General features: G+C 39.7%; 1 protein-coding gene and 1 long non-coding RNA gene across 5 annotated transcripts; both read left to right on the top strand.

The window, feature by feature from the left end:
- The first annotated feature begins 78,626 nt into the window (after nucleotides 1–78,626).
- Nucleotides 78,627–86,639, top strand: LOC141918055 (uncharacterized). The gene is made up of 3 exons (XR_012621558.1): nucleotides 78,627–78,788; nucleotides 84,157–84,239; nucleotides 86,312–86,639. It is a non-coding gene; the product is annotated as an uncharacterized LOC141918055 (long non-coding RNA).
- An 18,760-nt stretch (nucleotides 86,640–105,399) lies between these two features.
- SLC24A2 (solute carrier family 24 member 2) lies at nucleotides 105,400–226,079 on the top strand. Of its 4 annotated transcripts, XM_074812797.1 has the most exons (11): nucleotides 105,400–105,564; nucleotides 107,475–108,550; nucleotides 166,530–166,568; nucleotides 167,632–167,740; nucleotides 183,782–183,832; nucleotides 188,949–189,044; nucleotides 192,201–192,289; nucleotides 209,100–209,228; nucleotides 215,856–215,945; nucleotides 216,390–216,556; nucleotides 218,566–226,079. In XM_074812797.1, exons 2-11 carry the CDS (start codon nucleotides 107,618–107,620, stop codon nucleotides 218,813–218,815), a joined length of 1,953 nt encoding a protein of 650 aa, XP_074668898.1. In that variant the 5' UTR covers nucleotides 105,400–105,564; nucleotides 107,475–107,617; the 3' UTR covers nucleotides 218,816–226,079. The 4 variants fall into 4 exon arrangements, with proteins under 4 accessions (XP_074668898.1, XP_074668899.1, XP_074668900.1 ...); XM_074812798.1 differs by lacking the exon at nucleotides 166,530–166,568; XM_074812799.1 differs by lacking the exon at nucleotides 183,782–183,832.
- Nucleotides 226,080–227,623: the final 1,544 nt, after the last annotated feature.

Here is a 227,623-nt window from a genome sequence, read left to right as displayed (position 1 = left end):
GTACATGGAAATCCATTAATTTAGTGGGAACTACATACGGGGGGGGGGGACATTGACATCGATAATTCACAAACTGTCGGCTTATTAGGCAAATTTTACTGACAACTAGCTGTGACCATCTCAGTTTTAAGTATTTGTGTGATCCCTACACATAGCCACAGTGGTAAGAAGTCTCTCAATTAGCAAGGTAAGCTTGACATCTCTACTGAATGCATATATCCTCTAAATAAGGCTGAGGTGTCTTTGTAATGCATCTAGTTATTTTCATGCCACTGCTATCTTGTGCGCCTCGGAAGTGTGACCCTTGCCTTCCTTTAGAGGCAAATTTTCAAATGCAACAATGTACTACTGTTTTCAGCGTCTCCTACTCTCCAGACAGGAAGATGCACATGCTTGGAATGTGCTGGGACCATAGTACCTCTGATGCTGGGAGCATGGTAGGCTTCAGGGTGCCTTCTCTCTACCATATACCATATATTCAAATGTGTCATATTAGCTTTTGTAACTCCCCAGGGAATCTCTTCAATGTATAAAGACATAATTGTGTTTCCACTTAGTTCCATGTGACTGTCAAACTATGAAAGTTGACAGCTGCCATCACTTTGATTGCTGTTCATTGAGTAGTACCTGAAAGTGTCTGTACAGGCTTAAGTCTTCATGCTAAGTACTTTGCAAATCATGGGAAGAGTGGTGCCTACACAGAAAACTTAGAATGCAAGGCCCTAATTCAGCAAAACGCATTTTGTGTATGTCTGTGGTGGGGAGGAGGCCACTTGAATGAGCGTTAAAACCACAGTTTAAAGTCAACAGCAAGCTTCAGTGCTTTGCTGAATCAGAGCTTACTGGGAGACAAGGAAAAGGAAAAAGAGAGGGAAGGTAAGAAGCCATGACATGAATTTAAAAGCTGCTTGTGTTTTGTTTCTTGCTAACATGCAGCTAGAAGGCACAATTCATGACAGCTACCTGCTAGGTGCTTAGATTTTATAGTATATGAAAATGGATTTAGTGGCAGGATTTGAGGAATAGAGAGTTATGGAGATGTGGACATTTCTGGAAAAAGCACTCCATGTGGGAGTAGCTGACAAACTCACAGCTGAGACTGCTGCAGAGTGGAGGAGTGGAAATTGACTCCTGAAAATACAGAAGTGGATAAAAAAGGCACACAGAGAGCTGTGGAAGAAGCTTAGGAATGAAAAAACTCCTGGTTTTGTCTCTCCATCTGTTTTGGGAAATGTGCTCCTATCTTCCAGAAAAGTTCAGCTTTTGGAAGACTCTTTGCAAATGAGCTTTTAAATGTTATCACATTAGTTAGTGTATTTAGCTGTGAATGCCACCCTATTTCCCTGCGCTTGTCTTTTCAAAGGTCTAGATTTCATGCGTTTCAGATAAGTGAAGAATTAGCACTCAAAATAAGTGAGACAAACAATAGTGCAAAGTGAAGGGAGGACACCTGATAACTTTGTGGCTACTTAATCTCAAAAATCTGTCAATTTAAGTGGAGAAAGGGGTCTTCAGTTTGTGGGGATGGGATTGGTTTAAAATGGTGAAAACAGAATGGCTGAAAATGGTCATATCAAATTTTGCTCATGGAAGGAGTTCTTCTCTATCCTTTGTCCGCTATTGTGGACCATCTGTTATACCGCTGAAAAAAGCAGAAACAGGAATAGATACAACCCAAACCCCAAAATCTCTAATAGCTATCCCTATTTACAAAGAATGAAACTGAAATGTGAGCACGGATCATCTCGGAGCTTCTGAGTTGCATTTTTGCTGACAGCCCTGAATTTGGACATCAACAGATTTCAGTGGGTATAGTTCAAGGGCTTTCTATTGTCTATGAGCCTATTTCACTGCTCTCCACAAATAGATCCAATGCATTGAGGTTGGGGAGTGAAGGGAATTCATGAATGCTACTGAAGGCAGAATTTGGCCCAAAGACCAAAAATTTAAGTCTGGAATCAATTTCGCTTAATCTTGCCCATTTTCAGATATTACAACTACAAGAAGAAAAGTAGGTGCCTTATATAAAGGAAAATTCAATGCTGAGAGCACCATTATCTGTTTGTGAACTATTTATAAATTATGTATCTGGTCTTAAATTTTGTAAGATGTTAGTCTAGATGACAAATAGCTATGGCATAATGTTCCAGTTGAATTTAACAGAACAGAAATGACCCTAGAAGTGTCTAAATTATAGGAATTTTTGTAGAAAATGTTCCTATTTTGTCTTAGTTTTCTAGGATTTTCTAGATGTGCTGGAAGCAAGGGTAAGGTCACAGTTGCTACTCACACTATAAGTCACATGTTAAGTATGCCTTCTGTGCTGTAGCTAAAACACTCCACTGATCTTTTTTCTTCAGCAATGTAAGTAGTACTTAGCTTTGAAGTTGTTCACTACATGTATATGTTCTTGTTATTCTGTATAAATCCTGCCTGGCTAAATTAAATCTAAATTAGGTGCCTGTATATGTTTGCAGGGTCAGAAATTCATTCATAAACACACGTAATCAGTGAGTATGATCTGCTATCTTATATATAAATACAAGTTCCATGCTTTTACTGTTATGTATATGGTACACCTTGGGAAAGTGTGCAGTGATATTGTGAAATTTAGACTAATGACACTTACCATTTGGTCTCACAGCTTTGCCAAAAAACTCTCATAGTTTTGTCAAAGAGGAAATTTTAATTTTTCCATTAAATCTAGGTCCAAGAGTTCAGCTTAAGTCTTCTTCAGGTGAAAAATAGTAACTTCCACTAGAATTGTGTGTTTATCATAGAAATCTGTGTTTAAAACAGACAAAGATATGCTAATATGTTTATCAAGATTGATGAGAATTGCTTTTGTCCAAATCTTCATGCTTGCCTACAGTGCCTTAGTTGAAATGTCATTCTCCCTTTCTACTCATAACATTGCCACAAAGAACCTGCTTTCTGGTGTGTCTGTAGATTTCCAGTTAGAATTTCAGGTTCAGTATTGGAAACATATACCATAGGAGCTGTGTTTTCTAGGAGAAGCAGATGAGATTCTATAATCTGCTTATTATAGATTAGATGGGATCTGCATCTGCAGACCATCACAAACTGAGATAGCTGTGAGCAAGTTATGATTTGAGGTGACAAGGGAAATATAAAAACCAGCTTTTTTTTTTTTTTTTTTCTTAGATGGGAAAGGATGTAGAGTTTGTTTTATTTTCCAAGAATGAACAGACATTTCAGACATGAAAACCAGCATTTCTTCCTTAGTGAATTTTTTACTGGAAACTCTGGAAAATTTGGCTATACATTATGCCAGCCTGGCAGAGAAAATACAGTGTTAATTAACTATATTGGAAGTGCTCCTTAATGCCACCCTTGCCAAGAACAAAACATTCTGTAAAGAGGAGCTAGAAATATACATATGTAACTGCATATTACCTGGTAGTGATAGAGCATAATCTAGCTTCATGCACCAGGCTTTTGAATTTCAAGAATGCTTTAGGCAGAAAGGGAACTATTCATTGAAATGTAAAAATAATTTTAATGATGTTGATTTGGTCAAAAGACCAAATGTGCTGTTTTAGTGTGTGTGGTGGGGTTTTTGGTAGCAGGGGAGGGGGCTACAGCAGTGACCCCTGTGAGAAGCTTCTCAAAAGCTCCCCTGGCTCCAAGTCAGACCTGCCTCTGGCCAAGGCCGGGCCAATTAACAACAGTGTCTGCACCTCTGCGATAATGTACATAAGAAGGGGAACCTGGGAGGAGGAATTGGAGGTGTGAGGAGGACACCTCTGTGAACACCAAGGTCAGGGGAAGAAAGGAGGAAGAAGGGAGAGAGGTGCATCAGTGCAGAGACTCCTCTGCAGCCCATGGTGAGAGGGCATGCTGTTCCTCTGTCACCCATCAAGGTCACTGGAGGACCAGATGCTGACCTGCAGCTTGTGGTGGACTACACGCCAAACCAGGTGGAACCAAGGAAGGCCGGGACTCTGTGGGAGGAAACTTCCACTGCTGTAGTTTGGTGCTGGAAGGACTGCAACATGCAGGAGGGATCCATGCTGGAGCAGCATAGGAACAACTACATCCTGTGGGAGCACTCACGTTGGAGAAAGCTTGTGGAGGACTGTCTCCTGTGAGAAGGACACCACGCTGGAGCAGGGGAAGAGTATGAGGAGTCCTCCCCCTGAGGAGGAAGAAGTGGCAGGACTGACTGCACCCCCTATTCCCTGCCCCCTGTCCCACTGAGGGGAGGAGGTAGAGATATCGGGAACAAAGTTGAGCCCGGGGAAGAAGGGAGGGGTTGGGTGAAGGTGTTTTTAAGATTTGGTAATGCTTCTCACTGTCCTACTCTGTCTGTTAAGTGTTGTTGTTACTGTCTGAGTTTAATTGATGTTCTTTTTCTTCCCCTAACGAGTCTATCTTTTGCCCATGACCATAATGAATGAGTCATCCCTTTCTGTCCTTATCTTTATTTCTGAGCCTTTTGTTTTATTTTTCTCCTTCCCATTCCTGAGGCAGAAGTAGTGAGCTAGCAGTTGTGTGGTACTCAGTCACCCTCTAGGCTCAAACCACAACACCAAAGTACTACTCTTTCCACAAGGTGTGTCATGCTTCAGTGCTGTCTTGATATAGACAGTACCTTGACCCAAAAGTTCTATAAATATGATGTGAATTTACAAGCCAAGTCCACAGTTTTAGGGCTGACTTGTACACTAGCTTGTGCTATAGTCTTCCTTGAATGTATTTTTGGTTTACAGCAAAACAAACAGGGTCTAGTAAGCAATGTAATGGATTGTAATCCCATACAAATTCCCTAAATCACAAGAGAGCAAATCGCTTTTTCTTTCTGAAAACACATCTGAATTCCTGCCTGGATATTATTTATTGCCATATTTATTGGTTTTATTTATTCTGTTTATCAGGAAACATCAGTTTTTCTTCATCCTTTCACAAGCTTATTGGTTGTTGTGTGCTACCAGTTAATTGCATTTCTTCCTTCAGTGGAGATGCTCAGCAGATGGCGGAGACAGAGGGTGATAGCACAGTGCATTTGGACACTGCAGACTACATTGTCCCTCTGGACCAGCGTCAAGTACATATACTGCTGGAAGCCCATTTGTATGATCATTCTTCTGGAGCAGTAGAAGTATATTTCAACCCTTCTCTCTCTAGCTGTATGATCTAGTCATAACAACTGTAGAACTTGCAAGTCATGCAAGTTCAATCTGTGTACATATTTAAGAGCTGTAACCAAGTTATAAAAACAAGGGTGAGGTAAACTATTTACAAGCACCATGTGGTGAGCAAACCTCTTTCTGCTTCTCTGTGTGTGACCTCTGAATGGTGTCATTAGGATGATGAAAGTCGTTAGCCAGTGTCATGCACCAAAGGAGAAAGGAATGGATTTCCCATAAGTTGTTCTAGACTAAATGCCTACTATCCCACACTGTGACAGTCACTCTATGATTCAAGAGAGGTTACCAGGAGTTCCTCCTAATTTTGCTTCTCCTGCATGTTAACGTTCATGTGTGTGGGTGAGAGTGACTCTGAGAAAGATGGGGTCTGATTCTGATCTCCCTTAGCGCAAAGTGGACTAATCACACTCAAAAACATTGGAGTTAAAGCAGCGTAAGGTGATGTGCCCACAGTGATGGCTAGTGACATGTAAATTAATTTCATTCCCTGCATGACATCTGATGCTGGATATACTGTGGTTTAGCACAGCTGTGAGCCATCAGAAGATCTCATGGGAAGTTGCGTGGCTGTGAAATGAGTTAACCTGTATCACTGCTGCACAGCGGGGCCTGTGATTAAGCTGTAATTCCTACCAGATAGTTTCATACTTCTCCTTTTGCAACCATCACTAATTTTAAACTGTAGCTCTTCTGACCTTAACCCTCTCCAAACCCACAGAGACTCCACTCCGTAGGACTGCTCATTTTGATAGTATTTTAAAGAACCCAATATTTTCTCCTTTTCCTGGTCAATCAATTCTCACTGGGGCACAAATTTAGGTGAAAACTGAGGATAGCACTTGCATTGAAACTGTAAAGGAGTTTTTAGAAGTATGTCACTTGTTTCAAAAGCTGAACTCTGTAGCAGCTGTACTTGGAAAGATAAAAGAGGTTTTGGCTTTGGGTGCTAAGAAGACTATGTAGTATTCAAACTCTTTAGGACTCTGGTCAAGCTCATTGTTAGCTATCCAAAGGAAGTACCATGTTATGCTAAATGTAAAGCCTTTAAAAGCTTTCCTTTTGATGAGATCTTTCAAAATGAATAGCTCAAACAATCAATAAGATTCATAATGTCAAATTAATTTCATGGTAGAGATAGATCTAACACTGCTTTTTAAGACTTCTCCATAAACCAACACTAATGAAAAGTTCTGAAGTTCTCATGGGAGGGCACTGACTTTTGTATTTTTATCTTTTTTTTCAAACATTTGTGCCCTAGGATTTCTTTTTTACCCCGGATTGCTATGACTGACAAGCCTTGTTGTCAAGATCCAGAAGCCCAAAACTGTTGACTTACTTCATAACAATAGATGACATCTTTATTGTTGGTATGGGAGTTTTGGTCTTCTCAGAATAACCAGGATCTGAGAGTACAAAGATTGCACTGAAAAGTATAGGCAAGTCTCAAATAACAATGTATTTTAAAAAATAATTTAATTTTAAAGTTCAGAATAAGTGGGCTATGTATTGCAAGATCTTCTAGTTTAAGAACTTAAAGGACAAAATACTCAGGTTTTCCTGTCTCATCAAACCTCTCAAGTATTCTTCAGTCTTTAAAGGTTGATCAATAGGCATCATTTTTGTAAACCATACATCTTCTTTCCTATTCCAAGTCCTCCTTCTCATTTATTTAGGTAACTAAATGTCAGAAATTTCAGATAAAGGCAAAAGAAATGAATCTGATATGCCAGGTGGAGGTACTTGTCCTCTAAAACTATCCCCACAGTGTAATTATTGATAACTTTGAAAACATGGCTGAACAGTCTTTTTCTTCTTTCTAACAATTATGTTTCTGAATTTTTGTCCAGCAAATCCATATGAAACTGAATGTCACTATTACCTCAGTGATAGGCTGCTCAAAATTCTGAATCTAGGTGGACATCAAAATTACTGCAGGTTTCAGGGATGACTTTGCACTTCCTTTTAAAAAATGTGGTGGCAAGCACCTCTATTTGCTGCTTTAATGAAAGAATAGATCTCTGAGACTTTCTCTATTTCTCTGTCTGTGCAGTAGAAATTCTTCTGAGCACTCAAAGGTTTGATTCATGTTCTTCAATATTCAGATGGAAAGAGTAAAACATGTAAGGGAGTAGGAAGGCTGCAGTGCCAGCACTATCAGCATACCAAGCCTACATTCAGCTGAATGCTGTCTGGTTTGACAAATAGCCTGCAACAGGACATCTCTACTCTGAGCAGATCTCTGCTCTGTGTAGTCACAGTTACATCACTGTTATCACCAGAAAAGCTCCCTTTTCTTCTTCATGAAGAGGTCAGATGCTCATTAGGGTCTGATTATTTGTTTTGATCATCATCTAGGAGATCATTAAGTATCTGCACACATTAGAACAGGTAGCAATTTAAGCTTTTCCTGCTGGTAAAGTAGACATATGAAGCAGTCTTAATGCAAGCGTTAGTGCTGTCTGTAGCAAGTCTGAACTCAACAGTATGTTTTCTGAAGTGGTGGATTACCAGTATTTCCACAGCCTGGCTCACTGCAATGATGCCTAAATTCAGATACCTGCTGCTAAAAAACTGCTGTTTTTCACTGCAATAATCCAGACTACAGGATTAAATCCAGACTCAGTGACAGGTTGTTTGTCACATAATTCCCAGAAGAGATTAATAGTTGCCTTGGTAAGGTAATCATAGCCATTTTTCAATGACATGAGTCTTGCTATCCGTATGTTCTTGAAACATTTTCTGATTTTACCTCCAAGTATAACTTAGCAAACCAACTGTTGTTCATGCACAGTGAAAGAGATGGTTTCTTGCTCTGCTAGTAATGAGAGATCCTCCTTCAATGCCATGAGTTTTCAGACTTTCACAGGACCATGGGCTGTTCCCTCAGAAAGAAAGGCAGTCCTCCCCAGGGCAAGCCATACAGAGAAGATTTGCACTGGCATATCTGTGAGACTAGGTGCTAAAAAGTTGAATATAAATTACAGCTTGTAGTTGTTTGTCTCTTTAAACTCTTTCCGGGTGCTGGGATTCAAACAGTCGCAAGTGGTGCTAGCAGCCTTGCGATGAGCTCACTGGTTGACTGTGATCTCTCCCAGTCACCTAGATAATCATGCTGTTCAAAGTAAGGTGAAGCCTTGCCCAGCTTCACTCACTAGATCAGTGAATCCCATGGACACAGAAATGGGGAAATGAGGAAAGAGGAGAATTTATGTTGTACAAACAATAATTAGCTAGGCTAAGCAGAGAAATTTTTCCACAGTAAATATTGTTAATCTCACCTCTGTGTTCACTGGTTACCAAGATGTCCTCAATAATTTGCTGAAATTTTTGCCCAGGTATTTGAAATAAGAAAAGTCTTTTCAACAATATGAACACTTATGTGGATTATCTGAAAGTATTTGATATATTTTCAAGTTTTCAGTGAAGTGGAAAATTCAGCTGGATATAAAAAAGTTTTGACTGAAACATTCAGACAGTGAGCAGAAGAGAAGAATGGTATTCTTATTCCTTTCTGGCAATAAGAAGCATAAGTCTTCAGACATCTCAGTGCAATGGAGAGACTAGAGACAGAAACAGAAAGACCTTTGGTACTCAGGGATTGCAGGAAGCAGCTGAGAGATCAGAGAATTGTACAGAAACCCAGTCCATGAAAACACCTGATGATGACAGGAACCGAAAAACTGTAGTTAATTTTATGAAAATTACTGGAAGTGTACAGGGGTACCTATATTTTATTCGAACACTATCCTGAAGTTTTACTCTGTAGTCCTATTCCAGACACTGTGCTGGAGAGAAAGGCAGTAGGATTCTTCCCTCTACCAAAAATAATCCGGAAAAAAACTACTTGCCTTTCCATGAGATAGAAGATTATACAGTGGAAAAGATTTCCAGGTGGCCAAGTCAATTTTACCATGTGAAATCCCTGTAAAGAGAATAGTGTCCTCTCACAATTTACCTCTTGCACACTGGGTCCACCACATGTAAATCCAGCAGGGAACATATGTTTGGGGATCAATCTGTGAGGATTTAATATGTCAGTGATCACTGGACGGGACCTGAAATTCAAAGTAAATTTTCTGCAGGGTGCTTTGAGTTGTTCCAGGACCTGTTTTCAGAAGGTATTTGGGCTAAATTCTCTGGCCCCTTTATCTGTGTAAATAGAATGAAGATGATTATATAGTCAGCTTTATCAAGCAGTGTCAGTAATACTTACCTATTGCTTTTCTTCCAATTGCTTTTCAGTCTCAAACAGAAGAATTGCCTTCCCCAAAGAATAATTTGTCTCTTCAAGTCAGGGTGATTTTTAGGTGCCTGTGCTTGGACTTCTATAAGCACCAAAATTTTATTTCTGCTACCTGCCTGGGGTCTTTATGTGGAGGCAGCAAGACCAGTTCACACTGAGCTTCCTCAGACGTTTCTACTGGCATAACTCAAGTTTGGTAACTGAAGGATCAGATTAGTAGACAAGGAGGGGAAGGCAATGAAAGAGTGAGGGAGAAATATTTTGTTAAATTTGCCATGAAAATAAATGAACCTGAAACAGAGAATATAGGATTTGGGGAATTCTATCCTATGTTCCATGCTTTTGATTGAATAGTTTAGCTCTTCCTCTTTGTATACACATGAGAATCAAACACTATTACATGAGAGGAAACTAACAGTAAGAACTTAATTTCTTCAGTTAGTTTTCTAGAAACTAGTGTGGTGGTTTAGCCCCTGCCGGGGTCTGAGACCACGCGGCCGCTGCCCCTCCCCCACAAAGGGAGTGAAATACAAAGCCCCAAGACTGAAATAAGGAAAGGTTTAATACAACAATGCAATAGCAACACAACAAGCAACAGCAATAACAATAACAGTAATAGTGATAGCAATGAACAGAGCAAAATAGCTACCAAATACAGCAGTGGGAAGCATGATGTACAAGACCACGAGTGCACCGCGCTCCCGCGCCAGGAAAATGTGACCTGCCAGGATGTGACGTCGGCATGGTATCTGAATAACCCGGCTAGAGCTCCCCCCCACTGCTGGGGAAACTTAACCCTATCCTGGTTAAACCAGGACATAATCCACCCCTTTATTCTATACCATGTGCGTCACATCCAGCTGCCACTTAGCAATTAGCACTGACAAAGAAAAAATTGACAAAAGCACAGTATAACTCACGGTGTGTTTTCACCCACAATCAAGTCCCCTTGTGGCACGCATCGGACCTCTCCATCCTTCTGCATCACCCACCAGGTGCACCCAGGTCCTTGAGCAAAAACAATCCCGTGAATGGGTTTGCCTTTGCCCGGCACAGGACTAACCCAGACCATTTTTCCCAGCAGGTCCCTCATGCGCACCACAGGGACTCTATCCCTATCCACAACACGTGGAAGTTTTGACTGAGCCGGGCCAGCTCGATTGGCAGATCCTCTTGTGTTGACTAACCAAGTGGCCTTTGTCAGATGTGTGTCCCAGTGTTTGAAGGTTCCACCCCCCATTGCTCTCAATGTAGTTTTTAACAGTCCATTGTAGCGCTCGATCTTCCCGGAGGCTGGTGTGTGGTAGGGGATGTGGTAGACCCACTCGATGCTGTGTTCTTCTGCCCAGGCATCTATGAGGTTATTTCGGAAATGAGTCCCATTGTCCGACTCAATCCTCTCTGGGGTGCCGTGTCGCCACAGGACTCGCTCTTCAGGGCCCAGGATGGTATTTCGGGTGGTGGCGTGGGACACTGGATAAGTTTCGAGCCACCCAGTGGTTGCTTCCACCATTGTGAGCACGTGGCGCTTGCCTCGGCGGGTCTGTGGCAGTGTGATGTAGTCGATCTGCCAGGCTTCTCCATATTTATATTTCATCCATCGATCTTCATTCCGCTGGGGCTTCACCCGTTTGGCTTGTTTGATTGCAGCACACGTCTCACATCCGTGGATGATCTCTGCGATGGTGTCAATGCTGAGGTCCACCCCTCGATCTCGAGCCCACCTATATGTTGCATCTCTGCCTTGGTGGCCCGAGGTCTCATGGGCCCACCGGGCTATGAACAGTTCACCTTTACGCTGCCAGTCCAAGTCCACCTGAGCCACCTCAATCTTAGCAGCTTGGTCCGCCTGCTGGTTATGCTGATGTTCATCAGTGGCTCGACTCTTGGGTATATGGGCGTCCACATGGCGCACCTTCACAACGAGGTTCTCCACCCGGGCTGCAATGTCCTGCCATACTTCAGCGGCCCAGATGGGTCTGCCCTTGCGTTGCCAGTTGTTCTGTTTCCATTGCTGCAACCACATCCACAGGGCACTTGCCATCACCCACGAGTCAGTGTAGATATAGAGCCTCGGCCACTTTTCTTGCTCAGCAATCTCCAAAGCCAATTGGATGGCTTTCACCTCTGCGAACTGGCTCGATTCACCTTGTCCCTCAACAGCTTCAGTGGTTTCTCGTGTGGGATGCCACACTGCAGCCTTCCATCGTCGGTGTTTTCCCACAATGCGGCAAGACCCATCAGTGAACAGGGCATATCGTTTTTCTTCCTCTGGCAGCTCGTTATATGGTGGGGCCTCCTCAGCACGTTTTACCTCTTGTTCTGGTGACATCCCAGCATCCTTGCTCTCTGGCCAGTTCATGATCATTTCCACTAATCCTGGGGGGTCGCGGTTCCCTATTCGAGCCCGTTGTGTTATCAACGCAACCCATTTACTCCACGTGGCATCTGTTGCATGATGTGTGGAGGGAGCCTTTCCTTTGAACATCCATCCCAGCACCGGCAGTCGAGGTGCCAGCAGGAGCTGTGTCTCAGTGCCGACCACTTCTGAGGCAGCTCGAATTCCTTCGTACACTGCCAGTATCTCCTTCTCAGTCAGGGTATAGTTAGCTTCAGAGCCTTTGTATCCCTGGCTCCAAAAGCCTAGAGGTCGGCCTCGGGATTCCCCATGTGCTCTCTGCCAAAGGCTCCAGGAAGGGCCATTCTCCCCGGCTGCGGTGTAGAGCATGTTCTTAATCTCCTGCCCTGTCCGGACTGGCCCGAGGGCCACTGCCTGGGTAATCTCCTGCTTAATTTGTTCAAAAGCTTGTTGTTGCTCTGGGCCCCATTTAAAATTGTTCTTCTTGCGGGTTACGTGGTAGAGAGGGCTCACAATCAGGCTGTAGTTTGGGATGTGCATCCTCCAGAACCCCATAGCGCCCAGGAAAGATTGAGTCTCCTTTTTAGTGGTTGGTGGGGCCAATGGCTGTTATCTTGTTTATCACCTCCATTGGGATGTGGCGACGCCCATCGTGCCATTTTATTCCTAGGAACTGAATCTCCCTTCCAGGGCTATTAACTTTCTGTCACTTGATGGCAAAACCAACCTTCAGGAGGATTTCAATTACCTTCTTTCCTTTCTCAAAGACTTCCTCAGCTGTGTCCCCCCATACAATGATATCATCAATGAACTGCAGGTGTTCTGGAGCCCCACCTTTCTCCAGTGCAGTATGGACCAGTCTATGGCAAATGGTGGAGCTGTGTTTCCACCCCTGGGGCAATCGATTCCAGGTGTACTGGATACCCCTCCAAGTGAACGCAAACTGTGGCCTGCACTCTGGTGCTATTGTTGGAGAAGTACCGCATGGCCCAAAACAAGATCAGGCAGACATTTAGAAAGCATTGTGTCACGAACACAGTGGCCAGGAGGCTCCAAGGATAGCTGAAACTCTCAAAAACCGAGAGAATCTCTTCCCCTGGCTCACCCATAGAGGGGGTGAGACCCCAAACAAAAGACCAGGCAGCAAACAGGTATCGGTGCACCCCCACAAGCAGCGAAACGAGCCCATTATAAGCAGACAGTAACCAGTATAGCAAAATAAAGCCCTTGACACATTTTCCACTGACAATAAATGCCAGTACTAGGAGCACAGAGTGGACATGAGGATTAATCCAGCCCCACCACGCAAGCAAATTGCCCAGCATTGCAAACATTTCTTATCAAACAATACAAGCAAAACCAGAAAAAAATTACACCTAACAGATTGCTCTAACACACTTCTCCTTTTGTCCTTATTTCAGTCTTCTCCAGCCCCATTTTGGGCGCCAAAGTTGTGGTGGTTTAGCCCCTGCCGGGGTCTGAGACCACTCGGCCGCTGCCCCTCCCCCACAAAGGGAGTGAAAATACAAAGCCCCAAGACTGAAATAAGGAAAGGTTTAATACAGCAGTGCAATAGCAACACAACCAACAACAACAATAACAATAACAGTAATAGTGATAGCAATGAACAGAGCAAAACAGCTACCAAATACAGCAGTTTGAAGCACGATGTACAAGACCACGAGTGCACCTCGCTCCCGCGCCAGGAAAAATGTGACCTGCCAGGATGTGACATCCGCATGGTATCTGAATAACCCGGCTAGAGCTCCCCCCCCACTGCTGGGGAAACTTAACCCTATCCTGGTTAAACCAGGACAACTAGTTACACCATAATCTTAAATATCTCATATAGGAACTCTGCATAACTGGACATATTTTATGATTTGAACTGTGCCAGTTTGAACTGCCTTTCACTGTTTTACAGACTGATGTCACGTTATAGCTGGTGTCAGCAATGTGGAGACAGTCTTTTAACTTACTAATAACTTACTAATGATCTCTTATTTTCCATAATTTTTATCTTTTCTATTTCCTCTTGCAAATACAGCTTTTTCAGTCTACATCTTTCCTTCTGTGTTATTTCAGGACTGAATAGTATTATCTAAGTGTAGCTAATCTCACTTGGTGATGGCCCTGAAAAACAACAGAAATGTAAAAGAACATTCAGATAATGAGACTAATAGGAGACTAATAAAGAGGGAACAGGATAGCATACTTTGTGCTTTTGTTCTTTTTTTTGACAACCACATCAATCTGAGTATCCTTTTTGTTTTCATGATAAAAACTGCCAAAAGGTGTTTTTAATGCAGCTAATGCACCTACTTTTAAAATGTCTATTTGTACTCAGCTGGCAGCAGAGATGGTGGGGATTTCCCTTTTTTGCAAGCTACAAATTAATAGTGTTTTAGTATTTTTCCTTTATTTTCACCAATTTGGTGATGTTTTCATCAAACTATTTACCGACTGTAACAATAAAACTGTTATTGAAGCGTTTCCAGAAATGTGCAGCCATGCCTTCAGCCTAATCAAAATTTCATTTTCAATATGAAAAAGTTTTATAACATTCTTTAGGAGTTGAATGTTTTCTGTGTTCAGAAAGTGGAATCCAGAAAATGTTTTTCTATCCCTTCAGATAATTTCTTATTCTCCAGAACTCTTATTGTCAGATTCTGTATGCAGTTGACACATTTGCTGAAGTCTCTAACAATCTAAACTGGGATTTACATAGCCCTAGCTAGGGATGGGATCTATGTGTAAGATGTGTTAGGCTAGACAGAACAGCAGTGGACATTGTTGTTTTAATCCACAGTCATTTAAACCTGCTGAGTTGTAGTTTTTGTAACAAATATCCTTCCTGAGCATAACTGCAAATTACAGAAGTCTGGATTTTTTCTGTTACCCACTTTTGAATTTAGGGTAGTTGTCTGGCAAATGAAAAGCCTGTTCTTCATGTTCTGGAGGTCCGACAGAAAGCTTTCTGTGACCCTTCCATAATTATTCTGTGTTTCTTTTACAGACAGATTTTAGAAACTGGATTATCTTTTTGTGTGTGTGTTGGAAAGCTGCCAAACCAAATAGATGCAGGTGCACTGTGATTGCACCACCAGGTCCCAGATGTCTATGTACCTGATTTGGAAGTGAAGTCAAACAATTAAATCACCATGTTACCTTAACTGTGTTCAGATATATCAGGGGAGGGAATACCCATTACAGAGAATGGTTCTGTCGTGGTTTAACCCTGGCTGGCAGTGCGCTCCACGCAGCCGCTCGCTCACTCCCCCGCAGTGGGATGGGGGAGAAAATCAGAAAGGTGAAAGTGAGACACCTCATGGTTGGGATAAAGAGAGTTTAACAGATAAAACAAAAGCCGTGTATGCAAGCAAAGCAAAATAAGGAATTCATTCACTACCCCCCATCAGCAGATAGGTGATCGGCCATCTCCAGGAATGAAAAAAGCAACAAACCAAACTAAATGATGCCTGGTGCAAACATAAAAGTAGATTTATTTCTTGCATGGATCATTAGTTTCATTAGGGATTTGTAAGATACATCAGCTGGGTATTTCAGAGCAATCATTCTCATAACATGAAATCATAACAAATACACCAAATTATTACATGTGGGGAATAAATGGCATTGCTTTTCTCACAAGCACCCACTAAAGCAACAGTAATTTATTGTTCAGGGAGACATACTGAATCTTACTAGAGGCAGCTAACTTAGCTCTTAATGTGCTGCCTGTCATTATTATGAATTGGCATTTGTGTGATTTTTTTGTTTTTATAGGTGTGTGCATATATATATATACATAAATATATATACGTGTGTTTGCTACAGAGGACTGTAGTAATATTCTGTTACTAAAATGGAAAATGTTAATAGTCTGATTTGGATGTCTCTATACAGCCTGTGCTGTCTCAGCAAAACCCTTGCTTGTTAGGGCTTTCCGTCTAAATACCATAGCACTGTGAAGAAAGCTACCATATCCTTTCTGGGAAACCAGCATGACTGGTGCCTGTCAGAAATGCTTGTCCTCCCTTAGCCTGAGGGACACACAGGTGGAAATAAAGGTCTGTCTGCATCTGCAGGTTTATGGTCTTACTGGGATCAAGGAGATGTGATGGGATAGTCCACATGACAGGAGTGCTGCTGTGGGTAAATACAGGCTTTTTAGAGGGACAAGGCAGAAAGGTGAGGAGGAGGAGTTTATGTGAGCCCTTTCTGTGAGAGCAGAAAGGTGAGGAGGAGGAGTTTATGTGAGCCCTTTCTGTGAGAGCTCTGCCTTGGGATGAGTGGCAAGCCAGCTGAGAGCTTGTGGGTTGCTATTAGTAAGCTACGTTGTAGTAGGTGCCTGCTGCAGAATGCCTGACCAGGAAGTGTAAGTAGCTGAGTCCTTCTCAGACATCAGCAAGAAGCCTCACATTAGCAGATCTTGCTCCTCACAGAGGACTTCAGCTACCCTGATAAATGTTGGAGGGACAACCCAACAGGGCACAAGCAATCCAGGAAGTCTCTGGAGTGCATTGATGATAACTTCCTCACAGATGATCAAGGAATGATGAAGGGAGATCCTTTGCCTGACAGTTGACCTTCTCCCAGTGTGCCCTTCCATCTCAACATCACATTGGTTGTCATTGCCATGCTGCCTGGTGGGGACATCGGTGTCCAGGTTTTGGATTTTACCGGAGAACACATTTCTTGGTATGGTGACAATAAGTGCCACAGCTACAACATGCACGAAATAATTTCCTTACAGTCTTTCCTTAGCAGTCACTCATATTTTCTTCCTGTCCCATACCCTTTTAACCAGAGCAGATGGTAGTTTGTATCATCACTTAAGGAGCCATCTTATGACATTGCCTTTCTAGGTAGCTGGAGTTCTCAACTGCCCACGATGAGTTCCCTACTGAGATGATGACTGGTGTCATCTCAGTTCTGTCAGGAGTAGAGTGACACCTCACTTCTATTCTTCCAGAAGTTATCAGGAAAATGAAATAATTGTGCAATGAGCAATATCTCTTCATCAGGCTTCATTATGCTTCTTCTGTAGTAAAAATGATTCACAGTAGTAACTCTGTAGTAACACAGATTCAAAAATGCTTTAGTCAAGAGCCGAGAAACATCCCCTCTCAATTCAAATCCATTTCTTGTAACCATGTGTATATTTTCCAATTACCTGTGCATTTAAATTCACCTCTTTTTAATTTCTGCATAGTAGCTGCCACAGATGTTACTAGAAATCAGTTTCTACTGGACTTAGTAACAGCTCATAAGACTCTCCAATTGGAGCATCTGCATGGAAAATAGATTTCTGTCTTACATTGCTTGTATAAACAAAGCTACAACTGATTATTCTCATTTCCTTTATAATACTCTGCTGTGTGTTGTACGAAATGGATACATATGCAGAAACATTGTTTTTCTTTACTAAAAATTCTGGATTTCCAGCTGAGCAGTGTCATTACGTGCTGTTCTTGACAGCCTCTACTGCTTAGCTGAGTTTAAAGGCTGGATGTGCATCTCATATTGTAAGCTGAATAATATGTCAGGTTTGCAAAGTACAGATTCTCCCCTGTGCCTCATTAAAATGAGGATACTGAATTAAAATGTTCAATAAAGACATCGCCTGGCTTTGCTAGTATGCTTCATATAATTCCTGTCAGACCCTGGGACTGCAAGTGGAAACTACACCCTCTAAGGTCTCCAACCTGCCAACACATGCTGCGGTTTGTGACACCATCCTGCTATATTATCTACATTATCCTTGGAGAAAGAACTCTGCCTATTGTATTTAAAAAAGAAAACAAAAACCCATCAGAATTGAAATTTAGGAAGGTTTTTAAGTAGGTCGAGTAAACACTGTGAGAAGAAAGATGTGCAGAGGAACAAGGTTTCAGGCGATGCTGTTACAATTAGTTTCATGACATTAATGACACAGGAGGCTCTGTTCTGCTCATCCCTGCTTGAGCAGACAGATTGCCTTATTTGTCTTGTTTTGACACTTCATTGTTTAGGATTTCTGTTCCACATAATGAAAGACATAAAATTATTACTGAAAGTTTTAATTCCCTCGGGAGCTGGACTTGTTCATTATATGAAGCTGTTTGGAGGAAGAAGCCTTGGCAGCGTGTTTCTTGTGTTCAGTCTTGGATAAAAGGTGTCTTTAGAAGACAAACAAAAATGCCCCTCATCCCCTGTTTGGCCATCCCCTGTGGTGAGGTAGACTGATGCAGATGGCTTACTAAAGCCCACAGAGGGTCTGTATTATTCCAGCATGTTTTATGGAAAGATGGATTCAGGTTGTTTGTGCCATAAGTCAGCACCACGTGCAAAGGTTTGAGAAGCTGCTGGCTAGCTACCTAGAGAACTTTGCCCAGGGATTTCAGCTATTCAGAGGGAGTTAATCATCTCCTTCATCTCCCTGTAGCACAGGCAAAAGTAGTAATAATGATATTGGAGTAGAGTAATAAAGAAGATTTCTTTCCTCAGCACTTTCCAAGTGCCTGCATTTCACTTGGTAAATAATGGTGTGGGACTAGCTGTGATTTCCAAGCCTGTGTTTAGGCATCATTTTAAACTTACTTCTCTTTTTGACACCATGATTGGCCAACATACACTAGACTGAAGACAATAATAAAATTAATTGATTTAGTATTTCTTAAATTAAGCTTGTGACAGATATCTTGCTCGGAGGAAAAGCACATTGAAGTCCCCAGGGCGGTCTCATTTCCAGCCTCCTGAACATCAGAGGGGTTTTAACTGCAAGAAGGCCAGTCCCTTCTTGTCTCCCTTGGATGCAGTTCTGCATGAAATACTGCAAGCCATCCCCTGAGTCGCACAGCACAGCCCCCAGGAGTGGAGCTAGCCTCAGGCACATATGAAACTCCACTTTGGAGACTCCAAGTCTCCAGTGGGCAAAAGACCAAAACAGCAGCAGGCAAACTTGCTTCTTCTGGGCCTGGATTTTTATTGCCCTCTCTGAGGTATGTAACTTTCATTCCTCATAGAGGTATGTAACTTACAGTCAAATGCCACCAGTTGAAAGACCAGTTCTTTCTGGAAATCTCAAGCAAATACCTTTTCCCTAAAAAAAACCCCAGTCTGAAATAAACCAAGCTGTATTCAAGAGAGTCTAATAGTGAGAGTCAAGTCCCTGGACAGGGAGTTGTGAGCCTGCTGTGGGAAGGCTGTCACAGAGCAAAGCACCTGGACACTACCTGCTCCTGCTCATGTGAATGGACAGTCAAGTGGGAAGTGGACGCTCCCCAGCAGAACATTGGGCCCCACGGGCATGCTGGTGTGTAGCATGGCACTGCCTGCCCACTGTATATCTCAGACTCCTCTGAGAGAACCGAGCACAGGGAGCCAGTGTGCTTTGGTGGGCTCCCAGCCTGTGCCCTGGGAGGTCTGGGCAGCAGGGAGCCATGCACAAGTGCAGGGAATAGTGTTTTTCTTTAGAAGACCTCTAGGAGACCATTTGTCACTCGCATGCCTGGATAAAAAGTTTTCTGCCACTGAGGTGGGGAAGGGTCTCACTGGTTTCAGGAACAGAAATTTTCCATTCACTGAAATGCTACATTTGTATTATTGCTTGGTTTTGCTTCGGAATATACTTCATCTGGGACAGTTAACGAATATGAAAGAGATGATATCTGTGTTGATTCACCTGGTCTCTTTTATAAAGTGCTCAAGTCAGCTTTAGTAACTGAAAATGCAGCTGTTTCTCTTCAAATACAGATGGTATCATAGCTGATAAGTCAAATTAAGCCTGAACAAGCAACCCTAGACTACATCTCAGCTAGTTTAAGAATCAATTTTTGAGATTTATATTACAACAGTGGGTACTGTTATGTATTATCTCGATGTGCAATGATTTACACATTTACCAGCTACTTACCATTAATAACATAGACACAGAAAATCCAAGTCAGTGAAGTACAAAGCATGCTACTGAACAAAGTTCTCAGTAGTTCCACGGGGCTTCCATGTAGAAAGGAAAGAAACTCTGAATAAACTGGTTTTGTATGTCTATAACTCTGTGTATTGGCATTGATTCCCTTTGGTTGCTTTGACATTTTTTTTAATATAATAGGTTTCTGGTATGGAGTCATTAGTATGACGGGGACAAGCACAGATAAACAGAATTTGCCTGTGTTTAATATGGCAGCTTCTCAGCTACTTTCATTCTACTGTTCACATCAGAAGTATTACCATGTGGGCTTACCTCCTTTTCTACTCCTGGAAGACTATTTTGTTGCTTATGAGCACAAGAAAACTGCGTTTGATGCATTAATAAGCTGAAATTTAGGATGTCTTAAGCTTTATTCATGATAAATAGATGACTATACAAAGAGACACATTTCTACAGGTTGTATAGTTAAGCTGCAAAACTGTATGTTGCCTCAAGAAAGTCAAACACTCCCCACAAATCTAACATTCTTTGTTTTCCCTGCCAATTTTGGTATGTTTTGCTGTCTGCTACATGTCTGGCCCTCACCACTGAAGTGTTTGTGAACATCATACACCTTAACTGGTCTGGAGTTGCCAGCGTCACTCCCAGTCAACACTTCTTCAATAGTTCAATAAGGCCAAATGCCGGGTGCTGCACTTGGGCCACAACAACCCCCAGCAGCGCTACAGGCTTGGGGAGGAGTGGCTGGAGAGCTGCCAGTCAGAGAGGGACCTGGGGGTGTTGATTGACAGCCGGCTGAACATGAGCCAGCAGTGTGCCCAGGTGGCCAAGAAGGCCAATGCCATCCTGGCTTGTGTCTGAAATAGCATGGCCAGCAGGGACAGGGAAGTGATCTTACCCCTGTACTCTGCACTGATGAGGCCGCACCTCGATTCCTGTGTTCAGTTTTGGGCCCCTCACTACAAAAAGGACGTTGAATGACTCGAGAGTGTCCAGAGAAGGGCAACGAAGCTGGTGAAGGGTCTGGAGCACATGTCGTACGAGGAGCGGCTGAGGGAACTGGGGGTGTTTAGTCTGGAGAAGAGGAGGCTGAGGGGAGACCTCATCGCCCTCTACAGCTACCTGAAAGGAGGTTGCAGAGAGCTGGGGATGAGTCTCTTGAACCAAGTAATAAGTGATAGGACAAGAGGGAATGGCCTCAAGTTGTGCCAGGGAGGTTTAGACTAGATGTCAGAAAGTATTTCTTTACAGAACGGGTTATTAGGCGTTGGAATGGATTGCCCAGGGAGGTGGTGGAGTCCCCATCCCTGGAGGTGTTTAAGAGTAGAGTCGACATAGTGCTGAAAGATATGGTGTAGATGGGAACTGGAAGTGTTAGGTTAATGGTTGGACTGGATGATCTTCAAGGTCCTTTCCAACCTAGTTGATTCTGTGATTCTGTGATTCTTCAAAGAAATTTCTCCCTCTTCTGTGTCAACAGTCCACCTTGAACAGTGGCATTAGGGAGAGGGAGCGAAAACCCTCAAACTACATTTCTATGTTTTCATGCTCATGAGAGAAAATACCTAACCTGGACAGGTCACAGAACACCTAAAAAAAGGTGGTGGTGTTTATGGTTTGTGTGCTGACAGTCAGATGCTTTGGCTTCCAAAAAGCTGGCAGCATGCAGTATACCCACAGCTTTGGTTGGGGTTGGAGGCTTGAAGCTGTGCTAGGGAGGCAGAGGTGGTGACTGGGATCAGGGCTCAGTGCCTGGAGGCCTGCCTTCACCTTTCTGTTCTGCCCCAGACTTCAGCCCCCTTCTTCCACTTCATAAAACAACAACCACTCTCTGTCCATCAGCCTGTATTTGCTTGGATTGTGGGTCCTTTGGGGACTCATTATCTGCGAGCCACACCTGTTTCGGTCAATCCAAGGCTAGCAACTAACTTGAGCAGTGACAGCCTAGAAGAAACAGAGCAAAGCTTGAACATGATAGAAGTTTTACACAAGTCCATTTACTGCCCTGGTTGCTGTTGTAGCAAAAGCAGCCACTCCTGTATGTTGCTGTGAGAAGGACAGGCTTAGTGGGAGAGCTGCCTCAGGAGCACCATCAGACACACACAGACTCACAGGGGAAACCCATCTGAGAATTTTGGAGCTCAATTCTTTGCATGACAAAGAGTTCAGAGAAAGGAAATAACTGCTCTTCCTCTTGTCTCCTTCCCTCCCACAAGTGAGCCTCACCATTTTTTGAAACTATTTAAAGAATTATTACCCTTGAATGAGGAGGGGGGGAAAGGACTTTATTTTTGATTGGTCACATTAATTGTGTATTTTTATCTATTACTTGATACACTGGACAGCTATAACTTTTGAATTAGGTTTTTAGTACAAATGTACCCTTTCATTTTCATAGTTCGCTTTCCAAATACTTCCTACAACTAGAAAAAATTGCCTCTATGACATAAATGTGTTCCCTATTACGCCATTATGCAGTTATTTACTGTAATCCTGTGAGACATGATCCATCAAAGGTTTTAAAGGTTCTAAACTCAATTCCAGAGGGATATAAAAGGAGAAACCCCCACCATCCCTTCACCACCCCAACAGCTTACAACACATAGGTGAGATGGAGAATGTCCACAGGAGGACATCCACAGTGGAGCAGAGCACAGCAGGGCTCAAAGGGAGATGGTGCAGGCACGTACTCCAGATGTGCTTGCCTGGGTTCTAACAGCATGAAAACTGTCTGGTCATGGTTATGAAACTGCTGTAGGTTTCTTTACAGCAGGTTCTTGACATTATGGTTTATGTTAACTTAATGGCCTGTGAAGATCTGTAGTATTCATTCTTAAATGGTCCCAATGAGGGGTTTTGCCTGGGCTTGTTAGGCCTACCACTGATTAGCTCAGGTGCAGCAGCACCTTGATAAGTTTATATGCTTTCTGTTTCTGGGACTGGACAGATACTGTACATTAGTAGTATATGGAAAGTCATAGCTGAAGGCAGATATAGGCACAAGTAAAGATTTCCCATTTTTTGTGAGAAAGGAGTCACACTGAAGTAAAATCTAGTTATTCTACTAGAGGCAGACAAGACAGGCTGAGCTGTTAAAACTTTGTTTTATGAGACTTTTTAGCATACAGTTCCCTCAGCAGGTTGCACAAATATCTGAGGAAACAGTTGTCAGTTTTTTCACCAGTGCTGTTCAGTACTTTTAAATCTCTTGATTTGTATTAGTCTTACATTGTCTCTTCTTCCCCTAGCACTATCTCTGCCAAAATATGTGATGACACTTACTTTGCAGATTCTCTTTGACCCCAAGACCACCCCTTGTTCAAACAGGTTTTCAGCAGCTGGTGAAGTCCCCTGAATATGGAAGGAGTTGCAGAACGCAGTGTGTAAGACTAGCCATTAGCTAGGGCACCTTTCTTTCTCTCCAGGAGTCCGTTTGCGCTGTAGTCTTGCCCCTGGAAAATTTATGGTAATGTTACTTAACCACAGACCTAGTGGCCTGGGAATACTTAATGGGAGAGGTAGGAGCTGAATAGCAGTAATGCAACTCTTGGGCATGATCAGTTGCTCCTCCGTTAATGAGGAGTCCAGAGAAACAAAATAGTTTATTAATATGCAGAGATAGGCCAATTTTATGAGAGAGGTGTTCAACAAAGGCTGAATGCTATTATAAACTAACAGCATGCTGTTCACAAACCAAATAACTGCATGAATTTACATAAAGGGATAAGGAACAAATGACACTCCAGGGGCATGCAAATAACTTATATGAGGCAAGACAGTCCATTGAGAGATTTCAACCCAGCATGGCACAGACATGGCAATTGTACCTAGCTTGTCCCTTTGCATTTTAATTTTCTCTTATTTCTTCATCAGTTGTGATGAGGAAAATAAAATAAAAGAACTTGGCGGCTTGATCTAGAGACAAAAGTATACTTGTCACACTAAGCTGTAACTAATTGCCTATTAAATACAAGCCGTGTCTGGTCATGGTTACAAAACTGCTGTAAGCTTCTTTACAGCAGGTTCTTGACATTATGGCTTATGCTAACTTAATGGCCTGTGAAGATCTGTGGTATTCATCCCTAAATGGTCCTAAACCATTCTACACCATTCCTCAATAGTTTGCTAAATCTACTGAAATTTATTTTTAATTTCTTTCTGCTGTTGTCTAATCCAACCCACAACATTACCACATTACCCCTCTCATCTTATACTTTTAATGATGCTTTAGAAAATAACTGATCATTACCTTGATGCATTTATTTTAGTAAATATATGGGATTTCAGAATAACTTTTTAAGTTGCCCATCAACAGAAATAGGTCTGCAGTGTTTCTTTGTCCTAGGCAAGCTTGGGCTCTTCACTACCACTGAACATTAACAATCTTATTTATATGTTTTGTTTGAACTGTCAAGTGATAGAGAAATAAATGAGCTGACCTGTTCCTTTACAAGCTGCTGTTCAGCAATGTATGCAAGGTTTTTAGAGATCCTGTACTGCAAGTTCTAGTATGTGTACTCTTTGTTCCAGCCCCACGTTGAAAACCTGGTTAACTTACAATAAAAGGTGCTTGAGTACAGAGTGGAGTTGTTGCTCCTAAAAAATATTAAGTAACATGTGAGTGATTAAAATGGCCTCTTTATCCTTTCATATCAACCATCCTGAACTTCGCATCATGTGCTCCTTCCTCTGTAAATCTACTCCCTCTTACAATCCACATACCTCTCTGATTGCCACAACGAGAGCAACGAAGAGGAAGGCCTCCTGGCACGTGAGATCAAGTAGCCATCGAAGTGACAAGGTGAATTTTTATGAATTTTATATAACAGGGAAGATGGAACAAAACCAGTTTTATTTCCAGACCTAGTGCCTGATTTTAAAAACAAATTCTCTTACTCAGAGGTGTGTTAATTTCACCTAGCTCTGTCTTAAAACCCCTTTTTTTGTAGATCTACCAAGTACTTTCCTTTTTAATTTTCATGTTTGCTGTTAGTTGGGGAAGGTGAATATTTCTATGAGATTAAATTTCTATGAGATTAAATTTTTTTTCTTAGCAAAGACAAAGCTACAGAAAACCCAATTTTTTCTTTTCTGTAGAATTAACTAAATATTCCCTAACAATCACAAAAACCACATCAGAACAAAAATAAGTATGGATGCTGAAAATCCTTTCCAAACCTTTCTTTGCTCAATTAAATTTGTAAAAGTTATTTTCCATTAGTCATACTCAAGCTCTGAATCAAACTTCTGACCACTGAAGAAGGAAGAAAATGCCCCTTTTTATAGCAGTGTGCAAGGAAGTGAAGGAGGTGGGGAATAAGATGGGGAACCTATAGCAGAAATATGAAATTAGAGACCTGAGAAAAGAAGAAATCAAATGAAAATCAATCTGTTCTTAATCTGTGTCAATTGGCAAGTAACAACCATGAAAGCTATTTTGGGGATGGATATTCCCTCTATAACTCAAGTAACTGGAATCAATCCAGCACGCTTTTCGTTATCCTAAATTCAAAAAACATGTTGTACCTTGTGGGCAGAAACACCAAGAAAGATTATTTTTCTGCCTTTGTTTTTTTCTCCTCCATTAAGGTCAAATTTAATTAGAAGAAGGACAGCTAAAAAAAAATGAAATCTGCCTCGTATCTGTCCTAAAAACCTACTTGCTAGTGGGAGAAAAATGTGGTTGGTGGGACACAAAACAATTCCAAAACATTGGGTCTGATTCTGCTGGTGTGGCATGAATAGCTGAAATCAGTGTCCAGCGAATCATGAGGGTGGGTAATCATATGATTGTGATTGGCCTTTCCTGAATAAAGCCAATCTATTTAATAAATAAAGACAGACCGAGATATTAGCCTAGATCAGTCAAAGTCTATTCTCACCCATTGAATGAAACTGTGACAATTTTATCCTTTAAATGCAAGAGGAAATTTGTGTTACTCTTTCAACTTAATGAACCTTTTCATCTCAAGTATCCAACAAATCTTCGTATGAAAATCCTATTTCATATTATCAGGTAAATTTTTAAGTTCAGGTGTGAAGTGAAAAGTAATCCTTAATGAAAATAATTTAAAGAGAGGTGATTATCATTTTGATGTGTGTTTTGGAGCAGAAAACCCCAGCTTTACTTGATGTCATTTCACTGAAAAGAAACAGTACAAGTAGCACCTTACGTATATGCCTGCCACAATATTAAAACATAAATAACATTAAATTTGAATAAAAATGGAGATTATAAGTACAACTCACTCACTTCACCACTTTTTGTCTATCAAAACAAAACCAAGGTTAAATTTATATAATACTTTATGGTACCCTTGAGTCCAGACAGTTTTGATAGTGTCATTAAACTTCACAAACACAACTAGCTAAAAATCACTTTTACAAAATCTCACCTCTCTGTTTCTTCCTTTGCCCAACTAGTGTAGTCATCTGCTTTTCACATATTAGCAAGCAATAATCGATTTTTTATTAATTTCAGGTTGCTGAATGAGTGTTTGTCACATTATGTGTTAGTGACTGGCAACATCAGACCTTAAAACTGTTGTGACATTAGCAAAATGTCATGATAACTGCATGTCATCCATTGCCAACTGTGCTTTGCTTAGTTGTAACGCATTCAGACAAGGCTGCCTAGCCATCATAGAAGTCCAGTGACTTGGGATCCCTTCTAGAGGTGGGCATCTTGATACGGAGTGTTGCCTGTGTTTCATGTTTTTTGCAATGTATATGGCTGTTACAGGCTGATGCTGGAGGTAATAGTGACAGCTCCAACCTTAAAAAACAAACCCATGGGGCTAAAGAAGTTATGTCTGAGTAAATAACTGTCAGCATCTAAACCTGGAACTTGTTCCTTAGCCACAGGATGTCAATTGCCATCCACTACAGATTTAGAGTTACTGGGGCTCTCTTGATTGTGTCAAATGTAGGAAAAATATCTTAGTGCCCATTCCTGTGCATTAGTGCCTCTTCTAGACCACCTCTTGAAATACTTCAGATTCTCTGTATTGACATAACACACAGCAAAAACAGCAGAGTCTGTCTAGCAAGAAGCAGACATTTCAAAGGAGTGGGTACTTGTATTAACAGCATGTTTATAGTTTCTTGTGAGAGCGCAATTGCCTCTCTTTTGTTACATGGAATTTGGGTGGGAAAAAAGGCCACTTCACTACTTGTGAGAAAGTGCAATGCAAGTTTCGGGGTGGGGGGAAGTCTAACACTTGTCAAGTGCCTTTCAGTAAATATGAAAAATTAATTTCTCTGCAGAAAGCCTTATCTCAGGACTCATTTCATCTGATACATAAAGAACAGCATAATGCAATGTTAATATTGTATTACCAAAGCACACACAAACTGTAATATTAACTTGAGTGGAAAAATGTAAATTTCCTTTTTCAGAAAAATTTACTCTGAATTTACAAGAGAACAGACCTCCTCCCCCTGCCAAATGAACATTTTTATCTTGTATACACATGGTGACTATTTGTCTGACCAGCTAAGTTGGGCTCTGTTGGGCTTCTTTGACATCAAAGAAGCTGAATCTATTACTTGTCATCAGGCATGTGTGTCGGAGTTGTTAGGTCATCTTTTGCCTTACCCCAGTCTCTTCAAACCGCAATACTGGTGGTCTGCATCAGACCTGCTGGTCACCACACAGAAGCAAATCAACAAGCTCCAGGCTTGCGTTAATGTGAGTATCTGCTGTGTGTTTACAGGTTTGGAATAATTTTAATGCCATAAGCACTGTGGACCTTAGCTGAAGGCAGTGCTTTAGCAACAACAACTTAGTCACATGAGCTTCCTTGAACTTGCCAGCAGTGTTTAATGAGCATGGGTTAATTACCTGGTCTTTCCTCCTGGGTAAAGGTCAAGGGCGAGTAATTTCTGTAGTGCAGCTGATAACTCAGTATTATGAACTGGATTATCAGTTAGTGAAATCTGCTGTGTGCATCTGTTTGTTTTCACCAATGCATTCAGTTCTTTAGAAACCCGTTACTTCCTTTTCTGCTGCCTAATATTCAGTGTGAGCCCCTGTGAAGGTAAAAGCATACAGTGGCACCAAGCCAGGCATCTTCCACTGTACACACTGCATCTCCACGTGTCAGTTATACACACACACACCCCCCACCAACTCTTCACTGACAATCGCAGTCACAGTGCTTCCTTTGTGATTTTGACAAACTGGCCTCAAAGTCAGAGAGACTTCCATCATGAATTTCAGAGGACAATTCACATCACCCTGCAGTTATGAGCAAACTCCTTTGGCACATACAGCTCTGCTTTTTGTTCACTGTTGCTCTGGGCTGCAAGTGGCATGAGGAAGAATCTGTGCCTTACAGTGACTGTTGCTTCATGGCTGAAATTAAAAATAATGCTCATAGAAACATGATTTTTGCTACAGCAACAGTAGACTACTTATTTTTGCAAAGCACTGTGAGAGCTGACAGTGGCTATCTGGAACTGCCATGAGAGAAAATCAGTGCAGAAAGATGCCCTACAGCTGTCCTTTCTACTGCTTCAATTCAGCCATTTCTTTCTAATGTAGGAAAGTTTGTGATATACTATTTCTCAGACATAAACATGAGCCCATGTGAATTGGTGATAATCAGCAAGTGATGCTGGGCCAGGGAAGACAAGCAAGGCTTAAAAATGAAGTCTTCAACCACGCCTGATCTGCCAGAGCTGCTGCTGTCCTGTAACCAGAGACTCTCATGCCCTTGAAGCCCTGAGTTGAGACTGAGGGAATCCCAACTCCGATATCCCTGTCTGAGCCCTGCTTGCTCAGTGTTCCCCTGGGTTTTCAGATTCCCAAACTGGTAAAGATCAGTAAAGACGGCAGTTGCTCTGTTATTTCAATCCAAAATCTAATCTGGTCTCGCAACACTTCTGTTGTTTTGTGCCACTTTCTCATGAGAGAAATTCATGTCAGCCCAGTTCAAACATGGTTCCTTGTCTTTCCATATGTCCTGTCCTCATCCCCACAAAGATTTATTAGTTTACCCACTTTTAAAACCTTGACTGTCTGCTGATCCTGAACTAAGAATCTCAACTTTATTCATTGCCAAGACTTGGCAAAACATTTTTCTCTTTTGCTTTCATTTTTGCAGTTCTCTCTGCTTTTAGTCTTTTAATTTTTCTGCTTTTAATCGGGTTTGTGTGATCAAAATAATGTTCTGCCTGCTGGCCTGGATTTCTTTCTTAGGTCTGGTCTTCTGCAGAGCTGAGAGGAGATAAAAAAGCTTAAATGATGGAAATTCATGGAAATTAAAGAAAATAGCATCAGGTTTTCCTGCATACAAAAAGCAATCCTGCTTCGCCCCCGCCCCAAATGGTATTTTAAAGGCTATTTATTTGATTTCCTTTAATTTAAAATAAGTTCCCATGAACCAGTTTAGTATCTTTTTTGTAGGTGACTGCATTAACCCAATTTCACAAAATGGCAGCAGTCCCAGCTGCTGAACATATTCTTTAGTACACAGAAACATAAAAACCACAGGTGTTTCAAACAGGTAAACGTTTTGGAGGAGATCCCAACATAAGGGGCAATGTAAGCATCCTCCCCTCCCTCTAATTGATTCAGCTGTAAACCACTAATGGTTTTGTAAACCTGGGCCAAAACCCATAACATTTGTTTGGTAAAAGCAACCGTGATTTCCCTGGGAGATGTGATTGAGTTTGAAGTGCAAGATTTGGGATGGAAGACGACTTCCATCAGTTAGGGAGAATAGTTGTGGACTGCTCTCATGGTGGGCTGGTTGGGGAAAGCATAGTGGATGGGGCTGTTACAGTGTATTACATTCTTTTCACAGACCCTCACTGGCTAGAATTATGTGCATATAAGTTACAAGTCACGGAAAGAATAGATGTAGTTAGATTTCTTACATCTGGTAAGCAATTAAAAGTGATGTAATATTGTAAGCCTAAAGCTGTCAAAATTAGACTTACTTAATGAGTTGACCAAATACATAGTTAAGGTGGGAAACAGAGCTTCCAGTAGTATCAGGGACTGATGTACTGTCAATATTTCAACCGTATTGGCTCTAATCTGTGCTGACAGTATTTAACATAAAACAAAGGTGGTCGCTAAAAGACAAGGAAGGAGGCTTTGCCACTTAGCAAACAAACTTCTGGGAAGGAATGTTTGTCCTTTGCTCTTGAAAAACAGTAGTGGCTAGTCCTGCATAGCTTGAAATGGGTAAGGGAGAGTGACCACGGCCAGGGAGCAGAGAGGAGGGACTAGCACTGAGAATTCAGGACTTCTGTTCAGTTTGGGAAGTTCTGTCAATTAACAAATCTTCGGTTTGAGTTTCTGTGAGTCACTGGGCCAGACTCTGTTCAGTGAGCTGGCAATGGCAGCTGCCATGTCATGGGTACAGTCTGGGGTGCTGGGATTGCCACAGCTATTGTTTTCTGTGGAGAAGAGTCCTTTCTGCCCACAAATGGCTGCTTCACCCCTCTACCTCTCATAGTGCAGTTTCAGCTGTAAAGAGCTGCTGTTTCACAAGCCCATTGCCCTCCCATGGGTGTCAACAGGCAGGGATAGTGCATCCCCACATAGGACTGAGGTGCAGCCCTTAACTAAGGGTTTGTCTTCTGCACCTCGACCCTTGGACCGAGTGAAGTCTGCCATGTTCATGTGAAACAGAAGAAAATTGTTTGTTACTCCAGGTTCACTGGCTAAAAAAGTTCCTGCTTATTCTTCTTAAGAAAAATCTTACTAGACTTTGCCTCAAGACACAGGCAGTTGGTGAGTTAAAGATATCTGTATCTGGGACACTTTGTACTTATCCTAAGAAGTCAGCATACTTTAAAATCTGACAATCTCAGCAATGTATCTGTCATTAGACAGCCTGGTAAGAAAACATTTATGTTTCAAGTTTCCCATCTATAACCACTGCTGAGGTCAAGTCCTACCTTTATGTTCTTGTACCTCAAGAAATATATATGGTAAAATCTTTCCTCCCACTCACAGAGGCATTTTGATGGTGTGCAGTTTTGGTGCTGACCCTCTTGCTAGCAATAAATTCTCTTATGGAGCATAAATAGTACATTTCTTAAAGAGGGATCTGAAACACTTTAACAGCAAGTGATAATTCTTATATTAGTTGGCAGCTTTGGAGAAAAATGATGTGTGCTTCCAGCACCTGCATCAGTTTTGGGGACAGTGGGAGGAGGCTTGTTCTTGTAACTGAAGCATTGTATTGTTTGGAGATTTGGGTTCAAAAGACTTTCTCTGTGACCTTGAGCAACCATTTGCCTTCTCTGTTCCTTGCTTCCTTTCTGTAAATGGATTGCAGGCTGTATTCTCGGCAGTGTATAACTGTTTTTCTAAAGAGCAAATTTTTTTTAAAGCACAAACATTTACACCCATCATTTACGATCAAATGTTCAACAGGAAGAGTTTTGATGTGCTGGTCTTATTGGTTCTTTCTGATGAAAGAAAAAGACAGAAGGACCTGAATCAAACACTTGATACTTTCTTTCTGAAAACATACCTTCCTTTACCACTGTATTTCACAAAAGCCTTTGAAAGGTTTTGTTTTTGTGCTAATTAAGAAAAATAGCTTTTGAAACTTCGCAACTTCCACAGAACAAAATTGTCATCCTCTAAACCATTCTTAATACGGTATTTTTTTCCACTTAGTCTATCTTGATAATCTGGAGTAGGAATTCTTCTCCCCTAACAGTCCCTATCTTTTACGATAGTCCAGATTCTGATAGTCAGCATGACCATTTACACATTTCTTCCAGTAATCTCATTTCCTTCAGCTTTCTCCGTGCTCTTTCAGAGACAGATTGTTTAACATGACTGAAAATGTTTGGAAATACACTTCTGCTGTGTGTATGGAGTGTGCCAATCTGAGGATAGTGTTATAATAAAACTCATAAAATTTTAACAGTGTTTGAATAGAATTTGGTTTTAAACCTGATTGCTTTTCTTTGAAGCGAGTAACTATATTTTTATACTGTTTTTAAAATTACTTTTATTTGTGTTCCAGCCTGCATTGTTATTTGCCAACACTTCTTCCTCTCCCTGTGTGTTTACAAAACACACAGTCATTATGTTAGGTCATCTTTAAAGCTTCCCTTTAAACTCCAGGAAAAATGACATCAAAATTAAAAACACATTTCTGAAAAAAAAAAAAAAAACCAAAACAGAGGGACTATTTTGAGAGAAGTATTTCTAGAGATGCAGCATCTGTAAAGAATGCAAAGGAAAAGGAAGCAATAGAAGTCACATATGGTTTATGTTTAGAACTTGAAGAAAAGATGGGGTTGTGAGATGGATAGTGCCCTCTCCTTCTGATTTTTTATTAGAACACTATGAGAGAAAAACTGCCAGGAGTTTTCAGCTAAGAAGGTCTGCAGAGTAGATGAATGTTCTTTACATCCTCTTTGCTTGAGGTGGTGCAGATGGATGTCTACATGAGGATGCAGAAGCAGTGTAAATGAAATAGTTCTCTTCTCTTACAGCTTGTTCACTTATGTGAAAAGGACTTTGAAACATAAGAGAAGCTGTGAGTTGCAAAACCTGATTTGGGTAGTAAAGGCTTTTTTTTCTCAGAAGTTTCTTATGGGGAAAAAAAAGAAGTAGAATTTGTCCACCTTGTCCATTCATATTGGAATGTATTTTCAGAATTGTATGTTTCATTTCGTTTTTAGAAACTGTTTTCCAAAGTGGTTGCTGAAATAACATCTCTGAAGTTTATCCATCTCTATTCTGCAGATAGACAATAAAAGGGCACACACACACACCGAGATTTGTTTTAGGAAGAGATCTGTGGTGTTTCTGTTTCTTTGATAACTGGTAAAGTAATCTTTCTGAAGGGCCCTATTTGCCTGTGTTTCTGGAATACCCAGTGCAGGTTCTGTGTGTGTCATGGCGCTTTTAGATCACAGAAAAATCCTTTCTTTTTCTTCCTAATGATAATGTTTTCAGCTCACTGGATGACAATGTTTATACCATGTGCATGAAAACACTACTACTAGTTTATATTCAGCGGTGCTGAAGTCCTGAAACATTTAAACTGCCTAAAAACAAAGCCAGGGCTGAAAAATGGACAAACAGCTCCTCTGGATGATGGACTTGTTCTGTGCTTGGCAGAGGGCATGCAAAAATGCAAGCAGGGCTTGAGAGCCACCCAAAACCATACATAGTTACAGAAAAATCTCTTGCAATATCAGGGTGAACCCAACTGGTATAATGCTCATGTGCTAGCTCACAATCTGGCCAACTGCATTTTTATGTTTGTGTGGTAGGATACACTTTTAAATTATATATGCCACTAATTGACTGAAGTTGGGGGTACTTTGCTCAGCACCTTGAAAAGTCAGATCACTTTTTTTGATGCCTAAATATAACCTTGAGTGGTTGAGGCACATGGGTTTTCACAAACTTTCCCAATTGTTTAAAATCATAATTAGAGCTCAGCTTGTGTGTATACTTCTGCCAGTGAAGACAGTGCTTTATACAGCATAGCTCCTACCAAGAACCCTCATGTCTGATTTAGTTGAACACACAGTATAGGTGACAATATTAGTGATGTATTCCTGGCCAAATTGTCCTATTAACATGTGTTTTCCCTGTGATCAGTTTCAGTGGGAAAGTGATTGCATTTCCAGTCTCAATTTCTGTACAAAAATTACTGTATAATGTTACTTTGTTGGAATCATACTTCAAACCTAGTTTATTGCATTGTTGATGAGTATTTGAATTATGGTGCTTTCCACTTGTGAAATTCTTGCACAGCACAGTCTAGACATGTGAAATTCCTATCCTCTGCCATGTAGGCTTACAAAAGCAGCTTTGCTGTTGGAGTGGAGCTTAAAGAAGTGTCAGACTTTTCTGCTGAGGCCTTTTACTAATAACAGATTATAATAATGTAATTAAAGCCATTTGCATAGAAATAGCAGGATGATTCTCATTTGCCAGTGAGGCAGTCTGCACTGAGAAGTGCTACAACAGTATTCACAGTTCCATATGAAGGGAGGGACCTTAAAAGTAATAACACAAATATGAGCTACTGTTTGGAACAAACTCAGATTAGTTACCAGGGGTATTGGGAGAGAGAGGTTTGTTCTCCATGGGCTTCACCCAGTGGTCGGGCTTCACCCAGTGATCAGGCTTCACCTATCTCTGGCCTCTGCACTGGAAGAAACCTTGTTCAAAAAATTTGTGATGCACAGTGCAAGAGACATGCTCGGAGAAGGGAGCATGGAAACTCCCCAGGGATGTTTGCTGGCTCTCAATCTGGGATCCAGCTGGCAGCTATAAAAATTCAGTGGAAATGAATAATAAATAAATTCAAACAAAATAAAAATAAACACAGATAAATAGGATCATAAACCCATACTCTCCCTCAGCCTACTTGCATAGGCTGTTCATGATGCTGTGCAGTGAGCAACACATTTCAGATAGTGTAGGCAGGTTGTAAGTGCCCCAAGGAGCTTGCATTCAAAGGAGGGATGTGAAGACAGAGATGGGGAAGATGACTGCTAGCAGTAACAAGCAGCCATGATATATGTTTGTGAGATCAGCTGACTTCCAGGCTGTGTGGGCAGATGATTTTGGTAGCAAATCTTGGGGATGAGAGGGAAAGACCTTCTGTTTTGTCTCAGGAAGGGCATATCAGACTTAGAGGCTGGATTGAGGTAGACAGGAAGGTGGTTGTGTGAGAAGGTGACGGGGAAGCAGGCAGTGCTGAGCACCATACCCCACACAAGGGACCAGCACAAACCTGCCTCAGCTGAATGTGGCTCTGAGTCTTACACAGCCTCCTCCCCTGCTCTTGTCCTTCCCCTCTCTTGGGGATGTAGGGATAAAAAAAAGGACTGATGGCCAGAGCACTAGTTCCAGGAAGAAATCACTTTTCCTCTCCATTCCCCAAAAAGATCATGATGTCAGAGGTTCAGAGAAAACCTCTGTTGAAAGACTAGCAGACATAGCACGTCTCCTCCTTAACCAAAGGGAGCCATGTGGATGAAGCTCTTGCTTAAAGATCTCAGGCAGCTGGGCATAAGTGCCAGCCTCATGAGTGCTCAGCGTGCACGCTAGCACGTCTGCTGGCAGGATCTGGGGGGTGCCAACAGCAACCGAAATCTGGTCTCACATCCTCTCCACTGGCTGGTGAACAGAACAAAACTACACTGTAAAAATCCTCTGTGGTGCAATGGGAAATTACTATGGTCAAATCTGAGATCGTCCCACATGGGACTTGGCAGTACCATTTATACAAACAGATTCGGGAGCCAGTACACCATTGGAATTGCTTTTATATATCCTGACGTTTTAATAAAGCTGACGTTTTTCTTCCTATTGTAGCACCATTTCTGCCACAGGGATGATTGGATGCGTTCGCTCATTATCAAGAAAATCAGACTGAAGATTCATTGTAACAGGGTTAACAGGTAACTGAGAAAGAAAGGAAATTACTTCTGCATCACAGCAAATATTTGAATAGTGTCACTCTCTTTAAGGAGTACAACCACCCATTACCATGTGTGAACAAAACCCTTCCCAATCAAAGGGGACATAATGACAGTCTGAGCTACTCAATATTCAGTTCTCAATAGAGTCTAAATTAGTGAGCACCAATTTATTTGATGCCTTAATGCACAGCAAGATGCTCCTAAATGAAAAAGTACTGAAGGAACGATCACAACCATCATTTTTGCAGATTACCACTCTTCTTTCTTCACAAGTCTCAGCAAGCATGAGTTTAATAATAATTTGAATGCATACCATGCTATCATAAAACCATGGACATATTCCCAAATTGCGCTTAAAATGATTCCTAGACTTTGGGAGATTTGAATGAATTACAATTTTGCTGTTAATGAATTTATAATCCTACATTAGAGAAGGAATAATATCAAGAGCAGCCTAGAGCAAAGTCTTCTGGTAAGAAATAATGTTTTCACCCTGTTCTTTCTGCTGTGATTTCCCAAAAGGGTCATGATTTATGCTCTATGTCTCCTGAATGAAATTTTTATCTCTAAGTAAATTGACAGTAGCTATTTGGTGGCAGCCTCTGACTTAATCCCTCTATAGAGGGGATTTTGTTTATGAGTCATTAGCTACAGTTCTTAATGGTCATACTGTGTTTTTCTGGGCCTGCCTATGTTGTTGCTGAGGGTGCTACATGACGGAATTAGTAGGTACAGTGTTAATGATGCCATTGGTTGAAAGCTGTGAAATCAGGAAGAAACTGATTTTTAGGACATTTTTCCCCTGTACGCAAATCACTTAGCCAAAGTTTCATTAACATTAGCAAGCCTGATCTGACTTGAGAGTTTCCTTTAGACTACTAATGGTGATTCCCACCCTCTACACTGCCAGAACAGATAAAAATGTGCAAGATGACCTGGGGGATAAAATGAAAAGAGATTTGACTGTTGATCCAAGTCTCTTTCTGCCACCACCACAATCCTTCTTCCTTTCCTTCTTCTTCCCTTCCCCATCCGTACATCCCAGGAACACTTAAGAACTGACAGAGGCCAAACATTTATATTTCAATTAGGAGCTGTATGCAGGGTCTCTGAAGGAAAGACTAAATCACCTGAACATCTAACATATCCTTTGGCATGCCAGCAGTTAGTTCAAAGGCAAAGCCATCCAGCTCTGATAGCTATCCATTAAAGGGTTTGATGTTGTAGATGGATGAATATGTGAAAGGAAAATATCTCCAGCACCCATCCCCTTTCTTGGGTTATGTCTGCTGATGAAGAGCGAAGTGCAAGGCAATGGAACTATATGCACTGAAACCTGAATTATGTTGTTAGTGGGGCTTTCAATGCTGACAGAAAGAAGCCTGCAGCATCTTGTCTGGAACGTGTTCATGGCTCCAGCACTCAGCTGCAGCTCCAGAGAAACCTCACTGAGAAAATGCATGGTGTAAATGCAAATGAACACTGGCAGAAAGATGAGCAAGCCCAACGCATTCAGTTTTGGTCAGTCTGACTCCTTCCTCCTCACAACTACCGAGTGTGACTTTCTTTCCTGTCCAGGGCTTCCTCCATACAGGAATTTCCTGGCTGATGGTCCTTCTAAGCAGTTGTGTCCTTTACAACTGCTTTTACATGCAATGCTACCAAGAGAAGCTGCAAAGCAATTGGTGCATTCTCAGCCCGTATGACAGATAGTTGTTCACTGTATAGATTTGACATAGAGTTCCTCTGATACTAAACAGCAGCCATTCACAGCTCACCCATAATGAACTAGTTAGTTGCTGTAATGCTGATTAGGATGTGACAGGAACAGTGTGCTTGAAAAACCAACAGTGCTTGAAAAAGCTACTTTATGGATTCAGTCTTCTTCCTGTGAGAGATGGATAGAAAATAAGTATTAGTCTTGGGGGAGAGCTGGGCTCAAGCTCTCTTTGTGAGGTACACATCAAACATGTAGGAACAGACTGTAGCTATGTATAACCACAGTCAGAAGGATAATTTCAGCCCTCACAGACTTAGCTTTGCTTGTTTTTCTATGAGCAGAATGGATTGTACAGCATCAGAGACATCAGTGCGAGCTAGCAATATAAATTACCACTCATAGTCTATAGATGACCTACACTGCCTTTGCTAAAGTTCATGCTGGTGTTCCTAGACTCCTTAACTAGATTAAAGTGAATCTGTGTGTTTCTATTTCTGCTGCAATCTTACCTTTGATTGCAAAGCAGCCTTAATGACATGTCTCTAGGGACTTGGAGGGCCAGCCAGGAGAATATAGGTTTATGTTGTGACTTGGGGCATGTTACTGTATCTCTCTGTCTTTACTTCTGTGATTAGGGGAATACTAAAACTACTTTCCTGATTCTTTGGAGCACTGTAAGGTGAATGCTTGTGAGATGCTCAGAAAAGGTTTGAGGATGCATATAAATAAAATACAAATTATGTGCCAGCACAATAGTATGGAAATGAGGATTCCAGACAAAATTCTCTTTAAGAGTAAGTACCAAAGCAACAATGATGCATTGATGTAGTCAGTCCAAGCACTACTGAGGGAAATTGATAGCTGAATAAAATGACACCGGTTTTGATTGCACATTTGGAATCATTTTCCTAAGTGGAAGGATCATGTTATATCTGATTTATCAAGACAGGCACCCTGAGCAACCTCTATGTGCCAAGGATTTTCCCTGCAGTTGGTATTCTTGCTCAGCTGTATTGGTCAGTCCAGATGCTACCTTTTGTCTGTAAATCATGCCTTACTATGACAGAGTATGTTATTTTAGCAGAAAGACAAAAGAGACTCCAGTGATCTTTGTGGTGTTAGAATGCTTCGAAGAATCAAGGGAGTTTCGTAAGTAAGAATATTGCACAGAACCTTTATACAAGACAAACTTTGTGGGTAGCAGGAATGTGTTGTATTAGAATGAGTAACATCCATGTTTATTAGACAAAAAAAATAGGCAGCTTTAGCACCACAGTCTGAAGGAAGATTTTGAGGCCCACAAGCTGGAGAAGGACTTTTTTTCAATGATACCAGTTAGTCTAGCAGAATACTTACCTAAAAACCTTGTTTTGCATGTTTCTTTAGATCATTAAGGCTACAGCACAACTATCACTGATGTTTATTCTCATTACTGATTATACCATTGGGATTGAGACAGTCAGTGTTAATTGCCGTGACTGTCTTTATTTTGTGTGCTGTAGTTGCAATTGTGGTAGGTGCAACAGGTAACCACCTACTGTAAGAAGGAGGCTTGTTAAAGATACTGTACTGCTCTGTACTCAACAGCATCTTGGGGCTTTCTTTAAGAAAACACTGAACTGGAATATCCTACCTGCCTTGGCCTGAACTGCTGGGTGTACTACTTAAAGCATGAGTCACTTGAAAACATAATGCAGCAGACTGCTGAGGCAGCAGCAATCCTTTGGTGGGATGGATTCTTTCAGGACAAAGTAACTGAGGCAGTCTAAATGGCTGCACACTCTTTTCAACACAAGTCTGTCCTTTCAGGGTGGAAAGTGCCTCCTGTTGCAGAGGCTAGCTTAAACAAAAGAAAAGCTAGCAAGTCAGAGGTCACAAAAACCAGGCACAGGAGGTTGTAATTTCAGGTCATGATCACCTCAAGTGCTGGCATTTTCTGACACCAGAAGATTTTTTATGAAAGTAATAACAAGACGTACATTTTTTTTTCCATTGACAGAATAGGGTAAAATGTAAAGCCTCCACATCAAAGATCGTACAATATAATAATTAAATTATATGTCTGTGTGTGTTTCTGTGATGTTTTATGGCACTTCTTTGATTTCTTATCTGCCGATGTCCTTAATACTTTGTCTAATTAGCATTTCCACTTAGCTATTAATTTTATATTGCAATTTTAAGCAGCTGACACCAGTTCCCCTCGAAGAAAGCAAGACAGGTGTAGGAGTTGGACACCTTGGCAGCCTGCCTATGGATGCAGATAAATAAAGATTTATATTGTTTGGCAAGATGAGTTATACTTCTTCACTTATATAAAATAAAACTCCTCTGAGGGTGGCGAAAAGCGTCTGTGTTTGAAGCCTTCTGAAGAGGCTATTTCTACTAGCAGCTGCGGAGCAAAGAAAGACCCCTTCAAAGGCACAATGTGAGTGTTTTTCTAGAGTATTATCAAGAAGAATGTTAGGTCTTAGCACAGCATCCGCACACAACTGTACTTGTGAGGCACAGCATGTACATACTGAAATGTTGCTGTCATTTGATTTCCAAACTAAGTAATTACATTTGAGTGATGTCTTTGTCTGCCAAGTCTGTTTTATCTGGACATCACTACTGTGCTGAATATTTCCATGTTACTATCCATGTGCCTATGAAATCATGTAATTCTCACTGTCGTGAATAAATAGAAAGGTTTGTATTAGTTGGGATCCACACAGAAATTTTCTCCCTCCCCGCTAAAATTTGTAACTGCTTTTTCACTGTTACATCCATCTGGAGCTTTTTTGGAATCATATTGGTCTCTTTCAGTATTGTTATGTGGGATGTTGAGCCAAAGTTAATTCAATTAGATAATTTTCAAATATACTCAAAACTTATTTTGTGGGATCGCTTAGCTGGGGACTGGTTGCCAAAAGAAAAGAACCAAAATCATTCTACTCTTTCTGACATGTAAATATGATCTCTTTATTCATAGTATATTCAGATGAATCAAGACAAGGCAGCTCAAAATTGCATCCATATAACCTTATATTCCTCAAGAGAAAGAACAAAATTTGCATCCTATTCATCCCTTTGTTCTCATATGCTGTGTTTGGATTCAGAAACCCTTCTGTTCTATTTCTCCAAGAAGCTTGCTCATCAGAGAAAAAAATAAAATGTCTACTCTACAGATGCAGGCATAGAAGTGATTTATGCTTCTTAAATTTCCAAAGATATTTAGAAGGGAAAACTCTTCTTCAAACCTACCATAGAGCTACTCCGTGGAAGCAGTTTAACTTAGAAATCCTTAGGTTTAGCAGTATCCACACAGGTAAACCAGAATGAAATACTAACCTTCTGGTGGTCTGAAAGTCTGCCTCTTGGGGAATGTCATCAGCAACTGTCCCATTCAGACAACAATCTTCTCCCTTCCAGTGTTCTTTCTATGTACTTGCCAGGTATCTTAATTTGCCTTTGTAGTTACATTACATACTGACATTACATACTTGTCATTCTTTATCCTGTTTGTTCAGGTCATATGTTCCTTAATGAACTGTTTTCATACCGTTCTTAAACTCTCATCTGGGCATTGTGAATTCTTAGTCCAATTATTGTCAATATCTTTTAACCCTGTTGAAGTTATTTGACACATTACTAGAATCTTGTCTTGCAAATGCTTATTTGCTTGGACAGATATAAAAAAAGGGCATGTGCAAAACTTGGAATGCCAAATTCATCAGCTAGCTAAGGAAAAACAGTATCTCTCCTTACAAACCTTGCATCATGGGAGCACCCCTATTGACTTCAGAAGTACACCATTAGTGAATGTAAGCTACCCATATGAATGGTGTGGAACTAGGTCTTCAGTATGGTGATGGCATTTGTAAATAATTTCTGCAAGTCTCCTAATGCTATCTTGAATTAATTACCATGATGATGTTTTGAAGAAAGTAGAGTCTTTTTGGCCAGTGCTGTTTTTCTTTCTTAAATATTGATTTGGTGGGATATCCTTTCCTTGGGGTCAAATCCAGGACTGAGGTATGTAGAAAGATGTTTGTTCCCCTTCAGTTACTACACCTCTAAGATTTACGTTTCTCCTCTGTTGCATCCTGTATCACTCTGCTATAGGCTGATATCCTGCATTCTGACATCTTACACTAACCAGAGATGTACTTCCCTGAAACTTAAGTTGTATTGTTATACTAGACTCAGCTTTGTTGGAACAAATCCAACAGGCTTTTTTATTCTATAGTTAAGGTTTATTTCTGAATTTTCTTTTTGCTTTTTTGACCTGTGGTATGTGTTTCTGTAAGGGGTGTGTGTGTGTTCTTGACAGAGCACAGACTTCTATGAATTTTATCTAACCTTCCTTTGTGGGGTTTGAATCTCTGGCACTCTCAAAAATATTTGTTCAAAAGCCAAGAGCTAACTGTTTTTGAAATATCACTAGAGGCACCAATGAGACCTCTTTCCCTAAGAAGAAAGGAAAATATACATAGGTTGACAGAATTCCCTCAAACTGTGCTTTTCTAAAGCATAGGATTGTAGAGAGAAGAATAGTTGAAAGGTCAAGTGTCACAGCAAGCCTGTCAGCTGTTTAGCAGTTGAATACTTCAGAAGAAATATGCATGCACTTTAAACAAACATCTTGATCTGCTTTTTTCTGCCTTTTATGTACTCTTTCCTTCTTGTCTTGCAAAACTCCTTATTCACTCCCTAGAAAAAGCCTTTCTTATAAAGATGCACTGGAAAGCAGGTAGTCTTTCTTAGATCTGTCAGCACCTGCAACTCCAAAACCAGAGTTGAGATTCAAGGGAAATAGCAATGGAAACTACTGGAACCCTAGGAACAATTTAATCTGAAATTATCTTGTTTCTTTAAAACGGGCAAAGTTGAATAATTTTTTTTTTTTTTTCCTCAGGAAAACACAGTATTTCCAACTGTGATTCATGCTTTATTTCTCACTGTACACAGGTTTATTTATTTCCCTTTTCTTCAAGGATACATGCCTCATGTTTCTTCTTCCCTTACCTTCACCTGCAGTTCCACCCAGCTGGGAACACAGCATGAGAGATATTGCAGCCTCCCTTACCTGCTCACTTGCTAACACCATCAATGAGTCTCAAAAGACAAAGCATTGTTGCAAAACTACCTGTGTTAAGACATTGTTTTTCCTTCTCCTCCTGGTCTCCTAGGGAGTAATGTGTTAATTTGCAGAAGGATTTCTATGTGTATTTATCAACCAACATACTGCAGATAGCCAAGATGAGTTGTCACATGTGTTGTGTTTCTGTGATGTGAGAAAGGAGAGGGCTGGATGTCACGGTGTGCAGGCTGGTCCCTGCTCCCTACTTCCTCTGTCTCTGTCTCTCCCAGGTATTGAGGAGGTGCTCCAATGTGTCATAAATATGACACAGGTCAGGTGAGAGCAGAGTGCTGCACATGGGCAGAATTTTGCATAAATATATGGCTTGGTTGGATGAATCCATCCCAAATGTGATTAGAGCTGTAGGAGCTCTTATTTTTGGCCATGGCTCTCCTGGTACCTTTGAGGTACAGTGAAGTGTGATCTTACAATGAGAACTCACTGTGGCTTTTACATAGAGGCTGAACTACACAGGCCTGATGGGCTTCCTGTGGCTTTTAAAGCAATGATAAAAAGATATTTCCACCATTTTTTCGGAAAGACATACCTGATGTCCTCAATATGAAGATATTTTCTGTATTCTCTCTTTACAGGATAAATCTTCTTAGGGAAGAATCCCCAATGAGTCCTGAAGCTGGATGAACTCAGGGACAAACTGGTCTCAAAATAAGACGTAGGTAAGATAGGTGCTGAGACACACCCTGCTGGAGAAGTAAATCACTGAGACATATTATTCAGGGATTTAATTGCATTTGCACTGGTTTTCTAGTCTTCAGTATGCATTGCACATGAAACAAATGGAACAGGGCAGAAAGCAAAAGAGTCCAAACTGACTGTGGCACTACAACTTTTCATACAGCTTGTTTTAACACTTTATTTTTTTTTTTTTCTACAGTGCTCCTATGTATGAAACTGTTGGTATTTTAAAAGAACACAAACTGTTACCTGTGAAAGTTTCCCATAATCATTTCCTTGGAAAGGTCACAATCCATTTTAGGAAATTGTGTTGAATGGATACACTTTATATTAGGGACAAGTAATCTAGTAAAGTCTACGTGAATGCACATTTACATACATGCAAGCTGTGTGCACAAACGTGTGCACAAATACTGGACATATCCATACCACACGTATTGGGACATGCTGCATAAGCTTTCAAGACCTGACAGGGCTGTGTTTGTGGGAACAACACAAAAACATCCTGCTATAGCACACAGGATACCAGATGCCCATGTACTCGTGCTGACATAGTACTATGCTAGGCATGGGGCTTCTCTGGAAGCTTGTGTCAGCTTCAGAGGCTGCTGTTTCAAGACCACAGCAATGTATTTTCTGTGTCTGAGAGAGCTTGCAATAAAGGCTCCTCTGTGTGTTCAATAGTATGCACTGGTTCTTCCATATGTGGTATTTCCCCCTATTTAAAGTGAGCCCAGGGACACAAGTATGTATTTAATATTGATATTGAGAAACCATGCATGGCTAGGAATATTTGAACTAAACTTTCCTCTGACAGGACTAGGCTATCTCACATATTTCTAACAGATCTAGGTTTTTTGCTGCTAGATGGAAAAAGCACTCTTTTGGACTCTTGTTATTTTACTGGTAAAACAGCTGAAACTCTCTGCATGTGATTATTCTCTTGCTGACTTTGGAGGATGCCAGGAATAACAGTGCTGAAGTCAGAAAAAAATACAACTACAGTGTAAAATCAAGTCTTTTTTCTCTTGATTTCTGTAACACCTGCTACAGTACTGATCCAGCCTTGGCACATTGTAATTAGGTATAGTTATTACTAAATATAAAAAGTACCAAGAACAGCATTTCACATCTCCCAGACTCATGCATTTAATTAGATTTATAGCAGAAAGAAAATACAGCTCCTCAAGCTCTTGCTATGTTGTTTGCCTTCCTGCACTGGGCCAGACATATTGCTGAAGCAACAAAGAGGAATTCTTAAGTTTCAACATTTTGATAGAATTTGGTAGATCTCCATCTCAGGAAAGAAATAATGTACTATCGTACTTGGTTGTTAAGTTAAAAAAAAAAAAAATTAAATGTCAATAGGTTTTAAAACTGTAGTCCAGTTCTCATCTTGTGTCTCTTTTCCTTAGGCTGCATGGATATATGATGAATTGTACACTATCATCTGGCTCCTGTGAGTCTGCTTTATGGCTTCTAGGACAGTAATTGATTGCTAACATTTCAAGTTAGAGGAAAATAGGGGAACGTTTGCAGTCTACTTTACAGCTTTAAACAGATATCGAGAATTCACTGACAACCTTCAAAACTGTCTCCAAATATGCACTTCATGCTTGCTACATGCCTAAGTGATGATGGTAAAAGGAAGAGGATGAGATGAACATTTATTCATTCTTTGGAACTATCATTCCTTTTTTTAAAATCCATCTTTTCATAATAATAGTGAGTGAGGAGAGAATGATAGCACACAGAGCAACAGCTTTTACATTTTGCATATCTGGACCCAGTGTCAGAAATACACAAAAATGGGATCAAAGAGCTTGGAAGAGGGCTATGGTGTACAACTGTGAATGTTCTTTTTCAGTTCAATTGCTGTGTTATTCTCAGCCAATGTACACTGGATGGAAAATGCCAAATTGATCTCCAAGTGTAGTTGAGGTTTGCACTGCACAGCCTATATATCCTCAGAAACTGCTTAAAACTGAGTACAGATTTCAGGTGCAGTGATTTTTATAGAGTGGTTTAACTTCAGTTACTTCAGCACTAATGCCTGTTTTTTACAGGCATATAAGAAAGCAGAGTTGGTGCTTTCTTCTCTAACTCTTCATCTCTTTTCTATATAGAGGGGGTAAAACACCCTTAGTAATCTTAAATGGGTGTTTTAAGGCACAAGTCATACTTGCACCTTGCTCCAGAATATTCTCCAGAGATGTGACCAAGAGTCATTAAAATTAACATTAAAGTCCTTATCACTTGAGAACCAAGCAGGAGAAAGACAGCAGGTGTAGAAAGGACTAGTTTTACGGTGTCCAGTCACAGACAACATAAGTGCAGGAAGAACTCTCTATTTGTTTTTTAGCTGAGCAATCTTTTGTTTACATTTTCTAACATGCAAAGTATAGGAGAACTGATAGTGGATGTGCATGTAAGCATATTTCAGTTAGCCCAGTCCACCATTTTATATGAAATAGTAAGTCCATTAAAGGATTTTGAATGCAAGGAGATTAAAAGGAAAAAAAAATAATTTTTTTTTTAAAAACAATCAACTCAAAAAGCAATTTAATCACTCAAATCCACCATTTAAGTGTGCTCTTTTGCCTTCACTTACGGTGTTTGTACATTGTGTATCTTGGAAACAACTGAGCCTGTGCCTGCCTGCAAAATGACTGCGAGAAGGTCGACCTTGGTTTAGGTTTGGGTGAGCTGCAGTCCTATGGCCAAATGCAGAAAGGCCAGTTCCCACCTCTTGGAACTGCATTGGCAAACCTGGGTCTCCTTCCTCCTCCAGTCTCGCCTAATCAGCAAACAATTTATCTTTTGATTTTCCTTTAAGAATTTCCCATTTTTCTGAAGAGCAATCTAGTAAATTCCACTCTTCATTTTTTCTTCAGGTTTTGGGGGGGTTTTGAGTTAATGCTTGTGCTGAAAGTTTGTAATAACATGGGCTGAGAAATTGCAAAGGAAACTCTGTAAAGCTAAACAGCTATTTTACTCTGTTGTCCATTAAACAAAGAGGTTTCTCAATATTCAGCAACTGGATATCACTTCTATCTGTGCTAAAATGGGAAGAAAAAGATTTTCTCATTTGCTTTATCTTCTCACATACAATTCTCCTAGATTTCAGTCTTTTTAATTGTTTGTTTAAAACATATTTTTTTTTCCTCCTGAAGCTGAGGTTTATTTCCTACTGATCCCGGAGGAAAGAAGGAAGGATTGCTTACATGTTCATTTGCTTCATTTAATACATAAATCGGGATTCATTTCAGAGATGCAAGTTCACTGCAGTCAAGAAAGGTGTAGGTCTCTTTCTGTTCTTGCTGTTTAAGGGGTGAGAAAATAATGGCAAGCTTTCTCCCACAATAAGAAGTGGAAAACAATCCATGTCCTTAAACTTCTGTCCAGTGTCCAACAATTAATGCAATCCAAAGGCTACAATTATTCACAGAATTTTAATTGAGTCACATTGTTCTCACATCAAGTTTTTCTGTTTCTATTTACCTTCCTTCATGTAAAGCCAGGTCTTCTATTGTGTCCTGCCAGTCAAGCAGTGCAAAATGTCTGGAAAACAGCCAGTCATCAAATGGAGAGCTTTCATCCTAATCCCACGACCTGTACTTGGCCCCAGTGCAGGAGCTTGTAGTAGCAGAGTCAGCAATCTGCTCTTATCACACACAGGCAATTACCAGTTGTGTGCTGCCATGCAGTGTGCCAGGTAATGGGAAAATGGCACGCAGGTGGCACAGGGGCTAGAATTTCCCAGCTGAAGCACAGAGTAAAATGCAATAAAACTGTATTTAACAAAGCATGTGCTTTGCAGGTAGAGAGATCTCTCTTAACATATGACAGGAAATCAGTCTGTGCAGGGAACCTTTCAAGGAATGAGGAAATTTTTGCATTTTCCTAACCTTGTTCTTTCCTTCTTTTAATTGGTATTCTGAGTTGGTTGGGTGAAAATTCAGATATGTGAATCTTTCTTATGCAGAGGATGTTCTTAAAGAAAACCCTTCAGAAGAGCCATATTGTGATTCATTGTTGATTTGCTGTTTCAACTTTCCTGGGGTCCCCACCAACCTACAGAGGTAATCAGAAAACTGGAGCTTGCAATCCCCGTTTTATTTCTTGCAGGTGCTTGGATTCCGTAATATCAGAAGCCCTGCCAACCTCTCCTCAGACATAGCCCACCAGGTAGGCCACTGAGAGCCTGGGACCATAGAAAGATGTGCTATTAAAAGTAGACTGACAAACTTGATTTCTAGCACCACACAATGAACAAATAGCTACAATGGAAATAGCTAGAAGATTTTCATACAGATTCTTGTCTATTCCCACATATCTTGGGTAATGGCAGAGCTATCTTTTCCTGAGAGTGAAACACAATATGCTAACAGCTTTGTTCAGACTTGAGACCATAGACTTTCTTTGTGTCTCTAGAACAGCTGTTTCAAAGTGTTTTAAACCACTGGGCTGCTGCCAGACCTCAATGTTTTTCTGGTTTCCAATATACTTTTTTTCAAATTTTTAATTGACAACTGTTTAATATACTTCTGCAAACAGCTCACCATGACCTCACACCAGTGTTTTAGTGGAAATGTAGAACAGGAAATGACTGTACTCTGTGGATCTCTGTATTTAAATGTTTTTGGTAAATAAAATAAGTACCGCAGAAACAAATTATTTGCATAACTGTCCCACTTATCCTTTATAGGAGAGACAGGCTGGATCGCAGCTTGTTCTGTGAAACTGTGATAGGGGCAGCTGATTAACTTAGTAAAATTAGTATGAATACTGCTGATTTACATGAATGCAAAAATACCATGGAACAATACACTATGTGTTCCACGAGTTGCTCTTAAGTATCCAGGGCAATGATTAAATTTGAATTATGTGTTTTAACGAACACCTTTTTAATTACTTTGTCCAAGAAAGGCAAGTGTCTAGCACCTGGGTGACCAGCATATTGCAGGAAGGCAGTGTCTTTAGAGAGTGTCTGCATTATTTCATGCTTTTTAAGAACACAGAAGAGTTCAGACTTGGTGCTAGTTCTCCTCCTGCAGGTAGTTAAAATCAAGAGCTAAACGTGTTTTTCTTTGCAGATGCCTGAATTCATTAGTGAAGAATGAATTACGAAAAGGTGTGGCATTTCAACTCTTATGCTTAACAGCATGTGTGTTTCCAAGTTGTCAGAACTAAATCCTATTGGCACATGCCCCAAACTGCTGAAAGAAAAGTGTCTACCTTATGTGTTGGAACAGTTTGAGATGTGTTTTAGATGGGAATGTTTTAAAACTGGCAGTAAAAGTAAGCAGTGCTAATTGCACAGTGAGGTTTGCCAAGGTTGCAGGGAAACTCCCAGTGCGCGTTACAGTAAATACAACTGAGACAATTAATCAATGACTGGATCACAAGCACAAATAGGGTAACATTGTGTTGTGTTAGTAATGCCTTTTGCTGGAACTAAGGTGACCTGTTTGTTTGCTGCTCTTTGTTCTTGCGTAGAACATCTACGCTGATTGTGGGAAACAGATAGCAAATTAGTATCATAAAGAAACAGAGTGTCCACCACTGGTATGTTCCTGTGAGATCCCTGCCATTCTTACTTTGCTTTTTCAGCTTCTGCCTCTGTGCTTTCTGCTCCCCTTCCACTGTGTCCAGTGACAGAAAAATATATGTAGCCTTTGTCCTCCATACAGCTCTGTACGAAGTGCAAGTATGACATGTAACTGCTTTTCTGATAAAAAGAACAGAGAGTGAGAGCAGTTTAGGGAGGTAAATCAAAAAAACCTGAAACATTCGCCATCCCTGACGGATGTCTCAGCAGTTGTAAATTCAGCTTTGCCACCATTGCCAGCGATTGCAGCCCTGTGTAGAACAAAGTTCGTGCATTGTTTGCCCAGAGGAGTATGGGCAAGTCACTTGATTTACTTTAGCCTGAGTTTCTTTCTCTGCAAAACTAACTCATGCAGTGGATGGGCAACACAGTGAATCCTTTGGTCACTATGACTGAGGGACAGTAGTTTCAAGTAATGGGTCATTCCTCCAGTGTTTACCTTAATCACTATGATAAATCAATGCAAATAGAAGCAGAAAAGCAATTAAAAAAAAATTAGTAAAAAAAATGAAAACCAAACAGATGTGCAATATTACATAATCCACAGTAATCCTGTCACTTGAATTATATTACCTTCAGGTCTTCTTCAATTTCTCATACTAGGTGTCTATCGATATCTTCTCTATGCCTCATTTGAATCTAACTGTAAAATGCATCTGTCCCTCTTGTTTATCCATGTACCATCATCTGTGGCACTTCATGAACAATAGTGTTGTTCAGCATTTTTGTAGTTATATTATTTCCAGTGATTAATGTTTTGCTTTGCTTACAGATTAACTGTTTTGTCTCAGTGTTTCTGGTTTTAGAATTCTGTACTATGTGTAATCCCTCTAATGATTTTAAATAAAGTGAACCAGAATAGCCTCATTCTGTCCTTCCCTAAGTGACAGACACAATAACTGAAAAGTAACCAAGTAATTATCATTCAAATAACAAAAGATGCTAATTTTTATCTTTTGTGATTATTATTACTTACCACCAGCCCACCTCACTTTCATTGTACCCCTTCTGTTCCCATGGTGACATCCTCTAGAGAGGTAATAGAATTCCAAGAAAGGGGAAAAGGGAAAAAAAAATAAAACAAGATGAAATTATGCTTAATGCCTTTATCCACGCTAGCCAATGATGCTGTTGACTTTTTTTTTTTTCTGTAGCACCAGCAAAATTATCAGATGGATTGATTTCTGAGCCCCTAATCTCTGCCTTACAGTGGTGTGCCCTCCTTCTCAGAGTTTGAGAATCAGGTACACTGTCTTTTGGACTTACATCAAGTATAAATGCCAGTCAACTGACTTTGCTTCATCTGATGGATATTTCCCCTGCTTAAGAGTGTAAAATTAGTGTTCTCTTCAGTGAAAAGCTGCTTTCATCCAATTTTTATTGTGGCCACTGCTGTAACATGTCCTATAACACTGTTTTCTCTTAGTGTTTTCTGTAAAGAAGCTCCTTACTTGCAACGTATGATAGCTCAAGCAAGCATTGAACCCAATCCTGGTTTTGATGCAATCAGGAGGGAACATAGAACATCTATTGACATTGCCGGAGCAGTGATTGTACTGGAGCTGTTTACCACTGACTTAACTCAGAGGAAGATCTTGCCAAGGATCTCCAGCATATACTTTGCAGGTGTTTCTCTGGATGCCTAGAATTTCAAAGTTGTTCTTGGCAGAAATTAAGGTGACTGGGAAACCAGCTTTTCAAAAAGAAAATTAAACTGAGTATTTTTAAAAATAAATTGAGAAATTAAGTGTGTCAGTCCCAAAAGAAATCATTTGTATTGACCCCTTAGGAGGCTGTAAGACAAGATCTGGAGCTGTGTCTGAGCAATACAAATCATGGCTGAGTGATAGACCTTCCAAGGCAGCTCCGCCAGTTTTTGACCACAGGATTGCTTGTTCATGGACAGCTATATCAATCTAGGGCCATACAATTGCTGATACTCTGCCTTTTTGTTCCAGGAATCTCCGAGCGCTGCAGAAGTTATCCTCTGCTAGATCGTGCTCCCTTTGCCATCTCTGTGATCACTGCCTTGCCCAAACGGCACACTACAAGTGTGGTGAAAAGATTTACTAGGGTATGAGAAGCAAGGGGAGGTACAAAGGCTAGGAGGTACAAAAAGCCAGATCAGGGGATGTGTGAGGAGTATGTTGATACTGGTCTAGGTTCTGTTTTTGTACCTGCTAGTCTCCTGAACTCCCCTTCCCTTCCTGTATTTCCATGTATAGCTGTGAACCTGGTTCTAGCCACATGTTGTCTCTGGCCCATGTTTTGTCTCTTGACAGTCTTGTTCATGCTTTCTAGAAACTGGTTAGGGCAACTATAATGACTACATAATCATGCACAAACATTCTCTTCATAACAAAGGTGATCAAAGCCACCGGACTGCACTGCAGCTTTGCTGTTGTGATAATCCAGGGCTGGCCTTCCACAGCCCCATCTTTCCACAACCCCTTGTGAAGACTTGTCCTTACCCAGTCTTTCATTAAGTGGATTACCCAAAAGCAGGGCAAGGCAAACAGGACTGGGAGCATGTGTAACTTCAGGGCTATTCTGTCCCCAAATCCACACTTGTGGAGGCAGGGACCAGCTCTGATATTCCCATGCAGTGACTTCTCCAGTGCTGCAGCTGGCTCACATAGAACCAGTTAGAGGATGCAGATCCCCCAGGCCTGTATTTCATAGGGTTCCTCAACACACCCTCTCTGACTGTTAATGTGAGACCAGATCCATTCCCACTTCACCCAGCACAGGCACTGACTGTGATGACATATAAGCAACCCCTTAACTGTAGCTGATTCTCTTTCTGCATGAATTCATCAGGCTAATAATGTTGATTATACTTCACACCTCAACAGAGTTTTCCACCTGTGTGTGACAAAGTGCATCACCACAAAAGACAGTGATCACCATCTAACAAAGAAAACTAAGGCAAAGACAGATGGTGAGACACATTTCACTGTCAGTGAAGGTGACCATATCTCCTGTGTCATAAGTAGACTAAATATGGTCTTATTCCTGGTACAGGTTTATTCACTTTGGACAGAGATAACCACTCCAGTCTGTGCTTTGGTGTAGCACATACTGCAGGTCTGATCACAAGCCAGCTGGAAATTGATGGGAAAACCTTCCATGGATTTCCAGGACTTTTGAGCAAGTCATAGCAGACAACGAGTGAAAAAGAACCTACTATACATGCAGCTCTAGCTTGTTTTCATCAGGAAGGGCAGGATTGTATTGGAGAGTGGAGTCTGACAGATAGCATCAACACTGCAGCAATGTTTATTTTTCTATGTCACTATAAAACTCACTGCTCCATTTGGAGAATAAAGTGGGCACTGCCTGATGGCTGATTCAAATCCTACAGCTTTACATTGCTTTGTATTGCATGGAGGACAGGGGTGAGCACATTTTATTACATCTCCCCATAGGGTCTGCTTAAAACAAGCAGTTGATTTAAACTTCGTTTTGAAGTCTTTCTCCAGAGCTTACAGACATGAAATAGCTCCTCTTTGTGGGACATTCTGTCTCAAGAAAAAACATTCAGTGCTCTTGTTCAATGGTGACAAATTGCCACTGAGTTTAATTAAAACCAAATGCATCTTCACCACAGCCAATGGACTGACTGCATCTGTCTAAGCGTGAGAGTTCCTAGCTGTCATTAGACTGTTACAGTACTCCTGTTACACCTGTACGTGTACAAGACAGTAGCAGAGACAAACCAGAGTGTAAATGTTTTCTATTGCTTTTTCTGTGCTTGTGAAAGAGGCAGGTATCTCTGCAATGTCTGTGCTGATAGCACAATTTAATCCTCGAAAAAGGACAGCTTTTTTTCCCACCCTCACTGATAAGGTATTATTAGCTTGTGTTACTCACTGCAGCAAGATATCACTAAGAGTAGGCACTTTAGTAGGATCCCAGAAGGATTAAAGGTTTCAGGCGATAATGGCAGTCTCCCATTTCAGAAGATAGGAAACGCATGCAAGTATATACGTGTTATGAGAGAGAGAGAAATCCCCCTGCTTTCATTGATAAATTTTAGGAGAAAATGTTACCAATGAACAGGTTGTGCTACAAAGTGATTTTTGTCTGCCTCCAGGATAGCCACCACCACCTGCAATCAAAAATAGTATATAGGAGAGTGAATATATGGTGTAGTCCTCTGTATTATGTTTAACATGAGAAACAAGAAAAAAATGTGGTCCTAATAAAATAGGTCCAGAAAAAAAAAGTGCTATGAATACTTTATTATTTAGCAGTGTAACTATGCTAATTGTGGGCTAAATGAAACAGACTTAGCTTGCAGTTGACTCAGATAAACTCCTCACAGAAAATCAGAAAGCAGGTATGACAGCTGAGATAGATAGAATATCAGCCAAATCAACCCAAGTCTCTAGAGAGAAGATACAATTTCAGGAGACTGCTTTGCATGCAGTATAAGGGTAAGGAACATGCAGTTCCACAGACTGGTATAGTTAAAGAAGAAATTGAGGCAGAGGAGACTGAAAAAGGAGAGGAATGTAAAATGGAAGAGTTGAGGATCGTGCAGGTATCACCATGCAAGAGTAGCTTATAGTGAATGCATGCAATGGAGGCAGAGGACAAGAGGATGTGTGATGATCCAAGCAAGGGTGAACTTGAGAGCTGGGTTGTTCCTGGCTGTTAAAAAATGAGGGACAGATCAAAGTTATGGAGAAGATTCTTTTCCACACCACTTCTTTCCCTTCATGCCTCCCATAATTGTATTGTGGGGCCACCTATGCCATTGCAATACCCAGCTGCCGGACGGGAGGCTGTACTCATACAGACTTCTCACTCACTTTCATTGCTTCTTAAGCAACAGCTGTTGGCAGCTCAAATTTTCTCACTCCTCTTTCTTTCTTTTAAATCACAGCCTTTAGGCAGAGGTATAGTTCTGCAGAAATATGGAAATAGCCATATTCTCTGTACAAGGTCTGTTTTGGCTCAGTTTTATTCACTTCTATTTATCATGCTGGAGTTCAGAGACTCCAGCTGGGAGTGGCTTATCTCTGACTCCTGTGAGATTTGGAGCTATACATGACTAATTGTCTTCAGGATTAAACCTTTGTAGGAGAAACCCCTTTGCCTCAGATGGCATAAACAAGACAAGACAAGCTTGCCAAAAACATGCTTAGAGATTTTTATTTCCTTTTGTCAAGTATGGGAGTAAAGATATCCTGGCACCAGTCTTGCAACATCAGGCCTGTACCACGGAGATGTCTGACATTGTAACTGGATCGACAAAGAGGTCTGTTAGGGACAGCTGCATGCTGATAGATCCTCTGCTTGACAAGGTGGGACAAAACTTTGCTCCTATTTCAAAAAGTCTCAAGAAAACATCTCATAAGTGACCTCTACCAGCCAGGGTAAAGTTTCTGCAGGAATTCATGCTCATCCTTTCTTAGTTTGGAAGCTTTTATGTAGCAGACATGGGTCAGCCAATATTACTGCCAGTTTAACATTGTGTGTAGGATGCAATGTCAGCTAAGTACGTTCCTGTTAGGAAGAATTGAGCAGACATATAAATCTAGTTAGACCACATTATTCTAATATACTACCACCAGTTGATTTAGTCTTTTGTAGCTTGATGCCAGTAAAATGAAATATGTAGTTTACCCTGACTTCACTTTGAAGTATTTATTACAAAGCACTAGACATTCTGGGTCATTTCCCATATATCAGATCATTACTACGCAGCTCACAGAACTAACATAATTCTCTGGGCTGCCCTAAAAAGACATACCAATTGCCTAAGAATGTAATTACTACTGAAGTCTCTTGCCTGTGTTTTTAGTGTATAAAAAAATCATGGCTAAGAAGACTACGGACAACCAGTCAACAGATCAAAGACTAATCATGGCATTTCACGAGAAAATCACAAACTGATAGGGGCTGATTTTCACGTTACAGATATCCCCATGTTAGAGTGTTTCCTGAAAGTTCTGGGTCTGTAGTGATCAGTGGTGTGGTGGTTTAAGCCCTGCCGGGACCCGAGACCACGTTGCCACTGCCCCTCCCCCACCCTTGGACCAGAGGGCAGGGGGCGAAATACAAATCCTGGGGTTGAGATAAGGAGAGGTTTAATACAACAGTGTAACAGCAACAAACCGAACAACAACAATAACAATAGCAATAAGAGTAATAACAATAAACAGCACAAGAGATTTACCGATACAGCAGTGAGGGGAGCAACCGCACATCACGCATTTACCAATCTTCCTGCGTCCGGACCTGACGTCAGCATGGTATTGAATAACCCGGGTAGAGCTCCCTCCCCGCTGCTGGGGAAACTTAACCCTATCCTAGCTGAACCAGGACAAGTGGTATGTACCTAATTGTTGCTGAACATCTAAAGATGGTGAGGGTGAGTTGATGTGGGAGAAGGGGTGGGGTATTTTGGTTCTTATTTCTTTTTATATTGTTATTTATTTCTCTTTTTACCTTCAGCTGTTGTGAAAGACTACTCTAACCAGACTGGACTCCCTGTTGCAGTTAATTGAATCCCTCTGTTGCTGGTGGTAGGTTACATGGCTGACTATATGTTACAAATATAATTTCTGAGGTCATGGAAGAGCAGTGCCATAACTGTTAAACAAAAATGATAGTCAATCACTATTTAAAAGCAAATGTTTTCAGCTTGCCACCAACAAAGATCAAGAACATTAAATACAAATTCACAGTTGGAAAGTAACTGGAAAAGATTTGGGGGGCTTGGAGGGCTTTTTCTTCTGCCTGAAAATTAAGAATGGAAATGAAGAAGTAAGTGTAAATTAACCTTTAAAAAAAGCACAAATATTTTTAATCCTGTGTTTATAATATAGGCTTCATAATCTGATTTATAACAACTGGTCTTGCATGATATATCTTGCTATGTAATTTTCAAGACACCAGGAAAGATGGTTCATGATTAGGTAGTTTAAAAATAACTTAATTCATGCCAGTTTGGGGCTACCAGCTAAGCAGATCAGTGGAATATTGTTCTCATAAGGCTCTATCTAGGTAAGATATCATGTAATGTGAATATTGACCCAAAAGCTGAAAGGAGATAGAATGTCAAAACGTCACATGTTAGCTTGCAGTCATTGGGGCTGATGGGATTTTTGCCCTAAATTTGAGGGAGACAGAAACTGCCACTAAGTATAAACCTAACATCTATCTCTTCAGAGCCTTTGACAGTTAAGATGAGCACTGAGAGCAATTAGAAAACATAATTTCATTTTACGTTTGTGTCAGCTTCCCCTAATGATTATCTGCTGCCTTGGAAACAAGATCTGTATTTCAAAGCTGCATGGAAATGTAGACCTTTGCTAAACATTGTTTCAATGAGAAATTTGGGATGCAGAGGTTTAAGCTTAGGCCAGAAAACCAAGGCAACTTGACTGTTTGGAAAACTTCTTCTGGTGCCAGTGGCTTTACTGACATTAACTGTTTCCACGTGGCTTTCCTCAGGTGAAAGGCTGTAAGTAGCTGTGACCTGGAGTTGGCGAACAGAGGTGATGTCCCATCTAACTGTATATTCTGAGACAGAAGGATGGTCAAGTGACTAGGGCATTGGCAAGGGCTCTACACCTGCTTTCTGCTTGGTCAAAACCTTACATGCAGAAAATGTCACCAGAGACCAGCTCTGGGTTTCAGTGGGACTCACAGGCCCAATTCCTCAGATCTGAGCTCTGGTCTCTCCAGCTCCCTTGTGTAACACAGGGTGGTGTGGAGATTTGCTGTGACTCTGCTTAAGCATTTAACTTCCAAGAGAGATTTCTGGACATTAAGATGAGGTACCAATGGCTGAATTCAGAGAACTCTGGCAAAAATGCTGAAGTCCTAGTAGCACCTAGTAGCAGAGAATATGGTCTCCTACCTTCAAATATACAAGTGAAGATTTTGTTTCAGTACAGGCACAGCTGCAAAGTACTGGTAGGAGAAAATGTTTCTGCTGTGTTTTATAATTTAGCCCAAGCAGTGTCTTAGCTTTCTTCAAAATACAGAAAATTTTAGTCTTTATTAAAATTCCAAATTTAATCTTTGAATGAGCCTGTGGGTAAGCAAATGCCTTGATTTGCTCAGCCAAGTGCCTATTTACCTGTCTTTGGACATCTCAGTAAAATGTGAATACATTTGACCAGAGAATCACACAAAAAGATGTGTTATTTCATTCCTATTTCCCCCATATTTTACCACAGAACCTTATTGGCATTAAAAAGATTATCTTGAGTCCTGCAAAAAGTTATTCTCAGTAACGTTCATGAAAGTTACTACCACTACATCCTTCTTTAAAGCACTCCCTTCCCCATCCCAGCTACCAGTCTTGAGAAAAATGTGGCCTATACCAGCTCCATGCCTCGTATAATCTGAAGCTTGGAGTGCAGGGAAACTGGGATTTTAATTTTTGCCTTCAATGACAATCAGAGCTTTCTGAAAATGAGGATTGGGAAAGATTGTCAAAGTTTTGAAACCTTGCCAGAGTTCAGGGGGTGAAGAGTCATCTTGGGCTCATCTTCAGAGAAAACTCATAGAATCATAGAATCATTTAGGTTGGAAAAGACCTTTAAGATCATCGTATCATCAAAGCCATCTTCAGTCCATCCCTTACTCCTCATTCATTAAATAAGTAATTAAAAGTCCATTACTGATTTCTGCAGGGGACTGAACAAGAACTGAAGGGGAACTTAAAATGTAAATGAAAACAAACTGTCATTGGATTGTGGAGAAAGCAGCAAGAGCTCAACATGACCAAGAGTTATGGGGAGAAAGAGAGGAGCTCCAGCTCTACCATGAAGCCTGCTGAGGAGGAGTATTGGGGTTTTCATGCTGCTAGTTGACTGTCCTCTGCAATTGCTGTAGCAACATTTTCAAGTTTGTGCAAGCTGGCCCCTCCATCAGAAAACAGAAGCACTTTACTAGCAGTTGCCTCTGCTTCTGCTGCACTCAGTCAGAGGCCTTTTCTCTGGTCCTGCTTGCACAGGGTTTGTAGAAGGCAGTTGTGTTGTTTGAGTGTTTGTTTCCACTATGCAGCTTAAACATCTGCAAATTGTTTTAGAACTTTTCAGATGAGATCACTAAATTTGGAATAGACATGTTTGATATCTGAGGAAGAAGAAAGTGAAATAGGGTTGACTGATACGTACGTACAATTGACATGTACGCATTATATGCCCCTAATATCTGCTGTGTGCAGAAGTTGGTGGAGCAGTTGTGATTCCATTCAAACAGGGTGACACACTAAAGAAAAAGCAGACATGGTTGGATTTCAAGGGAGTTTGCCAGACCAGAAAAACTGCCAAATGCCTTTGTTAAGGACCATACTAAATCACATTGAAGCATAGTAACATTTTGTGGTGTGTATTAGAACAACAGATATCTCACTGACTGCAGAAAACCCCTTAAGGCTTTTCTGCATATAAAGCAACAGTATTTGACTCTTACTCTCTGTGTACTAACATTGTGTTAGCAACAGAAAGGAGCCTAGACTGATTTCATGTATCTGAAAAAGGGAAAGGCTAAATTGTTGCACTGTAAGTCATAATTTTCCAGTATAACTAAATTCTCAATAGGGATTGTCTGGGCAAAACTATATGAACGCCATGAACACTATATGCTCGCCACAATAAGTTTAGTTCCTCTGTAGGCTTCCTTTGACCTCACAGGTCCTGCTTCTTCCACTATGGCCAGTTCCTTCGCCCATGTCCTCTGCACTGAATGCTGAGTAAGTGCCCTGAGAGTGTGGGCCAGCGTGACAGTGCTGTAGCCTTTCCCGCCACAGTGCAGGCATGTAGTAGATTCTTTCTCATTTTAACAGCCACTGATCTTCATGGTATTTGCAAATACTTCACATTCATGAGCCTAGTATCCCTCTATCATGTTGGCCAATGGACTCATATGAAGGAGAAAGCATAACTGTACATGCCTCATTTTCTAAGGAAATCTGGTTGAAAAACTATATTTCACAGCAACAAAATGTTGAATTGTAGACCAAGCCTTTGGAAGACTTCCTGGTACTATACCCTAATTTCTCATCAAATACTTCTGGTGCATTCCATTTTTCCTAAACACCATTATATTGCCTGTTTGAATGTGGAACAGGGTGATGTAAAAATAATCCATTCCTGAAACAAAAGAATACAGTGTTTTTTCACGATTTTCACAATTTTGATTTCCCCCCCCCTCCCTGCAGTTGAGAGAATGAGTACTGACAGGTAACTAATGAGAAGAAATTATTGCTTGGCACTACCTATAGAGGGAAAAAAACTCCTATTTGTAATTAAAAGCACAGCATCAAACTTTTCAATATGATACTAGAAAAAACAATCCTATCTCTACTTGTGTAGTATCATTTCATATTCCTGTAATTGCAGCCCTCAGGTGTAGTTATTTAGTAATTCTCTTCCATAAGCGATCAAAGAATTTCACATAGTACACAATATTTTCCTTTTGCTCAGTGATGGGAAGAAGTCACTAGAAGTTACAGAAAATTAAGTACACTTTCAGAACTATAAACACTTTGGTTTTGATATTGCTGCAAAATATCTGGGTTTGAGTTTGATTCTCCCTTCCTTTCACTTTTTCCAGCTTCAAGAGTATAAATTAAATGCAGATACCTATTTGTTTACATAGTACTAAAGTTATCAAGTCAGAATGAGTGACAAAATAATGCAGGTGAACTTCCTACTGGTGGGTATCTGGTTTTAAAAGAAACATTGGTAAGACAGAATTGTGTATAGTCAAGCAAGTTCATACTTCACAGTATACAGTACCCGTATTACCTCTGTGGCAAGTTTATACCAAAATGTTTCTTTTGTTTCTGTATTTTGATCAAGGGCAGAAAGAGGTAGTGAATTTTGCTCTTATCAGCATGGATTAAAATATCCAGGAAAGCTTTCATCACTTTTCTCTTGCTCAGACCTTGTCTTGGGCATGTCAGCTTTCTTTCCTCATCTCCTGTCATATCACTTCCTATTCACATGTGATCCTCCCTCCCTTGTCTAGTTCTCAGTCAAGCATAACATGGCCAGCTGGTTTTATCCATGCTGCAAAACAGGCTCTGCTAAGTGATATTCTGCCAATGCCAGCCATGGTTTCCTGTGTCTTTAGCTGGTTTCAAGTTATAGCCTGCATTTCTTTCCACATTTAAATACTGTGTTTATTGGGGATTAAAACCTGTGAATGAGTGGGGATGGGGGCAGTGGGAAGAGGAGGTCATTCTGGGTCTAAAGAGAATCAACAGTCTCTTTGAAAATGTCCATGTCTGCTTCCTAGACTGACCATCTGGGACACTGCATGACACTAAATCAAGTACAAAGACAAAAAGGGAAACAGGGAAAAGTAATTAAATTAGAAAAAAGAAAACTTTTCCACGAGCTCCTGTCCAATGAACGTCATCAAAGAGAGAAAGTGGTGTGTATAGGTTTCAGGATAGTGGAAACACTAACAGAACTCCACTCCCATCAGTAAACAAATATTCCTTTAGTGGTGAATGCACCTCTTCCTTCCTTTCTAATTACTGCTCTATTTTAAAGCACTTCCCAATGCCCACAATGTCAAGAAGAAGAAATATGCCTACAAACACAGGAAGTAGGGGAAATACACTAGGTTCAATGTCTCTTCTTGAATTCCTAGTAAACCCTAACACTTGAGGTGTGTTGGGTAGTCATTTAAGAACATCAAGATTTTTTGGTCTGGTGTTTATCATGGCTATGAGTGTAATGGCAGACTCACAGGATGGGTTGGCTGAGACACTCAGGTTTAAATCCATGTGGAATTCTGGGTTCTGCATTTGGAAGCCAGCTGAATGATGCATTTCCTTCTTCAAGTGACAACAAAATCCTTCCATTTCCAGCACTAATCCAGGAGGATATTCAACAGCAACTTCTGACGTTAGACACTTTATGTCTGCAGGAACAAACCGGTTTACTCCCATGAGTTTCAAAGGAATGCTTCTAAAGAGCTGTCTAATCCACTGAAGATGCAGTGTAACACATCTTCAGTCATTAGGGAAGATTCAGAGAGTATGGGGGGAAAAGGCCAATGTTGCACTAGTATGTAAGTTTTAGAACCTTGCATAAAATGATGAAAAATCTCAGACAGGACTCTGTCAGTGATTAATTTCCATTTTGTGCAATTACTGAGGGTAATAAAACAATTTTATGGAAAGTAGGTATTCTCTGACAACCTTGAAAATTTGGATGAGAGTGCATTCTTGTTTGCAAAAATAAGCTTGCTCTAATGCATGCACAAGATCATGTCATCATCTTACATGAGGTTTACCAAAATAGAAGAATTATGCCAAATGAATGTAGCATATTACAGAGATCTTAAAAAAAAAAATAAAATTATTGATAATTAAAAAAACTATTTGCAATTTTTGTCATTTACCACTTTTCTCATGGAAGAAAATGCAAAAAGCATCACTGTTAAATTTTGAATATCACACCATTATGAAGCTTACTATCATTAAGCCAATTCCCTGCAACACTTGTTTCTTCCTCCTTTCTTTTGCATAAATTTATCAAGCTTCAGATGTTAGTTAGTTAGTTAGGTTTTTTGGTCTCCACAGCTCTAATGGGTAGGCTGTTCCCAGAGGCTTATTGCTCTGATTATTAGGACTATTGTAATTCCCAGATGACATCTGTGAAATAACTGGCTCATAGCATTTTTTTTTTTCCCTGAGCTAGTTATTCTCTAGAAATAACGCTTCTGCTCTCCCTCAGATTATGTATAGACCAGTTGCATCCCTCTCAGCCTTGCTCTGATATTCTTGTCGAGCTCTGTCAGAGCCCTCTTCTCTGAACCTTTTCCAGTGTCAGCAGATTTAGATTGTGTACAAAATTCTACATAAGGTTTTATCGATGCTTACCGCTGTAAACTATGTCTCACAAACAACCTGTGCTGCAGCACAGAAAACATACAAACGAGCAAGGTATTTTGTTATAGAAGTAAGGAATAAATGCCAGAGGAATAAGGGGTTTTTAGCACGCAGGTGGAGGCTCGGAGCGCAGACAGAGACTTTGAGTGCAGGACCGGGAGGAGAGGCTACTCTGGTGAGGGCAGGAGCTGCCAGCAGCTGGTGCAGCTCATTTTTGGAGTACTTCAAGGGTAGACTTACCTTGTCTAAAACAGATGTGGTCTCAGGGGCTGCAAATTTTCAGTTTCCTCATAGATATTTGTATTTGCTTAGGAGTACAGTGGCCATTTTAGATACAAGTTTGTAAAGCATGTTCTATAGTAGAAGCGTTTGCATTATCCTTCTTTGCCCCCACCTTTTCCCTCCCTCTCTCTTCCACTGAGCTTTGTATCAACAGAGGTGATATCTGCCTCATGGCAGGGAGGCATATTGGTGGTAGTAGTAACAACAGTATTGCTTTGGTCCAGGTTTCATCCACTCAGTATTGATGGAAAATCACTCCCTGACTATATCATCCATGCTTAACATTAAAATCTGCCCCTCTCACTAACTCTCTTCCAGCTTTCACAGTACCCTTCCATATTTTTCACCCTGCCGGCTCTGTTTCAGCCTAAATTTTCATCCCTCTCTCTACCCCTTTCTACCGCAATTCATCCCAAGCAGAGCAACTCAAAAACATTTGAACCTAAGTCCACCTTTCAAATGCCTGACTTGTAAGAAGCTTTTCAAACTTAGACAAAGCAAACTCATCTATCCTCAAGTGTAATTACCAGCTGGAATAATCAGACCAAGTTTCATAAACTGTTGCCTGCAGGTTTTAAAGGAAAGCGTTCTCCACACAAATTATTAGGTAAGCAGCAAAGCAAGCTCACAGACTTTTTGTGCCAGAGTGAAAGTACAATCTGGTTGCAGAGAATGGAGCTGAGAAGAAATGGCCTTGGGGGGTAAAGAGAGCAATCTCTGAATAGAGGAACTGATCTGTTTAGAAAGCTCAGTCAGAGAAAAGACAGCTTGCTTCCTTCACAGCTCCATCCGTGTGTATCCCACCAGCACTTCCCAGGTGTGGAGGGCAGGCCACATCATGTCAGATAAGCTGGTTGGCTGGCAAGCTGCCCCACAGACAGATGCTTTACCTGTGCACCTGGATACCAGGAAAGTGCTGGCCTGTAGCAAAATAAAACTATTATGATTTTGGGCATTAAGGGGTAGACTACAACATCTGAGGCTCTTGTTCCACTTTCACATCCTTTTTTTGTGACATCACTCTCACATCAATATGCCGACCAATGCTCCTTGCTAGGTTTTTTCAGAAAGGCAATCTTGGTAAAAACACAAAGAACCTTAGAATTGTGGCTCCTGTAGCTAACATTCCTAATGTCCAATTATCTGGGAAAATTCAGAGTTGAATGTCTCACTGAGTGAAAAACTCCCTACAGACAAATAATAGATGTATCTGTCCTTGCTGTTTTAAAAGTTTTGTTTCAGGTTGTGCTAATTTTGATTTCCCAAGTGACTTTTCATCATTTTAGCATGTTGCCCCTACTGACTTCTTCTAATCAAGGACAAAACTTCATCCTCACTCCTTGAAAATGCTGAAAATAATTTGAATTGTTGCATCTTTTTTAAAAAAATCTGAATGTCATCTGTCTGCTGATGGTAACTTTCCTCAGAAATTTCATTTTGAACTAGAATCGTTGCTGACAAAGAGGAAATGATGCAATATACTCCAAAACCAAATAAAACATTGGCCAGTGTTTTTCCTTTTGGTAACATTATTAAGGAAACTAAAAAGCACTTAAGACTATAGTACAAGGATAGGTGTTCTCCTTATGAGCACACAACTTTCCTGCATAGAACATAAATATAAATGAATCAGGCTAGAGAAGCCCAATGCTCACTTGTTTGTGAGTATTTCATAGCCTTTACCTGTTTATCTTGCCTTTTGAATGTCCACATGACTGATGGACTTGTACTGTTATGAAAGTGCAGATGGAGGAACCTGACATGAGAGAGCCCTGGAACAGAAAAGGTCTAGTTAACAAAAGCTATTGGATTTTTAAGAAAAACAGAATGAACTCACCACAGGGTATCTCTGTTCCTCAAGGTTAACGGCAAAAAACCTATGCTACTTACTGGGCTTGGAAATATTTAAGGTGTGTAAAACATACAGGTTCATGAGTTTTGTTTTTCATGAGGTGGTCAAACATTCCAGTTAATGCCAGATTGTCCAGGCTCATTGAAACAGAGCTATAACCAAAATGGCAAGACTTTAAAGGGATTGTAAATATAACGGCTATTTCTAGATTTGCCTAAGGTAATGTTCATCCCTTGGGACAGGACAGTAATACGGCTGCTGTCCATAACAAGAAACTATTTATTGCATAACTATTTGATACAGAGTTAGGCTTCCCTCAAGCACCAGTACAGTCATCCCAGCCTCCAAAGCTCTTATCTTTCTCCTGCTCCTTTCCCCCATGCTTGCCTTCCCCTTCCCATGACAGGAATGCCCCAGTTTTTCTTTCCAGGACCAACAAATTTCAGTATTTTCTATACTGCTAAGTCTGGAGTGGCCTGATTTCTCAAGTGGCCTGATTTTCTACTACTCAAAGGCAGTATTTCTGTTAGTTTTGAAGAGGAGATGGTATCTTTGCTTTTTTAATCAGCCCTATAAATATCTCCTTTACCTTTCAGTTGGCCTCTATTAGCCAAGCTGAACACAGCTCACACTGTACCTCCCTCAGCAATGCTAACTTGAATTCAAGTAGGAAAACTGTGTTTCACAAATACAGCTCAGCTATCACAGACAGCTCAGTCAGGGCTGGAATGCTTTTTTTTTTTTTTTTTTCATCTGTAAATTTACTTGAAAACTCTCAGTGTGAGAAATATTGAAGTCTCTCCATACCAATTTCAAACAATAGTGACTGGCAAGGTGCCACATCTCTCATTATAACACCATCTGTGAGGCTCTTTAGTTCTGTGGATTGTGTGAGGATCTGGACTTTTACTTGTTCTCACCACCATCATTCAGTTTTTCTGAGTTTTCAGTATGATTGTTCATCCTTAGAATCCATCCATGACGGTTTTAATTTGTTTTTATTACAGAGGAGGGAGCAATTCTAACATGTCCTTTTATGGTTTTACAGAAAGAGTATTAGACACCTCATAGAAAGGATTCTGCTAATACTTGGCCACTGAACCATCTGTAATGATATAGAGTTTTAAGAAGAAACTGGTGACTGCTTAACTTAATATTATTTAAACTGTGCTCATTAAAATAGTTTCCATGTTTAATAATTGCAATGCTAGTTGCCAAATCTCACACATTTTACAGCTCTGTTTTTTGGTAATTATATTGTAAAAACAAAAAGCCCACAACAAATTGTGATGGGGTACTGTGATGACCTGTGTTTTAGAAGGAAATTGCAAGCTAAGGGGCTAGGCAATAGCGCTATGCATCTTTTTATTTGTAGGTTTGAATCCTCTCCAGAAAAGTTGTTGTGTTTTGATGCCTATAAAATTCCTTACACGAAAGTTGTTTGATCTCAGTCCCATTCCCAGTGGAAAAACATGTTTGTCACAGAAAACCACTACAAGTCTCACTAATTGGTGCTTTTGTTGCTAGTTTCTGGAAACTGAACAGACCCTGAATGGACTTGGATGTTCTCCCCAGACCAGCACTGAAGTGAATTAAAACTGTGAAAACAAAGCCCTTATTTCTGTTTGTATTTGATGCATAGGTAAAGTGAAACTCTGGGCCTATAAATCCAGTAGCTTTTATAAACACATGGAAAGCACATACAGGTGGAAAGAAGATGTGATTTTTATTTTATGTTATTGCAGAGGCCCAATCTGCACTCTTTATTCAGAAATAAGTCTTAGTACCATCGATAGGAGTAATGAGGACAGAAAGAATTCCAAGGAGCTCTGAGTTTTTAATTAAAAACTATTTTAAATGCATCTATCTCAGTAGCTTTTCTTGAACATGATTTGTAATATATTGCCATACTGTATCATGTGGTTTGATTGTCTAGGGCAACTTGTACGTATCAGGCATTTACTAAAGAAAAGTTTGGGATAGCTCAGTGATTAAGCCTCTGGGCTGGGACTCAAGAAACCTCAGGCTGACTGTCAGCAGCATGACAAACTTCCTGTGGGATGCTGGACAAATCAGTTATGGTAGGATTAATGATGCCTATTTTATGTGTTTCAAAGTGAAATGTCTGGTCTGAGTGAGCTCTCTTGGTTTGATTTTCAGTGGAGAGAGAGTGAGAAGCAACTTCAGAGGGGAATTACTTCTACAGTACAAATGCTTCCTATCATTAGGATGAATTGCTACCTGAAAAAGACAGTGTCACTTTCACTGAAGTACGGCGACCCTAAATTTTGAACAGCTCATGTAAGGTGAATCCTATCTTTAGTTCTGCCTGAGTCAGCTCCCAGGTGAGAATAAGAGTACATTGTTCACATGTGTGGGCTAAGAAGCATGTCAAATACATAAATATGAGCCATGTATCTATGGCAGGCTGAGAATGAGTGCAAAATAGATGGACAAAGTGATGTATATATGCACAATACAAAGCACTGCCCAGTAACTCTTCATGTGATATAATTGCTCCTATTTCTGTTGAGATCCCAGCTCCCATGGTAGTTCATGCCAGTGCTTCCTCAGAACTGGAGCCTAACCCACAGACTTTATGGCCCATGTCACTGTATTCTGCAGAGAGAGAGATCAACCTCCATGCTGCCTAGTATCCCTTCATGCACTAAATTCACAAAGGAAAACCTTGCATGGAATAAATAAAACCCTCTAAAAATAAACAAATAAATAAAGTAAGTAAGTAATTAAGTTTATGGGCCAAGATCCCTGTGTCACCACACATGATCCCATAGTTGCTCTGTGGGAGTTTTGCGTGCTCTAGGTATTGAGGAGATGGTCAGTCCAGCAGCTGTGTGACATCCACATTGTATGTGACTGAATGCAGCAGAAGTGATACGAATCTTTCTGCATTTTTTTCTCTTGAACCTCTAGGAAGCAGAGCAAGTACCACTGGTTTACTAGGGAAACCTTAGTGATTGCCACAGCAGAGGGTCTCATTTAAGCAGATGAGGTACCGTCCTCTGCTGGTAAAAGGAGGCAATATTTGGTTCACTTTTTATGCTCTTCAATGAAAAGGCTGGAAACAGTGGGAACCTTGTCTCCCCCTTTTCTGATTCTACATATACATAATCTCATGCTGAGGTCACTGAAAAGAGTAGCTTTGCCTAGCTAATTTTTGAAAGAAAATGCAAGCCACAATCGGTTGGGGGACAAAAGAAAAGTCCAAATGCAAGGTTACAGGAGAATGTAATGCTTTCCACAGTTTTCATTTACTTCAGTGCTGGCCTGGGAAGAACGTCTAAGTCCACTTAGGGTCTGTTGAGTCTCCAGAAACCAGCAGCAAAGGCACCAATGAGTGGGAAATATAGTAGGGTTTTTTTGAAGAAAATATTTGTCCACTGGGAATGGGACTGAGATTGGTGATACAGTTATCTCTGTGCAGCGTAGCATCACTAGTTTGTTTTGCATGTGTGGTTGCATTGTTTAAAGTCAGAGTGGTACACGGGTTTTTGAGATATCTAACACTTACTGTCTTGATAGAGAACAGCTTGTACTAGGCTTTGCTTAGTTACCATGCCACACCAAGTCAAACCATTGTGGAAATCAGCTGGGCAAGTGAGGATCTGGAGTTTAGTCCTGCTAGTGCATCCCAGCATACAGCTGGGTGAGGTACTGCTTTTTTCTGTTTTCTATCCCAAATCATGAATCTGTCTTTCAGCCTCCCTTGTTTTGTTTATATTTTCTCAACTGTTAAGTCACCGTGGCTGGAGTTACTCATCTGTTAAAATTTCAGCAAGAGACAAGTATTTGCTTGGGCTTATTTTGGCAGAAAATATCCTGACTGTGTTAGAATTTATATGTTTATCAACAAAGCAGCTGTCACATGTCAGTGCATGGTCATATTGTGTGCATACAGTCATCATAGTGAAGTATTTGGAAGTGTAACCTCATGGGCTTTTTTCTAGCAGAGAATACAAAATACTTTGGCAAAAACATAAGGTTATGTCATTGCTTAATATAATTTCTAATAACCATGCTTGCAGTATTTGGAGCCAGAACTATCATATGAAAAGAATTTCAGCCCCCAACTTCAGGAGATAATTTATCAAAGACAGATGATGGAGCATTCAGATCTTGTGATGTGGCATGAGGTGCCTGACAAGCATTGTACATGTCAGTTCATGACTGTGTGGAGCTGTGGAATTTTTATTGTGTCCCTTACGTTTGCAGTCACGAATCCTGATGTTGGTATTGTTGAGGCTGAAAAAAATCCATCACTGATGCCACCTTATACCATATGAAGCTTCACGAGTTGTGGAAAAATGCCCATGCTTTTTAGAGGTCTTGGGCCACAGTCACAGATAGATACATTCAGACATTGACACTACTGACTGCCTTTCACCTTGCTTCCAGGCTTGCACTGGAAATTATACTTAGTGGTTTCTATCCCTGAATTTGAAACACTGATTTGAAAATAATGTTATGCTGAGTTATAGTGAAAGAGAAACAAACAAACAAACAAGCGATGTGGGACACATTAAATATGTGTGTGCCACAGTAGATCAATAAACTGCATTCTGTCTGGTTACACACCTTAGTGTCATGTTTCCCAGAGAATGGGTGAACTGTTCACTTCTTGATGATTTTTCCAGTGCTCAAAATTTATTTCCTAAAAATATGTCCAAAATACTAAGCCTCAAATCTTGACATAATTGTGCTGTGTTCTGGAAAACTGCATTTTTCAGCTTGTTATGCAGCGAAAGACGCATGTTGAAGCAAAAAGCCCTTTTTCATTTAATTATTCAATGTTCAGATTATTCTTAGAAGATTCAGAAATAATTTAGAGTTGAGAAGGTGTGACAAAACATTTTTTTGCAGGTAGGCTGGATGGATCACCAGAAGTTGTTCATGGGGTTAATTTAGATTCATTCTAGAATTCAGGTTAATTTTAGAGTGTAGATTTATTTTAGATTAGAAAATAGACTCTATGTAAGGGATGACACAAGCTAAAATGCCTCACCAACACTGCAGATTATTCTAACATAAGCCCCTACTTCCTTTACAGAGGCATAATCCTTTAGATGAGAAAGTTCATAAACAGGTGATAGGATGCTAGAAGAAAACATTCACGAAGCTTAGACATTACAAATTAACCAGTCATGCTATGCTAGCAAACCTGTTCTAAAATTGTTTAAGGCCACCTTGGCACTATATGTGGGTCCAAGACTGGAGAGAACAAATTTCATTCTGTAGAGGTCAGATCCGTCTTGTCCAGCCTTGGATATCTGCTTTCTAGTATGTCACCCCATACTCCCTTCATAGACTTGAGAGAAACAGATGTCATTAAGACACCATTTATCACCTATCAGAACAGTTAATGCAAAATAAAAAATAATAAAATAATTCATTTTCTGCAAGAGTGCTTCTTTCCATCTACCTTTCTGTCTACCTTTTCAAACAAGGAAGCTTGAACTGTTTCAAGTGGAGATGTGTGCCGTGCATGTTTCATTGGGTTAATCCCACCTAGGAAAAGTAGGTTACTATTACCCACAGGTTGAAGAGAACAGAAGAAAAATGTAAGTGTCTTGAAGACAGAGAACTAAGAATCCTCCCAGAACACCATCGCTTTAATTGAAATGTATACAGATATTTCAGCTCTTCAAAGAGCAATACAAATGGATCATTCTTATTTTCTGACAACTCACCCTCACAGAAATACTGCTATGCCTTGCTCTCTATATTTTTATTTTTGAATAAAAAGTTTCCTTCCTTCTTTCCTTTTACAAAAGAAAAAATATTGTCAGCTATTCAGAGAAATTGGAAGCAAAATCATTCTGACCTTGCTTTGCAATTTACTGTCCCTCTTGTTTATTTCTGACAAATGCATACTCTACTGAACAAAAATGTATCTCTGGTGGTGCTCTGATTCTTTAAGTTAAAGAAAAGTAGCTTGGGAAAAGAGCATTAATTGTATGTCTCACTTTCTCCAAAATGTGGTTATTTTCTACATCTTAAACATTGATTTTAAATTCACATATGAAAAGATACTGCAAAAGCTCAGGGGAAACTGAACCAAGATATGCTGTGTCATTCTGTCTGTATTCTCTCTATGATACATGTATTTGTGTCTAGGACATTTATCATTCTAAAATAGTTTATTCATGAAACACAACAAATGTGAAGATCCATATGTCTATTGCTTACACTACTGTTCCCTCTGACCCTGCTTCTTCACTCCTTGTTTTTCTTCTTGTTTCTAACCCCCTACTGACATTCCAAACACATAATGGTCTGCCAACAGAAGGTGATCCTCTGGGTTATTTACTCTAGCTAGATGTATATGTAGTATGCACATCAACCATTATTCCTCAGGGTGGGAAAAAAAAGGCCTTCTCTTGGTCTGCATCCCTACTTTCTTCTCCACTTAAAATGAGAAATGTTTATGAGTTAGTAAATACTTTCGGTTTTGATATAGCTTCCTTCCATCAGTGCTCCAGTACTGGGAGCCAGTGGTATCCAAATAGTCTCACCCTGTGTCCTGTGCACAGACACAGAGACAGGGGAAAAAAAAACTTTTGACCACCTCCAAATAGTCCTAATTTTTCACCACAAAAAATCTGCCAGACCTGTCTTAACCTACAGCAGATGAGTACCATGTGCATATGCACTTCCCTTTCACTTGGAAACTCCTCAGTTGTCTCTCCCAGCAAGGTCCCAGAAACTGGATTTTTTAAAGCGTGTTCCAGATTTTCCATCTGTCATTCTGTGGTTTGGCCTCTCTCACTCTTAATTCCCTCACTATTGCTGCATCTCTGTAGACCATGATTTACCTTGTCAGAGAGTAATCCCAAACATTTTAAAATGTTATGTGACTGATCAGGAAACAGCAAGCGTTGGTCCTTGTAATGTGTTGAGAAATAAACAAAAGAAGCAAAGAAAAAATGTCAATTCAATAGATTTAGTAAATGTAAAATGGCTTGGACACTCCCTTGTTCCTGTTCCTGTTATTGCTGAAGGTGATGGAAACTTTACACTTACCAGCTCCCTAAAAAACCACAGAAAATACAGATCAATGCACTGCATTTTCTTGTAATACTAAGTCTTCATCCTAGAAAAGATAATGAGCAGGTTCCAAGATTTGTTGGATGCTTCTTTGACTATTATTGATTATAAAAGGGCTTTTGCGTAAGATTAAAGGACTGGCTTATGAGCTGGTACTGACTTAAATGTTTTTTAAGGAGACCACACATATCACAGGAAAATCGAAATTATCAAAATATGGGGCAATGTCTGGTGAGATTAAATTGTGAATCTGAAAACTTGAGTTCAATTTCCTATTCCATGTATTGCTTGAGTCAGTTTTTGCAACATCTTGTAATTCTCTCTTGGATTCAGTTTCACTGTGAAAAATGACAACAAAACTATTCCAGTGGCTAGTACGTCAGGATATATGGATGAAAAGTGGATTGGGCACACTCCAAAGCACCTTAAAGCAAAAAGGAGTGTCTCCATTTCCTTGCATGCTAAACATTTCTGTTTTCATTGCACTGGTTCAATATATATATTATTACATATACATACATAAATTGATCATAAATATCCAGTATTATTCCATACATAGGAAAAAGAGAGATTTTATTCCTTGCATATCCAGCTGAGTTAGTCAAGAGGTTTCATGGCCTGCCTTACTGTATTGCTATAGAAGAAAGTCCCAAAGAGTTTTCTGGCAGGAATAGTTTTTATGAAACAGATAGAATAACCTCAGCTGGATTCATAGCTCATAAAATAGTACTTCTATTCCTAAACAGAGTGAGAATATGTATATTTCTGGGGGCCTGTGCCAACTTTGCTTTGGAAGCAGAAAGCAAGAAACATCTGGAAAGGAGGGGTGGTGGGAGTTTTCATCACTGTGTCAGTGACAAACTGCCTCTTCTGAAGGTGTTGCATCAAAATAAGCAGTGACAAAAGAGGAATGGCAGTAGAAGAGGAGGCTGAAAGAAAGCCTTAGTTTTTGCTTTGGTGGATCAGTTGTGTTCTAAGCATTAATTTCAAGTGCCCTTTTACGTGTTCCTGAAGTCAAATAAAACCTGGGTGGGCAAAATTCTTCCCCCATTGAGGAGACTGTATAGCCTCTTAAGGTTTTTATGGGACTTAATATTCTGTTCCCCTTTACAGAATGGCATTTTATCTTTCCTCCTCCACAGGCTGAACACATCCAATCTCTAAATCTTCCTCCCTCACCTTTGAAAATTTATAGGGGCTTTCAGGCAGGCTTGCCTGAATGCCATTGACCTCTGTGGCCTATGCTATTGACCAGAACACAGAATCTTCTGCCCACATTATATATGCCTCTTTAAATCCCTGAAAGAGAAGGAAATGACTCTTAGAATGGCCAGGACCACAATAAAACCTGGAGTTAGTTTCCCAGTTTCCCTTGTACTGTTGGGCTTTGCGAGGAGATAACATAAGGGATCAACATGCTTCTAAAGGAACACTTTGAACTCCCTGATTAGACAGTCATTACTTTCCTGATGATCTTCTTAAATAATAACACCACTGGCAGTGCAGGCTACTTGCCTATTGCAACAGTGAACAGTGCTTTTGATCATCATATCATAAAACCATTGTAGGCAGTAGTAACGTACAGATCACCAAAAAAGTCCTTTGCAAGGTACGATCTATCGTGGAGGTTTTCTAAAATAAGTTTGAAATAGCTGGAGTCCTACATGTGCTACTACTTTTTCAGAACCACCAGGTAAAATGTTACCTGACTGCTTCCATCTTCCCTTTCCCAAGGATTCACGTACATCCTTCAGAGCTGTCATCAGCTGGTGTCTTCAAGAAGGCACCACTTCAAGAAGGAGCAGCTCTCAGTCAGTTTCAGCTTTTCATCAGCAGAACAAAACACAACATAGATAGGTGTAGTGAAATACAGGTTGGGTGTTCTAAGCAACCGACATGAAGGGACGGAGATAAATTAGCCATGAATAGACTATTCATAAGTTATTGTGGGAAAAAATGTATTTTAAGAAATTATTTGCTAGCATAACAGAAAGCTTGTTAGATCATGAGTGTCTTGATGCCAAAGCAAAATTTGAAAGTGAGAATAATCATTAATAACTATATAAAAGTGGAAAAAGAATATTGTACCACTGAAATTGTGCAAAGGATTGTACTGTCTATCAAATTATAAAGTATAAAGGCAAGAATACCCTTTAGAGTGGAGCTGCTGATTCATTATTATCATGGCAATAGTTTTCAAGCAATGTGAACTATACATATTTTAATCTTATTAATACATAGTATGTATTTGTGGGCAGCAATATGTGTACATGTATTTCTGAACCTGTGTGTATGTATATAAACGTCTGTTTCGTTTTTCATTTAGATCCAAAATCTGTCTTAAATCTCTGGTTAGAGAACATCTTAAAACTGGTGGGAGAGAGTCAGATCCTGTCCTTCAGTATCTTCAGGGATGTCTGTGTTTAAGTACAGATAGAGAAAGCTTAATTCTTTCTCTTTCTTTATGTATAAAACATAGGCATGCACAGAATGAAAACCGATACATGAGAAAGTAGTGAAATCACCATTTTAAAAACTTTACTTTTATTTTAAAACATTAAGTTTCAACTACTGCCAAAATCCAGTTGATAGAAAATGGGAAATTTCAAAGAAAATGTAGCAGATTTTTGTTTGTTTGTTTTTAAATTTCAAATTTAAAAACATTATTAGTAATAATAACAGGAAAGAAAATCTGGTATTTTAGTCCCAGTTTCATGAACAGTGAGATATTCAGGAACTGACAGTGGCAGGCACAATGGGTGCAATGTGTTATATCTCCTTATTTTGTTACTTCCAAGTAAGAAATTAACTCTTTAGTTTCAGGTTCATGGCTGTAATTCCACCAAGGGATTGTGCAGCTGACTGCAACTTTTCTCCTGTTCCTTTCCTCTTCCCTGGAGAAGCCATTGCTCGTTATAGATTTTAACAGCCCTCTCTCTCTCCAGTCACTCTGACCGCTCCCCACTGCTGGATCACACTTCTCCTGTGAAAGCCCATTTTATGTATGTTTGTGTTAGCCTTGACACTTTCCCTGCAGACATCTGAAGAGAGTTATCTGAAGGTGCCTCTGGCAGACAAGGTCTGGTGGCCTTATGACACTCAATGGCTCACAACAGGAGGATATTCACAAGTGCTTGTAAGCTATCAGGAGCTTTTTACCCTTCCTCTGACAGAGATAAGGGGAGAGCCACACACTGACCAGCATGTGATTTAAGTCAAGCACAGCCTTAAGTGAATAACAAGCATGGTCCTTAACTTGATCACAGCTGCTCTAATCAGCAAAACCGTTAACCTTTGCACTTTAGTCTAGCCCGGTCTGCATACCTCTGGCAGCTCAGGCTGGCTTTACGAGGCTTTCCAAAAGGGGCAGGTTGTAATCAGGGTGCATGCATCCCCCAGGTTGTGTGGGAGGAGATTGCACAGCTGTGTTAAGAGGCAGCACCGGGTCTCCGCACCCAGCTATTCTGGTGACAGGCGTGTTTGAGGCAGATACCTCTGTCTTGATCAGTCCTCACGCAGCAAACATAGCGCTGGAACATCTTAGCTGGCATTAACAGCTCAGCTTCTTATCCTGCCTTCTCCTTTTGTCCAGACTAGCCTGCTCTGGTGTCGACTATCTTGCAGAGCCAGTAACAGCAATATGGGACTCCTGTATCACTTCTTACGTCTCCACTGCATCACACAGTGCTTCCTGGTAGGGTGCACTGAGAAATATGACACATAACATGCCTTTGGTCTTTAATATTCTTCTTTTGTCCTATCAATATCAAGGTCAGTAAACATCTAGCACTGGGAGAGGAACTCAGTAAAAAACTACATAAACCCAGAGCAGCCAGTGGTACTGAGCAACCAGGGTTCACCTGCCCTCCAATAATGACTATGTATGTGTGCTACATCTTAGTTTCATTCTTGGTGAAACAACAACATTAACAAATCTGCAGCGGTGAGTCCTTGGTTTACAGTAGAGTTCATTTCTTAACCCCCAGCTAGCAACTCTGAAAGTTCAGACTGCTATTCACAGACCCCTAGAAATTTTGTCTGTGTCTTAGACAAGCAGAATCACATTTCAGGAGTCACTTGAAGGCAAAAATGAGGACATTTATTATATAAAAAGTCCTAGAGGAAGACAACATGGAGAAGGGAGGAGAGATTTGAAGTGCTCATTATGAACTTTCTTTAATGTCTTATTCTGGTTTATCTTTTGCCAGGTGCTGAGTGAAAAGCTCCAAACTAAATTACCTTTTAAATCAGTCAGGATGTACATTTGTTTGGCTATAGACTCTCAGACAACATAAATGCTTCTTTCCCCTCCTTCCTCCTCCCCCTCAAATGCACCAAGTCTTCTCTAAACACCGGATGAGAGGGAGCAAGAAAGTCATGCAGCACAGTTTCACTGATACCTGGGCTTGTTTTGACATTCCTTTTATCCAGAGCTTGAGAAATAAGCCTCTTAACACCATTCATTATGAATCAAAAAAAGTTAAGTATCTGCCTTGCCTGTACTGAGAGTACCTTTACAGAGTGGTACATTTCGGTCTGAGGTGTTACATTCTTTGAAAGTCAGTGTTCAACACAGACAGTTACAGAGTTAAGCACGCAAGTGATATTACCCTAAATACATTTAACTTACTTATCAGTTGGATTGAATATATTTACATAGGTAATGGAATGAGGGCCAGAGTTCTCTCACCTTGCAGGCTTGTCTGCCTATGTGTATTTAATTGTTGTATAAGCATTACATCATTTTTACTTTATTAATTCTCCCACTTTTCCATGTGACAAATGCATTTTGGAGTTAGGAAGTCTGGTCCGGGACATAAGAGATTAATTTATAGTTTCAGATGAGATCAGTTTTAACTCCCTAATTTTCCCCTGCACCCACAGGGGAAAACCACTTGCAAAATAATTCTTTCCATTCCCAGGCCAGCAGCTGATCACAAATGTTACAAACACTGGCAGAAGTACCACCTTCTGGTTCTCCCCACACAGCGTGTGCCTTCTGTTCTCTGCTTGTGCTCTCTTGGCCACACCAGAGCTCACAGCTCTTTGGCAGCATGGTCTTCTTCAAATAAACTTCTTTCATTCAAGGGAATTTACTGAAAAGACTGTGAGCCAAAAATACACAGGAATATCACTTTTCCATTCATATCTCTGTTCTTTGTGATACTGTATTTGTTTGGCAAAGAAGGACACCCTTCCTCCCACTCCTCTGTCCCTACTTTTTTTTTAAATTTTAAATTACATTGACTTTTCTGTAAGATGAGAATACTGAGAATTTGTTATCCTCATTGTGAAATTGCTGGTAGTTGAGGTTGTGACCCTGGATATTAGACGTGAGCTAGTCTTGACCTTGCATGTGACATTAAAGTCGTTTTATTGTCTAACTCATCTCTTCTATGAAACAGTTTTTTTGGAAGGTACTACGTTTCTTGCCTGATGCAGTTTTATCTGTTGTCTGGTTGTTATCTGCTTTCCCAGTGATGTTAGGTGCCCGTTTTCTTTCACACTGCCTCAAATCCCATAGTTAGGCAAATCATGTCTGCTCCTTCAAGCCTTTAATGCCTTACTTCAAATACATCCCCTTATTAACTCTCTGAGCTCATATATTTCCTTTCTGAGTGGCAGAATGTTTTGCATAACTCTGTTTTGCATTCTTGGTGGAATGTTTTGCATAATTCTGCAAGGAATAGTTCAATAGGACTTAAGGGAGGAAGCTAGTATTTTCTAGTAACAAATGTTTCTCAAGGGAGAGGAGCGGATGGGGGGGACTTGCTATTTGGATATTTTTATAACAATCTTCCTTAAAGTCCTCAGCTTTGCACATAAAACTGTAGGAATTATGTCCTTCTCTTGCAGCTGGCAACAGTGCAGGGGTGGCATATTACTTCCAAAAGGCTCAATTATGTAGTACGGCACTTATGCGTTGACAATATTAACCAGGTTCCTGAAGCCAAAAGTAAGATGCACAAGGTGCCTCTCTTGAGTTACAGGCCAAGGGAATTACTTTTTTCCCTACATGACAGAGGTCTACTTTTTCAGAACAGAGTATTGCCATTTTAGCTGATGTTTCTTTCATTAAATAAAAGGAGGCAAATGAGTAAATGTATGTGAAACTACCTCAGTAGTTCAATTTTCAAGGTGTGATATTGCCAGGTACCTTGGTACTTGCCAAGAAGACAAAGAACCATCTTTGGAAACAGTCAGAACTTACAGGGAAACAGTTTCAATCTGAGCGCAGAACCATGATGTTCCATTTAAAGCCAAAAGTACTCTGGGACAAGAAAGAAGTTTTGGACTCGGCTATAGAACAAATAAGTAACTCCTGTGTGCTTCACTGTGTGTAGCCATCTTCTGTCAGATGTGGCAGGCCAGTGTGTATAAACTAGCTTTATAGGTGTGTGAATCTGCTACACCTGAAGTGGTGCTAAAATGCAAGCTTGAGACATAAAGATATCATCCCAGAAAACAGTTTTCTTGTGTGTTTTATCTTCATATTTCAGCATAGAAATAATTGTAAAAAGCCTTCCTGTATACTGTGTTTCTCTTACACTTGGAGGTAGTGGAGGCTTTAAGCCACTTTCACACCTTCTACATTTTAACTTTTCTTAGGTTATGGTTTAATATCTGGAGTATTGGATTGTCCCCCACATGCCTCTTTTTTTGTTCTTAGCCAGGAACACCTGTCCATAAACGAATGGATTGTATTTGTTCCATGCAGTTCATTCATTCAGTCACAATCTTAACAAAATTTCTGATCTGGTCTGGTCCTCCAGTTCAAAAAAGGGTACAGGAGAGCTAGGAGAAGTAAAATAAAATTTAGTAAGGGTGATCCTAGGGATAATGGTTTCCATGTGGGGAAAACTCTTTGTTTAGGTGCTTCACTCCTGTTGTGGTTTAACCTCAGCCAGCAACTAAGCACCACACAGCTGCTCTCTCACTCTTCCACCCTGTCGGTAGGATGGGGAGAAGAATTGAAAAATAAAGGTAAAGCTTGGGGCTCGAGATAAGAATGGGTTTATGACTAAAATAAAATATAATAATAACAATAATAATAAAAAATTAATAATAATACTACTAATAATAATGAAAATAAAAAAGAGAGAGAGAAATAAAACCCAAGAAAACACAAGTGATGCACAATGCACTTGCTTGCTGACCGATGCCCAAGCAGCCATCCACCCCTCCAGCCAACTCCCCCAGTTTATGTACCAGGCACGATGTCCTATAGTATGGAATATTCCTGTAGCTAGTTCACGTCAGCTGTCCTGGCCATGCTCTCTCCCAGCTTCTTGTGTACCTGCTTGCTGGCAGAGCACAGGAAACTGAAAAATCCTTACCTTAGTATAAGAGCTACATAGCAATAACTAAAACATCAGTGTGTTGTTAACATTATTCTCACACTGAATCCAAAACACAGTGCTGTACCAGCTACTAGGAAGAAAATGAACTCTATCCCAGCTGAAACAAGGACAACTTCATAAAGGGAAGGAAAGGGGGAGTATAAGAGAAGTCTATAACATCACCTGTGGCCTGAGAAGGAGCTTGTTTAATGTCTCTTCTAATAACACAGCAGACGGAGCATCAAATGAAAACAAGAACTAAGGGCTTCAAAGCAAACAGGTTGCAATCAAACTGGGACTCCTTGACTCAGGCAGCACTGGACATTAAAAGTTTGCTTGTGGCAGGAAAGACAATCTAAAGTACAGAGGGCTACAAAATTCCAATGCACCCCATCAAGTTCAGAGATCAGTAAGCCCCAAATTTGTGGAGTATGAGTGAGCAATCTGGTAAAGTAGCAGTACATGCTTGCTTTGTTATAGTCTTCCTGAGGCATCTGCTATTGGTTACACTTGGAAGCAGAATCACTAAACCGGATAGACCTTTGATCTGATGTGATATGATTATTCTTATTTTCCTTATGATCCCCATATGTTGCTAGAACATCTGTCCAGTTGAATATCTGTTAGCTTCATCTTAAAAAGCCAGGAAAAATCTGTCTAATATGTAGTTTTTATTACTGGGGCCACCAGGCTTTACATACAGACCAGTGCAATGCCTTTGGTGCAGGCTACTGCAGGACAGTACATCTCTTGTTTTCAGAGTAAAGGTGTTTCAGCGAAGGAGCAGTGTTTCATGTAGACTTAGTATTGTGGGAGCTGTGTGCAGGATGCCCCAAGCTCATCACTGATTTTCCCTGTTTACTAGGGTGAATGAGCAACCACCTAGCTGTTGTGAGTGCCTTTAACCATCAAATAAGGACTGCAGCCACAGAGAAAACATGGTCCTGTGTTTGCATACACTACATGTGGCTTCCAGGTGGGACTGCTGAAGTAGCCTCCCATTTTTACAGCTTAGCCGAAGAAGAGGCTAGCGGATGAACAATGTGTGACAGAATTCAGTGCTGAATAACTGAAGATTTCAGAAATCTATCTCCAGGCCGATCCACCAGGTGAGGTTCCAAAGGCCAGTTATATTTTCTATGAATAAGTACATTTTAAAAACCCAACAACCGAAACTTGCATCACTAGCTACTGCACACAAAAGCGGTACGCGGGAAACTCACTCTTAAAGATGAGCTCCACTGTTCTCTCAGTGCAAGTGTGCAGGCCCAGGTGAGACTCCCGGGGGGACGCGCCGGGGCTCTCCCCGCGCTGCCCGCTGGGTGGTGGTAGAACCCCGCGGATGTCGCCGCGCCCCACCGCCGGCCGGGCACCAGGTGTCTCTGCACAGCGCACAGATCGCAAGGAGAAAACCTTTCCGGTTTCTTTTAAACCCTAACGGGTCGGCACGTCTTTCCCGCCGGCAGGAGCACCCTCAGTCTGCTTATCTCCCTGGTGACTGAAGGACCTTGGTCTACAGTAGGTGGTCTCTCCATACCCGGAGAAACCCCTGCGGTGGACACATCCAAACTCTTTGCAGCCTTCTTTAACAAAGTGAAGCTAGAAAATCACCAGCACAGACGAGATTTCCAGCCTGGCATGGCCTTTATCCTCATGCTCTACCCCAAGGCAGATATGTGGTGGATATGCCGGCTCTTCAAGTGGGAAGAAACGGCCCTTTGCTTGCACCAAGGGCTATACATGCTGCCATCCTGCTGTCAAAGGAGACAGACACATCAGGGCAGTCTACATATGCAGAAACGGTGCAGCATTCAAAATGCTGCCTGGCAGAGGAATATACTGTCTCCCATCTCTATAGTTAAAGGATTAGATTAAGTATATTGTGGGATACATAATAACAAATTATTCAAATGCACAGCTTCAGTCTAACTCTTTACAGCTTTCAGGCCTGAAAATGGAGGTACGAACAAAAGTTTCCTTGAAGTCTGAGAAGGATAGATGGAGAATTATGTAAGCCTAGCTCACACCATGCAAAGATGATTTAAACCGTACTTCTCTCAACAATGGCAATTTCTCCACAATATTAACCAAAACCTTAAGCTTTAAAGATGTGTAAAACATATTTTACTTTCTCCCTCCTCACCTGTTTCCCAATTTTCATCATCCTGGACTCTTCCAATCTCCCTGGGATGTAAGCTTTCATATTATGCCAGTAGGAACTGGAGTATAAATACCATTCTTGTAATAAATGCACACATCCCCATGCAAATCTGCCAAACCCAAAAAGCACACCAACAGCAATACTGTCTCTGTATCTAAAAGTTACCATTTGTCCAAGGAAATAAAGTTAGAAGCATACAACATGGAAATGTACAGATCCAACAAGAAAGCACAGCGAAAAGTGTGGTCAACATTTATGTTAGAGCTATATTTTCTCACGAGACACAAAGTACTTTTTACTGAAGTTTCTGGGGAAAGCACTATGGGTTTTGTGCCTGAAATCTTATCATTTTAGCTGTAGACTTTCACAAGGCCCCAGCTTATTCCCTCTTCTGAGATGCAGGGTAGCTGAATGCTGATGACAATTTTTGTTAGCAGCCTGGTTTGTTTCCTCACTTGTAGCTGATAATTTATTTGACAAAGAAGCACTTCTACATGACCACATTTATGAGTTCCATTTTTGGCCAGAGGCCAAATTTGTTCTGCCTGTATTCAAGGTAACTTAGTACTGTAAGTTAACTGAGGTGCATGTTTTCTAACTGCTATATCAGTGCAAGACTGGCCATCACCTTGAGTGAGAGTAAAAGGTCAAAGCTGAACCCTACAACAGCTAAGTATCAGAGACCAAAGAAGAACAAAAGAAGGAACAATTTTTAAGTTTCAGGACACACTGCAGGTCCCTGTGAGCTGGACCAGATGTTAAAGATTAAGCTTGTAAAGAAGAAGCTGGTTCTAGACCAAGAGTACTCTCTTCCCCATATGCTCAGATTGTTATTTATATCCCTGGGATAAAACAGCTTGTCCCCGTGTGGTGGTAACTGACACTTCCAGATCAATAGCACAGACTGAATCACTACAGTCTGAAAGCAGTAGGGTCTGTGCTGTTGGAGAGGACAGGCCATGTCCTTGTTAACACCTCAGGAAGTGCAATCCCATCTGGCACTCTTTAGCTAAAGCTTTACAGGAAAGAAACTGCCTTCTGGAGTTTGTTCTTTTGAAACAAGACTGAAGAAATACTGAGGACAACTTTGTCTAGCATTTTCAATTTTATCCTGTCGTTGGATAAGGAAAAGCTTTCCTTCTGCTAGGCTGTTGAAGAACTAGGGCATATCCTGTGCTTCAGCCTGAAAAAGAGATAAGTGAGGACACTGTGACAGAGCCTGCATCACTGTAGGTGTTGTGAAAGGCAGCTATCTACTTCTCTTTTGTCAAAAGAAGCCATGAAACGGGAGGCATAAAACTGAAACCTCACTTAGCAGTTTTTTCACCTGTCTTATGAATAAAGCTGTGGAGCTCACAGACATGGGATGTTTTTTAATGGGCTTAAGGGGAGACTGAACAAGCTCATGGAAGACAAACCCAATGAGGCCCTTAAATGGGAAGGAAAAGAAAGAACCTCTTGTTAAGACCTTGAGCATGAAAACATTGCAGTCTGGGAGAGCATACTGGGGAAATGCTGCTGTGAGCTGACTGTTCCTTGAGCACCGCCTTCAGCTCCTGGGCTCAGTGAACCTCTGATCCTTCATGCTGCGGTGGTTGTTTTCATCCTGTGTTGTGAGGGAATTCACTAGGGACCATCTTTGGGGGCTTCTCAGTTGCTTCTCTGGCAAATTCATGTGATTATTAATCTTGCTATATTCTATGAACAACTTTCTTGCATTTATTGCCATCAGTGAAATGCAGGAGTGCTTTGTAAGGTTTCTGAAGCCTGAGAGAGTGGCACAAGACTTAGATAAGATAGAATGATGCTTTATTAGGCAAACCTAAGGTGCTGAATAAGATATGGGAGATGGAGTCACTGTAGCATTCATAATAGTTTAAGAGCTCAGATGCAGTATGCGCCACCTGCAATCATGTCTTTGCAGTATTATTTATTAACAATAATCATAAAAAAATAATTGGTAAAACTTAAAGCATCATGTTACCTACTAGTGGAAGAGAACTAGACCTTCTGAGTTCAGCTGCTTAGCACTGCAAAATGCTTTTTCTGCCCAAACTGGCGATCTTAGAAGAGACACAGGCTGTAAGCATCAACCTTCCACCTGCAAGTGTTTTACCCACCTGCATGTCTATAGGGAGTTTGTAAGTCAATAGTGGAGAAAATATATTAAAAAGTTTCTGCATTTTTCTGCATTTCTTTAACCTTAGGATTTTGGAAGCCCTTTGTGTATTTTGGATTGCTACATTGAAACCATTCACAGTGGTCACATTGCGGAAGGTCATCCCCCTGCACTGCATCTGCTCTATGTCCTGCATACTACAAGGCTGCCTGCCCTATAAAAATGTTGTATATGTATGTGCTGTTATCTGTAGAGGCTTCAAGAGAATTGAGCTGGTTTGACATTATTCTTTAGATGGCATTGACACAAGTTTGTTCTGCACTGAATATATAGGTCCTACAGGAGTCAGAACCTCAGTGTAATCTGTCATGGACTCCAACGCTCTGCAATTTTGCTTTCAGTAACTCACTCATCTACTGATTAAGTGTCCTCCTGCAATTTTGCATGGCTGTGTCAGACAGCAGAGCTTCATTTTCTCTCGTCCCAGTTCAGAGGTGAGTGGCTGAAATGCCAGCCCAGGCTTTGTCAAGGAAGTAGGATGCTCTTTCACACACAGGGTACACATCAGGCTAGACCCAGAGTCCTGTTGATCTTCATTGCTTTTTGCATCTTGCATCTTGTTTGTGCTGCTAGGGATGTTTTGTTCTGTCATTTCCACTAAGCCAGACCATAGCAGGTTGGAGGAAAAAACTGGTGCCAAGGAGACAAAAAATTATGTGTGTCAGTCATTTATTGGTTCCCCAGAGGAGATGTGGAGTGTAAGTACTACCACTGGAGAACTGATCAGCTGGAGCAGCTTTTTGTGACAGTGCCTGTGATATCTTCAACCTTTGCAGATGTACTACAGAAACAAGGCAAATCATATAGTAGCCTTTGTTCCCTCAGAATAAAAATGAGCATGGTTTCAGCCTGATTCACCTTCATGCACACTGAGTCAAAAGAGGATGTATGGACGGAGCCATCATCAATTGATTCATTAGTTAACTTTTTAATCAAGACTGAGTAAACAGATGATAGTGAGTGTTGAAGGCTGAGTACTTTTGTCAGAAATGGCCCACTCAAAGAACTGCCTGGCATGAAGGAGATAAGTTCCAGAATGCTGTGCTAATCACCTCTCAGGACTCACTGATGCACTTAAGAGTCTCAACTTCCTCCATTACCTCAGCTGTGAGAATGCAAGATACCACTTGAGTAGGAAAGCAAGCAGTTAAATATACAGCTGTGGCATGAAATAATTGCTTCTCCAATTCTCTTCTGCATATTCCCCGAGGGTATTCCAAGAAAGTAGATCAACCCCATTTTAGCTCAGTCTTAAATTATTAAACATACTATATATCAGGCCATTAACCAAAAGAAAAGGTGATTAAGACTTGCACGTATAAAAGAACAGGATATTTTTTAGAAAAAGGAGGAAGTCCTTTCTCTTTCTTTGTGTTTTTTTAAGACAGGTATATTGTTATTTTAAAAATGAAAGCTTTTTCATCTTATGAGGATCCAGTTCTGAGTATGGGAAGAATCATTTACAGGGATGGCAAATGCCATGAAAGTCAATTTCCTTTTTATAGGCTCTCTTTATCCTAAGAGGCTCTTCTAGAATGTAATGTTAATTCATGCAGTGCATGGAAATGCTAACAACTCTAATGCCTCTCACACTAGCTGTACGTCTCGTCTGCACTGCAGATCCAAGTCGTGACTGCTATTCACAGAATTCTTTGTCTCACTTGGAAAGCAGTAAAGCTACAGTGGAGCAAGATCCATTCAGTAAGTACCCAGGAGCTGAAATCTGTGGTACTGTAACTCTGCTGCTAGTGGTCTCCAAAACATTTAGTAAATGTACATCAATATAAACTGCAAAAACATCTCTGCATACACTATCACTAGCGGTATATGGGAATATAACGGAAGACTGGCGAGGAAGATTGTAAACATGCTCAAGTGACTTGCAGCTGGGGTGTCGAAAAACACATATATCATACTAATTGTTCTTTAGCTTTATGTGCGTGATGGATAGAATGTCTGCGTTTAGATAACATAGGCCTATGAGAGACTCAGAGGCACCTTATCGAACATCCCTGAGATTCCTGCCCTGCTGTGGGAAAGATCAAAGCACAGTGGAAAACTATGCCTGCAAAAATCCTTGATATATACAGGCAAAAGCAGCAAGCTCAAGATCTTTTCTTCTTCTCTTTCTGTCTAGCAAGGACCAAGCTCCACGGTGCCTGTGTCCCCACTTGCATGGCTCTGCTTGGGTGCTGCTGCAGAGATCCCCCAGTTTGTGAGGTAATGAGAATAAATTTACCCTTCGCATTTCATCTGTGGTTTTGTGGTTGTTCCTGTGTCCTGCCTGTGTCAGTTTACACACAATATTAGTGAGCTAGTAATCTTAAGTCATATTGGGCTAAGAGAAGGGAAAACAGACCAAAATCTGTGCCTGGGAGAGTGCTAGCCATTCCATAGCACAGCATGGCACAGCTGGCATAGATGTACACATGGTGCCACAGTAAATACAGCCTGGCATTTGCTCTGCCCTCCCTCCTGCCCACTCTGCCTGTCCCATGATTCCCTGAAGGGCCCCTGGATCTCTAAGGAGAATGGCAGGCAGTGGTGGGGGAAAGGAAGAGGTATCTCCACCAGAGGCTAAACAGGAAATGTTGAAACACCAAGAATTAGGCTGCTTAAAAGCTGTCCAAATGCATGCAGTGGACATCTTTCCAAGTAGCTAGCATTCAGGTAACAGCAGTAGAAAAAACAAGGAAACAGTAGAGTAGAACCTTAGAAAGCATAGCTACTTCACACCACTGCTCACTGTGCTGATCTGAAACTGGGTGAAGGTTGCTGGCAGCTAAAAATCCAGTCTGACAACCGAGACAATTAACCCACAGAAACCATTTTTCCATACCATTTGCAAAAATGCTGTGTCATGTCAGTGCTGAGCTATGCATATGAAAATTATACAGGGTTTTTTTAATGCTTCTGTATGCATTTAATGCAACCAGTGAGGAAGAGTTATACAAGACTCTTCTTCCTGATGAAGAGGAAAGTGTTTACCTTTCTTCAGCACAGTTCACCCAGGGACAAGTTCCACACAGGAGAGCACTGACAGGGTCCCTTGTAAAAGACACAGAAAATAAGGTGACAGATTTCTCTGCAATTCTCAAAAATTTCTCAGAAGGGCCAAATCCTAGATCCTGCATTAAGCTTGAGTAAAACAGCTTTTAGACAAAGGATCTCAACAGGCACAGGAAAGCCTTCAAAAGCATTGTGGCTGCAGATATCCTGCAGGTTGTACAGTCATGGCTCCCTTTTGCAAAGAAGAGAGCCTAAAAAATAGACATACATACTTACAGATCCCCATTCCCATTTCCATTCTGGCATGTATCTTATGACCCTCTCTGGCATGCAGGAGTGGAGAGCCACAGCTCCTACGTTAAACACTTTTCAGGAGAACTATTTCTGTACTGCTGCCCACAGAGCTTCCTGCATTGACAAATGAAACAAAATCTGCCTGAATGGCTTGCAAGCACAGGAGGGTAAGCACACAAAAACACCTTTAGTGCAAGGAGTGTTTCAGTCACTACTTCACTCTGGACACTTCACAGAGCTGTTGCTGATACCTTATGGCTAGTAGTGGGGACAGACATTTTTTCCAGTTGCTTTAAGAAGCTATGAACAGATGGACAGAGAACTGGGACTCCTCTCCTGAGACTTTGGCTTAATAGTTGGCAGAGAAGGGAAAGATGCCATTCCCAGAGATGCCAGTGGGAACAGGTTTATCTCTGAGAAGCTAAAGAAATTCCTGTTCACACACTGAACTGCAATAACTACATGATGTTTATTAGTAGAAAAAACACAGTAAGGCGTGTTAGCCCAGTGGAAGACATTTTTTTCCTCACCTCTGCAGTGGGTTGAGATTACCAACATGGACAATTACAGTAACTCAGCTAACTGCGGTGGCTTGCTTTAGAAAAATCACTTGATGTTTTCAGAAGCTAATCTGAAGTTAAAAAGAACTTTCTTCTTATATACATGTGTGAGTGTGTATGTGTGTGTGTGTATGTGCATACACTTTTTGTGATACCTGTGTGACAAGAGAAATCATGACCCAAAAATGTTCCATGTAGTAATTAGAAGTTTCCTACACAAAACCTCTGTGACTGCCACTGCTGTTCTCTGAATCTGAATCTTTGTTCTGATCCCTTTCTATAGCAGAATGCCTGGTTAAACCTGCTGTAACTCTTCTACTGTTTTCTGAATCAAGCTGGCAAGAAAACAGATTTCAGTGTTTATTTCCAGTGCTACTTAAAAGTAAGAGATTTACTATAAATGTCTCTGCTGCTCATGTCTTGTTGCAGATGGACTCCAGCCACTGATCAGAACCCGGTGAAGCAGCAGCACATGTGGATTGCAAAGCAGTACATTTATATTTCATAACTGGGAAGATGCAGCTTTCTTCCTGTGTCTTTGTAGCTTAGAAAGAAATAGCCAACAATAATAGTAATGGAAATATCTTAGTACAGACCAGAGTCCTATTAAAAAGAAAAAAAGGTAAAAATTACCTCTGGCTCAGGCTTCTGTTTCTGTCTTGAATTCCTTGTTCCTTTTTTATATTTGTCTTATTAACTTGACAATCATTATGACAATAATATCAAGACCCAATCAGAACCTATCTTCACTGGGAGCAATAAGAATCTAACCACTAGTAGCAGCTTTACTGGTTGTTTTTAGCATTTCTAAAACACTCTGGAGGGAAGACAAACATCTCTCTGTGCGGTACTCCTTTTCCTCCTCATCTTTACACTGCAGTGATTGACTCAGAGGATCCTAACCTGTGAAACCTTCCTGCTCATTGCACTGCTGATAGACATACAGTCAACAGGGCTGTTCCCAACAGTAATAGAGCAGAGCAAGGGGCTTGTGCTGCACATCCCTGGAGAGGGGGTGCCCCCCGAGGTAGGCATAAGGCTGAGTACCTAGGGCACCACTCAACATGAAAAAACACAGCTGTTGATGAAATACCATTCTGAAGAGGGCATCCGGAATAACAAGAAACCATTATAAGCTCTGAGCTTCTGAAGGGCTCAGAGAAGAACCAGAAGATTTGGATCATAATCATAAGCTGTAGCTTATACCCTACCGCTCCAGAGCAAACATGCTGAGGCTGGGACAGCTGCTATCAGTTAAGCAGGAGATCACTGACATAAAATTGCAAGGAAGTATGGCTACAGTTGGGTGAATAAGAGGACAGACAAGTATGTGAGCAGACAGGTAGATGAGATGAAAAAATACTGTCTGCCTTGGATGAGTGTCTTCGGAGATAGGAGGATGAGAAAAATTTTTTTAAAGTACTAGGCTGACGGTTCACAGATATCAAAGTTAATTTTTTTTCCAGTCAGTTTAGTCACCCTCTCTGTCTGTCTCTGTGTTGCTTTTTTGGTAGAACTGCGTCTCTCAAAGCTATAATCACTGTAAACACTGGCTAATAAATTCGTATGTCCCTGTGCAGAGACATCCTCAGTAAAATAAGTGAAAGGAACTCATTAGTGAAATCAGCATCACTGAAGGACTTGAACACAGACCAGGCCTGACATTTTCTTATGCCTAATCTTCTAGGAAAGGTCTCAGGATGATACTGAAAAGACAAATACATGGAGAAGCCTTTTAGAGTAACAAAGAACATGAAAGGGGAAAGGGAAAGGGATCTGCAGCCGAGAAAATTATGCCTGTGCAGTTAGGACTAAAATTAGGATTGCCAAAATTCAATTTAAGTTTGAACTTTTAAAAGATATTAAAGTTTGCTGTCACCAGTACTACATGCAGAAAGAAAATAACAAAAAAGAGATGGGACACCTCTCTGCAAGGCTGAAGTAAAGATTAAGGTGAAACTACATGTTCCAAAATCAAATGAGTATTCTGACTTGATTTTTTAATAAAGGTGATGTTGAACATAGAAACAGAGAATGCGAATAAGGGTATGAAAAAGGAAATTATAGCCTGAGTAGCAAAGTTAGGGCTAAATACAGAGTATTTAATAAATACCTTATTGAAGGTATTTATCATTGATTTATAAAATGAGGTTTTTGAGGTTGATACCATGTAACTAGAAAATGGTATCAATAGTATCTGTAGTTTAAAAAATGAAAATGCAGATTCAGCCACTAGGCTGTGGTTATATGATGACTAAGGTCACATTTACACAGCAGAAGATCATCTGGCAGGGAAAAGCTGAGCTACACCAGAGAGGTAAAGCATAACTCCTGTTTCTTTTGAATTAGCCAGCATTTATGATTGTGTTGGGTTTGTGTGGTGGGGTTTTTGGTAACAGTGGTCACCCCCTTTGAGAAGCTTCTTTGAAAGCTTCCCCAGCTCCAAGTCAGACCCGCCTCTGCCCAAAGCTGGTCCAGTTAGCAGCGGTTGCAGTGCCTCTTCGATAATGTATTTAAGAAGAGAGAGGGGGTTGGAGGACTTGTGAGGAAGGGCTACAAGTGGGATACGTATGTGAACACCGAGGTCAGTGGAAGGAAGGAGAAGGAAAGGGGAGAGGTGTGCTGGAGCAGAGACGCCCACCCTGTATCTGGTGGTGAGACAGCAGCAGGGCCACCCCCCCTGTCACCCACAGAGGTCACTGGAGGAGTAGAGATTTGCCTGCGGCCAGTGAAGGACCCCGGGGACTCTGTGGGAAGAAGCAGCCCCAGCTGTTGTAGTTCAGCACTGGGAGGACTGCAACACGTGGAGGTGACCAGCTCCGAAGCATCTCAGGAATAATGCATCCCATGGGGAGGACTCTCAGTGGAGGGAGTTTGTGGAGGACTGTCTCCTGTGAGAGGGACGCCACGTGGAGCAGGAAGAAGAATGCAGAAGAGTGCTTCCCTGCTGCCTTGGAGGAAGAAGCAGTGCTGACTGTACCCCCCATCCCCTGCTCCTGCACCGCTGAGGGAGGATGTAGAGATATTGGGAACAAAACTGAGCCCAGGAAGAAGAGAGGGGTGGGGGAAGGTGTTTTTAAGATATGGTAACACTTCTCAATAACCCATTCTGTCTGTTAAGTGTAGTTGTTGTTGTTAGTATTTTGAACTAAAGTGATGTCTTTTTTTTTTTCCCCTAATGAGCCTGTCTTTTGCCTGTGACCATAATTGGTGAGCCACCCCTCTCTGTCATTACCTCTATTCCAGAGTCTTTTGGTTCATTTTCTCCTTCCCAGAGCTGGGAGGGAAGAAGCGAGTGAGCAGCTCATGGTGCTCAGTTACCCTCTGGGCTCAAACCATGACAATGACACTGTGTTTATGTCAACTTTACACTGTCTGTAGAAAGACAGATAATACTTAATCTAGAATAAAATCTGCTGAGCTCCCTTCCAAAAAAAAAAAACAACTTAGAATAGTTTTGAACTCTGTCATGGTTTAGGGGAAGAAAAAGAACATAGTTTTAATTCAAACACTAAGAACAACACTTAACAGAGAGAGTAGGATGGTGAGAAGCATTATCACATCTTAAAAACAACTGTCCCTACCCCTTCCTTCTTCCTGGGCTCAGTTTTGTTCCTGATCTCTCCACCTCCTCCCCACCAAGAGGTGCAGGTGGCAGATAATGGGGATTACGGTCAGTCCACCACTTCTTCCTCCTCAGGGGAAGGACTTGTCACATTCTCCCTTGCTCTGGCATGGTGTCCCTCTCACAGGAGACAGTCCTCCATGAAATTTCTCTGGCATGAGTTCTTCCCACGGGCTGCAGCCATTCCTGTGCTGCTCCAGAGGAGGTCACCCCCACATGTTGCCGTCCTCCCAGTGCCGAACTACAACAGTGGGGGCTTCTTCTTCCCACAGAGTTCCAGTCACCTTTGGGTGCAGTCATCTGCTCTGGCATGGGGTCCTCCACGGGCTGCAGGCAGCTGTCTGCTCCTCTGGTGACCTCCATGTGTGGCAGTGGGGGGTGGCCCTCCCCTCTCACCACGGGATACAGGGGTGGTCTCTGCACTGGGGCACCTCCCCCGCTTCCTCCTCTTTTCTTCCACTGACCTTGGTGTTTGCATAGGTGTCGTCCTCACAACTCCCCTTCTTAAATATGTTATCACAGAGGCGCGTAGCTAATTGGCTCAGCCTTGGTCAGAGGCAGGTCCAACCTGGGGCCAGGGGAGATTCAAGAAGCTTCTCACAGTGGCCACTGCTGTAGCCCCCTTCTGCCTAGCAAAAACCTTGCCACACAAACCCACCATAAACTAGTGGAGAGATTTAAGACCAATTCAGTGCTTTGCTTTTCACAGATAAGGTTTTGAACCGGTCCTTTAAAACTGGATTTACCGTGACGTGATGACTGCCTAACATAACCTTAATATCAGAACAAATTTTGAACAAGAGAATAGTTAAAAACTTGGATGCAAATGGGACAAAGCAAACACTAGTTGTACAAACTGTAAATGAAACAAGAACATGGTATCTTTGTTTAATAAAGTACCTGAATTTTCCTGTTTTCCAGACATGAAAAATCTTGTGGAGCTCCTGTGAGTAGACTATTCCTGAAGCCTTTAATAGACTGCCACATGCAAAATTAGGTGATATAGTAGCATATTGGGCTATGTAACCCTGGAGATTATCCCCAATCATATGTAGCAGGTTTCACAGCAGTAAAGATATAAATGACAACCAGATGATGAGTGGCTGCTTTGGAGTGTTTCTGCTGAAAATCACAATCAGTCTAGTGAGTTTTAAAAAAGTATTATCCTTTATGCAGTTTGCAGCTTTTACTGATTGTATTGTAAAGTTTTCACAAACTCTAAACAGATAGTCCTCTGCAGCTCCCACCTAAAGGTTTTTTTTCCTCATCCTTTCTTAATACTTAGAGAAAGTAAATTTTCTTCGTTAAGGTGCAGTAAAATATTTGATAGAGGGGAAGTTACTGTAAACTTCATGCACTTCAGTACAATTTAGTAGTGCAGTGATTGCTGCACTTTTCTCTTTTGCTGTGCAGTGATTGCTGTACTTTTCTCTCTTGCTTTGTACTACAAAGACGTTGTACTTTTGTTCCTCTATTGCTACCTACAATGCATCATTAGAAGCCCTGGTTGGTGGCAATTTATGTACACCTGATTACTTAGTAAATCTGATCTCTGTGAGGTCAAGGCTAATCTGTTCTAAAATCCAGACCTTCTGCTTTTGTTTAATATAGCCCACTGAGATTAAAATGGGATTAGAGCTCATCTGATTGGGAGAATAACCTCTGCAGATGAACTCTCTTACTGTTCTTTTGCAAAAATCGCTAGGTGGAAATGGTGTCTTGCAGTGGCCATGGGTCATATACATCAATATTCATAAGGCATTTGTTGATTCTTTTGTCCCTGTGACAGTTTTGAAACGAGTCTTTGAGTACATTATTTTCTGGAACCAGATCTAAATTGCTACTCTACATATGGGACACATTGTTCTGGTTTAGCCAGGATAGGGTTAAGTTTCCCCAGCAGTGGGGGAGGAAGCTCTAGCTGGGTTATTCATATGCCATGCTGACGTCAGGTCCAGGCGCCAGAGCGCGGGAAGAATCGGTGGTCGCGTGGGGTTCGCGCCGCCGGGTTTTCTCTCACTGCTATATTGGTAGATATTTTGCCCTGTTCATTGTTATCACTGTTATTCTTATTGTTGTTGTTGTTTGTTGTGTTGCTATTGCACTGCTGTATTAAACCTGTCCTTATCTCAGATCGGGGCTTTGTATTTCACTCCCTTTGTGGGGGAGGGGCAGCGGCCGCGTGGTCTCAGACCCCGGCAGGGGCTGAACCATTACACACATGAATAGAAATATCAGAATGGGTGTTTTTTTCTCATTCACCTCCATGTATTTTCAATTTATTACAGCAATAAAACTAAAGCAAATTTATATAACTGGAAACTGTCAAGCTGTACATTTAATAAAGTGTTTAAAATTTCACCTGTTTTATTACCAAGGTTTCTATAAAATATTTTTTCTTCTTGAAAAACATGAGTGCTAATTGTGCAGAACTAAGGTGTTTTGAATTCATCTTGGTTCAACATCTACATTATAGATATCACAGAAACAAGCATGTCTACACGGTCCAAATGATATGCCTCAAACTTGACTTGTGATGAAGTCAAGCTTAAGGATTGCTCCAAACCAAATTAAACTAATAGTACTCTTGTGTGGGTTTTTTTCATAGTATTTCCAGTAAAACAATTCTTCTATAGCATTTTCAATCTTGACATATTTTATGTTAAAGATTGTGATGTGAGCCTAAAAGTGGAAGTAAAAAGAGTAAAATTATTTGGTCAATGTGTTCTCATTATCCAGATTCTATGAAATGCAAAAATAATATAACTGTCAATGATGAGGATGATATAAAATGTCACTGGTAACATGCAGTGAAAAGCTCTACAGGGAGAGATTTCTGAAAGTGCTATTTTTGCACAGAGAGGCTGCTTGGCTGCTGTTCTGGATTTCAGCCTGCTCTAGGTGAGGTCATGCTGTGACTAAAGTAATTAACAAGGTCAATCTCACCATCTTAGTTTAACCTGGAATAACTCTACTGAAGTGTAGAGCTAAAACAACTGAGAAGAAAACTTGGAATTTTGTCCTGGGTTGCAGTACTGCCCATGCCAACAGTGATACCAGGTTATGATGAATAAGCTTTGGTATGATCCTTGTCCATTTCACTCCACTGATTCAGGAGGTAATTTTTTAGGTGAGGTTACTTCCTAACACAGTCTGAGAATCATTCAACAACCAAGATTAGATCCTTACTTGCTCTAGCAGTTAAGATTTGACTTTGGTCCAGTTTAGGTATTGGAGTGAAGGAGAACCCTCTTAAAAGACAAAAGTGCATGTTAAAGAGTGATTGAGTTCTTAAAAATTTTTCAGTGGAAGCAACAGAAGGTACTTTTAGTGGTACGTGTAATTACATTTTCTTAACTATATGGAATGAGCTCCCATACACTTTTTACTTGAAGAGATGGTTCATCCATTGCAAGTATCAAGTATCTCACTAAATGAGAATGTGTGATGATCTCAGTATCAGTCCATAAAATTTAAGATTGTTAATTTTATTAGCAAATTAATCATTTATAATCTTAGAGTATACAACTGTGTGAATACATGAAGATAAAAGAGCAGCATTATTGCAGTCATCAGCACATTACAATAATTTCCCATCTGTCTCTGAGAAGTTACCTTGCATTCCCAGCTTATCAGAAAGCATGGTTAATTAATTTTTTTCTGGCTATAGTGCATGTAAGGTCTTCCTTGAAGGTGGTGTGTGTCACTTGTAACTATCCAGAAATTTTGCCATGGTAAATAATGTAAACATTTATTTTTCACCAGTTTTGAAAGGTTGTAAGAACCTGCAAAGTTACTTTATTCACCATGTCATTATAGAAACAATTTTCTGCTACTCAGAAATATTCACTTACTCTGTTAGTTTGAATCATACAACTACTGTGATTAGTGTGATAATGGAAAGTATAGTTACTGAGTAATGAACTTCTTGAGGTCTTGGTGCCCAGCTATGCTCATTTTATAAAATATGATTTGCAGGCTACATAGCTAACATACTCCAATTTCTGCCTGATGGTAATTTAATAATACATTATTTTGAGTCCTAAGTTGCTTAGCAGAATGGTTGGTTCTTGATTTATCTTAAAGGCTGAAAATGGAGCTGTAACTTGTTAATTTTGTTCCTAAACTTCCATATTATTCAATTCATGCCACAGCTCTCATGGAATTCTTGACAAATACTCTTTCTGTTTTTTCTCTTTATATGCACATGACTTTGTGAATGGTAGGAAAAACACTCACCTTCCTGTTGTCTGTGATTCTCATGTAGGCATAAGTTTGCTTTCTTAATCATGAAACACAGAAGAGCACATGAGCAGCAGACCTGCGTGTGCATGTAGAGGAGATAGTTTTTGAAAGGGCCAAAGCAGTAATTACCTTTATAATCATAGAATCATAAGATGGTTTGTGTTGGAAGGGAACTTAAATATCATCTAGTTCAACCCTCCTGCCAGGGGCAGGGACACCTTCCACTAGACCAGGTTGCTCAAATCAGGAGTTGAAGATGCATTGTATTGAACATTGCCTCTGAAATTATTTCCCAAATGTCATTTCCCTTTCTTGAGTCATTCCTGTATGGTATGTAAAGCAATGCAGTTTGCCAGTTAGGAGGAAAAAATAAACTTCCTGCTCTTGTAAGTTAGCAAATACAGTCTTCTTTATTTTCATATTCACAGAAAAAAATCTCTATTCTGTAAAAGCAAGAGTTGACACACAGTTGAAGGTGCACAACTACTACTGAAATGAAAGGTTTCATTCAACAACTCTGTTTTCAACAAAAATGCTAAAATTTCTCCTCGTGTCAGAGATACAGGCCAAGCCAACACCAAAAATGTTTACATTAAATATCAGGAAAAATGTGGCCCACTTACAGGACTTGAGTTTGGTTGACTGGGAATTGCATTATTATTCTCAGAGACTGCTTTGCTAGAAAACAGATCACAGACTGCTACATGATTGTTTATCAAAGTCCTTCTTGCCAGATACTATAAAACTGATCATGTCTGACAGTGGGGTGTTGTATAATAGTCATCAGTTTAGGTAATTGCCACAGAAGGTTGATTTTGTAATTGGCAGGCCCTGCTGAAACTAATTCAACAGGTTGGTGGAAAATTATATGAAAATAATAAAGCAGCCACCCAAAGTGGCATTTGATGCCAGACTTTGAAGATAGTTAGCACTGTTAAATAGTGAGATAGCATCACTAAATCATGGTTTGCAACTGTAGAGGTTTTTATTGACAGCAATTTGAAAATGGGAATATGTTGTTAAACTGAGGGCTGGAGTATGATGATTCACAGAATTATGAAAAAATGGGCAAAGCTGCACCCAAGAAAAAACAAACTATTTGGAGTTACAGGAACTGTCACTAGTTTCCATTTATGATGGAAATTAATGGTTGAAAATCATGAGTGTCACATGAACTGACCAAAAGAGTAAATACCTTTGCTTTCAGAAGGAAGAGGGAGAAGAGACATGAAGAGACGTGCTATAGCACGTGGGAGACCCCAAATTCAACAACACCTATATCAACATAGCCCAGGATATCACCTTTTAAGGGAAAAATCAAAATTACCACATTCTGAAAATTGCAGCAACTGAATGAGATACTTAGAGGTCAAATAAAAAGGGTTAGTTGAATATGTATATAGTTGACTAACTATACATATTTGACTGTGCATGCTATAAAATGTTTAAGTAGTAATACACTTTGGAAAAACCAAGTATGATATTGAGAGCTGAAGCTTTAAGATAATTAGGAAATTTCATGGAGGTCTGCTGTAGTGGTTGAACTATTGCTTAGAAAACACATGTTCTTCCAGAGCTTTGAGACCTGCAACAATTCGTGATTGCTGGTGTTTGACAACACACAGCCCCATTCCAGGACTTCACAGCAGCAGGTGGTGAGAACTGGATCCCTCTGCATATGATAGCCTCCAACATGCCATGCAGCACCCACGGGCCAGGAAGCTCCTCCATGCCTGAAAGGAGCAACTGGGGAGCAGCGATCCTCTCTGCCTCATGCCTCCCCTCTGCAGAGCACACACCTGTGGCGCTGCACCAAGCTGTGGCTGTTCAGCCTCCCATGGATCCTCACAACCGCCCCAGAAGCTCTGTCTGACAAGGCTGTCCCAAGACCAGCCATGCTAGACCAGCTGTGCAACACTGCCTAGCAGCTCAGCTGCAGTTTCTATGGGACATTTCCTCCTTCAGTCTCCATTTCATTCTTCATATGTGCCTTAGAGCATGCAGTACTGCTGTGAAAGGGGAAGCACCCAGGTCATTATTCCTCTCCTTGCAGTTCCACTAGCACATTTGTGACTTTCACCCCATTCTGAGACTCATGACACATGTTCTCTGCTTATTTATGGGAAATCTAAGTTTGCTGGAGAGCAAAGAGAGACTGTGTGGCACCAAAGTGTGTTGATTTACTAAGAGAAAGCATTAATTTCTGTTTCAAATAAAGTTTCAGAAAAAGAACTTTAAAGATGAGTGTAGCACGCCTACATGAAGAAGACTGTAACATCTGCATATTTAATTTAGTTTTTTAAAGTTTATTAATCAGCAATTTAACAAAATTACTGACAGAATGCATCTGATGTGAAAACAAATCCAATAAATAATTACACTTCCCATTTCTATTGCCAGCAATGCCCTTTGTTTAGAAAGTGACATCACAAGCAGCCAACCTCTCCCTCCCTCAAAATAAAACATCAAGCTGGCATAAAAGTGAGTTACAACTAGGTTGGCAGGATTTCAGACACCACACAAAACCTCAGCAATTCAGGTAAACCCCATGACTGATTTATCCAATTTGAACTCTTGGACTAGCTAGGCCACAGATTAAATAAAACAAAACATACTTTCTGGGCCCTCTGGGAGGTGGTAAAAATCACTCACAGAGAGAACAATTTTTCCAAAGTAGATGTGGCTTCTGTGTTTTGCACACAAACCCACACAAGCCACTTCAGTACCTAAAACTCAAATTCTTTATTTACTGTATAAACTCCTACACTGACCCAAGTGACCTTCAACCCTGCACGTGTCCATCACAAGCTTACTTTCCACACCTAGCGTTCATCCCCCAAATGTCCCTTTAGTATGGTACAGCCTTTGCTAAACAATGTTTCTGCCAGTCCTAAACCTTTTTGCATTGATGCATCTGTACATTGTACATTGGTACAATGCAACAAACAGAGTGTATGCAAAGGATAAGGTTTGGAGAAATAAATTTCCATGCAAACCATGAAGCATCAATGTTCATACTAGCGAAGGCCATGCACATCTCTTATCAACATATTGGGCAGCTACATGTAACGACAGACACAGTGCTTTATGCCTGAATGCCAGTGTTGAACTGCCTGACCCTACAAGTTCTTGCTGTACCTGAGTGAATGAGGATATCCCCTTAAAGGACCAAATGAAGGAATTTGTCCAGAAAAGTAGATTCGCAATTTGTCCTACTTATGCCAGGAGGGATTTCCAGTCTTTCGCTTGAGCTTAGACACACCAAATCTCAGCACACAACCACCCTTTTCCCCAAATCATGCAAAACTGCCACTTAACATGGTATTTTGTTCATTCACTGGGAATGCACAGACACAAAAAGGTCTGACAACAAACTAATTGCTGAAAAACATCATACTGTCATAGTCTGACCTGCTTGATATTTACCCAGTTAAGCACATGACAATCAGCCACACTGTTCTTAAATAGCTGCGTATCACCACGCTGATTTTCAGGCCTGTTTTTCCTAAAGAAATGCCAAAACTGTGTGCATTATAAAAGGTAAGAAAACTTCAAGAAAGAGGTAGATCCTTCATCATAAAACATCCTGACGTAGATCTGAACAAGATCTTTCAGATTTTAGGTTGGTCTTTTCCTGCACTATGCTAGCAAGATGACTAAAACCAGAAGGAGTTGACAGTCATTTGCTCTGCATGTCCAGGGAGAGCAGACAAGTTGTATGGATCCTCATTACCTGGGCCCTGTTGCAGTGGCCACCAGGTAGGTGGAGAGTACCACAAGGCACCACTTCCCTGTCTTGCCTCCCTGTTGCCCCACAGGCACAGTCTGCAGAGGCAGATTTCTTTCTCCTTGAGCAAGCAAAGAGATGCAATTAACCCAGAGCACTTGTGGCTCAAGCTCTGTACACAACCCATATTAAGAAAAAGCTGCCATTTCAAATCTGAACCAGAGCTTATGCGTGAAAAGTCGTCTGTTGGTTTTGTGAAGAGTATCACCTTTCTCTTACTTTGTTGAAATCTTGACCTTGTAGCATCAGCTGCAATATCACCAGTGTCAAAAAGTCTCTCTCCTTTCTCCCACTGTGGTGTAGTCCTGGCTTGAAATTTAGTTCCAGTGATAGCATTGATTAGACCTACTTTCATCTCCTCGGAGTTTTTACAAGTTGAGCTAAAATAATGGACCTAATGTTCTTATAGTCTGTGCTGGTTTTGGCTGGGGTAGAGTTAATTTTCTTCATAGTAGCTAGTATGGGGCATTGTTTTGGATTTGTGCTGGAACCAGGGTTGATAATTCAGGGATATTTTAGTTTTTGCTGAGCAGTGCTTACACAGTCTCAAGGCCTTTTCTGCTTCTCACACCACCCCACCTGTGAGTAGGCTGGAGGTGCACAAGAAGTTGGGAGGGGACACAGCCGGGACAGCTGACCCCAGCTGACAAAAGGGATATTCCAGACCACATGATGTCATGGTCATCATATAAAACTGGGGGAAGAAGACAGAAGGGGGGGACATTCAGAGTTATGGCATTTTGTCTTCCCAAGTCACTGTTACATGTGATGGAGCCCTGCTTTCCTGGAGATTGCTGAACACCTGCCTGCCAATGGGAAGTGGTGAATGAATTCCTTGCTTTGTTTTGCTTGCATGCATGGCTTTTGCTTTACCTATTAAACTGTCTTTATCTCAACCTGTGAGTTTTCCTCACTTTTACACTTTTGATTCTCTCCCCCATCCCACCAGAGGCATGGTGAGCAAGCAGCTGTGTGGGGCTTAGCTGCCGACTGGGGTTAAACCACAACATAGTCCAGTATCAAGCTTAAAACTGTTCACTCACCTGAAGAAACATTGAGTAGTCAATTGTTTGTTGACTGATATCCTAACTGTTTCTTACAAATTGGACTTCCACTTGCAGAAATTACAATGGATGTATGTGATAAAGACTTCATAAGATGCAAGAATGTCCTTAGTTTTCTTTCTTTTGCTAGTGCTGAAAAATACTTATCTTGAGTACCAAGTTTAAAAGGGAACCAACCTGTATTTTATACTATCCTTATAGTGCTTGGTTTAATTTTTAACTCTGTGTGTTCATGTTAATCTTCTCTGACCTATGGCATGGTGCACACCATTTACTATTAGATAGGAAGAAATCATAAAAGGGTTACTCTTTTCCAGTGATTACAGAAAGCAGTGAAGATCTTTACCCACTCTTGGCATTAAAATAGAGCTAAATGGACACACTAAGTATTTTAAAATATTATTTATATTTATATATAATTTCATGTCTCTTAAACACAGGTAAAGAGATAAAGCAAGGGGTCACAAGTCAGTAAGAGTCAATGAGACAATCCAAATCTGTCTGAAAGCAATGAAAAAACACATTCCCAGCTCTTTTGGCATCAAATACTGATCACTGAAGATTGCATTCAAGGTGGCACTGGCCATTTAGTATTTGGAGGGAGACTTTCAGATTCTGCAAGAACCGATGCTGGTGGTCCAACTGGAGACAGCTGCAAAAGTCAACATCTTTTAGATCTGACATAGAACAGAGGTTCTCAGCATTAAGGATCACGTATCTGGAAAAAACTCACATCAAGTAATTGCATCTGTCTTCTTAAATTGTCCTTAATGTAATGAACATGTTACAGTGACTCTTAGAATGTCTAATGGATGATACATTTGAGCTTTTTGAATATTTAAGCCACCTTCCAAACTATGTCTCCTTTGTTTATTCCTAAACATTCCTAGCCTGCGCATTAAACTGCATCATAATCAAGATGGATTTAAGAAAACCCAACAACCTTGTATGGTTAATTCCAGATCCCATTATTGTATTTTCTCCTAAATCTCAACTGTAGAAATAATTCTTTGCTGCTTCTCTTGAACTGCTATGTTGGTTTGTTTTCTTTGTCTGATTCTTAAAAAAGCTACTGCAGTACACCAAAAAGATTGTTGTATTTCATCTATGATCAAAATTATTCTACAGAATACAAGTTTGTAAGTTTGGGAAATTTGGCTAGGTTTGGGGATGAATTTCTGTAAAAAGTTCTTAATGAGTGCAAGAAAATTACACATTTATTTAGTTACACTAAATTATTTAGTTTCTGATGAAGAGTCTTCCATTTTAAAAAACTGGGTATCTTGTCTTCTGAAAGCTTCTCAAAACATCCATTTATTCCAGTTCCAACTTTCCTTTTATGTTCTGATTCCAGATTCTCTTATTAGTTTGAAAGGTCTCGGGCTTTTTTCAGCTGATGGGACTAATTTTGTGGTGCTGCTTTAAACCAGCCTTTTGATCCTACTCTAAAATTCAATATAGCATGACTCAGTGCTGTGACCACTACCATATACAAAGCCCAATATGTCAGTTATTCTTTGAAAGATTTTTGTTTCTATTGCAACCACTGAAAGTTTTGTAACTGCTGATAGATGGGGTCTCTGGTCTATTGACCTGGGCGTGTTTTAGTCCATGGTATAAGCACTTTCAGTGCATGTGTGCAGGGCGCTTTAACTGAGCAATGCTAATTGGTACTATGCACACAAGAACCTAGCAACTTAAAAGGGAAATGACTCCATGAATTTCCTTTCCTTTCCTTGGAAATGTCAAGGGGTTATCACTGACTTTAGTTCTAAAATGGTATTGTCATCTTTTTGTCTTTCATCCTGCCTTCTCTGCACACCAAATCTGTGCATAGTTAGTTAATCAGCAGATTGTAATAATTATTTCATAAATTCTCACCACTTCACATCTCACTATTTGAGGACAATTTTTACCTTATATTTATTTCCCTAAAACATTCCAGGGTGGAGGAGATTACCTGAAAACTAGGTTACTGCAGAGATGAAGAGAAAGAGCTTGTAATTCATCAAGTGCAAGGAATATGAGAAACCTGAACATAAGGATAGAGAAAAGAAAGAAAAAGGTAATTACTGTGTGATGGTATAGCAACAAAGATAATTTAATTTGTGAGAGGAGAATGGTCAGTGGGAGACATTTCCCTCCAGCTCTGCCTGGACAATGGCCTAGTCAGAAATAAATTGTGTAAGAAATCCGAGTTGCAGATAATATCAAGTTTGACCTCTATTCCTGAGGCACTACTAAGTGTTGCAAGTCATCACAGGGAACAGAGGGTTTCAAGCTGAGGCTCCAAACAATTGATACGTGAAACTGCTGGGAAATTGGCAAGGATGTTGGAGCTCATCCACCAAACCAACAATTGTTCCTAAGGCTGCTGACTTGCCAGCTTGCAGGTGTTCTTATAAATGAGGCTGGTAGGCCACAGATTATAGCAAAATAAGCACTCCCATTGTCTTCAGGGCAGCTCACTGGGGTTACATTACTGCACTTAGATACAAGGAGCTTCAGAGGAGCAAATTATCACACCTGAAAGTCATCTGAAAGAGAAAGTCATGTTGCTTCATCCTGCTGTTTTTTGGAAAGTGCAATTACCCTGCAAGTAAAAATAATAATCTGGATATAATATATCCAGATTTTTAAGTGGATTTAAATAATGATATCCCATACAGTATTTCTTTCTGTCGTATCACTAGATGTTAGGCTGTGGTGGTTCTACTCTGACACGGACCTCTCAAGCCTAGAGAGAGAAGGAAGATTTGTACTTTCATTGATGGAGACTGTCCTTTAAAGAGACTGGCATGCTATGATAACAACATTTACAACTGCTGTATATCTAATCAGTGTTTTAAACACTACATTGGAAAAACATGTTATTTAGTGTTCTGAAAACATGGCCAAAAAAGCTTTTGTCTTTTAAAGGTATACTCAATTTATATTTTCCTATCACTGTTTTCACTAGCAGAAACTGGAATCAAAAAAAGCAGCTAGTTTTAGCTTCCTTAATAAAGATATTTAAAGTGCTTATAGTAACTATGCAGAACACAGGTAAAGCCCACAGATTTCTCATCTTATATATTAACAAACAAAAAACCTCAAAAACTCTTAAAACTTTTTAAATCAGTCATTTGTTACAAAATGTAAATTCGCATTACAACTGGTCATGACATACAGTAATGGTATCAAGACTGTTTTAAAAAGCACTTGTTCACAAGCAGAGTTTAACTCACTGCAAGAGAAATAGAAATATCAGATGATCTTTGAGGCTTAACAGTAATCCAGTGCTTACAGTTGAATATAAAGCAAATCTTTTGCATCTTTTACAGCTAAAGCCCTAAGTCTGGTTAGATGTTTGTGTAACAGCAAATTGCAGTAGTTACACAGTGATACTGGTCTACATGCCATTTTAGCTTACAGTTTTGACTCTAGTGAGGACTCTGTACCACTGTGTATATATTCACCTTTTATTTCTGAATATATGGAGCAGAGATAAGAAACATTCCTAACTTCAGGTACTTGTAAGATTTACTTGTAACTGAGAATTTAAAGTAGTTTCTGAATATTTTTAATAGTCTCTTTAATGCAGGCTGCTGGAAACTTGTTACTATAGTTAATATAAAGAAGCCTGTTTAATTTTATTCAATATATTCCTCAAGAATGTATTACTCAGATAATAAAAACAGTTTCTGCACCTCAGGCACTGTGATTTATATGCAATGTTTCCTTATTACTACAAACAAGTAAATGATGTAACATACTTTAATGATAAAGACTATAACAGTGTTTCAATTTAATTCGATGTTGCCATCTTTTTCACCCTCTTTCACTCGTTATATACATTGTGAAATGTTGAAATAATTTTGATATTTCAAATGTCACCTGAGCTGCAATTAGCATTTAAAAGCTTAACATCAATTTTCATTCAAATATGCCGCCTCTGTAGTCATGGTAACCTTCTCATCAGCTTTCTCTTCCAGCTTTAGAAGGTACTGCTGTGGTACTTAGAGATGTTGTCATTCAGGATTTTTCATTTGGCTCCCTCCTCCTTCCCTCTCCTGCACAAAAGACATTTCTGTGCTTGCTTTACCAAGTCGAAGGTTTACAACAGCAAGAGAAGAGACAAAATGGAAATACTGTAAAAATAATAAAGTTCTACTTCATGGAGCTTCCTGGAAATAAGGAAGTGGTGAAGAAGAGTGACTTATTATTCACACATGGTGCAGTAAACTACATATAAGCTATTAAAAACTACATATTCAGCATATGTAAAAATGAAAGGCTAGTCATACAAATGTGTAGATGCAGAATCCAAGTATTCAGCAGATGTCTCTTCTCTCCACACTTAAGGAGAGAAACATTGAACCAGATGTAAACCAAAGACTGTTTCATTCAAATAGTCTAATTATTCTGCATTTAATCAGGATATGCTCTGATACTTAATTTTGTGAGAAGAATATAGAATTTATTTTATTGTTAGTTATCCTCCTTATACTAATTTAACCATGCTTTTTTTGTTTCTGTCATCATTATTATGAAGTATTTATGTGAGAATAGGTCAGTTGATTCAAAATGTTTAAGTTATTGGTAGAGATACTCATCTGTGAACTACATCATTCTTGTTACAGATTTTATTGTCCTTGGCTTGTGATACATGTTTATTGTTGGGAGAAAAATCATTACAAGTACATAGAAACAGATGGCTATTACAATTCAGATACATGAACTTTTGGTTAGTAGCTAATGTAATTATAGGGGATATTATAACATAATTATAGGGGATTTTCTATATATTTTCCTTGTGGTCACTTGCAAAACTCACCTGCCTCCACTTTTATCTCAAAAATTGATAGAAGTTGGGGTACAATACACACATATCCCAGGCTGCCTCTGGCCATCTACGAAGCTGTGAAAACATCTTTTAGGTATCTTTTTCAAGTGGCCATTTCTCACAGACTGCAAGCGAACAATACAGCAGCCATAAGAAATCATATAAACATGCTTACCTTTAATCCCTGCCATCACTGGTACAGGTTGGATATTTGAGATGTAGGCACTTCATCTATATCTTGCATATGTAGATATAGACAGTAAATCTGCATTTTAACTAATCTATGTGGGGGCTCTAGAAGGATGGTTAAAACGATCTCCACACGTCTCTGCAACATCCTGAGCCTGAACAATGCAAGTCTGGATAAACAGGCACCCCCTATCAGCTGTTGACCACTAATGAGAACCTCCCAATGTGTAATGTGAAATAAATGTAAACGACCTGTGCAAATCCTGGCTTTGAAGGGCACTTTTTATGTGTGAGTGAGCCATGGCTCTTACTGGAAATTGTTGAAATTTTGAAAACATCTTCTGAACCTTTTGCATTTCTTTCATGTCTATGTAGTCTGTAAGATGCCTATTGTGTTTTGGTGTATCCAGTTTTGCCATCTCATAACTCCTTAGAAGAACTAACAGGTTTCCGATCAATGCCAAGGCAAACCAAATGGCTGAGGTGCTGCAAACTGCCCGTGTGGAGATGCATACAGATCATGCAACCCTGGCCTGTCCAGGCAATCCTTTTTTTTCATGTGATATCCTAATAATACCTTTGAAGATATTTACAGTGTCCATACTTCATCACTTAATAAAAACTCTTACATTTTTATATTCTTTATGAAGCATTGAGTAACAATTATTTTCTGTTTGCCATGTGATGAAATCAGAGGTTAAAATCTTCAAGGTGGAAGTTGTAAAAATCAAAATTATTCTTTAGCCCAAGGAGACTGAGAGTTCACTGTTTACAGTAAACTTTTTTAGAATGTGAAAGGGATATCACTGAAAGCAGAGTAGTGCTAGTCAGCTGTTTCCTGAACTCTTCCACAATCTCAATCACTGTCCCATCCACCCTGTCTAAACCTCCTTGCTCTCACCTGGGCTCTCCATTTTTCAAGGATTTCCACATGGAGTTTGCTCACAGCTGCCCTGACACAACGAGGGTCTTCCTGGGGAGCTGGCTCACTCACAATAAGTTACTGCAGTTTATCCACAGATTGCCGTGTGGGTTTTTCTAACAATGGCATTGAGTAGGAGTGGCAATGGTATTTCAAAAGAGCAGCACCTGTATACAGTAGTGGATCTACAGCATGTAGCACCTGGAATTAGCTATGATAAAGCTGCATTGTAACAGTTCTGTTGTATCTGAATCTTGAAGCAATTACTTAATGAAGCACAATTTATTGGAGAAATATGTATGTTGAAAGACAGAGACAAAACCAGAAAGGTCTATGAACTTTCCCTGTCTTCTAGGGTGTTCAGTGCATCTTTGTTGTTCTCTGTGACAAATATAAAATGCATTTTGAAGAAATTTCTGTTCATGCATAAATTAATGATGATTAGTAATTTTATAGCAGACATGTCACCATGCTTAAAATCAAAACTAAAGTGCAACGTCCTTTTCTTTCATTTCCTGATTCCCCTTCAGAAAACATTTGGAATAAAGGACATTTTTGATCAGACCTCTCCTTTTTAAATTACCCCACTCCTCGAGGCTTATTAGCTTTGCTAGAAGCACTGAATTTTACCTCAATTAATCTGCAACAACTAACCCAAGATAAAGGGGAAAAGAAGAAAAATTAAAATCCCCACCAGCCTAGTTTTGCCTCTCACCAAACTATCTGTGCGACCGCGAAGGGAGGGAGGAAAGGAAGGGGGGCTGGGGGGGTGCTGCCGTGCGCAGCGACACCCCGGGCGGGGCGGGGGCGGGCCGCTGGCTGCCCCGCCTGCGCGGGGCGGTGCGGGGCGGTGCGGAGCGGTGCGGTATGGTGCGGATCCCGCGGCCGCCGCCCGCCGCAGACGGCGCGGCGACGGGCCGTAGCGGTGGCTGCCTGTGCCCGTTCCCGTGCCCACTCCTGTGCCCCTGCCGAGCGCCCGCGGGCCGGTGCGCAGCACCGCGCAGCGCAGCCCACCCCACCTCTGGGTGAGCGTCGCCGGTTTGCGCGGGCGGGGGTTGGGCTGCGGCGGTGCGGGCTCTCCCCTTCGTGAATGGCCACCCTCGTGCGTGGTACCCGGTTGCTGGGAGGTGCTCCGTGCCATCCAGCCAGTGCATCCGCGGCTTTCCGCGGTTGGGGCTGGCGGACCCTCCTGGGCTGGATCTGCTCCCATTTCGCAGGGGGAAAAAGTTTGTGCGGTGCGGGGAGGCGCGGAGCAGAGCGGTGCGAACTTGGGCTGAGTTAGGCGAGGCTTTGCGGCATCTCGGAGGGGAGTCAGGGAAGATAGGGCTCCGGGGCGCGGGGGGGCTGCCCTCCGGCGGGGGTGGGGTGTCGGTGTGGGAGCGGTCTGGCTGGGCGCTGCGGGGTGAGCTTCGGGGCAGAGGACAGCCTGGGCCCTTCCCCGTTTCCCTTTCGCGTGATTGGGAACGGTGTGGGGCGATCGGCCCATCCGCCGTAAATTGCACACAGTAGCGGTAGTGCCGTTCCGGTGTCTTTCCTGCTTACTGTTTTTATGGCAGTCCGGTGAGCAACAACTTTAAGGTGGAAAATAAATTATCTCCACTGTGGTGCTGTATCTTGGAGATGGTGTATCTCTGTGACATCTTCTTAGTATGGAAGCCGTTTGTAAAAATCGGAGGAAACTGCACGTGACTTAATAACTTTTATGTAAATAACTGCATGTAATAGTTGTAATTCTGTATTTGAGAATACAAAATCAATGTTCTACTGATTAATAGATTGTTTGGTATTCAGTTGTTACCACAAATTACTTGAATAAGTGGTGTAACAAAGTTTTTTTTGACTGTAATAGTAAGGACTAACAATTTTATTTAGAAAGTATTTCATATTTTGTGTCATACAGAATGCAACTTACTATGCATAATGCATACATAACTAATTTCTACATTACATGTGTTCTTCAAATTCAGTAACCAAAGCACCTGTTACTATATAGGTTTTTTTCCCATGTTAATAGTACTGTTGGTCTAATACGCTTAGCTCTGACATACACGAGTAGTCCTCACATAGTTTAATTTCTCACCGTTTCATTTGTTTCAGGATCAAGTCCTGAATAAATTTAAACTATTCTCTTAAAGAGGAGCACGTTTAAAAGATACTTACCACACAGATATTCTTAGTAACTTCCTACATTTAAAGCTGAATGTGTGACATAAGCCAAAACAAGCCCGGAGGTGAATGAAAATTTTGTCTTGCTAGTCCAAGCTAGTGTCCTAGGTCTGATCAGGACCAAGCTGAGTTCTATGTATAAACTTAAGTCGATTTTGCAGAGGAATTAAAGAAACTGTGGATGTGTTACACCTTCATTTTGATCCTGTTCCAATGGCATAGTCTTTTACCTACATATCAATGACTGTTGCTCTATGCACACGTTAACATTTCAATTAAATCTGCCTCAGCTGCCTAAAGGTCTGATGAGATGCTTGTTAGCACTTTGATTGCTTTTTCTTACGTTATTGCCCTTGCTTTTGGGATTTGGATGTTACATGGTCATGGTAAAAAGTAATTACAGAAGGTGTATCTATTAAAATACTAGTTGGTGTATCCACTAAAATAGTAGTTTCTTAATTTTTATGCAACATTTGGAGACAGTTTTTACTTTCCACTAGGGTTTTTTTGTCAGCAACTGAGAGCAGTGGCTCAGAGGCATATGAGAGGCATAAAATGATCTGAGTATTGATAGCCTGTTATCCACGGGGTTACTGCTGAAACAAACATATTGTTGCTGTGTCTGATGGGATGTGACAGGGTTTTATGTTACAGTTGGTAATATTCTGCTTTAAATTTTAAATTTAACCCAGTCTGTAAAATGCTTTTTAGAAGCTTCTAATCCCATGTTGTTTCACTAATATTAATAATACCTGTTTGTCCTTTTAAGACAAATGAAGAAAATACTTCCTATGAAGAGTAAAAGTACTTGATTCTGGGAAAACTCTTAAAGCACTTCTAACTTCAAAGCTGGAGAGAAAGTATGAAGGAACAATCCATCTGACTCCCTCAGCATCTCACAAAGAACACAAAATGGCTCTTCAGAAAAAAACTGTTGCTGGTGTCTTGGAGGAGTGGTGTTTGGAGGAACCACTGTTCAGTTGCAAACAGCACCAGAATGTTAGGAAAAAACTGAGACTGATAAGAATTATAGGGCTTCTTGTCAGTGTAGTGGCCATTAGTACCTTCTCTCTTTCAGTTAGTGCCTTTTTCAAGATGGAACCACATAGCATGGCATTAGCCAGCAGCCTAGATAGCCAAAATCTGGTGCATGGGCACCAAAGGACTCTGTTGGATTTCATGGAACAGAATGAAAATGGCACTCCAGACCCACACACTTCTATGAAATATGAAGCTGAGCACGTCAATGCAACAGATGATCATGCCAAGGGAGAGTACCCCAAGGACCTTTTCTCTCTTGAGGAGAGAAGAAAGGGAGCAGTGATCCTCCATGTAATTGGAATGATTTACATGTTTATAGCCTTAGCCATAGTCTGCGATGAGTTCTTTGTTCCTTCCTTGACTGTCATAATTGAAAAACTGGCCATATCTGATGATGTAGCAGGGGCAACCTTCATGGCTGCTGGTGGGTCAGCCCCAGAACTCTTCACCTCTTTAATAGGGGTGTTTATATCCCACAGCAATGTTGGCATTGGTACAATAGTGGGATCTGCTGTGTTCAATATCCTGTTTGTTATTGGAATGTGTGCTTTATTTTCTAGAGAGATCTTGAACCTTACTTGGTGGCCACTCTTTCGAGATGTGTCCTTTTACATCGTTGACTTGATCTTGCTAATCATCTTTTTTCTGGATAACTTGATCATGTGGTGGGAAAGCTTAACACTCCTGACAGCTTACTTTTGCTATGTGACTTTCATGAAGTTCAATGTTCAAGTAGAAGAATGGGTGAAGAAATTTTTGAACAGGAACAAGGTTGAGAAGGTAACAGCAGACGCTGAAGGAAAGGTTGGTCAATTTTTAATTAGCATATATGTAATGATGTCCTTGTAAGTGCTGAGCCCTTCTATGTCATAAAGATCCTAATATAGTACAGTAAGCAATATAAAAAGGTTCCATGTTTTGCTAAAAGGTCTTTTTGTCTAATCAGTCTAGTAGGATTGAAAATATAAAACATGAGGTAGCCTTCTGGTAAATCAATAGCTTTTAACTTCAGAATGATCCTCATCACACAGAAAGCAAGAAAAAATACCAGCAAAAAGACATAAAACTTTACTCAGCGTTTTGGCACATTGATGAGGTCTGTGATATAGCTACTATTTTTTCCCTAAGCTTTTGGATTAAGCAGTAACAATATCTGGGGAGGATCTTGGGTCAAAATTTGACTTTTTAAAGACTTTCAATGCACTTTCACAAAAAAAAGCAAATCACTCAGAACAATATACAAAGGCATTTTTATACATGTTTTTCATCTACTGATGCTGATGCACAGTATTAACTTCCAGTTGTAATTGGTGGCAATTACATGAAAAAAATCTCTGCAAAAACAGTGACCACAATGGCAAAAGGCAGAGGTCCTCTGTTTAAGCAGGATGGTTTCCCTTTCCTGGTATTTGCAACAAAGGAAACTAATTTTTGGCCTAATACCTGGCCACAAGGAGAGAAGGGGATTTATGCACAGAATGCTTGGTGGCATTTACTATCATCTTTTAAAATGCTTTCTTCTTAAAGCAGGCTATATTTAAGGGACTTACGAAGCTGAACCCAAAAATATTTATGTATGTAGTAGTATGTTAATTGGATGTTTACTGAAATTTAAATATCTTATCTCAGGGAGCTGTTCACTGTTTTGCTACTTTTGTTTAACAGCCCTGTATGAGTGGTTCAGAAGAGGCACAATCCACTAATATAAGTGTGCAGGTGTATAAAGAGGTGGATAGAGAGATGAAGCACATATAACTGTAGAGAGGGGCTACCTCTCTGTGACTCTCAGGAAACTGATGATTCTGTCTATATGCCTAACTTTGAAAAGAGAGATTGATGTTTTAGCAGTATGGACAGGTGCTTGCAGTTTTAGGACAAGGCACAAAAAAGTCTACCAAAAATAAAACCAGAAAATTCCCTGGTTTTTAATTTTTCTGTACACTTGTAATTTTATATTTTCCTTTTTGTTCTGTTCCTTTTCCAAAATCAGCATATTCATCTTTCTCAAAATGCATAATTGGGCTTTTATAAGTAAATTAAAAGAAGGGTCAACACCAACAGAGTATTTGCCCTAATGAATGAAGGGCTTCTTTAACTACATTAGTTAGTTTCTAAATAATGTAATATTTCGCAGTGCATTGTAAGTACTTTGACAGTGTGCTAAATATATGTAATGATAGGAAGAGACTCTGGTATATGAAGCAACCGTTTAATGCACCTTCATCAGTCCATAAACTAGATTTGAAGGAGACGTAATCCATAACTGGTCTAACCAATAGTCAATAAGAAAAGTAACTGCCTTGGGTTGTCCAGGATAAACAGCAGGATAAAGTAGCTATATACCATGGTAAGCGCTCAATTATTTTCAACTGAATAGAAGAATAAACATTTATTATGTTCAATATGGCTTGCAAATGATTTGAAGTACTCTAGATGGGCTTGATTTTAAAAGATACTTTTAGAAGCACTCATTTATTGTTTGATATATTAATTACTTTTTCTTAGACTTTATTCATATTATAGGTGCACAGAATTCAGATAGGGCGAAAAAAAAATCGGAAAACTGGGTACTTTTCCTAAAAACACAAGCTTTGCATCATGTGTTTCATGCAGATATTTTTAATGAATTAACTTGATCTTAATTAAAATAATAAAATAATGTATTAGCAAATCATTGAAGAATAGGGGGAGATGAAAGAGTTGCTCTAATTTTGTTGCAGTTTAGCTAATATGTATTTTCTGCTTCTTGGAGAAAACAGCTTCTGAATGTATCAGACCATGTGTTTCTTCTATGAGCCATGCCGTAAAGGCAGATTTTTGAATATTCAGCTAACACTTTGAAATTATAATTCATTATGAATTATTTTACTATTCAATTGAACTGCACCTAGGAGGGTGACTGAACTGATTTTCTGTTAGCAAGGATGTCACAGATTATGTTCTTGGGAGAGAATCTCACTGAAGTTATGTGTTCATTTATTTACTGTTATGAGATAATTGGTTTTGTTGGTTTTTAAATTAAAAAAAGAAGAAAAAAAATATTGCATGTAATCCCAAGCCTGATAGAAATGCCTAGGATTTTCAGCTCAAAAGCTATTGCCTAAAGCAAGGGATAAAATGTTTTTGTGGTCTGAGATCTGGTGCCTAGTAGTGAATGCAATGCATTCACTATTTCATAACCAGTAGTGCTTATTTCATAACCAGTAGGGACTACAAGTATTGCAGAAGTGATAGTCTTGGCTTTTGGTGGCAAAGGATGCTTAATTTCTACAGTGTTAGCTGCTAGCCTAGATTGCTTCCAGTCCTCAAGAGTGTGCTATGTCAATGCAAAAAAATTGTATATAATCAAATTAGTATATCAAATGCAGAATTTGCAACCTCAGGTGTTTACGAATGGAAACGTTTTCACTCTCCCCCCCCCCCCCCCCCCCCATTAGGACAGAGAATTGCTAGGCAGCTCTCTGAAATCAGTGGCCTAGAGTGTCCTGAAATAACTTTATTTCAGGAGTGTATAGAAAATTCTCTTCTTTCCTCTAACGAATACCCCTTCTGCCTATCTGTTGTTGATTTTGCTGTTGTCAAACCGACAAGTATTCTGCTACAGAAACTGTGCCTGCCATATTTACCTTTAAGACTTTGTGTCGTAATCTGAAAGCAGCTCAACGAAGTTGAGAGGACTAAATAAGGCATCATAAAGCTGGATAGTTGAAGGGTTAGGTGACTTAATAGCAAACAAGTATCAAAGAGTAAAAATCTGATAAGATGAAAAACCTCTTGCAATACTAAAATGTATTTTAATGTTAATTTTAGTACTTTTATTATCAATCATCTTGAAGAAAGTTTTACATTCTCAAGAAGGACAGTATTTCCAATGAGAAAAAGTTCTTAAATCTGAAATGATTTTTCTGCTTAGCTGTCATTTGTTCTGAATATATTCACTGTGTTGCTAGAAGTCATAAGTATCTCTAGATGTCTTTTAGATTCCTTTCTCTCTTCTGTTTTTAAGAATTAAAGCACTTTTTTTTGTACTAGAAAACTGAATATTCGAACTTAACTACTTTTTCTGATCTTCTTTTCTTTAGTGTGTCAGTTACTTGAATTTCATTGTGCTCACTACTTTCCTCCAAAAGCTTTAAACAAAGTAAGTCTGGGTTCTTAAAGAGTACAGGTTGAGAAAATTTGGTAACTTGAATTTTGGCAGCAGTTTGGTGACACTGATGAGAACAGACTACAAGATTTTTGCATTTAGAGGTCATGGGGTGCATTCGCAAGGTCCTTTTTGAACTGTGGATAGTCTCATGCGTTGTCTGACCCTCAAAGAAGCCTGATGGCAGTCTGATACTGATAAACTCCAGAGATCATGTGACATGGATTAAAAAAATGAGGAAATATGAAGAAGCAAGACAGCATGAAAAACCAGATGGCAAAGTTCTACAATGTATAGTGGCATATGGCATCTGCAGACCAAGTTGAGTCCCTGACAAGTGACACCACACCCTGTGGGCTGCCCTGAATGGGCCCTACAGTAGGTAGTGTGATCCACTACCAGATACTTCCAAAAGTCCTTTCCAGCCTACCTTATTTTGTGGCATGATTTTTGTGTTTTATGTAGTTATCATGCAAAGAACAGATAATTTTTTAGGACTGAGGAGGAAACTTTGATATTAATCCTTCATCATCTTCAGTTATGTGAAGATGTTTAAAAACAGAGGCTTGAAATTGAATATAATGGACAAGGAGAGGAAAATGGAAAAAGTTGATGTACAAAGTTCTTAAAAATAAGACTTTTTTGACCTTCTGCTACAGTTTCAGTCTTTTCTTCATAGTCTGTAATGGTCAAGGCATGTTGAATATACCAGGTCATGGTAAAACATCATGTGACATTACATTTCAGTTTTTAAGTACTTTTTTTTTTTCTTTAATGTAGCGTGAAGATCATTGCATAAATACTTGAATCTGATCACTCAGTAAATAACTCAAAACAGTTCTGTTTGGCAACTAGGAGAACAGAATGTGGGTGGCACAGGGATATTGTGCAATGACATCTGTTTCACTGACAGTACCATTTTAGATAAATAGCTTATGGTATATACAAGACAGTTAAAGTTTTTCTACATTTACAGAGCACTGCATTTGGAAAATGAGCTATTTTTACCATCAAAACACAGTTTGACAATATTTTATTGCCAATTTTGTTGTCTTAAGAAATTTGAATATCTTGTGTGATATTTTAGGATCTATATTAATCTCAAGTGTTGCCACGTATTTGCATTCTAAAGGAAAGGTTGTTAACAGTATTTTTAGGTACCGTACTTGGTGGCTGTATTAACACTGCACACGCAGAGTCAGTTATAATGTATGATCTAATACGTGTTTGTTTAAGGAAAAGCACTAATTACCTGCATGCATACAGGAAAAAAAAAAATCTGCAAAAGGTCTGAGTTTGTAGTTGGCTTGAACTACTGAACAGGTTTTTCTCAGGGCTTCTTAATGTTGAATCCACAGAACAGGTAACTGTAACTCTATCTATAGAATAGCCTTTCATCATCAACAAAAGATATTTTAAAGCAGTGTTTCACAGGTCATAGGGAGATCAGAGTGGTATTCTACAGGCACTTCACAGTTGGTCTACTTGTGCAAGCCTGTGTGTAAATATAGAGCTATGAGTATCTGGATCTTGCATACCAACGCATGCAAGATGGTTGCATTGTTTGGAACACAAGCATCACCACTGTCCTTGTAACATGTTTTGTTTTGATAAAAGCCTGGTTTTGTGTTACGTTTTATCTGCTTTTATTATCTTAAAAACTTTCAAGTTAGTTCTGTGTTAATGTTACTCCAGTAGCAGTAACAGTTAGTTAATATACCTTGAATATTTAGCATTGTTGTTTCAATTTAGGGCTGTTACTGACATACCCAAAGGCTGATACTTTATATATACAACCATTAGTACAGTGAAATGGATACTATTCTCAGTTTATTTTAGCACCTCTCAGTAATTTATTGACTATGAAGCAATGATTATAGTGGTTTTCACCACTGGAATCTCTTGGTTTTGTATGTATATACCCTGGTAATGAGCAGAAAGTGACAGAATGGAAATGAAGTATAGGTTAAATTCTCTTAAATCATGCCCATCCACTAAGATTCATTAGACAATGCTTGCTAATTGTGCTGGGAAAAGAAAGGCTAAAACTGTGCTACCCTTAATTAACTGCAAGGGGACAACATATCCATCAATACATTTAAAAATAAAAACCATATGTAGTATGTAATTAAAAAAAAGTCAGATGATACTCCTCAGAGCTACACAAAACCAGCTGTGTTGGCAAATGTTCACCATGCTGTATTTCAGAAGAACTCCAGACATGTTTAAATTTGTTGTGCTAGAAGCTGTACAAAGAAAGGAATATACAGTCCAAAAGTCTGGAGAACTTTATCGATGTTTTTCCTTCTGTCATCTCAGTGCTTTGGTCTGGACACTCAACAGGATGTGGGAACTACAGGAGACTGTAGGTGGAAATTCAATACCAAAATCAGTATACTAGACCTCAAAATATCTGCCGGCTTGGGGGTACTTAAACTCTGGAAGAGCTTCACTTTTGCTTCCAGGCTTACTCAGAAATGCCAGACCTTGGTGGAGCAGCATGGTACTGATCTTTCCATCTAACCCACATTCCTCTACTTTTTTCCACAAGCTATTTCTCCAAATTTATCTCCCAGACGAATATTTAAAATAATCCAGTGGCTTTTACAAGCTCTTAAGGTTCTGGTGGTGAGAGTGCTCAACTTTTATGCAATTATATACAGATTTTCTACATTCATGGCTTACTTTATGTGGTGCCCCACTCATCATATAAAATTTTGGGTTACAAGGCACAGCTCACTCCCCTAATTTTTCTGGCCTTGTTTTAAAAAGCAATAGTAAACACTCCTCACCATGTTTTTAAAGGGTGGGTGTAGGTACCTACCTTTTCTAAAGTGTGGGATGTGGCTGGTGGAAGCTGCCCTAGGGCAGTGCTTGTTGCAGCATTGGAGGTGCCACAGTACACTGATGTCTTGGTCACTGCTGATTTTAGGGTGGCCTTTGCGTTTCTGACTGGTGACACTCCCTTCGGCAGTCAGCACTATACCACCAGGGCCACATGCCAAAAAATTAGGCTTTGTGAAGTGCTTCTGCCCTGTTAATGATCTGGGGGTTGGTGGTTTTGTTAGCAGGAGTCAGTTTTCCACTGCCAACTGCAGAAGTGAGAAAACAGTCCCTTTTGGGTCCTTTGTCTTTCTGAAATTGTTTCCAAGAATTCAGGTATTTTGCTTTTGTAACTGTAGAATAAGATTATAACCAATTTCAATTTGTTACTACGTAATGGATAGTATGTTCATACTGAAGAAAGTCCTATAACAAAAGCAACGTAGAAGTGGAAAATTGTAATGGTCAGGACAGTTTATAAAATAGAGAGATATGCCCGCACTTGTCGATGTTCGTTGAAAGCCAGGCTTTTTAACCATAGAAATTAGAGATCTTATGTGCAGAAAGCTTTTGAAAGGACTGAAGCTAAAGTGAACAGTCTGGGTTCCTATTCTTTGTTGCTTGTGGTTGGACATTTGTATATTTTTATAGAGATGGTCAAAGTCAATGTGGGATTTGGACATATGTTAACCTTTTACCCCTTAGGTACAGACAACAAACATACAAACCCAGCAAGTGCTTTCTGGTAAACAGCAATCACTGTAGTACCCATATTTCAAAATTAAAATAGCTTCCCTTGGTCCTTTTATCCAAAATTCAAAATCTTATTTTAGTCAGCAGAGCAAAGAAATACAGAGACAAAGGAAGTCTGAAAGTATATATTTTAAAAGATCTATGTGGGATGAGTGAGCATTAAAAGTGGTTTATACACAAGGTATAGAACAGATGGGAAGGTGTATTAGATATGAGTGTAAGTAAACAGTTGTAATACCTATAACGATTAAGACATCTCTTCCCTATTTAGCAACCTGTTTTGCTATTTATAAAATAAACTTTAATATAAAGAATAAGACTTCTTAATTTCTCCCCAGTCACTCACAATGTTCTGCTTAACTTGCAAATTATGTCTAGTGTGGTGTTACTAATTTTGTAGAATAAAGAGTGGTGTTTCCTTCACCTTAACCTAGGTTAGCCATATTCCATTGTGTTTCAGCCAACTCTTATTTAAATATCACTTTTGATTATTTAATTTAATGGCTGGTTCCATTAATCTGTGTAGCAGTAAGTGTGCTATGGGCACAAACTAGAGATTCAAATTCCTTCTTGGCACTGAGAGTTTTTTTAGATCATAAAGTGACAAGATACAGTAAAATCGGATAATTGTAATGAATTTTTGCTCACAGATCAGTTGTTACACATCATAAGGTGAGATACAGGTGGTTTAGAAAAAGGAAGGTGACTGTTTTGGGGATTTTAATCCAAAACCCCTCATTAAGTACTTCTCTTGAAAATCACTATTTTCCTTTATCAGTACAAACCAAATACCTGAGTAGTACTTAGATGTGTGTTTCAAAATTCTGGAAATTTGGACTGTCAGTGAGAACTCCTTCTTATAGAATACTCTTGACTCCATCTTGTTCTGTTTTAATACAGACACAAATGATTCAACTATTACTAATTTTCGTACCAAAGTATTGAGATGATAATCTGGTCTCCATCACACTAGGTGCTTAGACAACTTTATGAAATTACAGTTCTTTCCCTCAGTAGCTCATGGTGGAAAAACATAAATGCCTTTCAGAAAACATGGTAAGAAGCACATGATTCATGATGTATATAATTTTATGTATACTGATATATGCTTATCCTTCTATATAGCTAGCATACCATCAGTCTTTTCCTCATCATCCGAGCTGTCACCGAGTTGCTGATTATTTATTACACATAGATGTCCAGAAGGTAATTTAAACAAATATTTTATTTCTCTATATGATTTAGCAATAGATCTTTGCAAGTATCAGTCAATGATGCATCCAGTAGAAGGCAGCATCTTTTGTATAGCAGGACCTAAGTCAAAATAGTAGTGGTGGTGCTCTATTTTACTTATTGGAAAAATGGGCAGATCGGATGGTTTGGGTTTAGTTTGGTTTTGTTGTAAATTTGTGTGTGTGAAATTCTTGCAATTGTATTGTTAAGAGCAGGTCACTGTTGCAGGTAAACTGAAAATCCTAAATTAGACCAGCCTTAGGGCATACTTTTGGCAAACCAATTACATTTGACAGAAAATATTGTAGTATTACATTCTTTTGCAGGCAATACCTGTAACTTTGAGCAAATAGAGTTGCTATTTGCTGTCATGGATGGTTTGTTGGCTTACATGTGTTCCTATCTGAAAAGAGGAAATGAAAAATATGTAGTCTTGGAAAAACAGCCATTGCCTTGCTGGCAGTAGAATTGAGCCCCATGGCTGGGGAGGGCAATGAGAGTTTTAACTGTTGATCGTCCACATGTTTCTGCAGCAGGTGGAGGGTTCAGAGCTCATGCTGCCTTCAAAGCAGCTTTACCTAGCAGTATAACTACTGCTCTACGTTAGTCAACAGTGGCTCACTTTGGGTAATTTTACTTGCCCTGTCAGATACAATTTCATCAGGGCAGTTCAAAGAATAGTTACTGCTCGGTTACTGTGTTTTGCACTATTCCATTGCTATTTCACTGTCCTCTGTATCATTGAAGTTGTATTCATTTACACGAATAGCCATGAATAGCAATGATCTTGGATGACTTCTTTTGAGGTGAATGTGTGAGAATAGGCCTAAAGATATGTGTTCAATGAGATTAACACTGCTGTGAAGTGCTACAGTTAAGGGATGAATAGATTGGTGCAGTATAATTTCTTGTTCAAAGAAGAATAAGGATAGCCCGGGAATTTGAACTACATACTACACTCATAAATTTTCCTCAGGGATTAATCCTGCTTTATCACCTCTTAACTGCTTGCTGTTGGGAGTCTAGTCTAAAGTGAGTGGTAATACCAGTGACATTTATGGCATAACCAGCTAATGTAAACTTTTCGCCCTCTCGCTTTGCTTTAAAACACTTCTAGCAGATATAGTGCACTAAGGAGAAGGCATGTCTGCTGTCACAGCCTGTGTTTGGTGATCTTCAGGGCATTGTCTGAGGCCTGTCCAAGGGAGAAGGTTGAAGTTTGCAGGGTTTATAACACTGGAGGATAAGCACCTCTTTTGGGATTTATCACATGTTAATTTTGTTGTTTAATTTGTGGTGCAAGCTTTTATCAAATTACTAATTAAATCCCTTTTATTGCTACGAGGCACAATCACCAAGTTATCTTTTACCTAGTTTATGGCAATGATATATTTGAGTGGAAAAACACAGATTTTAGAACTCCAGAAACTGCTTTGTCCAGGAGTAGTTAGAAATAGTTCATATTATTAAGTGACTTACACATTTTTAAAGCAGTCATCTGAAGTAATTTGAAAGCATCATGCTGTCTAGCAGCTACTTTTGGTTTCTGTATAATTTTATTGCTATTTAAATATTCCCTTTATTTGCTTTATTCTTAATTGTATGTATTTGCTACACTTTGTTTTAATTTGGAATGTTTCTGCGTGGAAGCATGTCCTGCTTGAAGGCATCATCTTGCCTGGATTTTTAAATGCTGCAGTGATATAAATAATTATGAAATACTCTGCAAAGTTTGGATTAAGAAGTGGTTATTATTTCCTCTCTATATTGAAGACCATGAAAAACAGTTAAGTTCTCCAGTTCAGAATGTGTTTTTTGACTCCCATGTATCTTGAAGCAGGCACAACAATGCTACTTTCTCTCCAGAAGTCACAGACAGAATACGTGCATCTCTTCTCACTCAAAACCAACAGCAAAATTCCTCTAAAATTTAGTGAGAGAATGATCGTGGCCTAAATTTTGGAGAAATATTGCCATTGGTTCTCGTGTTCAGTTTCTGAGATAAAATCGCTACTTGCTGCCGCTCAGAATCCTACTCTACACATTATAACAAAGTGATTTTATAAACTTTGAATTGTCTTGTTCTCAGTCTGTACTGGAACCATTTACCATTTGTGTGTATGTGTGTGTATAAGCTTGCCTATGTATACATATGCATGTATAATCATGACTCTGAAAACTGCTATGTAGGCCATATAAAAGGTCAACAAGATACAGTGCAGATGCATGGGATGGTAATTTGTGTGCTTCCTCCATCATTTCACCTAGACTCTGCCTAGTAACCCATTTCCATAAGACTTTCTCAAATATTTAAAATTTTTGAGCAGCACATTTCTCATAGTTTTTTTCCAGATTAGCTCTTCAGAGAAATATGTCTGTGTTTTCTCCTTAAATTTGGACTCCTTCCAAGCAACAAATCACTCCTGCCTGAGGCCGAGGATGTGACGTACCGAGCTGTTGACATATTTTATTACACCTTAATATATCATATTAGTAATTCCTGATATCCTGTGCCTCTACAGGGATAGAAACAGGAGGCCTGCATCACTGGAGAGAGATGATTTCTCGCTTTCCAGTGAGGTATCAGGAGATGATTCTATGATGGGAATAGCCCAGGGCACTATTCTTTACTACATGACATTTCATGCAGAGAAAAGGCCATTTCTTATTCAGAGGAAAGGCCAATAGCTGGAATTACAATAACTAAAATTTGTTACATAAGCAAGAAACTGTGCAGTTAGTTAGAATGTGAATTTAAAGTATTACTTTTTTCACTAAAAAGTATCTACTCAGAAAGCGTAAGTCTTCTTAAGCAAAGGAATAGAAAAGTCGCCAGACCCATTCCCTGGTTATTCACAAATATATATTTGCAAATCTGTGTACTAATATAAGCAATTATTTGCAAATATCAATATTGAAAATTGGTAATTTTAAATATACTGGTATTGAAGTGATTTATTGAATTATTTGAATAACTTCCTTTGTCTGTTTTTTGCTTGCAAGCAATTACGTATTTAGAACATAATATATAGTATATATATTTAGATCCGAAAACATGCAACCTCTTCTTTCCTATTAAGGAATCTTGCAGGTGCACATGCATAAAGAAATACAGACTTTCATTTTAAAATAGCAGCCTAGGCTCAGTAACAGGCATGGACTGAATTGCAAACTCATGCCTTAGTTTTGGATTTGAGGGTCGAGAGGTGGTTCTCTCTTTCATTTAATCTTAGAAACCTATGGCCTTCGAGCCTCGTAGAACATTGTAATGTGCTGTAGGAAGGTTTATTTCTGATAGCTTGATTGGATTACTGTGTGCAAGAAAAACAATGGTCAACATATTGATGTCAAAATGGTCTTGAGGCAAGGCAGAACATGTGGCATCTGAGAGAAAGTAGATACAGCAATGGTGAGGCTTGGTGGAAACTGACAAACAAACCACATACCATATATGAGGCTCTCCTTTAGTGGCATGCTGATTTTGAAGCGTCTTGGTAAGCATAATCTTGTTAGCAGACATTTTTGCCAAAGTTTTAAATGTTAGTAGATAGATTTCCTGCTTAAGAATTCTTCCCATCATTAACAGTATTGTCCCTCCTTTAAAATATTAGGAGACATAGTAGGGAAAACAATGAAATTGGACTTGAACAAACCTGTAGGTGTAAATTGTTATAGTTGCAAGAATTTATTTTTTTTTAAAGGGAAAGGACTACACTGAATATAAGGTAGGTTTGAAGTTGATGGCAGGTTTTGCTGTTGATTTTATGAAAGTGAAATTAAGCCCAAAAGTCAGAACATTGAGAATTATGATCTTTCTGCTTCTCTGGTCTCTCTGTGCCACTGTATAATTCCAAGCCTCTGAACTGCTCTCCTTCTATATTAAATCAACCCTAGCAACCAAACAAAGCAATTTCTTTTGGACTCAGAGCAAGCCGAACAGGCTTTATCAGCTTTCTGTACCCTTGGACTTAAACTGGAAAAGGGCACTCTGTGTTTCACAGCCTGATCTGTCCTGTCATGTGGGTAGTTTTTGGATTATTGATAAATCTCAAAGCAATTATTATATGGTGGGCCCATAATAGTCTTTTTTCAGGCACCTCATCCCATGTTTTAGGCGTCCATCTCTTTAAGGGGGATACTGGGTACAGGTGAAATCAGTTAATTACTGTCTGAAATGTAGGAAGAGATATTGCTCTACAATTAGTTAATTAGTATATGTACAGGCACATTTCTGTGAGTGATACAGTGGAAGAGAACTCTTCTCTGTAAATAACCTGGTCTTTCTATGGAAAAATAGTATGCAAAAATAAAAAGACAGACCAACTAATTTTCAGAGTTAGTTGATCTGCCTTCAGAATTCTCAATGAGAAGTTCAAGACTTAAATAATTGCAGAATCCAATTCCTGACCCCAGATATATCTGGCTTAGTTGTGCTGCCTGACCTGTGAATATAGTCTCCTCAGGTTATTTCTGTGATCAGCACAGAGAAATGGGCGTTTTTAAAGTGTGACTTTGACCTTTACTATAAGGATTAATCTTCTCCTAACCTGAAATTGGGCAGAATTAATCTGGGCCATCACCTACAGCAATAGGTTGGTAAACTCTGAAAAGCCATCTCCTGTGCTTGTTTTGCAATAGCCTGAATACATACCATGGTGTTGCCTTTTCTAACACCTAAAATTACATCAGGTTGTGGTAAGGGTGACAACCTGATGTCATTTTCCACACAGTCACCTTTGAGATAGGGGTGATTCAAAATTACTGTTTTTCTCTGCAACTAAGCAAAATAAAATACTTATTTAGGTGCTAATCAAGTTTGTGAACATTTACTCCCTTGGTATTCAGGTCAGTATGTAGGCATCCCATGTGGTTCTAAAGAGGTGCATATGGCAAATGAGCTATCAAGGGAGTCTCACTATTATTTATAGAAAAGTCACTAGCACTGCAGCCACAGAGGCTGTTAACATATATCATAGCAGATTTTTCTGGATTACCGTTTTGATAAAATGAGGTGTAATAACTTTACAAGAATTACAGTATTGGTTAACTAATTAACCTGTTCTTTAATTGATTAAATTTTCATTAGCCTTCAATGTGGATGGCTGAGCATTTACAATGAATGAACTGTATTGTATACAGCTCCTAAAATAACGAGGAACCCCCTGTTAGGATTCTGCAACTCCAGCTTCCAAAGGAAAAATTAGTGGCTAATTATGAAAATTCAGATTACATTGTTGTTGCTCCATCTGCTTTTCACTGCCTTTGGAAGTTTGTTCTTCACAATTAAATGCTAATTGTTGTTTTCAAATATTTTACAATATAGTGAGGGAATAGAGCCTGCTGTGACAAAGCATATGTGCACACAAGTCCCTTAAAAGGAAATCAGGTTGCAGTCATGGCTTATTCAGACTTGTTGTTGAGTTTGGGTAGGTAATTTCTTTCAGATGTGTCTCAGATCCCCTCAAACTTATAAAGTCATATGCCTGCCTTATTCATTTGTGGAAACAAAAAAACCCTGGATGTCCTTTGATGTCACCCCATTATCAAGGCTAAAACATCTGTGTATAGCAAGAAGAGAGTGGTATTTCACTCATGAAATGTAGAGCATCGTCTGTTTGATCCTGTTGCAGTGTGTTCTGACCACCACCCTTTTTTGACATCATCAATGTATTGTCAAAGTAGTGATTATAGCATCATCTTGTATCAGTATAAGAACAAAAGAGTAAGGCATAAGGATAGGAAATCAGTAATGAGAAACAGGTATTTTTAAAAGACAAAATTCCTCCCATTATGTTAAGGATTTGATGCCATACCTCATTCTTATGCATGTGTTACTTCATATTAACCAGAGATTTTGTACCATACATACCACTGACCATTTGCCATGGAAAACCTGAAATTTACCTGAAACTTACTGTCTTCTCTTTGCTAGGCACCCCTCTGAGACGTGAGTGGCCAATGCCAAGCCTCAGGTAGTGCTCCCTGACCCTTTTAGGGCCAACACTGGTTGCATTTTGTTCACCAAGCCTCTTGCAGCAAAGGGAGAATAAGGAAAACCACCAGGTTTGGGGAAGGAGCTGTGACTTACCTGTTTTCCAGTATCTTGACATTTTGGTTCTGATGTCTCAGGTTTGCCAGATGTTGTCAGGGACTGAGATTGTTCCATCACTGTTTCCCAAAGTGTGGACCAAGAATACCTTTCTGGCACTCTGTGAAAGACCACATAGCAAAGTGCTTCCTGATGCCAAAAGCAGGAGGAGAATCTGTTATTCCAGCTCCAAACATCAGCCAGGGATTGCACATTGCAGAGAGCTGACCAGCTGCATGGGGCTGGCTTTCTGTTTGCAGTAGATGGTTATCACCGTTGTTGGTTTTAATGGGTTTTGGAGAGACTTGGAGTGCTAGAACAACAAACATTCTCTGTGCAGAAAGCAAGGACCATTAAGATGTTGCTTGGCAGCAAACATTGTGGAAAAGAAAAGCAGGATTTTCTAACTCTTGATGACATCCTGTACCTTGCTGACTTTTTGTATTGGAAGAGAACTATATTGCCCAATATTAACCCCCCTAGCAAGGAGAGCTTTGCTGGAAATCTAGTTTTTCTAGGCTTGATAAAAACAGAACTACTACCATAGGATGTGTGCTACGCTTCTAATGTAAGAAGCTTACTGAAGTTCGTGAAGCTACATGGGATGAATATAAAGCTCAGTGTTGAGCAGAACTGCTCATTTCTGTGAGCATAAATGTATACAGAATATATCTGTGTTTATGAATTTTACTTTTGGTAAAATTCAGCACCATTTCCTGTGAAAAAAATCTGCTACCTTATTCAGTGTACTTCCAAAATGTGGTGCTACTATAGGCAAAGTTGTATGTCCACTAACTGAATTTATTCCTCATAAAATGAATAAAGGCTTTAAAAAATATAGGAGAGATGTTTTTCATGTTATTGAATTGTGTGTGGTGACTGCTGGCAGTGCTCCCCTGGGCCTGTGGTGGCACTTCTGTTGGTTTTGGTTAGTTCCACTTGGATATTGTATGTCCTGGCCAGCATGAACCCTCCAAACTGGAATTTAGGAGAAAGAGATTAATTGAGATCAGAAGGTAACATTAGATGCAATACTGAAAAGTTAGGCTCCTTATCAGCAGAAACAATCATGTTTCTGATGTTTTTCCAATTTTTTTTTCTTTAGCAAGGTATCTAGCACCTCCAATGCAGCGTGTATGCCAATGATACACTGGTCATAAAGTAAACTTCTTTTATTAATGCTGCTATCACATAAATCCCAATCAAGATATAGGAAGAGTGACTGTGTTTTGACAGAGGCAGATCCAGTCAACCATGTGTGGTTTGGGATGTTTTGTGACAATTAGCTGTGTCCATCACATACTTAAATGTACATGGCCTGAATTTTTTCCCTGTTTCACCAGTTATGAGTTTGTTGGAGTATAAGATATAGTTCACAAAAAAAAATTATATAATGGGATATGTGGAAAGCAAAATAATAATTTACTGAGTCTGTTTCTTTGTCCTGTGAGGAAAAAACTGATATGCAGCTTATATAAGGTTTCAACAAAACATCTGAACAAAGCTGAAAGAACCCTACAACCTTAAAACATTAGCAAGTCTAAATTACTATTCTAAATTACTCTTCTAACACACTGAGGAATTAATCGTGACTCACATATGAGTGGATATCAAATTAGTAGCCACAGAAATGAGCAGTGGTTTGCTATTATAAAATACACATATCAAGAGTTGCTCAGGCCATTTGTAAGTGTCATGTCAATTAGGAGTCTTGAGGTTGGTATTTCTGCTCATGATGTTAAAAGAATTGCTGAGGACAATCAAGAGAGAGGTTCAAATGTCAGCTTCCGTTGTCATATGTGCAGTGTTTTGCTGGTAGGTGTGCAGATGCATTTTAATTGGGTCCAAGATGCAGCTTGAATATGCTGGCTCTCTGTCAATGTAATTGAGAAAAGTACGTATTTACAGTATGCCTAGGGCATTTAATTTCTGTATAATGACAGCAGAGGGTTTCTGCTTACCAAAGAGGAGAAATCAGCATAGCCAAATGTGTGTGCATTCCTGCTGTGATGTGTTCTCATTGCAGATACATGTTAGTCCTTGAGCAGAGAGAGATATAAATAACAGAAGAACAGTCCCTTCCCTTTTTTTATATCTGTATTTAAATCTGTGAAAGAGCATCTGGCTCTCAGAGGACAGCTCCTCTGGAAGAATTTGTTAAGGTTGCAGAGATTGAAACAGAGATTGCTACTCATCATGCTTGCCCCCAAATAAATGTAGTGCTACAGTAACAGTACTACCACTTCTTCCACAATTAAAAACTTTTTGTGTGTTTTAAAGAGACTGAAATCAGAAAAACAATGTGTAATAGTGCCATCTGGTGACCTTCTTTCGGATAGTGGTGTGAAAATATGTGATTCAATGTAAGACATTTCACTTATAAACACAAAAAGCCTTTAAAATTACTTTTTTAATTCAAACTCCCTCAAAGTTCAGAGTTATCAAGGGAGGATATTGCTTCAGCCCCTTAGAGATAGCTGAAGGTATGCTGTTTCAGCATGGGTATAAAATGCTGGAGGACGTTTATGTCTCTAGTGACACTGACGTTGAAAAAATAGAACACTTTTTACATACCCTGATAGGCACATGTGGCTTCTCACTTCAGCTGAGAACTGCAGTACCCAGGTGTTTTGGTGATGAAATCAGATTATTATTAAAACACTGTTTCTCCAGCAAGTGGGATGACACCTCCTGTAACAGGCCAGCCTCTCTGTTGTTGATCAGAGCTGTTTCGTCATGGTATTTATCGTAGGGCTTGATCTACTGTGGGAGCAGCAGATTCTTCGCACTGCTGCAAGCCATGGCATGCAGTCACTGGCTTGATCCTTAGCTAATAGGGCTTAAGATCATGTTCAGATTCTCAGCTGAAAAGAGCAACAATGAAATATAAATACAGGCTCCTAGCTTTGCAGGTGAAGGGCTTGGAAGTCTGTCTTTGTGTCCTAGCTGGGCCTACTCAGAGGAAAGACAAGAAACCTGATAACGTGTCTTGCTCACCAGCAGTTGAGATAATGAAAGATTATCTTAAACATTTTTTTCTAGATATGTTTCCCATGTTCTTCACCTTCTTGTTTTCAGAGCGGGAGGAAGATACGATTGTGTTTGTTTGAAGTTTAAGTAACAGAAAACAAGTGCATGAACACCATAGTTATAGTAAAGTATGGTATCACATTTCCCTCCCAGTAATTATAGTCACTTGTAATAAGAAACACCCTTCACCTGACTGTGCAGATAATTAGTTATCTGGATTTTAGGCCAGAGGGTAATAAATGCTGGCACAGATCAGTCATCATGTACATCATATACATAAGTTGATGTAAAGGCCCAGATATATGTAGGATGATCTTCAGTAAGTTACCAAAGTTGCAGATATAAATAAACAAATAAGTATTTTTAACAGACAGATGATACTCACAAATAGTATGATTTTAGTTTTTGGCAGTAGCAAAAAAATACTGCAAGGCACACACCTGGAAAAGTATTTTAGAAACTTAAATTCTGGAAGTCAGATGCCTATGTTATATTTTGGGAGCTTGAAAATCAAGACCATTGTAATTTCAGGTTTTAGCTGCTTTTTTTTTTGAAAGAACTTGATTGTATATATTGCTCTCTCAGCACAGAGAATATGAGCAGGCTTATTGAAATAAACTACTTTCATTAAAGTACCTTTAATGAGGTTCTGCATTTAGAATCATGCCAGGGCTGAGGCTGGTGCTACCTCTGGCGATTGTCCAGTCCCATCCTACCTCAGGCAGGCTCAGCTACCACAGGTTGCTCAGGGTCATACCTGGTTGGATTTGGGTATCTCCAAGGAGAGAGACTGCACATTTCCCCTGGTAAACCTGTTCCACTGTTTGATCACCCTCACAGTAAAAAAAAGTTTTTTTCCAAAGGTTAAGAAGAAATTTCATGTATTTCAGTCTGTGCCATTTCTTCCTGTCTTTTCCCTGGGCACCACTGAGAAGGGTCTGGCCCCTTTACACTATCCTGTCAGGCGTTTACACACGTGCGTAAGCTCTCCCTGAGCCTTCTCTACTCCAGACTGACCAGCCCCAGCTCCCTCAGCCTGTCCTCCTATGACATGCTCTTGTCTGCATACTACCCTGAACACCTGGAATGGTAAACAGAAAATTAGTTTTCTTTTGTAAGGGCAAATTCAGGAATTCAGCCTCTTTCTTGAGACTGAAAACTGTCAATATTTTAGGTCGTTATTTTCATATCTGATAATTTTCTGTGGGCTGTCTGAGATTGCCCTTAATTTTATACAGACCCACCTCACATTTGTTTCACACATGAAAAGGAAACAAGAAATGAAATTAAGCTGAGTCATATACACAGTCCCTGCATCAAGGTAGCTAATTGTGTATCAGGCAAAATTCTTGTTAGTAACCTCAGAGCCCAGTTTTTAGCCACTTCACAGTAAGAGTGGGCAATGCGTATTTGTACGCTGTGTATTATACATTATACTCTTGTAAATGTTTTAGATTTTGCAGTTGAAATCCTTTCTGGTGTGTTTCAGTTTAAATAACTGTTCAGAAAGGGAAACCTTGCTCTGTGCAGCACAAAGTTTGAGGGAGTGATATGGAGAGTTGCTTTAACATTGGTCTCCTGGACTCCTTGCTGTGTATTTAAGATACCTTAGAGAAAACACACAAAAAAAATGGACATATGAAGAGGAGATGAAAGAACTCGTTAATTGATGTCCATGAAGAGCATGATATAAGGAGAACAACCTGGCCTTCTGGTGCAGATGGAATGAGAACGAGTGGGGAATGAGACACTTTTCTTATAGGGCTATAAAGTAAAAATTGTTGAAAATGCTTATGCTTGAGATATGCCACTTTTTAATATCATGAACCCATTCCTACAGGTCAGTTTGGGTGTCTTGCACAGGACAGCCCCATGGCTTCCTCTTGCTGGAGAAATCTTGAGTAGTGCAGAGCTACCAGAAAAGATTCCGAACAAAAAGCAAGGTGTTCAAAAGCACCACTAATGACAAGTTCTGGAGAGTTGGTGTACATTATAGAAATCCTTTAATTTCTCTGACTTCTGTTGGTGCATGAGTCTAGTATGAAGTATCCTTGAGATTATGAAGAAACAACGTTAATGGGGAGAAAACCTACTTCCATTTTATGTGTGATTATATCTAAAACCAGGCAGCTTAGTGTCAACATCTCTGAAATTTTGCTTTCTTATTTGTAGACTCAGTTTTTAAAGACTACTGACACAAGGGTAAAGTTTTTGAGATGTTTTGGTAGCTATTACTTAGCAGGGCAGGTGCATTGTCCATCAGTGGGAGCTTTGGGATCTGTCAGCATAACAGGCAGCTATACTCAGTCACCTGGTAAGAACTTGATTTTTGCAGTAGAGGCATGTAGTATTGGCATACTGTTTTTGTTGTTGCTTGATTCCTATGAAGCCTCTTATGTGCAAGATAAAAGCAAAGCACATAAGATTTGTGTGTAAGTATAAGTAAATGAATTTTTTCAAGGAGACATAAGGAAATACAGTGTTAATGATCATAAATTATGAACCATGGAAAAATATATATACCCAGTGCAAACAGGTTATACTTTTCTTATGGAATCGTACCTTAGTACCTGGCCAGCTATAGGAGAAAACAGATAAAACAATTATATGACTACATTCCAGGAATTACTTTAAGCAATTTTTTTCCCCACTCTAAAGTCATATAGAGAAACATACCAATCTCTGCTGAACTTTTGTTCTGGCACAATATGAAGAAGATCAACATGAGGTGTTTGATCGCATTGGATTGCCATTATGAGCTGGCAAAACTAACTTGTCACAGTGGAAGCTAAACACCTTCTCTGTGAACAATCTCTGAAGTATTAACTAGGACTAACTGAATGAATCTGTTTACCATAGGAGTGCTATCTCATCAAGAACTTGAACTTCCAAGCAGCTCTCAACAGAATTAAAATTCAGTTGTCTCTCCCATTTTTTGCTGAAATTACTAGTAACAGAGCCTGTTTCTGAGCAACCGATTTTTTTTCATGAAATGAAAATAAGTTTTTTATCACCTTTATTTTACCATTTCTTCAACACGTTTATTCTGTGTGCCTCACAGATTTTTGACGTTTTTCATCTTAGAACGAAAAAAACCCCATCCTTGTATTTGTCTATAGTTACAGCAGGATTTTCAGTTTGTAGGGCAATAAAAATGCATAGGAGGTCACATCTGCTTGATTGCACTTACAGCAATGTGAGGTTTGTCTGGCATAGTCCTCCAGTATGGCTATTATGATCTGACTCTCTTTATGGCCCACAAAGAGAAGTAGATGCATCTACAGTGGATACCTAAGACAAAAATTCCTGTATTGCACCCAGGAAATGCTTTTTTATGTCCATTATGTGCAGGGGGAAAATATAGAACTCAATCAGAGGTAGACTGCTATATTTAGACAGATGTACCCCATCTCAGTCACCTGAACAAAGGTTTTTTAAAACTCTTTACCACTGTAAGGAATGAGGCTTCAGTCAATTTGAGGGCTTATTTCAGAGGAAATCTGCTATGAAATATATATTTATTTTTTTTTTTTTAGATTTGGTGGCTAAACCAAAATAATCAAGTAATTAAACAGCCCTAGCATCAGCTGCTTTCATTCTGATTACTGGACCATGTCTGACAATCCTTAAATGTGAAGATCTTTTTAAAAGAGACAAATAGCTGAGCAGGTATATGAGACGTGAGGTGAAGTAGGGTGCTACAACACATCTTTTTTGAGGTCCACTTTTTTCACTACCCCGACAAGACTCTTTACATACAGCAGCACAAACAGTCCTCAGAAGAGTGACCAAGGTTACTAACACAGGATTGACCTCTGTCTGGGAGCCTTTAGCTAGCAACCATGAGGGGTAGGTAAGATGTGGTTTCCTACCTAATGCGTGGCAGGTATTAGGGGAAGGCATTGCTGTGAAGCCTTAAAACAGACTGCATTTCAGTTATTGCAAGAAACTGGTGAATACCTCCAGTATCCAAATCACAATCACAAGGATTTCAATTACCACCACCTTAATTCCCCAGCAGAAAGCACATCACTACATCAGACAGAGTAGAAAGGATTAGAACAATTGAGTCGTAATGAGTGACTGCCAAATGCTCTGTAAATGATGAAGAGGAGGGAGAGGGAGTAGAAAAATCAGCTGGCAGGCATTGTAGCATTGCCGTTTTCTATCTACCATGCACCAATGATAGAAAGATGTCCTAAATCTTTATAAAAATAGAACTAGTTTACCAAAGAGTTAAACAGGATGAATGGCAGCTGTCAAGCAAAAGGCTTAATTGCAGTTTTTAATGAGTTGCTTAGGAATAGGCAGGAACAGGCAGTGGCTGTTGTGGGCTTGACTGAAATAGACACACACAACAGTTTATTTATTTTGGGTTTTTCTACTCATAGCCTTATGCCCATGTGCTAAACATAGAAGTATTTATAATAAGTCCTTTTAAGATACACCAACACTTAAACTTCCACAGGAATCACAGCACACTCTCTCACCACTAGGATGTGGTGCAGAGGGCGGTGAAAGCTGTGGTTTGCTAATGTCTGTCACACCAATATTTAGTGCGCTGTAGTGATTTCAGTTATCTGCGGGAGCTGCTGCGGCATTGCAGTGCTCTTTGCATTCAGTAGTCAAGGGGCAATTTTAAAGCAGTTGTCTAGTTCAAATGTGGTAAGATTTAAATTCTTCTTGCAAGGAGATTTATCTGTGTAGGAGTCCTCACTGAATCGCAATTAACTAGGCACTCTGCATAAGTTATGGTGGGACTAAGTAGGGCTGTGCGGGGTTGTTATTCAATAAGAGCAGCAGAAACATATCTGTTCTACCACGCACTGTCATAATATGGACTGTGAAGAAAGAACACTTTGCGTCTAGGCATACTTGCTGTTTGTAAGACCAATCCCTTCTACTCTGGTGGCTTGTACAGCTTAAAGCAGGTTGCTTCATGCTGATAGGCAGTGTAAAGTCATTCAATTAAACTTGCTGTAAATAGGCTTCTTGTTGTAGAAGCCTGCCCAAAATCTGTGGGCATCTGAGGCTGCTTTGGCACTTTTTGTGTTTCACTGTAAGATAAAGGCAATGGATGATGGTAATGGTGAGCTAAGACTATGTGATGCATGACTGAAAATGTTTGGGAAAGATTCATTCTTGGACAAGACCTATATACAAATGGGCTGCCCAGGGCAGTGGTGGTGTCCCCATCCCTGGAGGTGTTTAAGAGTCGGGTCGACATAGCGCTGAGAGATATGGTGTAGTTGGGAACTGTCAGTGTTAGGTTAGTGGTTGGACTAGATGATCTTCAAGGTCTTTTCCAACCTTGATGATTCTGTGATATTGCTGGGTCATTTGTTTATTTCTTTTTTCATGGAAGCACTCAAAATATCTGGGAAGAAGGTTCTTATAAATTCAGCTGGCTATTTGATGGCTCTCTGGGTAGAAGATAATCTTTCGGTCCCCACAGGCAGAGAGTGGTCTTTCATCCTGTGTACAGAAAAGTGATAAGAAAACAGAGACGTTCAAAGCAATACTACAGAACCTTCCATCTGCAACCCTATCACAGTTTTTAATCTTTTTAGGTTCTTATGGGAGGCTATTTAGACCTCTGCATGATAGCTCAGGCATAGAATGAAGAGAAATATAACAGCGAAGACAACTTTATTTTATAGGTCCATAGGGAATCCTCCTCTCTTGGTACAAGAAAACAGTTTTCTATGGAGAAGGTATTTGAATCTTGAAATCAAGAGTGAATAAACAGGTAGGGCATAGAGCCCATACCCTTCCTCAAAGTCACATTATCTAGTAAACAAGATGGTAAATGAAGCAGGACTTTCTTTACATTTTAACACAATAAAAGATTTTCTGAGATGCCAGTTAATGTGTGGGAGCATGAATGGTTAATGTTTGCAGAAGCTGTCCTGAAAAGCAGGTCACTAAGGCTGTGTGTTTAGAGAAGCAAGATTAGACAAGGGAGCTGGAATCTCTGTGCTCATGTGAACAGTCTGCAAATTGTTGTGGGAACAAACAAAACAAAGTATACTGTATGCATCCTTTGGAGCAAGGAAGAAATGGAGTAAACCTATTTCTGAGTCAAAGGTACTTTTTTGGTCAACGAGTTTTACTGAGTGGTGTGTAGTTCTTCCACAATGCTATTGCTCTAAGTCTGAGGACACAGCCCAGCCCCAGATGTTTTAATTGGTCCTCAGACCCTACATTATCTCATTCTATGGAAAAATTTGTGAAATAATGGTGAATAATGGGCAATTAATTTTAAGGAAGCTAGCCACAAAGGGTAATGCTTCCTCTGTCATATTAAAAGCATGGAAAGCCTAGTAATTACTTCAAGTGAGTAGCTACATGACAGCTAGAAATTCAGAGCTGAACTGTTTTATTAACCAGCAGGTATCCACATGTCTATCAGGTACCTGCTGGTTAATAAAATAGTTCAGCACTGTGAAGGGAGAGAAAATCGCATTTCACAGAATGTTCAATTCTGAGCAGGTCAGTGAGTCCTGGTGATTCAAAACAAAGCTGTCTTTTAACAGACATGCCTGTGTCTTTCTGTGGAAACACCATTTCTTCCAGCCGTCTAGCAAGAAGCAGCAATACTTGATTTAGTATCATTTTACTCTTTTCATACTTTAGGCACTGCTGTTCACCTTACACAGACAGAGCTTTTGGCAGCACTGTTATGTAAATTGTGTTATACCCCATTTTGTGGAGTGGAGCTCAGTTACACAGCTTGCAGCTACAGTTCCTGGTACCTGAACAAGGACAGCATTGTGTAGGTTTAGCTCAGAATGAAATTTTGCCACCATGAGGAGTAGTTACTTGGCTTTTAAATGAAAGTCTATATTTGGCAGCACTGTTAATTGTCGAGGGTGATTCTTTGACAAAGTCAACCAACTGTTGAGTAACTACTGAGTCTCGCAATAGAAACAATCAGGTTTTTAATTATTACATTGCTGCATTACAGTATCTGTCATCTCATTTGGGTACTGTGCTGATTTTAGCCATCATATAAACCAACAGCAGGACTAAGATTTCTTTATATTCATGAGTTGATTTTTCTGAAAACTTTAATATCATTTGGTCATTCTTGGTAAGTGACGTTAGCCAGGAGTGAATTCCTGAGTTATAGGGTCTGTTATTAGGAGAGTTATTTAGGTAGAAATGGCTGCATCCCATTGCATGGGGATTATGTGCCTAAGTATAGAATTTTGATGATTGTGAAAATGTTTGCTAATCCTGTAAGGACCTAACGCCACTGTTCCTGAACTGCGGATCTGCACATGCATGCAACTCTTCTTTATCAGTAGCATTTGATACCTGAGCAGCTAGCTTTTACATCAGCCTAGACACAGCGTGGAAACTCAGCCATCCTCTGACACAGTGCCGGAGGCATGTCCTTATGGAAGACTTTTATGGTCAGTCAACACACACAAGAGGACTGTGCTTCTCACAAAATGAAGTACCTCAGAGATTTTCAAGATACGACTGGACACAGCCTGAGCACCTGGGGCTGAACTCAGTGTTGCACTTGCTTTGAGCATGGGCTTGACCTAGAGACCTCCCTAGGCCCTTTCCAGCCCAAATGGCGCTATGTTTTTAACTGAGGATTTTCCAAATTCTGAAAAGAATTATCAGCATACATATTTATGAGTAATTTCTATCCATCCAAAGTATAAGCAGAATTCTTTGTAAGACGGAAAAATACCCTATGCTTGTATTGCATTTATTGTTATAATTTATCTGATTTTTTGATGTTTATTTTATTTCCTTGGTCTTTAAGTTGTCACTTGTAATTCATGAACTCAAAATTGCAAGTGAAAAGTTTTTGGTTATCTAATGCTACTGTGTGCATACTTACTTTTTCACAGAATATTGTAGGTGTTAAGTAAAATAATTTATTCAATGTAAAATAATTTTACCGTAATAAGACACAGAATGGTTGATGTGATTTTCCAATTTATATTCATTGTCTGTAGTAGATTTATGCAAGTAATGAATTTGGTCCTGCTATTGAAACACTTGCCATAAAATATTCTAGTAATAAGATTACAATCTATTATATTAGACAATAAGCTGCAATAATGCAGCTGATTAGGGTTTGACTTCTTTTATAAACAACATTCTTAAATATTTTAATATCATTATGGAAAACAGATTCTAAATGAGTCAGTTGCTCAAATTATATAAGCTGTTCAATTTTTGAAGATGAATTTATGATTTTTTTTAATTAAGCGTTCTTTGGGACCTGTTTACCAAGGGGATTAGTTTAAGAAGAATTAAAATTGATAAAATGACTTAAAAATTACAATACAGCAGACCCACAATAATCCATATATTGCTAATCTACACAAAAATTGGCAGTGTCTCCCCTCTTCTCAGGAGAAACTTAACAGCAGGTTGCTGTAGCCAGGATTCCTAAGCCATTATTTTTTACTCTGTTTGTTGCATAGTTAGTGCATTCTGAGATGTTATCATAAATAATTAACATTCTGCTGCAATTGTGGAGTGAGAAAAGTACATCCTGAAGTGCTTTATTCCCCTGACTGCATACTTTTAACTTACACATTAGTGCTATCAAACAAATAATTCTCTGCAGCTGTGGAGGTCAACTTCGGAAATGAAGTGGAACAATCCCACAGGGACAGGCTTGCCTAGCAGCATGTGGCCCCTCATGCCAGCATTCTTTGTGGCACCACAGTGCACCTGTAGTGGTGGATGTAGTGAGCTGCCATTCACTACTGAGATCCCTGTTAACAGCTCTGCTGGTACACTGATTCACTTTTTCTTCTAGAAATGTGAAATGCCATTTTTGCCAACAACTGAAATAAATTTTGAGTATCCATAACAAAGGATCTTTCCCCTTTCTGCTCACTTTGCACATCTTCTTAGCACACAGGCGTTCATGCTGAGGATTACTTGAAGCCTTAGGCTTTGCAGCAAAATATTGATGCCATTCATGGTATGACCACAGGAGAGGAAATGATTTCCTATGTGACTAAGCTGGGTCTGTGCAGTGACAGGTAGTGCTTGGAAATGGTCATGTTTTAACTCAGTTCATGCTTTCTTACATTCAGATTCATCAATATGCACCAGTTTTCATTAGTGTATTTTTTATCCCTTTTGTGAAATAACACTAATGAACAGTTTGTTCCAGTGATGTAACGCTCTAGTGGGTACTGTGAAATAACAGTATAAGGTTGTCGCTACAGATGGGATTGAGTCAGCAAATGTCTCTGCCTCATCTCATGGAAAGTCCTAGGGGAAAGAAGCAGAGCAGGCATGATCAGAAAGCCACTGCACAATGGCTAAGGTAGTTGTACCTGAAGTTCACTGTAAAAGGAATGAAATATGAAATCAGGATCTCTTTCTCCAGTCCTTGAAAAAGAGTAATACACATTCTAAACCATTATTTTCGTAAAGAAACGTTCATGGGCCATGACTTCTGCCTTGGGCATTTAATTCCCTCCTTCCCCTTGCTCTAGAGACAGGACTAGTTACTGCAACAAGTTATTCTAGCTTTTTTCCATCTCTATAATAGCTTTGATACATGGTTTTTTTGGCATTTTGAAAGATGAAAGTGAAGGTCACAGTTTTCTTGAAGTCCGTGTCTCTGGCTTAGCCAAAAATTTACTTAAGTTATCATATCACCATGTCACATTATCATATTGCAATGCTATTGCTAGCAAAAAAATCTAAAGACAAAAGTAGTGAAAGAATTAAATTGGCTGTGCTTTTTCCCAAAATCATATATGTAAATTTTAAGCAGAGATTTAGCTGTTATTCTTGCTTAAAGTAATTTTCAGTCAAAGATTAAAAAGAAATGAGTTATACATTGAAATAACTCCATAGGAATGCTATGAACAAATGAGTAGATTCCATCATCAAAAAGGCTTTTTCACTAACAAGTAATCTCCTCTTCAAAAAAAAACCCCCAAAAAATGGAAGAAAAGGGGTAGAGAGTGCTACACAGTGAAGCTTTGCAACACCTAATCTCTGAGCTGCAGGGGCTGAACTTTTGCTTCTTTCTGGAGCATGGGAAAGAGGAAGGAAAAAAAAAAAAAGGAAAATTTTAGTCTTATTAAAGTTTTTCCTGATAGAAATTCACCCGTATTTTTTTGTCTGAGAGATAAGACCTAAGCACACAGCGTCTAAACAAGTGGACTGGGAAAACAGGAGAGAAGAACATTTGGCCAATGGAGGAAGGAATTACTCGCTTTACAATTTAGTATCATATGTGCAGTTCACCCCAAAGCTACATCCACTTGAATTTTCATAGGTGACACTTCTAAAGGTTTAAACTTCTGCCTTATCAGAAGTTTGAGGGGAAATCTCATTAAATTCAATAAGGCCAATTGCTAGGTTCTGCACATGGGTCCAGGCAATCCTGTGCACAAATACAGCCTGGGCAAAGAGTGGATTGAGAGCAGCCCTGCGGACAAAGACTTAGATGGGTATTAGTGGGTGGAAGACTGAGTATGAGCCAGCAGTGTGCTCTCACAGCCCAGAAAACCAACTATATCCTGGGCTGCATCAAGAGAAGTGTCAACAGGTTGAGGGAGGTGATTCTCCCACCCAACTCCGCTCAGCCTAGAGAAGAGGAGGCTCTGGGCAGACCTTAGAGTGGCCTTCCAGTACTGAAAGGGGGCCTACAGGAAGGATGATGAAGGACTCTTTATCAGGGAGTGTTTATCAGATGTATCAGTTTTAAACTGAAAGAGGGTAGATTGAGGTTAGATATAAGGAATCAATTCTTTACTGTGAGGGTGGTGAGGCATTGGAACAGGTTGCCCAGAGAAGTTGAGGCTGCCCCCTCCCTGGCAGTGTTCAAGGCCAGGTTGGACGGGGCTTTGAGCAACCTGGTCTAGTGGGAGGTGTTCCTGCCCATGGCAGGGGCATTGGAGCTAGATGATCTTTAAGGTCACTTCCAACTCAAATCATTCTATGATTCTATGAAATTGAGTGAGGTTTTTTTGGGAGATAGGAAGGTTTCTAAGTCAGTTTTCTGGCCTGTTTGCATCTTAAATCATGAGTACCCTTGGATTAGACTGCATAAATGGCTGTGGAGAAGTTTAAGATATCTGCCATGCAAGGCAAAATGCCAAGGTACGATGGGTTTAACGTGCCTTTAGCCACTCAGACTCCTTAAGGAACCTGAGCTATGTCTGAAATTAAAATATCATCTGGTTTCCACAGGTTGATGCTTGCCAGACCCCAGTGGTATGACTCAGAATGGTTTAATGAATGCACACTTTGAAACAGGAAATACAGGCTGTGGGGTGGTGATGTGTTTTTTTAATGAAGGGGGAATCACAAAGATTATGACATCTTGATCTTTTAGTATGTTTTAAGGTACATTTTCTCAGTGTCACTCTGACTTAAATCTAAGCACCTTATGTTTAGTTAAGGATAAGGAGGTCCTTGCATACTTTAGCATTACTGTTTTTGAAGTATATTTAATAAAATTAGATAAAATTAACTCATTAGAACTAAATGGGGCTTTATGGGTTGGTTTTTTTGCCTTTGCTATCTCTTTTCAAAACCATCGACAGCAGTGTGCACACATGCATGTGTGCATGTGTGTTAGGCTGAGGTAAGGGGTTGCTACTTCAGACTTCCAGCTCTTAGAAGGATTACCTAAATGTTCTCATGTGCAGATAAGGGTATTCAAGACAGTGTCCTTTCCTGTTGTTTTAGTAAAATGTTTTCTTTTTCATTTGCATTTGAAGGTCATTATTTCATATCATATCACTATGGTCGTTTTGCATCCAAGTTAATGGTAATTAATAAGTATTACAAGAACTAAATTCTTTATAAAATCCAAATTAAATAGTCTGGCTTTAAATGGAAGCATTAGAGTAATACTTATTTCGACTTCCTGTCATATAATTTTTAGTTCTCCACATGGGATTATTTCACAAAGTGTGCTAAGTGAGTTTATTATATGAAAACAATAATTCAGTACTATGTTGTCAAAGTACAATTTTTTAAGTAAATCAGATTTCTCTTTTAATTTTTAATGTGATTTTGTAATATTTTCTTAATATGGTTAAGTATTAAATGGGCGTAGGTTCTGATAAATTAAATATACTGTTACATTTACATATTAGTCAACCACATGATTTCCAAGGGAATTAATGCTGTTGCATCTAGCAACATATATACTGCCATTAATTTTAAGTGTTATTATAGCACAGTAAATATGGCCTTTTACACTTGCTAGGATGAGAGGATTTAAAAGGCAGTGATATATATTCCCTGTCCCCTGCTGAGTCCTTGAATTTAGTTGCTATCTTCCATGACTTAAGCACAAAATATCCTTTCTAGGTACTAACAGAATAAACAAGAATTTTATATAGCCATGAAACAGCATATAAGCTTGAATTAACTGATTGTCACTTTAAGTGCAGTTCTAGTTCACTTGTAGTAGTTCTGACTATAGTAAAAACGTGCTTCAGGGCAGAGGTGTTGGTTGCAGAATTTTCATTTAGTGTACACAGAGAAAGTAATTATATGAACTGTCTTGCTCTTCCATCCTGGAAATAAGCAGCTTTCTCAAAGTGACACATGCGCATCACTGAGGTGCAAAAATTTTCTTGCTTTTGGTAGTTGAGATTTATTTTTGTAGATGACTATAAAGCTTTCCAAAGTATCCGTTCTGCCCAGAGTTCCCTCTTGGGAAACCATTTACCCCAGTTTGTCAATCTTCTCTTCCCCACTTCCATGTTTTAAATGGGGGAACAGAGACGATAAGATCCCATACTATCATGACTCTGCAGAAGTCTGTCTACAACTGTTGAAGTGATGAATCACCACTGAATCATGTTGGCTAGAAGGCAATTCAGAAAAAATAGGAGGTTTTGCTGATTAAAAGAAAATGCCTAAATAAATAAAAGCCAACTTCTGCTTCATTCTAAAGTGGAGTATTTTCAGGGGTGGGGGTTGTATCTGTGTGTGTTGAATTTGCTACTGTTGCATATCAGCAATTTCCATTTTATAAAGAAGGAGAATTTGGTTGCTCGCACATAATCACCAAATGGATTAAATGCTTTTTTGATAAATCCTCATAAAATTAGAATCTCCTCCTAGATTTTCATCAGGATATGCTGCAAGTGCTCATTGCAAAACCTGACAACATAGCACTGGGATGGACTTCAGTGTCCTGTTGCTTCAGAGGCAATTATGTTATGCTGTCCTTTGTATACACTTGTCAAAGTCCCAAGAAAAACCAGAAGTGCTGATGCTCAGAATTTCACCATTCCCGCATATGGAAACCCTTCTCATTTCTAGACTTTGTTTCCATGGCCAGTTTATATCCTTTTGTTCTGTCTGCGTTTCACTGGCAAATTTTTAAAATGTCTTTGTGTCCCCATTCTGTCATTTTTCCTATATAGAGGAATCAAGCTCTGACGTCTCCTCTTTACTTCCGTTCACCTCTGTGTCCTTCCCAGCACTTGCCCTAGTCAGAACCCATATTGCCTCTTGGCATATGACTAGAGCTGTTCACCATCTTGCAGTTGAGTCTTTGTCAGTGCCTTTTTAAAGGGCTGCCAATCTCTATTGGAAATACTTTTCTTGACACATCCTAGCGTTTAGCTTTTCCACAGTGAAAACATGTATGTGGCTCATCATCATCCTGTGACAGAATATGACCTTTCTCCTTTTCTGTTGTTTCTGACTGATAAGCTCCTTGCTGATAGAAGAAACTATGGAACAGTTATGTTATCACTCACTGTGATTCTCTAGGTTTTCACCAGTTCCACATAATGGAGGTAATGGAATGTCTTTATAAAACACCTTTCTCTATATGGACATAATTGTAGAGGCCTATACAAAATATGCAAGCTATTACTTAGCAATGTAATTTTGGTGTAATTTTGGATTTTCTTCTGAAAACAGGTGGGTTTTTGTTTTAACAGTAAGCTGGTGAAAGCAATGAAGTTCATTCATAGACCAAAAACTCATTAGAAGTCATGCTAAAGAATACCATTATCATTTTGTTAAATTTGAACAGTGTTTTAATAAAACAAGAATATAGAGTTCACAGATTTGATTAGCCATCATGTTTGGCTTCCTCAGTACTGAAGGGAGTTAAAATGCTTAGGAAGTGAGATAGGGACAATATACCTTGATTTGCAACTTCCTGTCCCAGTAAGTGTCTAAGGGTAGATGGTATGCACAGGATGATAGATATTGTCTTCTCATAGGCTGTTGTTGCTGATGTGCATTTCTTAACCAACGTGTACTTTTTGTAAAGTTGTAAATTAGGTCCTACAAAATGCTTTGAAAGCTTTACAAATGGTAAAAAAAAAAAAAAAAAAAGCTGAACTCATCTGGTAACTCATTTGCTCCCTTTTTCACTAAGCCACAAAACAATTCAAGTGAAAAATACTAATGCCTGAGTATGTCTCTTTTAAGGCAACATTCAGTCACTTTCTTTGACCTTTTCATGTCTGATTGGGAACATCTACACCGTTTTCATCAAACAAGAACAGACTGCAGTCAGTGTTGTCAGCCTGGCTGCCTTATCTGCAAAGTAAGAGCCATATTATGACACATGCAGAGAAGGACGTGGACTGATTTCCAGTACCTCGTTAGTCTACAAACCTCTTCAGTCAAATGACTAATATTGCCAAATGCATTATTTAAGCCTCAACATTCTTCATGAAGTTCAAAGATAATAAAAGACAGGTGAAAAAATGTGAAAACCAGCCTGCCTTACACTGTTTCTGGAGGATGCAGAAGATATGTACTTAAACAAAACAAACCAAGACAACAATAAACAACCCTTCATTCCATTACAGTTGATGCAATGGAAGACATTGCATCGATTAAAATTCCACCAAGTGGGACTGGAATCAAGGATAAAAACAGTGGATGGGAAGACTATATAAAAGTGACAAGAAAATGACTCGCTTGAACAAACTTTCTCTGCAGGTTTGATAGAAAAAAAGGAAATTCATGGAGTGTGTTGTTAAGGCTTCGTTTTTCCTTGCACTGCATTTTGAGCCTCCTTGACTTGAAATCAGTAAATAAAGCCAAGAACCACTTGAACAATTGAAAGATGCACTAAGCATGCACCTGTAAGTATAGCCATTTTCTGCACAGCAAGAAACAGCAGGGACAATGCACATGCCTTTTAGTCATTGAACAAACATTTAAAAATGCTGTTACAGCAACATGAGATCTAGGGGAAAGATTTAACTAAAGCAAGAACAGAACAGTTCTTGAACTGAGATTGATAGAACCTGCTATTTTAACAGTCTGGCCTCACGTATACAACAACTAAGAAAATTTAAGCTACCCGTGCCAATGTTAATGCAATTTCAATATCCGTCCCTCATATCTCATAATGTCTGCAACCTCTATAAAAAGATAGGTCTGTACAAGAACTGCTTATGTGTTGATAGTGCTCTTGTTGTAATGACTAGAGGTACCTTAAAGCAGTCCATTTTTAGAACTCTGATTATGTCAAGACAGTTTCAATGATCGCCACAGTGAAAACTGTGGTAGCTGAGTTAAACCAGGATATTTACTGTGGCTTCATTTTCCTAATTATCATTAACTACAGAAGCAACAAAAAACAAGACTTCTAAAGGAATTGATATGTGACATCTAGTAAATCTGACATTTACAAAACTTCAAAAATGCTATGTTGTCCCTCAGGCTGTTGAATGTCAGAATTCCTTCTTGTAGTTTGTCAGCAAGTTTTAATTTGGAAATTATTCTTGTTTCATTCCAGGGCTTCAGAAGCAACACCAGCAAGTGCACACCCAAGGGACAGGATCCTGCTTTTCTGCAGGATTCTCAAAAGGGTACAGAGCAGTATCAACTCTAGGGGTGTGTCCCTGTTGCAATCAGTAGATATTCTACCACTGCTTCCAGGGAAAACAAGTTCACGGCTTCACTTTGACTGAAAGGACTTGCTCCTGTCTTTTTTGCCATTATCCAAGTAACTGTGTTCTGGCCAAGGACAGATTAAGAAAGTGTAGGAGCTAAGGGGTCTCATGTAAACAGCATAAAGTGCCTGGCCTGGGTAACTGAAAGAGCCTTGCTGACACAAGCACCCATGTAGATCAGTGGAACAAAGTACACTAGAAAAGAATTTTCATGTGGACCTGATCCAGTTCATCAGCAGGCTTCCCTTTTGCTCTGCTCAGAAGATTCCTGACTCCTGGAGAATTAACTGGAAATTTTATTAGCTGTGGCAGCAGAACCATAGAAAATATGAAAGGAATGTTTTACACATTTATTTCATCACTCTAATGATGATTCTGCTTACATTGATTTGGTCCCTTCTTATAACAGGTTATCATGTTAGTACATGCTTATTGCTAGTGAAACAAAGAAATAGACTCAACAGTAAAGTTTTTTACTGTTAAGCAGGTATTCTTTATTAGCAGTGCTGGGATCACCCTGGAGATTCTCCACCATAAGGACTCCCCCGAGTTAGTAAGGGACATCAGTTTACATACATAAAAATCATATATATACATTAGATTTCCTGGGAAGGGTTGTCGGAGTTCTTGGAATCCATTTACATAAGTTGACACCCCTTTGAGCATGCGTCCTAAATTCCACTGGGAGTCTTCGGTGGTCGAGGGAAGAAGCAAGTAGTCTTCCTCACAGTGTTTGCTAGTTGACCTTCTTTCCAGAGCATGCGCTGTGAAGTAAAGTCCAGGTGACTTCTTACTCAATCATCAAAAATCATCCTCCTCATTACAGGGTCTCTGTATCCTTTTGTTTGAGTCCCTCCTATCTTAGTTTGCACATTCCAGGGACTGTCCAAGTGTCCATTGAAGGTCTTGAGTCCTGGTTATCAGTGATTTACGTAGGAAGCCTAACGACCGTCTTAATCTTACCTAAACAGACAAAGAGGCCTAGGGAAACAGTTGGGGAGTCTTGGGGAAACAAAGATACAAATGAAGCAAAACACAAGAAAAGCTTTCATGTATCACAGTTTAGTCCTAATCAAGGACTGTCATGAATCCATTTGTTTGAGCTCTTTGACTAGGCAGACTTTCAGTACAGTGTTGAAAAGATATTTTGTTTTGTAAATTTCATAAAATCAAAAGTAAATACTTCTGTTATGTAGGATTTAGGGTTAGACTAAGATGTGCTTTGACTCTCATTTTGCATTTTGACAATAAAGAGCATTCTCAGTATCAGCCAGAAAGAGTAGCTCTTCAAATGTTTTCATCACTGACAAAAACATTGCCCAAGATGCATGAGATTTAACTAGAAGCAGACAGAAATAGAAATACCAGTTGACAAGGGAATAGTGAAGGTACTGGATGATTGAACAAAATATTTAGCTCATTCATTGAATTTCCCATGTGTGACTGGCAAAGCACTTCACAAAGAGTCCATATTATTATCTTAATTTTGCAGATGGGGGAACAAACATCAATACAGTACATGAAAGGGGGGATCAAGAATACTTCTTAATCTTATGACTGTTTGGTGTGAGTAAGTAGTCCTTATCTGTAGGAATTTAAACCTCTGTAGTTTGTCCTAAATATACAGTGATGGTGGAGCCCTTTCTAGAAGGAGATCATGACAGAAAAGATAAATTTGTGTCTTGGCAGGTTGCTCTCGCTCTTTTCATATTTTCTGTGGCTAATTGAAAAGCCACAGTATTCACTGAGGACCTACTTCACAAAGGTTCTTAAGCTCACATTTTAGTGAGATCAAAGATACACTTAATCAGATTTTCAATTTCAGAATAGACCCTGCAGTTTTCAGCATCTGGAGAAGTGCAAGCATTCTGCATGACTGCAGAGCCTGCATAAGAGGAAGGAATATACCAGTTACAGGCAGAAAGTGGATTTGTTCTTACCTTCAACTCACATTACCAGTATTACCTCAAACCTAATGTTTTACTGTCTTTTGCTAGATATATCATAAGAAGCGCTTATAAGCGTCTCTGTGGATGTTGTTTGCCTTGAGTTCAGTAAGGCCTTTGACACCGTTTCCCACAGCATTCTCCTGGCAAAACTGGCTGCTCAAGGCTTGGATGGGCACACGCTTTGCTGGGTAAAAAACTGGCTGGGTGGCCGGGCCCAAAGAGTTGCGGTGAATGGAGTTAAATCCAGTTGGCAGCCGATCACGAGTGGTGTCCCCCAGGGCTCGGTTTTGGGGCCACTCCTGTTTAACATCTTTATTGATGATCTAGACGAGGGGATCGAGTGCACCCTCAGTAAGTTTGCAGATGACACCAAGTTGTGTGGGAGTGTTGATCTGCTCGAGGGTAGGGAGGCTCTGCAGAGAGATCTGGACAGGCTGGAGCGATGGGCTAAGGCCAACTGGAGGAGTTTCAATAAGGCCAAATGCCAGGTTCTGCACTTGGGCCACAACAACCCCCAACAGTGCTACAGGCTTGGGGAGGAGTGGCTGGAGAGCTGCCAGTCAGAGAGGGACCTGGGGGTGTTGATTGACAGCCGGCTGAACATGAGCCAGCAGTGTGCCCAGGTGGCCAAGAAGGCCAATGGCATCCTGGCTTGTGTCAGCAATAGCATGGCCAGCAGGGACAGGCAAATGATCTTACCCCTGTACTTGGCACTGGTGAGGCCGCACCTCGATTCCTGTGTTCAGTTTTGGGCCCCTCACTACAAAAAGGACACTGAATTATTCAAGCGTGTCCAGAGAAGGGCAACGAAGCTGGTGAAGGGTCTGGAGCACATGTCGTAGGAGGAGCGGCTGAGGGAACTGGGGTTGTTTAGTCTGGAGAAGAGGAGGCTGAGGGGAGACCTCATCGCCCTCTACAGCTACCTGAAAGGAGGTTGCAGACAGCTGGGAATGAGTCTCTTTAACAAAGTAACAAGTGATAGAACAAGAGGTAATGGCCTCAAGTTGTGCAGGGGAAGGTTTAGAGTAGATATTGGGAAGCATTTCTTTACAGAACAGGTTGTTAGGCGTTGGAATGGGCTGCCCAGGGAGGTGGTGGAGTCCCCATCCCTGGAGGTGTTCAAGAGGCGGGTTGACATAGCGCTGAGGGATATGGTGTAGTTGGGATCTGTCAGTGCTAGGTTATCGGTTGGACTGGATGATCTTCAAGGTCTTTTCCAACCTAGATGATTCTGTGATTCTGTGATTCTGTACTCTTTCCTCCTCCACCTGTTCTAGGACTGCCAAGGTCATACAAGTCTCACCTGTCTTAAACAATAAAGCTCTCAATAAAGCTGAGATCCTCCTTCTTTAGGTCGTGATTATCCTTGCAGGACTAGAACCAGTGGCTTGAAAACATTTTTAAACCTGCCATTTATTGGCCATTGCCATTTATTGGCAAAGAAGAGTTTAGATCAGCTCTTGCCTTACAGGAATATAAACATTTCTACACATAGTAATGCTCATCATTGGATCAATAATATTTTTCCTTTTGTATTTTAAAGAATTAAATGAACTCATATACAAATTCTACACAGATGTCTGCTTAGCTACCTTGAAACTGGAACATGGGAGCATGTAGGACCATTTCCTGCCGTCAGCCTTGTAGGAGAAGTTCTGTCCCTGCCTTAGGTCACTGAGGTTGAGAAGTGATAATATATATGGGATTCAGCAGGACTAGTTGGTACCATGTGGGTCTGTACCAGCATTTAAACCCAGAATTCAGAGCAGTATAAAGAATGCAATTCCATTTCCTGTTTGGAAACAGGAAAACTGGACCTAAATCTAGCTCAAGACGTTGACACCTTCTTTGAGCTCTTTGAGGAATACTGTAAAATAGATGTAGAATACTTCACAAGCCACTTGTCAGATGTGCAAAATGCAGGTGGAACGCAGCAGCGACATGGCAACATACTACAACAGTGTGTGTCAATGTAAATAAAAATGAAGAAAAGTATTACACTGTTCAATGAATATTTAATGTAGACCAGATAGCCCCTATCACCCAGTTTTCCCAAGCGGTTTCTTGACCACTCCCTGTCTCAAATTACTGTGGCATTTTACAGTGAACTGTAGCTGCCTTTCAGGCAGAGATATTTCAGTGGTAAATAAAGTGATTTTCTTTGATGCACAGAGAGAACTACAAGCATAAAAATCAGTAGAAGTTTGTTTTTAATGGTTCAGGAGCAGGCCTAGTGGTTTTCAGTTCACTTTTTGAAAAATGCTTTGTAAAATAAGTGCACAATCATTACAGTTATTTACATGAGGCTTAGAATAAATGAAATTACGGATATTTCAATGTTATAATCTTTCCTCCTGCAAACCATCCAACTGAACAAAGTAAAGGCTTGGTCTTGGGATAAGAGTACTTTATTTTAGCTTACACTGTAAAAATATTTTTATTAATTTTGTGTCATTGAGACTAAACCTGGAGTACCTGTATCTGAATATAGTGGAGGAAAAATGTAAAAATCATCTAAATGTGCCCTTAGCAAGTGCTTATAATATATTTTCTAGAAATCCAAGCTCACCATGCCCACTCATTCTGACTAGTGCTCAGTCATTCAGATAGTGAGCATTATTTGGTGAGAGTAAAAATGATAAACATGGTGAAGGGGATATTTCTGTGTCTTCTCAATTCATCCTCCAAATAAACTTTCTGAACAACCAGTTTTTGTCATCCAAGACTTTCTCACACATATCTTCATTTGACATGATGTATGGTGATGAAATACCACCTGACGCAAAAAAAAAAGCATTACTTAAGATCAGCATTACTTAAGGTCAGCTCTGGCCTGTTGTTAGATTCAGGCAGATGTCTTCATTGCAGGTTCTGTTTATTGCTGCAGTGCCTGTGTCTAATATAGTAGTTACATTTCACCATGGAAACAGACTTATCTTTTTCTTTCTGATCGTAATAAGTATTGTTTGATTGGCTTATCCTTAAAGCCTTTCTAGTCTTTATTTTTGGATTATAATTGCACACAGCCTTGGAAGTAAAACTTTTCCAGGGCTGGAAAAGGAGGGAAAATTAGAATTAAAGACAATGTAAAGAAATAGTTTGCCAAAATGGGGACTTTGCAATTAAGTGAGAAACAGTACATTTTCTTACTGAATGTCTTCAGTTTAACCACATTTACTAGAAAGACAAAAGAATGGCATTTCTGTAATTCTGAATTAGTAAAGTTTTGGAGATGAAAAATACCAAACATATTTCTAATATTGGATGAATTGGTGAATGCTATTGCAGAGTGTGATGAATGCATTACCATTTTTCCTGTCATTTGATTATGACTCTTTCCAGATATGTGTATGAAATCTCATGTCTGAGAATACAATTTCACAATTATAAAATCAAGACTGTAAACCATTTTGATTCTGAAGGATGAAAGCTTGTTTTACAACATAAATTAAATAGACTGCTGCTGAGGGTAGCAAATGTCCACCTATTTGCTTATGACAGAAAAGCTAATTATTGCTTGTGATGTTAGCACATGACACTCAGTAAAAAATTCTAAGAAATATATTGTAAGCTAGCTATAGCTGTGTGTTTGGCCCTATTTGATGTACCAAAAGAATATAAAGTCTAAGGACCTTACCACTTCCCTGCATTAAAAACAAAATAAGATGCAAAATGGCAGCCTCCAAAGAACATTAGCTAAAAAGTTCCATTTAAGTTAGTTTTGTTAGGTCATGAACTTGCCTGTTATGATTACCACAGAAATTTGTCTTTAAGCAGATTCTGATTGAAAGTGCAAAGAGTGAAAAAGAAACAAATGCTTGTGGAGAACATCCAGCCAATAGCGTGGAGCAGTATTATGGAGTAGTAAGTGGAGAGATGTCCACAGGAGTAGCGTGGCTGACAGATTTTGCAGCAGGCGAAACAGTGCAAACATGGAAAAATATAAGTAAGCTAGAGGATCCAGTGTATTTTATCCTTTGTCTTAAGGAATGAAAAATCCTTTTAACAAAGAAGACATTTTCAAATATTGAAAGCACAACACTGATATAAGATGTTGTAAAAGTGAAAGAAGTTTCTGGGATTTATATTCCTTTCTAACAGAAGCTGAAACATAGAAAATTGTCTTATGGGGAGTGATTTCTTCTCTATAGCAAGAAAGCTTCATTCTGAGCATTTAGATTGCAGATGGATCAAAATGGTGATGCTTTATTTGGTTACCTTAATAGCTTAATAGGCTTTATGGATTATTACTCCCAAAAGCCTTTTTGAGCTTATAAAATCATAATGTATTTGCTCTTAGAAATTACGAGCTCATCCCAAAAACTTACTTGCATGAGGCCCTCGGTGAGTTGCCTGATTTAGTGCCATTGATCTTTACAGATCTGCACGATCACTGTCCTGTGCTTGCAAAAATACTGTAGAAGACAGGAAAGTGCAAGAAATTCCCAAGGGGAGCCAATTACTGTATAAAATTATCATGTTCCACTCAGTCCCTTCCCAAGGATTTTTGCTCTATTTGCATTCATGCTGTATCTAACCAAAAAGCAAATGGATTGTATATAGTAGATGCTAATTGAAATCAGATTTTTTTTTTAAATCAGCAGGTTTGGGTAAAGGCATAGGAAAAGTTCAGTTTTTGTTCATTTGCAAGAGAGTAACCTACTGCTTAAAGCTAAACTTTCACTAAGAAGAATGTAAGAAACAGCAGCTTTTAAGAAGCCAATACCTTCTACCTGTGACTTTTTTAAGGAACTGCTCTTGGTGCGGTCATTGCTGAAAATTTTTGATGATACTTTGGGGAAGATAAATGCAAAAGTATCAGATATAATTTATAAGAAGGTTTGCTTCTCACTCTATGCTAGACTATCTCTTGCATGTAACCACACCACCACTTTCAGCCTTTTAATGCAGAAATGAAACTTATTGTTTTAACTTGTTTAATCCTAGTAAGTGGCTTATGTCAATCTATGTTTACAAGGTTGTCTTCACAAGGATAAAGCAGCAAAAATATAATTTTATAAATGAAACTGAGATTCATCTTCATGGTTTAGTTTTGTCCTGAAATCAGAAGAATCTGTAGGTATTACACACTAGGCATTAGTTTGCATATGAGATAAATTAGGCAAATTTAGAGGAGATAAATGACCTAGCACATGAAATACTTTTTGTCATCAGCAAAAAGCAACTCGTAGAATTTAGATCACAGAGCCAGATTTCTCTTCAGCTAATGAAAGAAGAGAGCAGATGAATTAAGAAAAATTTAATGTATTTTTTCTAAAGAAGTCAGGCACACACACATCACAATAAACTCCGAGATCCTAAATGACAGAAAAAAAAAAGTGCAGAGGTGGTTGTAATTCTTTCTGTATAGGAGTTCACATTAGGCGAGGTCAAATGCCTGAAATAATTAAACAAAATAGTGCTCCAATTCCCAGTAGGAGGAATTAAATGAAAATTGATAATAAAAGATTTGCTGCAAAGGCTTTAAATAACTCTGTTTCAATTCAATAGCAAGCAGGGTATTATTATAGGAAATTCATAGTGGAGTGGTGACAATGAAGAAATTTGTCTTTCTAAATAAATTTTATGTAAGTAGAATCAAAATTGCCACATCAGACTTTCACAACTCTGTGTGTAACCCAACTGCTTTTTGCAGAACTTGTGATGCAAGTGATTGGGTTTTGTTTGGGACATTGCTACTTTGTTCTGATTTATTTAATTGTCTTTAGGTAAAAGAAATGTGGTGTCTTTCTATTATTAGCTTTTTTACAGTACTTTCATCAGAGACATATGAAAGTCTCTTTGTTAGGTATTCTTTCATGGTCCAGGAAGGCATAGTTAACTTGATTCACAAATGTTTCATGATCAGTCTGATTTTCATACAAAAAGATGTAGTCTTAGATCTGATTAATTTTCCATGTCACATCATGGTTGGAAAGATTTAGCCAGCAAGTCTACATTTCTCTGGAAGATTTCTGCCCCATGTTTCCAAGAGCTAAATAACATGAATTCAGCACCTTCCCCCAAAAAATCAATGGTTAGGATTCAAGCTGCCCCTGTGTCTGTGGCTGTTTCTTGGGCAGAAAAGAAAGGCTTTGTAAGGCAGAATTTTCAAGCTGTCAATATATTTCCTTATTTAATAAGAGGATAGATAAGAGAAAAGCAGCCCTTCTTCTGTGGGTAGAACACTTTTTTCATGTTCACAAAAATTTGCACTTCTTTTTTTTGGCAGCTTTTTGTCTTTTTTAGTTTTATATGTCTTGACTTGTTTTCATACAAGATATTCTCTGTGGTCTAAACCAAAGGATGAGCCTTTTCTGTATTAATACAACTGTAAATAAGGGTTGTACTAACTTATTTCCATCAGAGGAGTGAGTACATCTAGCTCTTCCACAGGACAGATAAGAGTCTGGAGAGCAGTTTTTCCAAAGGCTGTGCAAAAACATTGACTCTGTGCTCACTTTTAGGTCCAAGGTCTTTGGTGAAACAGCCAGTCTGTCCCCATGCAAATCTGTACTTTGTTTTTTTCCAGTTGTGCCCAGAAGATTGCTAGGCATTGGGAACGTTGCAATAGATTCTGTTAGTACACCAAAATCTGCTATCATCCGAGACAATTCTGCAGTCCTTGTTTCACAGATGGCACTATTAATCCAGCAGACAGGACCAGCTCTTGTTTATTCCCAACCTGAATGAGCTTTCAGCTAGAAAAGAGACATGAAAGGGTTTGCATCCTGTTATAGTTCCTGCTTTTCCATCCTTTAATAAGCTCAGTGGGTAGTTCATAATGTTGTCCTGTGTGACTATGGTGGAGGTGAAAGCAGTGAGGGGTGCGGAGGGGGGCTGAGCCACAGTGTGGCTGCTCTGGTGTTGTGTATAGCTGCTCTGGGTGCTGCTAATGAGAGTGGCCAGGCAGTCCTTTAGCTGGGAGAAACAGTGGTACAACTCACCATAATTTGCCATAGCATTAAGAAAGCAATTTTAAACATGTTTTGGTTTGTTTTTTTTTTTTTTAATAGCTATTGCTGTGAGAGCTGACTAACGTAGGTGGGACATGAAGTTACTTAAATGCTTCTTCAAAAAATATTCTGGCAATTGATATTGTTGGAGCAGTTGACTTCTCCAGATCCCCAACTCAGTCTGATATTGCTTGTCACGGTAAGCAACTGGATCTTAGAGCCCCCAGTTTTCTCAGCTCTGGTCATTGTAGTGTTGTGTGACAGGTATATGTGACTTTAAACTACACTAAGGTCTGAAAATTTTTGCATCTGGTTATGTGCTGGCTAAGTCTCCAGGCTGAGCTAGCAAAGTCCTGAAAATCTGCAGGGTGGAGGAAGAGCCTGACAGTGTGAAAAAACCCTTGTCAGGCAAGGTCTGGGAGAAGGTGTGAAATAGGAGCAAGTCATACAGATGAACTTAGATAAAACCCCAGCTTAATAAGCAGGCAGTAACGTCCAGAGAGACAGAGAGTTTTATTTAGTAGCATTTCTAGTGCTTTAGTGATTCTTATAGCTGCAAATGCTAGGATCTGTTAGTCAGTAGACCCCTGAGAGTGGAAAACATTCATATTGCAAAATGCATCTTTTATTTTCACTGTATTTTGCTTATATGTGACAAATTATGAGATTTACACCTTGCTTCAATGTGCTGTGGAATAAATATCACATCTTTTCCTGCATTCTTGACCAGATCCTGCTCTCAATTAATTTAGATTTATGCTAATCACATGGAATTAATTCACAGTGGTGTGAAATCAGACTTTGAGCCAGTTTTTTTCTATTCTTTTCATCTGTTGGATTTTTTCCATGCCAGTGTCCCCTGTACTTGTGATTTCTTTATTTATGTTAAGAACATGATTTTACCTGACCTTCTTAATTTTTGTCATGTAATTGCTAAATCTCTATGAACCAGAATGAAAAGGTTTTGATAGTGCAGATTTAACTAGAATATTGAAAAATATGAATAGTTTGAGAGCAGATTTCTGTGGCTATATATAAGGGCGTTCAGTTTGGAAATGAATCACAGAATCAGAATCACAGAGTCATTCAGGTTGGAAAAGACCCTCGGGATCATCGAGTCCAACCATCAGCCCTACTCTACAAAGTTCTCCCCTACACCATATCCCCCAGCATCTCATCTAAACGACCCTTAAACACATCCAGGGATGGTGACTCCACCACCTCCCTGGGCAGCCTATTCCACTGTCTGACCACTCTTTCTGTGAAAAATTTTTTCCTAATGTCCAGTCTGAACCTCCCCTGTTGCAGTTTAAAGCCATTCCCTCTTGTTCTGTCACTAATTACCTGTGAGAAGAGACCAGTACCAACCTCTCCACAATGTCCTTTCAGGTAGTTGTAGAGTGATGAGGTCTCCCCTCAGCCTTCTCCTCCTCAAACTAAACAGTCCCAGCTCCTTCAATTGCTCCTCATAAGATTTATTCTCCAGGCCCTTCACCAGCTTCGTTGCCCTCCTCTGCACTCGCTCCAGCACCTCGATATCTCTCTCGTATTGAGGTGCCCAAAACTGGACACAATACTCCAGGTGTGGCCTCACCAGTGCAGAGTACAGGGGGACTATCACCTCCCTACTTCTGCTGGTCACACAATTTCTAATACAAGCCAGGATGCCGCTGGCTTTCTTGGCCACCTGGGCACACTGCCGGCTCATGTCCAGCTGCTTGTCAGTTAGAACCCCCAGATCCTTTTCTTCCAGCCATCTCTCCCGCCACACCTCCCCAAGCCTGTAGCAATGCAGGGGGTTGTTGTGGCCCAAGTGCAGGACCTGGCACTTGGCCTTGCTGAAGCTCATCCCGTTGACATTGGCCCACCGATCCAATCTATCTAAGTCTCTCTGTAGAGCCTCCCTATCCTCATGCAGATCGACACTCCCGCTTAACTTGGTGTCATCTGTGAACTCTCTGATGATACACTCTATGTCCTTATCAAGATCATCAATAAAGATGTTGAACAGAAATGGTCCCCACACCGAGCCCTGATGAACACCACTTGTAACTGACTACCAGCTGGATTTAGCTCCACTGACCACCACTTTCTGGGACTGTCCATCCAGCCAGTGCTTGACCCAGCAGACCGTACGCTCATCCAGGCCATGAGCAGCCAGTTTTTCTATGAGAATTCTATGGGGAACTGTGTCAAATGCTTTTTGGAAGTCCAGGTAGACAATATCCACAGCCTTTCCCTCGTCCAATAGTCAGGTCATCTTGTCATAGAAGGAGATCAGGTTTGTCAGGCAGGACCTGCCTTTCATAAACCCATGCTGACTAGGCCTGATCCCCTGATTGTCCATTATATGACTTTTAATGGCACTCAATATGACCTGCTCCATGACCTTCCCTGGTACCGAGGTCAGACTGACAGGTCTATAGTTTCCTGGATCCTCCCTTCTGCCTTTCACAGAATCACAGAATCATAGAATCATCTAGGTTGGAAGGGACCTTGAAGATCGTCTAGTCCAACTGTTAACCTAACACTGACAGATCCCAACTACACCATATCCCTCAGCGCTATGTCAACCCACCTCTTGAACACCTCCAGGGATGGGGACTTCACCACCTCCCTGGGCAGCCCATTCCAACGCCTAACAACCTGTTCTGTAAAGAAAAACTTCCTAATATCTAGTCTAAACCTTCCCTGGTGCAGCTTGAGGCCATTACCTCTTGTTCTATCACTTATTACTTGATTAAAGTGGCTCATCCCCAGCTTTCTGGAACCTCCTTTCAGGTAGCTGTAGAGGGCGATGAGGTCTCCCCTCAGCCTCCTCTTCTCCAGACTAAACAACCCCAGTTCCCTCAGCCGCTCCTCGTATGACCTGTGCTCCAGACCCTTCACCAGCTTCATTGCCCTTCTCCGGACACGCTCGAGTAATTCAATGTCCTTTTTGTAGTGAGGGGCCCAAAACTGAACACAGGAATCGAGGTGCTTCTTGTAGATGGGTGTCACATTTGCCACCCTCCAGTCCAATGGGACCTCCCCAGTTAGCCATGATTTCAGGTAGATCATGGAAAGCGGCTTGGCGAGCACATCTGCCAACACTTTCATCACCCTTGGGTGTAACCCATCCGGTCCCACGGACTTGTGTGCATCCAAGCGGTGTAGCAGGTCTCTGACCACTTCCTCTTTAACTGTGATGACCTCATTCTGCTTCCCCTCCCCATCTCCCAGTTCATGAGTCTGGGTGTCCAGGGAACAGCCAGTTCCACTGCTAAAGACTGAGGCAAAGTAGGTATTGAGCACCTCAGCCTTTTCCTCATTCTTTGTACTATGCTTCCCCCTGCATCCAATAAAGGAGGGAGATTTTCCCTAATCCTCCTTTTGTTGTTAATGAATTTATAAAGACGTTTTTTATTATCCTTAACAGCTGTAGCCAGGTTGAACTCTAGCTGCGCTTTGGCTCTCCTAATGTTCTCCCTGCATAACTTCACTACATCTTTATAGTCTTCATGAGACACCTGGCCCCTCTTCCAAAGGTCATAGATTCTCCTTTTGTTCTTGAGATCCAGCCAAAGGTCCCTGTTTAGCCAGGCCGGTCTCCTTCCCCTCCTGCTTGTTTTTCGGCATACAGGGACAGCCTGCTCCTGTGCCTTTATGACTTCTCTCTTGAAGTATGACCAGCTTCCTGGACTCCCATTTCCTTCAAGGCAGCCTCCCAATGGATTTTGTTAATCAGTCTTTTGAACAGGTCAAAGTTTGCCCTCTGGAAGTCCAACGTGGCAGTTTTACTAACCCCTCTCTTTGTTTCTCGAAGGATCAAAATTTGATCATCTCATGATCACTGCACCCTAGACAGCCTCCAACCTTTACCTCCCCCACAAGCTCTTCCCTGTTCACAAGAAGCATGTCCAGGAGGGCACCTTCCCTGGTCGGTTCACTCACCAGCTGTATGAGGAAGTTATCCTCCACACATTCCAGGAACCTCCTGGATTGTTCCCTCTCCACTGTGCTGTGATCCCAGCAGATATCCGGGAGGTTAAAGTCCCCCACAAGAACAAAAGCAAGTGACCGCGAGATTTCTCCCAACTGTTTATGGAAAGCTTCATCCACCTCACTGCTTTGGTTGGGGGGTCTATAGCAGACTCCCACAGCAAGATCTGCTTTATTGGCCCTTAACCTAATCCAAACACTCTCAACCCCGTTATCATTATACTTGATTTCTGAGCTCTCATAGCATTCTCTAACATACAGGGCCACTCCACCACCTCTCCTTCCCTGCCTATCCCTCCTGAAGAGCTTGTAGCCATCAGTTGCTGCGCTCCAGTCGTGTGAGGCATCCCACCACGTTTCTGTGATAGCTACTATGTCATAGTTCTTGTGCTGCATCATGGCTTCAAGCTCCCCCTGTTTGCTGCTCATACTGTGTGCATTGGTGTAGATGCACTTGAGATGAGCCAATGAATCCAGCACCTTTTTGTGAGTGTGGGCCCCATTCCCTACCAGACCCTTCTCAGGTGCTGAAACACACTGAAACACAGTTAACAGTTTTAATGATTCTTTCTCATTCAATAAGTACAGTTTTGAATTAAAAGAAAAGAAAATATTAATATGAAAAGCACTCTTCAGATACTGCCATAGACATCCACAGCTGGACTGCAGGAATTCTATTTATGAAGCATATTAAAAATGTATATGTACAGAGATATCTACAATAAAATTGCCAGTAAAACAAACATGAGGCAGACAGACTAAGAGAGTTTTAGTCTGTGTTTCCTCTCACTCTGGCCACACAGTGTTTTACAAATGGAAAGATGATATTTCAAGAATCAAATGGATTTGTTCTCTGTGACTCCCTTGGTCAGCATTGTAAGCACAAAAGCTGGTTAACATAAAAGACCATGTATAGAACACAATATAAGAAAAAGTGTCTTAAACTCATAAAATGCTGATTGTAGCCTCACAAATTCCCACATGAGAGAAACATGTTTACTGACTGGTTATCTTGATAGAGACTCCAGTTTGCCAAATTTCAAGTGAATATTGTGAAAATAATCATGTGTGCATTGTTTACTGAAGTTTTTACATGCTTGCAGAGTCATGTTGAAACCGAAGCGTCTAGATTCATAGCAATGAGAATTTTCTGTAGAACCAAAAACTAGTTTATGGATTATTTCCATACAGCTTAAGACTGCAAAGTGCATAATGATTTCCTGTGTACCTTGCCCTATGTTACTATTTTCTTTATGTGACTAATTTAATTGTATTAAAGGTTTATCCTAGGGAACCAGATTTTTGTAGATCCGGCAGTATGTGCTTTATCTGGAAACATGGATTTACATTAGAATGTCGTTAAAGCCAAAAACATGCCAACCTAGAATGTAGCCACAGGAACTGGAGTTTGTCTATTAAATAATCAGAAAGTATTTATACTGAGGATCAGAAAGTATTCTTATTTATTTTAATGGAATTCACACCCAGTGTATTTCATTATGAGGGCCCAGCTTTGCTATGCAAGTCCAAGTCTTGTTTTCATATCCCTTCTGTCATGGTGACTTCACTTAACATAAGGACATAGTTTTTGTAAAGACTTCCCCTGATCCTTCCATTTCTTGTACATTTTACACTGAAGAAAGCCTAGTGGAGCTGCACAGTATTGAAACCAGTGGGTTATAATAGCCCTCTCCTTGATAAATGCAGATAGTTATGATCACACTTCTTAATGAAAGCAGATAACTGAAACAGTAGGAGCATCCATCTCAGATAAAGAGGTGTGCCAGTCCCTGGAAAAGAGGTGTTCATGGTGGACTGGGTTTCCATGGGCATTGCATGATGTGCCTGCCAAAGAGAGAGGAGGAAAAAAGGCAGCGGGAAAGTCCAAGACATGATGAAATATGCACAGGTTCAGGGCTAAAATCATGAGAGGAAAAGATAGAGGTGGACTGAGCATTTGGGGAGCAACTGTTAGTTAAATGGAGCCTTACAGCTGGGGTTAATGGCATGGTCTCCTGCTTGTGTCTCCTGCAGTGCTTAGAGAAACCAGACTTTTACATTTTTTTGTAGTGAAATTGGATTACATAAAAGATGGATGGAGTTACCGTGAGTTTCTAATTGAAAGACCTTGCAGGTTGTGATTTTGGCTGGTATCCAAAATAACATATCTCAGCAAGTCTCTGAGAAATCTCATGATTTGCAATGAAGCTCACCTGGCACCTTGGAGGTAAAGAAATGCTTTTGTCCTAGGTTGTAAATCGGAAAGAGAAGTGGAAGGCGGATAAAAGCCTGAGCTAGGGCCGCTAGCTTCTTAGGCTGCCACCCTCTCTTTTTCACCATGAACTCTCTCATGCTTTCTTGTAGCTATGGTCTCCTACTACACCCTTCCATGATTCACTCCTCCCTAACTCCAGAGTGTCTGTTTCCCCTAATGCTTTATTCTCTTTGATCACAGTGGAATTCTCCTTGGCCCTGTAGGTTTACCTTAAATAATAGGAAGCTGTTCTTGGAGGACCAGGCTTTGCAGAGGAGAGCAGCACAACCACTGTTTCTGCATTATGTGTAGCAATGGCTTACCTGCAGGCATGTGGTTCATAGCTGCAGAGATAAATCAGTAGTATGAAAGGCAGTGTGAAATAGCAGGCTGATGAAGGGTGAACACAAAAATTTTCTGTCTATCCTTTGCTATGCCATGTAGGACATAATTCCCCAAATGAGGTGTCCAAACAGAGAGTCAAAATGGAGGATGTCTCATTTAAGTTTTTGATGTTGTAACTCTGCATTTAGAAACATTCAGGTCTTTCCGCCTCAGTTTCATCTCTTGGCTCCAAAGGAGTTAAAAGTAATCTGGCATGTGCATGCTGCAGATTCTCCAGAACACATGCCTGGTGGTGTCCAGAATCCCAGCATACAGGGGTACTCTTGATTTCAAAGCCACAGATCTTCTCTTTCATCTTAATGAAAGCAGAACATTTTGGAAAAATAGTTAAAACGCAGGAGGAATCAGAGTAAGACAGAAGCTAATGTGATCCTTTTTTTTCTTCACCTAATGAGAAGAAAACAACTTGTTTTGCTTTATGGTTGTAGATGGAATTTGGAAATTCTGACTTGCTTTTACATCCACAGCTCTATCAGTCTTACTGGCAGTACAGTGCTGGTGTCTCATATGCAGGTTGTTCTGTAAAGTTTCTTTTCTGTTTATTCTTAACAGTTTTTCTCCCTACCTTTTCTTACAGCCTTGCCAGGTATGACAAACCCTTAGATGGCATTTGCATGTTTTAGGTGATCAGAAAGACCTAAGAGACAGTGGTGAAAATAGCTGAAAGTGGTTATCTGAAGAGTGAAGATGAAGGCAGATGACATTCAATGTCAGTTGTAAAGACAGTCCTGAAAAACTGTTGAGTCAAATATGCAAAATTAAGCTATTTGCTTTTAGTAATACTTCATTTTGCCTCAGATTTAATGTCTAGTCTCACATTTTAAAACTGAGAAAGTGTAATATAATCCAGTTAGTGGATGAATAAAAAAATAAACCCACATATTTTCATTGGTTTTCCTTTTATGATGTTGAAGAATCAGTCTAACATCCTATTGGATGTAAAAAGTACAAGTGTTTTGTGTGCTTTGATTGCATTGACTGTCATACAATCTTGTATACCCATAGTCTCAGACCTTAGAGACATAAACAGTCCAAAAATAAAAAAAAATCTTTGGTGTTTGCTAGATAACAAAATATTGCAGGAGGTACATTTTGATCTCATAGCTATTGCTCTCAGAAAAGTTCTACTTTGTAGCTTATTGCAATGAACATGTGTGTTGTGCTCAGTAGAAGATGCAAAACCCAAAGAGTACAGCTAACTGTTGAAGGGAAGACAGTCATATCTGGTAACCTGCCCCTAAAGCAATCTACCCTCTTCCTCAGAACAAAGTTGTTTACAAATGGTGGTCCTATTCCTAGTTTACAGATGGGAAAATGGGGGAACGAAAGCCAACTGCTGACTTTTGCCTATTAGGCTGATGTAAAACTGACACTCAGAGTCCTGCCGCCTTAGAGCTGGCAGTGTACTCCCAGTGAATGAGGATTTTACATTTTGAAGCACAACGTTTGAAACATTTGCACCTTAAGTATCATCCTACCTGTTTGGGTGATGCTTTCCTTTCTCTGTGCTCCCTCTTTTTTAAAATGTGTGAGGTCGACCACTTTAAACATTATTAGTTTCATGAAAAAAGTAGTCCTACAGAATAGATACAGCATGCCAAGGCTTTCCCTTTGTCTTATTTAAGGGCTAGCATTCTACAACCATTAACAATGCTCAGCTGGCTTTCTCAATATCATTCATTGTCTTATATGCCCCTCTCAAATTTCATTACATTCTTGCAGTCACTATGCTGAGTGTTAGATCCAGTGTGAGTTTCTGCCACCTGACAACAAAGTTGGCAGAGACCCTGAAGACAAAAAGTCACCTGAAGGGGAGAGGCAGCTGTGAAACAAGACAGAGAAGTAAGCAGAGCGTGGGGGAAAAGGGACATGACTAGGGCAGTTGAGGATGCCCATATTCAGCATTTCCTCCCTACAGGCTGTGCAGGCTAGGTTCTTCTCTGCAGCTGGAGCTGCCCATGTTCTTCAGGATCTCCAGGATGTTGGAGGCAGAAAGGCAGTGAAACTGCAGCCTTTTCGCCCTTGTGATGAATCCTCTGCAATGTACAACAATTTACTGCAGTGTGATTTATTCTGTAGTTGCAAATTGGCATAGCATGAGCAAGCACTCAGATTTGTCAAACACTTTCTGGGAATTATTGTGACTACTTTTAAGGCAGACTCTAAATCCTGCATAATCCGTAGTAGATCTTTTGTGTATTTAGGTAAGCAGAAGTCTTAGAAAATGCTTTTTTGCTGGCTTCATACTAAGACATTCATGTTTGATTGAGTTGTAAGAAATGAAGAGCAGGCATCTCCTGTCAGTAGTCTCTATGGTGTAGTTGGAGTTCAGCTGAAAACCTTCCCAGCCCCCTGCCCAGAATTTGCAGCTTGTTTCACGGGTGATTTTAATTCAGACATTTTTTAAATTTTGAGATCTTAATATTGGAACTCTTACTAATGCTTTCCTATGTACTATTGTTGATGAAGAAGCAGCATATTAAACACTTTAAATCCAGGTATTTTAAAGCTAGCCACATAAATCTATACTGAGGTACTTAAACTGTCACTTGTAAACAAATGTTTTGTGTGCGTGAGTATCTAATGACTGCTGTAAGTACCTAGCTTTAGTTTTTGCATTTTGTTTTTTTTTATTAAAGATTCTTTTGTCCCCCTGAATGTTACACAGACACAGAGAGGTATGGTGCTATTGTATATAATTTAAAAAATAACAAAAAGTTACTTCATTGACAAGTCTTGAAATGAGGATAAGAGGACAACTTAAAACTGCCTAATTACTTGTGACACTAAGGTGATTAAAAACTCATCAAGTCTTTAAGCTTGAGCTATTACACTGCCATCCTAAGCCAAAGATACCTGACTTTAAGCAAGTTCAGAGAAGGTAAGAGACATGGGGTAGACTGTGACTTTCTCACATATGTCAAATGACTAAATATATGATTGGTCCTACAGACTGACTGGAAGAGTCCTATTTCATGTAATGGTATGCATAAAAATCTGGAATTAAATCACTTCACCTAATATTAGCATGTGATTTAAGCAACTGATACCTTAAACCATCCATTTGTCACTGCTTGAATCAGCTAAGATGCAGAAGATCTCTTGTGAGCATTTATGAGGATTCACTATGTGTATGTACATTGGGTAATTGCATGACTGACATAAAAGAGGCAACTGATCCGAATGAACAAGCTGATGTATTTTGCCCAGGGCTACAACTTTCACACTAGGTACATGTAAACAAGCAGTTGTAAATGCTGCCAGATATCTCAATCTGATGGTCTAGCTCAATGTCTTTGAAAGTTCAAGCTTAATTGAACAAATTCTTCATTTTCATGAGTAAAGCGAGCTTACAACCTCAATTTAATTTTGGATATGTTTCTTGTGAATCATATTTATTTTCTTCAACAATACAGAAGTCTGCTTCTTTAGGTAGAACTCCCTGTTTTAATTTTAGGAAAGAGAAAGGTGAAAGGAATGAAGAAGGCAGACAAAGTGAAAGGGAATTTTAGTATATTTTTCTACAGTGTGCTTACTAAAGCTTTTTTGTCCTCTGTTTTGGATGAGATCCAAGGTTCTGTACTCAGTGTTAGTTCATAGACCAGATTCAGGTAGTGATCTACTAAGCAGTAATATGTAAGTTAAAATCCTTACCATCAGTTTACTATAGCTTAAATACAGAAATATTCCCCTACAGCCACTTGCAGCCTTTCTACATAGTGAATCTAGAGAGTGGGAAATGAGATGCATCACCATCAGTTAGGAAGTATACTGGCCCCATTGCAGCACCTGGCAGAGCTTCTGTAGACTGTGGTGGTGATGGTCAACTTTTAGTTCCACAGATATCTAGAAGAATATTAGTTTAAGTATATTGAGACCACTAGGACTTGCACTTTTCAGCTCCCTGCCAACCATATAAAGCCTACCCATCAGTAGAGTAGGCAAGGGTTATAACATGGGATTGTTTTGGGATATTCACAGAAAGAAGGTCTAAGGGATTATAATTTGGTAAAATCCAAAGACATAAGTATTAAGATAACTAGATAAAACAATACCTTACTTAATTTTTTTGTTCCTTCACTAATCTCATTGAGTTTATTTCTGAAATCTGTCTAGCTGAATTTGTTGATTTGGATTGATACATTAACCTAACTTGTCATATAATTTCAAATAAATGCAGTTCTATTCCAAGTACATTGCTAGCACTCCTTAGGATACTGATTTTTAGAAATGATCTAGACGCTCTGAAGTCAACTAAATTGAGTTCAGTGGCTGCCTCTGAAATGCATCTCATTTTTCTGCAGTTCAGCCTAACAAAAAAAAATGCAGATCTTACGTATAAGTGTCTTGCAAAGATTAGAGAGCCCTGTGCACCAAGAAAACTGTCACCTGTAATTTACTTCAGGACTGACAAGCAGTGACTCACTGATAGGTATAAAATTGCAGAGTCCAGATGCCTCTTTTGAAAACAGGAGGGAGAGAGAGTAGCAGAAGTCCTTTACTATAAAACATCTTGATACAATTTAGCAAAACCCTATCTGGGCTCATGTTCTACAGTGATTAGTGACACCATTTTGCATTCAGCACCACACTGCCAGGCACCAAACATCATGAACTTTCATTATTCCCATAAAAGCTGATAAAAAAAAAAAATTAGTTATTATAGTTGAAAAAGATTTAGCAAGCAGGAAAGAGATGTGACCCCACACTGTAGAAGGGGTGTTGGAATCCAGTTACATTTTTACTTGCTGTTGACAGCCTGCATTTCTCATGTTAAGAGAAGAAGGTGTGCAGTCCAGTTCTCTAATTGTTTCAGGCTATTGAAACTGTAACGTGGAAGCTTCAACTAAAGCAGCAACTGCTAGAGCTGCAAGCAATCAGCTCTCTGATCTGGTTTTGGAATACACAATCAAATTATTCAAGTTATTAGCCATCTTTTATTAACAAGGATATTCTCTATCAAATACATAGAGCTTTTTAGAGATTCTGCTCCTCATTTGACTGTCATGATGCCCTTTGTTTTAAAGGAAAGCATGGGGATATTCGCCATGAAGTTAGTGAGGCATCATCTCTTTCATGAATTACTTCAGGAGCCTATTTCTCAAGAGCACACATTCCCCAAGAAGTCAAGGAAGATTTCAGGCTTAATCACTGATGGACTTATGTCACCAAGAAAAAGAGCTGTGTGAAAAGGGTATTATAGACAGTTTCTTCATCACAAGTAGACTTTTTTTTTTGATTCTTCCTGAAATAAAATGTTTTAAGACTTAGCAAAGATGGAGTGAATACATGATCACTGTCATGGTTTGAGCTCAGAGGGCACCCAAGCACCATGCAGCTGCTCACTTCCCCCTTCCCACCCAGTGCTGAGAAGGGGAAAAAAACCCAAGAGGCTCAGGAATGGAGATAAGGACAGGAAGGGATGATCTATCCATTAAGTCATGGTCAAAACACAAACTCATTAGGGGAAGAAAAAAAGAACATAAATTTAATACAAGACACTAACAACAACAACACTTAACAGAGTAGGACTGTGAGAAGCTTTACCACATCTTGAAAACACCTTCCCCCAACCCCTTCCTCACCTTTGCTCCCAGTATCTCTACCTCCTCCTCCCCAGAGGTGGAGGGGTCAGGGAATGGGAAGTGCGGTCAGTCCTGCCACTTCTTCCATGTCAAGGTGGGTAATTTCTGGTATTATTCCACTGTTCCAGCACAGTCCCCCTCTCACAGGAGACAGTGCTCCACAAACCAACTCTGACATGAGTCACTCCCATGGGTGTGTGGGTCACCCCTGCGTGTTGCAATCTTCTCAGCACCAAACTACAAGAGCAGGGGCTTCTTCCTACAGGGTCCCGGCCTCCTTCAGGCACAGTCACCTGGGTTGGTGTGGGGCCTCCCACATGCTGCAAATCGGCATCTGCTCCACCAGTGACCTCCATGGATGGCAGGGAGACAGCCTGCTCTCTCACCATATGCTGCAGGAAGTCTCTGTTCTGGTGCACCTCACCCCTTTCCTCCTCCGTTCTTCCACTGACCTCAGTGTTTGCAGAGGTGTTCTCTCCTCAACGTCTCCTCACAACTCCAACTCGTCCTCCCAGGTTCCCCTTCTTAAATACGTTATCACAGAGGTGCAGCCACCATCGCTAATTGGCCTGGCCTCGGCCAGAGATGGGTCCAACTTGGAGCCAGGGGAGCTTTGAGAAGCTTCTCACAGGTGGGCACCACTGTAACCCCCTCCCCTGCTACCAAAAATGCCGACCATTCACTCAAACCCAGGACAATAACCAATACAGGCAGGAGGAAGGACAAACTCTTACATACTGCCATGGCATGCAGGAGAATGAACAAATATTTTGGTGAATCATCTGAAAAAATCAGTGAACTGTCTCATGATTAGTCTTTTTATAATTCTGATAAAAACATAAAAATAAGAGGTTGTGCCCCAGATACTTTTGAGTAAGAGAGTATACTAGAATGCATTACTTTAATTTTGCAAAACTAATACATTCATGGTTTCAAACAAATTATAACATGTAATTGCAAAGGATAATATTTTTACTAGTAATTCCTTCAGAAATATATGTAATGCACAGATGACATGGAATTCTGTATCTTTCTGATCCTAAGGGAACTAACATGCAAGAGCAGCCATGATTTAAGAGCAAACTTATCTTTACAGAAAATGTGTCTTTTCTTTAAAGAAATCACTATTGAGTATGTCCACATATATAGTATTCACTCCCAGTGCAAAGAAACACAACTATTTTAACCTTGGACCGGTTTTTAAGTGTTGTCTTAAATTAACAGGGTGTATAAAATGTCTGAATACTAAATATTTATACAAGGGAAAAATAATGCTTTGCAGTGTGCGATAACCAAATTACATAGCAATGAACATGTAAATGCAAAACTCAAGGTAAACGATAGGAAAATAGTTTAATTTGCCATCTTAATGGGGACAAAATTATCAATTACATGTAGTAAACAGCAACACCACAATTAATTTTTCACTGCCATAGTTTAAAACTATTTTAAAGTATTATTATTGTTAATCCAGGAGATAATCCAGGAATTATAAGTATTTAGTCTCACCAAAATGTCAAACCATTGTTTACATTCCTGTTTTTAAAACTGTGGAGGCACTTCTGCCTTAAAATTCTATCTATATTCCAGTCTTGAACATTTCTTCTAGGATGTAACTTGACTGGCAAGTTAAACTCAGAAACAATTACATTAGTAATCATGTGTGAAAAAAACTATTTAAAAAATCTGTTTCATGGTGTTATATCCCATTCCATACTAACGAAGAATTTAATTACTTCAAATGTGTTTTTCATTTTTATTTCCTTAACATATATGCAAAATGTATTTCATTATTCTTTCTCTTTATAACATAATTATCTTTTACAAATTAAATTACATGGGACAAATTGTCATCTAGTTGTTTTTATACATTTGTGCACCTTCATCCCATTCCCTTTTAAGTAAATAACAGTGTTTTCTTCAACATGAATTTTTTTTTTTAGGAATGCCCTTATATTAAGCCTAGAGCATGCTTAGTATTTTTGAGGCATGCTGAATACCCTCAACTCCTCTTGGCTGTCAGAAAAGTGACATTCTTCAGCCCTTTGCCAGGTAGAAATGACAAATTACTCAGATTTATGAATATATATTCTCATGTCTTTCAATATTAAAATTAAGAAACAAATTTCCTATCTTTAAAAGTTCAAACTCCTAAATAATAATTTTTTAAACTTTTATTAAAGTTCTAGTTCTGAACACTCATCCACATCTCACAAACTTCTGTAACTATACCCACTGATCTTTAAGACTTGACTGTCTTAAATCGCTTCTTTGGAGACAAGAAGAACTTTTCCTGGCTTGTCCTTTTTTCTTTCTTGCAAATTTAGCTGCAAGATAAATTTTCCCTCCCATGAAGGTCCCTCAAACTATGCGAAAACAAATCATGGATTTGCAAGTGTGTGTGTGTATTTGTATCTTAAACAGCATGTGCATGCACACTATACATAGATATGTATATACACACAGGATGCAAAAGTTTTCTAAGATGCATCCACTGTTTAAATGACATTTTAGAACGCAGATTTTGTAATTTATTTTTCTTTTCTTTTTACTCCATTAAAAATTCTTTCCATGATGGTTGTCTTCAATAGAGGTGTAAAACCTATTTTTGCTAACCATTTCTTGCAGGAGTGCAGTCTTAATTTCAGAGGTGACAGGTAGTTCCTTTAAAAGAACAAAGATCTTCTCTTTGCCTCATTATCTCTTCTTCAAGTTAATATTCACAGCTAGGTGGTGTGTGTAAATTTTTGACAAAGAGTTCAGTTCTGGTTATTCTTTTACTTCCTCAGGATAAGCAGAATGACTAGAAAAAGGAAAAACTTTCAAACTGTCATAGAAACATATTCCATGACAAAAGTTCTGGCTTCCTGTTTAACACAAGTGTTAATTCTGTTAAAGAATTAATACTTTAATTCAGGACTCAGGACTACAAATCAGATACAAAATTTTGCATTTGCTTGTTTTCAGTGCAAATTCTGTTCTTCCTCAGAAGTGTCTCCTGGTGATGTGCTCTGCTGTAGTTGTTCTAGGTATAGGACATAAGAATCATGAATCATCTCCAGGATACATCACTTGCTTGAAAGTATTAATTGCCTTTAAAATCCATCCACTGTCTCATTTTCCTTCATGGCAGAGCAGTATGTGCCAAGTTGCCTGCCCTTAACCAGAGCTGCCAGTTTGGGATAAATGCCCATTTGCGGGGAGTGGTTAAACTGCAACACCTTTTTTCATTTTCTTGCCTAGTCCATTCCTGCAAAATAGCAAAGTAATGTTACTCCTTTTTAGGCTTTCCATTGAAACAGTCGGTCCATCCTAGCTTTCTTACCACTTTTCCTTTTTCAGTCCTCGCTCTCTCAAACTGTTTGATGTACAGGGAGTTTCCCTCCCAGCAGAATTGTATGAAGTGAACATCATGATCTGCAGCCTCTCTGCTGTGTGCCAAGCACAGAAATGACAACAGTTCCTGTCCAAGAAACTGACGAGAATAGAAGACTCCTACAACATTGCAGTGTGAATTTACTCTGATTTACTTGATCACTAGGATGCTTTAATTCAAGTGGTTAACAAAAACCTATCACAACAGCATTCATAGAATCAGACATCTGTGGTGTTTCACTGCCTTTCCATTCTATGCATGCTCCATCTGATACTTCTTTTTGTTCTTTTTCCCATTCATGCAGTCACCTAATTCTGGCGACAAGGATGACCAAACACTGACGGTAGGCAGCAATTAGTATGTGTCTGAGCATTTATTTCTCAGGAGGATGGTGAGACAAATCTTACTTTGATTTGGCAGACATCAGCATTTTTCTAAATTACTAGGATTTCTTTCCCCTCCTATGCTGCTAGTAGAATTTAAATAATTTCTTTCCAAAGATAAAGCAGTGAATTAATTTTTGTGTTCAGTTTCTATCATTTTTCATTTAGTATTTATATGACACCAAAGATTAATCCTTGTACCATGTATTATTGCAAAATACTATTTTCTTCAAGGTTGCTTTTTCCCTGTAATTGGATTTCAGGGTCTTATTAGTCAGCAGCCTGTTGGGTCTGATTATCCTTTTTATTGAAACAAGCAGACAGCTATCCACAAAGCAGTCTTACTCTATGGGATACATTAAATGCATTGATTATTGTACTAGACAATGGCATGGGAAAAAGAATCTGAGAATATGTTTTAAATTTCTTTAAAAGCAGGTAAAAGATGCTTGTATCTTAGCTCCATTGCTCTAGGTGTCTGCACTGCCTTTCCACACTCACAGTCTGTTTTTGCAACCAGTACTTAATGGATTGAACCAAAGCGAGATGTATGTTTCACTCTGACTGACCTTTAGGATTTTGCCATTGAAAAAGGATACTCTCTGCCCTTTTTCTCTATAATTTTAATATTATGCATATTTTCAATGTACCAAAACAATAAAAATTAGAACTCACTTCAGGGATTCAACCACAAGGTTCTAAAAAGAAATAAATTATGAATTTTTCATGATGCAAGTATAACGTTTTTATTTTCTTAACACTTTAAGAGTTTTCACAGGGTATTCTTTTTCCCTGCTTTTTCCTGTGAGAGTAATGACTAATCTGATGATCCATCCCCTCCAGAGAAATTGTCTATGCATATGGCAATGATTAATACAGTGTATAGTTTAATATAATCTCCTATAGGTGATTGTTGAAAATATTTCACTGTAGTGAGATGTGAGATTAATTCATAGTGTTTCAGACCTGTTTCCACAGAAAAAACAAAAAACCCTAAATTCTTTCCCTTATTTTTCCACCTAGACAAAGCCACGTCTCCAGCGGGGAGGAAGCTCTGCATCTCTCCACAACAGTCTAATGAGGAACAGCATCTTCCAGCTCATGATTCACACACTTGACCCACTTGCTGAAGGTATTCCCATTAATTTTTTTTTTGTTTTCTGCTGCAAAATCAAACAAATACTTCCCTTCTCCCTGTGAAACTGTTTTTCGAATTTCTGTTGCTTTCACCAGTCTTTTCTGAATGTGTCTGAATTTTCTGAAAGAGTTTTGCACTCTTATGGCATGGTATACATACTCCCACCAAGACTTGCAACTTAGGAAATGTGTTCATTGCAGTGCTAACTAAAACTGATCACTTGGTTGATGCATATCACAACTACTGTTTTGCTTCATCTCTGGCTTCAGTAACAATTTAAAAGTTAAAAAAACTCTATTCTCTTGTACTTTTGTAGAGGGTTTTTTGTTTTCTTTGTTTTGATTTTAGTATATCAGGAAAAAAAAAAGCCAGAATGGTGGGTAATTTGTCATATGAAATACAGAAAAGAATGATACTCTGCTGGTTTGACTTCATGTGGTTTAATGCTGACATTAGAAAAAATGCAACAATATCCCTCTGTGTTACACGCATGTTAACAGTTTGCTTGCTTTATCCCAGTGTGGTGTAGGTTTGTTTTTTTCCTTTGAGAAGTTAGCAGGAAGACCATGATTGCTTTGCAACTGTGGGGTGATTTGAGTCTCAGCTTCTGGTAGACTTCCAAAAAAATTCAAGGCCAGGTGTTTATCTGGTGAATCTCTCTCTGTAGGACTTTTCTTGCTGTAATAATAAATGTCTTGAGAAATAGCACTTGTGAAGGAATTGTGAGACTAAAAAGAGACTTAAAATATTACTGACAGTGAGATCTTCCAAACTTCAGCAATAAAAAAGTATACGTAGCACTTCCTTGCATTTAAGTTCCTTTATGTTTCTCATTGCAACATTGTGTACAGCTTTTTTAATTGCTCTGTATCTCTTGGACAAGGCAAATCTACTTTTCCATTTCCCTCTTCAAAAGCTGAAGCTGACACTCATTTTGTCAACACAAGGGCAATTTTAGCCCTTGCAATCTCCATGCCATTGTTTCTACGCTGATCGTCACTCACATCGCCTCTCTGGTTAATGCTGCAATATTCACTGCCAAAGTCTGTTGCCTTTTAGAGTGGAGTCATCAACAGACTGTACCCAATCTATTCCCATTCAATGCCAGAAAAGAACATAAGAAATTAATTGCAGTTATTTGTTTGGCTTCCTCAGCAGGTGAGCGGGATTTCTAAGTGCTGCACCCAGTAAGTCTCATCTTTACCCACCTGGTAGTCAAGATTTTCACTCTGCTGGAATAAAAGACTTCCAATCTCAATTTTTCACTTTTTAATGAAAAATTATAATTTTTCGTTACATTCCTTGCACTCCTCTTTTCCCTTAAAGTAAAGCTCATGGACTATGGATGCATCTGTGATGTCTCAAACAGTGCTAACACAAACAAAAATAACAATCATCTGAAGCAGTAAATAGATTTAATCAAATAGTTTTTAAAAATAAGAGAGAACAGAAGCAGGTTGGGAAGAGTTCATTAGCAGGAACAGAACCTTTATGACAGATTGAAGACCATGAGAAAGCTAGAAATGTTGACTGGAGTTCAATTTCAATTTAACAAAGATTCAGAAATAAGATCAGCTCTCAGGTATTTTTCCATTGCTCAAGCTTATTTCACTTGTTTCCTAGACCTAGATTGTTCAGCATTCAGACTTTTTCTCACTACTTTTCCCCTGTAGCAAGCTTGCACCATGTAGTGTGATCCAGAGGCTTCCCCCTTCATGACAGTGCAGGAAAAAAGGGTTTTGAAATCTGAAATCCACCTTGGGAGATGTAGAAGCCCAGCACTTTTGAAAATTAGGTATTATAATTAAGTTTATCAGGTCACTCAGTGCTGTTCTTCATTATGTCAGTAAAACACCTGAGATCAATGTGGATTGATAGAGATGGTTCTGATGCATAAATCTTATTTAAATTACTCCAGTAAATTTTTTTCAGGGTTTTTTTGCTCATAATACTTTACTGTTTGTTTTTTTTCCCTCTCCAAACTCTTATATTTGTCCTGGAATTAATAGTCTTCAAAAAATGGAGTACAAAGATCTTGTGGCCTTTAAATAAGTGCAAGGTAGTAACCACCTGTATGTTTCATTAAAATGACACACTTAATTAAAATGTACAAAAGGAAGGAAAAACCTACCTACATTCACGGTAAATATTGAATTCTAATACACAGCTTCCATGAAGAAATGGCCAAGAAGACACTGAAAAATAGCCTGTGTTTTTGAAGATATCTAAGTTGGTGTTAATATCAAAGGAACTAATATTTCAAATTTGCACTGACTTCACAAAATTCAAGTTTTAATTAATGAGAGCATGAAAGTGCCAATATAGGAGTGCAATCAATAAATATTTTTGCATGTGGAACTCTGGTTTTAGTTTTTTACAAATACATCCAGATGTGTAGGAGAAATGTGAAAAAAAATCCACCCACTTGTCTGTCACACATTATGGTCATTAACCTTTTCTGAGGCATCACCTCATTTGTAGGCAGACTTGGCTTTCAAGATCTTTTGCACTGCAGGCAGTTTGAAAGGCAGGCACAGGGAGTATTGGATATCTCCAGTGAACACTCATATTGTTTCTTGAGATTCTGAAATTTTAAGTGTCTACATTCATTATTCGGTATTCAGATAATTCTGCAAACCTCCATAAAAGAAAACGTATTTTAATTTGCTGGAACTACAGTGACTAGCCAAGGTAGGTAATACTAGTTAACAAATTTAGATGGCATCGTACTTGAATCTTGCATTCAGTTCAAAAATATGTGTGATAACAGATAGGAGTAACTGCTGTATACAGTACTGGTTATCTGTTTGTCTCTGTATGAATTTTACCTACCAAACTCTCACCATGTTCTTGTGTTTTAATCTTCCTGTGTGAAATGAACATCCAACAATCAACTGGTGCATCATGTTTACTTTAACAGACTGTTATGTTGCTAGCTAAGTAATTTTTCAAGTGATAGCATTTCATTGTTAATAACTGAAAACAGGGGTAGTAATTATCAGAAGCGTCTGAGAAGTGCAGTCCTTTTCCCTATAAACCCATCATTTGGGAGGATGTAGGGTTACCTGGTGCTTTCTCTGGCCCTCATGTCTTTCTCCACTTCACAAGTCCTTTCCTACTACAAAAAAACCCAGACATCATGAAGAAATAAATGAGTGATTCGTGTTAGTTTTGAGTTTTGTGCAAGCAAAGGAAATTAGCTCTGTTGCACTCATGTAGTGAAAGTTGACGGACCAGGTGTACCTGAGGTCAAATAATTTAATGTAAGTACAGATCAGACTCAAAGGAATAGCAGAAAGACACTCTGAACATTTTTCTGTCCCATTTTAGTCAGTTTAGATCCCCTCAGTATTTCTGCCAGTTGATGACTTAAGATCAGTAGGTCAAAAACATTGCATCATTAGCTGTATTTGTTGGATTTGCAGCAAGAGGAGTATATGAGAACATTACAAAGTGCCATTCTCAAAGGAAAAAAGTGCAAAAGGTGTAAATCAAAGCTGACACATACACAGGTACTCTGGCACCCCCTGCACTTAGGCATACTTCTGTCCTCCTTCCCCTCTCATTTATTCTTTCCCCATTTTGCTACTGTTTATTTCCTTTGCCTTTCCTCATATTGTATCCCACTCATCTGCACCCACCTTCTTTCAGCCTCTTCCCATAGGATGTAGCTGACCTATTAAAAGTCAGCTTGACCTACCCAGTGTTATTGTTACATTAACATACAATGTATTTACAGAAAACCAGCTCATCATATTTACTCATGAATAATTCATTTGTGAAGTCAGAGACAACCTCTACTTTGAGAGCCTCTTAAAAATGCACTTGACTTTAAGTAGGAAAACATTAAATAAGAGAGAAATTACCTTAAGTTTTTACTTTCCACAAAATGTAGATAAAGAGTGATCCTGATATACGACTACATACTTGTGAACCTGTCCTTCCTTTTCTCTTTCCACTCAACTGTCATTTTGCCATGGCTTGTGCCTGCCTTGTGAAGGCCAGCTTGCAAACTGTCTGGAATCAGTGGGCTTGCAAAGTGTTCAGCCCACTTCTGACAGATCGGTAACATCTGAGATCAGTGGGAGTTGCTGGATATTTGACACTTTGCATTCAGGCAGGTGAGTGGCCATGCTGTGGATTTAACAGTCTTAAGACAAGGAACAGTCTAAGACAAGGAGGGCTTCTCTCAAAATCTTGGTCTCAGCATAAAGCTTCTAAGAAGGTAAGAGTTCAGCTACTGTAACAGATGAATGCGTACGGTATTCCTTAATGGGACATGAACTTTACATTACAGTTGAAAACTCATCATTCTTTAAAGATATAAATATTTGTATGACATTAGATTTTTGTTTGTTTTTATCTAATTACAGAAATAATGACCTTGGTACAGACCATTTCCTGAGGATTAAGATTAATGACTGCCTGTGCATCAGGCTATCATCAACTCCCAGCCAGTCATTAATCCCCAGGAAATCCTGTGCCATATTTACTTCTGCTTAAGTGCTGGTCTGGCAATCCTTTCTTTATTCACCAACTAGTGAGCTGGACTGTTCATAACAGCATTACCCATATGAATAAGGATGGCATCATCAGACCTGCTGTGTTGGTCAGGCACCAATCCAAAATCCAAGCAACTCAAATATAAATCATGGCAATCATTGATCATCTGTGGCTTTTTTCTTCTGAGTCCTGTACCTCAGATACCTTTGTTCTTGTTTTGAAACATATTCCTGGGTTATGAAAGTGTAGGATTTACAAAGATGTCTTTGCATTTTTTTAATAGAATAGGGCTGTTGTTTTGCAGTGGGAGCAGGGGAAGGAAAAGCATGGGAAGTATTTTGTATGAAAGTGTCTGCCATGAATAGTAAGCCTACCTTCTCACTACAAGTTGTAGGTTACTTTAAAGAGTGATTCCTTCAGAATTTGTGGAGGGAGGTTTTCCTCTCTGGAGGCTCCTATGGGTGCTCAGCTGAAAAGGGAAGATACTGGTGGTGAAGTGAGGGTTCAGAGCACCAGTGCAACCTGAGGCTACCTTGCTTTTCTAGCACAGCTTTAGCAGGGTACAGGAAGAATGAGATCTTTTCCTTGTCATGCCACCCCTTTTCTGTCTGCTGATAAGGTGCTACAGGCCAACGAAACATCTTCTGCAAGGGAGGATTTAGCTAGATGCTGACTCCCTTGCTCCCTTGTGACAAGGATATAACTCATATGCAAATGCAATCCTCTGCATGAAAATGAGTGTGATATAAATCTCTGTCATGGCTCAGTCCCATCAGAAGTAGGTATCTTTGGCACTCCTCTCCTATTCCCATCTCTAGTCCTACTTCCAAAGAGTGGAAAACTACAGGATGTACTTCTGCAGAAAAGTTGTTGTTTATCTTATATGCTTTATTTTTTTATAAACATAAATGCACTGCATGTTCTTGGTGAGAGAAGTAACCTTCTGTTGATAAAGCTGAGCTGACAATTCTATCACTTCCTTCAGTGAATGCAGAAAAATATGGTACTGTCACTGTCTGCTCTGACAAAGAAAAACCAGAAACCTGCATTCATAATAAAGATGTGATCCTCAAAATTTTTGACATAGTAGTGAATTATTTGTAATTGCTCACTAGATCCTGTTGTGTTCCTATATACTGATCTTGAGAATTTCCCAGCTTTTCCATTCACCTCAAACTGTTTTGCTTAATTTGCTGCTTCTACCTGTGTTCTTTTCTGAGATGTCATGAAAAATGTCAGCTTACCCCGAAGATAGCTGAAGAAGGTTGGGTAACCTTCACCTGCCTGGTCACTCAGCAGGCTTCCAGCTTTGGTCTCATTTTGCAAAACCATTGTGCTCTTGTTTTTCCCTTGGCCTAGATAAGCTGCACCATCGTGTCTGTGCTCCCTCCCATTGGGAACCATTTTTGTCTTAAGCTGTTTATTTGTTATATCCTCAGAGAAGTAAGGCCAAGAAGGTCAGCTCACACCAACTCATGGATAATGCTCAACTCCTGCATTGCTAAAGTAACATGAGCACTTCTACCTTCCTCAGTTCCAGCATGTTGATGGTGCAGTGCATTTCCTAGCACCATGCCAAAGATAAATAATTCTTCAGTGGCTTATAAGCACAACAACATTTTATCTAACATGAGGAAATATGCAAATCTAGACTAAAAAAAAAAAAGATACTTGTGGGCTTGCAAAGGAGCTCAGCATCCTTCTTGCACACTTGTTCTTACCCAGCTTGTAACAGTTCTTGCTTCCTCTTCTGACCCACCAGGAAAAACAGCCCTCTGAGCAAGGCGCTCAGAGTATTTTGGCTTTCTCCTCTGCTGAAGGCTGAAATGTTTGCAAGGGACTTCTGCCAGAGAAGATGGGGGCTCCCTGCCAGGCTCATATAGAAATTGATTGCTCTTAGTTATAGTCTAGTGTCTTCCCTTTATTTCCATCCCATGGTATCTCAGTCTGATATGAAGATAGGAAATCAATAAAAAGGGCAATTAGACTTACCTTCAGAATGGAGTGCCATGTCTTACAAAGGCAGATACTCATACCCTCTTTACGCAGCTAGCTTTCACAGAGTTTTAAAATATTTTTTCCTGTAGGTTGGAAGGGACATCTTGAATTACAGAATTCAGCTAATTTGTGCCCATTGACTCTCCCCCTGTCAGTGGGCACTTCTAAGAGTCTCATTCCCTCTTCTTCTTGATGCCTCTGATGGGAGGCATCAGGTGGATAAGATCACCCTGAGCCTTCTGTCCTGACAGGATGAACAGTCCCAGCTCTCTCAGCCTCTCCTCATATGAGAGATGCTCCAGTCCCTTCATGATCTTTATGACCCAGTGCTGAACTTGCTCCATTATGTCCATGACTCTCCTGTACTGGCGATCCAGGACTGGACTCAGCACCCAGATATGTCTCACCAGCACTGGGAGAGTATCACCTCCCTCGACGTGCTGGCAGTGCTTTGCCTAATGGAGCCAAGGATGCTATTGGCTGCCTTTGCTGCAAGGGCACATTGCTTGCAGTGGTGCAGTTCTCTGCACAGTCATTAGCAGGAAGAAAGCTTTTTCCTGGGAATGATTTTATACAGCTAAATGAGATTGGTGAAGAGATGAGACACATCACTCTCCAGTGAGGCCTCCTTTCTCCTTGCTTTTCCTTTCAGCTGTGGTAGAGACCACAGAAATTGTGTTCCTAATTTAGGTACCTGAGGTTGCATGGTTAATGTAGATGAGATGAGTATTTTTACAGGTATCTCCAACATCAAACTGAATTCAAAAACTGTAGGTAGAATTCCCCATGCTGCCAGAGTGAGCAACAGCATAGTTAGAGTAGAAACTGTGACTTATGTGCAGCCAAGGGCAGATCTGTTTAAATAGGCAGAGATGGTTAATATCTGTCAGAAAAATAATGAAGTGTATTTTATTATGAAGTTTTGGTTCAGCTGATTTATATAAATGTCAATCACAAATGTATATCCACAACCAAAGAAGTAGACTTCTGAAGTCTGGATTATTTTACTGAGTGTTTATTTAGCACACATGCAGGAATCACTTCATTGTTTTCATATTTTGGGGACGTTGGTCTTGGTTTTTCTAAAGACAGTGGCTTTACTTCCATGACTGTAGGGTGAGAGGGCTTGCAACTTTTATCCAATCCACAGAATGTGTCTATAGTTAGTGATATGTATCAAAAATTGATTTTGTTATACATAACTTGGGGTGCAAAGAAACCCTTACCAATTTCTCTCAGAATTGACAGTTCAATGGCAAAATGTAGCTCTTTGTTGTGATGATCTCAAACTCTGCAGCAATAAATGTCAGATCTGCTTAAGTTCAGATGGTCCCAAAATACAGAGAGAAGACAGCACTCATTGCTAGTTTCATAGATAGAATTTCTAGCTACTTAAAAATTGAAGAACAGGTCTGCCTTTAAGATCAATATTGCTCTTTGTAGGTAGCAAATTTTAAATAATGGAAGTTTTCTGATGCCTTTCTTAAATTTATTTTTGAAAATCTGAAATTTAATCCTTGTGTTTGTTTTGTGGTAAATGTCAGTTTTCGCACCAATTTATTTCTACATGTCATTTCTTTTAACTACTCAAGCTACTCACTGCAGGCAAAATTCTTCTCTCTCATCTCCACGGTATTTTCTAGTGATGCCCTGTTCTTCAGACAGCATATTCTTCTTGGGATTCTCTACAGAGTGTGCAAAGAAGACATAAATATTTAAATACAAGCGTGATCCCAGAGCAGGGTACAGCTGTCCTGACTATGCATTTCCATGCTTAATGGCTTTAGCTTAATTTTCAGTTTCTTCCTAACTCTGAATTTCCTTGTTAAAAGTATTAACAACATAGAACATGAATAATTTATAAACCTGTACATAACAGAATAATAGTTGCTATAAGGAACTTTCTATTGATCTGAAAGTGGAAGATTTCCTTTAGTACAGTTTGCACATGGCGGATGACTTCATCCTTCACAGGTTAGTTGGATTTTACGTCTGGATAGTGAGAGGAGTGTATGCTGCCCTTGCATGATTCTCCTTGGATATGCTGAAAACCATAGTGCTGGAATTTATTGCAGCTGGAGTTACACATGTGCAGTACCCCACAGTGCCTGGCCCCACAGACACTCCGTGAAATCCTGACCCCATCAGAATCATTGGTAAATCTCCCAATATCATCAGTAGGATGAGGTTTTCACTTCTACATCTTGGAATTCCCATTTTCATGAATATTTGAAAGTTCTTCCAAGATACCCCTTTCAAAGTCAGCGGGAATTGTTTCATCCACTCAGGGTCGATTCTTTTACGTATCAGTTGTCTTTTGATGTTATTATATTCTAGAGAATGTATGGCACCTGTCTTCAAGAGTTTGGTGACAGATGGAACAAAGGTAACTTATAAGTGAAAGAAGATGGAAAAGGAAACAGCCCTCAGGAACAAGCAACTGCATACTTTTCTTAAATGTAAAAAAAAAAAAGCACCTAAAAATATCAAAAGCAGAGTCTGACACATGGTAGTAATTTAAGTTACTTTCTTCTCTGTTGCATATGTGTGTTAATAACATGCCTTTGATCACCTCCTTAAAAATACTTGTTCTTTAACCCATATCAATTAAAACCTTGTGGATCCTCTGACAAATTTCCTTTTGTCACCACAAGAAGATTTGCTAGAGAGTATGGATGGTAGAGAACAGTGAGGTTTCAGTCTTCATTTTAAATGCTGCACTAAGAGCAGAGTAATAGGTAGACCTTGCTTTTGGGTGTTGTGACTGTCCTGAGCTGCCCAGAAGTCTACTGATATGATTGTATACATTTTTAATGATATTTGCAATCACACTCCAATTTGATAAAATTGCAATAAACTAATTATAATAAAAGCAGACAACTTTAATAAGATTATTATCAGGACAAAAACACCTAAAATAAAAAACAGAGTAAGGACATGTGAGGAGAAAGAACAGGCATAGAGGGCTTCCAATTTAAAGACAAGATGAAAGGTGACCACATGTATTTTAAGAGCTCAGATGCACAAAGTATTACATAATTTAGTTACTCCCAATGTACTTCCTACTGGTCAGGTACCTGAAAGTCCTCATTTATATGGTTTTCTTTATTTGTTTAGGAGTGTTAATAAATCAGCAATGATAGTAGCATCATCCAAAAAGATGTAATTCTAAAATGCATGCAACTATTATTATTTACTGTATTACTCAGATCCAAAAGAGATCCCTTTTTTTTTTTCCACTGCACCAGCTCAGTGGCAAAGCCCCCATTTTACATGAACTGGCAGTCTGAAGGTTCAGAAATAAAAATGTAGGCTACGACATTTAATTATAATTTACATAGTTTGGATTATCTGGAGGTAATTGGAGAAAAAGCTTTTTAAAACATTTGTTTTCTCTCCTCTGCATTATGCAGTGATAAATACAAACTTCCACAGCAGTCCCAGTCTATCCCAGATGGGATATAAGTACTCTATGAGAAAGTTAAGAGGTTTATGGAGTTCATAAAATTACTTCAGAAGAATTCTTCCTTTTTAAAATTCACAATACGTGATATCCTTTGGTTGGTGGGATTTTTTGTGTTTTGCTTCAGTCTAAGTACGAAGGCATTACTTTTTATTAAAGATCTGCTAGAGGTTGGGATTCTTATTTTACACCTGTAACGTTAATCTTCACTAGATCTTTCACAAGTTTTTAGCACTGAGAGTTCTTTGTTCTTAATCTGACATCACTGATGAAACCAAATCCAGTTTTGATTCCAATTTAGATTGAATAGCCACTACCTGGCAAGACTTTGAAGAGGCCTCCTTTTTCTGTTTATGGATAAGTCTGTGATCATCTAATTGAATTTTCTCAAGACCATGACAGCTAGAAAGAATGACAGTAAAGATGAAGGAAATGCAACCTAATCCTCCTTGATCTTATAATATGAATTTCTCTAAGTCCTTTGGCCTAACTCCTCAGTGTTCTTTTAAAAAAATGCAAATAAAAAAAGGAGATCCTGTTAAGCGTGATGACAACAGTAAGTGAAAATCAGAGGTCATATCACAAAGATGTAAAGGGGAAGAGTGGATTACCAAATTGATGTCTTCAACTGTCAGGAACTTGCTGACTTTCAGAATTGTGTGTGCAACCTCTCACACAAACATTCTCTTCTGTCTCCAGCACTTGGTTAAGCTTCATGTTCATAATCTTTTTAATAATTATTTGCTTGATTTTAAGTTACAGTTCCTGGCTGCATGCTCATTCTCAATTTCATTCTCAATTTTGAGCCCTTACTCTCTCATTTCACTTCTCCTTTAGGTCTTACCTATTCAACCCTTTGGTAGGTTGCATTTATGGGTATGAAATCTCAGGAAAAATATATGCTCTCCATCTGCTTGTCCCAGAATGCCTCGCAATTCCTTTTAAGCCAAGCTCCCACTGACGCTGAAGAAGGGTTATGTCTTGATGCCTTCATGACTGTTGAAGTCAAACACAAGGAAGGTCAAGTAAATGCAGTGGTGAAATTGCACTAAAAATGCGGGGATTGTATTCAGTGATTTCTCTTTAGCAGTTTTTTTTGAATAAAAGATGTGTCAACTCTGAAGTTGTTTAATTACCTGGAGAAGTGTGACATGAATGTTCATACAGATATGTTTTTTATGCAAAGTGAAAATTTTATGCTTGACAAAGAACCCACAATGCATTACTTTGTTTTGAGAGTTTGAGTTCACATTTTTCATGAAGGGATACACACCTTAAACAGTTCAGGTTGCTATCTCTATGTCTTATGAGTATTTTGAGAAACTCTGAGCCAGGTTCATTTCTGACATAACTAGGGACAACTGCAGTCTGTATCTGAGATCTTTGTAGCAAAACAGCAAAGAGAAATACTGCCTATGCTTTCCTTCTATGGCAGCCTGGGGAACTACACTTAAAAGGCAGAAATCAGTATTTCACCACAGATAGTACCTACAATACTTAGTGAGTGAACACTGAAAATAAACTAAGTAATTAGGTATATTATTTCATAGAATCATAGAATCAATAATTTGGGTTGGAAGGGACCTTTAAAGGTCATCTAGTCCAATCCTCATCCTGCAATGAGCAGGGACATCTTCAGCTAGATTGGGTTGCTCAGAGCCCCATCCGACCTGACCTTGAATGCTTCCAGGAATAGGGTACCTACCACCCCTCTGGGCAACCTGTTCCAGTGTCTCACCACCCTCATCGTAAAAAATTTCCTCCCTATATGTAGTCTAAATCTACCCTCTTTTAGTTTAAAACCATTACCCCTTGTCCTATGGCAATAGGTCCTACTAAAAAGTTTGTCCTCATCTTTCTTATAGTCCTCCTTTAAGTACTGAAAGGCTGCAATATGGTCTCCCCAGAGCCTTCTCTTCTCCAGGCTGAACAACCCCAACTCTCAGCCCTTCTTCATAAGAGAGGTATTCCATCCTCTGATCATTTCTGTGGCCCTCCTCTGGACCAGCTCCAGCAGGTCCTTATCTTTCCTGTGCTGAGCACTCCACAGCTGGACACAATACTTCAGGTGGGGTCTCACCAGTGGAGCAGAGGTGGAGAATCCCCTCCCTCAACCTGCTGGCCACACTTCTCTTGATGTAGCCCAGGATATGGTTGGCTTTCCGGGCTGCAAGCACACATTGCCGGCTCATGTCCAGCTTTTCATCCACCAGTACCCCCATGTCCTTCTCCTCAGGACTACTTTCAATCCCTTCATCCCCCAGCCTGTACTAATACCAAGGGTTTCCCCAACCCAGCTGCAGGACTTTGCTCTTGGCCTTGTTGAACCTCATGAGGTTCACATGTGCCCATTTCTCAAGCTTGTCCAGGTCCCTCTGAATGGAATCCTGTCCCTCAGGCATGTCAGCCGCACCACTCAGCTTGGTGTTGTCTGCAAACTTGCTGAGGGTGCCCTCAATCCCACTGTCTGTGTCACTGATGAAGCTATTAATAGTACTGGTCCCAATACAGGCCCCCCTGAAGGACGCCATTTGTCACTGATCTCCATCTGGACACTGAACCATTGACCACTATCCTCTGGATGTGACCATCCAACCAATTCTTCATCCACCAAACAGTCCATCCATCAAGTCCATATGTCTCCAATTTAGAGAGAAGGATGTTGTGGGGGACCGTGTCAAAGGCCTTACAAAAGTCCAAATAGATGATATCTGTAGCTCTTCCCTTGTCCGCTGATGTAGTCACTCCATCATAGAAGGCCACTAGGTTGATCAGGCAGGACTTGTCCTTGGTGAAGCCATGCTGGCTGTCTTGAGTGTAATTTGAGATTACAAATAATGTAGCACTGTTGACTAACAACACTCTTCTTTCTGTTTACATTGATATGGTATGGCACCTACATACACAGTAGAGAATAGTAGATAGTAAGGCAAATGTTGTTGTAATCCTTCAGGAATGTCAGACAGGATTACCAGGAACCCTCTGTTCTCTTCTGGTGTAAAAATATGCAGAAGGGAACAAATTAATTCAATGATTGTCACTGTTGAGGATCAGCTGTTAAGCTGTGTCTCTGCATCCTCTTTGTTTCATGCAACCAGCAGGGATGCAGGTACTGGCTGTCAGCCAGTCTGTCTGCTATGACCCCCCCATGGGAACCACATAGCCTGTTCATGAAACTGGAATTATCAAATTTTAAATTCTTGGATTTTGGGGTATTTTCTCAAATACCCTTTATCACACTACTTATTTTTTTCAATTCCATTTTATTTTAAAAGCTGAGAACTTTTTCCGATACATTTTTTTCAAAAAGTACTTCAGTTTACATTTACTTAGAGTCATATTGAAGAATCTTATTATAACAGAAAAATTCAAAAATAAATACCAAAGAGCAGATTTAGTCCAAATTTTATAGCAGAAGCCAGTGCAATATATTGGCAGCAGACTGTATAGAAGCAGACCTTTTATGCTGCTGAGCAGCACTGACCCAAGTAATCTTGAAATCCACAAAACAATGCATGCTAATATGTGCAACTGACATTTTCTGGCATCATCATTGTGCATTGCAGTCAGTGGGCTGGTGATTGTATAAAATGTTCTGCTCTGGGCATAGGACTATAAAAGCTTTGAGGAACATAATCTCACCAGCAAGATTAGAGTTTTCCGGGAAATAATTTTGCTAACTGCAAGAATTAACCTTGTTTAAACCTAGCTGAATTGCTGAAGTGCGCAGAGCATGATTATCATCAGCGTCATACAACTCTCATGCATCTCCTTGTTTCTTTTCTCTTCAGTCTCTGTAAGGTCAGAGTCCCTCTTTTTCTTTCCAGTTTGTCTACTCTACCTCACTTCAGATGGGAAGCAAATAGATCTAAACTGGATTGCCAGTATGTCAAGTGCCCTGCCTTTCTGCTGCCACTTTTATTTCTTCTGGAGATTTAGCATAATTCACCATTGTTATTGGCTTCCTCTGAAGCCTCTTCTGCTTCATCCATTAAGTCAGAGGCCTCATGCTATCATTCTGTTAATTCTTGTTTGTTGCTATGGTACAATCATCTTCTTCTCAACTTTGTCCTTCTGCAACCCTATCCTTACTCTTTTTTTCTCTATGAGTTTATACAACACCTCTCTGGCAGTGTTATCTCCTGCATGTACTTCCATTTCTCTGATTACTCTTGGACTCCTTTCGGCATCTGCTTTCCACTCCTGTCTTCATCCTCTAGTGGATGCCTCACCCCAAGTCCTAGCAAAGCAGACCCCAGACACATCAAGGCAGAGATCAGTGAGAATAAGTTTAAGCAAAGGTCCTGGCTGTAGAGTCAGCAGTTATTGAGCCCTAATTAAACAGCACATGTGGTCCCAAATGCTGTATGCAGGGAAGTCCGTATTGAAGTTATTGGGAGCTCTTCCAGGTAAGGAATTCAAATCCTTAAGACTAAAATCAAGATGGTAGGACAATAGCTCTTTCATGTAAAAGCAGCTACAAAGATTACGTTGCAACACTAAGAACGTTTTTGCGTTAACAGTATATGCATTGTATATTATTATAAAACAATATATTAAATTCTGTCTTTAAATGACACCTTTCTTTGCCTTAAGAGAGACTTAGAACGATGTCATGTTCTATTGGGCATAATTATGTGCAGGTAAGACACTGCATTGTACGAGCAAGAGTATGTCAATATTTGTAACTGGTTTTGATAAAATATGTCTGTGAAAAAATCGTTACAATCCAATCATAATTATTTTTAAAGTTTAGTAGTGATAATATCCTGTATTTTTTAGTTACATGGCCTAAGGCTTTCTCTTTCTCTGCAAATGATTTAAGAAATGTTTGGCAGATTCAGGTATCTGCAAATAGATTTAAAAAATTGACCTTTCAAGGTATCACATTTGCATATCATCACAGTATTTTATAGTTAAAAACTAATAGCCAGACCTCTATTGAAATTCACCTGTGTGAAAAAATATTGAAAGATCAGGAGGTGCATCCACTAAAAACAGAATAATTGGACATCATTTGTACATTTCATTGCTTAAGCTGTTTCATAAACATGAAGAGAGAATATTTCCAAAGAAAACAGCACTACCCAGCTGTTAAGTATCCATCTTTTAATGATTACACTCTATCAAATGTTGGATATTCAGAATATCCAATAATTCAGATTACATAGAAGTGATGAGTGAAATCATCCACGTATTCCTCAGACAAGCAATTTACAAATTCCTCCTTGTGCTTAATATTTCTCTGTCCTGTTTTTAGACCTACATTAATTACTGTATTTACATATATATATATATTTACATATATGCCAAACTTTAAGAAATTAAGTGTAAAGCAACATCTGGAGACAAAAAAAAGTGATTTCATCCAATGTTGTACCACACATAAAAATAATATTAGTCCTAAAGGTCTGGAGATCTCTGCACTCCATTCTTTTCTCTGCCCTGCTAGAATATAGTAATGCAATATATTCAGATCTGTTTAATGATTTAATTAATTTAGGTCTCATACCACCTGATGAAGTGAGTAAATATTTTTTTTATGATTTCACAAGTGACAAGGGGGTGGTTAAATTAAGTAACCCCTCTAAAGCAAGTCAACATCAGCGCTGATATCAAAACGATGTTTGTGGGACAGCATTATGAGCAGTTCCTTAGGTTATATGGTTTGAGATTTTTTGTTTAATTTGGATACATAAGTATTTGAGTGTCTGACCTGGGGAATGTTAAAAGAGCTTAGTTTCCAAAGTTCCTGCTGATTAGGTACTATCAAGGTTTATTATATTTGCCCAAATGTAGAGGTGCCAAATTGTCAATCACCTTGAAAAGGCTGAATTTTAGATTTCAGTGCTTCTCCTACATCTCACTTTAGCAAATTATTTATCTAAAGCCAGTGACCTGTGAAATTTCTATGGGGCAAGGCACTGCCATTTCTGTAATCCATGTTTCACTGTCCTGTGGAATTTTTTCCATAATCACTGTTCAAGTTTATGAAGCACATGCAAAAACATGTACATTTCTTGAATGTCTGCTGGTTCCTTATCTTTGTGTCTTTTACTGTGATGTTGTAGAGCTTGGATCATATGGAAACCTAAAATATTATGACACAATGACTGAAGAAGGTAAGAAATACTTTAGAATTGTTTGTATCAGCTTTTTTTGAAGCCCTTTAAATACCTTTTATGTGTTTACTTTTTCCTTCATTTTTCTTAGTGCTATTTTCAGTTTCTCCATTTTGGAATAACTCCTTTTTGCATGTCTTCATTGACAGCATGATCAGTTATGGCTCTTTTTTCAGGTTTTTATTTTCAGCATTTCAGTTTTGCTATTCCAGATAAAGAAATACAATGGAATGCTTTTATTAAAGAACATACATGCAAAACCACACTCACAAATTATACAGCACAGTATAGCATAGACTGTAAATGCTTATTTTATGCTATGTTTTACAATGCACTCAAGAAGATGAATTAGTTTATGGATGTTCAAGTTTGAAAACAATTAAGTGACTTCAGTTTACTGCCTTATTCAAAAATAACAAAGAAACTTTAAAAACAAGGCGTGACTATTCCTGGAGTATTAATTGTACACTTAATTGCAATGCAAAATTATGCAATTTAAAATCCTGATTCTAGCAATACAAGAAGGAAGTTATAAGGGCCTGAATCAGGGCTCAATGAAATCTCAGGAAATTTTCCTGATGAATCAAAAGCATTGCAGTTTACTATACTAATTCAGGAAAGCAGTTAACTTGTGTATTAAATTTCCAGCACATGCATTCAGTCCTAGTGAAGTCAGCATTTCTAAAATTTGGAAGTTTCCCTGAACTGAGACCTGATTGTCTGTAGGATCAAGGCCTCTTGTCCAGCTATCTGATTATAATGCCAGACAGATGGTTTCATGAATGTTCAGTTTAGTAATTAGTGGCACGTTTGAGGATGGAGATAAGCTTGAGGGCTGTAGAAAAGGTAGCCACCTATTTCTATTTATTTTTAATATTGGGAATATAAGGCAAAGAGCTTAATTCTCTGTTTTTAAAAACACATTTATTTTCTAGTTTAGATTAATCTTGAAGTTAAAAAGGTTTTAAGAAAACCTTAATTATATGACTTACTCATGATAATTTCTCTGGTGGGGGCAGAGGGGAAAAGTGATAACCTGACTATTTCCTGCTTTCTGTATCTGCTGTTAATACTCAAATATAGTGTACTATTCTGCATCTGACTGTAGGAGACTCTTTCTTCCACCTTTGTCCCTGATGTTGGAAGATGCTGTTTTGTCCTGTAGCAGGCATGAGCTCATAAAGCAGTCTTGCCACAACACCCTCCATTGCCCAGATTCATCGTCTGATTCACAGGGGTAGCACTGATGTAAGAAAAAATGTCTGAGAGGAGATTTTACTGGGCAAACAGTGCTGTCTATGTTGTTTAAATACACCTTTCAAACACTTGAAATGACTCATTAATCCAGGCCATCCAGATACGGCTACCAGAGCCAAAACTTTTGCAGTATGACTCGTCTCAGTCTTCATTACAATCAAGATGCGAAGGTCGTTTCTCATTGTAGCTTCAGCATTGTGTATGTTAAGGTTTTTATTTTTTATGCTGAAGTATTAAACCTGCCATTTCAAAAGTAGTCACTACATTGGTAACCTTCTGATATTCATAAATATTGACAGTTAAATGTCGCCACTTGTGGGAAAATACCCATGCAAGTATGATACAATATATGTATATATTAATAAATATATGTATATATTAATACTGTGCCTATACTAAAATGCTACTGTTAATATTTCATTGTCATCTCAGAAAGCACTCCTCATGAATAAATAATCCAGGACCATACCGCACCATAGCAAAAATCTTCCAGTAGCAAAAATAAGAAAGGAAGCCCTTTGTCTTTAGGAGTATCAACACTGAAAAGAGTCTATGATACAGTTTACCTTCTCAAATAAAAACTCTCATCGTTGTTTTCACATGTCTTTCACAAAGCAGGTAATGAATAGTGTATCCCAGAAGCTGTATTTGAATAAAAGTGTGCTATATTTTGTACTTTCTGTTTGGATTTTCAAAAGGATAATCGCTATCACTCTGCATCAGACTTATTTGTATTATCTGTTTTCCTCTTTCTCTTCCTTTTTTGACTGAGCTTTTTATACATTTTGTACAGAAAGTTAGTCACAGGAATATGTAAACCCAGTTAAAAATCCATGGATTTTTTTCTAATACAGTAGATCCTTATCTCCAGGTCCTCAAACGCTGAGTGAAGATAGGTAGCAGATCTTTCAGTCCTCTGGTGGAGAAGCACAAGCACAGCTCTTCTTGCTGCTACATCAGAACAATCAGAGACAAAAAGTAATGGTTAAATCACAATACACAATCAGATACAGCCTAATGGCCAGAGGGCCATTGTGCTCCAGATCTTAGAAACTGATCTCTATTGTTTTGTTTGTTCCTATTTGGGCTGAAAGGGACTCTAAACTAATGGCAGATTAATCAGGCCCAACTGGGAAAGAAAATATACCCTAGCAGATGGGAAGAGACCCTCTCAGTAATCTTGTGCTGTCAAGTAACTTCCACCAACAGCCTACAACATGACAAAACTGCATATATTTTCATTTGATGCTTTTGCGAGATTTTAAAGTTAAAGGAGAAAGCATGTGAGGTGGATTTCTGGAATTGATCAGTTGTGACCCACTAGTTGTGTTCCACAACTGATCACGAGCAGGACTGATAGGAACAGTTCAGACTACTCAACTGCCACAGATATGGCATCTTAAGACTCATGAAAGCTTGGCTATAGCTGCATAGATGTAATAATTGGTTAGAGACTGAAAACTAGACAAATGGTAAAGTCTTGAATTTTTTTAATGAGTGAATTTCTGAAGATTAACTATTTTCCTATCAAATCAAAGGCTTTTCTGACCTACGGAATCTGTAATCTGCAATTTAGATTGTCATCAAAGGATTGGCTTTTTAATATATCCTTGATCAGGAGGAGAATCTCTGCCAACTAATGCCAGCTGGAGTCACTTATGCAGATCAAGGCATATCTATATTATATAATACTGATTTGTTTGCATATATTCAAATAAAACCAGTTTAGTTTTAAGCTACCTTCTTTGCTAATCACCAGCCTTGATCTGTTTCTTGTAGAATTCTACATCACTTTAACTTTTTTGATTTAACCTTAGATTAAAAGGTCTTACACCATCCTGGAGTAGGTGGAGACATGGATGGATCCACAGATATTTCTTAGAAAATGTCTCAGTTGCATCATTTGCATTGCTTGCAAAGAAATGAATTTGTATATTTGGGGCATCACAAGCCAAATTCTCAAACATATGAATCTGAGTTGGAGTCTGAAACCTAAAGCAATCCTTTAGCAAACTGACATACACGTTGTATGAAAATTATGCAGGCATCTTTCAGTATCTACACATGCTTCTGGATAAGCCTTTTCTAAATGCCCCTAGAGTTTCAAAGGAAGTTAGGAACAGACTTGACTCCTAGTATTTCAGCTTAAAATATTTGGAAATATTATTTGCATTTTTTCCTCTGTTTTTTTCTTTCTCTTATCTGATATCCCAAGCAATTCCCTTTCTCTCTCTTTCTTTAACTTTTTGTTTCTTCTTCCCCTTCTAACTGAAATCTCTGCCAGTGACCCTGTGCACTGAAATAATGAGATGGTTTACTATTTATGATTGTGTTCTATGCTTAGATACTTTTCTGCAGGCAATTTTACTCTAGGTACCATGTATCAAAAAAGATAATATTTGCAATATATTGTGAATAGCTAATTATTTTTATTGAGCATGATGTGTTTGTGAAAAGATAGGGGCTGCTGAAACTACAGTACTGCTATTAAATCTTTGTGGTATTTTTATTACTTTCCAAGTGATTTACTGTTGACAAATTAGTTCCACTTCCTAGCAAATGATAGCTGCTAGTCACTGTGCATATGCTTCTTCACATACAAAAGTGTTGGTACAAATGTTTGAAGTTTCTGATCGTGACAAGGAAAGAGAGGATTTGTTTCTTGAATAATGATTTATTCTTGTGTACATTTAGTTTTAGCTTGGAAACAGTGACTGTTATCCAACTAACTGAGTTCATTCATGATTTCTAATGTTACTTCCCACTGTTAATCAATTATGTGATTCCTCTGAAATATCTTTTGGTCTTAAGCCTGTGCTGGTTTTGCTGCAGGGACACCAACAGTTTTCAATTGATTTTTTTAACTGGAGATGAAGAATTAAAACAGTCACGGGCCCTGTATGGTAATAGCGTTCTTAATTAGGAGTGTACTTTCCTATAGCCACCAGTTATAGTTTTAAAAAGATTAAAAAAAAGACTTAAAGAGCAATAGCAATGAGGATAACAATAAAGAAAGCCAGATATCAGCTTTCTACATGACATAGGCTGTCATAAGCTGTCTAAAGAGTCCTTACATAGAAAAATCAACCAATGTAGAGGAAAGATTAATTTCACTTAATATTTGCCATGTTTGACATTGCCTAGCTTTAATGTGTCATCTGGACTCAGTCATCAGAAAAGTGTGACAGGACCTGGGATCTCTCTTAGGATGGGATGAGTAGCTCTGGAGACAGTCTAGATGATGAACTGCATGGTTAACATCATGGAAGATAAAAAATACCTGGCAGTTTGAGAAGAAAATTTACCTTTGAAAAGCTGGTATGGAAATCACATGTTCTGGAGATTTTTTCTTCCCCTTCTGAAGTATCTGTAGAAGTCACAGGCACATATCTGAGTGCAAAGTGACAAAGTTGACCACAATCACCATGATGCAATATATGGGTTCATCTGAAATTCTGTGTTACTGTACCACTAATTGAGACCTGAAACTGTTTGTGTTTGTTTATAATATCTTTATTCACCTGTATTCATCTTCTGTTTAGGCTGAAATCCTACAGCAGCACTTTTATAGGTGAAAATTTACTGACTACTTCTGAAGAAAATTAATAGCTTTTGTTTTCAATTTCTTGTTCAATTTGTTACTGAGTTCTCAGAATAAAAAAATAAAATTACATTTTTCTTTCCACTAAAAAGAAAAAAAGTATATATGGGAACATCAGATAGTCTTTAATAACATGTTTGCTGTTTGAGGAGGGATGAAAATGGATTATCAACACTGATTTATGGAGCCTAAGCTATGGCAAAGAAACTTTGTTTCTCAAAATGGCTGCATTTTAATAATGACAATGCTTTCTTCTAGGAAAGTTCAAGGAAAGGGCATCAATTCTGCATAAGATCGCCAAAAAGAAGTGCCAGGTGGAAGACAGTGAAAGGCAGAATGGAGCTGCTAATCATGGTGAGTGCAGCAGTACGGAGGTATAACCTGTTCCTTAGGGCCTTTTTCACTGTTTAATTAGCTTGCAAATCCTTAAGGATTAGTTTCTCCTTCTAGTTCATTTATGCTATCTTAGTAAAGTATTCTGATTCCCTGTACAAAAGAGTATGAAACTTGTGGATGAGACAGGAGTTAAGTGCAAGAAGAAAAAGACAGTTAAGGCATCTAGAAAGCCTTCCAGCAAAGTTGAAAATAAAAAAGCAGTGCTGATTTTGGATATGTGTTGAAGTGACAGAAATAGAGACAAAACTTCCCTGCAGTTTATATGTGAAAATTTAATTAATTTATTGAGCTGCTCTAGGAGAATATGTTTTCTGTGGTATCACCCTTGTCACGAAAAGAAAAAACCTTCATATTTAAGATTTGATTTGTCTATCTACTACTTGCTGAGAATCATTTAGGTCCATCTATGCTAACTGCAAAATTAGCTTACTATGGTTTTCCATTAGGGTTAAGAATTTGTATTTTAGTTTAAAAGTTCCTACACTAAAAGAAAATCTGTACTATGTCCTGCTCTCTCTACTTTACGTTGGCATGTTCTCTGCATTAGAAAACCAGATGCCAATGTATCTGATAAAAGCAGAATCATTTTATTAGTTGACACTTTTTCTGACCTTGTGCTATGTTTAGATACTATTTGCTTCCAGAATCAAGCAGTTGGATGGGACAGTCTGTTAATAAGCCATAATGCTGGCTGCAGGGTTAAGAGACAACACACATGCACTGAAATAATTACAGATAGTCTGGCACTGCATTGTGGCTGTGATCTCAGATTTTTAATTTAGAAGAATCTCAGGATAGCAGTAATGTAACTAGACAGCTGTATTTACTTCTGTGCATAAGAGCATAGCATAAGGCATGTTGAACTTGAGTTAGACATTTCATATTGCTATTCCCCATAACTTTATATTGTCCAAGGGATTTTTGGCCATTGACATTTTTATCTAGTACATACTTAAAGAGATAATTACTGTTTAGAGAATTCCAAGATAGTCAAAGTAAGAATCAATTTGAATAAATTTGCCATAAGAAACCAAAGGCATAATTTCATCCCTTTAATTCCTATAAATGTTTAGCACAAGGACTATAGGACGATTCTATTTTAAAGTTCATCCTCTGTTATTGGATGTTATTAGACAATTAATTTAAACTTTTTCCCACGTTGTTGCATGAGAAAGAGCATGATAACAGATTGGAAGTAACTTTACTAATTGCAGGGGTTAGAGTATTACAACAGTTATATCTTGTTGAATATATATATCTAGTAAGGGAGCTGGGGGAAGTGCTCACCAAGCCACTTTCAATCATTTCTCAGCAGTCCTGGCTAACTGGAAAGGTCCCAGCTGACTGGAAGTTAACAGATGTGATGCCCGTATACAAGGGCAGGAAGGAGTATCTGAGAAACTACACGCCCGTCAACCTGACCTCAGTGCCAGGGAAAGTTACAGAGCAGACCATCCTGAGTGCCATCACACGGCACATGCAGGACTACCAGGTGATCAGGCCCAATCAGGATGGGTTTATGAAAGGCAGGTCCTACTTGACTAGCCTGATCTCCTTCTATCACAGGCTGACCTGTTTAGTGGATGAGGGAAAGGCTGTGGACGTTGCCTGCCTAGACTTTAGTAAAGCCTTTGACACCGTTTCCCACAGCATTCTCCTGGCGAAACTGACTGCTCGTGGCTTGGGTGGGGTATACTCTTCACTGGGTAAAAAACTGTCTGGATGGCCGGGCCCAAAGAGTTGTGGTGAACGGAGTTAAATCCACTTGGAGGTTGGTCACAAGTGGTATTCCCTAGGGCTCAGTATTGGGGCCAGTTCTGATTAATATCTTCATCAATGATCTGGGCGTGGGAACTGAGTGCACCCTCAGTAAGTTTGCAGACATCATCAAGTTGTGTGGGAGCGTTGATCTGCTCGAGGGTAGGAAGGCTCTACGAGGGATGTGGACAGGCTGGATCTATGGGCTGAGGCCAGCTGTCTGAGATTCAACAAGGCTGAATGCTGGGTCCTACACTTGAGTCACAACAACCCCACACAATGCTACGGGCATGGGGAAGAGTGGCTGGAAAGCTGCTCGGTGGAAATGGATCTGGGGGTGTTGGTCAACAGCCGGCTGAATGAGCTGACAGTGTGCCCAGGTGGCCAAGAAGGCCAATAGCATCTTAGCTTGTGTCAGAAATAGCGTGGCCAGCAGGACTAGGGAAGTGATAGTCCCCCTGTACTCGGCACTGGTGAAGCTGCGCCTTGAATACTGTGTTCAGTTTTGGGCCCTTTACTACAAGAAAGACATTGAGGTGCTGGAGCACATCCAAAGAAGAGCAATGAAGCTGGTGAAGGATCTAGGGAACAAGTCTTATGAGGAGCAGTTGAGGGAACTGGGGTTGTTTGGACTTGAGAAAAGGAGGCTCAACTACATGAAGTGAGTTTGTAGCCAGGTGGATGTTGGTCTCTTCTCCCAAGTAACAAGAGATAGGACAAGAGGAAATGGCTTCAAGTTGTGTCAGGGGAGGTTTAGACTGGATATTAGGAAAAATTTCTTCACCAAAAGGGTTGCCAAGCTTTGGAACAGGCTACGCAGGGAAGTGGTTGTGTCACCATCCCTGCAGGTATGGTGTAGATGTGGCACTTAGGGACATGGTTTAGTGGTGGACTTGGCAGTGCTAGGTTAACAGTTGGACTTTATGATCTTAAAGGTATTTTCCAACCTATACGAATCTATGATTCTATATCCCCTGACCTGTAAATGCAACATGTTGCATTCTTTAATATCTGGGGAGAATTCTATATGTTGCTTTTTACCTGAAGTATTAGGCTCATTGAGTTTAGCGTAAACAAATAGCACTGAATATTGCAAAGAATATATTTTTTTCTAGGACATGAGTAGCATTAGAATAATTTCTTCAATGCAAGCTCATCACTCATAAAAATTTTATTCAAAATATATACTGTCAAAGGGAAGATGGAATTTTGGTCTCTCTGTTAATGGCAGATGTTGGTCTACCTTCAGTATTAGATGATTTACTCAGACTGAATATATGACAGCATTTTCACTAATTGATTTGTTTCTTAATGTTCTGTTGTTTTCCCACTCTTTATTTATGGATGATGCCTCAGAAAAAAGTGCAAAAGTGGAAGTTGCAGTAACACCACCAAGTGATTCAGGACCAGTGCAGAATGGAATCGCCCATAACGTTGAAGAAGAGGTTAATGTTTTTTTTATTCTTCTTTTTATGTCCATATTGCATGCTTGATAGTGCTTTTCACTGGAAATATGCATAATTAATGGCAAGAAGCAGTTAATATTAACTGTCTACAATATATTTAATCTTCATTTACAACTGAACCCAGCATATGGTTTGGCATACATGAAAGCTCTTCTCTTGGTCTCCTGCCCTTCACTGTAAGGTAAGATGGTAGTCTGGAATGTATTCGTTCAGGAAATGTATTTTTACTTATCAGATAAGGTGTTCACATCCCTAAATATAGCTGATGGAAATTGCTTGTCTGATTATCATCACATTGCACAAAATCTCTTCTCTTAAGAAGGTAGTGTGTCATGTACTTCATGGGATAGTTAAAAGAAGGTATAAAAGAGGAGCTGTACACAAACTTCTCCAACCTGCCTTCTGTTATCTTGAGACAAGTAGCAAATTAAGCTGAATGAGATATAGTATACTAGTGTTGCATATGGTTAAAATCTGCAAAAAAAAGTAATTATACACTTAAATGTATTTATTTTAGGATATACCTTTTGTAGATAATAATTAACTGCATAAGTGTGTCTAACTTCCACAATGGCTACTGAAATACCAATACAGCTGAACTAGCTTATTTCTTAAGTAAGTTGTAATTCTTAAGAGTAGGTGACTGCAAAATTTCACCCTGCAAGGGCCTATTTAATGGTTTGGTTTGTTTTTTTTTAAATTTTATTAATACCAGCTCCATACCAAGTAGGCAAACAAGTGGAAAAATGCTGGTGAATTGATTTTGCTAAATTTGGCACTGCTCTTTTAGACTGAGACAGCAAAACCTGCGTAGAGAGTCTGTTAAAAGTAATACATAAGTGTTTATAACGGTTTTGTTTCTACAGTTTACTTCTTAGCCTTCTCCTTAGGCTATAGTGACACAAGAAAGGTTATTGCAAGAGCTGACTGAGCAGTCGTCTATACGATAGCAAGAACTTCCCCTTATTAAAAGTGGGATGAGCTGTGTTGCATTTACATACAGCAAAATCATGTAAAAATGGCAGTGACCATGTTTTGTTTTGAGTCATCCCAGGTTTAGGTTCTGATATTTTAGTTGCTTTCACTTAACATTTAACAAAATTGTTAGTCCAAGTCAGAGATCATCTTGCCTTCTTCATGACTTAAGCAATGTCACTGTAGGTGAAATTCTTTTCCTGAAAGGTTCTGCAAGCCACAGAAAAAATTAGAAGTGGTATACAAGTAACAGAGTGTGTTTATGTCTGCTGGCTGCTTCCTAAACACAATTATTCCTCACAAGGAGCATAATTTATACTGAAACATACTTATTACAGGGAGAGGTTATCCAATTTTTTCTGCAAGACTGGGAAAAAACACTGCAAGGTGTAGAAGGGTGAGTCTTTGGGCAAAGTTTCTGTTTTGTTCACACAGCTGGAGGTGGAAAAATGACATGATTTTGGCCAGCTGGTGTCTTAGTGCACCAAATATTGGCAGATAGCATCAATTCTTCACTGCAGATAATTTTGGTCTCTGGGAATAGAAATTGAGAATCAGCATCAAGAATCTAAAAGAGATGGTTAGTTTTTGATATTCTGAATGATCGGTAATGATAATGAGTTTCTGTGGTGGTTTAGTCCCTGCCGGGGTCTGAGACCACGTGGCCGCTGCCCCTCCCCCACAAAGGGAGTGAAATACAAAGCCCTGGCTGAGATAAAGAGAGGCTTAATACAACAGAGCAACAGCAACAAAACAAACAACAACAATAACAATAACAATAACAGTAATAACAATGAACAGAGCAAGAAATATACCGATACATCAGTGAGAGCAGAGAGATCACATAACACACGTGTTCACTGAATCTTCCCCGCTCCCGCGCTTGGGCACCTGGAGGTGACATCAGCATGGTATTGAATAACCCGGCTAGAGCTTCCCCCCACTGCTGGGGAAACTTAACCCTATCCTAGCTGAACCAGGACAGTTTCCCATGGAAAGGCAAGCACAGTAGAATATTAAATTACCTTTTCTGTCACTCTAAGTCGTTCAGACTGTCATGCCACTTAAAGATTGTTGTCAGCCCAACAAAAAATTTCTCTTATGTAAGTGAGATGGGTGAAATATATGTAAAATAAAATCTCAGCATTGCACTCTAACACTCAACATTTTAAGGTAAGGAAAGCAATTTTCAGATCCATTTGAATAGTGTTCTGAGAGTCCAACCTCACCACTGCAGTAAAATATGTCTTTGGACTATTTTTTAACTTCAGAAAAAAAGTCCAGAGCAGAGTGACTTTTAGACTTCTGTTCTCAAAGGTCAGTAAGAGTGACATAGCCTTGTGTAACCTGTTAGGGTGTACGTGAATCAATCTGTGGGATATATGAAAATTCTGATAGACTCTAATATACTTCAGTAGCTTAAAAAAAACCTGGCCTTGCTTTGTAAGATTTTTTCCACTAAGATTGTTCAGTCAAAACAGTGAAGGCAAACCAATATTAAGCAATCACATCTCACAGCAATGTCCATGTGCTATTGGTTTGCATTGTAATGAAGCAGTTTCTAAGCTTGTTCAGAAATCTGCAAGATCAAGCAGCTTCATCATTCAAGACAATGGTTTCAATTTCAAGCAACTGCAGGGTAAGGAGGGAAGATTACTGCAAGAGTACATTACTCAGCAATGTCTTCTTCTCATCTCCCTTTAGATATTTTAAACTTACAGTGAGGTGGGGTTTGGAACTTTTATGTTAATTTCAGCAAGTATTAGGACATTCTGAAAAACTATTGTGCTGTATCAGAGGTGAGATACATTATTTAACCTTATCCGGATGTCAAGATGGAAGAAGCAGAGAGATCTGTAACTGGTGGAGGAGTGATTCTGCAGATTTGGCTCCATCAGTCTGAAAGAAAGGATTTTAGGTGTCTGCTGTCACAATAAAAAATAACAATCTCCTAATAACTTTTTGAGATGGCTTATGCCGTGTTCCTCCCCAGTGGCGTTTCTAATTTTGTCTTCTTTCAGTGATAATCTGACAGCTGCTGATATCTCAGGCTTCTTCAGTTATTGATATACTGGAACCTATTTTGTAATTTAAAAGTATTTATTGGAATTTTTGAGAAGTTGTAATAAAAATAGTTTACTCATCCATGTAACAAATAAACAGGTCTCTGTGATACTTGGGACCTTACTTCACAGTGAGATTCTCTGCCAACTCTATACTGTACAGGGACCCTTCCTCAATGTATTGCCTAACTTTTTGTGCACAGTTTCCTGATACACCTTCCCAAGCTGTGGCATCACTCTGAAGCTAAAACTGGGCTATTGAGTTTCCTTCTGCTTTGTATATTGACCTCATGAACACCAGTAGGATTACTCCTGATTTATAGAAGTGTAGGCAACAACAGAATCACACACCCAGCATTCACATGACCTTTGATGAAGATTAGAATTTGAGGAAAAGAATTTGTCTTTGCCCTCCCAAGCCTTCTTTCTAGCTTTTCCAAACTTTATGCAGACACTACATACCCCTAGGAAATAGTAACTCTTCAAAGACAATGGTATCAGTTCTAAGAGCAGCTCTGTTCAGGGAAATAATACTGAAGGCACAGGATAGTATGCTAGCCAGTCCTCATCAATAGTTTCTCTTTCAAAAATTCGCTCATTAAAGCTGAGTGACAAGAACAAACCCATTACAGCTCAGCCTTGACCTACAAATACTCTTGAAAATGTTCTTTTTGTGAACAAGTGTTCTCCATTTTACACTTAGAACATAATTTGTTTCTGTTCCATGAGTAGAATTCAGTCTGGCAGCTTGAATTTTTGACGGTTTTTCCTTGCTCTGATGAAAAAGGAAGTGTTGTAATATCAGAATCTGGAAATATAGTATAAAATGACTTCTCTCCAGTTTTCCACTTTTATATGTCCAAAGATATAGTTTTTGATCCACAAGAGCTGTTTAGAAAATCTCTTAAGAAAACTTATCATTAGTGCCTTCATGTCCCAGTGATGATCATTTAGAACCGAGAAAATTAAAGACACTGTCCATCTTGAGGAACCAAGCGCAAATACACCTTTGGGGGAAAAAAGTGTCTTGAAAACTATGGGCTGGGAAATGGGTGTACTCACATAGCAGGTCATCAAGTATTCCTAAAACATGTTTGCAGCGAGGATACAGAAGATGTGCATAGGGATCTAATTCTTTCTCCTCCATTGTTAAGTTCCACTATGGTCTTCATGTTTTTCCCTCTTGCAAAACAAGCATAATCATATTTGTGGGCTTTCCTCACTTTTCACCGGTGCAGATGATGCTGCCTGGGTCTAAATCCCTAGACACAAGCATTTTAGTAACATGAAGTTCTGTATTAGAATTATCTGAAAGTACATTAAAAATTGTATGTTCCACTAGTACAAAGAGAATATGCAAATAAATCCATCCTACTTATAAAACCCCTATTCTTTTAAAAGTATGATGTTGACCAAAGGACCCTTGTGAAAGGAAGGTCTCAGACTAAGACTGCAAGAAAAGGGGAAAAAAATGCTTTTATGTTGTATTGTAGTTTTCACATATTTGTAAATTAAACTTCTCTTTAAAAAACATAATATTCAAAATGCCATGATTTAGTTTTCCTTATACCTCTCCTGGTTTGTTTAGGGTTTTTTTTGTCATCTTTATATTTTTTTGAAGTTTATTCTTTCGTCCTTTCCTTCTTTTTTAATTTCACAGGGCTGAAACACTGCACAAGACAGTCAATATCTTGTCAAGACTAATGTAATGTCAGGACTGTCAGTTAATGGCTTTCACAAGGTTTCATGAACTAGGTGTATTTCACTTTATTTCCCCTTTTTTTTTTTCTTTTAATTTATTAATTTGTCTCTTCCAAACTCCACTGTGTTGCTTTTCCCTTTTCCCCAGGCCCTTAACTCCATTCTTCTTACTCCACTATCCTCCAGGGAACCTCAGCTGTCCTCTTGCTAGCCCAAGCCCTTGAGCAACAAAATAAACTCTGTCCTGATGCTGCTTGCAGAATTTCAAAAAGGCTTTCCAGGAAATGTCCCCAGAAACCCAGTCATTTGTCCCAGACAGTAAAACTCTCATAATCCTGCTCCCACTGTAAGCAGCAGCAGATCTCCTGCGCTTTGATAAAACAGGAATCCTCAGCTGTGTAGGACAGACAGCTGTGGTCTCCTTCCCAGCCCCTAACCAGGGCGGCAGGGAACAATACCTCCTCCCACCATACAGTCTGTAAGATGTTCTTGTTTCATTTGCAGCCAGAAATTGCCTTCCCTCCTGTATTGCGTCTTCCTCAGGGATTTTGTTCTACTTAAGTATTCTGTCTCTTAACCTTTAGCATGTTGCCACAAAGGAGAAGACTGTTATATAAAACTTCATAGAGTGGTACTAAGCATGTATGAGAAAATGAAAGAAGACTGAAAGGACACTGACTATCTCATTAAATGTTTTATAGGGTGCCCTTCAGAGAAGTGATCCTTCTGGGAAGTCCAGTTGTCTCCCCTCTCCTCCCCCCTGCCACCTTCTTAACAGGCATTTGATTAAGTGTGTTCAGTCATAGTCGTTTTAACCTGTGGCTTTCCTAAAAATAGCTTCCAATCTGAAGATAACACCTTTTCCTCCCACCTACACACACGCACACACACACATGCACATACACACACGCACACGTACACATGCGCACACTTTTACCTGTTTCCATGGAAACCCCACTGGAAAATGTTTACATGCCAACCATGTCAGAGATAACTTTTCCATGAAAATATAAGACAACTTGTATGTCCTAGGAAAATGCCACAAACGCTTTATTGTTTTCGCTGGATCTAATCTGCTTACCTCAGCAACAGTGTGGTAAAGCATATTTTGTCTTCCACACCAAAGAGCAGCTGCTTTTTAGGACAGAGGCCCTGGTGGGGACAGATGTCCCCTGCCCTGGAGTACTTACTCCATTTACATCAAATTAGCATTAGGTGAATCTGAGTAGCATTGTGTTCTCTGTCTCAGGCTATGATTCTGGACTATATTAATCATTTCTATTTCACAGAGAGAGTAGAGGAGATTAGAGCAGCCTTTGTTTAAGGCCATGATATATTCCAGCATCCCTGGTATTTGTTTGATCATTAAAAATACGTTTTCCAAAGCCCAAACATTTTTTTCAGTCTAAAGTAAATGTCTGCATCTTGTTTGCTGATATAGCTCTTTGTAACCTAATGAGAATGACATTGCCATCAAAAGGGATCGATCTTTGTTTTCCCAAGGCTACTGAGTTGCCTATTCCACATTTTTTTCTGCTGTATACCAGCTTGACTTACTTGAAAACTAGGACAGTGAAAAATGGTGTGAAGACACAGGCTTATTCTTCAGGTGTATCTCCATTACACCATAGCTGTTACTTCTGGTGGGCTGACTGCTGTTTTGATTGTTACATTCTGAGTGTTTCTTTTCAAATTCCCCAAAGAGTGCTGGCAGTAACATGGGTGTAAAAAAACTGCATATAAGCTCCAGGAGCTGTGCTTTCAGGTGTTTGTGCAAGAGCCCGATAGGACACAAGCAAAAATAGAAGAATATGGAGCAAATACCTACCTGAGCCTTGCTCCTTCGTAAAGGCTCCACTCAAAAGGTAGCGCTATTCAGTGAGTTCACAGTGCAGAGAGGATTAATACAAATTAGCTGCCCTAAGAAGAGCATCCATATATACAGAATGTATTCTGAAATCTCAGGGATTTAATTTTACTCCCTCCTTGAATGTTACTTGAGAATTCATGAGGAAGGACATTGTTTTCTGTCTTAGTTTCCCCATAGAAATTGCATACTACTGTACTAACTTACTATCTCACCTTGTTTCACATATTTTTTTCCAAGTGATAAGTAGGAGAAGAAAAATGAGCGATTCAAGTTACAGACAAGAAACAGAAAGCAGAGACTTGAGGCTGTTCACAATAGGGCTTTTGTCCTCTGACTTTCTAGGGAAATAAATTAATGTGAGATTTGCTATTCTAAAGAAAAAAATCAATCTCAGTTCTGAAAATCAGTACTTACCTCTGAGACAGGTAACATTTTGAGACATCATAATTTTTTCTTGATTCAATCATTATGAAAAGTTGGGTTGTACAGAGCTCTTCACTTCCAAGAAAAAAAAAAAAAAAGGCTCAGCAGTCTTTTGCAACACTATCAGGCAAAGAAAGAAATTCCCTTTTTATAGGTGGTACAATATCTATACTTTAGCATAAGCAAATTGATCTGCAAATAATTTCTGTCTGCAGTTTCCTTTCTTCTGGAGTCCTAATTCTGTATAGATAAATTATATCAGAAGTCAAAATACATAAGAAATGTACAAGCATGAGAATTTATAGCTCAGCTCTTCAGATTAGTTGGTCTAACAGAATAATCCAGAATATAGTATTTGTAATTCATATACTATAGCTGTTATACAATACAGACTAGTTGATAAATAGTGTCAGATTCAGTATTTCAGATGAGTTTGAGGTGGTTCATTGTACTTGTTTTCCATTTTGTCCTATTGTCAGGAAAAAGTATAAAAACGCAGATTGATGTTGCAGCAGAAAAGCAATGTTTTTCCTAAGATAATATGAGCATAAGTATGCACGGAGACAATGATTTTCTGATGTTTGCTAGAAGCAGTGACTAGATTGTGACTTTGGCAGATGGAGTCTGGTATAAGCTGTTGTTTATTAAACAAAATAGTTTTTGATAAAATGTCACCATATGTTTGTATTGTTTATATAATGTAAAACACACATTTCCTCTGTTTGGAAAAATTTTCTTGGGAGATTGGGAAGAGTTGTGTTGAGCAAAGCAGTAAGAAATTTCTTCTATGGGATTACAGACAAGTATTAGATAGATATTCTTGGATGAAGAACTTGTCAAAGATGAAGTGTCCAAAGATTTTGTAGCTTTTTCATTGTTTGTAATGAGTTATGTAGAAAGATGTTATAGATGTATAAAAGAGAACATGGAGCAAAACAACACTTGTAATAACATTTCTTGAGAACAGGGAATCATATCTATATTTTTTGTAGTTTAAAGGTGTAGAATGTGCAAAGGGAACCTTTTTCTATTAGCGAATTAGTTTTATTATCATTATTGATTAATACGCACTAAGGTACCACGTCCATCCCTTCTAGGCATGGATATTCAGCACTGCAAATGTATATGTAACAAAAAGACAGTCCCAAGCACAAGCAAGAAAAAATGAGGATACAGTAAATAAAGAGTGGAAAGAATTATGACAGCTAATGAGAATTTCATAGAAATGCATTAATGACTATTTTGAATATGAAGATCTAATGCAGGTTATGTCTAAACTGTTAATGACTGGTTAAAGTATCAGGAACACAAGTAGTGTTCTCCTCTATCCTTCCAGTTACAGGGAGTGATGAGGGAAGAATCAGGAAGACTCACCAGATCAATAACTGGCTCGGAGACTGGTGTCACCAGCAGGCACACCAGTGTTTGACAGATGACATGCTAGAGAGGTTCTCCAGTCTGCTCCATGATGTGCTGAGTACACTGGAGCACATTTGAAATGTTCCTGTACTAATGCACACAGCACCTTAGACATCTCAGTTGAGGTAGGGGATGGAGATCCACGTGGCAGCTAAGACATAAGCTTTATGTCTTAGCTATGACATAAGCTTTATGTCTTTAATTCCTGGAGTGTGTGGAAGATAACTTCCTGACACAGCTGATGAGTGAGCCAACTAGGGAAGGTACCCCACTAGACCTGCTGTTTGTGAACAGAGGAGGACTTGTGGGTGATGTGATGATTGGAGGACATCTTGGGCATGGCAATCTCACATTAGATTCCCCCAGAGCCTGGTGTGTTAGAAACCAGTTGGTGTGTTAGAAACCATGGAAGTGGCTGAGAACAGTCGCATAGGAATTAGGGCTTCTCCCCAGAAAAAGGTGGCAGGATCAAAATAGCCCCACTGAAGTGCATCTAACCAATGCACACAGCATGGAAAACAAACAGGAGGAGTTGGAAGCCATTGCGCAGCTGGACAGCTATGATGTAATTGCAGTCACATAAACATGATGGGATGACTCACACAACTGGAATGCTGCACTGGATGGCTATAAACCCTTCAGAAGGCATAGGCAAAGGAGAGACAGTGGGGTAGCCCTGTATGTTAGGGAGTGTTTTGACTCTCTAGAAGTTGACAATGGTGATGAAGAGGTTGAGTATTTATGGGTAAGAGTCAGGGGAAAGGCCAAGGCAAATATCATGGTGTGAGTGTTATAGACAACCCAACCAGGGTGTAGAGACAGATGAAATATTCTATAAGCAGGTGGGAGAAGTCTCACAATTGCTAGCCCTTGTTCTTGGCGACTTCAACTTACTAGATGTCTGCTGGAAATACAGTGCAGCAAAGAGGAAACAGTCTGGAAGGTTCCTGGAGTGTGTGGAAGATAACTTCCTGACACAGCTGATGAGTGAGCCAACTAGGGAAGGTACCCCACTGGACCTGCTGTTTGTGAACAGAGGAGGACTTGTGGGTGATGTGATGATTGGAGGACATCTTGGGCATGGCAATCATGAAATGAGCGTTTTCAATTCTTGGAGAAGTAAGGAGAGGGATCAGCTGAACTGCTACCTTGGACTTCTGGAGGGCAGACTTTGGCCTGTTTAGGGGCCTGGTTGACAGAGTCACTTGGGAAGTAGTCCTGAAGGGCAAAGGGGTCCATGAAAGTTGAACATTCTTCAAAAAGGAATGTTAAAGGCACAGGAGCGGGCTGTCCTCCTGTGCTGAAAGATGAGCCATCAGGTAAGACCAGCCTGGCTGAACAGAGAGCTTTGGCTGGAACTCAGGGGAAAAAAAGAGAGTTTATGACCTTTGGAAGAAGGGGCAGGCCACTCAGGAGGACTACAAGGAAGTCATGAGAGTAAGAAGGAAGAGAAATCAGAAGGGCCAAAGTCCAACTAGAACTTAGTTTGGCTACTGCAGTAAAAGACAAGAAAAAATGTTTCTATAAATACACTGACTACAAAAGGAGGACTAAGGAGTATCTCCATTCCTTATTGGGTGCCGGGGAAAACATAGTGACAAAGGATGAGGAAAAGGCTGAGGTACTTAATGTCTTCCTTGCATCAGTCTTTAATAGTAAGATGAGTTGTTCTCAGGAAACACAGACCCCTGAGCTGGAAGACAGGGATAGGGGGCAGAATGAAGACCCCATAATCCAAGGGAAAATGGTTAGCAGCCTGCTACACCACTTAGACACACACAGGTCTATGGGGCTGGGTGGTATCCAACCAAGCGTACTGAGGGAGCTGGTGGAAGTGCTCACCAAGCCACTTTCAATCATTTCTCAGCAGTTCTGGCTAACTGGGAAGGTCCCAGCTGACTGGAAGTTAGAAGATGTGATGCCCACATACAAGAAGGACAGGAAGGAGTATCTGGGGAACTATAGGCCCGTCAACCTGACCTCAGTGCCAGGGAAAGTTACGAAGCTGTTTCGCTGATTAGGGATACCAATTAAACTCAGACACCAGAGTGAAAAGAGCAGGCATATTTTACTAGAAATAACTAAATAATAGAATAATACAAAAAACATACAATAAGAAAAGACAGAATAGTGCACTTAAACAAATAGGAAAATACAGGGTAATGCATCAAATCATTACTACCTGAGAGAGAGAATAGTGATTAAGAAAGATCCATCACCACTTGCATATGTTACCATCATCCAGATCTGCAGACGCTGGGCAGCCCCGGTTACAGCGAGGATTTGGAGAACCTTTCCCTGCAAGTGGGAAATCCTGTGTGGTGCATCCACCCGTAGGTGAGGCATCCAAAGTCGCTGTGAGCGGGCCCAGCCTTATATACGCAAAAATCAGCAAGCCAGAATAGCTGGAACCTTTCTTTTAAGTGGAAATATCTGGTTTCAATCTCACATTAGATTCCCCCAGAGCCTGGCCAGGGCTCAAGGGAGAAGCTAAGGGAGTTTCCCTGCTTATCTAGTTGGATTATGCACAAGGTCTCACATCAGGCCACAGTGCCAGACAACTGTCTCCACGACCCTGTTATTTTATCCACACACAAAGATAAATATACATTCAAGATAGCTACATCTTCCATACATATTTCACTAACGATTACATACTGAGTTAGCAGCTTTGGCTCAGGGCATGTTGCTCAGGCTTCAACACTTCCACTTTTACATCAGAATAGGTGGTTTGCTATAACTTAGTATAATACCTATTAGCACAATGGTTATCAGTTATAAAATATAAAGGATTCATCTGTAGGTCAACTCTGGCTTGGGCCTATTGTCCAAGCCTTAGCACTTCAGGAGCAGACCATCCCGAGTGCCATCACACGGCACATGCAGGACTACCAGGTGATCAGGCCCAATCAGGATGGGTTTATGAAAGGCAGGTCCTACTTGACTAGCCTGATCTCCTTCTATCACAGGCTGACCTGTTTAGTGCATGAGGGGAAGGCTGTGGATGTTGCCTGCCTAGACTTTAGTAAAGCCTTTGACACCGTTTCCCACAGCATTCTCCTGGCGAAACTGACTGTTCATGGCTTGGGTGGGGTATACTCTTCACTAGGTAAAAAACTGTCTGGATGGCCGGGCCCAAAGAGTTGTGGTGAACGGAGTTAAATCCACTTGGAGGTTGGTCACAAGTGGTATTCCCCAGGGCTCAGTATTGGGGCCAGTTCTGATTAATATCTTCATCAATGATCTGGGCGTGGGAACTGAGTGCACCCTCAGTAAGTTTGCAGACATCATCAAGTTGTGTGGGAGCGTTGATCTGCTCGAGGGTAGGAAGGCTCTACGAGGGATGTGGACAGGCTGGATCTATGGGCTGAGGCCAGCTGTATGAGATTCAACAAGGTTGAATGCTGGGTCCTACACTTGAGTCACAACAACCCCACACAATGCTACGGGCATGGGGAAGAGTGGCTGGAAAGCTGCTCGGTGGAAATGGATCTGGGGGTGTTGGTCAACAGCCGGCTGAATGAGCTGACAGTGTGCCCAGGTGGCCAAGAAGGCCAATAGCATCCTGGCTTGTGTCAGAAATAGCGTGGCCAGCAGGACTAGGGAAGTGATAGTCCCCCTGTACTCGGCACTGGTGAAGCTGCGCCTTGAATACTGTGTTCAGTTTTGGGCCCTTTACTACAAGAAAGACATTGAGGTGCTGGAGCACATCCAAAGAAGAGCAATGAAGCTGGTGAAGGATCTAGGGAACAAGTCTTATGAGGAGCAGTTGAGGGAACTGGGGTTGTTTGGACTTGAGAAAAGGAGGCTCAACTACATGAAGTGAGTTTGTAGCCAGGTGGATGTTGGTCTCTTCTCCCAAGTAACAAGAGATAGGACAAGAGGAAATGGCTTCAAGTTGTGTCAGGGGAGGTTTAGACTGGATATTAGGAAAAATTTCTTCACCAAAAGGGTTGCCAAGCTTTGGAACAGGCTACGCAGGGAAGTGGTTGTGTCACCATCCCTGCAGGTATGGTGTAGATGTGGCACTTAGGGACATGGTTTAGTGGTGGACTTGGCAGTGCTAGGTTAACAGTTGGACTTTATGATCTTAAAGGTATTTTCCAACCTATATGAATCTATGATTCTAAGAATTTGTGGAAGATGAAAAAATATGCCACATTCCAATACTTCTTTCCAGAGTGCCCGTATCTTACCATTGCCAGAATTAAGATACAGGTCTAAATGTGTGTTTGGTCTGACTTAATATGGCTGTTTCTGTCCTCTTTAGTCCAGTCAATCTTACCATATAATAAAAAAACTGTGGAGATTTTACACTACTTTATCCTCTCTCACCTCCCCCAAATCACTTATTACCTACCAAACATCAACCTTTAAATGTAGCCTGGGAAAAGTTCTTCAGATTATCATTCCAGTTAAGTGATACTGGTGCCAGTCATTTCTGCCAGGAACAGTATCGATGTGTTTAATGACTATCCAGAACACAGAATTAATGCTATTTGTATTAATATAAGTAAACTGATAATATTTGTGTGTTCATTGGCATATTCCGGACAAGACACTGAAATGGACTTGGAAATATAGGAGAACCATGATTGTCTGTACAGCTTCAGGTTTTACTTGACTATATATAATATGACCTGTGTTTTTGTTAATTTTAGGCTCTTATGAAACTTTGCATGGATATTGGATTATCATCACAGTTCATAATGTCAGCTGATGCAGCTTTCCTATATGTTCACGCCAGTATCTTTACAGCTGATTAGCTACAGAGTCATAACAGGGAATGAGTTTTGAGGTAGGACTCATTTGCATATAGATGGGTAGGTAGTACCACCTGAGCTGGCCTAGAGAAATGGAGATTTTTTGCATAGTGGTGGCAAGTATGTCAGAAATGAGCAGAATATTCTCCACCTCTGATGGAGCATGTGAAGGTCAAGTGAGATAGCAGAAGGTATATAAAATGGCACCACTATATGTGTGTTTAGGCAACTTAATTCCACTATGTATATCATGTTATCACTACGTTTTTCTTCTTAACAATTGCAGAGGACGATCATACCGAACATTGCAAGTACTGAGTTTTCATCATACAGACTAAAATAAATCAAAACTGTAGTTTCAGATTGAGTTTCTACAAACTGTGAGAATGCATATTCAGTATGTACATTGCAGATAGGCTGGAACCACAGACAGTGCACACAGTCTCCACCATAAATCCGTGCTGAGTCATTTTATATCATCGCTGCTTCGTCCAGAGCATGACACTCACATTTGCATGGTTTTATAGCTGCCAAGATTATATCCCTTTCATGTCTTCAACCTCAGTGGATAGTTCAGCATTGCTTTGAAATTCATGGAAGATAGATTTACAAATACGTTGAACTTCCTTACTTCCACTGATTTTTGGAAGGTCAGCATTTGAAAATCAAATGCTGATTCTGATTTACAAAATAGGAAATGGAGATCCAGTCTGTAGCACCTGTAATGCATTCTGGAGTTAAACAAGCGAGAGCTCAAGTTTGGCCTTATCTTTTGGGGATATTTGTCTTGGGGAGAGGGATGAGGCAATAAAACCTGAAGGTGAAAAGATCTCAAACAGATGGATCAAGGTTTCTCAGGAGACATCTGCAATCTCCATATGTAATTCTTTGTGGTCCTTTGCTACAGCCACTCATGTTGCCCGTGTTCTTGTGGTAGCTCAATGCTGTCTGACACAGACATGAGACCAGAATGAGGCCTAGTGTTGAAGTACGGTGTGTACTGGCACAATACTGCATGAACCAACTTGGGTATTAATTTGCATACATTTTGCAGACTCATGTGCAAACTCAGACTAATGTAAAGCTTTTGTTGTGATTAAATAGGGTTGTTAATCATGGCTAATCTCTAAAGACGGCAATTCAGGAAGTACTTTGTCACTCAGTGTTGTTTATGAAGCAGTCATTTATGGAGCTTTATTCCAGCTGAGTCCACTGCTTGAATAATACACAGGACACTCAGAAAGTTACCTAGGCAACCCTTCAATTGGTCCTCTTGTGCTCAAATTTTAGCTCACTCTTCACATTTCAAAACTAAGCGTCCATATCAGATTGATTTTCCCACTCCAACAGCATCTACCGGCATGGAAAAGGAATAGATTTTGTTTTTAGGAAGTAGCCCCACAAATCCTGCACCAGCCCAGTCCCCCAAAAGTCAAGCTTCAGTAAATTGCAGCAGTGAAATATAGATCATCTGCCCACTTTGGTAAAGAGCTGAAAGGTAAAAGCAAAAGCTAGCCTCTTGTGCTGCTCATGAGCCTCTTAAGTACTGTGTGGAGTGTGACAAATTGTGCCTATGTACAGTTTTAAAATCTTTTAATGATTATACCTGTTGTAACTTGTTCACTTTACTGTCATCTTGCAGTCATGCAACTTGGAAGTTTCACAAAGTGTAGAGGTTAACAAAGTATTGTCTTCTGTTGACATCAACACATAACTGTCAAAGTAGTTGCAGTCTGCCAGTTTGTCAAGAGGTAAACAGGGATTTGGTTCCAGTCCATCGGTGTCAGCTGATTCAGTCATGATGGAAGATCCTGAGCTAAGAGTTGGGCTTGCTGATCAGTTTGTGTAGATGAGTAGTTGAACAATTCAGGAGTTCATAATAGTGGAATAATTAAGACCTGTTCTTCAATCAAAGTTAGCAGTAAGTAGAGAATGTTATGAACAGTACCAACATATGCTGACATTTCATCAACAACTCTTTTGCTTAGAAAAAAATAACTGATGTGGTCATTCAGATGACTGCTTCTTATAATATTGTCATAAGGTTTATGTAAGCAATCTTAAGACAGGACGGTAACTGACAAGAAACCTGTATTATAAATCTATGGGAAGAGTAACTTGCACACTACAGAGAGGACTGAGTTCTCAATTGTTATCTTTTTGCAAAAGAAGAAAACAAGAACACTACATGAAGAAGTAGTTGCATACCACTCATGCTCTCAAGCAAACACAGTTTTCACCAGGTACTCTTTTTTGGACTTCTTTAGCTTTCACTGAGCTCTCTAGGAATCTTTCCAGAGGCTTAACAAGGTTTGCATATATGTGAAAGAACCATTTAGGCCATTTTTCCTGTTGCCTTATTCTGTAGTATAAATTAGATCCATGTGCAGTTCTGGAGACATTGCCTACTTATGTTAAAAGTTAAGAAGTTACTCTGATACATACCCCCAAAAGGCTGAATCATGCTCACTTTGTTTGCTTTCTGTGGGAGCCTGAGAGGGCTCCATTTTGTTAGCAGAAGCAGTCTAAGGAAAGAGAAGTGTGTGGCAGCCAAAAGGTTTTCTGTCGTTGGAGAAGGTCACTATACACCTACTCTGTAATAGAGATGACAGGTGAACAGCAAACACATAATACTAGACTAGAGATTGATGTGAAAGTCAGCTACACAAACAGGAGAGGAATGTCTTTCCTTTAGTTTTAACACCAAGCTGTTGAGAATACTGCTGCGTTGTGGCTGCTCTAAAAATGAGAGGCTCAGGCTGGAGATAAGGAGAAGCCTTTTCCCCATGAGGACAGCCCAGTGGTGGAGCTGGGGTCCCGGGAGGCTGGGCCATCTCCATCCTTGGTGGTTTCACAGCTTGACTGGGCAGAGCCCTGAACAGCCTGGTCTGATCCCCCCAGCTGAGCAGTGGAGATCCCCAGGTCCCTGCCAGCCTGAATTACCCTACGGTCCTATGAACAAGAAAATACATATATATAAAAAAATATATCCCTCCCCCGCTCCCTCCCTCAAATAGTAATTTTTTAAGTTACAGAAGTTTAAAAAGTTAGATGTATGTATACATATACATACACACATATAATTGTGCTTACGTGCATATATATGTTTGTGCACACACACACAAACACATACTTTCTCTCTCTCTCTCTCCCCACTCCCTGCCTCCATCTCCCTATCCTATCTGTGCACCCAGGATTGATGCAGCCGTGACCAGTTTTGATCCCTGACTAGGCTAGCCCACATCCCAAGGGAGAACCTGTGGGAAGGGGTATCAGAGGCACAAGGTTCCCCTCAAGGGACAAGGCCCGACACTGCTCCGTGCATCCCAAGGGACCAGCATAGCCACAGACGCATGTCCTCAGGCAGCCTGTCTGGAGGGATACCTCATAGTCTGGCCAAAGTATTTGTACTGTGTCCTAGCTAATGTCGTTAGGTAGGTTTGGTGTTAATGCAATGTTTTCAGACCCCACGGGTTCTCACTGAAACACAGCACAGTCCTCTGGACTCCTCCTTAAAGAATCCCTAACCTCATTCATCCACTTCAATATTCTGCTCACTGCCACTTTTCTTACAGAATGAAGAGGATGAGGACCAGCCTCTCAGCCTGGCCTGGCCTGACACCCCACGCAAGCAGCTCACCTACCTTCTTGTATTACCCATTGTTTTTCCACTGTGGGTTTCCCTCCCAGATGTCAGAAAACCTGTAAGTAACAGTTGTTGTAAGTCAGTGTGTTCTGCACAACAGGGTTCTCTCTAGCTAAATGCTAAAGAGGGAGTGTAGTGGATTTTTGTAAAAATAGAGCTAATGATTTTTTACAAATAGTTTCTTTTTTGAAGAGTCACAACATCAGTCTTCAAATCTTCAAATGGGTGCTTATGGGCAACTGGCTTGTAATAACTCTTTAAAGATTACCATTTGTATTCACTAATATTTTATGACACAGAGTGAAAGCTCTTAAAACTTCTTTGGGACCTTCACATCTGCATTTCTAGATCTCCACTTAATATCACATAAGTGCGGAGGAAGTCTGTCCATCTGCAGTGCCCTAAAAAGTACAACTGGAAAGACTTTTTAGACTGTCTAAATTTTCTCTGTGGTTCAAAAATAATGATACACATTTCTCTTAAATGCATGTTCTACTACACCGTTGTCTTCTACTTGTCATCTGTTAATTTTCATACTATAACAAGCTCCGTAAGTCCTTCCATATTTAAAATACTTGCTAGTTTTGTCTCAAACACCGCTTGAAGTAATATAAGACTGATTATTAATACAAATGACTTATTGTGACAAGTTATCAAGTCTTACCACTTTTATATTCACATACACAAATAGACCTGACTGGGGAGGCTCATGGAAAGTAAAAGAAAAAAAGTCAAGAGCTGAAAAAATCCTTTAGTAGTGTTTTAACCTCTTTTCCTTTCTGGATCAAAAATAGATTTAAAACTGCTGCAAGAGAGGGATGCACATCTTATAACATTATAAATCAACACTCTGAATTCTTTTTTCCTCCTCACACACACACTGAAAAACTTTCCCATCCCACACACTGAAAAACTGCAATTCAGTGCAAGAAACAAGCTAAAATAAGACCTCTGGTTTGTTTTTAGATAAAGGTTTCTGAAAGGATATGAGCTGACATTTTCCCTTCCAATCTTTAAGCTTTCTTCTTAAAGTTTTCAAACAACTCTGATAACCACTTTTTGTTTGGTGACATGGCATACTATATGAATTTCAAAATTGTTTATTTCTGTATTTATGCCCTCCTTTTATCATTCAAAACCATCCCTGTATTTTTTTTCACAATTTGGCCAAAAATGAGAAAGTACTGCTAAGAAATAAATATGTGCGTTATTTTGAATTTTGAAAATCTGAAATTAACATCAATAGACATGTAGCCTTATTCAATACTCTGTACTGTACAAATGAGAACAGTTGTTACAATAATGGTTTTGGAAAGAGACTTATCTCAAGAAGTTGTGTGCAACTGTGTGGTATGTGTGGTAATTAACACTAGTATTGTTCACCAGCAGAACTGGCATGCTGACATCCTACAGCTAAAATACCTTGTTGTAACACAAAAGATAAGCACAGTTGTGTATGCCAGGTACTTCAATGGGCAACAGAGTTTTGGAATTTCATTCACTGAAAGGAGTAGTTTTTATACAGAAGTAAAAGAAATGTAGTTTCTAATTGCATATAGTGATAACAGAAGAGATAACAGGCTGTATCAGTATGACAAGCTGCTTACTTTAAACATTGCTGTCAAAGAATTAACCAGATGGTTGCATAAACTGTCTAACTTTTCAAGGACACTTCATTAGTGTGTTTGTCTCTAAAATATTCTCATTTATGGCTGTGTGCCGTCCCCACTATTCCCTTCATAACAAAACCAAAACCCAATATCACAGCTCAGCATGTGCATCAGGAAACAACTTTCCATGAAACCTGTGAGGCAAAAGTTAAAACAAACCTAAAATAATACTTAAATAGATTTTGTAGCTAAGTCTACCATCAGGGGCTTGATTTACAAGCATGGTAATTTTAGTCAGAAACCCAAATTCTGCATCAGGATGCTCAGATTAGCATGTGGATATATAAAATGAATGCTTTTCTGCTATATACTGACTTGAGAGACCGTATGGAGCCTTTGACATCTTCTGTGGGTGTTCACTTTTCAAAAATGATTCTCCTTTCCTCCTAGAGTCTCTTTTCTAAAGTATTTTTTACCTCCACATAATGGAGATGGTTTGACTGCGTTTACTTGTACTATACCAAGCTATATTTAGCTGCATGAGACCCAGAACTCTAGAAAAATTATTTTATATACAAGTTTCTAGCAATAAAGTTAGCAAAATCTTTGCTGCCTTATTATACTTGGGTGTACACATATGCAGATTTTTATATAGTTAGAGTAGATTATGCATTAGTTCAGCTCTTACTGATTCAAAGCTGACATGTTTTAATGTGTGTTTAGTGCCTTGATAATATCTGCTCACATTAAGCTGGTATATATTAAAATCCTTACTGTAACATCAATAATCTTTCTGGCAGTACACCAGAGGTAGATATACCCTTGGGGAATTTTCTACCTGACTTTCTGTTCGGGTGTTTTGAACAATAATGGGTATTTTTCCTTTACTAATAGCTTATTTCCCCTGTGGCTCTGTAAAGGCCACAAATGTAACTGTCCACCTCCTGCAGTAAGGGATATTGAAAAATTGAAAGGAAAATGACATGACCAATGTGGCCCAGTGGGTCAGTGCCAGATATTGAACATCATCTCTTATGTTATAGCCATATGCACTGTCCATCCCTTTGTGTTACAAGCCAGAAAAATGGCTATCAGGACTTCAGTCCTGCAGTCACTGGACCCATGTGGGGCAGTTTGTTGTATCTCTGCAAATTCCCATTACAAATGAAGAGGTACATGAACTCTTGTTGCCATACAGAGATGCACTGTTACCAAGGGGACAAGGACAAGATGTTCCTGCACAGATCCAGTTACAGGAGCAGGTTCTGAGTAATCAGATTTAAGCACTGTCAAGTATGAAAGGAAAATCAAAGCTTGCAATGCAGATAATTTATGTATGAGACAAACATATGATTCATTCAGGTTAAAGATGTTGGTAATAATACTGGCTAAAATTAAGACAGTTACTTTGCAAAATATTAAGCGCTCAATATCTTTCAGGACCAGGCTCTTAGAAGAAAAACCTTCATACTTGGATAATTCTTGCTACTTAAAGTCCTGTTTTTCAGACACTGGCATGAAATCAATACAGAAATGTACCAAGAAAAATGTCCTTAAGATCGCTAATAGACAGGAACAGTACCAATCCAACCAACCTACAGTGAAACTGCAAAATTCTTTCTCTTTTGTTAAAAGAAAATAGCATATGAACTGTATGAGCCATGGCTTTTCTCATTTTTCTGTTACCATGACCACAACAGAACCAATTGGTAATAAACTGGGCTCTCTGTCTTTACAAGGCAACCATCACAACAGCTACCAGAAAAGGTGGAGAAAAGTATTGCTGTCTGCTGTCTCTGACTAATGTCTCTGACTAAGGAAAATGCTTGGAATCGGCAGCTTTCCCTATTTCCAAGAGCTAGGGAATTGCAATGAGATAAATCTCAAAAGAATGCTGTCATTAGTTACTAAATAAGCATGATTATTATTATTATACTCTGGAAATAAAATCCAGCATCCAAAAAATAATCAGCACTCTCATTACTGCTTTTTAAGAATTTCATCTATATGCAAATTATGTAGCAGCATCTATGGAGTCCATTCTTGGTTTCGTCACCTGTAATATGTACAGGCTTTAAATTTTGCCCATCTTGAATTTTTATGTTCCCCCTCTTAAAACAGGTAATTAAACTGTTAAGTCTATTAAAGTAGTCTTAGTCTTGAACTGTTGCTTATCAGTTAATTTTACTGGGAGAGGATTAACTAATACTGGCTAGGATTACACATGCTGCAAAGTTACTGAGTTGTAATTCTTAGCCATCCAATTCTGTGGGTGTCTGACTCGGGCAATGTCTTGTTATTTTGGAAGAACCATTTGATATATATAATCACACTGACAGAGAGCTATTACTGGCCAGTACAGCTCTTGCTGTACTAGTTCTGTGTAAGCCAATGTATGCTTGTATCTTGAGTGCTGTATAGTGATTATTCAAATTGCATTGCTGTGAGGTGCTCTTTGTAGAATTTTGTGACCAACTACAGCAAGCTTATTGCTTCATCTCATTCACCATATGTGTTGCCAGAAAAGCCCAGCTTTCGTAAGCAAGACAGAACATGTTAAGACATACTAAGAATGGTGAAAAAGAAGTGCTAGCTATTTAGTTTAGAAAAGGGAAATTGCTGCTTAGATTAGTTTATCCCTTCTGGACTCAGTTCTCCTCTCACTGGTGTCAGATCACTGTTTTAACAGCCATCTTTGTGTTCCTTTCAAATTGTGTTCCTTTTCAGACTAAGGTCTTCTGTCCTCAGTGCATGTAAAGTTTTGATTTTAAAATTAGAAGTCCATCTGAGTAGGTTTAAACATTGGAAGCTTGTTATCAGATTTTCTGATTTGATAAAAATGTAAACTCTGTTTTGAAAAAGTAGCTCTGTTTACTCTCTAAAGAGTTAAGAAGCAGTTAAGAAGCAGATCAACCAAAGTACCCTGGGCAGTTCTAGAAACAGTGCTTGTGACAGTAATGGAATCTGTATGAAAAGGATGTTTCCAGGTACCGTTGTGGCTATTTATTTATATAAATAAATAATATTTATATTTATGCCTATATTTAAAGATAATTAATTTAAAACACCTATTGGAATTATTTTCTTACTCCAAGAGAAGTCCAGTTATTTATTTATATATGAGGGGTTTGGGGGGGGGGGGGTGTTGTTAAATCTGCGCTATCTTTAATGTGTGTTCCTAGGTATAGTCAGTTGTAGAGTTCTGTAGGTCATGTTAGTCATTGCTTACAAGCTCAGCTTTCAGGAGAGCCTTTAGCATTATACAAAGTGCCCACAGGGAGTGAGTAAGTCTTCTGTAACACAGCCTACAGCTGCACCTGCTGCTAGAGCAGATATAGACCTTTTAATTGTCCTGTCCTGTCGATGAGTGTGCACAATTGCCATTGCTGACTTTACATTTTTCCATCAGTAATTTCAATGAGCTGAAGACCAGCCTTGCTCTTTTCTGGTTCAGATGACAAAAGACAGGGTCATTCCCGCATGACCAGCTCTAATGGCCAGCCTAATGCACTGAGCACCTCTTAATCCACAGCTACCCATGCTGATCAGTTCCTAAACTTGAGGCTGTCCCATGTAAATGCCTCTTGTGTCTGTTATACAAGAAAAGCTGGCTGTGCAGCTCTGTAAACTCCCTAAAAAAGAGGGCTTTTTAATTATTGCTATTATTATTATTATCATCATCATCTTCTTGCTTGAGCAAGATGCACTGGCAAAATCCAAACAGTATTTTCACTCCAAAAGTCATGTTTAGGGAAAGCCCAGCAGTCCTGTCTGCTCCCACAACACCTAGGAATGACCCATAGGCTAATGAGTCTCCTGGTGCAGCAGGGGCATGTCCTGCAATGGAGAGGGGTACAGGCAAGGTCTGCTGCCCATAAATTCTGGAGGCCCCTGCAGAGACAAGTGGAAGTGGATTTAGCAAGGACTTAACAGCAAAAGATAGTGCAGGATCAAGCAGCAGATGGGACAGGTATTCAAAGTGGTATAACTTCCACAACCAGTCCTACTGGTTATTCATGAATTGTAGGACTCTGCTAGTGGCACATCGGAAGTCATCTGGGGTGAGGATCTGTATTCAGAAGGACGATGCCCATAAAGATTGTGGTTTCATTCAAGACTGGTAGCATTCATTCACAGTACAAATTTAATTTTAAACACTAATTTGATTTAGACAGTGATTGCCTGGTACGGTACTGCAGTCACATTTCCTTCCGCTAGTAGTTAACTTGATCTCTTTTTGTTACATTGATCTAGCTAGCCAACAGAAAATATGGATAATGCAAAAGACTGTAAAGAACAGAAACCAAAATAAATCACTAATCTGAATATAACCCATTAATTGGCTGCAAGAATGATATCTATTCAAAGTTTGTCATTAGTAAGGGAGACACTGAGAATGACAATGAAGTTACTTTGGTGTTACACAGATTTTTTAATTCATTGAAGGGCCTCAGAGTGTGTTTTCCATGTTTTTATAACAAACTTCTGTACAAAACAAAGCATGGCAAATATGTGCTTAATGTATCTTACGTTCTAATTGAGAAAGTAGGCTGTTTTCCCAATAAAAGTAAATGCCCTAATATATATTAGATGTGTATTTTTCCAGCTCTGTCATAGCCCTTGTTATACGGACTGTGAAAGGTGTTGCACAAAGTTATTAATGAAACGTATGGATATGTGTTTTAGCAATTTGAAAACATTATTTCTGAATAAGCTTGAAGTTATTAATAAATGTAGAAGTGAAACCACCATTAAGCTAAACACATATGCAAAATGTGGCATAACAAAATGTGAAACAAATGACAACCCAAAACTTACTATTCATCATACAAAATATCAGGAGATGTTATTTTACAACTGAAGTGGTTGGAAGAATGGGGCATAGGTAAGTGTAGGGAGTCAGTTTCTTACTATTCTTGACATTTATTTTGATCATGTGATGATGATCAGAGTAGCTGGTCAGAACAGGTGGTCAGAAAAAATGAGAGGCCACTCTTATTTTCAGAAGAAAATAAGAGTACAGCACCTCAGCTTTCAACATAGGTGTTCACTGTTTCTCTTTGTTTCTGTTTCAGAGGTCAAGAAGATTTTTTCCTATTACATTTTTTGGCTCTATCAGCTGGATTGCATTTTTTTCTTACTTAATGGTCTGGTGGGCACATCAGGTAAGGAGGTGATGCTGGTACAAAAACACAAACCCTGCGCTGTGTTTTGCACTGTGAGAGACCATTTAGAATCAGAGTGTATCATCTGTGTCATGCTGAGTAGGTGCTTTATTTTAGGAGCTGCAACCATAGATGAAGTAAATCACTACTCAGTAAATGGAAAGTAGTTCAGAGAGCTGTGGCTGTCCTGACCACAGGACTTGATCATTCTGGTAACATCAGAGCCATCAGCAACTGCTTGTCAATACCTACTGGTTCTATTTGACAATTTTATCTTTCTCCTGAAATGTGGAAATCTGTGAAAACGAGTAATTCTCCAATCTTGCCTGTATTCTCCAAGCTAGTCAGCAAGCTCCAGGATAATATTCCTGGTTAAACAGGTTTACAGAAGAAAGCATTTCTTCACCACAGGACTTTTTGCTGGTTTTGCTTAAACCCTTTTAGGTTGGAGAGACCATTGGTATTAGTGAAGAAATCATGGGATTGACTATTCTAGCTGCTGGGACATCCATTCCTGACCTTATTACCAGTGTTATTGTAGCACGCAAAGGTCTAGGGGACATGGCTGTATCCAGTTCTGTTGGAAGCAACATATTTGACATCACAGTGGGGTAAGTCTTACAGCAAGAAAATTGTGTCAACTGTAACAAGTCTTTTGTTCTTAGCATGTTGCCATGGTTTTGCCAAGGTGTGGCCTACAATGATTTTCTGCTATTGGTGCTTAAAAAGGAGAGCATTGTGAATATGCAACAGATGTTACTATTTCAAGTGCTCAGACATTTGCATGGAATTGTTACAAATTTGTTGCCTAATTCTGTCTTTGATACATTACAGAGTTGCCTAGGCAAGTGAATTGCCATTAAAAAGTATACAAGAGTTCCAAGAAGGAATTTCTGAAGCTGTTTATGTTTTTGTCAGGTTGCTGTTGTTTGCTTACGTTACCACTCATTGTGCTTATACTAGTGCTTTCTTTATAAATGATGGTCAGGAACAATTAATTGCCTCTGCAGTATTCAACATGTTTGCTGTAATAAAACCAGAATGTCATTGTTTTGTGTAGCTCATTTAGGCTGTTGCTGACATGACTTTTTTATATACCTGACAAATCCCAAATTACAAACTAATTCTCTGTTACCACACAGGAACCATTGTACAGCTCTGACAATGTGAAACAACATAAAATTGTGCACAAATGTGCTATATACCGCTTCATGGCACCTCTAGGATAATGATGTGTAGCATATGATCAGAGTTCAAATTCCTTTTTGATACCAAGGTAGATCAGGTCCAGAAATGTTGTAATCTATGCATCAGTGTTTAAAAAACGTGCAGAAAATATACAGACAAACTTTGTCTTTATTCCCGCAGAATCATGACCATACTCTCAGTTTCTCCATCTTTGGTTGTTTCTTGCTATCACACATGCAGAAGAACAGGTCTAATCATAGTCATAGTCCCGGACAGCCTTAGTCATAGAACAGATCATGGGTTTTGCTTCTGAAAATATACCAGCAACTGCACAGGTACAAAAAGGGATCATGAAGTTAGAGTGGATAGTAAATGGCTTTTTTACTCCACCTGCTAGCTAATAGCAGTACATTTGGACACAGCAGAAAAACTGGGCCACTTTTTTCTATTAATCCAGAAGCATGAAGTATTTGAAATTAGATCTATAAGCAGCAGACCTGCAAAATATATGAAAACATTATTCACTACCATGTGCTTCAACTTAGAGCGCATAGAGTGCACTACAAAACTTTTCTCTGTTGAAATGCTTTCTTACTTTTCTTAAAATTTTTAATATTCCTGCCAATGGAAACATTGTTGTCCTGCACCAGTCTGCTAGACCTGGTATATTTACAACAGAAATGGCACAGTTGAGCTGTAGGCTAGTGTAGTTAGTACTGAGGCTGTAATAAATTATTATGTCTTGAGCTGCTTATTCAAAGTTTGAAGGTTGTTAGCTTCTGACAGCTCTCTTGATGCTTTCTAAGCCTGCTAAGCTCTGATCAGTGGCTTAAATATTTATTTCAGCTTGATGTCTTCCAGAGGCATGGTGTCTCATTCTGTGGCATCAGAGATGAGAAATGCAATGACAGCAAATACAGAAATAGAAATTAAGCTAGTGTTCAGTTGAAGTTCACATTTTAACACAGGTTTATGCAGTAAATGTGGATCGAGGCTTTTAAGGGCCAAATTCTGGGGACAGTGCCTTGCAGAGTGCTGGTTCTTCATGGCAAGGACATGTCTTTATGTGACCTACCCTCCTGCCATGCAGGCTCTTGGAAAGTAGAAGTAGATTCTTCCGCAGATGTTCTGAAATCCAGAAACAAGTGAAAAGGGTCTTCCTGCTCACCTGGTTTGTCAGCCAAGGGAAATATAATTCACCAGTGTAACTGGTAGAAGAGTGAGGAGCCCAAATTCCTTGTGTTCTCCGCAAGAATGACAAGCAAGCTGACAAATTAGATTTATATACATATTAGAATTCTGAGTTAAACTCTTCCAGCCTCACTTTATGCAGGAAAAATCTGGTTGTATTTTGAACTGCCTCCAGAAACTTTCTAGTGTCCCTTTCTGCACTTCTGCAATGTTTCAAATTTATTTTTCTGTTTCTTAACAGCCTTCCTCTTCCGTGGCTCCTGTATGCTGTGATTAACAGGTTTGCCCCGGTGGCAGTCAGCAGCAATGGTCTGTTCTGTGCGATTGTCCTCCTCTTCATCATGCTGCTCTTTGTCATCCTCTCCATCGCTTTCTGCAAGTGGAGGATGAATAAAATCCTGGGCTTTCTCATGTTTGGGCTTTATTTTGTGTTCCTGGTTGTCAGTGTCCTCCTGGAGGACAAAGTTATCCAGTGTCCTGTCTCCATCTAGTGGAAAGCGCTGTTTCTTGAGAAAAAAATAACCAAGAGATATATATTTATTCAAAAAAATATATATCAAAATGAAACAGCAAAAAACAATAATGGAAAGCTTCTATGAGAAAAACCCATGGATTTGTAAATTTCCTCTCCCTCAATTTTAAAAGAGAGAAAGAAAAAAAAGAAAAGAAAGAAAAGGAAAGAAAAAAGGAAAGAAAGAAAAAAGGAAAGAAAAAAGAAAGAGAAAGAGAAAGAAAGAAAGAAAAGAAAGAAAAGAAAGAAAGAAAGAAAGAAAGAAAGAAAGAAAGAAAGAAAGAAAGAAAGAAAGAAAGAAAGAAAGAAAGAAAGAAAGAAAGAAAGAAAGAAAGAAAGAAAGAAAGAAAGAAAGAAAGAAAGAAAGAAAGAAAGAAAGAAAGAAAGAAAGAAAGAAAGAAAGAGGAAGAATACAAAGGGTGGATCCTAATGCTGAAGAATGACCTCTGCTGGACTGTGCAATCACATGTGAAGGACTGAGTCCAGCTGTGCTGAGGTTTTATTTGTCTGCCGCACAACATCCTTGCTGCTCAGTGTTGGCGATGCTGCACCTGCGTGGAAACTGTGAAAGCTACTGCTTCTCCTGTGCCTATGGTACCTACCCACAGACTTCTCATCCTCTGTAGTAGTATACACAGACACATGGCATGCTCAGTTCTTAAAGCTCTCATCTTCTAAGGGGAATGCTAATATTAACTTTGTGGAGGCACCACCCCACACATACCCTGGTATGGGATTTTTCTGATAATCTGCTGAAATTCCTGAGTGGAAAGCATACATCGAGCTCATGAGCAGGGAAGATATTGCACGTCTCTTCATATAAGTGGATTTGTATGATCTGATTTCAGCAAAGCCAGGGAGTTATCAGTGTTTTGATCCTCTGCATCACGGGCCTGTAATGGCAATCAGCAGGATGTTAATGGTGGTTTATTACATCTTGCAAAACTCTTCAGATTCCAGAAACTCTGTCTCTGGCACGGAAGGGGCAGTGCTGCCTGGCCATTTTGTAACTGGTGCAGATTTTCATTGCATTCACATGCAAAGACCAGAATGGGGATACTCCTTCTCTAATAGCAATGCAGCATGCAGAGAGATGATACAACTACATCAACACACCATTTTTCCTAATGCAGCAATACCAGCAACAGTACCAGTGGCTTTCAGATGCTGTTAGCATTATGAGTTTGCCTTTTCATGCCAGAAGAAAAAAGGCTAATTTGCTTATGCATAGAATTTAATACAAAAAATAGAAGTAGTTGTAAAGTGGCAGCCTAGTTGCTGAAGTCGATATATGTTTTACAGGCTTTCACTATTACTTGGAGTGTAAGGACCTTCACAGATACATATAGCCATTGATGTAAGAGATCCCCAGCTGATATACAAAGCTGGGGCAGTCTATATCTGCTCTTATAAATCTTGAAACTAGGTAGGAGAAACTTAGCAATTTAAATATAGTGGAGCTGCAGGAAACCTACATGAAAATTCTCCAGTATTGCTAGAAGTGTGAAGTCTAAAGAAACCCCGGAAGGAGTGAAAATGCAATACCCTTTTTACCGTATTCCTGAGAGAAGGTCCAAACCTAGAACAAAAAAAATAAGGAGGGAGAAAGCAATGAGATATTCATCTTTCCTGTTGTTTGAGTCATTAAAAAATAAAAATAAAAAGGGAGGACTGGAATGGGTATTAAGAAATAACTTCAGATAATCGTTGTTTGTTCAAATCTTTTGTGCAGTTAGAGTTCATGAAATTTCAGCACATTTCTGTGACCTGTTTCAACATTGTTTTGTATCCGTATTGTGCTCACAATGGCACTGCCATGCTCATGGCTGTGTAACAGAAGGCTCAGCACATTTTGTCTTGTCTATTTTTCTGTGTTCCATACTGTTTGCTTCTCACTCATTCCCTTTGTCCTTTACTGTTCTTCTGTCATATGTTTTTGTGTATAACAGTATCTGGTTAGAGAGTAAGGACTTCGACAGAAAACAATGGTAGAGAAAATGGTAAAAAAATACATATTAAAAATTACTAAAATGTTAATATTATGTGATATCATGAAGGAAAAAAGTGAGATACTAATGAACAAAAGCAAGAAAACTAGGAGTTACAATGTCTGCTACTCATGTCTTGTCCTAAGGTATTAAGTCGTAGCTACAGTCAGAATCAGTATTTGATCTTAACCATATATTTGCAACATCTTTTGCTTCTTAGTGCTTTTTAGTGTGAGCTTCTCTCATTGTGAGCAAAACTGTCTGTGTATTTAAGATTCGGTTTTAACAATAGTGCTGCCCACCTCAACCTTTGCGTCTACGGTTGTACAAAATGAAAAGATAGGTTTATGCATACCTACAGTGCCCTCTACTGACAAAAACAGCAATCTTGCCAGAGCAAATCTATAACCCAAATTCTGAGCTCAAATGAAACAGGTGACCTGAGATACAGAGCTGACTCCACAGTATAATCTGTCCCAGAGGAGTCACCAAATGCTTTTATTTCTGATGACAGTGCTCAAAACAGGCAATCTTTTCCCAAGGGAGCAGAATAAGACAGAGTGATCTAAAAGAACATGTGCAGGATCATGATAGGTCTGGGTGCTTACAATATACAAAGATGCCCAGATTCACTGATCTGAAATTTCAAATCAAGAGACCAAGGAAGGGCAAGAGTCTGATCTCTGTTCAGTACATTACTCAGTACATTACTTCTTTTTCTTTTTCTTTTTCTTTTTCTTTTTCTTTTTCTTTTTCTTTTTCTTTTTCTTTTTCTTTTTCTTTTTTTTTAATTTTTTCTCTTTTTCTTTTTCTTTTTTTTTTTTTTTTAATGGATTCATGGCCAGCATAATGTAACTCCCACACTGGAAAGGAAAAGCTCTGCCTGAGTTTGAGAGCTGTAAGAGCACTCTAGTGTGCTCTGCAAAGTGAGGGCAGCAGTAGCAAAGACTACTGCCCCATGAGGGCAGGTAGGGAGAAAAGAGTAACTGATTGAAAGCCCTATTGCCCTACTGGGAATATTTCAGTCCAAAGTTGGCATCAGCATCTTGAAGGAAGAAATTTATGTGTAGGGCTAAGGGCTGATATCCTGTAATGACATTTGTATACTGTCTTAAAATATACCTGATTCGTTTATTTCCTGTCTCTGCTTGCCCCTATGTTTTTCTTGGAAGGTATTAAAAGTAATTTTTTCCCCTCAGGAATAAGACACCTCACAGCTCCCACTGCCTTACATCTGCTGGGCAGACCATTATTCAAATGATTGAATAACTGTGTGGTCAATAGCAGCTCAGGTCCAGAGGTAATAGGAGAGATTTCAGTTGTCTGGTGCTTTCTGTGGAGGCTGGCTGTGAAAGTTTGTTATACTTATACCAAGGCAGCTTTCTACATAACTGCTTGGGTAAACGGTTTCAGGATACTTGCACATGGATGTGCTCTCTGGTTACAAGGAACAGCTGTGCCTGTAGAGAAAAGAGAGGAATGAGATAGAGGGAGAAGAATGGCCCCTTATCCCACACAGGTGGAGTTTGCAAATCTTAAACTGAAGTGCTGAGAGAACAGCTGAGAGCTGCTGCAACCCAGTGACTGGATGTCCAGAAGCTGTCCAGGTTCAACGCTGCCAAAAATGCACACCACTTGTTAAGGCACTCCTATTTTACAATGACAGCAGATTTGCCAGTATAAAGTGTTTCTCGTTGTTCATAACTGTTTCAGTGTGGGATCCATGAACGTTTCTCAACATTGTACACCTAGAAGTCAAAATTAAATTTCTATTTTCTTCAGTTAAAGTTCTGAATGACTTCATTAGGGATCTAGTCCTCTAAACTGCCCGAATTCTACAGTGAGTTGTTAGCCTTGAAGCCTCTTCCACCTGCCTGTGTATCTGTGCCCATTTATTCAATTGATGCTGCTGTCTGCATAATCCTTATGAAGCATAAATGAATAATTAATACAGAAATTGGTGTTGTGATCAAGATCCTGTTCTAGCTTAGTATTTTCAGGACAACACCAGGTTGGCAACACAATAAGTAAGATAAGAATGCAACTCCAGTTTAAACAGCCATCTCGGTGCCACTGTCACACCTGAACAGAACCAATGTTGGACATGATTTTTGGAAGGGATTTACAATAGCATTTGAGTACGATTGTGGGTTGGAAGGTAACCCGTTTTAAAGATTTTCTGCACTAACTTCACTGGAATTAAAGAAGAGAATGCACTCCATCAGTACAAAATACCATTTGAGTCCTACAAGGATTTGCTGTTTTCCACTTAAAAAAACAAAAGAAAAAGTTTCCCTCTGCAGAAGCCACCATGGTAGAATCTGTAGGGTAAATGCTATAGAAGCATGATAAAAAGTGTGATATGAGGATGATCTCCTCAAGATCTCCATGTAGACATGGAAAAATCTTTCAGCAAAGCTCTGTGTTTTAAATTAACTATTTTACCAAAAGCTAGCGCTTTCTTGTAGTGCAGACAGGCTCTCTGTGACTTTATGCCTCTGCCTATATATTGAATTGATGTGGCTGTCTGCATAATCTTTATGAAGCGTAAAGCACAGTGGGTGACAAAGAAGCTTATCTAGATGTCATTTGATGTTTGTAATAGCAATGAATCTACCGTGTAATTTCCACATATGCTACTCCGAGGTAGTTTATGGTCACTGTCACTCATGGTATTGTTGTGTGTGGATATGAAGGTCTGCAAAGCAGTAGGTTAAACATGTGGTTAATCCAAGTACTGTAAAAATAGATGCTTAGGAATATTCTTAATATTTGGGTGTTTTTTAAGGGATTATTTCTCTGGTTGTCTTTTACTTCATTACCTATTTTGCGAAAAAGGGGATATACAATGTTTTTTAATTATTATTTCAGCAGTAATTCCTTAAATAGCATCTTGTGGTCCATATAACTTATGTTCTGAATCAAATATGAGTCTGTATCAGATGGATTTATTTAATTTATAACAAAGAAATAATCCCTTCTCCAACAACTGCCCTGCTAAAATCCAGAATATTTCTGCCATTAACTGGGCAAGATACAGATTTTTATCTTGGGATCCCATATTTCATAAATGCACTTGCCTAACAAACATAATTGTCCTGAGAGCTATGTACAAAGAGAAAAATTGCATTCACTTATATTCTTGGAAACCATTTTACCTCTTGTAAATAACAATGACACAACTAACTGAGAAAAAGGCATGATTAGTTCCTTTGAGCAGGTGATTCTTGTTTTCCTGTTATTCCTGGAAAGTTTGATGCGAGAACTTGCAGCTGGAAACATATCTGCAGAAAGTGATTTTGAGATCAGCAAATTAGAGAGTTTGCACTCAACAGTGTGGAGAAGAGTTCTGCTCCAGCCTTCCAACAGATGTGGATTTCACTCCTGGTTGATGTTAAAATTATCCTTCTTGGATCTGTTGCCATCAGTTACAGGAATATCAGTATTGAGATATCCATCATTTCCATTGGGACAGGGGAGAGTAACTTCCACACTGAAGTTATGCAATTCAGTACACCCATCCGATATAGAAGTCATATATGGATCACAGCCCCATAGGCCGGACAAGTCATCCTGTAGATCTGCTGTGTGTTGCTAGTTGTCAGTGTATGGCATCTCAGGACTCGTCTGCCTGGATGGGCGCAGCTAGTTTGTGTGTTCCCCTGCCCATGCTCCTGCCTGGCTGGATGTAAGCCATGTCTTCTCCAGAAGCCATGTAATCACATTAGTGTGACGCTGAGCCCGTGCTCCTAGCCAGCCAGATGCAGGTCAGCCCCAGCCTAGAAGCCATGTCACCACTTGGAGCATGTGTAGACCAGACACACAACTGGCCACATTGTTCCTATATGAGCCATAAGTGGCCCAGGACAAGATTTGAGTAAGAAATAATGTAATTCAAGATTAGTAAATGAACTGTACATTCATGTAGATTTATTGTAAATTCACTGCTCATCAAACAAACCCAATCCAAACAATGAAATTTTTACGCGTTTTTAAAGATCTTGCACTTTACTATTTTTTATTTTATTTTATGTCACATAGTTGTCTTAATGCAAAAATAAGCCATAAAAAACCCAGAAGACTAGTATGGGGTTTCTAAATAAGGGGATCATTAATTTTAAAGTAAAGAATCCGTTTCATGTCTCTGTTTAAGGTATAATGTAAAATACTGTCAAATAAATGTACAGAAAGCAGGATCTGGTTTTGCCTTAGTGAAGCTGTAAGTCAGGGGGAGTTTGCTTATACCCTTGAGCTTCCCCATGGGACTGTACAAAATGCTGCACACTGCCGTTGCAGCAGGGGCTCAATCCTGCCATCCTTGTTCACCCCAGAAGAAGGAATACAATGCTTGCAGAGTCAGGCCCAGTGAAGCAATTAAATCATCCTATTACTCTAATGCTTTCTCCCACTGAGATCACAGTAAAGGAAGCTCCTCATATTTTAGTAAGTTTATGAGACGAGTTACTTCTGTCACATCTGTTTTACAAAAGAGTTAAAATTTTCAGGGTCAGGCTATCCAATAGAAATCAACCATTTCTTTTAATCCCCCATCAAAATTAACTAATGCCAAAGGGATTTTGCTTGGTTTTATATTCATTTGCATTATCAAGATCTCTCTTACACAGCTTTAATTTTGCAATCCTGACTCTGGGGAGTTGACTCACTTAAGTAGAAATTATTTCAGTCACTTAAGAGGGCAAGATCAGGCCACTGTGTTGTCATGTGAAAATAATAGTAGCATGTAATAACTGACAATCAGATGCTATTTTTGTAATAAAGCTTTTTTAGCTTGTTTGTTTCACTTTGTAGTCTCATACTCTTTCAACTCTCATTTTCAACTTGTTGTAAGAAGAATCTGAAGAAGTCCCCCATCTTACTCATTTCAAGCTTAAAAAAAAATACATTGCCATGGAAGCCAGTCCAGGCAAACCCCTGAAAATTCCAGGTTTTCTCATGAGTTTATGTGTATGGATCATTATTCACTAGATGAAACTCTTCTATCTTTGAATCAGTATGTTCTCTGTGAATATAAGTTTGTATATAGTATGAAAGTTACCTTTATTTGTACATAGGCTCTCGGAAATAATCCCTTCTATCAAAGGTCCTACTTCACTGTATCTACAGAATGTTTCACTATGGCATGTACACTTTCTCACCTTATGATATCAATACAGAGCTCTTCATATAAATCACTTTATGTAATTGAGTTGTCTAAGTGTGAATAACAGTAGCAACAATAAATAATAATAAAAAGACTTAGTGTGGTTTTTGCTCAGTATCTTCTGTCTTAATTGTCTTGGACTTGCTGTAGCTCTGAAAATAGTATTTTAACTACTTGCTCTGGGTTGAATGATGATCTGCAATGCTACTCCTCATCATATGTGTTCAAGCAACACTAGTTGCCTCTTGACATGTCCCCGTGCTATCTGCTGTGCATACACAGAGTAAGGAAAACATCTGTGTTCCAGTGAGCTTAAAATTTAGTTACAAGGATTTTTTGTCTACAGCCCAGTGTGAATCCACCAGTTGACAACTTCCTGGAGCTGTGTACATCTGGAGCCCTGTGGTCTGTTTGGGCCAAGTTCCCCTATGTTTCTTTAGTGACACGTTTGCTCCCAGATTGTTTTGAATGCCACTCTTTGGTTTGACACCTTCTCATTTCATTTTCAGGCTGCAGTCTGTCATCCTTCCAGGTAGGATTTAGTCTGTGCCCTGCTTTGAGCCCAGAGGGCAACCACAAGGCCGCTCGCTCACTCCTTCCCCCTCAAGAATGGGAAGGAGAAAAACAAGAGGCTTGGGAATCGAGGTAAGGACAGAGAGGGATGATTCACCCATTATGGTCATGGGCAAGAGATAGACTCCTTAGGGGAAGAAAAATAACATCAATTTAATTCAAACACTAACAACAAAAACACTTAACAGAGTAGGACAGTGAGAAGCATTACCACATCTTAAAAACACCTTCCCCCAACCCCACTCTTCTTCCTGGGCTCAGCTTTGCTCTGAATTTCTCAACCTCCTCCCCGCCAGCAGCACACGGGGCAGGGAATGGAGGATGTGGTCAGTCCCACCACTCCTTCTTCCTTGGAGTGGGGTGGGGGGACTCCTCACACTCTTCTCCTGCTCCAGCATGGTGTCCCTCTCACAGGAGACAGTCCTCCATGAACTTTCTCTAACATGAGTCCTTCCCACAGGATGCAGCTCTTCCCAAAATGCTCCAGCATGGGTCCCTCCTGTGTGTTGCAGTCCTCCCAGTGCTGAACTACAACAGTGGGGGCTTCTTCCCACAGAGTCGCGGCCTCATTTGGGTGCAGCCACCTGCTCCAGTGTGGGGTCCTCCAGGGGCTGCAGGTGGGCATCTGCTCCACTGGTGACCTCCATGGCTGGCAGTGGGGGCAGTCCTACCCTCTCACCACAGGATACAGGGGAGTCTCTGCTCCAGTGTACCTCCCCCTTCCTCCTCCTTTCTTCCACTGACTTTGGTGTTGGCAGAGGTGTCCTCCTCACAAGTCCTCAGAACTCCAACTCCGCCTCCCTGGTTCCCCCTCTTAAATACCTTATGGCAGAGGCACAGCCACCATTGCTAACTGGCTTGTCCTTGGTGCAAAGGTGGGTCTGACTTGGAGCTGGGGGAGCTTTGAGAAGCTTCTCACAGGGGGCCACTGCTGTATCCCCCTCTTCTGGTACCAAAATCCCCATCACACACACAAACCCAACACAGTCTGTCATTGGATGAATGATACATTTAAACAAAAGAATGATCTTCAATAAATGGCAGCAAAAGAAAATCAGTGATGTTA

This window comes from Strix aluco, chromosome Z, assembly GCF_031877795.1.
Source record: "Strix aluco isolate bStrAlu1 chromosome Z, bStrAlu1.hap1, whole genome shotgun sequence".
Lineage (NCBI taxonomy): Eukaryota > Metazoa > Chordata > Aves > Strigiformes > Strigidae > Strix > Strix aluco.
This window is presented reverse-complemented; position numbering and strand designations above follow the sequence as displayed.

What these genes read in the sequence shown, in the direction of transcription:
- SLC24A2 (XM_074812797.1), top strand. Translation starts at nt 107,618, where the DNA reads ATGGCTCTTCAGAAAAAAACTGTTGCTGGTGTCTTGGAGGAGTGGTGT. An exon ending in TGACACAATGACTGAAGAAG is followed by an intron (nt 183,833 to 188,948) that starts GTAAGAAATACT and finishes GCTTTCTTCTAG; the next exon opens with GAAAGTTCAAGGAAAGGGCA. An exon ending in CCCATAACGTTGAAGAAGAG is followed by an intron (nt 192,290 to 209,099) that starts GTTAATGTTTTT and finishes CTTTTCTTACAG; the next exon opens with AATGAAGAGGATGAGGACCA.